The 288,358-nt window shown below is 34.0% G+C and overlaps 11 protein-coding genes and 3 long non-coding RNA genes across 17 annotated transcripts; 6 read left to right on the top strand and 8 right to left on the bottom strand.

The window, feature by feature from the left end:
- The first annotated feature begins 46,161 nt into the window (after nucleotides 1-46,161).
- LOC134718441 (uncharacterized) lies at nucleotides 46,162-58,080 on the top strand. Its single transcript, XM_063580954.1, has 9 exons — nucleotides 46,162-46,384; nucleotides 47,064-47,173; nucleotides 47,441-48,649; nucleotides 49,473-49,512; nucleotides 50,694-50,974; nucleotides 53,422-53,449; nucleotides 55,425-55,727; nucleotides 56,557-56,835; nucleotides 57,699-58,080. Exons 1-9 carry the CDS (start codon nucleotides 46,201-46,203, stop codon nucleotides 58,031-58,033), a joined length of 2,769 nt encoding a protein of 922 aa, XP_063437024.1. The 5' UTR covers nucleotides 46,162-46,200; the 3' UTR covers nucleotides 58,034-58,080.
- A 5,263-nt stretch (nucleotides 58,081-63,343) lies between these two features.
- Nucleotides 63,344-64,968, bottom strand: LOC134719350 (uncharacterized). The gene is made up of 2 exons (XR_010107558.1): nucleotides 64,406-64,968; nucleotides 63,344-63,400 (listed from the first exon to the last, which is right to left on the bottom strand). It is a non-coding gene; the product is annotated as an uncharacterized LOC134719350 (long non-coding RNA).
- Nucleotides 64,969-69,450: 4,482 nt separating this feature from the next.
- Nucleotides 69,451-95,074, bottom strand: LOC134719273 (uncharacterized). The gene is made up of 9 exons (XM_063582277.1): nucleotides 94,972-95,074; nucleotides 90,983-91,039; nucleotides 90,304-90,395; nucleotides 86,477-86,548; nucleotides 84,635-84,758; nucleotides 79,867-79,958; nucleotides 72,680-72,754; nucleotides 71,093-71,198; nucleotides 69,451-69,593 (listed from the first exon to the last, which is right to left on the bottom strand). Exons 1-9 carry the CDS (start codon nucleotides 94,976-94,978, stop codon nucleotides 69,451-69,453), a joined length of 768 nt encoding a protein of 255 aa, XP_063438347.1. The 5' UTR covers nucleotides 94,979-95,074.
- A 7,049-nt stretch (nucleotides 95,075-102,123) lies between these two features.
- LOC134719272 (uncharacterized) lies at nucleotides 102,124-102,513 on the top strand. Its single transcript, XM_063582276.1, has one exon. It carries the CDS (start codon nucleotides 102,124-102,126, stop codon nucleotides 102,511-102,513), a length of 390 nt encoding a protein of 129 aa, XP_063438346.1.
- Nucleotides 102,514-104,043: 1,530 nt separating this feature from the next.
- Nucleotides 104,044-120,571, bottom strand: LOC134718440 (uncharacterized). The gene is made up of 3 exons (XR_010107383.1): nucleotides 120,369-120,571; nucleotides 105,944-106,090; nucleotides 104,044-104,168 (listed from the first exon to the last, which is right to left on the bottom strand). It is a non-coding gene; the product is annotated as an uncharacterized LOC134718440 (long non-coding RNA).
- An 11,743-nt stretch (nucleotides 120,572-132,314) lies between these two features.
- On the bottom strand, nucleotides 132,315-152,796 carry LOC134718439 (E3 ubiquitin-protein ligase Arkadia-like). Its single transcript, XM_063580953.1, has 14 exons — nucleotides 152,671-152,796; nucleotides 149,273-149,364; nucleotides 147,959-148,079; nucleotides 147,630-147,710; nucleotides 145,821-146,844; nucleotides 144,353-144,420; nucleotides 143,258-143,538; nucleotides 142,220-142,397; nucleotides 141,130-141,544; nucleotides 140,187-140,322; nucleotides 139,228-139,323; nucleotides 134,655-134,750; nucleotides 133,102-133,193; nucleotides 132,315-132,742 (listed from the first exon to the last, which is right to left on the bottom strand). Exons 2-14 carry the CDS (start codon nucleotides 149,360-149,362, stop codon nucleotides 132,616-132,618), a joined length of 2,805 nt encoding a protein of 934 aa, XP_063437023.1. The 5' UTR covers nucleotides 149,363-149,364; nucleotides 152,671-152,796; the 3' UTR covers nucleotides 132,315-132,615.
- Nucleotides 152,797-161,737: 8,941 nt separating this feature from the next.
- On the bottom strand, nucleotides 161,738-167,536 carry LOC134719271 (uncharacterized). Its single transcript, XM_063582275.1, has 7 exons — nucleotides 167,214-167,536; nucleotides 166,229-166,527; nucleotides 165,395-165,639; nucleotides 164,099-164,415; nucleotides 163,397-163,555; nucleotides 162,743-162,892; nucleotides 161,738-161,745 (listed from the first exon to the last, which is right to left on the bottom strand). Exons 1-7 carry the CDS (start codon nucleotides 167,380-167,382, stop codon nucleotides 161,738-161,740), a joined length of 1,347 nt encoding a protein of 448 aa, XP_063438345.1. The 5' UTR covers nucleotides 167,383-167,536.
- Nucleotides 167,537-168,116: 580 nt separating this feature from the next.
- On the top strand, nucleotides 168,117-179,895 carry LOC134719270 (uncharacterized). Its single transcript, XM_063582274.1, has 8 exons — nucleotides 168,117-168,448; nucleotides 168,883-169,094; nucleotides 169,934-170,043; nucleotides 170,652-171,259; nucleotides 175,809-175,974; nucleotides 176,397-176,522; nucleotides 178,072-178,210; nucleotides 179,886-179,895. The coding sequence occupies exons 1-8, from the start codon at nucleotides 168,194-168,196 to the stop codon at nucleotides 179,893-179,895; spliced, it is 1,626 nt and encodes a 541-aa protein (XP_063438344.1). The 5' UTR covers nucleotides 168,117-168,193.
- A 93-nt stretch (nucleotides 179,896-179,988) lies between these two features.
- LOC134719269 (putative uncharacterized protein DDB_G0282133) lies at nucleotides 179,989-182,442 on the bottom strand. The gene is made up of 3 exons (XM_063582273.1): nucleotides 181,937-182,442; nucleotides 180,713-181,876; nucleotides 179,989-180,652 (listed from the first exon to the last, which is right to left on the bottom strand). The coding sequence occupies exons 1-3, from the start codon at nucleotides 182,440-182,442 to the stop codon at nucleotides 179,989-179,991; spliced, it is 2,334 nt and encodes a 777-aa protein (XP_063438343.1).
- Nucleotides 182,443-187,114: 4,672 nt separating this feature from the next.
- LOC134719349 (serine protease 30-like) lies at nucleotides 187,115-195,844 on the bottom strand. The gene is made up of 7 exons (XM_063582359.1): nucleotides 195,750-195,844; nucleotides 194,965-195,111; nucleotides 193,244-193,332; nucleotides 191,710-191,798; nucleotides 190,282-190,550; nucleotides 188,370-188,509; nucleotides 187,115-187,348 (listed from the first exon to the last, which is right to left on the bottom strand). The coding sequence occupies exons 1-7, from the start codon at nucleotides 195,808-195,810 to the stop codon at nucleotides 187,127-187,129; spliced, it is 1,017 nt and encodes a 338-aa protein (XP_063438429.1). The 5' UTR covers nucleotides 195,811-195,844; the 3' UTR covers nucleotides 187,115-187,126.
- A 4,955-nt stretch (nucleotides 195,845-200,799) lies between these two features.
- Nucleotides 200,800-243,606, bottom strand: LOC134718436 (GA-binding protein subunit beta-1-like). Of its 4 annotated transcripts, none has more exons than XM_063580947.1 (14): nucleotides 243,460-243,606; nucleotides 240,203-240,265; nucleotides 239,336-239,526; nucleotides 225,461-225,658; nucleotides 224,689-224,787; nucleotides 223,923-223,997; nucleotides 221,803-221,874; nucleotides 218,188-218,341; nucleotides 216,565-216,663; nucleotides 211,093-211,212; nucleotides 208,810-209,006; nucleotides 207,917-208,298; nucleotides 207,378-207,430; nucleotides 200,800-203,496 (listed from the first exon to the last, which is right to left on the bottom strand). In XM_063580947.1, exons 2-14 carry the CDS (start codon nucleotides 240,231-240,233, stop codon nucleotides 203,314-203,316), a joined length of 1,854 nt encoding a protein of 617 aa, XP_063437017.1. In that variant the 5' UTR covers nucleotides 240,234-240,265; nucleotides 243,460-243,606; the 3' UTR covers nucleotides 200,800-203,313. The 4 variants fall into 4 exon arrangements, with proteins under 4 accessions (XP_063437017.1, XP_063437018.1, XP_063437020.1 ...); XM_063580948.1 differs by lacking the exon at nucleotides 243,460-243,606 and adding an exon at nucleotides 243,300-243,368; XM_063580950.1 differs by lacking the exon at nucleotides 243,460-243,606 and adding an exon at nucleotides 243,237-243,261.
- A 162-nt stretch (nucleotides 243,607-243,768) lies between these two features.
- On the top strand, nucleotides 243,769-246,031 carry LOC134718438 (talin rod domain-containing protein 1-like). The gene is made up of 2 exons (XM_063580952.1): nucleotides 243,769-244,888; nucleotides 245,465-246,031. Exons 1-2 carry the CDS (start codon nucleotides 244,102-244,104, stop codon nucleotides 245,959-245,961), a joined length of 1,284 nt encoding a protein of 427 aa, XP_063437022.1. The 5' UTR covers nucleotides 243,769-244,101; the 3' UTR covers nucleotides 245,962-246,031.
- Nucleotides 246,032-263,671: 17,640 nt separating this feature from the next.
- Nucleotides 263,672-270,270, top strand: LOC134718435 (procathepsin L-like). Its single transcript, XM_063580946.1, has 9 exons — nucleotides 263,672-263,783; nucleotides 264,956-265,089; nucleotides 266,661-266,766; nucleotides 267,530-267,682; nucleotides 267,910-268,033; nucleotides 268,427-268,527; nucleotides 268,905-269,070; nucleotides 269,604-269,709; nucleotides 270,027-270,270. Exons 2-9 carry the CDS (start codon nucleotides 264,956-264,958, stop codon nucleotides 270,124-270,126), a joined length of 990 nt encoding a protein of 329 aa, XP_063437016.1. The 5' UTR covers nucleotides 263,672-263,783; the 3' UTR covers nucleotides 270,127-270,270.
- Nucleotides 270,271-280,129: 9,859 nt separating this feature from the next.
- Nucleotides 280,130-287,992, top strand: LOC134718434 (uncharacterized). The gene is made up of 2 exons (XR_010107382.1): nucleotides 280,130-280,325; nucleotides 286,040-287,992. It is a non-coding gene; the product is annotated as an uncharacterized LOC134718434 (long non-coding RNA).
- The last annotated feature ends 366 nt before the right edge of the window (nucleotides 287,993-288,358 follow it).

Here is a 288,358-nt window from a genome sequence, read left to right as displayed (position 1 = left end):
TATTTTCGATTCTAAATGTTTCTGACTAATAGTTACATATTATAGATTTTATTTCCTTTTCTGTATACAAAATTCAGTTTATATAGGGAAAGTTAAAACAGAACGTGCAACAATCCATATGAATTTTAAAGATATACGTCGACGACGCAGCTGCAAAATCTTAAGTGATATTTGTTATTTCTTGTCAATTCCTTAAGGTATACTTATTTCATTTTGTTTTCAACATGCAAAACCATTGATATTGTTCGACGTTAGGACAAAAGCTATCTAATATAACGTTTCAGGTCACATTTTAAAATATAGTAATACTTTGTTTGGTACAGCAATTTTTAAATATAGTTTCTAGAAGAATCACGATATCTTTTCTTCTGAGAGTTCTAGTATGGTATGTAATATTCCAGGAGAAAGTATATCCCAATCCTCATCAAACTGACCCTTCAAGGAGTGAAATAAGACTCGATTCAATATCTATCCGCTGGGTTTGTGTAGAACATTCTTAAGTGTTTGAAATCTAATTTGTGAACTATTGATTTTTCCCAGTATACCAGGCAAATAGACAAACTGAAAGAATAGGTCCTTCTTTGGTTCATTAAATTGAATGTACAATGCATAAAGCAAATACAAATGTCTTGTCCTATGAAGGGATAATCTTACTGTGTTAAAAATAATTCAGATTCAAACAAAAAATTTCTCTGACATTACTGAAATTATAAAGACGCTTGATTTCTTGATTGACAACGCTTTAATTTTACTTATATCTTGACTTAGATCTATGAATTGGCCTTGAGGCATGGTTTAAAACAATACCTTCAACAAACATATTACAGAGTAAAATAACTGTATGACATTCGATATTTCATGTCACGTAATTAGCGCGTCGCTATCCTGTCGTTTATCGTTGATGTTCTGTGGTTTACATGTCACGTCGACTATTATAGTAGTTGCTCTGTTATTGATGTTTTTTGCCCGTGTTTGTGCTATATTATTGTCACGTCGACTATTATAGTAGTTGCTCTGTTATGGATGTTTTTTGCCCGTGTTTGTGCTATATTATTGTCACGTCGACTATTATAGTAGTTGCTCTGTTATGGATGTTTTTTGCCCGTGTTTGTGCTATATTATTGTCACGTCGACTATTATAGTAGTTGCTCTGTTATGGATGTTTTTTGCCCGTGTTTGTGCTATATTATTGTCACGTCGACTATTATAGTAGTTGCTCTGTTATGGATGTTTTTTGCCCGTGTTTGTGCTATATTATTGTCACGTCGACTATTATAGTAGTTGCTCTGTTATGGATGTTTTTTGCCCGTGTTTGTGCTATATTATTGTCACGTCGACTATTATAGTAGTTGCTCTGTTATGGATGTTTTTTGCCCGTGTTTGTGCTATATTATTGTCACGTCGACTATTATAGTAGTTGCTCTGTTATGGATGTTTTTGCCCGTGTTTCTGCTATATTATTGTCACGTCGACTATTATAGTAGTTGCTCTGTTATGGATGTTTTTGCCCGTGTTTGTGCTATATTATTGTCACGTCGACTATTATAGTAGTTGCTCTGTTATGGATGTTTTTGCCCGTGTTTGTGCTATATTATTGTCACGTCGACTATTATAGTAGTTGCTCTGTTATGGATGTTTTTGCCCGTGTTTGTGCTATATTATTGTCACGTCGACTATTATAGTAGTTGCTCTGTTATTGATGTTTTTTGCCCGTGTTTGTGCTATATTATTGTCACGTCGACTATTATAGTAGTTGCTCTGTTATGGATGTTTTTGCCCGTGTTTGTGCTATATTATTGTCACGTCGACTATTATAGTAGTTGCTCTGTTATTGATGTTTTTTGCCCGTGTTTGTGCTATATTATTGTCACGTCGACTATTATAGTAGTTGCTCTGTTATGGATGTTTTTGCCCGTGTTTGTGCTATATTATTGTCACGTCGACTATTATAGTAGTTGCTCTGTTATGGATGTTTTTGCCCGTGTTTGTGCTATATTATTGTCACGTCGACTATTATAGTAGTTGCTCTGTTATGGATGTTTTTGCCCGTGTTTGTGCTATATTATTGTCACGTCGACTATTATAGTAGTTGCTCTGTTATGGATGTTTTTGCCCGTGTTTGTGCTATATTATTGTCACGTCGACTATTATAGTAGTTGCTCTGTTATGGATGTTTTTGCCCGTGTTTGTGCTATATTATTGTCACGTCGACTATTATAGTAGTTGCTCTGTTATGGATGTTTTTGCCCGTGTTTGTGCTATATTATTGTCACGTCGACTATTATAGTAGTTGCTCTGTTATGGATGTTTTTGCCCGTGTTTGTGCTATATTATTGTCACGTCGACTATTATAGTAGTTGCTCTGTTATGGATGTTTTTGCCCGTGTTTGTGCTATATTATTGTCACGTCGACTATTATAGTAGTTGCTCTGTTATGGATGTTTTTGCCCGTGTTTGTGCTATATTATTGTCACGTCGACTATTATAGTAGTTGCTCTGTTATGGATGTTTTTGCCCGTGTTTGTGCTATATTATTGTCACGTCGACTATTATAGTAGTTGCTCTGTTATGGATGTTTTTGCCCGTGTTTGTGCTATATTATTGTCACGTCGACTATTATAGTAGTTGCTCTGTTATGGATGTTTTTGCCCGTGTTTGTGCTATATTATTGTCACGTCGACTATTATAGTAGTTGCTCTGTTATGGATGTTTTTGCCCGTGTTTGTGCTATATTATTGTCACGTAAGCGATATTTTTAACATTGTCATAAAGATGGAGGTTTGTCATGCCATTAATTTAGGTTCAACCCGCCATTTTTCGTAAAATATTTTGTACTTACTCAGGAATATTGCAGTTGTATTCGAATATTTGGTTTCTTTGTGTGTTGCCTTTTTTGCACTTCGGTGTTCTTGTGGTTCTTTTGTTTTCTTCTGAAAGTTGATGTATTTCCCAAAGTTTTGATTTGTAACCTAGATTTGCTTTTTTTTTCTTGTTTCGATTCATGACTTTTGAACAGCGGTATAATACTGTTGCCTATATATCAGCCACCAAATTGTGAAATTTCAATTTCTCTGTAGCAGCATTCCAGCAGCTTCTGAAAATACAGTATTTATTTCTAAGTTTAAACGATATTCAATGCCTTGTTTTACCTATCATGATTTCCTTGATCAGTTGATAGAGTGTTGTTTTTTCTCCATTAATATGACCTACTGATTTGTACTTTCGTGAAAACCACGATTGGTGCCACACGTAGAGCAGGAACTGTTTACTATTACGGAGCAACTGAATTTCGACCAGCCTTTTTGCGGGGTTTGTATACTATATTTCAATTTTCTATGTTGTTTTTTGTATAATTTGTCTGTTGATTCTTTTACCATTACGTAATCGGGTAATTTTTTTTATATCAGTTTAAATGTCCCTATAATATCTCACGATCCTATTTAAATATACTTAGTACATAAGAAAATGTAAGAAATGTTTGAAATATCTACGGGGAAATATTCTCTTTGACATTCTCCATTCTCAATTTTACATAGCTATCCTCTAGTACACTTCTTTATATGTATTAATTTAAACAAAAACTTCCTTATATTTATCATATACTATTTCTATATCGTTAACATCCTTTTACTGTTCTTGGAAATAAATAACGCGGAAGATGATACTGTACGAACATCAACCAGGTTTAATTCGATTGAAACTAACATTTTTATTGGTCACCTGTATATTGATTCTCTGTGATGCCTTCTGCTTTGACTTTTTAACTGTTATTACTAAAAATCCCCTTTGGTTCAAATGTCCAATAACGCACATGCTTTTTGACGCTAAACAATTGCGTATTGTAAGTCAATGAGTTGTTTTGTTACCGGGATCAGTATGTTTGGTGTATATTGTAACTATTGTGTTTGGTAAGCTATTCAACGTTTGAATCAGGTTTTGAATTTTCAATTAGTTTGGCCTTGAGCAACACTGAAGCGACATTACTTATCAGAATAAACATCGGATATTTTTCAATCGGTACCATTTATTTTTCAGACTTATGTTATTTATCAAGTGCTGTTTTACACAAATCATATATTTGACAACTCGTACATTTTCCTCTTTCTCTCGAACATAACATTTGTGTCCATTCGCCAGTTTTGTTTCCATTCGCCTGTTTTGTTTCCATTCGCCTGTTTTGTTTCCATTCGCCTGATTTGTTTCCTGTGTGAAAGCTTTAACTTGCCATTTTTTAAGAGAATTTCTGTTTTGAATATCCTTGGATTTTTTTATTTTCAGTTTACTTTTTTCTCTGTATATATTTAAACTATTTTAAAATTCTTGGAAAACAAAAACAAAAGTTTCTTTGAATCTAACATTATCAAGACGCGTGATTACTTTATTGACACAATATTAGTTACGACGTTTAAGACTGACTAATATCTTGACTTAGATCTAGAAATTGATTTTGAGGGTCGGTTGCAAACAAACTTTCGACAAACAGATTATGATAGCCTCCCAATTGTAAACTTTCTATTTGTATGTAGAAGCATTTAAGCAGCGCTTGCATACACAGTATATATTATCCGTTTGAAACTTTTTTCAAGGCCTTCTTTGTCCTATCATGATTTCCTAGATCTTGTTGTTAGAGTGTTATCCCCATTTCCACCTTTTGTGACCTACCGAACTAGACTTATCATCGTGTGTGTACGACCAAGGGCAGCACGATGGGTGCCACATATTGAGCAGAACTTGCTTACCATTTCTGTGCACCTGAACTTTAATCATGGTTCCTGTATTAGTATTTAGTTTTCCATGATGTGTGTTTTAGTAATATGTAGTTTGTCAGATAGTTGTCAATATTTTTAGCCACTGCGTAGTCATGTAATTTTCCGCAAATGAGTTTGAATGTTTCTTTTTTTCTTTAAAACAATATTAAGTACATGATATAAGGTAAGAAACATTTTGAAGTTTTAAAGTACCAACGGGAAAGTAGTTTACATTATATGTGTAGCTATCCACTTGTATACATTAATTTAGACAAAAAAGAACGACATACTAATTTCCAAATTGTACACAAGAAACTAAAATTAAAATAATACAAGGCTTACAAAGGCCAGAGGCTTCTGACTTGGGACAGGCGCAAAAATTAATATGCTCATCCTTGTTTTTACCTGTTTACGAATTATTTGTGTGGATTGAATCTGTTTGTCAAAAGGTTAACCCTGGTTTTTTCTTTAAGTGTTTAATTTCTTTTCCCTTTTTAGGAGATTCGAGGGTAAAAAAGTTCAGCCAAATTTAAAAAAAAACTTTTTTTTTTCGTAACACATTTTATTGATAACATCGATTCATTTTGACCCAAGATGACTTTGAAGAACACTTTATCAATGAAAAAGCACGAAATTATCCCCCTTTGGTGCAAAAATGCCATTTTCTTGCATCAAAACTGAAATACATCGGTGACCAATATTTTTTTTAATAGTTTTTTAAAATGAGCTGTTCTAAACAATTGTAGAATTTAACCGATTTCTGTAGTTTGTTTTTATCTCGACCTTAACAAAAATGGATGCTTCTGTCGAAGGAAGATTGTGAGCTAAAATGAACAGTGACCCCGTTTTTTTTAATTCTTCTTTTGAGTATATTCTACCTTTGATAACCATTATGGAGACCATTATGGAGATTGTATTTTAAAATTTTGGACAGTTCCTAATATTTATCATATACTTTTTCCGAACGCTGAAAGCCTTCTTGGAAGTGATTAACGAGGAAGATGACATTGTACAAACATCAAAAACGCGTTTAATACCTGTAAAACTGACATTTTGAATGCGCAGCTGTCTTGTGTTGATGTTTCTTGATATACATCATATTTCCTTCGGTTCGAATATTCACTGAAGTTTTTGGTTGGGTTCGTGTTGCTTAGTCTTTAGTTTTCTATGTTGAGTCTTGTGTACTATTGGTTGTCTGTTTGTCTTTTTCTTTTTTAGACATGGTTATGTCAGTTTCTTTAATATATAGCAGCTTGACTGTTCCTCTGATATCTTATGTCCCTTTTGTACGCACTTGCCTGTTGAAACTAAATATAAATGTAGTCCATTAAATGAGTCTTAAGGGGTACTTTATTAATGAAGTCACACCTATGCATAAGTATCGATGTATATTGACAGTTGTCAGTTCTTCGGTATTGACAAGATTTATAATAAACTCTTCTAAAATTATGAATTATTAAGAAACTAAGGTTTCAAACCCCTGAGGCAAATAAAACATTCGAAAGATTTGGCTATAAAAAAATGTACCGATTGTTCATATTGCTGGAATCTTATATGTAGTCTACATAAATGCTTGTATGGCGGTATTTTCAGTCATATAAAAAAGAAGATGTGGTATGATTGCCCATGAGACAACTGTCCACAAGTGACCAACATGACACAGACATTAACAACTATAGGTCACCGTTTTGTCTTCAACAACATGAGCAAAGCCCATACTGCATAGTCAGCTAAAAAAAACCGAAATGACCATGTTAACCAATTCAAACGAGAAAACTAACGGCCTTATTTATATATTAATATTGGCACATAATGCATCAATTAGAGTGCTAGCATGTACTCTTTTTGATCGAAATATAGAATCGTAAACAAATTTCAGTAGTTTTCATTTCAGACTGACTCGAATAACACAATTATTTGTCCGCATTAACCAAAATTGACCATATTTGCACTTAAATATGTACATCTTTATAGCCGCAATAGTTTGTTCGCATCAATTTAGAGTGGTAGCATGTCCCCTTTTTACTTGTCCACATCAACCAAATCTGACCATATTTGCACTTTAGTATGTAAAATTTAAAGACGCCTAGTGAATCAGAAATATTTTCATGTAAGGATGGATTGTATAAAACAAATCATAGCGACATTAAGACATAATGACTACAAAAAAAATCTGTATGAATTTAGAGTATCAGCATGTCGTCTTTTAATTCAGAATAATGAATCGTATTTTTTTTATATAAAAACTGAAAGTTTCATTCAAAATTATTTATTGATTTGAAGGTCATTTCCGTTTTTCAAGAATAAATGATTCCCAAACATGACTTTCTGATGAAAATAGTCGATAACTTTACGATGGGGTGAAAGTTCGTTCTGTTACAAGTTAAGGTAGGGACTTTTATCATTTTAAGCCATTTATTATAATTTTGTTACAACTAGGCGCTGTTTTTGCTGGTTAAATTTTTATTTATACGCCGTACAATTTCTCAGTTAAACATTTGACTGATTGTTTTTATCCTTTATGATACTTCCGTCTGAATATATTGTATAAACCTTGAACTGACTATGTTAAATCAGTACGTTCTCACCGACTGAATATGTTATTTATGCCTAGAACGGACAATGTTAAATCGGTACGTTCTCAAACATCCGCCTGAATATATTGTGTATTAATAGAACTGACTATGTAAAATCAGTGCGTTCTCAAACATCCACTTGAATATATTGTATATGCCTTGTACTGACTATGTTACATCAGTACGTTCTCACCGTCTGAATATATTTTTTATGCCTAGAACTGACAATGTTAATTCTGTACGTTCTCACCGCCTGAATATATTGTTTATGCCTAGAACTGACTTTGTTACATCAGTACGTTCTCAAACATCCACCTGAATATATTGTATATGCCTAGAACTGACTATGCTAAATCAGTGCGTTCTCAAACATCCACCTGAATATATTGTATATACCTAGAAATGACTATGTTAAATCAGAACGTTCTCACCGCCTGAATATATTGTATATGCCTAGTACTGACTATGTAAAATCAGTACGTTCTCAAACATCCCCCTGAATATATTGTATATGCCTAGAAATGACTATGTTAAATCAGTACGTTCTAAAACATCCCCCTGAATATATTGTATATGCCTAGAAAACTGACTATGTTAAATCAGTACGTTCTCACCGCCTGGAATATATTGCATATGCATAGAACTGAATATGTGAAATCAGTACATTCTCAAGGTGTAATACCACCATTGATTTTCCCTATTAGTCTTTGTTAAATTTGAACTTTTCAAAAAAACATCTGTAGATTTTATCCTTGTTTCAAATAAACAAATACTTGGCATGAGTAAAGTTTTATCCTGTCCAGTACTATAGAAACAAATTCACATAACATTTCATTGCATAAAAGAAAATAACCATCACTGGAAGTTAACGAATCAAATTTCTCCCCTTATTTTATCTGTGTACAAGGTTTTGTCACCATGTAACCTCAAGATTTTAAAATATTCTATAGAAATCCCAAATAAGAAATAATGGTGCTTTGAAAACTGACTATGCTAAATCAGTACGTTCTCACCGCTTGGAATATATTGCATATGAATAGAACTGACTATATGAAATCAGTACATTCTCAAGGTGTAATACCACCATTGATTTTCCCTATTAGTCTTTGTTAAATTTGAACTTTTCAAAAAAACATCTGTAGATTTTATCTTTGTTTCAAATACAGAAATACTTGGCATGAGTAAAGTTTTATCCTGTCCAGTACTATAGAAAAAAATTCACATAACATTTCATTGCATATAAGAAAATAACCATCACTGGAAGTTAACCAATCAAATTTCTCCCCTTATTTTATCTGTGTACAAGGTTTAGTCACCATGTAACCTCAAGATTATAAAATATTCTATAGAAATCCCAAATAAAAAATAATGGTGCTTTGAAATACCAAAGACAAATGTTTATGACACAGAAATCTTTTATTGCAATAAAATGTAAGATTGACAACCTACAACTGTCAAATTCAAGGGAATATTTTTTTCGACCTATTTTCGTATATATATATATACAACCGGATGTGACGTACCATGATTTGGTGGTATTACACCACAAACATCCGCCTGAGTTTTTGTATATGCCTAGTAATGACTATGTAAATTCTGGACGTTCTCACCGCCTGGAATATATTGTATATGCCTAGAACTGACTATGTTAAATCAGTACTTTCTCACCGCCTGGAATATATTGAATATACCTAGGACTGACTATGTGAAATCAATCCGTTCTCACCGCCTGGAATATATTGTATAAGCCAAGACCTGACGATGCGAAATCAGAACGTTCTCACCGCTTGGAATATATTGTATGTGCCTAGAACTGACGATGCAAAATCATTACGTTCTCACCGACTGAATATATTGTAAATGCCTAGAACTGACTATGTTAAATCAGTACGTTCTCACTGTTTGGAATATATTGTAGATGTATAGTACTGACTATGTCAAATCAGTACGTTCTCACTGTTTGGAATATATTGTATGTGCCTAGAACTGACGATGCAAAATCATTACGTTCTCACTGCCTGGAATATATTGTAAATGCCTAGAACTGACTATGTAAAATCAATCGGTTCTCACCGCCTAGATATATCGTATATGTCTAGTACTGACTATGTGAAATCAGTACGTTCTCAAACATCCCCCTGAATATATTGTATATGCCTAGAAAACTGACTATGTTAAATCAGTACGTTCTCACCGCCTGGAATATATTGTATATGCATAGAACTGACTATGTGAAATCAGTACATTCTCAAGGTGTAATACCACCATTGATTTTCCCTATTAGTCTTTGTTAAATTTGAACTTTTCAAAAAACATCTGTAGATTTTATCTTTGTTTCAAATAAACAAATACTTGGCATGAGAAAAGTTTTATCCTGTCCAGTACTATAGAAACAAATTCACATAACATTTCATTGCATAAAAGAAAATAACCATCACTGGAAGTTAACGAATCAAATTTCTCCCCTTATTTTATCTGTGTACAAGGTTTGGTCACCATGTAACCTCAAGATTTTAAAATATTCTATAGAAATCTCAAATAAGAAATAATGGTGCTTTGAAAACTGACTATGTTAAATCAGTACGTTCTCACCGCCTACAACTCTATTATCCCGGATAAAAGCTTACATTTTATTTGCTAAATTACGTAACATATTCTCATCTGGACTAGGGATAGATAGAAACAGATGATTTAATTTAGCTATGACCAAAGTTTTTAAAATGGTATATTTCACTTCTTTTTAAATAGACTTAGTACATAAGAAAATGTAAGAAATGATTGAATAATAACATGAAGGTTGTCTGCCTAATTCGTGTAGCTATCTATTTGTACACTTCTTAATATTTTATATTAATATAATAATCAAGACAAAAACTTCCTCATATTTATCATATACTATTTCTGAATCGTTTACATCCTTCTTCAGTTCTTGGAAATAAATAACGAGGAAGATGACAGTGTATCAACATCACATTAAAACCGATTGAATCTGACATTTTTATTTGTCAACTGTCTGTTGTTAAAAAAAATAAAATCGCAAAATTGAACTCATCTGAAAATTCAAAACGGAAATGACAAAATCAAATGATAAAACACATCAAACTAAGTTGCCTTCTGCTGTGCCTTTGTACTGATATAAGCTTTGAACTGATATAACATAAACATCTCTTTGTGTTGAAATATCCACTAACGCACATACTTTGTGAAGCTTAATGATTGCGTAGTGTAAATCAATGAGTAAATTTACAACCGGGATCAGTACTTTTTTTTATATTGTATTTTGGTTAATAAGCTAATCCCGTTTATATGATTTGGACTAAGAAAAATCATTAAGTGCTGGGTTTTTTTTACAGTTAATACCGCTTCTGCTAGGCTACCAGCCCCGAAGGGTATCATTAACTTTGTACACTGTACTGCAGTACTGGTCCGAGACCACCATTGTCGTCCCTTGATTTTCGTTGTTCACAAATATAGTCCCTAGTGTTGACAGTGGGTTACTTGCCATTAATTTTTATACCCCTTCCAAATTTATTTCTCTATGTTTAATGCTTCAAATTGCAAGTAGGGGGGGAGGGGGGGGGGGTTAAATTACACATTATACAAATTTGGGTCCAGAATTTTAAAAGAAAGTAGTGATTTGGTCCAGATGAAAAAGGTTTAAAATTAGCACTTCGGAAGCTGTCAAAAGATTTCAAGACGCCCTAAACATAAAATTGTCCATATTTTGAGTTAGAGACGATGAAGTTTTCTATAATTTTGATATAAGTTGTCCCAAAAGTAGTACAACACACTGTAAAAGTTTCTTTGAGAAAGCGCAGGTGGGATTTTTTTTATTTTCATTTATGTTCTAAAAGAAATGCACTACGAAATAATTGTGTTCTCGGACCTAAGAGGTGGAATCTGGAAATATAGAATCTGTACTTTGACAACTTTCCTAAATCTTTTGATGGTGTCAATTTGTCAAATAGCATGAAACTAAAGGATTTAAACTTTTATTTTATAGAATTTCTGCAAAAATGACCAATTTTGGCATTTTATGGTCAAAATAGGCATTAGACCGTTGGTTTTCCCATTTGAATGGTTTTACACTAGTAATTTTAGGCCCCCTTATAGCTTGTTGTTCGGTGTTAGCCAAGGCTCCGTGTTGAAGGCCGTACTTTAACCTATAATGGTTTAATTTTTAAATTGTTATTTGGATGGAGAGTTGTCTCATTGGCACTCACACCACATCTTCCTATATCTATTTATAGCTTTTTCAATATTGATGCATAAAGGGCATCCTGACTTTCTATCTGACAGGTTTTCATGTGTCAATATTTGTTTTTCTATGCCTTTATCTAGTTCTTTTACTTATTTATGAACTCTTAAGAAGATATTTACGGAAATAATCAACTGATATGGAGCTGAAAAGTCCAAAGTCAATTGCAGCTGTTATATGCATTCAAGATAAAAACAATATTAACCGAAGGTTTTATGTATTTCATGTCAAAACATGCATAAACGACGCGGTTTCATCATTGGAGTATAATTTCTATTTTGTAATTACAAGAGATGTAGATACTTATTTATGAACTCTGAATCTACAGAAAAGAAGATTATCTCAGACAATATGTGCAAAATGTGTTGTATAAATGACCCTTGTCTAACGCCTTGTTTGGATGCAGTCAATAGTGGGGAGCTGGGTACATAAAATTTGATGTCCATAATAAAGACCTCACTAAATTTGTATCAAATGCACTTTACAATGTCTATTTTACCTGTTCCATTTCATATAATATCTTTTTTTTCTTCTGTAGGATAGCAAGTGGTTTAAATATAAGCATGTTGAGAATAAATTGCATGCAAGTTTTTCCTTAAAAGGGCAAAAATCTTTGTATCAGACCATACTGTTTGTAAGAAAAGTTAGTTGCAAGAGTCTGTTTGTTCTCAGATTTGTTGTATCATGTCACATGAGTATAGAAATGATAAAAAAGACACACATTTTTATTTCTTATAGCCTCAATATGCATTTTTAATGTAAATATGTGGCACGGCCTAAATTGACCCTAATTTTTTTCCAGTCTTACTTGGCCTAAGACCCTTTTAAACTAATATGATATGTTATTTGTAACTTTTCTTTCCATTTAAAGTACTTTCAATACATATGTAAGGATTATTTATAACCAAAAAGCTTCACAAATTTAAAATTGCTGGAAAATATTACATCTTCGTGTAAGGCCTCCCATCATTGAAAACCTCAATTTTTAGGCACAGGCTCATATAAATTTGACTTTTGAATAATCATGCCAAGTCAGTTAAATCAAATGAGTACTCTATTGCATTAAGTACATGATAAGTTACATATTAAGGCATTTGAAAAGTATTTTTTTGCAATATTTAAATTTTTAAAGCCCCAAATGTTGATAGTTGAAATTTTTCAATTTTAACGTCAACATTTTACACGCAAAGATGAGTATAGAACTTAACTTAATGTCTATAATATACATCCTATTGTCATGAAACTTTGTAAGCAGTCTTATAATTCATTAAGCTTTGGTCATACCAAGATTTTAAAATTTGTCAACTCTTTCTACCCTATTAGGTCCGAGACCACCATTGTCGTCCCTTGATTTTTGTTGTTCACAAATATAGTCCCTAGTGTTGACAGTGGGTTACTTGCCATTAATTTTTATACCCCTTCCAAATTTATTTCTCCATGTTTAATGCCTCAAATTGCAAGTAGGAGGGTTAAATTACACTGTAAAAAAAAATTGGGTCCAGAATTTCAAAAGAAAGTTGTGATTTGGTCCAGATGAAAAAGGTTTAAAATTAGCACTTCGGAAGCTGTCAAAAGATTTCAAGACGCCCTTAACATAAAATTGTCCATATTTTGAGTTAGAGACGATGAAGGTTTCTATAATTTTGATATAATTTGTCCCAAAAGTAGTACAACACACTGTAAAAGTTTCTTTGAGAAAGCGCAGGTGGGATTTTTTTTATTTTCATTTATATTCTAAAAGAAATGCACTACGAAATAATTGTGTTCTCGGACCTACTGCCATGATCATCCATCTTAAATTGTCTGTTGATAAATTAAAAATTTAAAAAAAAAATAAGACTATTTCAGGTAAAAATCTCATTAACTGATTATGGGTTTACAATATCTATTTTGGTCATAAAGCTCCTGAACTGGTTTTTATACCTTCTTGGTTTTTAATTGTTTTGGTTTTACGCGTAATCAATGAATCTAAAAAACAAAAGAAAACCACTGCGGACGCATGTAGCTTATATAGTACAGCTTTTATTATGTTTTGGTCGTCTACGTTATTCCGTGTTACTTTTAGAATAGTAGAATAGTTATCAAAGGTACCAGGATTATAATGTAGTACGCCAGACGCGCGTTTCGTCTACATAAGACTCATCAGTGACGCTCATATCAAAATATTTATAAAGCCAAACAAGTACAAAGTTGAAGAGCATTGACGATCCAAAATTCCAAAAAGTTGTGCCAAATACGGCTAAGGTAATCTATGCCTGGAGTAAGAAAATCTTTAGTTTTTCGTAAAATTCAATGTTTTGTAAACAGGAAATTTATAAAAATGACCACCTTATTGATATTCATGTCAACACCGAAATGTTGACTACTGGGCTGGTGATACCCTCGGGGACGAAACGTCCACCAGCAGTGGCATCGACCCAGTGGTGTAAATAGTTATCAAAGGTACCAGGATTATAATTTAGTACGCCAGACTCGCGTTTCGTCTACATAAGACTCATCAGTGACGCTCATATCAAAATATTTATAAAGCCAAACAAGTACAAAGTTGAAGAGCATTGACGATCCAAAATTCCAAAAAGTTGTGCCAAATACGGCTAGGGTAATCTATGCCTGGGATAAGAAAATCCTTAGTTTTTCGTAAAATTCAATGTTTTCTAAACAGGAAATGTTACATAGCAAATGATATCCGAATGAAAAATAAATAATCTTTTGTAATTTTGGAGCTAAACAAATATCAATAGAAGATATAAGATAAAGACAATCGAAGGATTTCATACTTTATGATCAATGAATATTGGAATGATATTTGATTACAATTCACATTTATAGAATTATGATATTGCTTAATATGTTTTAATCAGTGTAGATTCATAAAGTTTCTAGCCATTGCATATAAGAAAGACCACAAAGGTTCGATTACAATACACATTTATAGTTTTCTTAAATGCTTTAGATGTTTTTTTTTATCAACATAGATACAAGCCATTGTGACCTCGGTTGTTCTGCTCATTGGTCGGGTTGTTGTGTTTTTGACACATTCCCGATTTCCGTTCTCAGTTTTATTATATATTTTTTATGTATTGCATATGTTTTGTCCTAAACGAATGCTTCCTTGCAATCTTGAGTTGTCAATACTTGATGATATATAAACACATACCTTTGGGAGAAGATATTGACGGAAATAATCTACTCATATGGAGCTGAAAAGTCCAAAGTCAATTGCAGCTGTTATATGCATTCAAGATAAACACAATATTAACCGAAGGTTTTATGTATTTCATGTCAAAACATGCATAAACGACACGGTTTCATCATTGGAGTATAATTTCTTTTTTGTAATTACAAGAGATGTAGGGGTATTGTATGTATTGAAGATGTAAAATAAGGGTATGAAGACAAGGATTTCTTTTTAGACTATGCGTCTGGAATAAAGTAATATTTTGTGAAAGCAATGTTTTTTTGGTTTTTTTTAATTTTCATCGAGATTCGTTTATGTTGCACTTTGTAAATGGAGCTTTCATTTTAACAAAGAACGCTTTATACTATTAGATATTTATCTTATGGCATAATAGTTACTAGATATGATCTTCTTATTGAATCTTATTCAATAAACTTCTGTGTTGACATGAACTGTCATTGATATGGTCATCATTATAAAGTATCTGTTTTCAAAACTTTGTACTTTTGAAATACTAAGGATTTTCTACAACAGGAGTAGATAAACTCAGCTGCATTTGACAAAACTTTTTGAAATGTTTGGTCCTCAATGCTCTTCAACTTGGTACTTGATTTCATCTTTTTAACTTTTTTAGATTCGAGTCTTTGGGAGATGAAACGCGCGTCTGGTGCAAATTTTGTTTACTTATCCCAGAAATATAGACACACTATAGCCAAACTTATCAATCATTTTAATAATTATGACAGGTAATTATCAAATGAAAACTTCTTTTTTCTGTATCATGCAACATTGATGTTTTTGAAATAATATTGATTTAGCTATAAGTAAATTAAAACCATATTAAATATTGGTGTTATAAACATAAACACATTCCTGGAACTACTTGTTGTCGGTACTTTTATTTTGATATTGCATATGTCGTGTTTTGTCTCTATTCGGATGTTGAATGTGTACTAAAAAGTAAAATCACAAAAATACTGAACTCAGAGGAAAATCAATTTGGAAAGTCCATAATCACATGGCAAAATCAAAAAACAAAACGCTTAAAAAACGAACGGACAAGAACTGTCATATTCCTGACTTGGTACAGTCATTTTCAAATGTAGTTTAGTCTCATGTACATGATTTTTTCTTAGTTGTGATTGACCTGGAACTAGCTGCCAGTAACTGTGCGTACTTCCATTCTTCTACTTCTGGTTTAAATCGCCCCAAAATAATAAAAGAAATAAAGCTTTGTACTATTTTATAATGGAATCAGATGATATAATATATAATATTAGCTATGACTTCATATGCATGTACACAGTTAATGTATAATACCATTGTATACGTATTTGTTGGTGTCGAGTAAGCAATTAATATCTATTCAGAGCTGCTCGATTATTATTAAAGGATCGTTAGTGATTCTCTAAGGAAGTAACCGTGTATCAACAGAGATATCGACCAATATGTTTAATACTATTAACGGTATAACTGTTGCCGCACGAAATGTTGCATCATCCGTGATTTATCAGATCAAACCAAACATTAAAAATCCAAAACTTTTTTTAAAAAGGAAAAGCTTCAAAAATGTTTTGTATTTCTATATCTACATTTTTTAATGCACTATTTTCGTCTTGATGATTGATATTAATAGTTGAATTCGTTGTTTCGTTTTGATTATTTACATTTTTGTACTTAAATTAATTACTTTGAAATAACTCGAATTAAAATCTCATTTTGTTTTGATTTTAAAAAGTAGCTTTTCTTTTTGACAAACAAATGTATACTCGTCTTTTCAAAAGTACAAGTTGCGTGAGTCGGGAATTTGTTTTTACAACAGATACCCAGGTTTCGCTCATATCTAAATAAGTCAAAATGTTAGCGACAAAACAAAGAAAAGAAATAATGAAGACAATTGATAGCAGAATATCTTATGAATATCAGTCGTATCATGTTATATGACTGATGTATGATCATATAATGCTGATTTTCAGGGGTCTAATGAAGTTTATCATCATCGATTATACGATATTAATACCGTGTAATCTTGTTAAGTCTCAATTACTGTTGTGAATTTAACCTCATCAATAACGATCAAAATCTCATAATGTGAATGTCAAAGATATATATATATATATATATATAATAAAACTTACTAGGCCTGCATATTCAGTCTTCTGCATTTCTCTAGAAATGCAAGTTGTCGTCCTCTAAACTCATAATAATGGTATTGCATGAATTAATGTTTGACTCTTATACTGTTATATACAATAGGAGAAACTATCTACATTTGGCACAACTTTTTGGAACTTTGAATACTCAATGCTCTTCAACTTTGTACCTGTTTGGCTTTATAAATATTTTTATATGAGCGTCACTGATGCGATGATATGTAGATGAAACGCGCATCTGGCGTACTAAATAATAATCCTGGTACCTTTGATAATTATTTGAATTAAACAGTACTTTGTGGTTAAAAGCAAAGGAACAAATAATTCTTACTGCATTAACCGAACCCTGTTATAACTCATTATGACCTGTCTTTGTTTGATAGCCTTACTTTTAAATTGTTTGGTTGTATTTCAGGGTCAGACTCCTTATGAGCTTGCAACGAAAGAAAGAAGAAAACAATTATGGCCTCCCTGAAGCGTGTTAAGGTATATATTCTGTTTTATTTGAAAGGTATACATCTTTCCCAAATAAAAATATCACAAGAGATTTTTTAACAGACATATATCTAATTCTTCGGAAACATCAACAGTTGGCAAAGAAAATATTCACTATTGTTATGTGACTGAGAAGTATTTGATGTCATACATGTAATCGTCTCTTTCGTGTCAATAAACAATGTTTAAAAAAGAAGATGTGGTATGATTTCCAATAAGACAACTGTCCACAAAAGACCAACATGACACAGACATTAACAACTATAGGTCACCATAAGGCCTGCAACAATGAGCAAAGCCAATACCGCATAGTCAGCTATAAAAGGCCCCGATAAGACAATGTAAAACAATTCACACAAGAAAACTAATTTAACAATTAGCAGTTCCATGATCGTTGTCAAGTAACTTATCATAGATGAAATCAGTTAAAGTTCTATGGTAAATGATGATTTATAAAATACAGTTTTTATCAACTTTAGTAGTTAGAAATTATTGTGGTCCAGTTTTAACCAATTACTTTATTACAAATGTAATCTGGTTGATAAACATCCTTCTCCCACATGCTTACGATTAAAAAACTAATGGTATAAAACAATCAAGAAAAACCTTTCGCCAATAACTCCTGTATTTATCTTTTTTTCTGTTAAAAGGTTCTAAATTGGAACGAGGTAAGTTTTTTCTCCAAAATAATTAAGTTATCTTGTGGCTTATTGTTGTATTTTGCTGCAGTGAAATATATATGTTTGGGGTATTCTGAGATGAGAATAGAAGCAAAAAAATATTTAAACTCCATGAAAAATTTGATAAAATAGAACAAAGAAAACTTTCTACTCATCAACACAAACTCCATTTTAAGCAACTGGTGGTTTCAGGTCCTCCAGGAAGTTAAGAAGATCATTCTAAAAATGTGTGACCCGTCGAGTTGACCATGTAGGAACAAACTATGTCCATTTCGGTCAAAATCGAGAAATTGTGGTAACGACAATTATATATATCCGTCATAATCCTTAAAGCTCTTATATAACACTGTTGTTTCCAGTGATATAAAGAAACGTGATGAATCTGTTATCTATAAAATCAAGACTCGGAAAGTTTTCAGCATGAAAACGTCAACGTGTACGAATACGAAAGCAGTAATATACAACAATGGACAGTCAGTATTTTGTTTGGAAAATTTGCATAAAGTCAATTTTAAAGCCAAGCTGCTACATGTGCTAATTTTAGTTTTGAAATTTTTATCAAATATTGTTTCATATGTTTCTGGATGATTTATGCTTGTTTCTAACAGTTGAATTAACTAATTAACTGTTGAATTTACAATACAGTTAACTTATTTAAGTCTGAACAGGTCAATTTGATCTTGACAACATCAGACATTTTCTGATTATTGACCTACTGTAAATATCAGTACTGCTCAGACAATTCGCCTCCAGTCAATTCAAAATATTGGTATGTATTGGTAAGTCACATAGACTTTTAGATCTGTTCCTAGTGACTTTTGTTGTTGGGATGTACAAGTAACCGGCCATGTCCACTTGTATTTTTGTTCATCTGAGGAGTTAAGCCTTTTCAACTAACTTTTATAGTTCGAGCATATGTTGAACTGTTTTACCGCTGTCCCAGTTTAGGTGGAAGGCTAGGGATCTCGCTAACATGTTTAACCTCGACACATTATGTATGTATGTGCCTGTCCCAAGTCAATGGCCTTTAATTCAGTGGTTATCGTTTGTTTGTGTGTGAAACATTTGTTTTCCGTTCATCTTTTATATGAATAAGACCGTTAGTTTTCTCGTTTGCATTGTTTTACAAAACTTTCTAAAGCTGACTATGCGATTTGGGCTTTGCTCATTGTTGTAGTCTGTACGTTGATCTATAGTTTTTAATTTATGTGTCATTTTGATCTCTTGTTGAGAGTTGTCTCATTGGTTATTACACCACATCTTCTTCTTTATATGAGCAAATTGTAATTGAATGCACGAGACTGATCTGAATATAAATTAATTGACCGCATTGAATAATTCTGAAAAGTTACTATGATTGATGTCCGCTACTCTACTTTTCAAATCTAATTGAATAAAATTACGGGTTTTAAACGTTCACATTTTCCTCAAGTACACTAACAACTCACTTCTGTAATTGAATATAAAAAAAAAGATGTGGTATGATTGCCAATGAGACGACTATCCACAAAAAACCAAAATGACACAAACATTAACAACTATTAAACGTACGGCCTTCAACAATGAGCAAAGCCCATACCGCATAGTCAGCTATAAAATGCCCCGATAAGACAGTGTAAAACAATTCAAACTAGAAAACTAACGGCCTTATTTACGTAAAAAAATGAACGAAAAAGAAATGTGTAACACATAAACAAACGACAACCACTGAATTACAGGCTCCTGGCGTGGGTCAGGCACATACATAAATAATGTGGCGGGGTTAAACATGTTAGCGGGATCCCAACCCTCCCCTAACCTGGAACAATGGTATAACAGTACAATTGAATTTATTTAAAGGTTTGATTAATTACATTTGTCAAACAGCTTTGTTTTCAGGACAGAAATAAACAGGTTTTGCTTTACTTCCAGAGACTACTTTCAGCTGCTGAAGATGGAAGATTAAATGATGTAAAACGATTCATTAAAAAAGGAGCTGAGTTAGAATGTAGAGATGGTGTAAGTAAAGTCACAGAAAACATATATTAAAGAAACAAATCAAACATATGTGAAGGAAACTAACCTAAGGTGCTGATCACTCTTGACACAAATCAATAGAGTTTTGATATATTTACATAGGAAGTTAAAAAAAGAAATTCAATATCCTTTCAACAAGTAAATTTTTTATAAATTGAACTGGTTTTTTTTAAATTTTGACTTGCAAAATAATTATGCTGATGATAGCAAAATTTTGATGTGGATACAAATTATAATGACTAATGATCAAAACATCAAAGACAGTGAATCACATTATTTTGAATCAAATGAAACTAAAGGTAAAAACCCTCATCGTAGATACCAGGGTTATAAATTTGTATGCCAGACGCGCGTTTTGTAATAATTAATCATTGTCATCTTTTGATTACATTTCAGCCATCAGCTTCATGAAACACATATGCAAATATTTATAAAAATGTATGCCCTCTTTATCTATACTAAAACAAGTAAATAAAATATTATTCAGCAATTCACTATACATTTATAAAACATACCGTAGTCTATAGTATGGACATATTGTTTCAGGCAACTACTCTCAGTACGATTTCGAGCCTCTGGAATATATATATATATAATGTTTTATACAGAGAATATTTGCAAGTCTCAAGTTACTTTAAAAAATAATTATCAATAACCTTCATACTTCAATATACTGTAAGCATGTATTTGTGTGTGTGTGTGTGTGCTCATAGCATCACTGGTGGTAAGCGGATGGTCGTAACTAAAAGTTACGACCATCCGGAGATGGGAGACAACTCTAGGGATAAGTTTTTCTTTTCCGATTTTCGTGCACTAAAAGTGCCAGTGAGCATGCATTTGTCATTATAAGTATATTAGATCATTTAAATACTGGGTTTATACCTTGTTATTTAGTATCGATAGAGCATTTTGATTAAGATTGAGCATTAAGATTGAACCTTTTGCTTAATCATTATCTTATCTTTTTTTAAATCAAACACACCACTAATGATGAGTTCCTAAATTAAAAAAAAAAAAAACCTTTTGTGTCCCATCTAAAATCAAACATCACTGAAGGGTAACGTCCACCTTAATTCATTAACAACTCTAGTTCACACACCACTGACGACGAATCCCGATATTTTACATACTACTGAAGGTAAACCATTTTAAATTCAAACAACACTGAGAGTAAAACAAATTGATTCATACATCATAAAGATAAAGTCCAATCAAAATAGTTCATGACTGAATCTAAGTTAAATTCACATACCAATGATGGTAAAGCCCCTTTAAAACACAAACTTCTTAAGACAAGAAAAAGATTGAATTCACATCACACTGTGAGTCCCACATGTAGTCAAAAACATGGATATAAAGTCTTCATACATAAACGCACATCCATTTTGGATTAGTTATTTTTTTTTTTTTTTGACAGATCTGATGAAAGTATTAACATCTCAAAACACCACGTTTTGTTCATAAGTTGATTATGTAGATTATATATGTATATAGATAGATTAATACAATCCACGCGTTACTAAGTTATAATCTGTTTCTCTAATAATTAAAAGATAATTTTTCTTCTTTTCTAAACTACAATCTCCTTTGAGTGCCTTCCACTTTCCAAGAAATTTTATAAACACCTGTTAGAATATTTTGATCAATTCAGGGAGCTGGGAAAGGTTTTGACCCTTTGACTCAGACAATCATCTTCTAAGATCACCGGCAACCACTAGTTGATTAAAATTGTTTTAAACAATTGGTTCGGAAAGGTATTTTTTTCATAGAATTAGCGAAATTAGTATACAATATTTCTGGACATTGAATCAGTGATAACACTAAATCGTTTTATTATATCAATTTTTATTGTAAGTTATTTTTCGATTTTTTTTAGACTTTTGCGACACCCTTATTGATAGCAGCTTTCGAGGGACACCTGGAGATTGTCCGTATTCTGGTAACATTGGTCTGTAATAAAGAAACCGATGACCACGTAATGATATTTGTTATCTCCATAGTGCAATCATTTAATAATTTTAATTGGAATTTTATTAAGTGGGATGTCATATCAGTTATCACCTCGCAATTAATGTATTGATATACATATTTTATACATTTCTAAAAAAAAATTAACATGAAAGTTCTGATATCTCGAAACAAAGCTTGTAGTTAGATTTTTGGTTATGTATGAAATGGATGCACATAGTTTACTGGTCTTTGATGTAATTGCTGACCATTGATGCACGTGATACATGTTTTGTTCATATCTATTGCACACCAATGTTTAGTTGATGACACAAATTTTTTATGACACTTATATGTTAAAATTTCAGCAAGGAATAACACCATTATTGACAGCTTGTCGACATGGACACCTAGGTATCGTGCGTTGTCTGATTGAACATGGCTGTGATAAAGAGAAAACAAACCTGGTAATGATAGATATTATTAGTTACATAGTGTGTTGGTGACCTATTACGAAAAATATACAGAATTTGTGAATGTCTTATATATAGGATGAGAGCGACACTCGAATCGAATATGGAATTTACTGACCCCGTAGACATTGTATTTGGTCACTATTTAATGATTTTATCTTACCTACTATCTTATTTGTTAAATCTAGAAGAGAGTTTTCTTATTTGCATTCATACCACATCTATTTATTGTGATATTTAAGTGTTCAATTGTTCAATTTTAAGAACCTTCATTCATTGGTCTGCACACAAAAAAACTTATGTCAACAATAACAATGTAATATCAACAACCTTATTATTACAATATTGTACAGACCTTCCAATACAATTAGTACATTTCAGTGATTAAATAGTGCCAAAGTAGAGTAACTCAAATACTAACCGTGTATTGAAAGAAGCCATGCCTCCCTACTAACCAAATATCAAATAAACACGCGCTCTACGCAGAAGTTTTTAACCAATCATATTCATAGAAATGTATAGGAGGTAATATAATATCTCTTGTGTCTGATCCTTCTCCTCCTTATACTGAATCAACACAAACTATGATGTTTATCAGATAGATTTATCGGTCTAAAATGACGTGTTATTGTATGACATGGGTTTTTCATTTTACTTGCCTTGTCTTAATAAATCAGATAATTAAGGTAATATTGTCTGACAATGTGGTATCATGACATTTCTAATGGAACCTCTGAAAAAAGCACAGAAACTTGTAGTTGTCATTTATGTAGAATAAACATACAAGTTTCACTGTCATATACACTTAAGTCCTATTTATATTAAAACATTATCCAGTTTATGAAACAAGTGTTGATGCTAATTATATGTTGCTATTATAGAGTGGTGTTACATCGTTAATGTTAACAGATGTTTTGGTATCATGACAATTCTGAGAGCAGTTCGGTCTTGTCAAAACAAGGCATATGTTTGTAATTGTCACTTATGTAGAATATAAATACAAGTTTGACTGGTTATTTTATTTTGATGATATTAATTCATGTCACATTCACTTCAATTATATTTATGTCTAAACATTATCCAGTTGCTGATCTAGGTGTTGATGCTTATGCTATTTTGTAATTATAGGTTGGCCAAACACCATTAATGCGTTCTGTCTTGTATGGACAACTTGAGACCGTCCAATACCTTGTACAAATTGGCTGTGATATAGAAACCAAAGATAAGGTAATGTCAGAAATGTAAAAATAAATAATGTTGTCTTATACGGAGGTTTAGTGAATGTGTTTTTTGATATTTGTTATATTTCAATATTACAGAATGCAATTTTTTGTTAGTTTGACCATGATTCATGTCATATACTTTTCGTCTGAATTCATTATAATGCGTGCTGCTCTTATTTAACAACTAGCAATCGTTCGTTACATGGTCAAATTTGGCTTTGATAAAGCAACTTGACTTCAAATGATTTAAGATATTTATAATAAGATCCATTTATCACACAAAGAGGTTTACTGGACCACATTCTCTCGTCAAATTTGCTAGTAGATATAAGTAGATGTGGTATGATTGCCAATGAGACAACTCTTCATCCAAGTAACAGTTTATAAAAGTAACACATTATAGAATAAGGTACGGTCTTCAACATCGAGCCTTGGTTCACTCCAAACAGCAAGCTATAAAGGACCCCGAGTTTGTTTATTCCTACTCGTCCTGATTAATTAGATTCTACCACTGCATCGAGTGTGAAAAGATATTTATCCACTCGAGACAGTTAAATTTTCAAGATGAGAATGGAATGAATTGTGTATTTGCATACAAATCCCAATGTAGCGCATCCATTCATCAGCCATCAAATACTAGTTAGGCAAGCCAGTACAGAACCATTGATGAAGTCTTTGATATGTGTCTTCCCCTCATGTTAATTATCGTCCATAATAAAAAAAAAAAAAAAAGAATATGTGGTATGATTGTCAACCTCTCCACAAGAGGTCAATTAAAACAGAAATAACAAATTTATAGGTCACAATACGACCTTCAATAATTAGCAAAGCCCTTACTGCATAGGTGCAGAAGACCTTTTGTTACATTAAAGAATCTTCCACATGTGACTTATATATATGCAAATGACGCAATGATGATTATTTAATGGAGGAGACAAACGAGAATGTGTCAGTCACGTGCACATATAAGTTTGTGTGTTGCTAAGCCAAACATTGGCATACAAGCATCAAAATGCAAATAGCTGGGGACGACCAAGAGATCAATTATAATCTTTATAATCCTTGATTTTGAAGTGTTATAAAATGTCTTTGAAGGGATAAAAAGGGGGGTTACAATCGGAACACCGATGTCTTTAAAATGCAATATGAACCCGGGAACTTTCCTGTAAATGGAGTAATACTACTTTTACAGTAATAAAAAGTCAATATTTTGTTTAACATTGATAACATAAAGGTTATCTTTCAGCCGAATAATCAAGTCTCAATACTGTAAGACAAGGAAGTATTAAACCATTTTAATTCGAGTTTTTGGTTTATATCTATCGGTTCTTTACCTCGAACTTATATTCAGTTTTTTGGGAATTATTGTGAAATAGTTGAATTTGTGTTATAATATAGATAAATATATACATAGGGCAACGTATTCTGTAATGCAGTATATATTATATAAAGGAATATTTCAGATTTATTATAAGCCTGAAATCTGCAAATGCATGTAATACAAAATACGGAGATGTGTTACGGCTGCCAATGAAACAACTATCAACGAAATTTCAAATAAAATGGAAGTCAGCAATAATGCAACCGTACGGTCTTTAACAATGAAAAAACACAAAACAATAAAAATGAAAATAAAAATATGTAATGACAAAGACCCATTTAGACCTACGTTAATAGAGAAAAATACATATGAAAATTGAAAGTCAACTTAAATTCACAAAAAAAAAAGAGAAAAAAAACAAACTTAAATTCACAGACAAATTGTCTTGCAAATACAAAGTTAAAGGCCGATGAACCCACAATTATGGAACACTTTAGATTAAATTTATACTAGCTATGAGGAAGTCAACTTTATATTCAACCACTGCTGATAATAAACCGGTATAAATTTAAACACCAACCATGGTAAACCCAACTTAGATTAACACACTTCTAATTGAGAACCCTCACTTATAATTCATAAATTACACATAGGGACTCCAACTTGGTATAACACACCACTGAGGAATAAACTCTAAAATTTTACCCACCATTGATCGTAAACCAATAGGTACTTGCAAATTAAGTCGGCTTAAATTCACAAACCTTTTAAGCAGAAGTCCACTCAAATCCAAACGCCACTAAAACGAAACCTACCTTAAACTTCTACACATTGATGATAAAGTAAACTAAAATCAATAGTTAAAACTCAAATAATGATGAATCTATATGAATTCATACACTTCTACTGAAATCTCCCACAACACATTACTCATCCTCATAAATTCACAGATCAGTTATGGTAAATCCCGATAGATGCATACACTTGACAAAGCCCACTATTTCTCGTATCATACTAATGATAAAACACTAAAAATTAGAGGAATAAAAAAAGATTTTTTGTGTCTACTTTTTTTTTACTTCTTTGAAGTCTTTTTTTACTATTATAATTTTCTTCATTTCATGCAATAATCATATGCATTGTATTTCTATTAAAGATTAATACAAAACAGGTTTAATAATAATGATCTGACAGTACCAGTGTGGACGCCTTTATAATATTAATGCAAAAAAAAAAACAACCGATAACACAACATGCATATATATATATATAACTCCATATCTATGAAAAAGAATCTTGCTGCAATATTAATTCCGCAATATTATTGCACTCATAAAACATATAGTGACAAGTTATCAATAGATTTTGGACATTATCGAGCTGTTAATTTTTCTTCTATTTGTTGTTTTGTATCATATAAATGTAAATAGTTTAATGGTTCATTGTATTCAGTATTCAGTATTGATAACTGATTCGTGTGATAACTATATAATATTAATATATTTAATAATGTTACAGACTGGAAATACACCATTGTTGATTGCTGCTCGTAATGGATACCTAAGCATCGCGCGTATTCTCATTAAAAACGGCTGCGATAAAGAGAGAAGAAACTTGGTAATGACATAATTTATATCCTTGTCTCAACTAGTTCTACATATTTACTGAATCAACACCATATTGTTAATAAGATAGGTTTAAAAGGCTTATTAGAATTGTATACAATGAGTTTTTTCCTTGTCATGCCTAATCCGATTATTAATGTTTGATTTTGTTTTCGGACATTTCGGTTCATTACAATTCAGATGGAAGACAACTCACAATAAATAATATTATTGTATTTGTCGTTTATGTAGAATTTAAATACAAGTAGGACTGTTCATTTTTTTCTTGACCATGTCATTTACATTTAGATTATATATTTTTATCAATATCCAGCTTATGATACACTTTTTTTGTTTTTTTTGTTTCATGTTGCTATTTTAGGATGGATTTACACCGTTATTACGTGCATCTTACTTTGGACAATTGGAGATTGTATGTTACCTAGTAGCAGTTGGATGTGACATAGAAGCCAAAACTCAGGTGATAATAGATGCTTTGTAACGAAATCCAGTTATCAAACAACAAGGTTTAATGGACAACATATTATCGTTTATTTGTATATAATTTTGTTTTCTGACAAAAAATATTTTTCAAACATCTTTAGTCAGATAATATCAAATATATTTATCTTATTTCAAAAAATCTTTAAATAAAAAAGATACTTGTTTGAATTATGTAATTTGGATCTCATTTTAATCGTTACGTCGCACTGAATCTTTAGACATAAATATTTTATTTTTTTATTTGAATTAATTTATTAACAAGATACTTCTATTAATAAGTCACAACAACCTTGTACTTTTTTAATGTTCACAATAATATGTCTGGACAATTTTGATGAATTTCATATGTTGATATTACAGAACGGAATGACACCATTATTGTATGCTGTGTCCTTAGGAAACTTGGGAATCGTGCATTATCTCTTCACACGCGGGTATCGTGGGTATGATAAGGAATACAGATCCGAGGTAATGTTATATAAATTTTCTCTTCTGTTTAATAATACTAATTATCAAACTCAATCAACACTACGGTTTTGGTAATAAGACAGATTACTTCTTAGAATTATATAATGTCTGTTTCAATTTTATTCATTATGCCGTTTTTAATAAAAAAATAACAACAAGGTATTATCCTGTTTTATGACCAAACAAATGGGTAAAGATCTGACGTTACATTTTAATAAGGTGCTGATGATAACAAATTATATAAAGTATAGAACCATTAATTCAGGCCTAGTCGGAAAGAACATACAAGAAAGAAGAACATGTTTTAACCAAAATAGGTCCTACGCATAGCTGTATCTTTATCAATAACGGGAATATTTGGATAGTTTTAGTATCAAATAAAATCTTGGGGACTTGGGATCACTTTAGAACCCTTGTTGAAGGTTTATTTGAATAATGAAGAAGTATATGCGATGTTAAGAAAAAGGACTCATTTGGCCTGTTGTTCAGATAAGACGTTCCTGTTTTTTTACTATCAATCTTCCGGGAACCAGAACGCTCTAATATGCAATTAAAGATATGTTGATTTTTTTAGCGCAAGTCAAGATACGGTTCAGTTTTGACATGAAATAACTGCCACTTTATTTGAACTTAAGAGACAGTAGCCATTAACGCTTGAAATTGCAGAATTTGACACAGAAAGCAATGTGGCTATGAATAAGTGGTTTTATACCATAAATATTCATAGACAAATAGTATTAGTTATTTAGATCTAATGATACACAAATTTGAATACTACCAAATTTTTGTCAGCATTATACATGTTATATAAAGAAGAATCTCATATTTTTTGGTCCATTTTTATATATTTTCCAAAAAAATATTTATTTTATACCTTACAGTGTTTATAAAAATTCAAACGCACGACACAACATATATGTAGAATATTATGCAAATGGGACACGTCATTTTGTTTAGTGTTTCCCATTGATTAATTAGATATACATTTTGTTTAACATTTATTTAGCAACATTTTCCAGCTTATAACAGACGTTTTTTTATGAATGTCATATTTGGCCTTTTAACATTTTTCGATTCAAGCGTTACTGATGAGTCTTTGGTAGGCGAAGCGCGCGTCTGGCGTAAACATAAAATTGTATTCCTGGTATCTATGATGAGTTTATATGTTGATTTTACAGAATGGATTATATCAATAACTCCTGCTGTGAGTTGACACTCGTAGATAAGACGAGTTTTGATGACTGTTATATATATTGTATTTTGGATATTAAATACGCAGCATTGACAAGATTATAACTTAACATTAATTGTATTATTATAGAAAGGAAGAGAAGCATTAATTATGGCTACCTCGGAAAAACAACTACATATCACAAAATGGCTGATTGAAGAAGAAGGAATCAGTCCATTGATTCTAAAATCTAAGGTACATTTTACTTTATATTTAAATTAGAATTAATTAATGTGCATATTTTTTTAACGGTCATTCTGCCTTCTTTATTAGAGTAGTCACCATTGCTATATGTTGCTTTAATATCGTAAGATATGCTCTGTCTTAATCTTTCCTTTAACGCCTCAATCTTTTTACATACCTCTTCTAAAATAGTGCTATATATGTTATCCTCTACATCCGATAATGTCCATACCTGGAAGGCTATGGCATTCTTTGAGAAACAGATACATAACTTTCTGAGTCCAGTTTTATCAAAATTGACCAATGTCTTTCCTCCTTATAACGTTTTATGCCCCGCTTTCTCACATACTGTATATCTTGTAATATAATAGAATAAAATGTAATTGAAATAAGCCAGAGGGAGAAATTGAAAATCAAGTATCAACCATGGTGAAAAACTAAATTTACTCTTTTCACTTTGGAACATTTTCTGAATAATATCGAGAGAAGTCGATTGCTTTGTAATCATGCATGGCATATAATATGGATTAGGACTCGGACATGGATCGTTGTTGGCAGCTATAAACTTGGGCCTTACTATTATGTCAAATTTAAAAAGTGTAACTATATATTTCATTGTCAGTTGCCTTACATCCCGCCATTGTGTTATTGTGATATGGCCATTTAATGCATTCTTGTCTTCCATTTTTGATAATGCGCTTTGTCGAAACTGTATTGATGTGCCATTTTGATTTCTTTGTTGAAATAATAGTTTGATTTTGTAGTGATTAAGATAATTATCAAAATTTAGTGATATTTGTACCTATTATATTTTTCTAACTCTTTGTTGTCAATATGATGGAATTCTTTGTGAATGTTATACTGTTATTCTCGATCTATGAGTTTGACTGTCCTTTTGGTATCTATCGCATCTCCTCTTTACAAGTACAAGGTTTATCTAGCTTTTTTTTTTCTGATTTTGCCTTTTCATTAGGCAATTCCGCTTCAAAAATTCCTTGGTATTTTTGTTATTTCACTTTTTTGTCATAAATTGTATTCAGCTTTTTAATTGTATTACAGGAAAGGATGCTTCTTTATCATCACATGCATCGGGCATCAAAACAATCATTTTTCAACCCTGGGAAGAGAAAAATGACTGAATTCATTAAGGTAATGTTCTTTTCAAAATTACTTATTTATCGAAATATGTTTTTAAAAATATAGAGAAGATGTTTTGCAAACATTATACTTATTAATTAAAGACTTTGCCATGAGGCACAGACAAACATGTTGGTTGTCAGATGATTTTGCAATGTTGTATTTCATATTATCATTACAGTTGACAATTTCAAGACCGTTGGCCCATCATTTCTGATATATATAATCATGTCATACTAGAACGAACATTTCAGTAATTAGCCTCTACATGATTTGAAGGTTTCCAAGTGATTTATACCCATGCAACAAACTGAGGATTTATAAAAAAAGAAGATGTTGTATGATTGCCAATGGAGACAACTATCCATCAAAGACCAAAATGACACAGACATTAACAACTATGCAAAGCCCATACCACATAGTCAGCTATGAAAGGCCCTGATTAGACAATGTAAAACTATTCAAAGGAAAAAACTAATTTGTATAGTTGTCTATGTATGTCTGTACGTGCATCCGTCTGTCTGTAAGATATTACTGTCACATGTTTCGACAATGTTTGTATACCTTATTTACATTTATGTGTTTGTCCTGTCATCCTTCTCTCTGTCAAACATTTTTATCACATTTTGTTCATCAGCTACAAGTTAGACCTTCTAAATGTTTGGAAGAGAGGAAAACGATATTAAAGTGATTATCAAACTCACTAGTTGAAAAAAACTGACAATGCCATGTCTCAAAACGAAAATACAAACACTAGTATCAAACACACAACATTAAAAACAACAGTCTCACTAACACTATCCCATCTAAAATTGGGTGTGATCTCATATGAATTGGATGGATACATATCCACCATGATTTAAGTTTCTCCAATGACCAAAAACTACCTATACGTCGAACATGTTTGTTTTAAAATTGCATTAACATATACTAGTATATGACAATGCTGTCACATTTTCTCAGACATTACTCGTCATACACCCATTATATGCAAGGTATAATTGTGATGAATGGATTTCAAACTATATGACATCTTATGCGTTCAGGTATTTCACATCCCATCTTTTATAGTAATATTCTATGCAAAGCCTCAAAATTTCGTCATCCACCTTTAAAGTTAACTCAATCTTTTAACAAACTTGGGATATTGCTTTATCTCCAAAGCTGTTTAGGTTTGACCTTGACTTTTGACCTTACAACTTTTTATGGGATATCTCCAAACCATTATACTATATTCTTTAGTTTTCTATGTTGTGTCATGTGTACTATTGTTTGTCTGTTTGTCTTTTTCATTTTTAGCCATGGCGTTGTCAGTTTGTTTAAGATTTATGAGTCTGACTGTCCTTTTAGTATCTTTCGTCCCTCTTTTACAGAAATCTTAAATAGTAAATAATGTTTATGACATTGAGGTGCAACTCAATTATATATATTTAGTTGAGTTTCGACCTATGCGTAAGATTAAAAAAAAACCATTAACGGTTTCTGTAACTCTTGAACCAAAGATTCTTTTCCCATGGGGTCTTTTTGGAATTTTGGATCCACAATGCTCTTCAACTTTGTACTTGTTTGGCTTTATACATTTTTCGATATGAGCGTCACTGATGAGTCTTATGTAGACGAAACGCGCGTCTGGCGTACTAAATAATAATCCTGGTACCTTTTATAACTATTTACAGCACTGAGTCGATGCCACTACTGGTGGACGTTTCGTCCCCGATGGTATCACCAGCACAGTAGTCAACATTTCGGTGTTGACATGAATATCAATAATGTGGTCATTTTTTTTAAATTTTTCTGTGAACAAAATTTAAATTTTTCGAAAAACTAAGGAATTTCTTAACCCGGGCATAGATTATATTAGCCGTATTTGGCAAATTTTTTTGAAATTTTGGATTCTCAATGCTCTTCAACTTTGTACTTGTTTGGCTGTATATTTTCTTATATTCGAGCGTCACTGATGAGTTATGTAGACGAAACGCGCGTCTGGCGTACTAAATTATAATCCTGGTACCTTTGATAACTAATTGCAATATCATTGTACAACAAAGACCAAGAAAAAGGTCTTGGGGTCAAACTTCAATGTCATGTTCTAAACAGCGGAGTATGAGTGGTTTGCCGTTTTGCCATATTTTAAGGGATATATTCGCGTTTATAGACCTATCATTTGAGATAGAAAGTGACCTTCAATACACCGGAAGTCCCTTATATCTCTTATTACAGGCAAAAGTATAAAGAAACCATATATTTTGGGAATCAATGTAAACGCAGTTATCATGTGAGATCGGAAATAGTATATTTTAAACCATTACTTGACAATTAAGTCCCTTATTTCAGGGGAAAAAATATAGAACCATATTTGTTGAATCAGTATGAAGAAACCTATGCTTGAACGTAAAGAGTAATTTTGAATGTACCAAAAGTAGCTTTGCATAAAAAAAATTAGAAAATTGTTGTTGAAAGACCTTCAATTGTTCTCTGAACAATTGGTTAGAGAACAATTGGTTTTAATACAGGGACGAAAGATACGAGAGAGATAGTCAAACTTATAGATTGAAAATAAACTGACAAACTAAGGTCTTTCCTTTTCCAAAAAGGAAAGACTTTACTGTATTTTTTCTGATTATGAGGTCTTTTCACTTTTCAGTGGAAAGATCTATTGATTTTCTTCTGATTATAAGGAGTTCTTTTCTGTGGAAAGACGTATTGTTTTTCTTCTTCTGATTAAAATCATTATTATTCTAATTAGGTCTTCCACTTTTCGGAGGAAAGACCTATTGCTTTTCATCTGATTATTATTATTATAGGTTTTTCCATTTTTCTGTGGAAAGACCTATTTGTTTTCTTCTCCTGATTATTTTTTTTCTTCTCCTTCACCACACGCGAAGATTTTTTGTTTCATAAGATGTTGCTTAGATTTTTTGCATATGATATCGAACAGTTATTACAATTATGAAATTGACCCTGCTCAACCGAACACTTTTCTTGAAGGAGTTATCTCTCTGAACTCTATTTTCCTTGTGTGTGCATCTCCTCCGTAACCGTAAAAGAAAGCGACAAAGGAGTAGCTCCGGTAAGGGCCGATTTTGGCCTCAAATTTCAGGTTCATCTGACGAAAGATTTTAACCACTTTTTAAACACTAAAGTGTCTATTTCATTTGATTCAATTAGTTTTTGTGAAAGATTTTTACTAATTAGTCATTAAAATCAATCCGATTCAAGCTCAAATATGAAAAATCTACAAAATATGCCGAGACATGTCACTTTTCAATATGGTTTTTGTCAAAAATGAAAATGACCGCATCCGTGTTCATCCTCAACCTTTTTATATGATACGTATTATCATCAAATATAACATACTTTTCAATATTAAGGATGAACACGAATGCGGCCATTTTCGTGTTACACGGAAACCGTCAAAAGTTTCACTAAAATGCTAGAATTGTGAAGATTACAGTAATTTAGCATGACTTAATGGTGCTAGTACCCAATATATGTGCATTGTATGGTCAAAAACAGCACATATTTGTGTAGCAGAAGCATTCTACTGTTCAACAGATAACTAAAAAGTTTACATTTTAACAATTTTGTAAAACTGCTATATTTTGGGGCCAAAAAGGGGTCTTACTGGACCAACTCCTTTATTTTATCAGATTATTCGTCATATCCTCAGGATGTTTTATCCAATTTAGACCAAAGCGATTCGCAAACTCCATATAAGAGTTATTTCATCTTCTGTATTTGACATAAGGGATTTATAAATATATATAATTTATGGATGAAAGGTAGTAAAGACCTAAGGATTTGAGGTCATTGATTCATTAAAGGTCATATTCTAATTTTTGACTTTCCTAGTTATTTGATCTCCTTTGTCACTTTTAAAGATGTATATAATTTGCATAATTGTGATGAAGATATGGTAAATTTGGTCTGAAACAATCCAATTTAAGGTTAATTGATTGTTACTCCAACTTGGTGCATGATAAAGCCATAGGGTCGTTTGCAAACTGTTACTTGATATATGACCATATCAACCGAAAGTGCCCTTGAGTAAACCGGAAGTAGCTTCTCATCAAAAATTTAAAAAAATAATGTAGAATGACCTTCAATTGTTCTCTCAACAATTGTTTTTTTATTATTATTATTATTTCTGTAAGGTCAATTCACTTTTCCGTGGAAATACCTATTGCTTTTCTTCTGATTATCATTAGGTCTTTCCACTTTTCCGTTGGAAGACCTATTGCTTTTCTTCTGATTATCATTAATATTAGATCTTTCCACTTTCCCGTTGGAAGACCTATTGCTTTTCTTCTGATTATTATTAATATTAGATTTTTCCACTTTTTCGTGGAAAGACCTATTACTTTTGTTCTGATTATTAGGTCTTTCCACCTTCCCTTGGAAAGACCTTTTGATTTTGTTCTAAGTATTAGGTCTTTACACTTTTGTGTTGAAAGACGTAATGTGTTTGTTCTGATTATAATTAGGTCTTCACACTTTTTTGTGGAAAAATCTATTGTTTTTGTTCTGATTATAAGGTCTTTCCACTTGCCTATGGAAATACCTCTTGTATTTCTTCTGATTATTATTATTACTATTATGTCTTTCAATTATTCTGTGGAAAGACCTACTGTATTTGATTTGATTATTATTATTATTTTCTTTTTCAAAACTTGTTTTAGCGTAAAAATTTTGTTTCGCAATATGTTGCTAAGATATTTCTTATATAGTATCATACAGTTAATGGGGTTTTTATTTTTACCCATTCTAAGGCGAACAAATTTCTTTGTGAGAGTTATCTTCATATTCACTGTTTATCATGTGACAGCGTCTCCTTCGTAACAAAAATATATATCAACAAATGAACTCATCATAGATACCAGGACTAAATTTTGTATTAACTCCAGACGCACGTTTCGTCTACAAAAGACTCATCAGAGATGCTCGAATATTCTTTTTTTTTTTTAAATTGTTCGTTACATCCTCAGACATCTTTTGCATATTTGGATCTAAGCGATTCGATGATTTTTTTTAAGAGTTATCTACCTTTACCTAATTAATTTGTCAGTATGTTTTTTTTAACCTTGTAAACCGTTAATCGTATAACCCTGGAATGATTTTATTTGAGGCCCCTAGGTTGTAATTTAGAAAATGAGGTCAAAGGTCAAGGTCAACTTCCCAATTGTGAATTTTCCTTGTTTTTGTATTTTCTCCAACACTTTAAAAGATATGTATAAAAAAAGAAGCGCAAGAAGATTGCTTTAAGGTAATGAAGATATGCTATATTTGGTCTGATTTTTAGGAATTATCTACCTTTACGAAATAAATTTGTCGGTATGTTTTTTTTAATTCATTTACCTTTAATCGTATTGCCCTGGAACCTTTTTATTTGAGGCCCCTAGGTCCTAGCAGAGAAAATAAAGTCAAGGTTAAGTTCTATATTTTGACTTTTCCTTGTTTTTTGATTTTCTCCAACACTTTTAAAGATATATATAAAAAAACAAGTGCCAAATGTTTTCTTTACTCTATTGAAGAGCTGTCATATGAGATTGAAAGTGAAATTTAATTCACTGGACGTATCAAATAATCTTCCCTATTTCACTTTAAAGTATATAGATACTATTTATCCATCGCATCAGTATGAAGACCTTAGGATTGATTGTCAATTTAAACTTTGAGTAAACTTGAACAATAAGTTTAAAATTTGATGTGGAAAGACCTTCAATTGTTCACTAAACAATTAGTTTTTAATTGCTAATTTTTTCTTCTTATTTCTGTAAACAAATTTTGTTCTTGCGATATATATTCATTTCGCAATATGTCGCTTATATATTTCTTATGTTGTATCGTACAGTGTATGCAGTTTTAAATTTAGACGAATAATTTATCTCCCAAGTCACTGTTTATCAAATGTGTACATCTTCTTCGTAACAAAACAAAAGAAATCCATAGAATTTTTTTTCTAAGTTGTTAATTACATCCTAAAGAATATTTTGCTCATTTGTATCGAAGCAATTCCATGAAATTTAAAGGAGTTATCTACATTAACTTTACCAGGTAAATTTGTCAGTATGTTATTTTAACTCATCAACCGTTAACCGTATAACCCTTGAATCTTTTTATTTGGTGCCCCTAGATCCTAACTTAGAAAATGAGGTCAAGGTCAAAGGTCAAGGTTAGGTTCTCAATTTTGACTTTTCCTTTTTTTTTTACATTTTCTCAGTCACTTTTTAAAATATAAAAGAACAAATGTGAAATGTTTGCTTTATTGAAATGAAGATATGTAACATTTGGAATGACACAATCTAATGGCATCTTATAGGAGATAAATAAACGCATCATAGATACCAGGACTAAATTTAGTATATACGCCAGACGTGCGTTTCGTCTAGAAAAGACTCATCAGTGACGCTCGAATCCAAAACAGTGTAAAATGCCAAATAAAGTACGAAGTTGAAGAGCATTGAGGACCAATATTCATAAAAGTTTTGCCCAGTACAGCTAGGGTAATCTCTGTCTGAGGTAGAAAAGCCTTAGTATTTAAAAAAATAAAATTTTTGTTATCAGTTAATTTATAAATATAACCATAATAATGATAATTCATGTCAGCACTGACTACTTGGCTTGTGATGCCCTCGGGGAAATAAATCTCCATCAGCAGTGGAATCGACCCAGTGGAAACTGGAAGTAGTCATTTTTGCACTTTCTAATGTGAAAGTAGTGGGAATCCATATATTTTGTAATTTAGATACATTAACTTATCCATCAAGACTAGTAGTATCTTTCGATAAACCAGAAGTGGCCAATTATCTCCTGGTTTACAGGCAAAAGTATATAGAAATTATATATTTTTGGAATCAGTGTAAAAGAAGCGATCATATGAGACCGGAAGTGATATTTACTGCACCAGATGTAGCACATTATCACCCTTATTTCACCCAAAAGATAGTGAAATTATAAGTTATCGCATCAGTATGAAGAAGCTAGCTTCTTTTTAAAATTTCTTTGATCTAGAAAAACCTTCAATTGTTCTCTGAAATTATTTTTTTAATTATTATGTCTTTCTACTTTTTCTGTGGAAAGACCTATTGTATTTGTTGTGATTATTATCAATATTTTTTTTTCTTCCGCCTAATTTTGTTCTCACGTGAATTTTTGGTTTCCAAATATGTCGCTGATTGACATCACGAAACAGCAAAAGAAAAAATATATGCAACACTCACTCTGATAGACTGAAAAAACGGACTAATGGGTCAATACTCCAACTGTAATAAGGAAGTTAAGAAAGCCGAAGGATTGGCTCTAGATGCTGAAAAAGCTGGCAAAGAATGGGCCACCTTTATCAAATTACAAAGAAACTTTGTGATCAAGAAACACCAATATGCCAGTTATAGACAAACAGGGTAATCTAATAACATCTGAAAAAGAACAAATGAATAGATGGAACGAACATGTCAAAGAAGTATTAAATAGGTCAAACCAGAAACAACAACAATCATACTCATAGCGAAACACGACCTTAAAGTAAACACATCAAGATCAGCGATTATCAGAATAGTAAAGAGCCTTAAAAACAATAAAGCCCCAGGACACGATAAGCTATCAGCAGAACTATTTAAAACAGATCCAGCCTTAACAGCGAACATTCTTCACACACCATTCAGAAAGATTTGGTAAAATATCAAGATACCAAAAAAATGGTCAGAAGGTATCATCATAAAACTGGCTAAGAAATTCGATCTCACAAACTGCAATAACTGGAGAGGAATTACCTTATTACCAATCCCCAGTAAATTTTTACCAAAATACTAATAGACAGAATTAAAACAGCAATTGACACCAAACTCAGAAAAGAATAGGCAGGTTTTAGAAAAGGAAAGACTTGTTGCGACCACAAATTTGTGTAACGAAACATCATCGAACAGTGCACCCAATGGGAGACACACCTGATAATTACCTTTATAGACTTTGAAAAGGCATTTGACAGCATACACAGAGAAAGCTCATGGAAGATCTTACGATGCTATGGAATACCAGCAAAAATATTACAACTTATCAAAATGTTCTATTCAGAATTCAGATGAACTGTGGGAACATCATCAGACATCAGTTAATAAAATCCAGAGTTTGACAAGGCTGCTTTATGTCTTCCCTTTTATTTATGGTAGTTGTCGATTGGGTAATGAATTCTACCATCAGCAGTAACAACACACGCATTAGGTGGACTCTTTTTAACTACATAGAAGATCTGAACTATACAGATGATCTGGCCTTATTGTCACATTAAGAAACACACATGCAAGACAAAACCACTAAGTTACAAAAGAATGCAAGTATGATTGGATTGAATATCAACATCAAGAAATCAGAAGTCATGCCTCTTAACACCTCAGAGCCTACAGTAATAGATTTAAATGGGACACCCTAGATTGCACTTCATCTTTCACCTACTTGGGTAGCATAGTTACATCTGAAGAAGGACAGGACAAAGACATCAGAGCAAGAATAGAAAAAGCAAGAACTGCATTTTTAAAACTAAGACAACATCAGTAAGAACATCAAAGTTAGACTATATAACAGTTGTGTACAAGCAGTGCTACTAAATGGGGCAGAATGCTGGAGACTGACAGAAAAACACACCAACAAGCTCTCCAGTTTTTACAACGGTTGCCTTAGAAAGATCTTAAGGATATTCTGGCCGCGTAAGATCACCAACAAAGACCTCCATCAAACAACAGGATACAATAACATGGAGACTTAATTGAAGGAGAAAAAATGGAGATGGATTGACCATGTTCTTAGAAGACCAGCGGAGGACTTTACAATTGAAAAACAATTTTCACCAAAGACATTCGGAGACTCCATGTGAGAGTTATTTCCCCTTACATTTGATACAAGGAATATGCATTTATAACTGGTAAATCATAAGTGATTTGAGGTTCTAGGACCAAAAAATAGAAAAAAAGGTCAAAGTCAGAGGTCAAGGTCATATTTAAAATTTGGATTATGGCTTATTTTCGACACTTTTCAAAAACCGTATAAGATATCGTTACACATACATATTGGTTGAAAAGGTACGCTAACATTAAATTGGAGTTTTCTCCCCTCTTTTATATTCAGAAGTATGCATATGGGGATATAACTACTTCACCATATATATATAATTAAGACCTAGGGTCTTCTGATTTGAGGTCCTTGGTTTATGATTCTATTAATCTAAAGATCATAGGTAAATTTGACATTCTAGATGTTCACCTTTTTTTTTTTTACCTCGTATGTATATATGATAAAGTCATGGGACTTTTTGCATTAGGTTTCAAGCAATTTGACCATGGAAATGCTAGACGAAAGTGACCTTGTGTAAACCGGAAGAAGCTATTTTTTGTACTTATTTAATGTAAAATTATATTGAACCATATATTTTTGGAATCAGTGTCAAGTAAACTATCAAATGATACCGGAAGTGACATTTTCAAACCGAAAGTAACACGTTATCTCCCTTATTTAGAAAACATATGTATAGAAACCATATATTTTTTGAAACAGCGTACATAAAGCTATCATTTGACTCTGAAAATGAAATTTAAAACCGAGTTTTATTATTTTTATATCTAAATAGATCTTTATTGGTGGAAAGACCTTCAATCGTTCTCTGAACAAAGGTTTTAATTATTATTATTATTATTGTTTTTATTTTATTTTTATTCCGCCAAATTTTCTTCTTGCGATGAATGTTTGTTTAAGAATGTTGCTTAGATATTTCTCAATTGTATATAAAAATAACAGATGACAAGCAAAGGCCAAAATGTAGGCCATGACCTTGACCTTTGACCTTAAGTTAATATCCATGGTCACGTGAATTGATGATCATTGGTGAAGATCCTAGGTGTCTACAATGTACTGTTTCTAAGTTATAGTCACCTTAACATTTTTCACTTTTTACTATTTTTGTAAGTATAATCGTTTTTGAGATATCCAATAAAACGTTATAAGGTCAAAGGTCAAGGTCAATTTTAAAAAACTTTAAAAACACTTTATAAAAATCCTTTAAATAAAATAAAAATACACAGAATTTGGGACATGACTTTGACTTTTGACCTTGTGATCTTTGTCAAGGTCATAAGTCCCAAATATCATTGCTGAAGACCCCTTGCGTCTTTGACCTTTGGTTATATAGTAATCTATTTGCAGTTTATTACTATTGATGTCATAATTTTATGTTACAGTCTGTCATGAAAGACCAAGAATTGAAAAATCTGACGAAAGATCTCACAGGTTAGACTTGTATAGAATAAAATGCTACTCATGGTTTACACTCACTATAAAACCAAATTTAGCAAAATGTAAAAAACTTCTGAAGGTCCACAAACGAACTGAGCATGGTTTCATAAATAATGAAAAACAAACAAAAGACAGTACACACAACACAAGATAGAAAGCTAACGACTGAATGAAAATGAAACTCTATCGAACATCTACATTAGCATCAAATTTCTACAATTTAAATATAACTTCAGACATCCTTTTGTAAGCATTACGTTGCTGTAAACTGTTAAACGAACTTTCATTTTGTCCTTCAGTCACTTCGTGTTTGTAGCAATTTATGATCATGTTCTTTCTTGCATTAGCCTTAATTCTGTTTTAAAGAATACTTCGATACTTTGAATTCTTATTAAAGGACTCTAGCACAACATTCGCTTTCAATGTATAAAAAAGTTACCACATTTTACTTCTTGTTCATACTGTTATCTTTCCTTGGCAGAATAATAATATAAATTGTTGTAAAATGTTTTTGATTATAATTTTGTTTCACACATACAGGCCCCACAGATGAAATACAGATATTTTCTGATAAAGAATTTAAAGATCTATTAAAAAGTGGGGCCTACAAATGTTACTGGAACAGAATTTTCCTGACTGGTCCATTTGGAGTTGGAAAAACAGCTCTAGCAAAGATTTTAGTTGGAGAGGAAGTTCCAGAACAACATGAATCTACGGATGGCATTTGGATTTACATAGGAAGGGCCGGTATGGACATTGAGGAACGTAGATGGATTTTCATACAGAAAGGTATATATATATATATAAATAAAGAAGACGTAGTATGATTGCCAAAAAAAACAATTTCAAACAAGAGACCAAATGACACAGACATTAACAACTTAAGGTCCCCGTATGGCTTTCAACAATGAACAAAGCCCATACCGCACAGTTAGCTATAAACGGCCCCGAAATTACAGATGTAAAACAATTCAAACGAGAAAACTATCGGCCCAAAAGAGGGGCGAAAGATACTAGAGGGACAGTCAAACTCATTGTTCAAAAATAATCTGACAACACCATGGTTAAATAAGAAGAAAACAAACAGATAAGCTTAATTTATGTACAAAAAAAATGAAAAGAAAAACAAATGTGTAACATATCAACAAACTACAGCCACTTAATTACATGAACCTGACCTTGGACAGGCACATACATACAGAATGTGACGGGGTTAAAAATGTAAGGGGAAACCCTATCCTCTCCTAAGCTGGAACAGTGGTGTAACAGTACAACATAAGAACGAACTATACAAATCAGTTTAACAGTTTAACAGTTTAAAGGTTTAACTCATCGGACGGATAAAAATAGAAATACATGTCTTATCAAACAAAACGAAGGCTGATAATTGGAAAATTAAATGAAATTTTGAGTTGTGTGTTCCGAATGAGCTATAGTTAGAGTATATATCTCCCAATTGATTCGATAAACGTATACCCGGGATTGTGTTCCCTATCATGATTTCATTGATAGAGGGTTGCTGCTCATCAGGAAACTATTGAAACCAAGAGTTCCAAATGGTGAAGTTGAAATCATCCCTTCGCAAATTTTACTGACGCCATCACGAGTTGGTTGACCATTATGGTTTTACAGATGATATCCAATATGTTCCTTATGTCGTAATTACAATCCACTTCCCTGTTCACCACGAATGTGACCTACCGAATTAGACTATTTACCGGGTTTCTTATAACATGAGTAACACGACGGGTGCCACATGTAGAGAAGGATCTGCTCACCCTACCAGCTTTTGGTGTGATTCGTGTTGCTGAATCTTTAATTTTAAATGATGTGTCTTGTGTACTAATATTTGTCTGTTGTCTTTTTTTTTCTAGCCATGACGTTGTCAGTTTTTTGTCGATCTATGAGTTTGACAGTCCCTCTGGTATCTATCGACCTTCTTTTGATTGGCAAATGATGTTAGAATTGTTTTCAGATTCCGTGTCAACATTTGAATCAAAATTTGAGTTTTAGTTGCCTTCATTACGACTTAAATATTGATTAAAATTCTAGGAAAAAAAATGATGACTCAAATATTGCCAGGAGAAGACTATTTTAGCTCACTTGGCCCGAATAAGCTTTTCTCACCACTTAGCGTACGTCGCCTGTCGTCAGTCGTCAGTCGTCGTCGTCCGTTAACTTTTACAAAAATCTTCTCCTCTGAAACTACTAAGCCAAATTAAACAAATTAGCATAGTAAGATCTACAAATATGTCAACATGACAAAATGATCAATTGACCCCATAAGGAGTAATTGCCCTTTAAAGTCTTATTTAACAATTTTTTTAACTTTTTCTCCTGAAACAATTTAAAACAAATTTAACCAAACTTAGCCAAAACAGCTTTAGGGTATCTAGTTTAACAAAATGTGTCCAATGACCCTGTCTGCAAAACAACATGGCAGACATGGCTTAGAATAGAAGTGGGAAATGCCGTTTTTTACTTTTATATCTGAAACTACATCAAAAGTATAACCGTTGCATTATTTCTTGCATTAATTGTAATTAAAAATATCAGGTGAGCGACACATGCTCCTTGGAGCCTCTAGTTTTATTCTTATTTTATTACAGATACGATTGATATCGTTTTTAATATAATCATTTAGAAGTCGGCAATTTTTTTTCATGGCCATTTTAATTAAATATTTAAAATTACTTTGATAGTGTTATGAATGTGTAGCCTTTTGGAAATGTAAGAGAATGCAATTCATAAAAATAAAATGTGTCTATATCTTGTCTCTTTTCCCTCTGAAATCAATGATCTCTAGAAGATTATTGAAGCTGTTGTGATGATTATCTTCATGACTGATACCAGGATACACTTTATTCGTGCAGACTGCATATGTCACAACTCTTGACTTTAGGATGGCATAGTACTTACAATTAAAGACGTATTTAAACCATTGCAAATTTTCACATGTATGATATTCTTAATTGAGGATAACATGAATAAAGCCGGCAAGCGATTCAATTTTTATGATACACGCAGTAATACTTGCATAAACATTCTATGTAAATCAACATTTGTAAAACAAGAAAATGCCAAACAATATATTCAAACGGCTGTCAGACTAGATTACATGCCAAACTCTTTTCACCTATTTGGACATGTTTTTGGATCATATTTCGTCAAAGTAAAAGTTCTTACCTTTTGTGAACTTATACAAACACTTCATGTAAAAATGTGATCATTATTTTCATCTCTAATTTATAGAAATTGTTTGATAATTTTCTAAGTTTACGTTTTTGATAATTTTGACAATAAATTATATTAGGCACTATCTTGAATGCCACTGTACAGAGCTACCTGAGGAGTACAGAAATAACGGATCCTGGTTCTGTTACATTTAGCGAGAAATTGATAGATTTAGATGCTGAAAATTCTAGTAAGGAAACGACAGATTGCGCAACCTTAACACATGATGATGAAATCACAGATCTGGGTGCTAGTAAATATATTAAAGAAATGATAGATCCAGGTGTAGCTGAATCTAGTAGCAGAATACCACACGATAAAAAGAGGTCAAAGCTCAAATCTTTCCTTAGTCTCCCTAAATTTATACAGAATGCATTTAAAGGTATTCGTAATTTATTATATATGTTAATTTGTACGATAATTATGTGCATTTAAAAACACACATGTGATGTTTTTCATTGAAGCAGGTGTCTTCGGTTTTTCTTGTGCCTCAGCATTTAAAAAAAGCGACGCAGTTTTTGGAAAACTCGCTAATGTGTCTTTTTTTCTCTCTATTTCGTCCATAAACAATATTCGTTCAGTGTATGACAAAAGTCATAAATCGACTGATAGAAAAACAACTCCGGGTTACAGAGACAATTTCTAATGTTTCGTAATATCCCTTACCCTAACCTTAACCAGTGTACGAAAATTGTATTTAACTTGAAATTTTACATTGAACTAAAACGCAAATTGTTTTCTTATCCAAATCTTTATTGACATACCTAATTGCAGACCGCAAATTGAGCTCTTATATGAAAAGTATTTTGAACATACATTGCACTTGCAACAGAAGCAGGATACCAGAAGGCAATAATGGCGTTTATCTCACCGCGGGTAAATTATGACGTGGTGATTGGTTTAACACATTCACGTGGTGACCCCCTAAGGATCCATAAGGGGTTGAAAACGTCACGTCTATTGTAAATGGTAACGTCATCTATTGATGTTGTAGTTCATTGTTTTTATTTCTACAAAACGCAGCAGGAAAAGTCCTGCGAGTGATAAATTTCTTTTACGGTTCATCTCTAACGCAACACCCTACGGCCTAGAAAGAGTGAGTTAAACCAAATGAAATTTCGGTAATCTGCTTCATTCAATATGGATTTTACTAACACTTTATGGATCAGTAGGAGTTCTTATCTTATCATATAACTCAAAGTATACGTTTGTGTTTCATTGTTTACCTACAACCCTAGCTGTATTTGTATAAAAGAAAGGTCGATTGCAGAATAATATGTTAGACACAACAATATTGATGTATTCTTATCAAAATAACATGAGTATCAGTGTTTCAATGGCTACTACTTTAGAAATAATTTAGGCTGGAATGGCAATTGATTGAATAATTTCTTTTTGCATAATGCCTAATGACAAACATTTAATGCATATTCCAAACGAGCACAAATGAACAATAAATGCAATAGGTAGGTTCTGTAATGCGGAAGTAGAAATACATGCAGGTTAAATCATTTGCAATGTCACTGAGAAATTACTATATGTTGGATAGTGAAAAATATTTTACAGATCAACAGACAAAGTAAATAAAATTGTTGCAATGATCTTTTAAAGAGCATAGCATTTCGTTACATTTATGAATTTTTGGTCCTCAATGCCCTTTAACTTCGTACTTTATTTGGCCCTTTTAATTTTTTTTTATTAGAGTGCCACTGATGAGTCTTTTGAAGACGAGATGCACGTCAGGCGCAAGTGCAATAGTTTAAGCCTTGTATATATGAGTTAATTCATACATTGGATTTTACAACCCGTCTTTAAATCAGATGTAGCTGCATATTTGAATTACCATCACAGTCAAACTTCTATTTCGCTTTTACACGGGTTCTACTTCTACTGGATACTCTTGGGTTGTTTTATTTTCAGAGCAATAAAACGCTTATGCTTGGTGATTATCTATCTGTAGTCACGATCTGGGTTTTTTTTAAATGTCAATAACATTCATATCAGCCAAAAACAAACAATTTACTTAATGAAATGTGAGGTCATCAAAACATAAACATTTCTATCTGAGACATCACGTTTGTTCATTTTAGTTGAAATTTTCATTTGGTTCAAATAACAACATTCTAAAACAAACAAATTTATAAGATATTGTTTTTCAGGTAAACGTACCTCAAATGATAAAACATCAGCCAAACACAAACAATTTACTTAATGAAATGTGAGGTCATCAAAACATAAACATTTCTATCTGAGACATCACGTTTGTTCATTTTAGTTGAAATTTTCATTTGGTTCAAATAACAACATTCTAAAACAAACAAATTTATAAGATATTGTTTTTCAGGTAAACGTACCTCAAATGATAAAACCCAAGATGACGAAAATGCAAGAATGGAAGAAATTACGAGCTATAATGATTTGGTTGTCATCGATATGTCAGAGGATGATATTTTTAGACTTCTCCGCTCTGAATGTACTAAAGGAAATTATGAAATGGTAATAGTACCTATAGACTTGTGGGATTTTGGTGGACAAAAAGTCTACCAAATGACTCACCAGCTATTCATAACTAGTAGGGGAACATTTCTGCTGATATTCAATGGTAGCAAGGAAATTAATGAAGAAATACCAGATTATACAGAACTCCCCGGATGTCAGGGACAAAGAAATACAGCAGGTAATTCATATTTGTGAATAAGATCAATTTAAAATCACAAAAATACTGAACTCTGACGAAAATTCAAAACGGATAGTTCCTAATTTAAAAGCAAAATCAAAATTTTAAACACATCAAACGATTTGAAACATGTCATATTCCTGACTTGGTGCAGGCAATACATTAAGTGTGTAGTTGAAATAGCATTGACACATCAAATTGCGATAAATATTGTTTCGAATCGCCTAATCATTCCTCGATACAGCCTTTTACTTGAAACAGGACTAGTTTAATGGGATCCACCGATGGTAACTTAGTCATCTTTGATATGAAGTTGTATGATAATAAGTTCATCATTTACAGTGACATTTGAGTTGCTCTACCTCATGAGTCTTTGTTCGTTCATTTATTTAGAAATTTTAAGGGGAACTACCTATGCTAAGTCAATGATATCTTGTTTACATTTGTGATAACGTTTGCCTTTTAACGTCTTAGGGATGATTTTATCCTGGATCGTATGTGAAGATCCATTTAGTATTGGTGTTTTGTTTGGTTTGCATGTTAAAAAATAATCATTTTTATAACAATATTTGTATTTTACTTTAAAAAATCATACAAGCGATACATATCTTTGTGGCTGTTATGTTGGACATTTTTTTAACTTTCATACATATGTAATTGAATACATTCTTTGTTATAGTTTACCTGGTACATTGGGTTAATTCTGTCCTAACATATTGTAAGACATTGACACACAACGAAGAGTATCCAAAAATAAAATTTGTTGCGACCCACAAGGATCAAGTCAAAGTAAGTGATCTCATGATTTAAGGAACATGTACATAATAATTATGTTAATCTGTATTCAGTGCTCTCGTGTATAAGAAGTAACATTCGCCTCCAAGGAATTTAAAAAGATAAATCCGTCATCAAATGATAAAATCTTGCATCCTATACGAGGCCATACTTGGTTAAATTTGAAAAGATAGCTAAAGTTTAAACCCCCGAATGTACAAACTGCCATCATACAAATAAAATAATTGATATTGCTGAATGATTTTTTTTTGTATATTACAGGGTGATGTAGAGGAGCAGAGATGTTCATTGGAAAACTCAATCGAAGAACTCTTTCAAAACCATGGAGGTAAAAAACATCTTCAATACAAACCACTTATCTTTGTTGATGCAAGAAACAAGGAAGACGAAGAACTAGCCACATTAAAGAAACAGTTGGTTGACGTTGCATTAGACCATCCTCGCTGTGGGGAACTGATGCCGACCAAGTTTGTACCCCTGGAACTTCAATTGGCCAAAATGGTAGAGAAAAACAAGAAAATACTAACTATGGATGAACTTGATGACATAAACAAACAAAATGAGCAATCAGCATTAAGTCCTAATCAGTTAAAGAAGTTTCTGAAGGTTAACCATGCCCTGGGAAAACTGATCTACTTTGACGTAGCTTGCCTGAGAGATAAAGTTATAATAGATCCTGTGTTTTTGGTGGATGTACTACGTTCGATCGTCACTGATGAACAGTTCTGGCCGGAATATCTCAAAGAAATCTTAAAAGCTCTAAAAGAAAGCGGGAAATTGTTTATACAGGATGTATTTGAAATATGGAAGCAGAAGTGTTTTCGAGAGATATTAGATCATAAAGATTATATGGTAGAAATGTTAGTTCATTTGGACATAATTTGTAGACAAAAAAGCGATGACGAAATATCAGATTTTTTCTTGGTGCCATGCATGATTAGTACCAAAAGAGAAGAGAGCCAACAGATAGAGCTTGACAGAAGCATCCATCTGGCTTATATGTTTAAGGAAGAAGTTGTACCACCTGCTATTTTGTACAGATTCATTGCCACCTTCATTTCAATGTGGAAGTTACGGGTCAGTGAAAGTTCCAGTCGTCTGATGATCTTTACAGACAGTGCTGATGTAACCATCGATAGATACCACGATATGAGATTTGACATCCGGGGAAACAGATTTATAGTTTCTCTCACACACAAGGACAACAAAGTTTCCATTGTATCAACAATTGCATCTACAGTCCAGGAATGTCTCACACATGCTATCACAAACATTTCCAATTTCTATTTCTCAGTTTCAGAGGATTCTGCTTGTACTAGAGATTTACCGTTTAACATTCAGATTGGTATTGTTTGTGGAACAGAACTTTGCTTTTTTGACCATACATTGTCATCCAAGGAGGAATGGACATGCCCAGAGCACAATAGAAAGCACATGACTAATTTAGTGTCAAAATGGTTTGCAGACAAGGTAAATAGTTTGAGTATAAATCTAAAAACTTTCGCTGTTTTGTTGATCAATCAGCTAACGTTATCATTACCTAATATTGTCAATACACTAAAATAGGATAACCTTTCTCAAACTTATATTTGTAATGCCCATATAAGAAAGTGTCCCATAGAAATATATCTTTCAAACATCAGTGTTCACAATACTTTTAAAACCATAAACTGGAGATCATGCATATTATAAGGAACGGTTTATAAAAGTTATTTTAGGGGATTTGCATACTGCATTGCAAGCTAAAACAAATACCCCTAGAAATTTTAGTTCAAAAGGGAAAAACGAATGGTAAGATTTATACTACAAATTGCTGATGTAAGAGTATTCGTTATTGATTTATTCTAGTTCCTTACCCATTATCAACTTATGTAGTTATGTTCCTAACGTCGTAACTCCCGTCCCCTCCCCTTTTCATGAATAAGACTTAAATAATAAGACTATTTACCGGGTTTATATTAACATGAGAAACACGACAAGTGCTAAATGTGGAACAGGATCTACATACTTTCTGGAGCACTTGAGATCACTCCTATTGTGTGGTGTGGTTCGTGTTGCTTAGTCTTTAGTTTTCTATGTTGTGTATTGTGTACTATTATTCGTTTGTTTGTCTTTTTTCATTTTAGCCATGGCGTTGTCAGTTTATTTTCAATCTATGAATTGGACTGTCCCTCTGGTATTTGTCGCCCTTCTTTTATGAATAAACAATGTTCACCAAAACTATGAAATAGATCAATGAACCTCCATGAGATTATATATGAGATAAACGTTGTCATTTATACCTATCTTACAGTTTCCTACAGAAGGTGACAGATGCCCTGAAGATTGTTCAGGTGAGAATATTTTAGGTATTACTGATAGCTTTATTTTTTACTTCAGACGAGTGAAGACTTTCAAAGCTTAATTAATGATTAAGGATTAAAGTAACAGGAAAACCATTTTGGTTATTTTTTTTCCATTTTACTTGCAATTAATAAGATAATCCATTTCAGTTCATTCAATGATGCACCAACACCAACCTAACATTGCAAAAAAGCGGACAATAGCTATATCATGTATCTTTAGAACTATAGCATATTGAGATAAACATATAATGGCAAGAAAGTGCAGCTGGACACTATCGTCGAATTTATAACTTCACTTCTAATAACTTTTGGTTCTCAGTGCTCTTCAATTTTGTACTTTTGTTGGCTATCAGCCTTTTTTTTATCTGGGCGTTGCTGATTGGTCTTGTGTGGACGAAACGCACGTCTGGTGGATAAAATTGTTAACCTGGTACCTTTTGTCACCTATTATTCGAGTTTTTTTCTGTCCTTCATGTTCTCCTATTGTTTTGTAATGTAGTCCTGTCGTGTAATGTTGTCATTTTAATGTTATATTTAAAATTGCCATAAAGGCAGGAGTTTAAGCATGCCACAACACCAGGTTCCATCCTCCATTTGTTTTCTTAAAATGTCCTGTACCGAGTCCGGACAACGGTCATTTTTATATTATAGTTTGTTTCTGTGTGTGTTACATTTTAATGTTGTGTTTCTGTTGTGTCGTAGTTCTCTTATATTTGATGCGTTGCCCTCAGTTCTAATTTGTAACCCGGATTTGTTTTTTTCTCAATTGATTGATGAATTTCGAACAGCGGTACACTACTGTTGCATGTATTTACGCCAGTTACTGCTAAACTACAAAGAAGTCAAGATATGGATTCCAATTTCGACTGACTTGAAATACCAACAGTTTAATGGTCAGAATAAAACTTGATAAACTGTGACACTGTGCCGTATTCTTAAAAACTCAGTTGTGTTTGTGTTTCTTAATAGTTTAAATGTTCCAATTAACGTAACTTTTTTGCATAAAGTTAACCACAATTTGATGAACCAGAATATACAATTAAAATGTCATTTTGAGAATAGAGTGTAAACTTGAAGAACATAAATAATGCTGTCTGCTAGGGTATCTAGAAAAACTACAAGACAAAGCATTAGTTATTCAAATGACTTAAATTACATTTATTGTTCAGGCTTAGACAATGTATGGTTAGAGCGTTGGCCTGAGGACAAACATATTGGACGTCTAGCATCTAAAATGACGGGTTCAGACACACGGAAAATATATATGCGTTTGAAGGAAAAAGAACCAGCTTTGTCGTGGGAAATTATCAACGAATCACACCAAAGAGGAGGATTTGATATAAAGATGTATGCTTTATATGATTGGAAGAAGAGTACCCAGTATCCCTTATTTAAAGAGCTTGAACGTAGTCTGAAGGAGGAAGAAATAGATATTCACAAACTGTGCCAGGTACAATAACTTTTAGGTTGCATGCTTTATTTTAATAGATTGATCTTAACTAAGATTGTTGTATAATTCTTTCCTAGTTATACACATGATTTGAAATAGTCACTACACACTGATTGACAACTATGTTTTCACTATGATCCAAAACAATAGAAAGTATGTTTGCCGAAATATAATGACATTTTTGGAAGTGAATGATAATTCATTTCGAATATTTTAGACATTTGTGAAAGAAAGTGGTGACTGGTGTCTTGATTGCTTGCTTTTGATGTTTGCCGACCTACCTTATTGGTAATCTTATAATTGAAAGAGTTTAATTTAAATATCTGTTTTCCCTTCCGGAGCACCTGAGATCATCCAAGTTTTCTATGTTATGTATTGTGTTCTATTATTTGTCTAGTTGTCTTTTTCCTTTTTTAGCCATGACGTTGTCAGTGTATTTCCGATCTATGCTTTGACTGCCCCTTCTGGTATATTTCGCCCCTTTTTTAAGTACTGTATGATTAAACTTTGTCATAGATCGTCACATCTAAACAATGAATGAACGATCCATGTGATCCTTCGAGTATTTATCATTATATTTATAGGTTCTTTTCAGTATAAGATCATCAACAATTTCAATTTGACCTAGTCTATATAGACTGACTCTTTAAGGAGTATTAGATCCTTAATTATGACTTTTAACTTATTTAGTGCTTTTGTCTATCACATGTATCATATCGGACACTATAGCACTGTAAATTATCAGCAATACGTGATCTACACAAATGCTGAATGATAATTGAAGTATCATCATTGTTTAATATTGAATATAATCAATAATCAATGATCATATTTTAAGGATAAACGGTAAAATGAATTGACAAATATAAAGGTTCGATGTTATGTTATGTTATGAGAGGATATCTTTTAAAAACCAGATTCAAATCACTATTGTCTACATAAGGAAATACCTATACGAAGTCAGGGATATGTCAGTTGTTATCCAGTCGCTTTGTTGTGTTTCAGCTTTTGATTATGCCATTTGATAAGGAATTTCTTTTTTTAATTTTCCTCGGAGTTCAGTATTTTTGTGATTTACTTTTTGATAGCTATTTGTGAAATATTTCTACGAGAATATTTCTTTGGTAGCATTTATTTCATTTATACGTTTCATCATTTGAGCAATGCATATGTAAGGAGTATATATCTCTTTTTTATAAGATATGCCAGAGCTTGTGTATTCTGTTATGATTTCTTTCAAACAAGATTTCTGCTAAAAAAACTACTGATTCAAGATTAAAAACTTTAAAAGTTATCTCTTCTTTTATTTAAATAAAGGCAACAGTAGTATACCGCTGTTCAAAACTCATAAATCTATGGACAAAAAACAAAATCGGGGTAACAAACTAAAACCGAGGAAAAAGCATAAATTATAAGAGGAGAACAACGACACAACACCGAAACGCAACACACAAACAAGCAATCACGAGTTGCGTAGAATGTCCTGTACCAAGTCAGGAATATGGTCATTGTTATATTATAGTTCGTTTCTGTGTGTGTTATATGTCAACGTTGTGTTTCTTTTGTTTTGTTTGCTTCCTCTTATATTTGAGTGTGAATTCACATTATTATAAGACGTGTCACGGTACTTTTCTATCCAAAATTCATGTATTTAGTTTTGATGTTATATTTGTTATTTTTATCGGATTTTACCCACTACTTAGTTAGTGTCTGTGTGTGTTACATTTTAACGTTGTGTCGTCATTCTCCTTTTATATTCAATAAGTTTTCCTCGGTTTTGGTTAAGTGACCCGTATTTTTGTTTTTTTTCTATCGATTCATGAGTTTTGAACATCGGTACTACTATTGCCTTTATGTAGAAACACTATTTCAAATCATGCAACCCAATACAATTGAGAATGGAAATAGGGAATGTGCCAAAGAGACAACAACACAACAATAGAGCAGACACCAGCCGAAGGCCACGAATGGGTTTTAATAGTATACAAGAGTTATCAAACATTCCAACCTCTTAGGTAAATAAGTGACGTAGACAAAATCAGATTTCAGACTAAATCATCTAACGGATGGAATAGAACAAAATAATGTTATAGTCCTAGCTTTGCGAAGACATTGTCCGAAGATAATGGTGTAAAACCTGGTTATATGCCTAACTAGACCTCCGAGTTTTATGATAGTGAAAGTGAAGTTCTCATCTTGAAAATATTGCTTTAAAATATATTAAATGAAAATGTTTCAATAATCTATGCCAAGTGATCAACATCAAACTGTTTGTGCGATAACAGCCTTAATTACCTACTCTGCCTTAAAATAGCGTATTGCTAGTTCGCATTACCAAAATATGAAAAGTAGAACCAATGATGTATTACTTTTAAATTAACAAAATGTCTATACCACTTGTTTTTAAATGTTAGTTTGTAACGGCTGTTGCGCATTTGTCATTTCAGATTACAAGAGAAGTTCAAAAGGAATTCGGTAAGTTATAATATCCCATGCCAGCTCAGAAATGAAAGGTACACATCAGAAAAGTCCCGTCTAACAGATTGTATGTCCATTATGTCAGTGACTCGTTAATTAAAGATCTGTTTTTATAGTTGCATCCCTTAGGACGAGCCTATGCTTTTTTTATTGACATTGAAGAGGTAGTAGGAATTCAAAATATGTGTGTAATGTATTTAATCTCGCCATACTTGATCTATAAAACAAGCTAAATAGTTATCAAAAGTACCAGGATTATAATTTTATACGCCAGACGCGCGTTTCGTCAACATAAGACTCATCAGTGACGCTCAGATCAAAATAGTTAAAAAGCCAAACAAATACAAAGTTGAAGAGCATTGAGGACCCAAAATTCCCAAAAGTTGTGCCAAATACGGCTAAGGTAATCTACTCCTGGGGTAAGAAAATCCTTAGTTTTTCGAATAATTCAAACTTTTAATATCAATCGAGGATAAAGATTGATAAAAAATCTTTTAACTTAAGACAACGTTGCTACAGCTTTAAAATAAAAACCAACGTTGACCCGAACAACGTCGATTGAACAAGACTTGTTCTAAATTACATTTTGATCGGTTTAGCTCTAGATAACATATTCAAATTGCTTCTTTTAACTTTTACTTTAATACAGTTCTTAAAAATACTCCGAAACAGTTTAACTTCCTAACTGCCATATTCTTGGTACAGAACATTTAAAAAAATGGTGAATAAACCTGGTTTTATGGCTAGCCAAATCTTCCGCGTATAATGCAATGTTAAAAACATATCGCTAAAATGACAATATAGTACATGACAGATATGTTGCTCAAGCAAATAGTAAAATCACAAAATACTGAACTCAAAGGAAAATCAAATAGTAAAGTCCATAATCAAATGGCAAAACAAAACGACAAAACACATTAAAAACAAATGGACAAGAACTGTTATATTCCTGAATTGGTACAGGCATTTTCAAATGTAGAAAAATTGTGGCAAACATGACTTGTGATAAAAGTATAATCGACAAAAAATGAAAATTAAATTTATAACTAAAATAGAACACCAATGGGATAAACAATAATATCTTACACTTATAAACACTTTATATTATTATATAAAAAAAGGAAATTCACAAAACTCCAAGGAAAATTCAAAACAGAAACTGCCTAACCAAATGGCAAAATCAGAAGTTCAAAACACACAAAACGAATGGATAACAGCTGTCATATTCCTGCTTTAATTCAGGCATATGTAAATAAATGTTCACCTTTCCTTCTTGCCACTTGTATGTGTGCTTATAATGTATTTCTTATAAAAAAAAAAGGCACGTCATCATGTATTAAAAAAACATCACAATGACGGGATGCATAAGTACAGAGCCACGACAAATGAATATCATCAAACAAGACCAAACAGAAAAAGTAATATGAATAACAAAATATTAAAGAACACTATATTAAGATGATAAACAACGTCAGTATGCAGAATCTATACTTCAGGACGTCGTGTATTATTTGTGAAGTTGATACGCAATATTTATCAACAAGGTATTGGTACCTTACGATGAACGTCTTTATAAAAAGAAATAGACGTTAATTGACATACCCCTGCTTCATCAACTTTCTGATCAGACACTGGTGACGTTTTAAAAAGACTGAGAAGTAGAATACCGAATAATTTGAAAATGTATATCTCATATGCAGGTGAAGTTGGTATATTGCTACCAAAGTGGGGGAAATTGATGATTTCAAAATTAAAATAGTCTCATTTGTCATATATTTAGGTACTGAGATGACTGTGTATGTCAAATTTGACGTATAAGTCTAACAATGAGGCGGAGAAGGCCGTGTCTGTCATATATGTGCTTAAAGAAAGCTGTGTCTGTTGATGTATGATTAAAGTCATTTAACATATAAACTGGTATTGTGTTTACCGATAGCTATTTTCCTTATAAAACTTATTAAATGTATTTTAGACCAACCAAAAGAAAGATTGATACGCAGACCATCAACTTCCAATATACAGAAACTACCTGATCATATTGGTAATCAAACATTCCAGCTAGGAATAGAACTTGGACTTTCTGTTGTTCAGCTGCAACAAATTGCAATGAACCATGTAAGAAATCTTCGTAGCCAAACAGAGGAGGTCCTTAAAACATGGCGGAGACTACCAGAAGCTACATATGAAGTTTTAACGAAGGCTCTTCATCGCCTTGATTTATCTAGTGTTTTAGCATACTTAACATATGACGTAGGACAAGAGGAACAAGTTGAAGGTATGTACAAAGATAAATAATACAATTCCTCGTACTAACTGTATGTACGTTTAACAAACTACCAGCTGAAATTACATAGCATTCTTTTTTTTATAATCTCCTCTACTTTCTTCTGGTCAAGCCATGTATTTGTAATGGGTTAAATTGGTGCAAATTGTCATCAACAGTTAAACGCCTTTCTGACCAATCGTTTTTATCATGCGAAGGCCAGTTTAATACTTCCAGTAACATATACACTGTATCTTGTATGTTAGATCGTATAAAAATAAACAATAGAAAGCAAATTGCCATTTCAAAAACCAATTCTAAGAAATTAATGAGATCCAACTCATAGATAAAACTAAAAGTACATAACACAAGTATTACACAGGAAACTACTATTGAGCATCAAAGCAATAATTACTCAGAGAATGACGGTGTAACTATACCAAAGTCGTGGGACCATTGATGGCCGAAGATATTATATTATATGATGGGATACTAGAAAAATTAACCGGTGCATCTTTTCGAGACAACGTCTTAGTGTCTTTCGACGGACTGTCATTGTTCATTGATCGCTATGACAAACGAGACAATTTCACTTTAAGCAAAATAGTCAAACGAGCTTGAATGTTTTTACAATGATATAACTGTAGTTTTGTTCAAGATATTTGAAAACATGAGCAATTAATAAAAAACACGTAAATATCATTGACTGTTAGTTTCATTCTATTCAGATAACAAAACCAAAACCAAATCAAATTATCAAATTGATAATTGAAACTTATATTATAGATTAATTACTATTCCGAATTTAGCATAGTTTTTATTCATATTTGCATGAATACAGATAAAATCGTACACGACATAGTCATCAGCCAGATTTTAGATTATATGATGACACATTTGGTGATATCACTAGATGACAGGCGGAGCATTGAACAACATGCTAGGCAAGATGACCAGAATAAAGCTTTGCTTTATGAAGTAAATACAAGGGGAGAACCTACGTATACTGTGTTCGTTGATGCACTCCGAACAAGTGGATACACAGATCTAGCAAATGAATTGAAATGTAATTCACAAGAAGAGGACTCCAGCATATTATTAGTAAATGATGAAAATAAAGGTATGACCTGTTGTGTTCTTTTATAAAACATCAAAAGAATAGCTTTTGTGTTACGTTTCTGATAAAACAAATGCGTGGACTCGAAACGTTCTTTGCTTTGCACCACATTGCTTTAGCTATCAATTTTATACAATATTAACGACATCTTACGCAATACAGTTCATTTATTGACCTTTGAGTGCCAGTCTGCCTAAGAATCAGGCAATGGTGAAAACATGACCAAAAAACCCCACCAAATTTGACATTGATTTCAGTTCATAATATGTAGTTATGCACGAAAATAATATTCATTTCTGTTTTCTGTTCTGGTAATAGAAGATACAATTTGGTTGAAATGCACTAGAAATTAACGAATAAGGGGAGATAACTCTGTGATTTGCTATCGTTCTAACCAATTTTCTAACTGAGTTATTGGATATTACCCGACACACACTAACGAAAGACTAATAATTTGTAACTCAGGATGATGGTTAGTATTGAATAGACTTATTAGCTCCGTGGGTTTTTTCTGATCATGTTTTGATTTTTACCTAAATTGCCTGATTCTTACAAAGACTGGCACTTAATTATGATGTCTAGTATGAGATATATTATTGGGAACGAGTCAGATAGAACAATATAATCATTCCATAAGTATCTACAATCTCATGACACTATATTTGCTACAATTTCATCTGTTTATTGTTGGTCGTATTTTCATACATTTTTGTGCAATTTTCCAAAAAATCTCCTCCTCTGAGTTTTTTCAAACCGTTAATGACTTTACAGTCAATTTCAACAACCAAAATTGCATTGCATCTTCAAAATTGTTGTTAGTTTTTCAAACATTATATAATGCGATACTAAAAGTCAAATGTTTATAGGCTTGTCAAAGTGGACAGTTCCGATGTATAAAGTTCGTCTACAAAAGAACTATTCAAAGATCATTGACAGCATACAGCATGAGAAAATAGTCGATCATCTGATATCACATGATGTGTTGACCATAGCTGATAGTCAAATGATAAATGCCTGCCCAGCACAGATACAACAGAACAGGAAATTAATCGACATACTTTTGCACAGCAGTGAAAATGGATTTCTTGAATTCCTCAACGCTCTTCGAGAAGACTCTGTATATGCAGAACTGGCAGATGAAATAGAAAACACAACTGTTTTAAGCAGAGATATATCAACCTATCGGAGTTGTTTCAAATGAACTACAAGGTTAAATGTATATATTTTCATGGTAAATATGCTGGCTTATCTATTTGACTAATGTAATTATAAAACAAATTGGAAATCCGCTACATATATCATCTGTTTACTATATATATCTTTAAGTATTAACATAATTAGTTTAAACATAAATAAATATGTTTAAACTAACATAATTGTCATATCATTCAAACCTACATGTGTATCAGACTTATATGACAACAAACAGAACAGAAACCTTATGTAATTAAGTTTCCTTTAGTCATTTGTAAATTGACCTTGGCAACAATTTCATGGTTCAGCGACTATAGAGGTTTTTGTCCTATGAATTTCCTCCTTGTTCTGTGTAATAGGATAGCTACTTTTTGTTATATGAATTCTGGCAAGGTCAATAAGTCTATCAGATATTGTTAATCTCACTCCGAACAAGGCTGAAGTCCATATCTATTAAGATGGAAAGATACGTGTCTGTCTGGAAGGATTCAACTGACCTTGACTTCATTATCAATAATTATTGATTATTTTTGATTTATGTCATACGTGGGGAAAACTTTATTTACAAGCTGTTCATCTTGCATTAGTCTAAAACATTTTACTTTTTTTACATTTAACACCACTAATCCGAATTGTAATGTAAATATAAATTGAAAATTGTTGCATAATTTATAGTGACCAACGTAGATACAAGTACCTTGTTTTATTGAGGTATAAAACATTTTTTTTTAAAACATCAGTATGTTTCAATTACGGTTTTGTAATTGATATTATCAAGTAGCTTCATTTTCTGATTGACAACATTTGTCACATGTGTCGAACTTATTTACGACAACCAATTGGCGCTCCAATTGGAACAGAAAATGCTCTTATTTTTGCCGAGTTGTTCATTTGTTCATATGAGGCTAATCTAGATCCTGTGGGAAATTTTAAGAATAAAAAAAGAAATAAGCAGTATCCTTTGACTTAACTTTGACCATATAGATGATGTACTCTCACTAAATAATTCTTAATTTAGTTACTATGATGAACACATCTATTCTATCGAACTTGAGATACAGGATACAACACATACAGTTAAGTATGTCTCTTATGTTTACTTATATCTAAATTGACAATGAGGGTAGGTTTTAAATTAAACACTAGGACAAAGATATGCTTTCGTCTTCCAACTTTCTTTGTAGAATCATGTCAAGGGTGTCTGCATACATAGTATATCTCTCTGATTTAATGCAATATTCCAGTTCTTGTATTTCCTATCATAATTCTTTTGAAAGAGGGTTGCTGCTCACAAAGAAGCTATCTAATCAAGTAGGGAAGTTCAAATCAGTGCTTCGCAATCTTAACGGACACACTCATGAGTTGGATGACCGTTATGGTTTTCTGTTTCGCTTATAAAGGCATAACTGTTCTTAATATCGTTAATCAAATCCCGTTGATTCATTTTCCAGTTTTTGGAATACCGAAATAGACTCATGACCGGGATTGTACCTACATGATTAACACAGCAGGTGCAAAAAATGAAACAGTATCTTTAAAACTCCTGTCATTTAATATCTTATCAATTATATATAAGTGTTTTAGTTTTGTTGTATAATACGTTGACATTTTGTATATTTATTCTAATTTGTATAAGAGACTCTAGCGTATAATTTGTTTTACGCTTGTCATTAAATATTGTTTTAATTGTAAATAAGTGTTTTCGTTTTGTTGTGTACTAGGGACATAGAAAACTAAAGAATAAGCAACACTCAAGTCTAAACCTTCTGATTGCACTTGTGCTAGATCCTAATTCACATATAATCCGGCTGGTAACGTTATTACCGGTGACCTAAGCATTGTTAATAACACTTCCTTCGAAAGTTTCAAAATATCGTGAGCCTAAATCCATCAATTGGAAATACATCTTTAAAACTTTGATGGATTCAGTCGAGGATTATGCCAGGCAATGGGCTAAGTGCAAAAGGAATACGGAGACACTCTTTCAGAATGTACTAAGGCAGTGAGGTCGTTGATTCAAATTAGAATTAAGAAGACTAAATGGGTCTATCAACACCCATGCTACGTCAATCTTTAAAGACCCAAATGTTGCAAAATACTTATCCTACCTACATGACAAAGATGTTGTTGAACCGCAGATAAAGCACCAAGCAACATCGTTTTTATGTGTAAAACTCATTACATTTACTGCTTGATAAACATATTAGGTATTGACAATTCACTAGGAAACTCAACATATACCCTCACGACATTAACCAAAAAGTAAATCCTGGATAATTATAATTCTGTTCTATGTTCCTTAGGAAATTTAACCAAAGATGAAGAACTGTATCTTCTATCACTTGGATACCTTAACTACATAAGGGCCCTTACAAGCAACGTTTTATTGCTGGGTCTTCCAAGTGCTCTACGCTGGGTCTTCCAAGTGCTCTACAAAACCTCTTTCTTAATTATCAACATCTATTTTATCAGCTGTCAAAAACGGGCTTCAAAGTTATTGTGAAACTGCCTATTCTAGAGGTGCCGTGAATCAGATGTGGGTACTTAAACATTAACAAGATCCTTTAGAGTACATACAATGTAACTCTCTTTCATCTTGTAATAGAATTAAAACATTTGACTTTTCTACACTTTACCCAAGTATCCCACATTTCAAACTAAAAGACAAATTGAAAGAGTTGGTATTGCTTTGTTTCATAAAAAAAGAATGGCCAACGTAGATACAAGTATCTTGTCTTAGGGAGCGTTAAATCCTACTTTGTCTGATTCAAACAAAACATTTTCTAAAACTGACATTATCAAGATGCTTGATATCTTGATTGACAACATATTTGTTACGTTCGGAGGATGTGTTTTCAACAGACTGTCTGCTTTCAAATGAGAACAAAGTGTGCCCCTCTTCTTGCCGACTTGTTTCTTTCTTATTACGAGGCTGATTCCATACAGGAACTTCTAAGAAGAAAGATAATAAGTTAGCAGTATATTTTAACTCTACCTTCCGCTATATAAATGATGTTCTTTCACTTAATAATTTAAAATTTGGTGACTATGTTGAACGCATCTATCCAATCAAACTAGAGATAAACAATGATAAAGGATACTACAGATACAGTTAAGTCGGCTTCATATCTTGACTTACATCTAGAAATTGACAATGAGGGTCGGTTGAAAACAAAACTTTACGACAAAAAGAGATGATTTCAGCTTTCCAATTGTGAACTTTCAATTTCTGAGTAGCAACATTTCAGCAGCACCTGCATACGGGGTATATATCTCCCAATTGATACGATATTCCCGTGCTTACATTTTCTATCATGATTTTCTTGATAGATGGTTGCTGCTAACAAGGAAGCTATTAAACCAAGAGTTCCAAATGGTGAAGTTGAAATCATCCCTGCATAAATTTTCCGGACGCCATCACGAGTTGGTTGACCGTTATGGAATACCGTTTCACAAATGATATCGGATATGTTCTTACAATCCCCTTCCCTTTCATGATTGTGACTTACCGAATAAGACTTTTAACCGGATTTGTTATCACATAAGCAACACGACGGGTGCCACATGTGGAGCAGGATCTGCTTACCCTTCCGGAGCACCTGAGATCACCCCTAGTTTTTGGTGGGGGTCGTGTTGTTTAATCTTTAGTTTTCTATGTTGTGTCATGTGTACTATTGTTTGTCTGTTTGTCTTTTTCATTTTTAGCCATGGCGTTGTCAGCTTGTTTTATATTTATGAGTTTGACTGTCCCTTTGGTATCTTTTGTCCCTCTTTAATCATATGTAAATAAATACACTTTCATTGACGTAAGACAACATGAATAAAATCAGTTACAGAATAAATAAAGCAGGCAGTTAAAAAAGGATTAAAAACAAAAATTCCTGAAGTGTTATCCCATATATAGTGAGACTGAAACTGTTATCTTTGCTTATGTTATCAAATAAAGGTGTCATACCATAGATAAATGAATTGTTTTGTTTAATCCAAGGACAAAATATCTGTAGAAGACAATGGAAAAACTTTTCTCAGCGCGTGAGTTCAACTGATTCTACCTTATGTATTTGGGTGTTTTGCAAGTGAGGACAACTATAAACTTGTCATGAAGGTTGGACTTGTTTCTCTAAACTGTTCGCAAGTTGATGTTAATAAATGCAACAGTATTATACCGCTGTTCAACAGTCTTAAATCGATTTAAAAATTAAATACGGGTTACAAACTAGAACTGAAGGAAATACAACAACTATAAAAGAAAACAACAGAACAGCAGCAACACTGAAGTGTAACAAAAAGGAAATGCCAACATACATAGAATAAACTCATCATAGATACAAGTACCAAATTTAGTATATACGCCAGACGCGCGTTTCGTCTACAAAAGATTAATCTGTGACGCTCGAATCCAAAAAGTTAAAAAGGCTCAATAAAGTACGAAGTTGAAGAGCATTGAGAACCAAATGCCTAAAAGTTTTGCCACACACAGCTAAGTTGAAGAAACGATTCATTTGATAGCAACTGTTGCCTTATTGTATAACTTACGCTTTATATTCTGTTTACAAACTGATATTATTCAAAGGTATCACAAGCTTAGAAGTAAGTAATATTATAACTTTGTCGTTTCCAGATTGTGATTTTTGTGTTGTTTGTCGGGTTGTAGTCTCTTTGACACACTTCCCTATGTCCATTCTCAATTGTATAATATTCTTCAAGGTACAGATAGTGATGTTTATCATGTTGATATCAGCTTCCAAATTATGTAAGTATACATTTCCCTCGAGCATTACTGAAGATACTTGATGGTCGACATGAACACGTGCTATGTGTTTTGTATGCATAACCGACATTGTATACTCTGTTTTTATAGACTAATTACATTAGAAGGTATTACATTGTAACATGCTAGTAACTTTTTTAATGCTATTGTTCTGGAAAGAACATTTAGATAACGTCCGTTTAATGCTATTGTTCTGGAAAGAACATTTAGTTAACGTCCGTTTCATTTGTTATCAATTAGTTCGTTTAACAAATACTTGAGTTAGTCATGATAACCTTTATGACGTTAACAAATACTTGAGTTAGTCATGATAACCTTTATGACCTTGAGTTAGTCATGATAACCTTTATGACGTTAACAAATACTTGAGTTAGTCATGATAACCTTTATGACGTTAACAAATACTTGAGTTAGTCATGATAACCTTTATGACGTTAACAAATACTTGAGTTAGTCATGATAACCTTTATGACCTACGTTTTGGTGTACGTTTTGCGTGGCGTGAGGTGTCCTGACGAGAACAAACACGTTTCATATTTGTTCTTGACTTTATTACTTTAATTTGCATACATATTAACACCTGATATTTGGTTTTGTTTCCCTCTGAAAAAGAAAAGAAGCAGTATGATATGGTATTTATATTAAATCATTCTGATATTGAACTCATTTGAGACATAATATAAAACCAAATACATGTGGAAAGAAGATCCGATTTCTACATTGAGTGCAATTATATAATTCAGTTCTTAGAAAACTACTTTGTAACCTTTCGATGATAGTCTAATAATTGGTACTGATGGATTTTTGTGAGCCTTATCTTTGTGTCTTTTGGAGTTTTTTTGTTGACATATTTGTTAATAGTGCTTAAAAAATATAACATAATTTTGACTGATGTGTCCCTAATTTTGACACTTATTACTGGAATACCTGTTTGGTTTGTTCACTTATCTATATTATATGCTATCATAATGTACATATTATCGTCCTGCAAATGCTGGTTATATATTCTGGACATTTCGCAGCTATCAATAAACATTACAAGGGAGTTAAATAACCCTAATACCCTACGATTTCAAATTCTGTATTCATTACTAGAAGATACATGCGAAATCGCGGCACAATTCAGCAAGTGATGCAACAAAGAATTTTACATTTTTGCAGGCAATTGTGAGAGGGTTAGCGCTATAGAACTAGGTTTAATCCACCATTTTCTACATTTGAAAATGCCTGTACCAAGTCAGGAATATGACAGTTTTTGTCCATTCGTTTTTGATGCGTTTTGTTAATTGATTTTGCCATGTGATTATGGACTTTCCGAATTTATTTTCCTCTAAGTTCAGTATTGTTGTGATTTTGCTTTTTAGTGGTAAAAGAGTATAATGAACGGATCGATAAAGGTCTCAGGTTATTTTCTCAAAAAGTAGTGTTTTCTATGGAGAAAAAAGATGGTTTCAAATGCAAATTTATGAGGTACAAAATAGAATTAAAAATGGAATGGAAATAAAAAACACAACATTTTTAAATCAAATCAATAATATTTCCGATGTAAGAGATCTAACTAAACCTCCAATAGAGGTGGATGTTTTGTCCAAATAAGGTTTAACTTACGATGTAAGATTGCTGCCTTATCCACTTGGTACAGGCGGTTTTATTACAGCTGTTGCGTTAACTTCACCATTTTGATTTCTAGCAGAACAAGTCCAGTACCCATAGTGTTGAGATGTAATAGTCATATCAAGAATTTGGTTTTCACTCGTCAGAAGATATGGTGGTGTTGTCACAACTGTATTTGACTAAAAATAGAATGAGTGGTATCCCGATACAAATATTTATATAGCTGTGAATGGTATCATATACAAATATTTACATAGTTGTATTAAGTAAATCGGTTTTTTTTACAGTTTGTTTACCAAAAAGAATGTATTTTTCATGTCGTTAAATTTGAAATAAACTTATTAATGTTAACAAATTTGAGCTGACGTCTGAATTTTAATCTGGATTCATCTATAATAATAAAGAATTTATGAGTGAGACATATTGTTAATTTAATCATCTAAATTATAGGAGAATGCATGGGATAAAATTGAGAATGGAAATGGGGAATTTGTCAAAGAGACAACAACCCGACCATAGAACTGACAACAGCAGAAGGTCACCAATAGGTCATCAATGCAGCGAGAAATTCCGGATCCGCAAACAAACACAAACACTAGTTCAGTGATTAAGAAACTAAAATTAAAAATAATACAAGACTAAAAATGGCCAGAGGCTCAAACTTGAGCCAGGCGCAAACATGCGGCGGGGTTAATCGTGTTTATGTTATCGTAACCCTTCCCCTATACCCCTATCAAATGTAGAAAAGTAAACACATAACAATACGCACATTAAAATTCAGTTCAAAAGAAGTCCGAGTCTAATGTGAGAAGATGTAACAAAAAAAAAATCAAAAAGACAATTAAACCTAAATAATAACAGACTACTAGCAGTTTACTTACATGTCAGCTCCAGACTTTAGTTAAAAGAGGGACGAAAGATACCAGAGGGACAGTCAAACATATAAGTCACGGCCTATAATTGCTTACATCCACTTCATTGGAACTTTTTGAGCTACAAGACACTGACTTTCTAAACTTACATCCTGGTGGGTCCATAATATTTTTGAAAGGTAACCCATCTATATGAGCTATAAGACACTGAAGTTCTAAACTTACATTGTGGGTCCATGTTATATTGAAAGGTAACCCATCTATATGAGCTATAAGACACTGAAGTTCTAAACTTACATCCTGGTGGGTCCATGTTATATTAAAAGGTAACCCATCTATATGAGCTATAAGACACAAGACACTGAAGTACTTAACTTACATCCTGGTGGTCTATGTTATATTGAACGGTAACTCATCTATATGAGCTATAAGACACAAGACACTGAAGTACTTAACTTACATCCTGGTGGTCTATGTTATATTGAATGGTAACCCATCTATATGAGCTATAATGCACTGAAGTTCTAAACTTACATCCTCGTGTGTGTATGTTATATTGAAAGGTAACCCATCTATATGAGCTATAAGACACTGAAGTTCTAAACTTACATCCTGGTGGGTCCATGTTATATTAAAAGGTAACCCATCTATATGAGCTATAAGACACAAGACACTGAAGTACTTAACTTACATCTTGGTGGTCTATGTTATATTGAACGGTAACTCATCTATATGAGCTATAAGACACAAGACATTGAAGTACTTAACTTACATCCTGGTGGTCTATGTTATATTGAATGGTAACCCATCTATGTGAGCTATAAGACACTAAAGTACTTAACTTACATCCTGGTGGGTCCATGTTATATTGAATGGTAACCCATCTATATGAGCTATAAGACACAAGACACTGAAGTTCTAAACTTACATCCTGGTGGGTCCATGTTATATTGAATGGTAACCCATCTATGTGAGCTATAAGAGACTGAAGTTCTAAACTTACATCCTGGTGGGTCCATGTTATATTGAATGGTAACCCATCTATATGAGCTATAAGGCATTGAAGTTCTAAACTTACATCCTGGTGGGTCCATGTTATATTGAATTGTAACCCATCTATATGAGCTATAAGACACTGAAGTTCTAAACTTACATCCTGGTGGGTCTATGTTATATTGAAAGGTAACCCATCTATATGAGCTATAAGACACTGAAGTTCTAAACTTACATCCTGGTGGGTCCATGTTATATTAAAAGGTAACCCATCTATATGAGCTATAAGACACAAGACACTGAAGTACTTAACTTACATCCTGGTGGTCTATGTTATATTGAACGGTAACCCATCTATATGAGCTATAATGCACTGAAGTTCTAAACTTACATCCTGGTGGGTCTATGTTATATTGAAAGGTAACCCATCTATATGAGCTATAAGACACTGAAGTTCTAAACTTACATCCTGGTGGGTCCATGTTATATTAAAAGGTAACCCATCTATATGAGCTATAAGACACAAGACACTGAAGTACTTAACTTACATCCTGGTGGTCTATGTTATATTGAACGGTAACCCATCTATCTGAGCTATAAGACACAAGACACTGAAGTACTTAACTTACATCCTGGTGGTCTATGTTATATTGAATGGTAACCCATCTATGTGAGCTATAAGACACTAAAGTACTTAACTTACATCCTGGTGGGTCCATGTTATATTGAATGGTAACCCATCTATATGAGCTATAAGACACAAGACACTGAAGTTCTAAACTTACATCCTGGTGGGTCCATGTTATATTGAATGGTAACCCATCTATGTGAGCTATAAGAGACTGAAGTTCTAAACTTACATCCTGGTGGGTCCATGTTATATTGAATGGTAACCCATCTATATGAGCTATAAGGCATTGAAGTTCTAAACTTACATCCTGGTGGGTCCATGTTATATTGAATTGTAACCCATCTATATGAGCTATAAGACACTGAAGTTCTAAACTTACATCCTGGTGGGTCTATGTTATATTGAAAGGTAACCCATCTATATGAGCTATAAGACACTGAAGTTCTAAACTTACATCCTGGTGGGTCCATGTTATATTAAAAGGTAACCCATCTATATGAGCTATAAGACACAAGACACTGAAGTACTTAACTTACATCCTGGTGGTCTATGTTATATTGAACGGTAACCCATCTATATGAGCTATAATGCACTGAAGTTCTAAACTTACATCCTGGTGGGTCTATGTTATATTGAAAGGTAACCCATCTATATGAGCTATAAGACACTGAAGTTCTAAACTTACATCCTGGTGGGTCCATGTTATATTAAAAGGTAACCCATCTATATGAGCTATAAGACACAAGACACTGAAGTACTTAACTTACATCCTGGTGGTCTATGTTATATTGAACGGTAACCCATCTATCTGAGCTATAAGACACAAGACACTGAAGTACTTAACTTACATCCTGGTGGTCTATGTTATATTGAATGGTAACCCATCTATGTGAGCTATAAGACACTAAAGTACTTAACTTACATCCTGGTGGGTCCATGTTATATTGAATGGTAACCCATCTATATGAGCTATAAGACCCAAGACACTGAAGTTCTAAACTTACATCCTGGTGGGTCCATGTTATATTGAATGGTAACCCATCTATGTGAGCTATAAGACACTGAAGTTCTAAACTTACATCCTGGTGGGTCCATGTTATATTGAATGGTAACCCATCTTTATGAGCTATAAGGCATTGAAGTTCTAAACTTACATCCTGGTGGGTCCATGTTATATTGAATTGTAACCCATCTATATGAGCTATAAGACACTGAAGTTCTAAACTTACATCCTGGTGGGTCTATGTTATATTGAAAGTTAACCCATCTATATGAGCTATAAGACACTGAGGTTCTAAACTTACATCCTGGTGGGTCCATGTTATATTAAAAGGTAACCCATCTATATGAGCTATAAGACACAAGACACTGAAGTACTTAACTTACATCCTGGTGGTCTATGTTATATTGAACGGTAACCCATCTATATGAGCTATAAGACACAAGACACTGAAGTACTTAACTTACATCCTGGTGGGTCCATGTTATATTGAATGGTAACCCATCTATATGAGCTATAAGACACTGAAGTTCTAAACTTATATCCTGGTGGGTCTATGTTATATTGAATTGTAACCCATCTATATGAGCTATAAGACACAAGACACTGAAGTACTTAACTTACATCCTGGTGGGTCCATGTTATATTGAATGGTAACCCATCTATATGAGCTATAAGACACTGAAGTTCTAAACTTATATCCTGGTGGGTCTATGTTATATTGAAAGGTAACCCATTTTTATGAGCTATAAGACACTAAAGTACTGAACTTACATCCTGACAGGCAAATAATCACAAAATTTAGAACTAGCTGTCATGATCTTGAAATCGAAAGAGGGAGGTATTTTGGGATTAAAGCTGAAGACAGAAAGTGTAAGCTATGTAAGAACGCAGTTGAAGACGAACTTCATTTTCTTTTAAAATGTCCTGTTCTAAAAGATACTCGATCTCAACATCTATCTAATTTAAATTCCAAATTCAAAAAATTTTCAAGATTATCTGATGAAATGAAATTTGTTTGGATTCTTTCATCTGAAGATTTGTTTGTAACTTCAAACTTATCTAATTTATTGCACTCCCTTTTTGAAGAACGAAAGAAAATTATAGAAAATATTGTTGTTTAAAAAAAAAAAAAAAAAAAAAAATAATAAATAGAAGAAAAATATAGATAGATATATAATTATAGGAAATAAAATTGATCAGGAGTTGTCTCCCATAGACGTAGTACTATAAAGAATTATGTTATTTCTCCAGGTCACAGTGGCACCCATAACAACTATGTTTTGTCAATAACTTGGTTTATATCAGGTTAATTAGTGTAAATGTGTATTCATGTGTTGTTTTTGTTTTTTTTGTTGTCTAAATGTAATTTAATCATTCTTATCATTTTCTGTGCTTTATTTTGTAATTCATTCATTTGATTGTATAGCTCAAATTTTGGGCACCATGATTGGTTAATAAAAATTATCTTATCTTATCTTATCTTATCCTGGTGGGTCCATGTTATATTGAATGGTAACCCATCTATGTGAGCTATAAGACACTAAAGTACTAAACTTACATCCTGGTGGGTCCATGTTATATTGAATGGTAACCCATCTATATGAGCTATAAGACACTGAAGTTCTATTTTGTCTCCCGGCAACACATTACGATCCTGTGGTTTGACCGTCATCATTGGTTGAGCTGAAAAAGGTGAAAGTTCATCTTAATTATATATCAAAAGGGACGGGGATAAACTTTACTTATACTCGACCAAAGAAATGTATGTTACTGTAGGAGTAGACATTAGAAAATTGCCTTTCCTATCAATTACAAAATAATCTTTTATTCGATATATTGATAAAAATATAAATGACTCGACCAAAATTATTTGAAGTCATTGTATATTTGTAAACAGTTACCGGGACTATAATTTAATACGTCAGACGCTCGTTTCGTCTGCATAAAACTCATCAGTGACGCCTAAATCACAAAAGTTATAAAGCCAAACAAGTACGAAGTTGAAAAGAATAAATGACCCACAATTCCCAAAGGTTGTGCTATATACGGCTAAGGAAATCTTTTCCTGGGATAAGAAAAATCCTTAGTTTTTCAAACAAATCAATGATTTGTAACAGGAAATTTATATCAAAAGACGATTTTATTGTATTAACAATATCTTCCTTGTTTCAAATTAAACATAGCAAGTGTTAAATGATAAAGCTTACCTTTACTAAGGAATCAACACAGCTTTGGGTTGCAGTACAAATTAAACATAACAAGTGTTAAATGATTAGGCTTACCTTTACTAAGGAATCCACACAGCTTTGGATTGCATTACAACTTAAACATAACAAGTGTTAAATGATTAAGCTTACCTTTACTAAGGAATCCACACAGCTTTGGATTGCAGTACAAATTAAACATTACAAGTGTTAAATGATAAAGCTTACCTTTACTAAGGAATCCACACAGCTTTGGGTTGCAGTACAAATTAAACATAACAAGTGTTAAATGATAAAGCTTACCTTTACTAAGGAATCAACACAGCTTTGGGTTGCAGTACAAATTAAACATAACAAGTGTGAAATGATGAAGCTTACCTTTACTAAGGAATCTACACAGCTTTGTATTGCATTACAAATTAAACATAACAAGTGTTAAATGATTAGGCTTTCCTTTACTGAGGAATCCACACAGCTTTGGATTGCAGTACAAATTAAACATAACAAGTGTTAAATGATAAAGCTTACCTTTACTAAGGAATCCACACAGCTTTGGATTGCATTACAAATTAAACATAACAAGTGTTAAATGATAAAGCTTACCTTTACTAAGGAATCCACACAGCTTTGGATTGCATTACAAATTAAACATAACAAGTGTGAAATGATAAAGCTTACCTTTACTAAGGAATCCACACAGCTTTGGATTGCAGTACAAATTAAACATAACAAGTGTTAAATGATTAAGTTTACCTTTACTAAGGAATCCACACAGCTTTGGATTGCAGTACACATGAAACATAACAAGTGTGAAATGATAAAGCTTACCTTTACTAAGGAATCCACACAGCTTTGGGTTGCAGTACAAATTAAACATAACAAGTGTGAAATGATAAAGCTTACCTTTACTAAGGAATCCACACAGCTTTGGATTGCAGTACACATTAAACATAACAAGTGTGAAATGATAAAGCTTACCTTTACTAAGGAATCCACACAGCTTTGGATTGCAGTAACTTTTGTTACAACACTGTACACAATAATTCTTATCTGAGACTATATCATTCTCTATCGCTCTGCATAGCTAAAATAATATATTGTTTATGTTTTAGACATAAATGTAACTATGGTATCCTTCATAAACCATTCTGCATTTCTCAAATTGAGGAGGGGGGGGGGGGGGGGGACCCACTGAAGATTTACAAAGATTCTATTAAAATTTTGAATGCAATGTATAATTTCAATTTTACATAGTATTATTAGTACCATTCTGACGAAGTAGGAAAACATTGCAATATAAAACTTTTTCCAAGCATTCCAAAATTCTCACAAAGACAAATTTAAACAATAAAATCCGGGATTTTGTTTTCTATGATGTCAAATCCTACCACTAAACGAAAATGCAAAACGACTATTGTCGGGACTAAAGTCAAAAGGATAACTTCCAAAACGAATATTGTCGGGACTAAAGGCAAAATGATAACTTCCAAAACGAATATTGTCGGGACTAAAGGCAAAATGATAACTTCCAAAACGAATATTGTAGGGACTAAAGGCAAACTGATAACTTCCAAAACGAATATTGTTAGGACTAAAGGCAAAATGATATCTTCAAAAATGTTCGTAGAGAAAAAAGATTTTGGTTGTCTTAGTTTTAAAAGACTACTTGCAGATCTGTGTTGCATGTAATATCGTTAACAACCCTATTTGTGCATATTACTTTAAACAAATACTCATTTACGCAGTAAAGAAGTAAATTCCCTCGCTTAATAATTTTTATAATATGTAATGTAAGCGTGTGATACAAAGTTATTTATGTAGATTCGCTTTCGTACGAGTATTTGTGCCAACGAAATGAGATGTATCCACCGTACTTGTCAATAATACTGTAATAGACTAAGCGTTACTGGTGAGTCTTTTGTAAACGAAACGTGTGTCTTGCGCAAACATAATTTTTAAATCCTGGTATCAATGATCCTTTTTTTTTACAACCGCTGTGTTGATGCAACTGCTATTGGAGTTTTCCCCCCGATGGTATCACTAACCCAGTCGGCACTACTGTGTTGACATGAATTAGCATTGATATGGTCATAATTAGCTGTTTACAAATATAATCATTTTTGAAACGTTTTCTAAACGGAGCAATCATATACACACAGATTGGAACAATGTTATACTCAATGAACGGAACAATGATATACTCGTAGATTGAAACAAGTACATACTCACAGAACGGAACAATCATATACTCACAGAACTGAACAATAGTATTCTCAAAGAACAGAACAATAAAATACTTGTAAATTGAATCAATAATATACTTACAGAACGGAGCAATCATATACTCACAGAACTGAGCAATAACATATTCACAAAACAGAACAATAAAATACTTGTTAATGTAATCAATTACATACTTACAGAACGGAGCAATCATATACTCACAGAACTGAACAATAACATATTCACAAAACAGAACAATAAAATACTTGTTAATGTAATCAATTACATACTTACAGAACGGAGCAATCATATACTCACAGAACTGAACAATAGTATACTCACAGCTTTAGGACCACAGCCTAGTGTGTACCTCAATTCGTAGTTTGTAGATAACAGTCTCATATCTGTTCGACATTCCTGCCAAAAGTAATTATATGTAAGGATGTTTGCATCTCTGTTGTAAAGTGACAGGCTTTGTAAAGTGACAGGCTTTGTAAAGTGACAGGCTTTGTAAAGTGACAGGCTTTGTAAAGTGACAGACTTTGTAAAGTGACAGGCTTTGTAAAGTGACAGGCTTTGTCAAGTGACAGGCTTTGTAAAGTGACAGTCTTTGTAAAGTGATAGGCTTTGTAAAAGACTGTTTTAAATAGAAAGCTTCATTTGATAATTTTCGTCATTTTTTTTTTTTTTTTTTTGCAACATAAATCTGTATTTTTCTACCTAATGTCTCGTATTTTGGTAATTTTTTTTAACTTATTGAATTCGAGCGTCACTGATGAGTCTCTAGTAGACAAAACGCGCGTCTAGCGTATAGACAAAATTTAGTCCTGGTATCTATGATGAGTTTTTTAAAATAAAGATAAACACACAAAACTGTGTAATACATCCATAACTATGTTATAACTCATATATATATATATATATGGTTAATTATAATTATTACAATTACAAAAATACTAGATATATATAGGTCAATCCCGGAAATACAGTACAGAAAACAACTTCTTCGAGCTCTATTTGATATAGAGATCGAGATGATATACTATCAGAAAAAACAAATAGTAATATTCTCAATGTATGGGCAATTACTCCTAACATAAGTCGCCTTATTGTTTTGAAATAAATGGACAGTCAACATTCTGAACATTTCTACGTTTATCAAATTGTCACTTTTTTAAACAGCTTTCAAGATAAAAGATAAAAGTTGGTTTTATTCTTCTATTCTATGTTTAGCCATGTCAGTCATCATGGTCATGTTATTCTTCTATTCTATGTTTAGCCATGTCAGTCATCATGGTCATGTTATTCTTCTATTCTATGTTTAGCCATGTCAGTCATCATGGTCATGTTATTCTTCTATTCTACGTTTAGCCATGTCAGTCATCATGGTCATGTTATTCTTCTATTCTATGTTTAGCCATGTCAGTCATCATGGTCATGTTATTCTTCTATTCTATGTTTAGCCATGTCAGTCATCATGGTCATGTTATTCTTCTATTCTATGTTTAGCCATGTCAGTCATCATGGTCATGTTATTCTTCTATTCTACGTTTAGCCATGTCAGTCATCATGGTCATGTTATTCTTCTATTCTATGTTTAGCCATGTCAGTCATCATGGTCATGTTATTCTTCTATTCTATGTTTAGCCATGTCAGTCATCATGGTCATGTTATTCTTCTATTCTATGTTTAGCCATGTCAGTCATCATGGTCATGTTATTCTTCTATTCTATGTTTAGCCATGTCAGTCATCATGGTCATGTTATTCTTCTATTCTATGTTTAGCCATGTCAGTCATCATGGTCATGTTGGTTGGCAGACATCGAACAAGATAAAAGATAAAAGTTGGTTTTATTCTTCTATTCTATGTTTAACCATGTCAGTCATCATGGTCATGTTGGTTGGCAGACATCGAACAAGATAAAAGATAAAAGTTGGTTTTATTCTTCTATTCTATGTTTAACCATGTCAGTCATCATGGTCATGTTGGTTGGCAGACATCGAACAAGATAAAAGATAAAAGTTGGATGATTTTATTCTTCTATTCTATGTTTAACCATGTCAGTCATCATGGTCATGTTGGTTGGCAGACATCGAACAAGATAAAAGATAAAAGTTGGTTTTATTCTTCTATTCTATGTTTAACCATGTCAGTCATCATGGTCATGTTGGTTGGCAGACATCGAACAAGATAAAAGATAAAAGTTGGATGATTTTATTCTTCTATTCTATGTTTAACCATGTCAGTCATCATGGTCATGTTGGTTGGCAGACATCGAACAAGATAAAAGATAAAAGTTGGATGATTTTATTCTTCTATTCTATGTTTAACCATGTCAGTCATCATGGTCATGTTGGTTGGCAGACATCGAACAAGATAAAAGATAAAAGTTGGATGATTTTATTCTTCTATTCTATGTTTAGCCATGTCAGTCATCATGGTCATGTTATTCTTCTATTCTATGTTTAGCCATGTCAGTCATCATGGTCATGTTATTCTTCTATTCTATGTTTAGCCATGTCAGTCATCATGGTCATGTTATTCTTCTATTCTATGTTTAGCCATGTCAGTCATCATGGTCATGTTATTCTTCTATTCTATGTTTAGCCATGTCAGTCATCATGGTCATGTTATTCTTCTATTCTATGTTTAGCCATGTCAGTCATCATGGTCATGTTATTCTTCTATTCTATGTTTAGCCATGTCAGTCATCATGGTCATGTTATTCTTCTATTCTATGTTTAGCCATGTCAGTCATCATGGTCATGTTATTCTTCTATTCTATGTTTAGCCATGTCAGTCATCATGGTCATGTTATTCTTCTATTCTATGTTTAGCCATGTCAGTCATCATGGTCATGTTATTCTTCTATTCTATGTTTAGCCATGTCAGTCATCATGGTCATGTTATTCTTCTATTCTATGTTTAGCCATGTCAGTCATCATGGTCATGTTATTCTTCTATTCTATGTTTAGCCATGTCAGTCATCATGGTCATGTTATTCTTCTATTCTATGTTTAGCCATGTCAGTCATCATGGTCATGTTATTCTTCTATTCTATGTTTAGCCATGTCAGTCATCATGGTCATGTTATTCTTCTATTCTATGTTTAGCCATGTCAGTCATCATGGTCATGTTATTCTTCTATTCTATGTTTAGCCATGTCAGTCATCATGGTCATGTTATTCTTCTATTCTATGTTTAGCCATGTCAGTCATCATGGTCATGTTATTCTTCTATTCTATGTTTAGCCATGTCAGTCATCATGGTCATGTTATTCTTCTATTCTATGTTTAGCCATGTCAGTCATCATGGTCATGTTGGTTGGCAGACCATTCTTCTATTCTATGTTTAGCCATGTCAGTCATCATGGTCATGTTGGTTGGCAGACCATTCTTCTATTCTATGTTTAGCCATGTCAGTCATCATGGTCATGTTGGTTGGCAGACCATTCTTCTATTCTATGTTTAGCCATGTCAGTCATCATGGTCATGTTATTCTTCTATTCTATGTTTAGCCATGTCAGTCATCATGGTCATGTTGGTTTTATTCTTCTATTCTATGTTTAGCCATGTCAGTCATCATGGTCATGTTATTCTTCTATTCTATGTTTAGCCATGTCAGTCATCATGGTCATGTTATTCTTCTATTCTATGTTTAGCCATGTCAGTCATCATGGTCATGTTATTCTTCTATTCTATGTTTAGCCATGTCAGTCATCATGGTCATGTTGGTTGGCAGACCATTCTTCTATTCTATGTTTAGCCATGTCAGTCATCATGGTCATGTTGGTTGGCAGACCATTCTTCTATTCTATGTTTAGCCATGTCAGTCATCATGGTCATGTTGGTTGGCAGACCATTCTTCTATTCTATGTTTAGCCATGTCAGTCATCATGGTCATGTTATTCTTCTATTCTATGTTTAGCCATGTCAGTCATCATGGTCATGTTGGTTTTATTCTTCTATTCTATGTTTAGCCATGTCAGTCATCATGGTCATGTTATTCTTCTATTCTATGTTTAGCCATGTCAGTCATCATGGTCATGTTATTCTTCTATTCTATGTTTAGCCATGTCAGTCATCATGGTCATGTTATTCTTCTATTCTATGTTTAGCCATGTCAGTCATCATGGTCATGTTATTCTTCTATTCTATGTTTAGCCATGTCAGTCATCATGGTCATGTTATTCTTCTATTCTATGTTTAGCCATGTCAGTCATCATGGTCATGTTATTCTTCTATTCTATGTTTAGCCATGTCAGTCATCATGGTCATGTTATTCTTCTATTCTATGTTTAGCCATGTCAGTCATCATGGTCATGTTATTCTTCTATTCTATGTTTAGCCATGTCAGTCATCATGGTCATGTTATTCTTCTATTCTATGTTTAGCCATGTCAGTCATCATGGTCATGTTATTCTTCTATTCTATGTTTAGCCATGTCAGTCATCATGGTCATGTTATTCTTCTATTCTATGTTTAGCCATGTCAGTCATCATGGTCATGTTATTCTTCTATTCTATGTTTAGCCATGTCAGTCATCATGGTCATGTTATTCTTCTATTCTATGTTTAGCCATGTCAGTCATCATGGTCATGTTATTCTTCTATTCTATGTTTAGCCATGTCAGTCATCATGGTCATGTTATTCTTCTATTCTATGTTTAGCCATGTCAGTCATCATGGTCATGTTATTCTTCTATTCTATGTTTAGCCATGTCAGTCATCATGGTCATGTTATTCTTCTATTCTATGTTTAGCCATGTCAGTCATCATGGTCATGTTATTCTTCTATTCTATGTTTAGCCATGTCAGTCATCATGGTCATGTTATTCTTCTATTCTATGTTTAGCCATGTCAGTCATCATGGTCATGTTATTCTTCTATTCTATGTTTAGCCATGTCAGTCATCATGGTCATGTTGGTTGGCAGACCATTCTTCTATTCTATGTTTAGCCATGTCAGTCATCATGGTCATGTTGGTTGGCAGACCATTCTTCTATTCTATGTTTAGCCATGTCAGTCATCATGGTCATGTTATTCTTCTAATCTATGTTTAGCCATGTCAGTCATCATGGTCATGTTGGTTTTATTCTTCTATTCTATGTTTAGCCATGTCAGTCATCATGGTCATGTTATTCTTCTATTCTATGTTTAGCCATGTCAGTCATCATGGTCATGTTATTCTTCTATTCTATGTTTAGCCATGTCAGTCATCATGGTCATGTTATTCTTCTATTCTATGTTTAGCCATGTCAGTCATCATGGTCATGTTATTCTTCTATTCTATGTTTAGCCATGTCAGTCATCATGGTCATGTTATTCTTCTATTCTATGTTTAGCCATGTCAGTCATCATGGTCATGTTATTCTTCTATTCTATGTTTAGCCATGTCAGTCATCATGGTCATGTTATTCTTCTATTCTATGTTTAGCCATGTCAGTCATCATGGTCATGTTATTCTTCTATTCTATGTTTAGCCATGTCAGTCATCATGGTCATGTTATTCTTCTATTCTATGTTTAGCCATGTCAGTCATCATGGTCATGTTATTCTTCTATTCTATGTTTAGCCATGTCAGTCATCATGGTCATGTTATTCTTCTATTCTATGTTTAGCCATGTCAGTCATCATGGTCATGTTATTCTTCTATTCTATGTTTAGCCATGTCAGTCATCATGGTCATGTTATTCTTCTATTCTATGTTTAGCCATGTCAGTCATCATGGTCATGTTATTCTTCTATTCTATGTTTAGCCATGTCAGTCATCATGGTCATGTTATTCTTCTATTCTATGTTTAGCCATGTCAGTCATCATGGTCATGTTATTCTTCTATTCTATGTTTAGCCATGTCAGTCATCATGGTCATGTTATTCTTCTATTCTATGTTTAGCCATGTCAGTCATCATGGTCATGTTATTCTTCTATTCTATGTTTAGCCATGTCAGTCATCATGGTCATGTTATTCTTCTATTCTATGTTTAGCCATGTCAGTCATCATGGTCATGTTATTCTTCTATTCTATGTTTAGCCATGTCAGTCATCATGGTCATGTTATTCTTCTATTCTATGTTTAGCCATGTCAGTCATCATGGTCATGTTATTCTTCTATTCTATGTTTAACCATGTCAGTCATCATGGTCATGTTATTCTTCTATTCTATGTTTAGCCATGTCAGTCATCATGGTCATGTTATTCTTCTATTCTATGTTTAACCATGTCAGTCATCATGGTCATGTTATTCTTCTATTCTATGTTTAGCCATGTCAGTCATCATGGTCATGTTATTCTTCTATTCTATGTTTAACCATGTCAGTCATCATGGTCATGTTATTCTTCTATTCTATGTTTAGCCATGTCAGTCATCATGGTCATGTTATTCTTCTATTCTATGTTTAGCCATGTCAGTCATCATGGTCATGTTATTCTTCTATTCTATGTTTAGCCATGTCAGTCATCATGGTCATGTTATTCTTCTATTCTATGTTTAACCATGTCAGTCATCATGGTCATGTTATTCTTCTATTCTATGTTTAGCCATGTCAGTCATCATGGTCATGTTATTCTTCTATTCTATGTTTAGCCATGTCAGTCATCATGGTCATGTTATTCTTCTATTCTATGTTTAACCATGTCAGTCATCATGGTCATGTTATTCTTCTATTCTATGTTTAGCCATGTCAGTCATCATGGTCATGTTATTCTTCTATTCTATGTTTAGCCATGTCAGTCATCATGGTCATGTTATTCTTCTATTCTATGTTTAGCCATGTCAGTCATCATGGTCATGTTATTCTTCTATTCTATGTTTAGCCATGTCAGTCATCATGGTCATGTTATTCTTCTATTCTATGTTTAGCCATGTCAGTCATCATGGTCATGTTGGTTGGCAGACATCGAACACACTTTCATCTACTGTGCTGAAGAGTGTGGCCAAGTGTGGTTTAGGAGGTACCTAACACTTCAGGGAGATAACTCTGTAAAGTCAGCTAGCCGTTTTAATGACATTGTGTTGTAAAGGGAATGTTAAGCTTCTCAATGATCAAAATTGGTGTTTGTCAAACTGCTATATAACCAGTGTTATTTTTCTGAAAAAATGTTTGGTTCAAAATTTTTGATTTTTTTTTAAATGCTCAAAGTAAATACATTGTCCAAATATTATGAAAATCAAACTAGCCAAATTAATTTTAGTGAAAGTTGTGGGTACCACCTTAAATTTCAGTGAAACTAAAAAGTTAAGGGACGACATTCGCCAATTGAATAAAACAATTTGAGTTGCCCTTTTCGACTATCTGTGAGAAATAGATATAGGAAGATATGGTGTGAGTGCCAATGAGACAACTCTCCATCCGAATAACAATTTTTAAAAAAAAGTAAACCATTATAGGTCAATGTACGACCTTCAACACGGAGCCTTGGTTCACACCGAACAACAAGCTATAAAGGGCCCCAAAAATACTAGTGTAAAACCATTCAAACGGGAAAACCAACGGTCTTATCAATATATATATATAAAAATAACCTACTTGGTCTAATCCACATAAAACCGTGTTTTTGCAGTGTTCTGGTATCAGTACATCATTGCATGAGAAACATTCTATATGATTGGAAATGTCAGCTGGAATAGAGAAACATTCTATATGATTGGAAATGTCAGCTGGAATAGAGAAACATTCTATATGATTGGAAATGTCAGCTGGAATAGAGAAACATTCTATATGATTGGAAATGTCAGCTGGAATAGAGAAACATTCTATATGATTGGAAATGTCAGCTGGAATAGAGAAACATTCTATATGATTGGAAATGTCAGCTGAAATAGAGAAACATTCTATATGATTGGAAATGTCAGCTGGAATAGAGAAACATTCTATATGATTGGAAATGTCAGCTGGAATAGAGAAACATTCTATATGATTAGAAATGTCAGCTGGAATAGAGAAACATTCTATATGATTGGAAATGTCAGCTGGAATAGAGAAACATTCTATATGATTGGAAATGTCAGCTGGAATAGAGAAACATTCTATATGATTAGAAATGTCAGCTGGAAAAGTGAGAAACATTCTATATGATTGGAAATGTCAGCTGAAATAGAGAAACATTCTATATGATTGGAAATGTCAGCTGGAATAGAGAAACATTCTATATGATTGGAAATGTCAGCTGGAATAGAGAAACATTCTATATGATTAGAAATGTCAGCTGGAATAGAGAAACATTCTATATGATTGGAAATGTCAGCTGGAAAAGTGAGAAACATTCTATATGATTAGAAATGTCAGCTGGAATAGAGAAACATTCTATATGATTGGAAATGTCAGCTGGAAAAGTGAGAAACATTCTATATGATTGGAAATATCAGCTGGAATAGAGAAACCTTCTATATGATTGGAAATGTCAGCTGAAAAAGTGAGAAACATTCTATATGATTGGAAATGTCAGCTGGAATAGTGAAACATTCTATATGATTGGAAATGTCAGCTGGAAAAGTGAGAAACATTCTATATGATTGGAAATGTCAGCTGGAATAGTGAGAAACATTCTATATGATTGGAAATGTCAGCTGGAATAGAGAAACATTCTATATGATTGGAAATGTCAGCTGGAATAGTGAGAAACATTCTATATGATTGGAAATGTCAGCTGGAAATGTGAGAAACATTCTATATGATTGGAAATGTCAGCTGGAAAAGTGAGAAACATTCTATATGATTGGAAATGTCAGCTGGAAAAGTGAGAAACATTCTATATGATTGGAAATGTCAGCTGGAATAGTGAGAAACATTCTATATGATTGGAAATGTCAGCTGGAATAGAAAAACATTCTATATGATTGGAAATGTCAGCTGGAATAGTGAGAAACATTCTATATGATTGGAAATGTCAGCTTGAATAGAGAAACATTCTATATGATTGGAAATGTCAGCTGGAATAGTGAGAAACATTTTATATGATTGGAAATATCAGCTGGAAAAGTGAGAAACATTCTATATGATTGGAAATGTCAGCTGGAATAGAGAAACATTCTATATGATTGGAAATATCAGCTGGAAAAGTGAGAAACATTCTATATGATTGGAAATGTCAGCTGGAAAAGAGAAACATTCTATATGATTGGAAATGTCAGCTGGAAAAGTGAGAAACATTTTATATGATTGGAAATGTCATCTGGAATAGTGAGAAACATTCTATATGATTGGAAATGTCAGCTGGAATAGAGAAACATTCTATATAATTGGAAATGTCAGCTGGAAAAGAGAAACATTCTATATGATTGGAAATATCAGCTGGAAAAGTGAGAAACATTCTATATGATTGGAAATATCAGCTGGAAAAGTGAGAAACATTTTATATGATTGGAAATGTCATCTGGAAAAGAGAAACATTATATATGATTGGAAATGTCAGCTGGAATAGAGAAACATTCTATATGATTGGAAATGTCAGCTGGAAAAGAGAAACATTATATATGATTGGAAATGTCAGCTGGAAAAGTGAGAAACATTCTATATGATTGGAAATATCAGCTGGAAAAGTGAGAAACATTTTATATGATTGGAAATGTCATCTGGAAAAGAGAAACATTATATATGATTGGAAATGTCAGCTGGAATAGAGAAACATTCTATATAATTGGAAATGTCAGCTGGAAAAGTGAGAAACATTCTATATGATTGGAAATATCAGCTGGAAAAGTGAGAAACATTTTATATGATTGGAAATGTCATCTGGAAAAGAGAAACATTATATATGATTGGAAATGTCAGCTGGAATAGAGAAACCTTCTATATGATTGGAAATGTCAGCTGGAAAAGTGAGAAACATTCTAAATGATTGGAAATGTCAGCTGGAATAGTGAGAAACATTCTAAATGATTGGAAATGTCAGCTGGAAAAGTGAGAAACATTCTATATGATTGGAAATGTCAGCTGGAAAAGTGAGAAACATTCTATATGATTGGAAATGTCAGCTGGAATAGAGAAACCTTCTATATGATTGGAAATGTCAGCTGGAAAAGTGAGAAACATTCTAAATGATTGGAAATGTCAGCTGGAATAGAGAAACCTTCTATATGATTGGAAATGTCAGCTGGAAAAGTGAGAAACATTCTATATGATTGGAAATGTCAGCTGGAATAGAGAAACCTTCTATATGATTGGAAATGTCAGCTGGAAAAGTGAGAAACATTCTAAATGATTGGAAATGTCAGCTGGAATAGAGAAACCTTCTATATGATTGGAAATGTCAGCTGGAAAAGTGAGAAACATTCTATATGATTGGAAATGTCAGCTGGAATAGAGAAACCTTCTATATGATTGGAAATGTCAGCTGGAAAAGTGAGAAACATTCTATATGATTGGAAATGTCAGCTGGAATAGAGAAACCTTCTATATGATTGGAAATGTCAGCTGGAAAAGTGAGAAACATTCTAAATGATTGGAAATGTCAGCTGGAATAGAGAAACCTTCTATATGATTGGAAATGTCAGCTGGAAAAGTGAGAAACATTCTATATGATTGGAAATGTCAGCTGGAATAGAGAAACCTTCTATATGATTGGAAATGTCAGCTGGAAAAGTGAGAAACATTCTAAATGATTGGAAATGTCAGCTGGAAAAGTGAGAAACATTCTAAATGATTGGAAATGTCAGCTGGAAAAGTGAGAAACATACTATATGATTGGAAATGTCAGCTGGAAAAGTGAGAAACATACTATATGATTGGAAATGTCAGCTGGAAAAGAGAAACATTCTATATGATTGGAAATATCAGCTGGAATAGAGAAACATTTTATATGATTGGAAATGTCAGCTGGAAAAGTGAGAAACATTCTATATGATTGGAAATGTCAGCTGGAAAAGTGAGAAACATTCTATATGATTGGAAATGTCAGCTGGAAAAGTGAGAAACATTTTATATGATTGGAAATGTCAGCTGGAAAAGTGAGAAACATTCTATATGATTGGAAATGTCAGCTGGAAAGTGAAACATTCTATATGATTGGACATGTCAGCTGGAAAAGAGAAACATTCTATATGATTGGACATGTCAGCTGGAAAAGAATACAAAATGTTTAATCTGGGTCAAATATAATTAAAACTGCTGTATTAAGTCACTATATCGTTTGGATATAAGTGATAGGTTCGTTTTAGCAATAAAAGGTTCAACACTATTTAAAAAAAATTAAAATCCCAAATATATCAACCGATTACTATATTATTGGAAAAGTGAGAAACATTCTATATGATTGGAAATGTCAGCTGGAAATGTGAGAAACATTCTATATGATTGGAAATGTCAGCTGGAAAAGTGAGAAACATTCTAAATGATTGGAAATGTCAGCTGGAAATGTGAGAAACATTCTATATGATTGGAAATGTCAGCTGGAAAAGTGAGAAACATTCTATATGATTGGAAATGTCAGCTGGAAATGTGAGAAACATTCTATATGATTGGAAATTTCAGCTGGAAAAGTGAGAAACATTCTATATGATTGGAAATTTCAGCTGGAAAAGAATACAAAATATTTATCTGGGTCTGGCATCAATACATCATTACATGAGAAACATTCTAAATGATTGGACATGTCAGCTGGAAAAGAATACAAAATGTTTAATCTGGGTCAAATATAATTGAAACTGCTGTATTAAGTCACTATATCGTTTGGATATAAGTGATAGGTTCGTTTTAGCAATAAAAGATTCAACACACTATTTAAAAAAATCAAAATCCCAAACACATCAAACGAAGGAATAAAAGGAATAACAACAGTCCTATTCCTGACTTATTAAATTCATTTTCTTATGTAGAAAATGGTGAATTAAACCTAGTTTTATTGTTAGCTAAACCTCTCAATTGTATTACAGTCGCATCAAATTTCATTGTATTGACAACGATGTGTGAACAAAACAAACATACATAATAGGTTTAAAATGTCACTACTAGAGGTAGAGTAGTCATCGTTGTGTTCAAATCTTAACCAATATAAAAACAAACAATTATGTAACATGAGAAACACAAAAAGGCATATATATAAAGCAAATTGAAAGGCAAGTATACAATACTTAGTATACATATATAATTAAGTGTTATGTATAGCGTTATGATGATGACGTCGTTGAGGTTCCGATTTGGGTAAACTAGAATTCGAATATACCCCGTCAGTTTCCTGGATATAAACTGATATCTCTGTGTTGTTATCTAATCACAAAACTCGACAATTTGTAGTCAGTAATATAAATAAATAAATATATATATATATAGTCATATACTTATTAATCATAATACTTACGTTGTTTAGTACACAGATGTTTATTACATAGTTCAGAGTTACAACACTGTAGGCAGTTAACAAATGCTCTTTTTCGTCTTTCTGTAGATCTTTTCCCGCCAATTTGAGACAGCTGTTTACACACCTAAAATTATTTATTATACATAATAACAGACCAAAGAGTAGAAGTCAGTCCAAGTCTTTAGCAAAGCGAGAAAATCCCATACCCGGCGCGGCTTCAGCTGGCCCCCCAAACAAAAATGTGCACTAATTACAAACAATATGAAGATGGACGTTACACTTCACCATAAAACATATGATTGAATTTAAATTAATTGAATAGATAAGACCCTGTCTTGGGACCGGCGTAAAAGTGCGGCGGGGTTAATCATGTTTTTGTGATCTTATTGATCTTCCTATAACGCAAGCCAATGTACAAAAATAACACACAGACGCACAGTAAAACTCAATTTATAAAAGTCCGAGTCCGATGTCAATAAAAGTAATATAAGAGACTAAACAAATTGACTATTATATATAATTTAACAAAAGACTATCAGGAGTTTCTTAAAGGACAGCTCCAGATCTCAATTAAATTGATTAACAGATTATGAGTATCAAGTACAATCCCTCCCATTAGGGGTTAATTATCATAATATATGTGAATAACATAACCCGCATCATTCCAGCAACTGGTCTTATAATTCATATGTTTATTTCAAAAAGACCCTCTAAGTGAATCAATATTAAAGCCAAAATATACAATCTTTAATGACCTGACAGCAGTATCATAACTATATCTCGTCTTTATAAGTCTGTTTAAAGGTTTTGTAAAATTAGATTTGAGAGGAATGCTGAATGTCAAAATTATATCATGAATGAAATTTTGATGAGTTTATTTATACATCTTGTAATTATCAGAATAGAAATTAGAACGGGAGAAACACATGGTCACATGATCTGTCATCAACAAATGATCAATTGATCTATAATCAACACAAAGTCACATGATCTGTCATCAACAAATGGTCACTTGATCTATAATCAACAAAAAGTCACATGATCTGTCATCAACAAATGGTCGATTGATCTATAATCAACAAAAACTCACATGATCTGTCATCAACAACTAGTCAATTGATCTATAATCAACAAAAAGTCACATGATCTGTCATCAACAAATGGTCGATTGATCTATAATCAACACAAAGTCACATGATATGTCATCAACAAATAGTCACTTGGGTCTATAATCAACACAAGGTCACATAACAGGGCATCAACAACTAGTCAATTGATCTATAATCAACAAAAAGTCACATGATCTATCATCAACAACAAGTCAATTGATCTATAATCAACAAAAAGTCACATGATCTGTCATCAACAAATGGTCAATTGATATATAATCAACACAGAATCACTTGATCTGTCATCAACAAATTGTTACATGATCTATAATCAACACAAAGTCACATGATCTGTCATCAACAAATTGTCAATTGATCTATAATCAACACAAAGTCACATGATCTGTCATCAACAAATTGTCACTTGATCTATAATCAACACAAAGTCACATGATCTGTCATGAATAAATGGTCACTTGATCTGTCATCAACAAATGGTCACTTGATCTATAATCAACGATCTGTCATCGCCAAATGGTCATGTTGGGCATGCTGTAAGTAAGAAATGACCACAATGGTCACATGATCTCATTTTCTACTTCAGTTAAACGTTTACTTCAGAATTTGTTTTAAATACTACTTTTGGTATCATTGTGATTTTTTTATGTGTAAACCACGTACTGAATTAACACTCCTGCAGGCATTTATCAATTTATTGGTCTATATGACGTACCTGTCTAGAAATACATCCTGACTCGTAAAGTACATTACCAACCGTTCCGACACTCCGTCTTACATAACACTCCTGTAATAAAAAAAACAATATCTTGAAATACATCCTGACTCGTAAAGTACATTACCAACCGTTCCCACAATTCGTCTTACATAACACTCCTGTAATAAAAAAAACAATGCCTTGAAATACATCCTGACTCGTAAAGTACATTACCAACCGTTCCCACACTTCGTCTTATATAACACTCCTGTAATAAAAAAACAATGTCTAGAAATACATCCTGACTCGTAAAGTACATTACCAACCGTTCCCACACTTCGTCTTACATAACACTCCTGTAATAAAAAAAACAATGTCTAGAAATACATCCTGACTCGTAAAGTACATTACCAACCGTTCCCACACTTTGTCTTACATAACACTCCTGTAATAAAAAAACAATGTCTAGAAATACATCCTGACTCGTAAAGTACATTACCAACCGTTCCCACACTTCGTCTTACATAACACTCCTGTAATAAAAAAACAATGTCTAGAAATACATCCTGACTCGTAAAGTACATTACCAACCGTTCCCACACTTCGTCTTACATAACACTCCTGTAATAAAAAACAATGTCTTGAAATACATCCTGACTCGTAAAGTACATTACCAACCGTTCCCACACTTCGTCTTACATAACACTCCTGTAATAAAAAACAATGCCTTGAAATACATCCTGACTCGTAAAGTACATTCCCAACCGTTCCCACACTTCGTCTTACATAACACTCCTGTAATAAAAAAAACAATGCCTTGAAATACATCCTGACTCGTAAAGTACATTACCAACCCTTCCCACACTTCGTCTTACATAACACTCCTGTAATAAAAAACAATAACATTAACATGTACATACAAATGTAAAATGATAAAATTAAGGTATGTGGTATGCATTTATATGTACAATCCTTACATATAGAAAGATGTGGTATGAGAGCCAATGAGAAAAAAATAAAAACACAAAAATACTGAACTCCGAGGAAAATTCAAAAAGGAAAAATCAAAAATCAAAAGGCAAAATAAAAAGTCCAAACACATCAAACGAATGGATAACGAAGAAGCAAAAAAGGCATACATCAAATTTAACATACTCATTTTGTTTTTCTTATACGACTTATACGACTGAGATAACAATTTATAGAAGTAAACAATTATAGGTCAATGTATGGCCTTCCACACGGAGCTTTGGCTCAAAGCGAACGGCAAGCTATAAAGGGCACCAAAATTACTAGTGTAAAACCATGCAAACGGTAAAACCAAAGGTATATTCCTTAAAAAAACGAAAAACAAGAAAGACTTATAAACCACATAAACAGACGACAACAACTGAACATAAGATTCCTGACTTACATATATTTGGCAAACAAAACAAGCATTGAGAATTAATTCATTATTCTTAAGACTGAAAAAGGAATAATTTGTTATTTTTTTCGATTCTTAGTTAGTTAAACGAGCGAAATGCGCCTGCAAAATTTACAAATATCTGTGACGTGACGCATATACTGTATCTTGAACGTAAATGACACAAATGCAAATAAACGCCGTAAAGATTAATGTAATATTAATTTACACGATCAACACGAGCGGAGCCAAAAAGGAGCACGAATTGTTGACCCTTGTAATGTATCTGATATCACCCTGATTTTTTGTGTGGGGTTCGTGTCGCTGACAATATGACTTATGTTGAATAATCTTACAGACAATATGACTTATGTTGAATAATCTTACGGGCAATATGACTTATGCTGAATAATCTTACGGGCAATATGACTTATGTTGAATAATCTTACAGACAATATGACTTATGTTGAATAATCTTACGGGCAATATGACTTATGCTGAATAATCTTACGGGCAATATGACTTATGCTGAATAATCTTACGGACACTATGACTTATGCTGAATAATCTTACGGACAATATGATTAATGCTGAATAATCTTACGGACAATATGACTAATGCTGAATAATCTTACGGACAATATGACTTATGCTGAATAATCTAACGGACAATATGATTAATGCTGAATAATCTTACAGAGAATATGATTAATGCTGAATAATCTTACGGAGAATATGACTTATGCTGAAAAATCTTACGGACAATATGACTTATGCTGAATAATCTAACGGACAATATGATTAATGCTGAATAATCTTGCGGAGAATATGATTAATGCTGAATAATCTTACGGAGAATATGACTTATGCTGAATAATCTAACGGACAATATGACTTATGTTGAATAATCTTACGGACAAAATGACTTATGCTGAATAATATAACGGACAATATGATTAATGCTGAATAATCTTACGGACAATATGACTTATGCTAAATAATCTAACGGACAATATGACTTATGCTAAATAATCCTACGGACAATATGACTTATGCTGAATAATCTTACGGATAATTTGACTTATGCTGAATAATCTTACGGACAATATGATTAATGCTGAATAATCTTACGGACAATATGACTTATGCTGAATAATTTTACGGACAATATGAACTTTTTTTAGTTTTAACAACAGACTTACAAACAGAAGAGGACCATTTAGGACTGATTGACTATATAACACGAGATCCTGGTATAGGTAATCAGCGAGACATAAAATATACGTCGAGTTATATAGCAGACATAATATGATTGCTACAGTGACATCCCTGTGTCTTAAAACGTCATTCAATCGTTGAAACAAATATCTACTTATTATTCTCGCTTTTTTCCGTGAGAAACTTCTTATTTTATTGTGTTCTTTATTTTTCTAATCTTAGCCTTCATATGTTACTACTGTATTTACAGTTAAAACTGCAGTTTTTATCATTTGCTTAGGAGCGTATACTTCTAGTTTCCGAAAGTGAAACATATTTTGTAAGAAATGAACATGAAATGAACATTGTTTACTTTGAAAGTTTTCAGCCTTTTTAGTTTGAAATCGTACGCGTATCCGTAGTACAATTGCTATATAATATTGTAAAAAAAGCAAGATTCAAAACAGATAAAAAGATGCGAGAAGATACTGTCCCTAATTTGTCCGCTTATCATATATATGGCAAAATCAAAAGTACTTTATTTATATGATTTGCACAACGTGACTTTGGATCTTTTAACATTTTTGGACTCGAGCGTCACTGGTGAGTTTTTAGTAGACGAAACGCGCGTCTGGCATACAAAATCTAATCATGGTATCTATGATGTTTTCATTTATTAAATCACCTACCTTAGTTTAAGGTTTAAAATAAAAAAATTAAAAAAAATTGCGGACAATTCAGCCCTTGTCCGTCATGGGTCTAAAACTTATGTCTTCGAAAACTTCCTTTGGTAGATATTTACAAATATGTTGTGTAACTCTAAGGGAAAATGCTTTACATTTGACTTTATTTCGAAATGGGCAGGTTGAAATCATAATTCTTTTGATCATTTAATTATTGTAGGTTGAAAAATTATCCATTTTATGTTTTTGAAGCTTTAAATATTTGTTACTTTACACTTTTTGCCTCGGATTTAGTTAATGCCCGGATGTGTAAACAAAAGATTGACGATTAATGTGTGTTGTCTTGTTAATTACCTCGTGCTCACCACATGTAACTATGGGTAAACAAAAGATTGATATATAATGTGTTTTGTCTTGGTAATACCTCGTGCTCACCACATGTAACTATGGGTAAACAAAAGATTGATATATAATGTGTTTTGTCTTGTTAATTATCTCGTGCTCACTATATGTAACTGTGTGTAAACAAAAGACTGACACTTAAGGGGTGTTGTTATTACCTCGTGCTCACCGCATGTCACTGTATGACCGCAGTCCTCCATTTTAGGAACACCATTGCATTTAAAACACTGCACTTGAGTCAAATTTGAAGCTACAAATAAAGACAAAATGCATTAGTCAGATATGATATTATATTTTCGTACAGTATGTATCATTTGTGTTAATTGGTAAAACACTGTACTTCAGTAGATATCTATTTAGTGGTGTCAATGAATGTAAATTTCAATGAACGCTTATATTCGTGATTAACATCCACGAAAACTCGTAAACATTATATTGAAGTCTTATCAATGAGTCATCTGTTTTGACGAATTATCTAGGTGCCTAATGCTGTATTTTTTTGTACTTGTCAAAAGTCATAAACCTGTTGTTCAGTGGTTGTCTTTTGTTGATGTGACTCATAAGTTTTTTCTCGTTTCTCGTTTGTATGTGGATTAGACTGTTGGTTTTCCCGTTTGAATAGTTATACATAAGTTCTTATAGAGGGAATCATATGGCTTGCTGTTCGATGTGAGCAAACTGGTGTTGATTCTGGTTTTCTTTAACAAATTGTGACTTGGATGAAGATCTCTCATTGGCATTCATACCACAACTTCTTCAAATGACTCGTCGAATTTGAAACATGTAATCATTGTGGTTAAAAATAAAGACAGCATTTTAAATCTTAATTGTACTTACCGTTTACTGATATCACAATGGTAAATGTTACAAGGATAAACGCTGTTAACTGTAAACCTGTATAATAGGAAACAAACAAACAAACTAGGTTATTTGAGAAGTGTTTTAGTATTTAGTATGGTTCTATCAAATAGATAAATGAATTACTTTACGTATTTTCTCAATACTGGGATCTTATTATCCTAAGCATAGATAACCTTGCCTCAACTTGTTGGAATTTTAGGTCTTCGATGCTCTTCAACTTATACTTGTTTCGCTTTCTAACTTTTTTTTCTGAGCTTATATGATGAGTTTTATGTAGACGAAACGCGCGTCTGACGTATCAAATAATAAACGTGCTACCTTTGAAAACTATTGTCCTCTTGTTTTAAAATTTACACCAAACATTATTTAAAATGCAAAAGTTAAGGATTTAATTCGACATACAAAAAAATGCACGGTAACCAATTTTGTCTTCACCAGATGCGCATTTCAAAATTTATGTCTTAAAAAATTTATTAGAGACAACAATTTTAAAAATCCCAAACTAATCAAAACAATGAAGAGTCCATGCAAGGTTTCATGGAATAAGGTATAGATAATGTATATATAAAGGTGGTACACACTAAGATGATAAAACCAGATGAACGTTTTAATCACACTCTACTGAGAAAGAAATATTAAGCTTCTTAATGATCAAATTTGGTGTTTTTCAAACAGTTACATATCCAATGAAATTTTCCCGATAAAGTGTGTGTGTGTGTGTGTGTGTGTGTGTGTGTTTTTTATTTATTGTTTTTATTTTCGTCAGAGGTTCAAGGTAAATGTTTTTGACAAAATCTGATGAAAATTAAAAGTCCAAAATTAATTTTGGTAAACGTGTCTGAAACCATCTTCAGGAAGTAACAAACACGAAACGGGATTGACCTTTTTATCATTTTATCTCCACATAACTGTGCCTTATACATTGTTAAAGGCACGCTCTGGTACTAGCATTTTAATCTTGTAAATGAAGTACCCTAGGTCAAACACACTGTGTACGTATATAGTACTTTTGTTTTTATTGATATCCATGTGAACTAAAAGGAATTGTGAATAGACGCAAGCTAAAGGACGCCTCCGGGTGCGGGAATTTCTCGCTACATTGAAGACCTGTTGGTGACCTTCTGCTGTTGTGTTTTTTTATTTTGGTCGGGTTGTTGTCTCTTTGACACATTCCCCATTTCCATTCTCAATTTTATGTTCATATAGGCAATCAGATTTACAGTAATGTCTTATTTTATTAATCGATATCAACAATGATATGATTATGAATAGTGTAATGCAAAACAAGAAACATATTGTTGTTTCCTTAACAAGTTCTGTGCCATGTCATGAAATGACAGTTGTTAGCAAATCTCAATATCTAATAGTCTGTTTTATGTATGTATGTTGGTGTTCGTTTTATTGTAGTTCAATATTTCTGTTGTTCATTTGATTGAAAATGATAAAAATACCCAAGTGCATTTAGTTGTCCAAATTAACGTGTGTTAGCATATTTTATCATCTACTATCCCCCGAGGTGAAAGGACAAATGAAGAGTCTAAATTCCTGTTTCTATCATCTATTATCCCCCCAGGTGAAAGGGCAAATGAAGATTCTAAATTCCTGTTTCTATCATCTATTATCCCCCAGGTGAAAGGGCAAATGAAGAGTCATAATGGGTTTTTTGTCATCTATTATCCCCGATGTGAAAGGGCAAATAAAGAGTGTAAATGGCAGTTCATTCACTAACTATCGTAAACTTGGATGAAAAAGAAACAATCGTGTTCTTCAACGCCTGAATTATTTGAATTAATTTTGAGTGGACATAGTTATACATTAGAGTTAAATAAAAAGATGTTGATGAATTCGATATAGTAGGTTCCCAAGATGTGAATGTAAAAATGGTTGTCCGAGTTAATTCGCAATTGCTGACATCCGGGACATTTTAGGACAATCTCGGTTTAATGGTAGGGATTGTTTCGATCAATATACATTTTAGAATATTAAATATATTTTCATTTTGCCAGGTTTGAAATTGACCCATTACTTCATTTCCGAAAGAGGAAGGACATTTGACCGTTTACTTATGTAAATATAAAAAATGACACGTTACAATTAACTTCTTAAAATATCCACAAATACGTTATGTGATCGCTGGCATATAAATATTATAGATAAGTTTTCATTAAATATTCCTCAAAGATTGAAGTATAAGCTATACAAAGTCTACTTGCACTTGTCCAGAGATAAATGACCTTGTATAGATCATGTACAAATTTATCCAGTGGGGTTTATGATGTAAGTAAACACTCCGTTCAAAGATTAATGAATGACCATGTTACGTAAAACCTATTACACATGTTACCCGTTGCATTTGCATAGTTACTATTTCTGTACCAAAAATCTGTAGTACTGAAAGTTTACTTTTAATATTCAGTACATTTTTTTTACCTTAAAATTATTGTTATATTTATAGGTACATGTATTTTATAGTACTTGACTTGTACTTGAATTCTTAGCACTACGTACAGATTTTTGGTTACATCGTTACATTTTCAGCAGTTTGTCTATTTCAAATCTCATAAAATTTGATTATCAAACATTGAATATTGCGATCACTGTGGGTATTATTTCTGTTCCCAAATTTTTAGTACAAAACAAGTACTTTAAAATACAGGTACCTAAATATTACAATAATCTTAAAGTAAAGAAATAGTTCTACATATTAAAGGTAAATTTCCAGTACTACAGATTTTTAGTACAGAAATAGTACCTATGCAAAAGTAGCTGTGTACTATTAATTGTATTGGGGAAGTTAAGAGTTTCAATACGAGTATTTCAACGGTCACTTCAAAAGATGCAAAAGTTTAGTACCAACGTTTATTACTTTATTATATTAATGTGATACTTTCTCCGGGTATTATATAAACAAGTTTGTTGAGTTGGGGGTATATCTGTGTATTCCAACTTTGTGATTTCATTTAAAGGTAACCTAACAACCGGACAATTTCGAAAATCCTAGTGGTAGGATATTAGTCCTAACAACACGAATATTTAACAGTTACATGTCATCTACCTACACCTACAAGTTTTATCCATCCTCTTACTAGACCAAGTCGAGTAAAGTCTCACCCCAAACAACACCAAAACAAAGTATAGAAAAAATAATACAAATGTGTGGAAGATATCTATAGATAAATGTAATAGTGGTATAGCGCTGTTCAATAGTTTTAAATAAATTAAACGAAAACAAATCCTGGTCTCAAACCAAAACAGCCAGAAACACATCAACTATATAGGGAAAACAACAGACCATCAGAAATACTGTAAGGTTACAATAAACCAACAACATTCAGTCAACATTTTGTGAAAATAATGAACAGGATACAGAGTTAATTTCCTTTAGCTGTTATTCTGTTAATATATGTTGTTTGTATTTAATCTGTAATCCGAATTCTGTTTTATCTGAATTCACAGTTTGGGTTTTATTTAAGAAGCAACAAGTACAAATAAGAGTTATGTTACTTTCTAATATACTGATTGAATTCTTTGATATAAAGAAAAAATCGAGTGACTGAATTCAGTCACTCAAATAATAATAACAATACGTTTTATTCCGTTTTAAATAAAATGGAAATGAAATTATGCACATTGCATACAATGTTGAATGTTAAATGGTATAATATAATAAATAATATATCTACTAAGTTCAATCCTTGAGATTTGACAAATCAGAAAATTGACAAGTTGAACCAGGCAGTGTTCAACATGATTAAAACGAGAAACCAAAAAAAGTAACAATACTAGTAATACTGCAGATAGAATTATTGATTCGACCTTTCAGATGGAAGAATCAACACTCATAGAAAGCAAGACTTATGAATGCCTAAGGAGAACGACAAGTCTTCGTGAAGTTTTGCGTTGTATATATTCTGCAAAGTGCTTATTTAGAGGAACATTTCTATTAATTCATTGTAAATACATACCTTCCATGATCACTTTCTTAGCGTGACAAATAGTAAGACCTTATCTATTTGTCTTTGTTTATCTCTAGTAAATGTCATTAAATATCATCTATGTCATTCATTCAGTACAATTATATATACAAATTTATATGGTTGACCCTAGATATACTGGTAATATTTTAGAATGAATGATTATATAAATCGTTTAACTTTATATGTATGTAGTACATATAGGAACAGGAATAGAATAGTTGTATATCACATATAATACAGTCAATGTTCATGATGTTACATATATATATAGTTGTAGTGCATTGGAACTTGTTTTCTGTCATCATATTATATATCAGAATATTAAATTGTATAGTTAACCCTGAATATATTGGTCGTACATAAGAACGAGATGTTTCAATAATTAAAAATATAAAAGATCAAGTCATATATAGTACACAGGGGAAATTCACTCGCATTAATTTTACGTGAATTTAACTTCGCGGGAATCTCACCTAAAATTCTCGTTCATTTCTCCTCAAACGAGCTTATACGTGAGACTCTTATGAAATCAGGTCATTTGAGTTTCACAGGAATCTGTAATGCTTGTCAAACATTTTAAGTGAGATTAAAAATTAACGCGCTTTTCATGTATAAGCTCGTTACATGTGAATCGAACGTGAACATTTTTACGATAATATCATGTAAGATTCATATGAAATTTATGTGACCAAATTTTGCATCAAAATGGGATTATTCCTTTGTGATATTAATTTTTATAAAGTTATAAATGGTATTGCATTTATTTGAACAAGTTTTGGGGAATTTTGGATTGTCAATGCCCTTCAACTTTGTACTTGTTTGGCTTTATAAATATTTTGATATGAGCGTCACTGATGAGTATTAAGACGAAACGCGCATATGTCGTACTAAATTATAATCCTGGTACCTTTGATAACTAGTATTCATTTATAACTTATACCAGTTGACCTACTTACATAAAAGTAGGCTTTTGGAATAGGGTTATTCTTGCATAATCAAGGAAATGATCAGATATTACGTATAGATAGTGCATTAACACAATATTCAAAAAAAAAAATATATTTTACAGATTATCGCAGATACGGTGTATGTTGATTTATCGTTTGTGCATTAGAACAAAATGATCCCGACATTATATAACAATCTGTTATTCGATAGAGGTTCATCAGAAAAACTGTTTACTTGCGTAGTGGTGGTGTTAAACTATAGAAACAACAGACACGGCTTCCTCTGTCTCATATTTGGACTTATATACCAAGACCTTGTTAGATACGATGAATATTCCTTTAAAACAGACAAATAATACACGATTGGCTTGAAGAATAGATTCTAGGTACTGACGTTTCATCTTAATATTGTGTTATAATATTCGTTCATTTGTTTTTGTTATTACTTTTACTGCTTATGTATAGTCTTTTTTTGATAATATCCATTTTACTTATACATCCCGTCATTGTGGGTAAAAAAAAAAAATTCTTTCGTATTTGCTTATATGCTTTGTCTATATGCCCTTTTTGTTTTCTTTCTTCACATATTTGTTTGTTTTTATAGTGATTAAGATTATAATTCAATGTTGACTGCTGAAACCCCTATATTTTACATTTTGACCTTACATGTCTGTTTTGTTCACACATCCCTCCATTATTTGCCTACCTCGTACCTCTGCTTTAATGATCTACTTTGAACATCCCTCTATTATTTGCCTACCTCGTACCTCTGCTTTAATGATCTACTTTTAACCTCCCTCTATTAATTGCCTACCTCGTACCTCTGCTTTAATGATCTACTTTTAACCTACCTCTATTATTTGCTTACCTCGTATCTCTGCTTTAATGATCTACTTTGAACCTCCCTCTATTATTTGCCTACCTCGTACCTCTGCTTTAATTATCTACTTTAAACCTCCCTCTATTATTTGCCTACCTCGTACCTCTTCTTTAATGATCTACTTTGAACCTCCCTCTATTATTTGCCTACCTCGTTCCTCTGCTTTAATGATCTACTTTGAACCTCCCTCTATTATTTGCCTACCTCGTATCTCTTCTTTAATTGTCTACTTTGAAGCTCTCTCTATTATTTGCTTACCTCGTACCTCTGCTTTATTTATCTTCTTTGAACCTCCCTCTATTATTTGCCTACCTCGTATCTCTCCTTAATTATCTACTTTGAACCTCTCTCTATTATTTGCTTACCTCGTACCTCTAATTTAATGATCTACTTTGAACCTCCCTCTATTATTTGCCTACCTCGTACCTCTGCTTTAATGATCTACTTTGAACCTCCCTCTATTATTTGCCTACCTCGTACCTCTGCTTTAATGATCTACTTTGAACCTCCCTCTATTATTTGCCTACCTCGTACCTCTGCTTTAATGATCTACTTTGAACCTCCCTCTAGTATTTGCCTACCTCGTATCTCTTCTTTAATTATCTACTTTGAAGCTCTATTATTTGCTTACCTCGTACCTCGGATTTAATTGTCTACTAATATTCCTTTACAACATACAAATAATACACGACGGTCTTGAAGAATAGATTCTAGGTACTGACGTTGTTTTACATCTTAATAACTATTATTTGCCTACCTCGTTTCTATGCTTTAATTATTTACTTCATACCTCCCTCTATTATTTGCCTTCCCCGTACCTCTGCGTTTATTATTTATTTCATACCTCCGTCTATCATTTGCCTACCTCGTACCTCTGCTTTAATGATCTACTTTGAACCTCCCTCTATTATTTGCCTACCTCGTACCACTGTTTTAATTATCTATTTTGAACCTCCCTCTTTTATTTGCCTACCTCGTACCTCTGCTTTAATGATCTACTTTGCACCTCCCTCTATTATGTGGCTACCTCGTACCTCCTCTTTAATTATTTACTTTGAACCTTCCTTTACTATTTGCCTACCTCGTATCTCTGCTTTAATTATCTACCTTGAACCTCCCTCTATTATTTGCCTACCTCGTACTTCTTCTTTAATTGTCTACTTTGAACCTCCCAGGACCTCTATTACTTGCCTACTTCGTACCTCTGCTTTAAATATCTACTTTTAACCTCTCTCTATTATTTGCCTACCTCGTACCTCTGTTTTAATTATCTATTTTGAACCTCCCTCTATTACTTGCCTACCTCGTACCTCTGCTTTAATGATCTACTTTTAACCTCTCTCTATTATTTGCCTACCTCGTACCACTGTTTTAATTATCTACTTTGAACCTCCCTCTTTTATTTGCCTACCTCGTACCTCTTCTTTAATGATCTACTTTGAACCTCCCTCTATTGTTTGCCTACCTCGTACCTCTGCTTTAATTATCTACTTTGAACCTCCCTCTATTATTTGCCTACCACGTATCTCTTCTTTAATTATCTACTTTGAACCTCTCTCTGTTATTTGCTTTCTTCGTACCTCTGCTTTAATTGTCTACTTTGAACCTCCCAGGACCTCTATTACTTGCCTACCTCGTACCTCTGCTTTAAATATCTACTTTTAACCTCCCTCTATTATTTGCATACCTCGTACCTCTGCTTTAATGATCTACTCTGAATCTCCCTCTATTATTTGCCTACCTCGTACCTCTTCTTTAATGATCTACATTGAACCTCTATTATTTGCTTACCTCGTACCTCTGATTTAATTGTCTACTTTGAACCAACCAGGACCTCTATTACTTGCCTACCTCGTACCTCTGCTTTAAATATCTACTTTGAACCTCCCAGAACCTCTATTATTTGCCTACCTCGTACCTCTTATTTAATTATCTACTTTGAACCTCTATTATTTGCTTACCTCGTACCTCTGATTTAATTGTCTACTTTGAACCTCCCAGGACCTCTATTACTTGCCTACCTCGTACCTCTTATTTAATTATCTACTTTGAACCTCCCTCGTATCTCTGCTTTAATTATCTACTTTGAATCTCCATCTATTATTTGCCTACCTCGTACCTCTGTTTCAATGATCTACTTTGAATCTCCCTCTATTATTTGCCTACCTCGTACCTCTGCGCAAATGATCTACTTTGAACCTCCCTTTATTATTTGCCTACCTCGTACCTCTGCTTTAATGATCTACTTTGAACCTCCCTTTATTATTTGCCTACCTCGTATCTCTTCTTTAATTATCTACTTTGAACCTCTCTCTATTATTTGCCTGCCTCGTACCTCTGCTTTAACTGTCTACTTTGAACCTCCCAGGACCTCTATTATTTGCCTACCTCGTACCTCTTATTTAATTATCTACTTTGTGTAGGATTTAATAATGTCCCCAATGAAAAAGTGTCCACCGGACATTATTTCCTAATAAATACGGTCTTTGGACAATATTAACTTATTTATAAGTGTCCTGGACACATTTTTCTATGACAAACTGTCCTCAGGTATGAAAAAGTGTCCCTGAAAGTGGACATAATTAAATACTATACTTCAGTGATAAGATGTCCACCTGGACATTTTTTTCAGGACATTTTTGTCCTCCTGGACTATTTACTTGCATGTTCTATAATGTTTGGAAAGTAATATTTAGAAGTAATTTTACAAACTGTCTTGGTGTTATGTTTGGAAAGTAATATTTAGAAGTAATTTTACAAACTGTCTTGTTAACACCAAGATGGCATCCACTTTCATCATGACATAAGAATAAAACAGCATCTAGCTTGTAACAGTGTACCACTAGTTTTTCAACATTTTCTTTTGCCTTCTTGTCATAGTACACGTAATTCAGTTCTTTAAATTTAATTTTAAAATTTTCGCATTTCCTTCTTGTAGTTCTTCTTTTATTTAGATTTGTAGTATCAGGATATTTCTTATAACTTATATAGTTGTAAATTTCCATCCATTTTTTATTTTGTTTATATTAATCAATTTCTAATTAAACTTTCTTATTTTATTAAAATTCAAGCATAATAAAACATTATGATGACCATTGTATTACTTCCCTTGGATGACATAATTTGTTTATAATTATAGTAGAATTTGATAATGTCCACCATGAAATAATGTCCTCTATTTTATAACATTCTGTAGTCAACATTGTCAAGTGGACACTATTTCATAGATATTGCTATGATAATCTGTCCATTTAGGGACAATAATCCATGGCAATGGACATTATTGAATACCTAAATTCTAGGATATAGTGTCCATGTGGACACAATTTCCCAGGCCACTATTTTGCCTTACATTTGAACCTCCCTCGTATCTCTGCTTTAATTATCTACTTTGAACCTCCCTCTTTTATTTGCCTACCTCGTATCTCTGTTTCAATTATCTACTTTGAACCTCCCTCTATTATTTGCCTACCTCGTACCTCTGCTTTAATGATCTACTTTGAACCTCCCTCTATTATTTGCCTACCTCGTACCTCTGCTTTAATGATCTACTTTGAACCTCCCTCTATTATTTGCCTACCTCGTACCTCTTCTTTAATGATCTACTTTGAACCTCCCTCTATTATTTGCCTACCTCGTAACTATCTCCTCGGCTTTGATTATAATCTTCGCACCGATTTCCTCCATCAATGACTGGTTAATTCATGTCCACCCTCTATCGATTGCCTTCCTTGTACCTACCTCCTCCGCTTCGTTTATCGACTTTTTACCTACTTCCCCCTTTATTGACTGCTTGATTTGTATCCATCCTCTACCGGTTGCTAACCTCCTAGCTGTCTACTAGGCTTTGATTATCTACTTTTTAACTCGCTCTATTGTTTGCCTACCTGGTCTGCTTTGATATCATCTTCTTCGTACCTACTTCTTATTCACTGCTTAATTCGTATCCACCCTTCATAGATTGCCTACCTCCTCTTCTTTGATTATCCCCTTCGTAAGAACTTCCATCTTTATTGACTGCCTAATTTGTTCCTTCTTCTTTCCTTTTTTGACTTTTTTTAATTGAGCGTCACTTGCAGGTCTTATGGAGCAAAGGGTGTGTCTGGCGTACAAAGTTTCAATCCTGGTATCTATGATCGAGTTTATTCACAGTAAAAATCAGACTAGTAACATTTGACTTCAATTGATCACATTGCAATCCTTCCACATCCTCTTATTTTATATATATATCTGCCAGTTTATATCACTGCTCTTGTGGATAATTGTCTCATTGGCAATCCTACCACATCGTCTTATATATATATTGGCATGTTTTTGACATTGCTCATGCGGATAGTTGTATCATTAGCAATCCTACCAATTCTTCTTATTCTATATATCAGAAGGTTTATGACACCATACTTGTGGATAGTTGTCCCATTGGCAATCATAACACATTTTCTTATTTTAATAGTTTAACCTAAGAAAAATTGGTGTAATCCTTATTAAAGGTAATGTTATCCAAGTAGAGCTAGCGTAATCCTTGTTGGGGATAATGTTATCCCAGTAAATGCTAGTGTAATCCAAGTTAGGGATAATGTTATCCCAGTGAATGCTAGTGTAATCCATGTGAGGGATAATGTTATCCCAGTAAATGCTAGTGTATTCCATGTTGGGGATAATGTTATCCCAGTAAATGCTAGTGTAATCCTTGTGAGGGATAATGTTATCCCAGTGAATGCTAGTGTAATCCATGTGAGGGATAATGTTATCCCAGTAAATGCTAGTGTATTCCATGTTAGGGATAATGTTATCCCAGTAAATGCTAGTGTAATCCATGTTAGGGATAATGTTATCCCAGTGAATGCTAGTGTATTCCATGTTAGGGATAATGTTATCCCAGTAAATGCTAGTGTAATCCATGTTAGGGATAATGTTATCCCAGTAAATGCTAGTGTATTCCATGTTAGGGATAATGTTATCCCAGTAAATGCTAGTGTAATCCATGTTAGGGATAATGTTATCCCAGTGAATGCTAGTGTATTCCATGTTAGGGATAATGTTATCCCAGTAAATGCTAGTGTAATCCATGTTAGGAGTGTTATATCAGTGAAGGATACAGGTATCTCAGTGAGACTGGTGTAATATTGCTGAAGGATAATGTTATCCCAGTGAAGCTAGTGTAATCCATGTTAGGGATAATGTTATCCCAGTAAATGCTAGTGTAATCCTTGTGAGGAGTGTTATATCAGTGAAGGATACAGGTATCCCAGTGAGACTGGTGTAATATTGCTGAGGGATAATGTTATCCCAGTGAATGCTAGTGTAATCCTTATGAGGGATAATGTTATCCCAGTGAATGCTAGTGTAATCCATGTGAGGGATAATGTTATCCCAGTGAATGCTAGTGTAATCCTTGTTAGGGATAATGTTATCCCAGTGAATGCTAGTGTAATCCATGTTAGGGATAATGTTATCCCAGTGAATGCTTGTGTAATCCATGTTAGGGATAATGTTATCCCAGTAAATGCTAGTGTATTCCATGTTAGGGATAATGTTATCCCAGTAAATGCTAGTGTAATCCATGTTAGGGATAATGTTATCCCAGTGAATGCTAGTGTATTCCATGTTAGGGATAATGTTATCCCAGTAAATGCTAGTGTAATCCATGTTAGGAGTGTTATATCAGTGAAGGATACAGGTATCTCAGTGAGACTGGTGTAATATTGCTGAGGGATAATGTTATCCCAGTGAAGCTAGTGTAATCCATGTTAGGGATAATGTTATCCCAGTAAATGCTAGTGTAATCCTTGTGAGGAGTGTTATATCAGTGAAGGATACAGGTATCCCAGTGAGACTGGTGTAATTTTGCTGAGGGATAATGTTATCCCAGTGAAGCTAGTGTAATCCATGTTAGGGATAATGTTATCCTAGTGAATGCTAGTGTAATCCATGTTAGGGATAATGTTATCCTAGTGAATGCTAGTGTAATCCATGTTAGGGATAATGTTATCCCAGTAAATGCTAGTGTAATCCTTGTGAGGAGTGTTATATCAGTGAATGATAAAGGTATCTCAGTGAGACTGGTGTAATATTGCTGAGGGATAATGTTATCCCAGTGAAGCTAGTGTATTCCATGTTAGGGATAATGTTATCCCAGTAAATGCTAGTGTAATCCATGTTAGGAGTGTTATATCAGTGAAGGATAAAGGTATCCCAGTGAGACTGGTGTAATATTGCTGAGGGATAATGTTATCCCAGTGAATGCTAGTGTAATCCATGTTAGGGATAATGGTATCCCAGTAAATGCTAGTGTAATCCATGTTAGGGATAATGTTATCCTAGTGAATGCTAGTGTAATCCATGTTAGGGATAATGTTATATCAGTGAATGTTAGTGTAAGCCTAGTGAAAGCTAGTGTAATCCTTGTAAGGAAATGTGTTATCTTGCTGAAGGACAGTGTTAGGGACGACATCAAAAGTTCAATGTAGGATAACAAACTTAATTCACATAGTTTTTTCACTGACCCCTACCCCCCTTCTTCACTTAATTTGGGAAAAATTGATTTACCTATATGTATAAATGTAAAATCGATTTTGGATTAACAAAACTTGCAGCAATGTTAACCCCCCCCCAAACTACTTGATTTAAGTTTTTTATCCTACATCGATCTTTTGATGGAGTCCCTTATCCTGGTATAGAATAGTTATCCAGATGTTTTAGTTTAAACATATTTATTTATAGTGGATTGGGAAACAAGTTTTGCAACTTATATTAATCCCTTTCCACTTTGCGGGTGCGAGTGCTGCCTTGTAGCGGCATTAGCCTACTCTTTTTCGAAATCTACAAGGGTGTCTTTAACGTGCAAGAGATGTGGCTCTCTCTTAACACGGGCCAGCCATTTATCGTTCCCGTCCGACGGACTATCATCGTTTCCTCAAGATCATACTCGCAAATGGTGTCAAGGGAGAGCCGAAAATTGAGTTCCTGAAATTTTCATCCCAAACGGGAATCGAACCAGGAACCTTTGTGTTAGTAGTCCGATGCACTAACCACTACACCACGGCTCTCTTGTTTGATGGTGTTATCCCAGTGAAAAGAAGTTATCCTGATTATGGATAATTCCTAGTGAATGCTAATGTTGTCCTGATAAAGAGTAATTGTCCCGATGATTGATAGTGTTATACCAGTGTCAGATAGCCACTGAATTCTGAGTCTTACTTGTGACAGAAAAATCAAGGTGTTAAAACAAGATTACAACTTTTTTGTTTTATTATTTATACAATCTATCAAAGTCAACATTAAAATAAAATGTTCCATTCATCATGTTCATTCTCTATAAAGTTCTGTCTTGACTCTTCCAATTAAAACTCTGCATTCTGAAAAAATAAAGGAAATAAATTTATGATTTAAACATGTTAAAAAATTACTGACTTGCATTATGAATCATCACCAAATATTATACAGATCTGTAGACAATTATAATTAAGAAGTGTGTAAAGTTTTAAGCAATAATCATGAATCTTTTTTTACGATATAGCGTGACATATCATATGATACCCCACTTTTTTTATTTTTTACAAACTATTCAATAACTCTAAAATATTATTTTGAATCAATACCAAAAGGTACATGAAGTATAAGTTTTAAGCAATAATCCTATGATAATCATAAATCTTTTTTAAGATAAGGCATTGAAAAAAAAATGTGACAGGCTTACATAAATAAGGCCGTTAGTTTTCTCATTTGAATTGTTTTACATTGTCATTTAGGGGCCTTTTATAGCTGACTATGCAGTATGGGCTTTGCTCAATGTTGAAGGTAGTAAAGTGACCTATATTTGTTAATTTCTGTGTCATTTTGGTCTCTTGTGGACAGTTGTCTCATTGGCAATCACACCACTTCTTTTTTTTTATATTATAAAATGCATTCGAATAAATCATGTAATGCCGTTATGGAGGGGTATTTGCAAAAAAGACCTGTAAAGGGAAATTTGGTCCCAAGACTGGTATTTTTCGCAAATACCCCTCCATAACACGATATATCTGTTTAATTACACTCAATGTATTTTGATTGAAACTCTCTGTACAGATGAAAGGAATTCTTCTTATTTTGGGGGGCTATAATCCATATTTTCACTTTATACTCTAAATAACAAAATTGTAGTAGACGTGTTGTTTACTGTTTTCGTGATGCCTTTATAAGAGTGGGAACAATTTTGATTGGAAGAGACACCAGAGGGTAATAAAGGGCTGCGCTTTAGCACATGATACGCCCATTGCTCTTTTAACATTTATAAAAATGGAAAGGGAGCTTATGACATAGATATAAACAATCTATCAAAGTTGCATAAAATTTTTTGAAGTGTTAGTTATTGTCCCAAAATTGGAAAATCCCCCCTTTTTTAAGCATAAAAATTCATAACACGGAAAATGTAAAATCTGAAATTTATAAAAAATTGAAAGGGAGCTTACATTAATAGATATAAACAATTCACTTAAGTTTCATGGACATTGGTGAAAGCCTTTTTGAGTTATTGTCCGAAGTGCTAAAAATCCCACTTTTTTTATGAATAAAGCCCCATAAATCCAAAACTTAAAATCTGAAATTTATAAAAATTGAAAGGGAGCTTACATCAATAGATATAAACAATTCACCAAAGTTTCATGGACATTGGTGAAAGCCTTTTTGAGTTATTGTCGGAAGTGTTGAAAATCCCCACTTTTTTATGAATAAAGCCCCATAAATCTTAAACTTAAAATCTGAATTTCAAAAAAAACAAAAGGGAGCTTACGTCAATAGATATATACAATTCCTCAAAGTTTCATGGACATTGGTAAAAGCCTTTTTGAGTTATTGTCCAAAGTGTTAAAAATCCCACTTTTTTTTTAATAAAACCCCATAAACATGATAAATCCAAAACTAAAAATCTGAAATTTATAAAAATTTTAAAAAACCGAAAGGGAGCTTACGTTAATAGACATAAACAATTCACTTAAGTTTCATGGAAATTGGTGAAAGAGTTTTTGAGTTATTGTCCTAAGTGTGGACAACGGATGGACAGACAGACAGACAAGGGTATACCATAATACGTCCCGTCTAAAAGACGACAGGCTTATAAAAAATGAATATATTTAAAAAGGCAAATACTGACCTTAAATCAACCCTGGTACATTGCAGCTCTTCTCTGGAACCAGAAAGGTAAATCACAGGCAGAGATCCAGAATAAAACATACCAGAAGGTGAACCAATTTCTTTGCCATCTTTTTCCTGCGTTGAATCTGGCCATACCAATAAGGGACTACAAATAAATCATAAAATGTACATTGTTAACCTGAGTTGTATCTGGCCATACCAATAAGGGACTACAAATAAATCATAAAATGTACATTGTTAACCTGAGTTGTATCTGGCCATACCAATAAGGGACTACAAATAAATCATAAAATGTACATTGTTAACCTGAGTTGTATCTGGCCATACCAATAAGGGACTACAAATAAATCATAAAATGTACATTGTTAACCTGAGTTGTATCTGGCCATACCAATAAGGGACTACAAATAAATCATAAAATGTACATTGTTAACCTGAGTTGTATCTGGCCATACCAATAAGGGACTACAAATAAATCATAAAATGTACATTGTTAACCTGAGTTGTATCTGGCCATACCAATAAGGGACTACAAATAAATCATAAAATGTACATTGTTAACCTGAGTTGTATCTGGCCATACCAATAAGGGACTACAAATAAATCATAAAATGTACATTGTTAACCTGAGTTGTATCTGGCCATACCAATAAGGGACTACAAATAAATCATAAAATGTACATTGTTAACCTGAGTTGTATCTGGCCATACCAATAAGGGACTACAAATAAATCATACATGTACATTGTTAACCTGAGTTGTATCTGGCCATACCAATAAGGGACTACAAATAAATCATAAAATGTACATTGTTAACCTGAGTTGTATCTGGCCATACCAATAAGGGACTACAAATAAATCATAAAATGTACATTGTTAACCTGAGTTGTATCTGGCCATACCAATAAGGGACTACAAATAAATCATAAAATGTACATTGTTAACCTGAGTTGTATCTGGCCATACCAATAAGGGACTACAAATAAATCATACATGTACATTGTTAACCTGAGTTGAATCTGGCCATACCAATAAGGGACTACAAATAAATCATAAAATGTACATTGTTAACCTGAGTTGTATCTGGCCATACCAATAAGGGACTACAAATAAATCATACATGTACATTGTTAACCTGAGTTGTATCTGGCCATACCAATAAGGGACTACAAATAAATCATAAAATGTACATTGTTAACCTGAGTTGTATCTGGCCATACCAATAAGGGACTACAAATAAATCATACATGTACATTGTTTACCTGAGTTGAATCTGGCCATACCAATAAGGGACTACAAATAAATCATAAAATGTACATTGTTAACCTGAGTTGTATCTGGCCATACCAATAAGGGACTACAAATAAATCATAAAATGTACATTGTTAACCTGAGTTGTATCTGGCCATACCAATAAGGGACTACAAATAAATCATAAAATGTACATTGTTAACCTGAGTTGTATCTGGCCATACCAATAAGGGACTACAAATAAATCATAAAATGTACATTGTTAACCTGAGTTGTATCTGGCCATACCAATAAGGGACTACAAATAAATCATAAAATGTACATTGTTAACCTGAGTTGTATCTGGCCATACCAATAAGGGACTACAAATAAATCATAAAATGTACATTGTTAACCTGAGTTGTATCTGGCCATACCAATAAGGGACTACAAATAAATCATAAAATGTACATTGTTAACCTGAGTTGTATCTGGCCATACCAATAAGGGACTACAAATAAATCATAAAATGTACATTGTTAACCTGCGTTGTATCTGGCCATACCAATTAGGGACTACAAATAAATCATAAAATGTACATTGTTAACCTGAGTTGTATCTGGCCATACCAATAAGGGACTACAAATAAATCATAAAATGTACATTGTTAACCTGAGTTGTATCTGGCCATACCAATAAGGGACTACAAATAAATCATAAAATGTACATTGTTAACCTGAGTTGTATCTGGCCATACCAATAAGGGACTACAAATAAATCATAAAATGTACATTGTTAACCTGAGTTGTATCTGGCCATACCAATAAGGGACTACAAATAAATCATAAAATGTACATTGTTAACCTGAGTTGTATCTGGCCATACCAATAAGGGACTACAAATAAATCATAAAATGTACATTGTTAACCTGAGTTGTATCTGGCCATACCAATAAGGGACTACAAATAAATCATAAAATGTACATTGTTAACCTGAGTTGTATCTGGCCATACCAATAAGGGACTACAAATAAATCATAAAATGTACATTGTTAACCTGAGTTGTATCTGGCCATACCAATAAGGGACTACAAATAAATCATAAAATGTACATTGTTAACCTGAGTTGTATCTGGCCATACCAATAAGGGACTACAAATAAATCATAAAATGTACATTGTTAACCTGAGTTGTATCTGGCCATACCAATAAGGGACTACAAATAAATCATAAAATGTACATTGTTAACCTGAGTTGTATCTGGCCATACCAATAAGGGACTACAAATAAATCATAAAATGTACATTGTTAACCTGAGTTGTATCTGGCCATACCAATAAGGGACTACAAATAAATCATAAAATGTACATTGTTAACCTGAGTTGTATCTGGCCATACCAATAAGGGACTACAAATAAATCATAAAATGTACATTGTTAACCTGAGTTGTATCTGGCCATACCAATAAGGGACTACAAATAAATCAGGAATATATAACATACATGTACATTGTTTACCTGAGTTGTATCTGGCCATACCAATAAGGGACTACAAATAAATCATAAAATGTACATTGTTAACCTGAGTTGTATCTGGCCATACCAATAAGGGACTACAAATAAATCATAAAATGTACATTGTTAACCTGAGTTGTATCTGGCCATACCAATAAGGGACTACAAATAAATCATAAAATGTACATTGTTAACCTGAGTTGTATCTGGCCATACCAATAAGGGACTACAAATAAATCATAAAATGTACATTGTTAACCTGAGTTGTATCTGGCCATACCAATAAGGGACTACAAATAAATCATAAAATGTACATTGTTAACCTGAGTTGAATCTGGCCATACCAATAAGGGACTACAAATAAATCATAAAATGTACATTGTTAACCTGAGTTGTATCTGGCCATACCAATAAGGGACTACAAATAAATCATAAAATGTACATTGTTAACCTGAGTTGTATCTGGCCATACCAATAAGGGACTACAAATAAATCATAAAATGTACATTGTTAACCTGAGTTGTATCTGGCCATACCAATAAGGGACTACAAATAAATCATAAAATGTACATTGTTAACCTGAGTTGTATCTGGCCATACCAATAAGGGACTACAAATAAATCATAAAATGTACATTGTTAACCTGAGTTGTATCTGGCCATACCAATAAGGGACTACAAATAAATCATACATGTACATTGTTAACCTGAGTTGTATCTGGCCATACCAATAAGGGACTACAAATAAATCATAAAATGTACATTGTTAACCTGAGTTGTATCTGGCCATACCAATAAGGGACTACAAATAAATCATAAAATGTACATTGTTAACCTTTGAATCTGGCCATACCAATAAGGGACTACAAATAAATCATAAAATGTACATCGTTAACCTGCGTTGAATCTGGCCATACCAATAAGGGACTACAAATAAATCATACATGTACATTGTTAACCTGAGTTGTATCTGGCCATACCAATAAGGGACTACAAATAAATCATAAAATGTACATTGTTAACCTTTGAATCTGGCCATACCAATAAGGGACTACAAATAAATCATAAAATGTACATTGTTAACCTGAGTTGTATCTGGCCATACCAATAAGGGACTACAAATAAATCATAAAATGTACATTGTTAACCTGAGTTGTATCTGGCCATACCAATAAGGGACTACAAATAAATCATAAAATGTACATTGTTAACCTGAGTTGTATCTGGCCATACCAATAAGGGACTACAAATAAATCATAAAATGTACATTGTTAACCTGAGTTGTATCTGGCCATACCAATAAGGGACTACAAATAAATCATAAAATGTACATTGTTAACCTGAGTTGTATCTGGCCATACCAATAAGGGACTACAAATAAATCATAAAATGTACATTGTTAACCTGAGTTGTATCTGGCCATACCAATAAGGGACTACAAATAAATCATAAAATGTACATTGTTAACCTGAGTTGTATCTGGCCATACCAATAAGGGACTACAAATAAATCATAAAATGTACATTGTTAACCTGAGTTGTATCTGGCCATACCAATAAGGGACTACAAATAAATCATAAAATGTACATTGTTAACCTGAGTTGTATCTGGCCATACCAATAAGGGACTACAAATAAATCATAAAATGTACATTGTTAACCTGAGTTGTATCTGGCCATACCAATAAGGGACTACAAATAAATCATAAAATGTACATTGTTAACCTGAGTTGTATCTGGCCATACCAATAAGGGACTACAAATAAATCATAAAATGTACATTGTTAACCTGAGTTGTATCTGGCCATACCAATAAGGGACTACAAATAAATCATAAAATGTACATTGTTAACCTGAGTTGTATCTGGCCATACCAATAAGGGACTACAAATAAATCAGGAATATATAACATACATGTACATTGTTTACCTGAGTTGTATCTGGCCATACCAATAAGGGACTACAAATAAATCATAAAATGTACATTGTTAACCTGAGTTGTATCTGGCCATACCAATAAGGGACTACAAATAAATCATAAAATGTACATTGTTAACCTGAGTTGTATCTGGCCATACCAATAAGGGACTACAAATAAATCATAAAATGTACATTGTTAACCTGAGTTGTATCTGGCCATACCAATAAGGGACTACAAATAAATCATAAAATGTACATTGTTAACCTGAGTTGTATCTGGCCATACCAATAAGGGACTACAAATAAATCATAAAATGTACATTGTTAACCTGAGTTGAATCTGGCCATACCAATAAGGGACTACAAATAAATCATAAAATGTACATTGTTAACCTGAGTTGTATCTGGCCATACCAATAAGGGACTACAAATAAATCATAAAATGTACATTGTTAACCTGAGTTGTATCTGGCCATACCAATAAGGGACTACAAATAAATCATAAAATGTACATTGTTAACCTGAGTTGTATCTGGCCATACCAATAAGGGACTACAAATAAATCATAAAATGTACATTGTTAACCTGAGTTGTATCTGGCCATACCAATAAGGGACTACAAATAAATCATAAAATGTACATTGTTAACCTGAGTTGTATCTGGCCATACCAATAAGGGACTACAAATAAATCATACATGTACATTGTTAACCTGAGTTGTATCTGGCCATACCAATAAGGGACTACAAATAAATCATAAAATGTACATTGTTAACCTGAGTTGTATCTGGCCATACCAATAAGGGACTACAAATAAATCATAAAATGTACATTGTTAACCTGAGTTGTATCTGGCCATACCAATAAGGGACTACAAATAAATCATAAAATGTACATTGTTAACCTGAGTTGTATCTGGCCATACCAATAAGGGACTACAAATAAATCATAAAATGTACATTGTTAACCTGAGTTGTATCTGGCCATACCAATAAGGGACTACAAATAAATCATACATGTACATTGTTAACCTGAGTTGTATCTGGCCATACCAATAAGGGACTACAAATAAATCATAAAATGTACATTGTTAACCTGAGTTGTATCTGGCCATACCAATAAGGGACTACAAATAAATCATAAAATGTACATTGTTAACCTGAGTTGTATCTGGCCATACCAATAAGGGACTACAAATAAATCATAAAATGTACATTGTTAACCTGAGTTGTATCTGGCCATACCAATAAGGGACTACAAATAAATCATAAAATGTACATTGTTAACCTGAGTTGTATCTGGCCATACCAATAAGGGACTACAAATAAATCATAAAATGTACATTGTTAACCTGAGTTGTATCTGGCCATACCAATAAGGGACTACAAATAAATCATAAAATGTACATTGTTAACCTGAGTTGTATCTGGCCATACCAATAAGGGACTACAAATAAATCATAAAATGTACATTGTTAACCTGAGTTGTATCTGGCCATACCAATAAGGGACTACAAATAAATCATAAAATGTACATTGTTAACCTGAGTTGTATCTGGCCATACCAATAAGGGACTACAAATAAATCATAAAATGTACATTGTTAACCTGAGTTGAATCTGGCCATACCAATAAGGGACTACAAATAAATCATAAAATGTACATTGTTAACCTGAGTTGTATCTGGCCATACCAATAAGGGACTACAAATAAATCAGGAATATATAACATACATGTACATTGTTTACCTGAGTTGTATCTGGCCATACCAATAAGGGACTACAAATAAATCATAAAATGTACATTGTTAACCTGAGTTGTATCTGGCCATACCAATAAGGGACTACAAATAAATCATAAAATGTACATTGTTAACCTGAGTTGAATCTGGCCATACCAATAAGGGACTACAAATAAATCATAAAATGTACATTGTTAACCTGAGTTGTATCTGGCCATACCAATAAGGGACTACAAATAAATCAGGAATATATAACATACATGTACATTGTTTACCCGAGTTGTATCTGGCCATACCAATAAGGGACTACAAATAAATCAGGAATATATAACATACATGTACATTGTTTACCTGAGTTGTATCTGGCCATACCAATAAGGGACTACAAATAAATCATAAAATGTACATTGTTAACCTGAGTTGTATCTGGCCATACCAATAAGGGACTACAAATAAATCAGGAATATATAACATACATGTACATTGTTTACCTGAGTTGTATCTGGCCATACCAATAAGGGACTACAAATAAATCATAAAATGTACATTGTTAACCTGAGTTGTATCTGGCCATACCAATAAGGGACTACAAATAAATCAGGAATATATAACATACATGTACATTGTTTACCTGAGTTGTATCTGGCCATACCAATAAGGGACTACAAATAAATCATAAAATGTACATTGTTAACCTGAGTTGTATCTGGCCATACCAATAAGGGACTACAAATAAATCATAAAATGTACATTGTTAACCTGAGTTGTATCTGGCCATACCAATAAGGGACTACAAATAAATCAGGAATATATAACATACATGTACATTGTTTACCTGAGTTGTATCTGGCCATACCAATAAGGGACTACAAATAAATCATAAAATGTACATTGTTAACCTGAGTTGTATCTGGCCATACCAATAAGGGACTACAAATAAATCATAAAATGTACATTGTTAACCTGAGTTGTATCTGGCCATACCAATAAGGGACTACAAATAAATCATAAAATGTACATTGTTAACCTGAGTTGTATCTGGCCATACCAATAAGGGACTACAAATAAATCATAAAATGTACATTGTTAACCTGAGTTGTATCTGGCCATACCAATAAGGGACTACAAATAAATCATAAAATGTACATTGTTAACCTGAGTTGTATCTGGCCATACCAATAAGGGACTACAAATAAATCATACATGTACATTGTTAACCTGAGTTGTATCTGGCCATACCAATAAGGGACTACAAATAAATCATAAAATGTACATTGTTAACCTGAGTTGTATCTGGCCATACCAATAAGGGACTACAAATAAATCATAAAATGTACATTGTTAACCTGAGTTGTATCTGGCCATACCAATAAGGGACTACAAATAAATCATAAAATGTACATTGTTAACCTGAGTTGTATCTGGCCATACCAATAAGGGACTACAAATAAATCATAAAATGTACATTGTTAACCTGAGTTGTATCTGGCCATACCAATAAGGGACTACAAATAAATCATACATGTACATTGTTAACCTGAGTTGTATCTGGCCATACCAATAAGGGACTACAAATAAATCATAAAATGTACATTGTTAACCTGAGTTGTATCTGGCCATACCAATAAGGGACTACAAATAAATCATAAAATGTACATTGTTAACCTGAGTTGTATCTGGCCATACCAATAAGGGACTACAAATAAATCATAAAATGTACATTGTTAACCTGAGTTGTATCTGGCCATACCAATAAGGGACTACAAATAAATCATAAAATGTACATTGTTAACCTGAGTTGTATCTGGCCATACCAATAAGGGACTACAAATAAATCATAAAATGTACATTGTTAACCTGAGTTGTATCTGGCCATACCAATAAGGGACTACAAATAAATCATAAAATGTACATTGTTAACCTGAGTTGTATCTGGCCATACCAATAAGGGACTACAAATAAATCATAAAATGTACATTGTTAACCTGAGTTGTATCTGGCCATACCAATAAGGGACTACAAATAAATCATAAAATGTACATTGTTAACCTGAGTTGTATCTGGCCATACCAATAAGGGACTACAAATAAATCATAAAATGTACATTGTTAACCTGAGTTGAATCTGGCCATACCAATAAGGGACTACAAATAAATCATAAAATGTACATTGTTAACCTGAGTTGTATCTGGCCATACCAATAAGGGACTACAAATAAATCAGGAATATATAACATACATGTACATTGTTTACCTGAGTTGTATCTGGCCATACCAATAAGGGACTACAAATAAATCATAAAATGTACATTGTTAACCTGAGTTGTATCTGGCCATACCAATAAGGGACTACAAATAAATCATAAAATGTACATTGTTAACCTGAGTTGAATCTGGCCATACCAATAAGGGACTACAAATAAATCATAAAATGTACATTGTTAACCTGAGTTGTATCTGGCCATACCAATAAGGGACTACAAATAAATCAGGAATATATAACATACATGTACATTGTTTACCCGAGTTGTATCTGGCCATACCAATAAGGGACTACAAATAAATCAGGAATATATAACATACATGTACATTGTTTACCTGAGTTGTATCTGGCCATACCAATAAGGGACTACAAATAAATCATAAAATGTACATTGTTAACCTGAGTTGTATCTGGCCATACCAATAAGGGACTACAAATAAATCAGGAATATATAACATACATGTACATTGTTTACCTGAGTTGTATCTGGCCATACCAATAAGGGACTACAAATAAATCATAAAATGTACATTGTTAACCTGAGTTGTATCTGGCCATACCAATAAGGGACTACAAATAAATCAGGAATATATAACATACATGTACATTGTTTACCTGAGTTGTATCTGGCCATACCAATAAGGGACTACAAATAAATCATAAAATGTACATTGTTAACCTGAGTTGTATCTGGCCATACCAATAAGGGACTACAAATAAATCATAAAATGTACATTGTTAACCTGAGTTGTATCTGGCCATACCAATAAGGGACTACAAATAAATCAGGAATATATAACATACATGTACATTGTTTACCTGAGTTGTATCTGGCCATACCAATAAGGGACTACAAATAAATCATAAAATGTACATTGTTAACCTGAGTTGTATCTGGCCATACCAATAAGGGACTACAAATAAATCATAAAATGTACATTGTTAACCTGAGTTGTATCTGGCCATACCAATAAGGGACTACAAATAAATCATAAAATGTACATTGTTAACCTGAGTTGTATCTGGCCATACCAATAAGGGACTACAAATAAATCATAAAATGTACATTGTTAACCTGAGTTGTATCTGGCCATACCAATAAGGGACTACAAATAAATCATAAAATGTACATTGTTAACCTGAGTTGTATCTGGCCATACCAATAAGGGACTACAAATAAATCATAAAATGTACATTGTTAACCTGAGTTGAATCTGGCCATACCAATAAGGGACTACAAATAAATCATAAAATGTACATTGTTAACCTGAGTTGTATCTGGCCATACCAATAAGGGACTACAAATAAATCATAAAATGTACATTGTTAACCTGAGTTGTATCTGGCCATACCAATAAGGGACTACAAATAAATCATAAAATGTACATTGTTAACCTGAGTTGTATCTGGCCATACCAATAAGGGACTACAAATAAATCATAAAATGTACATTGTTAACCTGAGTTGAATCTGGCCATACCAATAAGGGACTACAAATAAATCATAAAATGTACATTGTTAACCTGAGTTGTATCTGGCCATACCAATAAGGGACTACAAATAAATCAGGAATATATAACATACATGTACATTGTTTACCTGAGTTGTATCTGGCCATACCAATAAGGGACTACAAATAAATCATAAAATGTACATTGTTAACCTGAGTTGTATCTGGCCATACCAATAAGGGACTACAAATAAATCATAAAATGTACATTGTTAACCTGAGTTGAATCTGGCCATACCAATAAGGGACTACAAATAAATCATAAAATGTACATTGTTAACCTGAGTTGTATCTGGCCATACCAATAAGGGACTACAAATAAATCAGGAATATATAACATACATGTACATTGTTTACCCGAGTTGTATCTGGCCATACCAATAAGGGACTACAAATAAATCAGGAATATATAACATACATGTACATTGTTTACCTGAGTTGTATCTGGCCATACCAATAAGGGACTACAAATAAATCATAAAATGTACATTGTTAACCTGAGTTGTATCTGGCCATACCAATAAGGGACTACAAATAAATCAGGAATATATAACATACATGTACATTGTTTACCTGAGTTGTATCTGGCCATACCAATAAGGGACTACAAATAAATCATAAAATGTACATTGTTAACCTGAGTTGTATCTGGCCATACCAATAAGGGACTACAAATAAATCAGGAATATATAACATACATGTACATTGTTTACCTGAGTTGTATCTGGCCATACCAATAAGGGACTACAAATAAATCATAAAATGTACATTGTTAACCTGAGTTGTATCTGGCCATACCAATAAGGGACTACAAATAAATCATAAAATGTACATTGTTAACCTGAGTTGTATCTGGCCATACCAATAAGGGACTACAAATAAATCAGGAATATATAACATACATGTACATTGTTTACCTGAGTTGTATCTGGCCATACCAATAAGGGACTACAAATAAATCATAAAATGTACATTGTTAACCTGAGTTGTATCTGGCCATACCAATAAGGGACTACAAATAAATCATAAAATGTACATTGTTAACCTGAGTTGTATCTGGCCATACCAATAAGGGACTACAAATAAATCATAAAATGTACATTGTTAACCTGAGTTGTATCTGGCCATACCAATAAGGGACTACAAATAAATCAGGAATATATAACATACATGTACATTGTTTACCTGAGTTGTATCTGGCCATACCAATAAGGGACTACAAATAAATCATAAAATGTACATTGTTAACCTGAGTTGTATCTGGCCATACCAATAAGGGACTACAAATAAATCATAAAATGTACATTGTTAACCTGAGTTGTATCTGGCCATACCAATAAGGGACTACAAATAAATCATAAAATGTACATTGTTAACCTGAGTTGTATCTGGCCATACCAATAAGGGACTACAAATAAATCATAAAATGTACATTGTTAACCTGAGTTGTATCTGGCCATACCAATAAGGGACTACAAATAAATCATAAAATGTACATTGTTAACCTGAGTTGTATCTGGCCATACCAATAAGGGACTACAAATAAATCATAAAATGTACATTGTTAACCTGAGTTGTATCTGGCCATACCAATAAGGGACTACAAATAAATCATAAAATGTACATTGTTAACCTGAGTTGTATCTGGCCATACCAATAAGGGACTACAAATAAATCATAAAATGTACATTGTTAACCTGAGTTGTATCTGGCCATACCAATAAGGGACTACAAATAAATCATAAAATGTACATTGTTAACCTGAGTTGTATCTGGCCATACCAATAAGGGACTACAAATAAATCATAAAATGTACATTGTTAACCTGAGTTGTATCTGGCCATACCAATAAGGGACTACAAATAAATCATAAAATGTACATTGTTAACCTGAGTTGTATCTGGCCATACCAATAAGGGACTACAAATAAATCATAAAATGTACATTGTTAACCTGAGTTGTATCTGGCCATACCAATAAGGGACTACAAATAAATCATAAAATGTACATTGTTAACCTGAGTTGTATCTGGCCATACCAATAAGGGACTACAAATAAATCATAAAATGTACATTGTTAACCTTTGAATCTGGCCATACCAATAAGGGACTACAAATAAATCATAAAATGTACATCGTTAACCTGCGTTGAATCTGGCCATACCAATAAGGGACTACAAATAAATCATACATGTACATTGTTAACCTGAGTTGTATCTGGCCATACCAATAAGGGACTACAAATAAATCATAAAATGTACATTGTTAACCTTTGAATCTGGCCATACCAATAAGGGACTACAAATAAATCATAAAATGTACATTGTTAACCTGAGTTGTATCTGGCCATACCAATAAGGGACTACAAATAAATCATAAAATGTACATTGTTTACCTGAGTTGTATCTGGCCATACCAATAAGGGACTACAAATAAATCAGGAATATATAACATACATGTACATTGTTTACCTGAGTTGTATCTGGCCATACCAATAAGGGACTACAAATAAATCATACATGTACATTGTTAACCTGAGTTGTATCTGGCCATACCAATAAGGGACTACAAATAAATCAGGAATATATAACATACATGTACATTGTTTACCTGAGTTGTATCTGGCCATACCAATAAGGGACTACAAATAAATCATACATGTACATTGTTAACCTGAGTTGTATCTGGCCATACCAATAAGGGACTACAAATAAATCAGGAATATATAACATACATTTACATTGTTTACCCGAGTTGTATCTGGCCATACCAATAAGGGACTACAAATAAATCAGGAATATATAACATACATTTACATTGTTTACCCGAGTTGTATCTGGCCAACCTTTATTTTCTCATAATAAGACAGTTTTCACAGTGACCCGTCGATTTAAACATTATGACTTTCACTTTCAAATCGACGTCAAGTTATGAGAGAGTTTGAGACTCAAATATGCAAATATTCATATTTTTTTACCTCCTTTATAGGAGATCAATGGTTAACATTTAGAAGCAACCACGTTTTTTTCCTCCTTTACAGGAGATCGGTAGTTAGCATTTAGTTCCGACCACAATAACATTCGGAAGCTCTCGGACATTTAAGTAACTTGCATTGTAAATGAACGAGGTGTTACATTTTGGTCATTTGCACTGTTTTCTCGAGGTCATGTGATAATCTTTGAAAATGAAAGACAAAATGTTAAAATCAAAGAGTTACGCATAGATGCCAACCCCTTTTGACACAATCAGTAACAAACTATCAAATTTTTCGTATTTTTGAAAAGTTTTCAGTAATCATTCATAAACTTGCATTTACCAATAAAAATTACTGACGAGTGGTTGCAAAATGATGTGCACTAAAATTTGTCGTTCAACATGTTGTCTGTAGTATGTATTCCATTCATTAATTGTTCAGATGTTCTAGACTCGTACATTTTCGTTTTGTCAAGATTTAGAGAAAGGGGGAAAGCTACTACATAAAATGCAAGTTTGCCTCTTCGAAAGTCAGTTAGTTTCCAACAATAGGTTGATAACTCCCGAGAAACCGGAAGCATTACATTGGCGTTTTCTAAATACCGGACCAGGACGGAAAAGTAATGATGAAAATCCGCGTTTTATAAAATTGAACGGCGATGACTGGGAATCCGTAACTATTCAAATTTGACCGTAACAGCGTAGTTTTTATTGTAAAATCGGAAAAACTACGGAAAAATCGTAATGGTTGGCATCTATGGTTACTATGAAAACTGTCTAATTATGAGAAAATAATGGTTGGCAGGTAGATGAAACTTACATAAATGAAGAGATAAATGAAAAATAAAGAGATTGAAGCCCGATTTATATAATGCCAAGGCCCTCAGTCGGCTCCAGAAGCCATAAAGCAACGCATCTATTTTGGGTGGGCAAATATCCACTTTTAGATATGGGACAAGCTCTGACGTCCCACGGCCCAGCTTGTCTGGCAAAACAGCCGTCGGACGTCAGAATAATCTCGGACTACATTTGGGGAGGGGGTGTTCCATACCGTTAATTATTCAGTTTTAATATTTCGTATCTGTTACCCATTTTTTATACATATTTGCCACATAATTTAATTTACCATTTCCCGGGATATGATTTCCCATTGATTTAGGATGTGTGACATAATCTCCAACCAAAAATGTCTGACCAAGACAAGAGGCAAGACTACATTTTTGTTTAAACTTGAAAATGTCAAAGCATCTTCCCTATGTTTGACGAGCTAAAATGTACCTGAACTGGCAATTCTACATGGTCTCCTCTCTTAGCCAAAGTTGTGGAGAACTGGCGTTTTACAACCAAACTAAAGAGACGAGGAATCTTCGAAGCCATGGTGTTACGAAAAGTGTCCTTGAAAGGTTGTAAATGAATACTGTTACCCTGGAGTTACGTCGCTTCGCTCTCGTTTGTTTGAAGGTGCGGGAACCAGTTTATCGGTTTGAGACATTTCGTTCCTTTAATACTATTTTCGTACCTAAATCTCTGCAATATGTCGCCCCATTATTGTACCGGGCTTGAAGATTGACCGGGCATATACAATAAATAATAAAATGGTAAAACAGACCAAGGATTTGTATATTGAGATAGTAAGACTATACAATTCATTGAGTAGACGAATAAACCTATATTGTAATATAAAAAGATGGCAAGAAAGAATAAAACTAATAATAATATGATGCCCAGATAAGATTTTAAAGATAATGATAAATATGGAACGCCACAGGTCAGCTCAAGGTCAGCTGTCTTATATAGAACTCTGATATAACTTCATGTTGTTTTATTATTACTTAATGATATTTTGTCTTCACTGAATATGGTTTTGACATTACGTAATGATGTTTTAATATAACTAAATATGGAATAGTCATAAGTTATGCTTAGAATTAAAGTTATAGTTAGCATTGAGTTTCTAGTTGGACTTCGAGTTTGAGTCACATTTAATAAACATTAAAGGCAGAATTCTAGATACAACTTTGAATTTGAGTCACTTCTTGATGTAGAATTTGAGTAAGATTCGACTTTAAGTCTCATTTAGATTAATTAAGATTTCGAGTTGAGATTCGAGCTGTTTTTATATGTCTTTTTGAGTTCGTCGTAATTGAGTTTTCTATTGAGGAACAAGGGCTTTTGCTCGGGCTTCCGAAAAGTGGGCTTCGGGATGTGCGTACTAAATAAACAAGAGTTTAAAGTTAGACATGTTAGATGTGGTGTGATTGCCAATGAGACAACTATCCACCAGAGTTTAGATGCAGTGGATGTAAGAAATCATATATAGGCAACCGTACAGCCTTCAACATTCCGTATAGTCAGCTACAAAAGGCCACCATGCATTTGTGGAAAAAATATCAAACGAAAAAACTAACGGTCTATTTTACAAAAAACAAGAAATATTACACATATGTATACCACGACAACAATTGAACTTCATGCTCCTGACTTGGGACAGAAACACAAAGAAAGTGTGCGTGGCGGAAAAAACAGCACAAAACGAGAAAAAAAATATAAACTAGACAAAGTGATGCCCCCGCACTACACTCATTTAACCGCTTATACCCGAAAAAGGACAAAGTTTATTTCTTCTCCCAAAAGAGGAAAAAGAAAAAAAAGAAAAAACCCTGACCACATGCACTCCTTCATTTCATGTACAAACAGCTAAAAGAGTGATAAATTCCTAGTATTCAAACTGTAGGAGGAATTATCTGGAAACGCCCTACTTATGCAAGTAAAACTGACAAAGTTTAATTTTCTCTCAACAGAGTACATATAAATAAAAATTAAACCCTGACCACATGCAGCACACCTTCAATATATGTACAAACAGGCAGTACAGAAAAAACTTCCTAGGATTCAAACTGTTGGAGGAGTTATGTGGGATAACTATATACCCATAATGGGACGGAAAGACGGACGGACAGAGGTTAAACACTATGCCCCCAACTTTCAGTTGCGGTAAAGTTGCGGTGGCTTAAAAACAGTTTCAATTGGCTGACTCAATAGATTGGTATGACTCGATAATTTAGATCCATCGGGGTGATCTCGGGTTCCTCAGAAAGGTAAGGAGATTCTGCTCAACGTGTGACACCTGTCGTATTTTTCGCGAAATAACAAACCGAGTGATTTGGTTTATTTAGAAGTTCACATTCACTTTACCGCAACTGAAAGTTGAGGGCATAGTGTTTAACCTCTGTCCGTCCGTCTTTCCGTCCCATTATCATATGGGTATATAGTTATTCCGCATAACTCCTCGATCCAACAGTTTGAATCCTAGGAAGTTGTTTCTTTACTGCCTGCTTGTACACAGTACAGGAATTATGGGACAAGTTCAAGACAGACCTTTATTCGAACCTTGACAACCATATACCATCAAAACTCATCCGATCTAAAACCGAGGCAAATCAGAAAAACTGAGTATAACTACATCAACACCACAATCCTAGAAGGGCTAGAAAACAACAACTCAAAACCCTTCTGGAAATATGTAAAATCAAGAAAACAGGACAACATAGGAATAGCACCCCTTTAAAGCAACGGACACCTAATCAATGACAGCAAAGGGAAAGCAGAACTACTGATCAAACAATTCAGTTCAGTATTTACAAGAAATAAAGACAAAACTCTACCAACAACATCAAAACACATAAAAAGCACAATACCTCCTTTATACATAAAAACAAATGGAGTCGAAAAGCTGCTGAAAAAATTGAATACATCCACGGCATCAGGACCAAAAGGCATACCAAACCGAATATTAAAAGAATGCTCAAAACAACTAGCACCTGGACTTACAATGATATTCCTAAAATCCATCAACACTGGTAAATTACCAAAAGACTGGCTACATGCAAATATATCAAGTGTCTTCAAAAAGGGAGATAAACATGCACCAGAAAACTACAGACCAGTATCCTTAACATCTGTACCATGCAAGCTACTGGAACATATTATCTGTAGACATATACTTAAACATCTAGAGAAGCACAGAGTACTTACATCACTAAACCATGGCTTTAAGTCAGGCTATTCCTGTGAAACCCAACTGCTAGTCACACTACATGACTTCATGAAAGCCTATGACGCAGGAAAACAAATTGATGTAGCTATCCTGGACTTCTCCAAAGCGTTTGACACTGTCACAGTGTGCCACACAACAAACTACTGCACAAGATGAATGAATATGGTATAAGAGGACCACTAAAAAATGGTTGGAGATCTTCCTAACCCAAAGGAAAATGATGCTGTCGTAGATGGGGAGGAATCAGAAGGAGCTTCAGTTGACTCCGGTGTACCACAAGGTACAGTACTAGGACCCTTTTTTTTCCTCTGCCAAATTAACGACCTTCCAGATTCAGTACAATCATCTGTCAGACTTTTTGCAGATGACTGCCTCCTGTACAGGAACATAAATAGCCAACATGACCACACACTCCTACAGCGAGACCTCCAAATCCTAGAAGTATGGGCCAAAAACTGGGGCATGCGCTTCAATGCAAAGAAGTGCTATATACTTAGCATCAAGAATAAAAGCCAGAAGATGTACAGCCTAGACGAACGTGTACTACAACAAGTCATACACAACCCATACCTAGGCTTACAAATATCAGAAGACCTAAAATGGACCACGCACATCTCAAATGTAGCCAAGAAAGCCAATTCGACACTCGGCTTTCTAAGAAGAAATCTTCGCACCTGCCCAAAAGAATGCAAAAAGACCGCATACATATAATTAGTAGGATCAGCTATGGAATATGGTGCCATGACCCATATACACAACATGATATACACAACATCATATAAATCAATTGGAAAGAATACAACGCAGAGCAGCTAGATTCATTACAGGCGACTATAGGTCTAGAGAAGAGAAGTCGGTTACCAAAATGCTAGCCGAGTTAGAACTAGACAACCTACAAACGAGAAGAACAAGTCAACGGCTAGTATTTCTGTACAAAGTGGTTGAGGGGTTGGTCCCAGCTATTGTATGTATGTACTCGAGAATCCGCCAATATAGACGCACCCCTTGATTGACTGCAAGGGTACAGCGGATCCATGCACACTCCCTAAGGATTAATGGAGATGTGTCCTTTACAATATTATCCCACCACCAGAACAATCCCCACCCAACACCGCCCAAGGGAGCATGTAGGACACCGGGAAGTCTGTTGTTATGGTGGAGGAAGCCGAAGTACTCGAAGAGAACCACCGGGCCACTCGGTGGAAACAGACAAACCAGAGAGATATCAGAAGATTGATCTCCAGGTCAAAGTAGGGGACAACTTTGACCAACCGAGGCCCCCAAAGTACCCAATCTAGTTTAAACTCCGGTCTGGGTACCAGAGATGTGTGTGAGAGGGTGAAAATTACCCTTCTGATGTACTGATTTTTTAGCACCCCGAGTGAGAATCGAACTCGGGACCTTCAGCACAGTACCCATCGGTCTTAACCACTTGACCACGTACTCACTCGGTATATTAATACCGACGATTTTCTTGTTAAAAGTAAACCTAAGAGGAAAACCAAACCCAAAACATTTGACAATTTTGTAAGTGCCAATACAGTGACAAATTCAATGAAGAACAATACTAAGGCACTGGAAACTATTCCTAGCAACACGGATCCATATAAGAACTCTTTCTTTGTCAAGAACATACTACACTGGCATGGAACCAACTGGAAGACCGTATTGTATGCGCAGAGACAGTTGAGAGCTTCAAGGCTGCTCTCCAACACCACCAATATCCTATATTAACAGTTGTCAAATTAGACCAATCTGTGATCTGTATCCCATGCATAATGGATCCTTTTCTACCTCAGGCATAGATTACCTTAGCTTGGTTCGGCAAAACTTTTAAGAAGTTTGGTCCTCAATGCTCTTCAACTTTGTACTTTATTTCGCCTTTTTAACTTTTTTGGATTCGAGCGTCACTGACGAGTCTTTTTGTAGACGAAACGCGTCTGACGTATATATGTACAAATTACGAGTCAGGTTTTTTTGCTCTAATGTGAATGGACTTTTTTTTCACCCATCTCATTTTTTAACATGGATATTTGTTATAATCAACTATATGGAATCCACGCACAGAATAAAAACAATCTTTTCACAAAACACCAAAGATTGCATTACAAATACATACTCAGGGTTTCTATCGAGCACAAAGTGATGAATTAATCATTAAACAATTTAGATAAGCAAAATAAATATTCAAAATATGTTTTAGAAATAGTCTATAGTTGACGAGCTACCCTCTCGTGTAACAAGATTTATCTCTCCTGAGATTTAAACACATTGAGATTGAGATTGATTTGTTTCCCTTTGATAACAGCCACTTCCAAATCAAGATTTTTCGTTTGATGATTTTTAATTGATTGAAAATAATTTAATAAAGGAAAAGGTTAATACTTTCAATTTCGGGGTCTCACAAAGACTTTTTCACCTTCTTTTCTAATTTTACATTAAAAACCCAAATTTAGATGAAAAGGCTAATTCAATAGGTGTCTCTCTCTCCCGTTGAGTAAAATCCAGAATTTGGTGTCTTCAACGTATACATATAGATACATACAGATACAGATTCGAATAAAAGATGAAGGTATTACGGTAACGACATCTGGTGACATGTTCGTCGTCACATATGAAACAGATCTAGATATTCGAAAATGTTTATTTTTCCATTAGTGAATTCAATTGTTTAAAAGTAATAGATTGATATCGCATATATAATGTATATGTTCAAATGATCATTAACGCTAAAAAAAATTCGGAGCATTCTTATTTTATAGTATTGCTGCTTTGTCGCTTAGTCCGAGCCCCTCCCCCTATTTTCCTGTGACGTAAGTGTGAGTTGATTGAAAGTGTCTCATTTCTTAACAAAAAAAGTATTAGTATTTTGATTTGTGTCGAGCCTGTGACATTAATGTAGCGGCAGTGAGATACAACAACGTCGTCCAAAGTGGCGTCATTTCGGGACCTTTTATAGCTTATACTATGGGGTATGGTTTTGCTCATTGTTGAAAACGATACAGTTTTGTTTTAGTTAAATAAAACCGAATTAAACTGTTTAGAGATGATAAATTTATTACCTCCATGAAGTGTTCTATTGGAGTTTTTCTTCAATATCAAGAAAAAAAATCTACTGAAGGAAATTTTTTTAATTATTTTTTTTACCGATGAATGTACAGCCGATCAACATTACGCTTTTACACTGAAAGCAGCAATATCAGACGATTTACCGATGAATGTACAGCCGATCAACATTACGATGAATGTACAGCCGATCAACATTACGCTTTTACACTGAAAGCAGCTATATCAGACGATTTACCGATGAATGTACAGCCGATCAACATTACGCTTTTACACTAAAGGCAGCAATATCAGACGATATACCGATGAATGTACAGCCGACATACAGTAAGCTTTTACACTGAAAGCAGCAATATCAGACGATTTACCGATGAATGTACAGCCGATCAACATTACGCTTTTACACTGAAAGCAGCAATATCAGACGATTTACCGATGAATGTACAGCCGATCAACATTACGCTTTTACACTGAAAGCAGCAATATCGGACGATTTACCGATGAATGTACAGCCGATCGACATTACGCTTTTACACTAAAGGCAGCAATATCAGACGATATACCGATGAATGTACAGCCGACATACAGTAAGCTTTTACACTGAAAGCAGCAATATCAGACGATTTACCGATGAATGTACAGCCGATCAACATTACGCTTTTACACTGAAGGCAGAAATATCAGACGAGACACAGCGCTCCGTGGACTATTTTACAAATTTATTCTGCTTCTATTTGAGAACTTCGGATCAAATAATAGGACAAAGTGGTTTGGGGATATCCCAATTATGTCCGAAATACTGTAAACTTTTTAGGATTTTATTTTTTTATTATTGTCTGCTGTTCCCCTTTTTCATACCAAATAACCCTGAACAACCACTTGAACTTTAATTTGAAATTTGGCGATACCCATCCAAAGTTCATTTAACAAATTAAATGACATATTGAAATCTGTTGAATTTTTTCTTTTTTTCACATAGTGCATGGTGGCCTTTTGAAGCTGACTATACATAGTGTTGAAGGCTGTACGGTTGCCTATATATGATTTCTTACATCCACTGCATTTAAACTATGGTGTATAGTTGTCTCATTGGCAACCACACCACATCTCACTTTATTTCAACTTCTATGTTGCGTTTTGTAAACTCCAACATTGTTTATTTAGTATCAATGCTAACTAGAACTTTAATTTTAAGAATGACTTGAATTCGAAAACTAACTCAAAGTTTAACTCAAACAGTAACCAGACCTTTAAATTGAACACTAACTAGCCATATATGATAAGATAATGATAACACTAACTAGCCATATATGATAAGATAATGATAACACTTACTAGCCATATATGATAAGATAATGATAACACTAACTAGCCATATATGATAAGATAATGATAACACTTACTAGCCATATATGATAAGATAATGATAACACTAACTAGCCATATATGATAAGATAATGATAATTGTGTCAAAGTGTCACATATTGATCTTACAAATAAATATACAAGTTCAAAACACAAACCAGTTAAAACAAAGATCTATACCCAGATATAGGAAGATGTGGTGTGAGTGCCAATGAGACAACTCTCCATCCAAATAACAATATAAAAATTAAACCATTATAGGTTAAAGTACGGCCTTCAACACGGAGCCTTGGCTCACACCGAACAACAAGCTATAAAGGGCCCCAAAATTACTAGTGTAAAACCATTCAAACGGGAAAACCAACGGTCTAATCTATATAAACAAAATACCAGCCTACATATTAGACTTACGTGACACTACAATAAAACACATGAATTAATGTGCCTGTCCTCAAGTCAGGAGCATGTAATTTATTGGTTGTTGCTGTGTTACATACTTGTTTTTTCATTTATTATTTGGTACATACATTTTGCCGTTATTTTTCTCGTTTGAATTGTTTTACATTTGTCATTTCAGGTCTATTTATAGTGGACTATTCGGAAGAACTTTTCTCATTGTTGAAGGCCATATGGTGCCCTACAGTTGTTAATTTTTGTGTCATTTGGTCCCTTGTAGAGAGATGTCTCATTGACAATCATACCACATCTTCTTTTTTATATTACAACAGATAAATGTGAGATTTTTCTATATTTTATTTTATATATAATAATCTGCAGATAAGTATTAGGTACAATTCACAACATTTAATTAATACAAAAATCCTTCAGGAAAAAATGTGAATATTCAAAACCACAATTATCATAAATACAGGTATTATAAACCCCTAAATATTATAAATAACAGGATAAAATCCCTATATCCATCTACAAATAGACAAAGCCATATCATAATGGGAGAAAATCCCCAAAATCAACAAAGCCACAATCAAGCTCCAGCTTATAATATCAAACTGTTTACAGCAACTTTAATGGCTGAAAACATCTCAGTGAGGGCCCCAGCTAGCAAGGCTAATAACAATTTCGTTAAAACTCCAGTTTGCAAGGCTGAAAACGTCTGAGTGAATGCCCCAGCTAGCAAGGCTGAAAACTTCTCAGTTAATGCTCCAGCTAGCACTGCTGATAACAATTTAGTGAAAACTCCAATTTGCAAGACCGACAACGTCTGAGTGAATGCCTCAGCCAGCAAGGCTGATAACATATCAGTGAATGCCATAGCTAGGAAGGCTGAAAATATCTCAGTGAATGCTCCAGCTAGCACTGCTGATAACAATTTGGTGAAAACTCCAGTTTGCAAGACCGACAACGTCTGAGTGAATGACCCAGCTAACAATGCTGATAATAATTTAGTGAAAACTCCATCTTATAAGGCTCATAACAGCTGCTATGTGAATGTTCCAGCTAGCTATATATATCTATAACATAAAACTGATAACTGTCTAGATATAATAGTCCTAATTATTAATTCATTTGAGGAAAACAAAACTTTTGATTAATTCTATCACACCTATTTCTATGAATATTAAAGAATCCAATATTTGTCTTCAGTAGGCTAATTTTAAGAAGAAAAATAAAATAAAATAATATTTCTTCTCTTACAATGTATTGATGGTGACTTATTGAACACACAAGTAATAAGAATTCTGGGTAATATTTTACATTCACCAAAACTACAACAAGTCCTTGACAGGTGAAATGACCTATGGACCCTAATATCGTTATTTTTGTAGTGAGAAAATCAATAATCAACAATATTCTATAAATATAAACATTGCACACATAGATAAATGTAAATCTATAAAATAATAACCTATTATTATTGTGGTCTTAAAATATTTAACATTATTGCAGTTTATATAAAAAGTGAAACAAGATGGTGTACTGTAAGATCAAAATATATTTGTGATGTTTTTACTATTGTGAGAATTGAGACGCAACAGGTTTCGCCATAAAAAAACTTAATTGCATTCTTAATTTTGTTTGCATTAATTGTAAGCATCATTTCCTTAAATAATTCATCTTATAGTTTGTCAAATGTTCAACAATCACAATAGTAAATACATGTATACATTAATAGTAAATACTTGTATACATTAATTGTACATACATGTACAAAGTAATAGCCAATACATGTTCAAATTAATAGTTAATACATGTACACATAAAACTATTACAAATTAATAGTAAGTACAAGTACAAATTAATAGTCAATACATGTACAAATTAATAGTCAATACATGTACACATTAATAGTGAATACATGTACAAATTAATAGTAAATACATGTAAACATAAATAGTAAATACATGTACACATTAATAGTAAATACACGTACACATTAATAGTAAATACATGTACACATTATTAGTAAATACATGTACACATTAATAGTAAATAACGTGTACACATTAATAGTAAATAACGTGTACAATTGACAGAATACTCTAAAGATCTTCTACAATATAAAATCTAACAGGACTATCATGATTGTGGCACATATTGTACTGATATTTTAACTCTTTAAGATCTTTTGTTTTGCTTTCTGTTATTCTTGTCACAATAGATGAGGATCTGATGGGGGTTCTTTTATATCTTTATTCTTTAATTCTTCAAGATAATATTTTCTATTCTTTGTACTTTTTTGGACTAATTTTTCTATTATATATATTTTGGCCTAAATTTTTGGCCTTATTTTCACTCTTCTTCATATCTTTTTGTCTCTTTTCTCTTTTCTTATATTTTTAGCCTAATTTTCTCTCTTTTTTATATCTTTTTGCCTAATTTTTCTCTTATCTATATTTTGTTTGGACCATTTTTCTCTTATCTATATTTTGTTTGGACCATTTTTCTCTTATCTATATTTTGTTTGGACCATTTTTCTCTTATCTATATTTTGTTTGGACCATTTTTCCCTTATCTATATTTTGTTTGGACCATTTTTCTCTTATCTATATTTTGTTTGGACCATTTTTCTCTTATCTATATTTTATAAAATTGAGAATGGACCATTTCTCTTTTCTTTATATTTGTTTGCCTAATTTACCCTTTTCATTGATATTTTTTGGCCTAATTTTCTGTATTTTATATTTCCTTGGGTTTATTATTCTCTATTCACTATACCCCACCCGACCCCCACAGATGTAGTGTTAAACAACATACAACCAATCAAACAAACTTGTATTAAAAAAGATTTAAAGTTAAACAAACTTAACAAATACTAACAAAAATGTTACAAAAAACCAAAAAGAGGAAAACAAGTGAAATTGAACACACTGAACTAATTAAAACAACAATTAAGTTCACAAATCACAATTCTGTTTTGATACACATCTTTTAAAAGGACAGTATGTTAATTTCTTTTCCAATGCTAAAAAAAACCCTGGTTTCTGCCACCTTTTATGTCAGATGATAGGATGTTATATGGGAGATAACTCTACAAAGGAGGAGGGTTTCTTGAATGGTTTGTCAACCATGTACAGATGGAGACAAAAATCCACACCAGCTGTTATGTTTTACATTTCAACATTGATCAGACTAAATAAGGGGAGATAACTCTATAAGTCTAAATCAGGGAAGATAACTCTATAATTAAAAACTCTATAATTAGACCAAATAAATTATATGTGTAATGTTGTGATGAGAAATACATTGTAATTGTAAATTAAGCAACTCTACATCAAAATGTGTGTATAAGTTCTATTTCCTTTCTTCATTCTCTTTATAAAATCAACAGTTACTTCCCTTAAATACAAAATATCATACACACTCTGACCTATTGCAAAAGTCATAAAAATTCAGAAAAACACCAAAGATAAAGTTATATAAATTCAGGAAAACACCAAAGATAAAGTCATAAAGTCATATAAATTCTGGAATAAACCAAAGATAAAAGTCAAATAAATTCAGGAAAAACACCAAAGATAAAGTCATATAAATTCAGGAAAAACATCCAAAGATAAAGTCATATAAATTCAGGAAAAACACCAAAGATATAAAGTCATATAAATTGATTTATAAATTGATTGATTCACAAATAATTTCATTTAAATGATCACAAATAAACTCATTGATGTTATACGTGTAATATCACAGATACATATTATAAATTATAAATAAATCTCCTAATTTACACATTGTAGTACGTGCTATTTACCAGGCATTAGTTAGAATTGTCTATTTGAACATACATATAAAATACCCAGACCATGATACAATCAAGTTAAATAATTATCAAAGAGTTAATGCATATTGTCTTTATGGTGGCTAGACAAACAATAGCCATTTTAAAAAAAAATTCATTGTAAATTGTCAATTAGTGAAAATTTAAGATAGCGACATAAAAAAAACAATAGGAAACAGATTTGTACAGCAAAGATGAGTGAAAGTTACAGATGGCTGATACAAGAAATCTATCATACTTGTTGTTAATAATACTTAAATAAAGATCTGGTTGACACCAAACTTTACACCAAAAATCTATTCGACACATACTTAACACCAAACAAAGGTCTGTTTGACACATACTTAACACCAAACAAAGATCTGTTTGACACATACTTTACACCAAACATAGGTCTGTTTGACACATACTTTACACCAAACATAGGTCTGTTTGACACATACTTTACACCAAACAAAGATCTGTTTGACACATACTTTACACCAAACAAAGATCTGTTTGACATGTACTTTACACCAAACATAGGTCTGTTTGACGCATACTTTACACCAAACAAAGGTTTGTTTGACAAATACTTTACACCAAACATAGGTCTGTTTGACAGACTATGATTACCCACAAATGTGATCAAGGTCAAAGTCAGTTCAATAATGTTAAATTATAGATAAATGAGATAATTTTCATAGACCTAATAGACAGGCAGTGTGTTATGTTATAAAATTCCCACTACATTATAATGTGTACAGACTTCATCAAATAAGAAATTCATCTTGACACTTAGTCTGTATAAAGGCCATATGTCATTCCTGACTTAGTTGACCTTTTGACCCAGCTTCGATGTCGACTCTACAAATTGGACATTTTTTGTTGGTGACTAACCACTGATCCACACATTCTATGTGGAATAAATGCATACATGGTAATCTCCTGAAAAAGAAAAGAAAATGGTCAATATCACTATAATGTTTATTTCAACATATATATATTATAAGCTTGTTAGTTACACAGATAATTGAAATTATGTTTCACAAGAATGTTTAAAAAACAATAAGGAAACAGACTATAACCATTGCATTTAAATCTGAAACCTGAAAATTTCTGCATCTTGATACTCAAAAAAATAGATGCCATGTGATATAGTAACATATTTGGATTGGATGATATGAATATAACTCATGCAAACAAAAGCTATGTAAAATTTATCCAAGTTGACATCTAATCTAACTAGATTACATGTCATGTGACATAGCAACATGTTTTGATTGGAGTATTAAAATATAACAAACCTGACATCTTCTGCATCTTCAAACTCACTCAAACAGATGGTACATTTCTCCTGGAGATTGTCATCTACATCAGAGTCCATTTTCTTTGTAACCTATCCATGTAAAATTACAATTGTTATGAATTGTATTTCAATTATTTGATTTTGACTGTAATGCTTCTTCTGACTAGCTGACGGTGTTATGTCTATCAGAAACATTTCCTTTATTTTATGTGCATGGACAAGCATCTGTCCAAGTTTGGTAGAAATCCAGGATAATTTAAGTAATTTCGAAATCTTTTACCACAGAGTGAACATTTGTTTACGTAACTGAAGAAGATGTTGACAGAATGTAGGATCTCTATGTCTTGCTTTTTTGACAAAAGTCAAAGACTCGACAAAAAAGAAAATGTGATATGATTGCCAAAGGGACAACTTTCGCTCCACCTTTTTTGTTCACTTCAGTATCTTTACATTTTTGTATCATGTGTGGAAGTGTATTTTGTTCACTATAGTGAACTTGACCTTTTTATTCATGTGTGGAAATGTATTTTTGTTCACTATAGTAAACTTTACCTTTTTATACGAGTGTGGAAATGTATTTTGTTCACTATAGTAAACTTTACCTTTTTATACGTGTGTGGAAGTGTATTTTGTTCACTATAGTGAACTTGACATTTTTATACGTGTGTGGAAGTGTATTTGTTCCCTATAGTAAACTTTACCTTTTTATACGTGTATGCAAGTGTATTTTGTTCACTTCAGTAAAGTTTACCTTTATATACGTGTATGCAAGTGTATTTTGTTCACTTCAGTAAACTTTACCTTTTTATACGTGTATGCAAGTGTATTTTGTTCACTTCAGTAAACTTTACCTTTTTATACGTGTATGCAAGTGTATTTTGTTCACTTCGGTAAACTTTACCTTTTTATACGTGTATGCAAGTGTATTTTGTTCACTTCAGTAATCTTTACCTTTTTGTACGTGTATGCAAGTGTATTTTGTTCACTTCAGTAAACTTTACCTTTTTATACGTGTATGCAAGTGTATTTTGTTCACTTCAGTAAACTTTACCTTTTTATATGTGTGTGGAAGTGTATTTTGTTCACTATAGTAAACTTTACCTTTTTATACATGTGTGGAAGTGTGTTTTGTTCACTATAGTAAACTTTACCTTTTTATACGTGTATGCAAATGTATTTTGTTCACTTCAGTAAACTTTACCTTTTTATACGTGTGTGGAAGTGTTTTTTGTTCACTATAATAAACTTTACCTTTGTATACGTGAGTGGAAGTGTATTTTGTTCACTATAGTAAACTTTACCTTTTTATACATGTGTGGAAGTGTGTTTTGTTCACTATAGTAAACTTTACCTTTTTTTACGTGTGTGCAAGTGTATTTTGTTCACTTCAGTAAACTTTACCTTTTTATACGTGTGTGCAAGTGTATTTTGTTCACTTCAGTAAACTTTACCTTTGTACACGTGAGTGGAAGTGCATTTTGTTCACTATAATAAACTTTACCTTTTTATATGTGTATGCAAGTGTATTTTGTTCACTTCAGTTAACTTTACCTTTTTATATGTGTGTGGAAGTGTATTTTGTTCAATAACATCTTGACTAGCACCACGGTTCACATTACCAAGTCTTTCTTCCAGGTGTAAAAGTTCCTATGATAAATAAAAAGAAAAATTAACGTTTCTATGAAACAAGAGGCTCTCAAGAGCCTGAATCGCTCACCTTAATTTTTTTGGTTAAATCTCTCATCAATGATTATTTTGGCTTTTCAATTTATTTAAATGTTCTTTGAATTGTCTTAGCAAAAAAAAAATCATTTTCTCCTATGTTCTATTTCAGCCATAGGAGCTATGTTTCTTGACATACAAGGAAATGAAATATAAAATTTATACTAGATACTCTGAAACTCATTTAGCCTAAGTTTAGCTGAAATTGATCTAAATGCTTTCGTTTTAGAGATATAAGCCAAAAACTGCATTTGACCCCTATGTTCTATTTTAAGTAAAGGCAGCCATGTTTTTTGACGGATCCGAAATCGAAGCACACACTTTGTGCAGGATAATCTAAGGAACAATCATGCTAAGTTTCATCCAAATCCATTCAGTAGTTTCAGAGGAGAAGATTTTTTAAAGTTAGCAAATATGATGAACAAATTGTGAAAAATTGTCATTAAAGGACAATAACCCCTTAAGGGGTCAATTGACAATTTTGATCATATTAACTTATTTGTAGATCTTACTTTGCTGATCATTTTTGCTGTTTACAGTTTATCTTTATCTATAATAATATTCAAGATAATGACCAACCAGATGCTCCGCAGGGCGTAGCTTTATACGACCGCAGAGGTTGAACCCTGAACGGTTGGGGCAAGTATGGACACAACATTCAAGCTGGATTCCGCTCTAAATTTGGATTGTGATTAAATAGTTGACACAGCATAGGTTTCTGACACAGAATGAATGTATTCAAATGAACTTAAAATTTTTGTTTTCTCTTAGAGCAATTCACTATGCTGTTGAATATTAATCCTCTCAAAAAAATGTTTGAAGAAATTTTCTTTTTATTTATGAAATTTCAAATGAGAAAAATTGAACCCAATTTTTTAATCACATCCCCCTTTCCCTTATTCCAAAACTAATTTCAATTAAAATATTCTAATGGAGTTTGCAACAATTACTACTCATTTAAATACATCATAAAATATTAAGATGTAAAAAAAAACTGCTTGTTATCACTGAATGGTAAAGATTATTTAAATTTATCAGTTGGTAGTAAAAAGTGAATATACATTGTATATTGTATATAACAAAGATTTAAGTTGATTCTGGACAAAGAAAGATAACTCCAATTAAAAAAAATTCTTGCAGATATTTCTTGCTTACTATACTGGACAAAGAAAGATAACTCTTAATTAAAAAAAAAATTGCTATTTCACAATATTGTGAAATTAGATATTTCTTGCCATTGCACAATACTGTGCAATTGAAAAGACTTGCTATTGCACAATACTTAATATAATAATTTTAGATCCTGATTTGGACCAACTTGAAAACTGGGCCCATAATCAAAAATCTAAGTACATGTTTAGATTCAGCATATCAAAGAGGCCCAAGAATTTAGTTTTTGTTAAAATCAAACTTAGTTTAATTTTGGACCCTTTGCACTTTAATTTAGACCAATTTTAAAACTGGACCAAAAATTAAGAATCTACATACACAGTTAGATTTGGCATATCAAAGAACCCCAATTATTCAATTTTTGATGAAATCAAACAATGTTTAATTTTGAACATTAATTTTGGACCTCGATTTGGGCCAACTTGAAAACTGGGCCAATAATCAAAAATCTAAGTACATTTTTAGATTCAGCATATCAAAGAACCCAAAGGTTTCAATTTTTGTTAAAATCAAACTAAGTTTAATTTTGGACCCTTTGGACCTTAATGTAGACCAATTTGAAAACGGGACCAAAAATTAAGAATCTACATACACAGTTAGATCGGCATATTAAAGAACCCCAATTATTCAATTTTGATGAAATCAAACAAAGTTTTGGACCCTTTGGGCCCCTTTTTCCTTAACTGTTGGGACCAAAACTCCCAAAATCAATACCAACCTTCCTTTAATAGTCATAAACCTTGTGTTTAAATTTCATAGATTTCTATTTACTTATACTAACGCTATGGTGCGAAAACCAAGAAAAATGCTTATTTGGGTCCCTTTTTGGCCCCTAATTCCTAAACTGTTGGGACCGAAACTCCCAAAATCAATACCAACCTTCCTTTTGTGGTCATAAACATTGTGTTTAAATTTCATTGATTTCTATTTACTTTAACTAAAGTTATTGTGCGAAAACCAAGAATAATGCTTATTTGGGCCCTTTTTTGGCCCCTAATTCCTAAACTGTTGAAACCAAAACTCCCAAAATCAATCCCAACCTTTCTTTTGTGGTCATAAACCTTGTGTCAAAATTTCATAGATTTCTATTAACTTAAACTAAAGTTAGAGTGCGAAAACCAAGAAAATGCTTATTTGGGCCCTTTTTGGCCCCTAATTCCTAAAATGTTGGGACCAAAACTCCCAAAATCAATACCAGCCTTCCTTTTATGGTCATAAACCTTGTGTTAAAATTTCATAGATTTCTATTCACTTTTACTAAAGTTAGAGTGCGAAAACTAAAAGTATTCGGACGACGACGACGACGACAACGACGACGACGACGACGACGACACCAACGTGATAGCAATATACGACGAAAATTTTTTCAAAATTTGCGGTCGTATAAAAACTGCCAAATTTCCTTAAAATTACCAATTAAGTGGCAGCAACCCAACAATGGGTTGTTTGATTCATCTGAAAATTTCAGGGCTGATAGATCTTGACCTAATGAACATTTTTACCCCATGTCAGATTTGCTCTAAATGCTTTCATTTTTGAGATATAAGCAAAAAACTGCATTTGACCCCTATGTTCTATTTAAAGTAACGGCTGCCATGTTTTTTGACGAATCAAAAATCGAAGCACACACTTTGTGCAGGATATACTTAGGAACAATTATGCTAAGTTTCAATCAAATCCATTCAGTAGTTTCAGAGGAAAAGATTTTTTAAAGTTAGCAAATATGATGAACAAATTGTGAAAAATTGTCATTAAAGGACAATAACCCCTTAAGGGGTCAATTGACAATTTTGATCATATTAACTTATTTGTAGATCTTACTTTGCTGATCATTTTTGCTGTTTACAGTTTATCTTTTTCTATAATAATATTCAAGATAATGACCAAAAACTGCAAAATTTCCTTAAAATTACCAATTAAGTGGCAGCAACCCAACAATGGTTTGTTTGATTCATCTGAAAATTTCAGGGCTGATAGATCTTGACCTAATCAACATTTCTACCCCATGTTAGATTTGCTCTGAATGCTTTCGTTTTTGAAATATAAGCCAAAAACTGCATTTGACCCCTATGTTCTATTTAAAGTAACGGCGGCCATGTTTTTTGACGAATCGAAAATCGAAGTACACACTTTGTGCAGGATATACTAAGGAACAATTATGTTAAGTTTCATTCAAATCCATTCAGTAGTTTCAGAGGAGAAGATGTTTGAAAAATTGTTAACGACGACAGACGACGACGACGTCGACGACGACGACGGACGCCAACTGATGAGAAAAGCTCACATGGCCTTTTAGGCCAGGTGAGCTAAAAAGGATAAGATCTTCAAATATGTTTTCGTTGGTATTAATATTGATTTTGTTATCATTACATTTATCAAAGATTGTAGGGGTCTGTGTGGCTAAGAGGTTTAAGTAGTTTAACTACTGTATCACAAATAAGCATATGCCAACACAGAGGTTAAGAGTTCAATGTTTGACTCCAATCTTAAATGAGTAGGATTGTTAGTTTTCGTGCCATAGATCCTAGTTCCCTCTTCCTATAAAACCTGGCAGCCACTAAATAGTTTACAGTGTGGATATAGGCAATAAACATTTAAATGTAAATCAATTCAAAGATTGTACATGTCATAACTGAGAAAATATGAATTGGTTATGATTTTACATTGAAATATATTTATGGGTTTGAATTTCGAGAACACTTTAATATATGAAATGGAGTTGGTTTTTGTTCATTTCCAGCTACATTTCTGTACATTAATCTCCTGTGACTGAAGTTTGATGCAACTAACACAAGTAGTGACATAAAGCCTCATAAATCTTATTCTGAAGTGAAAGGCACTGTGTGGATTTGAATTAAAAAATATTCTTTTTTACATCATTTTATTTGACTGTGTGTATCAAGTGAAGATCCAATCTTAAGGCCACATTTAAAAGAATAGCTGTTTCCCCTCCCCGGGTCTACCCTCTGCAAACTGGATGTCATATAGCATGGTTGATCACATGAATGGTTTGGACTTGTCCAGTTTGTGCTCAATTTCAGTATTTTTTTAGATTATCAATTTTTGTTTTCAAGCACTTTTCAAAAATGGAAACAAATTATTTTCGGGACTAAAAATATTTCCTGGAAAATAATTTTTGATCGAGGAGACAATTTTTTTCACCCGGTTGGGGGGAGGGGAAACACACATATTTTTATTTTTGGGGTAAAAAACAATATAAAGTGATAAATACCTCGTAAGACGGTCTGTGATGTAACATCATTCCTCTCAATCTCATTTGCATATTACGTGGAAGATTTAGCATCGGACTCATTGGCGGTGGAATGTACTACAAAAATAGAAATAAAATGTTGTCACAATTCGCGGATTCAGAATCTAATACATTCTGGGTAATATTTTCAAAAATGTACACCGAAACGTCGTGATTGGTTGAAAACGTCCAAAACAATGAAAATTCAACCAATGACATAACGTTATTTTCACTTTGGGGTAGGAACAATGAAATTACCCATGATGCTTTAGATTCTGAAACGGCCAATTACCATTCATTTTTCAAACAGGTTTGAAATGACTATTTTTGACACATGTTATCTGATTATTACCAATATTTTGAACATATAATATATATAAAGACCTGATGAATCTGTCAATATATCAAAGTTTGAGTACATGATTATGGTACTCATTATAATAAAACTTATTCATTCTAGACATTTTCAAATTAGAACATCATTTCTTTCTATCTATGGAAACAAAACATTTCCTTTCATTCAATCAAAACAAAATCATAATCTATCATCGAATCAAACCAAAACAAATCCCTTTCTTGAAAAAAGAATAAAACAAGTTCTTTCATCTAACATGTCTAATCAGAACAAACAATTCCTTTTCATCCAATCTGAACAAACCATTTCCCTTCATCAAATCCTAAAATCAGAATAAACCATTTCCTTTCACCCAATGAGAACAAACCATTTTCTTTCATCCAATCAGAATAAACCATAAATTTCCCTTCATCCGATCATAAAATTAGAATAAACCATTTCCTTTCATCCGATGATAACAAACCATTTTCTTTCATCCAATGAGAACAACCCATTTTCTTTCCTCCAATCAGAACGACCTATTTTCTTTTATCCAATAGAACAATCTATTTTCTTTTCTCCAATCAGAAGACAATGAGGAACTTACCATGGGAGGGAGGTCTGTTGATGGCAGTATTGCTGGTACAGAGAACGGATGAAGTCGAGGAGGATGGTAGTGTAGATGATGATGTAGGTGTTGATGTTGTAAATGTTGAGGAAGTGGATTCATCTGATTCTGTCCACTGAAAAAACAAATTATAAACAATGAAGAAATAGTACTCTATATTCAGAAATTATTGTGTGCATTAATTATTGTGATTTTGTTATTTGAGACTAAAATGCAATTTTAATTTGCCAACATTAAGAAACATCCTATTTAATTCATATCAAACAAGAATGTGTCCATAGTACACGGATGCCCAATCTCACTATCATTTTCTATGTTCAGAGGACCATAAAATGGGGTAAAATCTCTAATTTGGCATTCAAATTAAAAAGATCATATCACAAGGAACGTGTGTACAAAGTTTCAAGTTGATTGGACATAGACTTCATCATAAACTACCTCAACAAAAAAACTTAAACCTAAGGCGGGAGGGACGGACGATGCCCCCATAAAAAAGAACATAACTATAAAAATTGCAAAAATGAGGCTACCCAAATCTGTTCTTGATCTGTGTTTTGTGGTCATCAGCATTGTGTAGAAGTTTAATTACAATTGGTTGAGGCAACGTAATGTTAGAAAAGGAAATGAAAAATTTATCAACTTTCTCATTTGTTAATGGGCATAACTCTTAGAACTGTAAAAGTGACGCCACGAAAATTCAACATGAATCTGTTTTTAGTCAAAATGAGCATGGAGTATAATAACATTAGGTTGCTACAAACCAAAGTTAGAGAACAGACGGACAAGGGTAAAACTTAATACCTCCTCTGCTATTGTGGGGGCATGAATCCAAAGCACAGTTTAACAAGTATTGTTGAAACTATAAACTATTTATCATACATGCATAAGTGATTTAAATATTTCAGTTCTAGGTAAAACCTACCACATTCTTCCTGCCAGGTCCACTGGTCCCTGCTGGGGTCTATTGTCTGTGCCACATGAATTCCCTTGATTAGGTGGTGGCACCATTGGTCCTTGCCATGGGGACCAGGCCATCTGTGAAGGCTGAGAGTTTGGTATGTGACATGTGTCACCACTGACTTGTGGCTGTTGTGGCATTGGTTGGTGCTGGAACAATGGTGGCCCTTCGATGTTCCTGGCTTGTAACTCCATAGGCTGATGGTGCACAATAAACGGGAGAATTGGTGGCAGGGGGAATGCCCCTGGGTGGTAGTGGTGATGATGTATGTGAGCTCGTGGGGGTAAAGGTGGAGGTTGGGGGTGAGGGTGGGGATGTACGGGAGTCTGGTGGTGGTGGGGGTGGTGGAAACTTCCTGGGTTGCCATGGTCACAAGAACCTGAAATTTATAAACAAATGATCAAAATGTTATTGAGTACACAAGTACTTGAAATATTCAACAGAAAATAATAACATTAGATGTATGTTTTATTAGAATACGTTTTTCTGATTGGCTAACTGCACATCACATGTTATTCCTTAAGCAATTGCATTACACAATAAAACTTATCATTCATGATAACACGAGGTCCAAAGTGCACAGGTGAATTAAATAAAAAAATGATAAAATTCGTGTTTTCATGATCCTAGCTAAAAAATGTAATTATAAGTATTGAATGCTTCTTTTTGTAACTTCATAGTGTTGTACAAGCGTTGACTGTGCACACATTTTTAGAATGAAGCGCGGAAAAATGTACTTCATTCAACACTTTTACACCCCAATAAAGTCACAAAAAGAAGCATTCAATTCTTAAAATGAAATTTGAAATAAATCAAAATAAAACAAAACCAAGTATTTACATGATTTACAATGTACAACAGAAATTATTAATCAAACTATGGTCACAATAAATAGAAGTGTATAATTTGGATATAAATACAAAACAGATGAAAATTTTATCTGTGGTTTCACTCAGAATTTGTTAATATTTTGAACTCACATTTTTGTTTGTTTTTCACTCATATTTTCTTGTGTATTTAAGTGATTTTTTTGTCAGACAAACTGTTTACTTACCAGTGCAATGTCCATGTGCATGTGAGGTAGGCAGATGTCCGTGATGGGTGTGGTGACCACGCCCACTGTTTGGCTGATGTGGAAGATGCATGTGTGAGTGGACAGGTTCATGTAAACACCTGGCACACCCACACGGAGGTCTGTTTATATGCTGCATGAAGGCCTGACGTCTCTGTCTCTGTTCAAATAAAAACAAACAATGTTTATTCATATGCATCATAAGGGCCTGACGTCTCTGTCTCTGTTCAAATAAAAACATGTTTATTCATATGCATCATTAGGGCCTGACGTCGCTGTCTCTGTTCAAATAAAAACATGTTTATTCATATGCATCATTAGGGCCTGTAAACAAATGAATTAAATAAGTGTTTATAATATATGCTGCATGAAGGCCTGATGTCTCTGTTCAAATAAAAACATGTTTATTCATATGCATCATAAGGGCCTGTAAACAAATGGATTAAATAACTCTTCAAAAACCTGGCAGGTATTATATGTTGGTTATCAATATAATAAAAGTCTACAAAAAACTGGCTATCAATATAATAAAAGTCTACAAAAAACTGGCTATCAATATAATAAAAGTCTACAAAAAACTGGCTATCAATATAATAAAAGTCTACAAAAAACTGGCTATCAATATAATAAAAGTCTACAAAAAACTGGCTATCAATATAATAGAAGTCTGACATGATATCTAAAGTGTGAGAGTGGTTACAAATAAACTCATCATAGATACAAGGACTTAATTTTATATATACACCAGACGCGTCTTTCATCTACAAAAGACTCATCAGTGACGCACGAATCCCAAAAAGTTACAAAAAGCCAAATAAAGTACTAAGTTACAACGAATTCTTCAGTATAAATTTTATTTCAAAGGGACATAATTCCTGTAAAATATATAATTGGTCCTAATTAAATTAACTAAACAGGTTTCTGAAGACCCCATTAAACTTGATTTCTGACAATCTTGTCCCCAACTGTTTGAGCTTAAAATACATTATTGTTATCTCCTAATTCATGTTTGTTGTGTACCTGTTGACAATTATGCCCACATGACTGTCTATCATGGTCATGTGACCTACAGCCTCCTTGTGATACTCTGGGGTCTACATGTACATGAGCAGGGGGTGGTTGTCTCCAAGCTTGTCGTGGCATTCTTGGTATTCCATTGAACATTCCTGGAGCTGTCTGTTCTTGAGTTGTGTTGTTGTCATGGTTACTAGAGGTAGGTGTGTCCTTAGCAACTTCAGATGATTGAACAACAGGAGGAACGTCCACTGGTGTTGCCATGGTTGGAGTTTCAACAGGATCAGCTGTAAAATATAAAGGTCAGGATGTCATTGGTGCTATATTGTGAATTGGGGCCAAAGGTGAAGATATAATTATTGTAAATTGTAGTAAAAGGTCATGATATTAAGATGTCATATGATCTGAATTGTGGTCAAGGATGATGAGATGGTAATAAGTGAAAATATTGATCAGTGTGATGATGCCATGGTTTTAATTAGTTGCCAAGTGTGATGATGTCATGGTTTTATAAGTTGCTAAGTGATGATGCCAGGGTTTTTGTTAGTTGCCAAGTGTGATGTTGGCATGGTTTTTATTATTTGCCAAGTGTGATGATGTCATGGCTTTTATTACATGTATTAGTTGCCAAGTGTGATGATGAAATGGATTTTTAGGAGTTTCCAACATTGTCCAAGGGTGATACTATGTCATGTTATATGTGAAGAGTGAAATCTTTTTCAAGGTCATGACATGAGTTAGTAATTTGTGAGGATCTTGCCAAGAGTGATGATAGTTCATAATTTGTGATCAAGGTTATGTTTCCAAAGGTGATGATGGCATTGATTTTATGAAAAGTTGCCATTTCACAAGAATAGATTATTCAATACTTTGGATAATATTTTCAGAAAAGCTCTTGACTGTACTCAACATCGTTACTGACATGACTGAACAAGCTGAGAAATGCTGAGTGTAATGTTAATTTGTGACAATGCGAAAAGGCTTTTCACAGGTAGTAGCATAGATGGGTGGTAAAATATATAACTGTATAAAATTAGGAAATTAGTTGTCAAAGGTGATGTATAAATATATGATAATATTTCCTTAAACTAAATAACATACCATCATCTGATTCTGTTAGATCTACCACAACTGTAGCACGACCGTTAGACTCTAGTCTTCTCCTGGGTCTACAAAACATAAATAATATCTACATACATTTATCTAATGACTTATTTCCCAATTCTTCATGTTCTTACATGTCTTATTAAAAAGTAATGAAAGGAACCATAAACTCTGGCACAAAATTTCAATCCTGGTATCTACATTCATGGCATTGGTCTATGATGAGTTTATTCATTATTTATAGCCATAGCATTTTCTACATGTACACTAAATTCTGCAGCTTCAAGCATTCATGTATATTTGTCTTTAAAGTTTAAATACCACAGATTTAAGTCATTTCAATTCAAAACTTAATCATACAGGTCATAACCTGAATTGTGAAGAAAAATGTGTGTATTGCCCTGGTTCCTGGAAATTTCAGTGATCTGAGAAATAGGCCAAATCTGTACATTACAGTCAAAAACACTTTCCACAGGATTCTATAGTGATCCCTGGTCATATAGCTTTCATTTCAATCATTTGATACCAGTTTCTGTGTACATTGTGGACTACTTCTATGCGTCAGGCTATAAAGCTGTTAGCAGGAGCAAAACAAATTAAATGATGGTTGTTACTTTCTGTATCATGTTTATAAAACTTAATGAAATGTCTATATGAATAATTTTTGTGGCAATTAACTTATGTTTCACAGAAAATATAAGTGTGAAAAAATACAAAATGTACTATTAACATGATTAATGTGGTTTCAAATTTCATGTTACTCACATTTGTAGTACAGGATATAAATATTTTTATTTCTTATGCAGCAAAAATACTGCAATCTGTTTGGTTGACTACCCAGGTGTAAATAACACCCCACCCTTGTTCACCAAGGATAAATAAAATGTTGCCAAAATTTAAAAAAACTAAATTTTTTGCTAAAAATAATAAAAAATAAAATTTTGCCAAAATAAAGAAAAAAAATAGTAAGAAGAAAATGCTAAAAAAATTAAATAAAATAAAAAATATTTTGTTTTTTTTTTGTTTTTTTGTCATGCATGTCATGTCATGTCTGTAAACTCAAAAGAACAAAAAAAAAATCTGATTTTTTTCAAAAAATTAAGTAAAAAAGTATTTGACAATGACATGAATGTGAAGCAACATGGACATTGAAAAAATATTACGCTGGAAATTTTTCATTACCATTTTTACAATTTTACATCCTGGTTTCAAAATGAGTAAAGGAATTGTTCATAAGAAATAAATTCTTTATCTTGGTGCAATCAGGGGTGTACGGAATTTTACACCGTTGTTGAAAATTCATACACCCATTCGGCTGTGCCTCAGGGTGTATGAATTTTCAACAACGGTGTAAAATTCTGTACACCCCTGATTACACCAAGATAACTAATAATCCTTCCTTACTTTTCTTAAATATACAAACATGACATTCCACAACAATAACATGACAGATGATAAAACTAACCTGTTTGTTTCGATATGTAGAACTTCTACGTCACTGTCTTCTGACCCTGAGGATAAGTTGACCTCCGGTACAACAGGTGATTGACCTCTGAACTCAAAGGATTCTTGACCCTGTTCATTATTCATGTTATTGTCACCAGCTGTCCCTACAGAATCTTCCCCACTTGTGTTTTTATTTTGTTGGTACCGTCTAAAGGCTGACCTTGACATTTCATACATAGACATTGGTTGACCCTGACCTTCATCCATGTCCATAAGAAGTTCAGAATTAGCACCTGTGTTAGAAGATGGTGTGGTTTGTACATTTAGTGCACGACTACGAGAAGATTCACTAGAGAGATCTAAACCAGAGACCTGATGACTTGGCCCACGTGGTTGCCATGGTTTTCTAGCACAAGGTCGACACATGGGCCCACTGTGTTCACCAAAGGGATGAATAACTGAACAATGATCAGAATTGTTATTAATACTAGGAACTTCTCCTTGGAAACCACTCAATCTGTCACCTCGATAAAGATGATTAATCACTGATGAATCAGAAGTATCAGAGAACAGATCATTGTGTGGAGGCTCCCTCTGGTGGAAGGGTACATTACGATGTCTATTGAATTGACGGCTGTCGTTTCCACTTGTTCTTTCTTCTGGACGAACGTGATAATGCTGATTAGTACGGACTGAAGCAGGAGTGGGAAGATTAAAGAGAGAATAAGGATTGAGTGAGTCATACAATCTATTATCCTGATTATCATCTGAAGGTCGTGGAGGAGCAATGTTACAATTCTCTCTAATTACTGGTTGTCGAGGGTTACCATGACGACAGGGTCGAGGACCTATCCATGACCTTTCACCTGTATCACTGTCTTCTGATGAGTACATTTCAACAACGTCCTGATGTCTCAGATCAGATAAATGTCCCATGTACGATCTGAAATTCTCTGTCATATTAGTGGGAGGTAACTCTGTCGTGACCATTTCTGTACTGTGTATATCTGTTACTGGTATTGCTGGGGCCACATTTATTTCATCTGTAAAACATCAAGTTAAACATCAAATAAACATAACCTCATTCAAAATTCAATTATTCTTAAATACAACTTGTCTATAATGAGTAAATAAAGTTAAACAACAAATGATTTTAGTTTCCTTATTAAAAAATAAACTTTACTTCTAAAAAATAAAATTATTTTTATATGCCTTCACTGAGAATCGACCCCCTCTTTGAAATCTGTCGTTTGACTGACATCTCTGCTACCAATTGGTTTTTATTTAGAAGTAACTGAACAAATGAATCCCTGTTTTCTTCTTATTCTTTCTTTAGTTTTTTTTTCTTATTTTGTATATTATTGTTAATATTTTTAATAATAGCTTGCTTTTCCGTTTAATTTGGGATTATTATTGGCCAATTCACTGATTAGAAAAAATCATTACATTCAATTTATCCATATTAACATATTTAACCTCACTATTGGTCATGGTGGTTCATCTTAAATAAAACAAATCTAAATCTTTAATATTATTAACTGAAGCACATAGTAACCAGATATAAATCAAACATAGCTGAAGCATGCCTAAATCTTTAATATTATTGTATGTAACTGAAACACATAGTAACCAGATATAACTTGGTAAGACAAATATCAAACTATTATATATTACATAGATAAAATATTATCTTATAAGTCTTCAAAATTCCAAGTTTATGAAGGTAAGGAAACAATAACTGAAGGAATTAGATCAAATAGATATAGGAAGATGTGGTGTGAGTGCCAATGAGACAAGTTTGCTTGAACTATTGCACATTTGTTCTCACCCTCTGTGCTGTGTGGTGTTGAAGTAGTTTCCATGGAAACCTCATTGTTTTCAGTCCAAACTCCAGTTCCTTCTGCCAGATCTGTAAATTAGAAATAACACTATACCTGTGAACAGTTCTAGATTTAGTTATTTACACCACTAGTCATTAGGTCATATTAACGAATGCAATTGCTGAAGACGACCCTGATGATGAGGCAGGACAACCACAATGTGATACTAATATATATGTAGTGAACGCAAAATTATTTTTTTGCGGTTGTATAAAAATATTAACATATTTTCTCGTAAATATCTTGAAGTTGAACATGAAGCACACAATGTACAAACCTATAGTTTGTTCAGCTATGGCCTCAACCTGTGCTGTTACTATGTCCTCCACCAAGTTTCCTGTAATAATTGGGTTACCTCCCTTCGAATCTTCATCAATGATGATACTGTCATTCTCATCCTGTGTAAAATAAGAACATGATAAGATATTCCATTCACTAACTTTCACTACATGTATTTAAAAAAATAATTTAACATGTGAAAAAAGTCATCAAACATTGTGTTGAACAAAAATTGGGTGTTAACTATAAGTTTCAATAGATTAATTTGAGGTTGTATTCTAAACTTTTTTTTTTTATTTCAGTAAGGCCAGGATTTTTTAATTTGTTGGTTTACAGATGCCCTGACCCAATTTTGCCGATTTCCAGAATAAAAATTATCTTTTCATGCTTTTTTTTCCCGCCGTCCCTAACATAAACAAATTTATGCATTATGCCTGAAAAATATAAAATATTCTTTTTTTTTTTAAATGAAATGCATTAATCAATAACAAAATTGATTTATAACACTGTCTGTAGTGAAAAAATAAAACTTCCAGTCAGTTTACGTTTCTAAAAATAGACTAATCAATTATAACTGACCTCGAAAGTTGTTTGCGCAACGAAACCTGTGTTTAAAACCAACTACACAATAAGTTCGTTTCCAATATTTGTCATCAGTCCCTAAGTTGCATCATTTGATAGAAATAGACTTGTCCAAATGTGGACAGGTGGAAGACATCAAGTTAAATAATCATTTGGAATTTTCTTGTTTGATAGAAAATAAAAAAATATCGTCCATTTGGATAAAAAACGTGAATGCATGACAACAGATTAACCTGATATTCTAGTTTTTCCAGTGGACGAGTCTATTACGTTTTCGACACGTGTGTTGAAACTTATTTACAACAAAATACAAATGTAGCATAACAAACATATTGTTAGAAAGGTGAAATATTTATTTTGCATATTTTTCTGTCTTGAAAGATATTTTTTTTTTTCCCAACCGACTGACCCAATCTTTTTATGGGGAAAATCAGTAAACGAACAAATTAAAAAACCCTGGCCGAACTTTTTTCATTTCAAACATTGATGGCCTAATTAGTTATCAAAAGTACCAGGATTACAATTTTATACGCCAGACGCGCGTTTCGTCTACATAAGACTCATCAGCATGATCAGTGACGCTCATATCAAAATAGTTAAAAAGCCAAAAAAATACAAAGTTGAAGAGCATTGAGGAGCCTGTTGTCTGCTCTTTGGTCCGGTTGTTGTCTCTTTAACATATTTTCTGTTTTCATTCTCAATTTTGATTATGCACTTGATTGGTGTGTACCTCTGTTTTGATCTGAAATGCCGCCCCACTGGTCCATGTTGGTGGAGGTTCATCTAGGTCTGGACTGACTGGCAGATGGCTGGACTCCATTCCTAGAAATCACAACATCAATATTACATCATATTATTATTACATGATTTATACTTCACGTTGAAATGCTGCTAATAAGAGGGTGTTACTTTACTCTATCACATGGCTGAGCAGGTGACAACTATTTTTAATGTTACCCTCTTGTCCAGACCAATAAAAAATTTAAAGGACACTGAATTGAATGAACATCAAGTAATTAAATACAATGCTTCAGTTTTACGTTTTGGCTCAGACTTTATTATCTGACTGTCAAAATAAAAAAATAAAAAAATATTTTGTCTAACGTTTGTTCTTTCTAATACCCATAACGTTTATGTCGAGATGTCATAGAAAATACTTTTAAATTATAATTTTAAAATCTGTAAAAGACAATAATAATCATTTAGTATAATAAATTCAATAACACATAGCTGAGAGGGTGATAGAGCAGATTGGTACCCCTTAAAAAAAGCATTGTCAGCCATGGTTTCAACGCAGGTGACAAGGATTTTTTGTGGTACCAAATTATCTGCTCCATCACCCTCTCAGCTATATTTTATTTAAAGCGTATAATAAATCAGGTAAAATACCCCAAATATACATGATATATATGGACATATAAATAAAATAGTGTCTGTTTTATCTGGTTATGTCAAATTTTTAATGCAACTATTTCGCTATTTATCATGTAAATACTACAATATATTTATGTCATAACTATGTTGCATTATTATATTTTTATAATTATGGACGATACGTCTCTAAAAACACAACGACAAAGAATAATACAATATAACAAAATAAAGAGGCTATCACAGTGTATGAGTGTGGTGGCCTGGCTGGAATCCGGGTCTGTCTGCCCTGATTTTGTTTCGCCCCAGTTTCTGTTCGCCCTAAAACCTGTTTGCCCCGAGTCCGTTCGCCCTGATGTTATTTTTAAGTATAGTGTAACCATAGTAACTGTTGGGTTGTGTTTATATAATTGAATATGTTGAAGTCAGTCTACCATTTCGCCGAATATTTACGATGTTTCATGTTAACTTGTCTAAAGCTAGCTGCTATACTGATATACTGATTATAAGTTCAGTACGTTTCAGGACTACAAAATATTGTGACTTCAAGGTATTGATGATATATCTGTATGTAATTGCGTTACTAGGAAATATAAGTTTCTGTGAATTTCAGCACTACATTGTATTTTTAAATGTAAAACAACTGAAGACTAAATAATTTGTATGTAATTGAATATGTTGAAGTTAAAGTCATATGAAACGAGTGAGCGGTGAAAAATAATGTTTGTCCAATTCTTGAACCAATGCATGTATACATCATAAACTTAGTGTCAGAGCTCAGACATAAATAAGTCTGAATCTGCTTTTGACTCATAGAGGTCTAAATATGTGAGTTTTAGGATTTGTCTCCCTTTAATGTAACACAAAATATGACTTGAATAAGTCCAATATTGTTAAACAATAAATAATTGACCAGAATCAAAAAGTTGCAAATATCGACTCCTGCAAGTCAATAAGTGATAAAAATTGGTTAACTTCAAGACCCACGCATATTTATAAGGAGGTCATGCATCTAAATCAAATAATGACATCATTGAAAGTCAATGCTTTGTCTTCTAAAGAAAAATATGAATGAGAGTCTAAAAAATCGGAGATAATGTTAATTAACCTTACAATGCAACCACCTGGAATCACACTTAATGAGGTAAAACATCTGTGTTTAGTAGGGATGTTCAATTAGATAATTAAATATAGATAGCTCAAGTCCTTTTGAACTCTCATACAGGTTTTTGCTGTCATAGGTGGTGTAGTTTGGCCACAAAGTAACATTAAGTTTTTTCACCAACATGAATAGACCTAAACAAGTCTGTCATTTTCTGACTTAGATAAGTCTAAAATTGAAACTACATTTTTATAATAAATACATGTTTGGACTTATTTAAGTCAAAAACAAAAATCGACTTGTTTATGTCTGAGCTCTGACTGTTACATGTGTTAGTCCTATGTGCACGATTTAATCATTATTTTCGCAAACATTTTATATAATTGTCAATTTTTTTCTCTCTGTTTGTTATGATTTAACAAATATGGCTGCTCATTAAATGCCTTGTTTTGAAGCCGAGTTTTACCGATTGTCACCTTATAGTAAACAAATCACAAAAAGCATGGGTATTGAGCATGTGTTTCAAATGTATAATCAGATATTTGTTAATTTCAATAACAGATCCATGCGTAATGTGGTCACCAGATTTTTACGAAGAGGGTTACACTCGGGTCACTATGCATACGGAAAATGTGTTGGTGAATTGCTTCCTGGAAGCAAGCAATTAAAAATAAGTAAACTTCTTCTAAATGTGGACAAATTAAAGAATTTTCCTCAGAAAAAAATAAATGTACACAAGTTGTGTAATGGAAACTATCCATTTAGTTATAAAAAAACATATGCATATTTTTTTTTGATTTGAGGTTTCTTATGACTTTAATCGTGTTAATATTCACCGAATATTTATTTACATGATATATGCTGTGGTACTGCTATTAGGAAATAAGTTTCTCAGAATTTCAGCACTACATTGTATTTTCAAATGTAAAACAACTGAAGACTAAGTTGTTGTCTTGCTTCTACAAGGATAATTTTCTGTAAATTCAAAGACTACAAAGTATTTGACATAAAACAACTAAAGACTAACATGTCTAAGTTATTTACATATTTATTAACTTCATGAACTTTATTGATACATTTTAACAATTTAAAAATATTCAGTAATAGTTATATAAACAAGATCAATTCCGAACTGTACTTCGCACACATTTATTTCCTAAACGGTTCATTGATGTAACATATATTATACATATCATAAATGATTATAGGGCGAAGAGACTATCAGGGCAAACAAACTCAGTGCGAACGAACATACAGAGAACGATCCTGATACCGCCTGGCTGGCACATCCTATAGACATGATAGATGTTGCAAACTATGGCCTTCGCATCTTAAAAGCTTTTAAATAGATAAGACCAGATAAAGGTCCTATTCCCCCATGATCGCCATCAAACATGAAATTGTGCGAAATGTTAAATCTTATTTACATGAAAGACGACGAGGTTTCTTGATTAGTCAATGTCTTCCGCACCTTTCAAGACAATATGACAGACGTTAAAAGGAAAAGAAACAAACAAAAGCAGGGTCGATAAGTTCGTTCGTGAAAACCGAAGTCAGGAAATTGTTAAATGTAAAACTGACTAGTTGGTTATGTAAAACATTTTTTTATACTAAAGCTTAATGTATTTTGTTTTCTATCTTAAAGTAGAATATACCTTTATATGTAAATTTTCACTCAGGTTTGATTTGTTTTGTTTGTAAAATCCATTTCGGTAATCGGAGTGGGCTTAATTTTATCCGTGACCTGATTGGTTAAAAACCAAGGTCAAGGTAATAAAAATAAAGATGAATTATAGTCTTGGAATGTTGTTTTATCAATATCAAAAACAAATTTTAGCAGAAAAATGAAATTTTATTAAAAAATTACAGTAAAACAGTATTTCAACCAAAAAATGTAAAAATGATCGAACTAAAATTAAAGTCAAATCCGGACCCGATTTACGAACAGCAGGTGATTGCTGGCAATGTCTAAAACTGTATTTGTTACAGTTGGTACTACAGAGTTTGATTCCTTAATTCAAAGTTTAACGAAAGATTCCATTTATAAGGTTACTTGTTATTCACATTGAAGTATCGGGTGTTTTCTTTTATAGATGACATGTATATATTACAAATATCTGTATAAATATAGAATATTTTTATTTACCAAATTAGGGCCCCAGGAGTGGGTCTCATTGGGGGTTCCGATCCCGTATCCCACTTACTGTTTTGTCAGATTTCCGTATCCTGCTTACACTATATACCTAAGCAATTCTCATTTTCTTGTCATTTCTGGGTCCGGAAAGACCTCATTTCCCGTTTTCACGACACAAAAATTTGACTTTCACGTGTCACGCTTACAAAAAAATCAGCAATCCTGCATCACGCTTAGACCCCAATGAGACCCACCCAGGAGGGCATATCATACAGACAATATTATTATAAACAATAACATATATGCAATTAGTCCAAATAATTATGACGTCTTGAAAGGCTATTATATTTATATATTAATATAATAGCCTTTTCAAGATGTCCTAATTATTTGGACTAATACGCATTATCGCTATTTTGTTTTGATCTTTTATTGTGATAATTTTCATATCATGCTTCTCGCTTGAGATGGAAAAATTATCACTAGAAACTAAGGAGGCCACGTGGCGTTGCTAACGAAATTGACAACCTCGTCAAAGGTAAAATAGCGATAAATAGATTATTATTGGTCATCTCAACTCAATTACTTTTCTCACTTTCGCTGTACCAGCTCAACCGAGAAAATCAATCTCATTGAGATGATCAATGATAATCTATAAATACACAAACAATAAAAGGTATGTAACAAGTTTTATAAATGATAAAATAAAATAATATAATATACCACAGAAAATACACTCAACAAATTAGTAGTGATGTATTATTATTCAATGAATACTATGTTAAAATATACTCAAGTATAAATTCTATCACTTCACTAACTCAGTAACTGGCTTATTTTATTCACTCTGGAATTATAGTGTAAAGAATCAGTGCTTAAATACAATCAATGCTTGACAAAAGAAAAATTGATGCATAGCAAACAAAAACACTATAAATTAACAGGTTCATTTTTTATCTTTTGTGTTAGCCATGGTGTTGTCAGTTTATTTTTGATCTATGAGCCTGACTGTTCGTTTGGTATCTTTTGTGTTAGCCATGGTGTTGTCAGTTTATTTTTGATCTATGAGCCTGACTGTTCGTTTGGTATCTTTTGTTTTAGCCATGGTGTTATCAGTTTATTTTTTAATCTATGAGCCTGACTGTTCATTTGGTATCTTTTGTTTAAGCCATGGTGTTGTCAGTCTATTTGTGATCTATGAGCCTGACTGTTCATTTGGTATCTTTTGTTTTAGCCATGGTGTTGTCAGTTTATTTTTGATCTATGAGCCTGACTGTTCGTTTGGTATCTTTTGTTTTAGCCATGGCGTTGTCAGTTTTTTTTTGATCTATGAGCCTGACTGTTAGTTTGGTATCTTTTGTTTTAGCCATGGCGTTATCAGTTTATTTTTTGATCTATGAGCCTGACTGTTAGTTTGGTATCTTTGTTTTAGCCATGGTGTTGTCAGTCTATTTGTGATCTATGAGCCTGACTGTTCGTTTGGTATCTTTTGTTTTATCCATGGTGTTGTCAGTTTATTTTTTGATCTATGAGCCTGACTGTTTATTGGTATCTTTTGTTTTAGCCATGGTGTTATCAGTTTATTTTTTGATCTATGAGCCTGACTGTTCATTTGGTATGTTTTGTTTTAGCCATGGTGTTGTCAGTCTATTTTTTATCTATGAGCCTGACTGTTAGTTTGGTATCTTTTGTTTTAGCTATGGTGTTGTCAGTTTATTTTTGATCTATAAGCCTGACTGTTCGTTTGATATCTTTTGTTTTAGCTATGGTGTTGTCAGTTTATTTTTGATCTATGAGCCTGACTGTTCGTTTGGTATCCTTTGTTTTAGCCATGGTGTTGTCAGTTTATTTTTGATCTATGAGCCTGACTGTTCGTTTGGTATCTTTTATTGTAGCCATGGTGTTGTCAGTTTATTTTTGATGAGCCTGACTGTTCGTTTGGTATCTTTTGTTTTAGCCATGGTGTTGTCAGTTTATTTTTGATCTATGAGCCTGACTGTTCGTTTGGTATCTTTTGTTTTAGCCATGGTGTTGTCAGTTTATTTTTGATCTATGAGCCTGACTGTTCGTTTGATATCTTTTGTTTTAGCCATGGTGTTGTCAGTTTATTTTTGATCTATGAGCCTGACTGTTTATTGGTATCTTTTGTTTTAGCCATGGTGTTGTCAGTTTATTTTTGATCTATGAGCCTGACTGTTCGTTTGGTATCTTTTGTTTTAGCCATGGTGTTGTCAGTTTATTTTTGATCTATGAGCCTGACTGTTTATTGGTATCTTTTGTTTTAGCCATGGTGTTGTCAGTTTATTTTTGATCTATGAGCCTGACTGTTCGTTTGGTATCTTTTATTGTAGCCATGGTGTTGTCAGTTTATTTTTGATGAGCCTGACTGTTCGTTTGGTATCTTTTGTTTTAGCCATGGTGTTGTCAGTTTATTTTTGATGAGCCTGACTGTTAGTTTGGTATCTTTGTTTTAGCCATGGTGTTGTTAGTTTATTTTTGATCTATGAGCCTGACTGTTCGTTTGGTATCTTTTGTTTTAGCCATGGTGTTGTCAGTTTATTTTTGATCTATGAGCCTGACTGTTCGTTTGGTATCTTTTGTTTTAGCCATGGTGTTGTCAGTTTATTTTTGATCTATGAGCCTGACTGTTCATTTGGTATGTTTTGTTTTAGCCATGGTGTTGTCAGTTTATTTTTGATCTATGAGCCTGACTGTTCATTTGGTATGTTTTGTTTTAGCCATGGTGTTGTCAGTCTATTTTTTATCTATGAGCCTGACTGTTAGTTTGGTATCTTTTGTTTTAGCCATGGTGTTGTCAGTTTATTTTTGATCTATGAGCCTGACTGTTAGTTTGGTATCTTTGTTTTAGCCATGGTGTTGTTAGTTTATTTTTGATCTATGAGCCTGACTGTTCGTTTGGTATCTTTTGTTTTAGCCATGGTGTTGTCAGTTTATTTTTGATCTATGAGCCTGACTGTTCGTTTGGTATCTTTTGTTTTAGCCATGGTGTTGTCAGTTTATTTTTGATCTATGAGCGAGTATGGTACAGTATTCGACAATCGATTGATTCGACAATATTTTTTTTATAGTATAATTATCTTGTCAACTGTATTCGATCGTGTCAATGTGTCGATTCAATCAATTGTTGTACCAAATTTACAAACTTTCTTAGTGTCTGGATTAATCAACTCAGTCAACTCTATTTTTTTTTATATTTTAAACGTTGCACGATCGTATCGATTGTATTCAATCGTTACGATTGTGTCACAGTTGATCAATTTATTCAACTCAGTCAACTCTATTTTTTTATATTTTAAACGTTGCACGATCGTATCGATCGTATTCAATCGTTACGATTGTGCCACAGTTGATCAATTGAATCAACTCAGTCAACTCTATTTTTTATATTTTAAACGTTGCACGATCGTATCGATCGTATTCAATCGTTACGATTGTGCCACAGTTGATCAATCTAATCAACTCAGTCAACTCTATTTTTTTTTATATTTTAAACGTTGCACGATCGTATCGATCGTATTCAATCGTTACAATTGTGCCACAGTTGGACAATTTATTCAACTCAGTCAACTCTATTTTTTTTATATTTTAAACGTTGCACGATCGTATCGATCGTATTCAATTATTACGATTGTGCCACAGTTGATCAATTGAATCAACTCAGTCAACTCTTTCTTTTTTAACGTTGCACGATCGTATCTATCGTATTCAATCGTTACGATTGTGCCACAGTTGATCAATCTAATCAACTCAGTCAACTCTATTTTTTTTATATATTTAAAACGTTGCACGATCGTATCGATCGTATTCAATCATTACGATTGTGGAACAGTTGAACAATTTATTCAACTCGGTCAACTCTATTTTTTTTATATTTTAAACGTTGCACGATCGTATCTATCGTATTCAATCGTTACGATTGTGCCACAGTTGAACAAGTTATTCAACTCAGTCAACTTTATTTTTTTATATTTTAAACGTTGCACGATCGTATCGATCGTATTCAATCGTTACGATTGTGCCACAGTTGAACAATTTATTCAACTCAGTCAACTCTATTTTTTTATATTTTAAACGTTGCACGATCGTATCGATCGTATTCAATCGTTACGATTGTGCCACAGTTGAACAATTTATTCAACTCAGTCAACTCTATTTTTTTATATTTTAAACGTTGCACGATCGTATCGATCGTATTCAATCATTACGATTGTGCCGCAGTTGATCAATCTAATCAACTCATTCAACTCTATTTTTGTTATATTTTTATATTTTAAACGTTGCAGGAACGTATCTATCGTATTCAATCATTACGATTGTGCCACAGTTGATCAATCTAATCAACTCTATTTTTTTTATATATTTAAAACGTTGCACGATCGTATCGATCGTATTCAAGCATTACGATTGTGCCACAGTTGAACAATTTATTCAACTCAGTCAACCCTTTTTTTTTATATTTAAAACGTTGCACGATCGTATCGATCGTATTGAATCGTTACAATTGTTCCACAGTTGATAAATTTATTCAACTCAGTCAACTCTTCATTAAAATTACAAACTAATTATGAATGTTGATAAATATGGTCAACTCAGTCAACTCTGTATTTTAATACATATTCTTATAACCTTAGGCCGTGTTCACATTGACCTAAACTCGGTGTTGTGTTAGTGTAACTCACATATAAACTAAACATAATTACGTTCCCATTGATAAAACTCAAGGTTTACATGTAGTTTAAATCATGTTTTGTCTACATGCAGTCGATGGTCGATGTAGGCCTTGCGTAGGTTCAGTGTACACAAAACTAGACATTCCGAACTGTAATTTCATATTTTAAGTAAAGATCAATGTGGCATGGTTAATCAATATAATCAAGTCAGTCAACTGTATATCCATATTTTAAGTGGAACACGATCGTATCGATCGTGTACAATCGATACGATTGTGCCACAGTTGATCAATACAATCAACTCAGTCAATTTTGATATTCATATTTAAATGGAACACGATCGTATCAATCGTGTACAATCGATACGATTGTGCCACAGTTGAACAATACAATCAACTTAGTCAACTGTATATTCATATTTTAAGTGGAATACGATCGTATCGATCGAGTACAATCGATACGATTGTGTCACGGTTGATCAATATAATCAACTCGGTCAACTGTATATTCAAAATTTTTATTGGAGCTTGGTAGTATCGATATTGCCACGGTTAATCAATATAATCAACTCAGTCAATTGTATATGCATATAATAAACAGAGAACGATCTTATCGATACAGCCTTAACCATTCCCTAAACCTAACCTAGCTCTTTACCAAGACATATATGACGCAATAAAACACATTTAAACAACCTACACAAATAAACTAAGAAGGCACACTGACACAGCCTACGGCACTAGATGATATACTTGTTATAGCCTTACCCTTACACTTACTACAATTTTTACTTTAACCTTATCATGCTTATCATAACTTTAACAAACCCTAACCCTGATCTAACTCCTAACCCCTAATCATATTCCTAACTCTAACTCTAACTCTTATTCATAACCCTAACCCTTACCCTTATCCTTACCCTAACCCAAACCCCTTACCCTAACCCTAGGCTACGTCGCTAGGTGTCACATTGACACTACAATAACCCAAATCCTATTTCAAACCCGTACACTTACTCTAATCCCTAACCCTAACCCTAACCCTAACCCTTACCCTTACCTTAACTATAACCTTAACCTCTCTTACGCGAGGACATAGCCTACGGCCTTAGGTGGCACATTGACATAGCCTACGGCGCGCTAGATGGCACATTGATGTAATGCTAACCCATGGACAAAGCATACGACACTAGGTGGTACATTAACACATACTTCGGTGCTAGATAGTATATTTGATACAGCCTTACCCTTTCTCTAAACCTAACCTAGCTCTATGTCAAGACACATATGACGCAATAAAACACATTCAAACAACCTACACAAACAGTCTAAGAAGGCACATTGACACAGCCTACGGCACTAGATGATATATCTGTTAAAGCCTTACCCTTACGCTAACTATAATTTTTACTTTAACCTTTTCATAACTTTAACAAACCCTAACCCTAATCTTAAACCTAACCCCTAACTCCTAACCCTAAACCTAATCCTATTCCTAACCCTAACCCTAACCCTAACCCTAACCCTAACTCTTATCCCTAACCCTAAACCCTTACCCTAACCCTAACCCTAACCCCAACCTTAACCCCTAACCCTAACCCTAGGCTACGGCGCTAGGTGTCACATTGACATTACCCTAACCCTAACCCCTCTTACGCGAGGACATAGCCTACGGCGCTAGGTGGCACATTAACATAGCCTACGGCGCTAGATGGTACATTAAAACAGCATACGGCGCCTAATGACATATTTAAAACAGCCTTACCCTAACCTTAACTATAACCCTAACCCTAAATAAACCTTTACAATTCATTGCTAGAAAGCACATTGACACAGCCTACGGCTAACCCTAACAATGTCAAAGTAATATGTCAGCCTACGTCGCTAGATGGTATATTTGATAAAGCCTTACTCTTACACTAACTATAATTTTGACTTTAACCTTCAAAGTTGTCACAACTTTACCAAATCTGAACCCTAACCCTAGCCTACGGCGGTAGGTGTCACATTGACATTACCCTAACCCTAACCCTAGCCTATGACACTAGGTGTAACATTTACATTTCCCTAACCCTAACCCTAAAACAAATCTTATGTGAGGACATAGCCTACGGCGCTAGGTAGCACATTGGCATAGCCTACGGCGCTTGATGGCACAATGAAAAAGCATACGGCGCATGACGACACATAACCTAACCTTAAATATAACCCTAACTATAACTTTGCTCTCCATTGCTTTAATTAAGGCACATTGACACAGCCTACGGCCTTAGATAATATATTGAAACAGCCAACGGCGCCTGATGGCATATTAAAAACAGTCTTACCATAGTCTTAATTATAACCCTAACATCACTCATACACGAGGACACAGCCTACGTCGCTAGGCGGCACATTGTAACAGTCTACGGTGTCTGATGGCATACTTAATACAACCTCACGCTACCGTAACTATAACAATAATATAACATTCACACGAGAACATAGCATCCGGTGCTACATGGCACATTGGCATAGCCTGTGATGGCAAAAGGCATATTGAAACGTTGAAACAGCCTACGGCGCCTGATGGCATATTAAAAACAGTCTTACCATAGCCTTAATTATAACCGTAACATCACTAATATAGTTCTGCTCAAACTGGTGCTCGGTAAAATCTTTAATCTGACATGAATATAGGCAACAGTAGTATACCGCTTTTCAAAAAGTCATAAATCGATATAGAGGGAACAAATCCATGAAACAAACCAAAAACCGAGGAAAAAACACCAACCACAAGATACATCAGAAACACAGATTTACAACACAGGCGAACGCCGACATACACAGAAACAGACTATAAGATTTACAGCTACCATAGATATGCACGTGTTGAAAATCTCACTGCAACTTTCAAGATGAAAGACAACAATAAAAGTGATCTTCCCTTTATGGCATTATTAACATGTGTTTTTTTTTTAATTTTGTATCAAGTTTACAAGTGTGTTTTTTCCCCAGTATCTTTAACAATTGATTTATAGGCGTAATTAAAGTTGTCTGTGTACAGCAAATTCACACAATTCACACTGTAAAATTTATCCTGCACATGCACAAAGTTGCTTATCCATGTTACACTACAAAAGTGTAGTGGAGGAAAAAAATAACGACGTACCATATCCTTTTTTACAACAGATAACAAAAGTGTGAAACAGAAACACAATGTTAACCAAATATATTACCATATAATGTGTATAATATGGAATTTATTTTATTAGATTCTGAAATTAAGCGAATATAGTATAATGCAGTCCTTCAAGATTGGCTGTCTCTGTTTGTGACGTTGATTAATGGTTCCCTGATCTCTTTGTTTTCTTTTTCTGAAAATAATAGTGACAAAAATTATACAGGAATAGATAAAAAATACCCAACATTTTGTTTCATTGCTTATATCAATAAGAGGATAAAATTCACTATTAAATGTTACAATGGACTTTACGTATTAGCTTCTGACCAGATGCACAGCTCTCTAAATTTTAACAACGTATCAAGTACTAGTAATATACAAAGTTTAACTAACAAAGAATCATAAAAAATATTATACTAGTCACAATTAATTTGCCTCCTTTATATGATATCATGTAGATTCCTATTTATGGTGGTATTTCACATTTGATATATATCGGAACAGTTTCAATACAAATATTATACGTATATTTTGTGTTATTAAAGCTTATAGTGGTGTAAGAATTTTTCAATTTTACCTTTTGACCCATTCATATATTTGTCTTCGTCGATTTTGAGTTTTTTGGCAATGTCTTTGCATCCATCTGATAGGTCTTCATATTTCCTTTTCCGGAAACATGAGGAAGCAGTTTTGTTTAATGCGTGAGTCCTTGTTTCGATAGTTCCAAATCCAAGTTCAGAAACCTAAAATATTGTTTTCAGTATATTTATTAACATCACAGATATGATTTAGAACTATAAAATCGAAAATCGAAAATTAAGTTTCATTTGATTATAGGTTTTTTTGTGGATATAAACGAGTACTCCTACCTAACTCGACTCACTGTAAGGAACGAACGAACGGACGGACGAACTAATGGATGGACATACTTCCCCAAGCACTATATATATACCTTTGCTTTATAAAATGAGGTATATACATACATAAGATGTGATCCTAAGTAGCACGACAGTTTTGAGATATGAGAAAAGTGCAACATCTATTTAGATCTATTTAATTTTAAAATCATTTAGAATTTACAAGTCACTTAAAGTATTCGAAACTGAAGGAAAATTCGATATGAAAATAAGTGACCTGTTTGTTTTACACTTAAATGAAAACATTCATTCAAATTAAGGATGTCTGCTGGTCATGTTTTTGAATTCTTGTCATATTTTCGATTTTCTCAGGTTTTATCCATCCAAATGTATTAAAAAAAATTTACACGACACCCCACTTTTGTCTTCATAAATCTGTTCAATAGATCATTTCAGATTTAGTGATCCGGCGGCATGAAATCCTTGTTATTTTTTCTTGGTTTAAAGGGTAAAAAACAATTCCAATGTTAACAAATAGTAAAGTCTGAAGAAAACCCTTTTCCCGCCATTTTCTAAATGTCTCGTATTTTGAAAACTACACACGAGACTAATGATTTTATTTCTTTATTTTGTTTAAATATCAAAGTTGTTTTCATTTTAAACAACCACATGAAATCCTTATTATTTTAAATTAGAGCAGCAGACATCCTTAAATAAATCCCGTACGAATTTACTAACAACTATACATTATATAACGATATATGTATTGTGGGGGAAAAATATGAATTCACTGAATTCTGTGTTTTTTAATAAATAATCTTAAAAATAAAACTTACAGTTTTGAAGAATTTGTCCGCCGCCCAAGACGGGAATCTATTATTACCACCTCCGCGTTGCTCTTTGGGAACAGCAGGGAAAAGTGCATTCCTGCACGCCATTGCGGAAGTTATATCTAAGGTCTCTGTTTCAAACTCCAAGAGTCGTTTAATCTTCTGTCCACAGTCTTGCATAATTTGCATCTCGTTAGAAATTTCTAAAAAAACATTGAATAAATTTTAAAATCATTTGTAAAGCGTTTTGATGATTTCAGTAACTGATATTCCAATCATATTAATAAATTATAAATCTATGTTTAAAAATATCTTTTATATCTGTCTATTTAATTACAGTAGTCGATTAGTCTTTTTTTTTTGTATCTGCTTAAATTGTCGCCTTCTTAGGGGATGGGTGCTAAGTAAAGATAACTCAATTTAAACCACCTGTTAATCTAACGTAATACATCCCAAGTGCACAATCGGTATGGTGCCCTGAAAAACATTACTAATTGGTACCCTCAGAGTGTAAGAAATTTGTTAATAAGTACGTCCTCTTCAATATATAAATAATATGTCGTATTAGTGCCAATGAGACAACTTTCCATCCAAATCACAATGTATAAAAAGTAAACAATTATAGGTAAAAGTACGGCCTTCAACGCGGAGCATTAGCTCACACCGAACAGCTATAAACAATTTGTATTTTAGTTGAATATTCTCACCTGATTGAGTTTGTGATTCATGAAACTCTTCAATTCTGTCACATATAGGTAGTAGGGCAAATTTAGTGTCTATAAAGTATTGCATTAGAGCTATAGCCTTCTTTACATTAGGAGCCGAAACTGAACAATCCCATCTGTATTCATCTAAGTCCAGTTCCTCTGTAAAATAATTCATATTTCTACTTGTTATAAAAGATTTCAAAGTATTAATTTGTAGTAGATTTAAGGCAATTTATTCCTTCATATGAGTATTTCTTGAACATCCAGGTGATATATCCTGTATTTGACACATAATCAAATTTTCTATCATCATTTTGATCAAATGCAGATTGCATTTTGTATGAAGCGCGGAAGTGTCTAAAAATGTACTTCGGTCAACGCTTTTACAACCCTATAAAATAAGTAATCCAATTCTTATAATTACATTTGTTTGCTAGGATCATGAATAAACAATTTCTATCAAATATTTCTTATATTTGCCTGTGCATTTTTGTGTGTAAGCACATGCTATCATGGATGTTACATATCATTGTGCTAAAAAGAATAATGTGAGATTGTTGTTAGCCAATCAAAATAACGGATTATGTTCAAATATACATGTAATGTAATTATTAGATTTTGAATAAATGAAACAAAAACATAATAATTTTTATCTAACTTCTTGTTGAAAGAAAAGCCATATTGACAACATGTAAATCATACCTTTAACTACAGCTGAAGCATTTTGTACAGCTGTTATAATTCCTGAAAGCCTTATAATGTAACCAAGACTTTTAGAAAGAACCCCTCTTCTGTTCTCATCTTCGGTAAACTGCATTTTCTTTTCTATATAATAATTGTCGTGGAAGTTGTTAAAAACAGACTTGGCTTCCTCATCAAATCTGTAAACTGTTTCAGTTTCATGTTTTTCTGAAATGACTTTAAATATCTTGTCCATGCTACTTCTTAAGTTTTCTGGAACTGGTATCTTGTACATGTTTGAAGTAAACATCACCTCTTTTGGGCATGAAATAAGGTACCTATAAAATATTATTTTAACATATCAAATTTGTTTTTGCATTGCTCTCAAGTTTAAAAAAAACCTGTGTTATCATTGATTAGCAAAATAAAAAGTTGTGCATTCTATAGGCAAGAAAAATCAAATTAGTTTTCTTCTTAATTACATACAGTAAAATGGTATAGTCTAAGTATTCATATTTTCACGCATGATAAGTGATGTGCCAATGTCGTATATACAAAAAGGAATCACTCTTTGACTTTACTAAACTTGTGAATTAATATGGTATGTTTTGCAATATTTGCAAAAAGATATAAAAGTAAGAATTTATCATCAGTGTCTTTGTAGTTATGGAGCTACCATTTTTATAGGGGTATAGAATGAAATTTAAAAAAGAAGGCAGGACAGTAATTTTGAGTAAAAAAGAAAAGGTATGACAGGAGTTTCGAGTTAAAACAATACAGAATGAGCAACTGGGTAAATAACACATGATAATTAAAAAAAAAACAGGACCAAATATAGAGAAAAATAAAAAGGCAGGATCGAAATTGAACTAAAAAAAATGCAGGACTAATTTTTCATCCTAGCACCACCCCCACATTTATTGGGGTGTAAAAGCGTTGACCGAAGTACATTTTGTATGAAGCGCTGAAGCGCTTCATTCTAAAAATGTACGCACCGTCAACGCTTTTACAACCCTATAAAGTTACAAAAAGAAGCATTCAATACTTATAATTACATTTTTTTTAGCTAGAATTATAAAAACACGATTTTCATGAACTTTAATTTTTTAAATTCACCTGTGCACTTTATTGTGGGACCTCGTGTCATCATGAATGAAATGTTATTGTCTCATACAACTGCTTACGTAATACCATGTGATGTGCAATTAACCAATCAGAATAACGTATTATAATGAAACATACATCTAATGTAATTAATATTTATTTGATATTTGGTGAAATTTTCATGTACAAATTTAATTACAAAAAAATAAATACCTATCATTGAAACCATCCCAGTCATCTCTATCCATCATCTCTGCCAAAATTACTGGTTGGATCATGCCAGTGTGGTTAAAATGTGTTCTTGGAAGATGACTGTATCCGGAATTTTTAAAATTTCTATCCCATGCGGACCCTCCATTCAAATTGAGAAATTGCTTTCTATCAACAAGACTTCCTCCTGGTTTATAAATATCTAGTGACTGGTGTAATACCTTAATTTCTTCATAAATACCTATAACCTATAATTGATAAAGTGAACACCACATTTCATGATTTTTTTTATAAACAGTGATCAATTATAGATTATTTTCATAAATTATATTAAACTTTTAAATCAGATCTTTGTAACCAGTTTTATGAAATTGTAAAAAAGTATGACACAGTGTTGTTTTTTTTTTTATAGCATTCGAAAAACGAAAAACCGATATTGTATATAAATAATATTGATTTTTTTTTTTTATGAATAATAAGGACAGAAAATGCTTCGAATTGCAAATCAAGTTTGCAGGAATAAACATGATGAATCATTTTGAGGAAAATTAAATCAAAGTTATGTTCATTTTACTAGTTTTGGTGCTGCACGGAAAATAATGTCTGTACATTTTATTCTAACTTGTAGTTATCTTCTCTTTCAGTTTGTTATATTAAAATGTTGTTTTTGTTATCTCGATGTTGTGTCGTTTCTGGATTAATTATAGTTTGACAAATCCAATAATCCAATATACAAAACAAAATTAATTCACGAATGCGTATAAAGCAAAAGTATGTTGTTTCAGACTTATTTTATTTTATTGTATTGTTAATTAAGAAGTTAACTTTTTATCATACCTGATAATTGTTTCTTAAAAGAACACTGTGCATTTCTTCCATGGAAAAAACGTCAATTATTATCTGTGGAGGAACTTGCAGGGAGCTTTTTGTGTTTCTGGTGGGTGTTTCTGACTTTGTTTCTTGTTGCATGGTCCACTGTTTTTGTTTTGCATCCTGTATCCTAGTAACAGCATCCTTGATTCTTTTAAGGGCTGGTGATTTTTTTTCACCCTTGGATGCGGCAATAATGGTCCAAATAATGGCTGGTTCCTTCCATTCCTCGTGAAATTCAATGACACTTTTAGAACCCATAAAACCTGTCGTGTGAAAGATAAACATATAATTCCTAAATAAATTAAAACCTTGTTTAAACCAGGCTTTGAGTACGTTAACTAAGAAGAATGTTACTTGGCATTCAGTTGTGCGCAACATCCCACACCGCAGAAGAAGAAAAAAACACACTAAAGGTTACATCCGAAATTCCGTGTGAAATCAGCGCCTTGTCAGAAATTCCCTTTTGGCAATAAGTCATGGAAGTAACAATAAGAAATAATTGTTGTAACTTCCTGGAAGTAACCGTAGCCAGTACCTTTAGTAAATATCCATAACAAGCACTACAAAACCCTGAAACAAATGTTCAACTAAACCGCCGCTTAATATATATGATTCTTTTATTTTATTTTTTTATCAATGGTAAGTTGCAATAACATGGTAAGGAAATGAAAAAAAAATAATATTAGAAAAGTTTTCCATACCAAATTGTTTTTTGTAATACAAAACAAAAAAACAATCGGGGCAATTTTGTATGATTACTCTTTTTCGGCTGAAAAAAATTTTCATTCATTTTTAGAGCTAGCGTTAATAAATTGCGGAATGGTATGAAAATGTTATGATGCGACACAATAAATAATGTATTAATTGTTCTTTTTTTTTTATAATTAAGTAATTGTCGATTGTTTGAAAAAAAATAGGAAATGTAAAAATAAAATGTCCAATAACTTACCGGCAGTTGTTGTTAAAAATGGAAAATATAAAAACTCCGGTGGACAACCAATAGCATTAGCTTGTGCCATAATAAGTTCCTCTATGTAGCTGTTAGAAGTTTCTTCAATTCCAGGGAAATCAACTTTCTGTGCCTCTTTATATCTTTTACGTAAAGTACTGGTGGCCATCTTGTATGTCTGTTCAATGTTTTAAATTTGCGACAGTAAACTCTTGACGTAACAATTGAATGACGTTGGATATAACAAGAATTTGCGGAAAAGCGAATTTCGCTCCAAAAAATAGTGTGTGTCTTAGCGCATGTAACGTAGAGATCCTGTGACGTGATATATTTGAAAAGGAAAACAAAAAGAATTGAAAATGAAGTATATATTGACATATTCGTCGCTTAGAAATTTTATTTTTGCTGTTCTCCATTTCTTTGAAGGAACACCAAACCGTTGGAAATATGTTAGCGAATATATCGAAAGACTGCGTAAAACCGATAAAGAATACCAGGATTTAAAAGTAATATTAGGAGACAGAAAAGCAAAAGAAGTAAATATTGAGTTATTTGATGAGAAAACGTGTGTAAACTTATATACGATAGTAAAAAATGATTATCCTGAGCTATTAGAAAAGAATTTTCATTGGGACATTTTTTATCGCGAACAAGGAAACTCAAAGGATGGATTTAAATGTATAATCTTGAAATCTCCATGTACTCATTGTGTATTATGTAAAAGTAAACTAACAACTATTTCATCGCCAAGTTTTCCATTTGTTTTTACCGAAACTGGTAGTTACATTGCAGCTTCATATACGTCAGAGTGCCGGATTTGTATGTATAAACCAAGATATAATGTGTCGTATTATACAACAACTGAAGACGATCGTGCTAAAAGAAACATGAATGTTGAAAATACGGACTATTTTTTGAGCACTTCACAAACCTGTTTTTCTAAGAGGTATCTTGATTTATGTTCCAAACAGATTCAGTATATGGGTGCTTCATTTGAATCGATTGCTGATGTGTACAACGACCATCATAACGGAAATAATGAATATCATTTAAAGCAGTTGTCAAATTTTCAAAGAGGAAAGCAAGTGCTCACACAAGGTGTTTTAAATCCGCAACGCTTAGAGGAAGCCTGGTTTATATACAGAGTAAGCACCTATTTTCCAATAGGATTACCGATAAGTACTATGGAATCTGGATTGTTGGATATTGAAGAAATGTGTAAAATATATACTGACGTAAGTATTATATTGCAAAAAATATTTAAAAATGTATAGGTTAATAGTAAAAACAAAACATTTAAAATTTTGCAAAGCATTTTTTTTCTTAATAAGTTTGACCACTGTGCCTTAAACATGTAATACATTTAAATTGCATGGCTTTGTTTTAACACGGAGATGATTTACATTCGAATGAATTAAGCAAATCATTTTTCATATAATTTAATTATCAATATTAGTAAAATCTATTATGACTGCTGTTAACATGCTTTATATAAGAACTTAAATTTTGTTAAAATAAAATGCCAAATCGTGCAACTGCAGAACACCCGTTGACACAAAAACCGTACTTAAATGATAAGTATACACATCAGTTTGTCGAATTAATCCTGAAATCGGTAAAAATGAGAAATGACACCATGAAAATAGTTAAAAATGTGTTATTTTTTCAGAAATTTATGGCAAAACAAGAAAGTTGGATTCATCATTCGTGTGCGGTAAAGGGTTGTACAGAAGGTTACGTTACAATTGATGGTAACGAAAAGTTAAGACGAAGCATATGTTCACAAAGTGGGGAAAAGATTTTATCATCAGAAGGACTACGTGTTCAAGATTGTTGTCCAGAAGATCCTGGATTTGGAGGACGATTTAAAAAGCCTGTTAAGTATGTTTTGTCTTACTATATCTGTCTCCACTAAATTTTTTTTTTATAAGCGTATTGGAAATCTTATTGTTATCATCTCCATTGAAACTAAACCGCATTTGTTTTGGTTTTGTTCCAATCCAATAGATACCTGGTTAAAAAAGGAAGTTGTTAATTCTCGTTTGTCCAATTTTCATACTTCTTTTCCTCAGAAACTACTTAGCGATTATTTTTCAAACTTTATAAGCATTATGATTGCAAAACTCCGTACAACAATTTTACCAGCCTGTAAATAAATTCAATAGAATCTTTGAGTCATAAATGATGATAAATGACAAACTGCTGCTTCTCTAAGTAGCGTTCTATCATACATAAAAACAAAACAGAACTTTATGTTCTGGTTATATTTATATCAGCCACTCAAATTTAAGCCTTCAAACTTTGAAGGTGTGTATCAATCCAATAACACCAGAGGATCCCGAGAGATCTTTATTTTACAGAAAGTAGAATGGAGTGTTTTCAGATCCTTGTAAGCAAAGCATTGATACAAGATCTGTATTTTAATCAGATTGGTTTTTGCTTTATGTGCAATGTGTTTTTATATAAATATATATATGATTTTTTTACATTAAAATGTAATTGCAATGTTAATACGTGGAATTACTGCTTAAAAGTACATGTATGAATAATAATAAGTAAATATGCTTCCAAAAAATGTAATGTCATCAAATAGAACGGAATAGAAATGAAAAAAGTACAAATTACTTTAAAAATTTGAATAGACCGATACAAAATGAGTCTGCATTTAATGAAAAAAATAATAGGTTATAATATAATTATTTAAATTCTTGTCTATCTAGATTTTGTGTGAATCACCAAGAATGTGTTGAAAATGAGGAAAATAAAGATGGAAATGAAATGACTGTAAGAAAGTCTTCTCGGAAGCGGAAATTACCATTATACTTAAAAGGTATGTATAAAGCAGACACTTATTGTAAAACCGGCACTCATTAATGATACACAAAATAATAAGTACAATGTAGTAAAAAAAGTTGAATATTATACACTTTGATCAGCAATTGTTTGAATTAATATTGCAATAGTTAAGCGTTTTAAGTACACTCATTTATAAGAACCAAATGCACATAAAACGTTTTAAGTCTGCATTTAATAGAAATGTAAATGTAAAAGCAAATGATGTTGTGCCCGATGAATAGTACTTTTTGTTAGGTGAATATTATTCTTTTCTATTTAAAATCCAATTCATATAGAAACACTAACTAAAATGAAAGCAATATGCCGGTATATCGTTACAGAATATTGTTAAATACAATAAACATTTACAGTTTGCAAAAATGTAATGGTGCCTCGAGCCTGCAAGAGTTAGACTTGAAGATACGAGTATAAAAACTGTGAAATAAATGATACATGTATTTTTTTCTTGTAAAAAATACTTTTGTTGTTCTCCTGAATAAGTAATAAGCAATTTAATTAACACATTTATTATTCTGAATACAAATGTTTGTACAGCAATCATTGATGATACATGTATGTAGATGTATTTTTATTCTTATTTAGAATACGAAAGTTTGTACAGCGACGAAAGCATTGAGAGAATAATTGTAACAGACGAAGAAGTGAAAAGTTGCAAAGACAAATCGAAATTGAACAAGTTTTACAAAACAACAGCTGGTATGCTCTTCGTAATAAGACCATGTGGTGTCATTGTAGGTTTTGCGGAGATGTACAGCCATGAATCCCTTACACAAGTGTTTTTGCTGTTACGTAAAATGTTTTTTATGGATGACAGTTGCAAAAAAAGGATTAAGTATCTCGGTTATGACAGATGTTGTGAGTTGAAACCTTTTTTGCGTCGGCTTGTAAAGGAAAATGTTGCAGGTTCAGAAGAAATGTTAAATGATGTACAGTTTCTCGTAGACATTTTTCATGTACTGAAGCACACAAAACCCTGTTGTATGCCTTTAAACAATAACCCGTTATGTGAATTTCACCCAAAACTAGACAAATTCAGTGAAATTCATGGCTGCAACACTGAAAGTTGTGAGCAGGCTTTTAAAAAACTGAACAGGTTCAAATATTCCACCAGACATATGACAAGGCATAAACGAGTAGTTTATTTTTGTTTGATCAACTGTGACCACAATGAGAGCATTGACAATAAGACCGTATGAAATAAAATCATTAATGGAGTAGTAATAAATATATATCTGAAAATATCTTGAAATATATTTATCCCATATTTTATAATATGTACTTTTTGCATGTCAAATAGTAAACAAAAACCACGTTGGTTATTTGCCATTGTATTTGCATGGCATTTTAAGTATTGGCACTGTTATACGTAAGTCCTCGACCATTATAAAAATTGTTAAACTATATCTTTCATGAAATTTATTTAAAAAGTTTAAAATATTTCAATGTGTTTTGGTTATTGAGTATACCTAACTGATTTCAAATCAAGTATAAGTCGCTCATCATTTTAAAAGAATGGTAGATAAATAGATAGATAGATAGTTTATGTAATTTCTAAAAGTTTAAAAATTATTGATATATAAAAATGTGACCTGTCCAAAATAGGTTTGCAGGTTATAGCACATTTGTTTATAAAATTAACATTGGTACCCCAAAACAAAAGACAGTTTTTCACGATTCGTAAACATGTGACAGTTCTTATTCTCACTGTTTGTATATTCATAAAGTTCGTTCCTCAAATCATCATAAAGCATACATTCAAGTAGTACATGTTCCTCAGTTTCCATCTCACTTTTACACAAAAAGCAAGTCCGTTCATGCATTGGGAAACGTTTCGTAGCGCGCGGTTTCGAATCGTATAGGTGCAATATTTAGTGTTCATATACCTTAAACGAAACCAATGATTTATGAATGGAAATTGTATATTTCTTTGTCAATTGTCTGCTTTATATTGTTTATGTACTCTGTTTGTACTGTATATTATGTAATGCAAGGAGTGAGACTAATAAAATATTGAATCTGAATCTGTTAATTGCATGATTTATCTTATCTTATTTACCCTGGTAAATAGCTAATATAAACAAAATGAGAAGGTTTCCAGATATTTTTAGAATTGCTTCAAATTTTTATTTTATTGATGTTTGGAATTTTTTAAATTTTCATGTTGATTTGTTTAATTTTGCTTTTAAATAATGCTGTTTAAAAAAAAACCTGAATCATAAAAATATCCTAGAAACCGGTAAGAACATTGTATTGCTACGCCTCATGGTGTACTGGGGTACTTCAGGGTGTTAAAATATCCATATCTACGGATATGAACGTAGATAACTTATAATAGCCTACGGCGCTAGGAGGCATATTGACACAGCCTATGGCGCTAGGCGGCATATTGACACAGCCTACGGCGCTAGGCGGCATATTGACACAGCCTACGGCGGTAATAGTCGTATGCAGTCTTACTGTCACCCGAACTCCAACCTGGGAACAGTATTTAGTAATATATATGTTCCTGCTCCAACCCTAACCGGAGTCTGACACAACAACATAGACTTTGGTGCTAAGCGATAAATTGACACAGCCTACGGCGCTAAAAGGCACATAAACACAGTCTACGACTCTAGATGGCTTATATTTAATACAGCTTTAAAAAAAATTGTATATGCGCAATTAAGCCAGCATATATTTACATATACTTCATATACTACAGCACAAGCAGGCACATTGAACGATCTTTCCTCTAATATTCATTTGATAATAATAATAACAGCCTACGGCGCTAGGCGGCATATTGACACAGCCTACGGCGCTAGTAGTCGTATGTAGTCTTACTGTCACCCGAACTCCCACCTGGGAACAGTATACAGTAATATATATGTTCCTGCTTCAACCCTAACCGGAGTCTGACACAACAACATAGACTTTGGTGCTAGGCGATAAATTGACACTAAAAAGTAAAAACACAAAAATACCGAACTCCGAGGAAAATTCAAAAGGAAAATCCAAAATCAAAAGGCAAAATCAAAAGTCCAAACACATCAAACGAATGGATAACAACTGTCATATTCCTGACTTGGTAAAAGGCACATAAACACAGTCTACGACTCTAGATGGCTTATATTTAATACAGCTTTTTAATTAAAAAATTATATATGCGCAATTAAGCCAGCATATATTTACATATACTACATATACTACAGCACAAGCAGGCACATTGAACGATCTTTCATCTAATATTCATTTGATAATAATTTTCATGTTTGTTTAATCACTTCAGTTTCTTCATTTTAATGATCTATATATACTACTGTCATAAACTGGCTACTACAATACACATTTTTGTGACATTCATATTTTCTCTCCTGAAACTGTTGCTATGAACCTTCTTCAAACTTGAATTAATGTTAAAAATGTTTTATCAGTGTAAAAAGTCTTTGAAACAGCAAATTCCTATGCTTCAAGTTTTGTATCTGTTTCAATTGTGTGTACATTTTCTGTTCACTATACTAATATCTCCGTACCCAATCTGACATATATTATTACCATAGAGTTTATCTCCATCAGTGCTGAAGTGGGAAATACAGTAATACAACTTATTTTGTTAAATCTTTATTATTAAAATTTATTAAGTAGTTTATACCATTAACAAATTAAGTCGATTGATTCCATATATGGCGTTCAATCGAGTCTTCATGAAACACATTGAGTTGATTGATTCGACATATAACGTTCAATCGATATCGATCGTATCGATCGTTACGATCGAGTGACGTCTTCATCAAAATACATTGAGTTGATTGATTCGACATTTGACGTTCAATCGATATCGATCGTATCGATCGTTACGATCGAGTGACGTCTTAATCAAAATACATTGAGTTGATTGGTTCGACATATGTCGTTCAATTGTTATCGATCGTATCAATCGTTACAATCGAGTATCCATCATTAATACATTTAGTTGATTGAATCGACAAACAATGTTCAATCGTTATCGATCGTTTCTATCATTAAAGTTCCGTTGAATAAATCGATCGTTAATGAGTCTATTCAATTAATTCTTTTTAATTGAATTGAATTAAAACCTGAAGGAAAAATCAACTCTTGTCGAATCAATCGATTGTCGGATACTGTACCTTAATGCTATGAGCCTGACTGTTCATTTGGTATCTTTTGTTTTAGCCATGGTGTTGTCAGTTTATTTTTGATCTATGAGCCTGACTGTACGTTTGATATCTTTTGTTTTAGCCATGGTGTTGTCAGTTTATTTTTGATCTATGAGCCTGACTGTTCGTTTGGTATCTTTTGTTTTAGCCATGGTGTTGTCAGTTTATTTTTGATCTATGAGCCTGACTGTTCGTTTGGTATCTTTTGTTTTAGCCATGGTGTTGTCAGTTTATTTTTGATCTATGAGCCTGACTGTTCGTTAGGTATCCTTTGTTTTAGCCATGGTGTTGTCAGTTTATTTTTGATCTATGAGCCTGACTGTTCGTTATGTATCCTTTGTTTTAGCCATGGTGTTGTCAGTTTATTTTTGATCTATGAGCCTGACTGTTCGTTTGGTATCTTTTGTTTTAGCCATGGTGTTGTCAGTTTATTTTTGATCTATGAGCCTGACTGTTCGTTTGGTATCTTTTTTCTATTTTTGTCATGGTGTTGTCAGTTTATTTTTGATCTATGAGCCTGACTGTTCATTTGGTATTTGTTTTAGCCATGGTGTTGTCAGCTTATTTTTGATCTATGAGCCTGACTGTTCGTTTGGTATCTTTTGTTTAAGCCATGGTGTTGTTAGTTTATTTGTGATCTATGAGCCTGACTGTTCGTTTGGTATCGATTCCTATTTTAGCCATGGTGTTGTCAGTTTATTTTTGATCTATGAGCCTGACTGTTCGTTTGGTATCTATTCCTATTTTAGCCATGGTGTTGTCAGTTTATTTTTGATCTATGAGCCTGACTGTTCCTTTGGTAACTTTTGTTTTAGCCATGGTGTTGTCAGTTTACTTTTGATCTATGAGCCTGACTGTTAGTTTGGTATCTTTTGTTTAAGCCATAGTGTTGTCAGTTTATTTTTTATCTATGAGCCTGACTGTTAGTTTGGTATCTTTTGTTTTAGCCATGGTGTTGTCAGTTTATTTTAGATCTATGAGCCTGACTGTTTGTTTGGTATCTTTTGTTTTAGCCATGGTGTTGTCAGTTTATTTTTGGTGAGCCTGACTGTTCGTTAGGTATCCTTTGTTTTAGCCATGGTGTTGTCAGTTTATTTTTGATGAGCCTGACTGTTAGTTTGGTATCTTTTGTTTTAGCCATGGTGTTGTCAGTTTATTTTTGATGAGCCTGACTGTTAGTTTGGTATCTTTTGTTTTAGCCATGGTGTTGTTAGTTTATTTTTGATCTATGAGCCTGACTGTTAGTTTGGTATCTTTTGTTTTAGCCATGGTGTTGTCAGTTTATTTTTGATGAGCCTGACTGTTAGTTTGGTATCTTTTGTTTTAGCCATGGTGTTGTTAGTTTATTTTTGATCTATGAGCCTGACTGTTAGTTTGGTATCTTTTGTTTTAGCCATGGTGTTGTAAGTTTATTTTTGATGAGCCTGACTGTAATTAACTTAAAGAAGACTATTTGTCTTCATGTAAATAAAGATTACTTGTACATGTAGTAACCCTGGATGCCATATAGACTAGATAGTGAAAGTATATTACCAAAACATTTATAACATTTTGAACTATTGTTAATTTTATTTTCTAGATCTTGAAATCTAAAGGTTACAACAAGCTATTGATACAGATTGGACGATGTGCCTTTGATCCATCTACAGAATGTTCTGTGAGAGGGTTCACGGTAGAATATTACAGATATAAACCCTCCATAGCTGATGACATCAGTGACGCTTCACTGGTCATAAGTCATGCAGGTAACTATAGTAACCAGATGTAAACCATCCATAGCTGATGACATCAGTAACGCTTCACTGGTCATAAGTCATGCAGGTAACTATAGTAACCAGATATAAACCATCCATAGCTGATGACATCAGTAACACTTCACTGGTCATAAGTCATGCAGGTACATTTGTAACTATAGTAACCAGATATAAACCATCCACAGCTGATGACATCAGTAACGCTTCACTGGTCATAAGTCATGCAGGTAACTATAGTAACCAGATATAAACCATCCATAGCTGTTGACATCAGTAACGCTTCACTGGTCATAAGTCATGCAGGTAACTATAGTAACCAGATATAAACCATCCATAGCTGATGACATCAGTAATGCTTCACTGGTCATAAGTCATGCAGGTAACTATAGTAACCAGATATAAACCATCCATAGCTGATGACATCAGTAACACTTCACTGGTCATAAGTCATGCAGGTACATTTGTAACTATAGTAACCAGATATAAACCATCCACAGCTGATGACATCAGTAACGCTTCACTGGTCATAAGTCATGCAGGTAACTATAGTAACCAGATATAAACCTTCCATAGCTGATGACATCAGTAACGCTTCACTGGTCATAAGTCATGCAGGTAACTATAGTAACTAGATATAAACCCTCCATAGCTGATGACATCAGTAACGCTTCACTGGTCATAAGTCATGCAGGTAACTATAGTAACTAGATATAAACCCTCCATAGCTGATGACATCAGTAACGCTTCACTGGTCATAAGTCATGCAGGTAACTATAGTAACCAGATATAAACCTTCCATAGCTGATGACATCAGTAACGCTTCACTGGTCATAAGTCATGCAGGTAACTATAGTAACTAGATATAAACCCTCCATAGCTGATGACATCAGTAACGCTTCACTGGTCATAAGTCATGCAGGTAACTATAGTAACTAGATATAAACCCTCCATAGCTGATGACATCAGTGACGCTTCACTGGTCATAAGTCATGCAGGTAACTATAGTAACCAGATATAAACCTTCCATAGCTGATGACATCAGTAACGCTTCACTGGTCATAAGTCATGCAGGTAACTATAGTAACCAGATATAAACCTTCCATAGCTGATGACATCAGTGACGCTTCACTGGTCATAAGTCATGCAGGTAACTATAGTAACCAGATATATACCCTCCATAGCTGATGACATCAGTAACACTTCAATGGTCTTAAGTCATGCAGGTAACTATAGTAGCCAGATATAAACCCTCCATAGCTGATGACATCAGTAACGCTTCACTGGTCATAAGTCATGCAGGTAACTATAGTAACCAGATATAAACCCTCCATAGCTGATGACATCAGTGACGCTTCACTGGTCATAAGTCATGCAGGTAACTATAGTAACCAGATATTAACACTCTATAGCTGATGACATCAGTAATGCTTCACTGGTCATAAGTCATGCAGGTAACTATAGTAACTAGATATAAACCCTCCATAGCTGATGACATCAGTAATGCTTCACTGGTCATAAGTCATGCAGGTAACTATATTTACAAGATATATACTGTAATTTCAGAAATTATTGCATGCATTTATTTTTGCGATTGTGTCATTTTAGACTTAAATGCGATTTTTAATTTTTACGATTTTGAGAAAATTTCCTGTTTAATTCATAATTAACATTTCAAAATGTGAGTGTAAATTATTGGGTTAACAGCTCTCTTGCATTTTTCACAATAATAAAAACCTCGAAATAGTTCCTGAATTTACATCCATTACTAGCAAATACTTAGTTTCATGAGTTAATACCAAACTCCGAGGAAAAACTAAAAGTCCTCAATCAATCTGCAAAATCAAAAGCTCAAACACAACAAACGAATGGACAAAATCTGTCATATTTCTGTCTTGGATTAAATCTGGTGTTAAAGCGCTAAACATCTTCATTATATGTCAGTTGAATCAAATTCCATTATATCGACAACTATGTGCAAACAAAACAAACAGAGAGATTTTTCAGTATAATTATATATATGTGACTGTTAAGCATGTTTAGTGGCATTGATTGAGCAAAATAATTACTGAAATTGTTTTTATATTATAGGAGCCGGGAGTTGTTTAGAAAGTCTAACTGCTAATAAACCTTTACTGGTAGTAGTTAATGATGAACTTATGAACAATCATCAATTAGAGTTAGCTAGACAACTGAAGAAAGATGGCAACATAGAATATTGTGATTGCAGGTATGGGAATTATTGCTATTTTCTGTTTTTGTCTCTTGCGTAACGTCTCTCCAGTCTTGTTAGCACTCTCACATGTAAATTTCTTGATAGATCTATGTCAGCAATGTTAGACAAGATCCCAAATCAGTGCCGATCAATTGTTTTTAAAAGAGTTATGCCCCTTGGAAACATTAACCTTATAGAAAATTGTATCGTTAGAGCTGTCATGTGTTCAACTCTTGCCTATATCCTCTGTTTATTTCAGCAACATCTTTAACGCTTACCAAAATAAGTTCTGATCAAATATTTTTAACAAGTTATGGCCCTTGGAAATATAAATTATAATCGAAATTACATTAGATTTGCATGGAAGTCTTCCTTTCTCTCAAGATATTTAAAAAAGGTTTTCATGAATGTGACCTACCGAATTAGACTATTTACTGGATTTGTAATCACATAAGCAACACGACGGGTGTCACATGTGGAGCAGGATCTGCTTACCCTTCCGGAGCACCTGAGATCACCCCTAGTATTGGTGGAGTTTGTGTTGTTTATTCTTTAGTTTTCTATGTTGTGTCATGTGCACTATTGTTTTTCTGTTTGTTTTTTTCATTATTTTAGCCATGGCGTTGTCAGTTTTTTTTTAGATTTATGAGTTTGACTGTCCCTTCGGTATCTTTCATCCCTCTTATAAAAAAACCCAGCAAAAACATGCTTTCGTGCAGTTGTTGACCTTGTACGTAGGACAGAAACATACATGTGTAATGCAGTGGACTTTGGAATTTCTTTTTCATTTCCTAATGACTTTTTTATGTGTTAATTTTTCATATCATGCTACTTGCCCAAAATTGAAAAATATCACCAGAAATTAAAAGTGCAATTGACGTTGTCAAAGTAAACATCAACAACATCATAGGCAAAATAGTGATCATAAGATTATCCATGGTTTTTCAAACTTGAGTATAATTCTTGTCCAAATCTCATCTCAGGGTTGTCACCCTTCGTTGGGATTGTACTCGACATGTAGCTAAGAAATACCTGCTCCTTTAAAAAAAAAAATGAATATCTGATGGTTTTTAAAATAAGAAGTTTATGATTGGTTTGTTAAAAGAAAATAGTTAAGGATTAGTTTGGTATGAAAAAAAAAAAGTTAATGATTGGTTTGGTATAAAAAAAAAAATAGTTAATGATTGGTTTGAACATACGTTTTAAAAATAGATAAATTTGTAGTGATGAGATATGATCTATAAAAACAAGTGTTGGACAAGAAGCTTAATTACTTATACAAGTGTCTCTTTTAATGGCTAGATGAAGCAAATTTTAGTTTTTATCAACAATATCAGAGTAACTCTTGAATTCTTTTTCTGCATCAATGTCTGCATGCAAAGCAGCAACCAGTATGAAGAAATTAACCCAAAAAATCTAAATACCAGGAGTCGGTTTCACCAAAAAACTTACAATTAAGACTTCTCATAAGTCATGAATAATTCATTATACTTAGGATAACCTTAGTCGTAAGTTTTTTTGTGAAATTAACACCAGTAATTACAGCTCACATATAGATTTTGCCATTTCTCACTTGTCCACTTGGATTGATTCCTGTAGTTATTTGGTAGTCTTCCAGATTTGATTGGATTTTGCCATTTCTCACTTGTCCACTTGGATTGATTCCTGTAGTTATTTGGTTGTCTTCCAGATTTGATTAGATTTTTCCATTTCTCACTTATTCACTTGGATTGATTCCTGTAGTTATTTGGTAGTCTTCCAGATTTGATTAGATTTTTCCATTTCTCACTTATTCACTTGGATTGATTCCTGTAGTTATTTGGTAGTCTTCCAGATTTGATTAGATTTTGCCATTTCTCACTTGTCCACTTGGATTGATTCCTGTAGTTATTTGGTTGTCTTCCAGATTTGATTGGATTTTGCCATTTCTCACTTGTCCACTTGGATTGATTCCTGTAGTCATTTGGTAGTCTTCCAGATTTGATTGGATTTTGCCATTTCTCACTTATCCACTTGGATTGATTCCTGTAGTTATTTGGTAGTCTCCCAGATTTGATTAGATTTTGCCATTTCTCACTTGTCCACTTGGATTGATTCCTGTAGTTATTTGGTAGTCTCCCAGATTTGATTGGATTTTGCCATTTCTCACTTGTCCACTTGGATTGATTCCTGTAGTCATTTGGTAGTCTTCCAGATTTGATTGGATTTTGCCATTTCTCACTTGTCCACTTGGATTGATTCCTGTAGTTATTTGGTAGTCTTCCAGATTTGATTGGATTTTGCCATTTCTCACTTGTCCACTTGGATTGATTCCTGTAGTCATTTGGTAGTCTTCCAGATTTGATTAGATTTTGCCATTTCTCACTTGTCCACTTGGATTGATTCCTGTAGTCATTTGGTAGTCTTCCAGATTTGATTGGATTTTGCCATTTGTCACTTGTCCACTTGGATTGATTCCTGTAGTTATTTGGTTGTCTTCCAGATTTGATTAGATTTTGCCATTTCTCACTTATTCACTTGGATTGATTCCTGTAGTCATTTGGTAGTCTTCCAGATTTGATTAGATTTTGCCATTTCTCACTTGTCCACTTGGATTGATTCCTGTAGTTATTTGGTAGTCTTCCAGATTTGATTGGATTTTGCCATTTCTCACTTGTCCACTTGGATTGATTCCTGTAGTCATTTGGTAGTCTTCCAGATTTGATTGGATTTTGCCATTTCTCACTTGTCCACTTGGATTGATTCCTGTAGTCATTTGGTAGTCTTCCAGATTTGATTGGATTTTGCCATTTCTCACTTGTCCACTTGGATTGATTCCTGTAGTCATTTGGTAGTCTTCCAGATTTGATTGGATTTTGCCATTTCTCACTTGTCCACTTGGATTGATTCCTGTAGTCATTTGGTAGTCTTCCAGATTTGATTAGATTTTGCCATTTCTCACTTGTCCACTTGGAATGATTCCTGTAGTTATTTGGTAGTCTTCCAGATTTGATTAGATTTTGCCATTTGTCACTTGTCCACTTGGATTGATTCCTGTAGTCATTTGGTAGTCTTCCAGATTTGATTGGATTTTTCCATTTCTCACTTATCCACTTGGATTGATTCCTGTAGTTATTTGGTTGTCTTCCAGATTTGATTAGATTTTGCCATTTGTCACTTGTCCACTTGGATTGATTCCTGTAGTCATTTGGTAGTCTTCCAGATTTGATTGGATTTTGCCATTTCTCACTTATCCACTTGGATTGATTCCTGTAGTTATTTGGTAGTCTTCCAGATTTGATTGGATTTTTCCATTTCTCACTTATCCACTTGGATTGATTCCTGTAGTTATTTGGTAGTCTTCCAGATTTGATTGGATTTTTCCATTTCTCACTTGTCCACTTGGATTGATTCCTGTAGTCATTTGGTTGTCTTCCAGATTTGATTGGATTTTTCCATTTCTCACTTATCCACTTGGATTGATTCCTGTAGTTATTTGGTAGTCTTCCAGATTTGATTGGATTTTTCCATTTCTCACTTATCCACTTGGATTGATTCCTGTAGTTATTTGGTTGTCTTCCAGATTTGATTGGATTTTTCCATTTCTCACTTATCCACTTGGATTGATTCCTGTAGTTATTTGGTAGTCTTCCAGATTTGATTGGATTTTGCCATTTGTCACTTGTCCACTTGGATTGATTCCTGTAGTTATTTGGTTGTCTTCCAGATTTGATTGGATTTTTCCATTTCTCACTTATTCACTTGGATTGATTCCTGTAGTTATTTGGTAGTCTTCCAGATTTGATTGGATTTTGCCATTTCTCACTTGTCCACTTGGATTGATTCCTGTAGTTATTTGGTAGTCTCCCAGATTTGATTGGATTTTGCCATTTCTCACTTGTCCACTTGGATTGATTCCTGTAGTTATTTGGTTGTCTTCCAGATTTGATTGGATTTTGCCATTTGTCACTTGTCCACTTGGATTGATTCCTGTAGTTATTTGGTAGTCTTCCAGATTTGATTGGATTTTGCCATTTGTCACTTGTCCACTTGGATTGATTCCTGTAGTCATTTGGTAGTCTCCCAGATTTGATTGGATTTTGCCATTTGTCACTTGTCCACTTGGATTGATTCCTGTAGTTATTTGGTAGTCTCCCAGATTTGATTGGATTTTGCCATTTCTCACTTGTCCACTTGGATTGATTCCTGTAGTTATTTGGTTGTCTTCCAGATTTGATTGGACAGTAGTGAAAAATGGAGAATGTCATTGCAAAAAATAAAAGGTGACTTAATGAAAAATAACAGTATACAAAACACTACATAGAAAGCTTGTACAATTGGGCAACATGATCTAACTGAGAATTCCTGTATCCACAATGGAGACAAAAAAAAAAATAGATTTATGCAAACTTTTTCTATGAATGATATATATATGTTTATTCCAAGTTTGTTTCAGTTTTTGTAATCTTTCTATTTTAGTTCTCTGGAAGAAACATTGAAGACCTGTGATTTTAGCAGATTAAAGCCTTACACTCCTGGTAAACCACAATTGTTTGCAGATTATTTGGACAACTTAATGGGGTACACTAAACAGTCATGAGGGGGAGGAGCTTATACTAAACAGTCATGAGGGGAGGAGCTTATACTAAACAGTCATGAGGGGGAGGAGCTTATACTCAACAGTCATGAGGGATAGGAGCTTATACCAAACAGTCATGACATCAAAGTTACTGATTACCTACGTAAAAGTGGAAGATTGAATGAATCATACAGCGACAGGCCCTATCACCACCATGTTTATATCATTGACAATAAGTTACCACTGTGCTTATATCATTGACAATAAGTTACCACCGTGCTTATATCATTGACAATAAGTTACCTTTTTATTGGACATTCTATATTCGTTCTTTGAACTTCAACTATAAGCGCTCAGAGGGTTGTGATAATACCATTATGAGGAAATAAAATTGATTATAATAACTGACATGGAAGACCAACTTTATCAGGCCAGAATCTCAAAAATCATTAATTGTAATAATGTTGCATGTACAAATGTTCTTTGTTGTTGACTAACTACAAACATGTCATTCTTTTTGATAAGATAAGTTGGATTTTAAGTATTTCGGCCTCAAGCAACCCCAAAGAGAGATTGATTGTCAGAATGCCCATCTAGTGCAGAACATTTGGTACTGTTTATGTTCTTATAAACATTTATTGTTAGAACTGAATTAAAATGCATTGATGATGTTGATTAGTTTTTTGTCGAGCCTGCCTTGACCTCACTTTCATGGTGCCGCAGTTATAGTTTTGGTCTGGTTTTTATAATGTATTCAATAGGTCTACTATATTTGGTGTAATGTAAGGTGTACATGTCCAACTAGCATGTATCATTTGACCTTGACCTCATTTTAATGGTTCAGTTGTCAAAGTTAAGCTGTTTTAAGTTATGACTTCTATATGCAATAGCAAATGAATAGGTCAACTTTTTTTGGTTTATGAAAATATTTTATGATGTTAATGTCAGTCGCACCTGTTTTATTTGACCTTGAATTCATTTTCACAGTTCATTGCTCAGTGTTTACTTTTTATATTTTGGTCTGTTTTTCTTAATCTTCAAGCAATAGGTCAACTATTTTTGTTGTATGAAAGGATTGAAGGCTTTCCATGTTTACCTGTCATTGTTCATCTATTCTTGACCTCATTGATGGTTCATGTTTAATTTTCTAGGTTACATCTGTTTCTAAGAAACTGTAAGCAATAGGTCATTTAAAGTAAAGAATTATTGTAAGGTTTCCATGTATTATTTTGGTTGGTTTATATAATTAGTTATCAAAGGTACCAGGATTATAATTTAGTTAGGTAATCTATGCCTGGAATAAGAAAAATCCTTAATTTTTCCAAAAATTCAAAGTTTTGTAAACTTGAAATTTATAAAAATAACCATATTATTGATATTCATGCCAACACCGAAGTGTTGACTACTGGGCTGGTGATATCTTCAGGGACGAAACGTCCACCAGCAGGGACATCGAACCAGTGGTGTAAATAGTATAAATCAAAGGTACCAGGATTATAATTTAGTACGCCAGTCGCGCGTTTCGTCTACATAAGACTCATCAGTGATGCTCATATCAAAATTATTATAAAACCAAACTAGTACAAAGTTGAAGAGCACTGAGGATCCAAAATTCCAAAAAGTTGTGCCAAATAACGGCTAAGGTAATCTATGCCTGGAATAAGAAAATCCTTAGTTTTTCCAAAAATTCAAAGTTTTGTAAACAGGAAATTTATAAAAATAACCACATTATTGATATTCATGCCAACACGGAAGCGTGACTACTGGGCTGGTGATACCCTCAGGGACGAAACGTCCACCAGCAGTGGCATCGACCCAGTGGTGTAAATAGTTATCAAAGGTACCAGGATTAAAATTTAGTACGCCAGACGCGCGTTTCGTCTACATAAGACTCATCAGTGACGCTCATATCAAAATTAATATAAAGCCAAACAAGTACAAAGATGAAGAGCATTGAGGATCCAAAATGCCAAAAAGTTGTGCCAAATAATGGCTAAGGTAATCTATGCCTGGAATAAGAAAATCCTTAGTTTTTCAAAAAAATTAACCTTGATATAACCTTGACGTCTTTTTTTTTAATCCTGTTTATGTGATAGTTTCAGTAAAGCTTCATGTTAACCACCATAGTGTTTCAGTAAAGCTTCATGTTAACCACCATAGTGTTTCAGTAAAGCTTCATGTTAACCACCATAGTGTTTCAGTAAAGCTTCATGTTAACCACCATAGTGTTTCAGTAAAGCTTCATGTTTTACCACAATAAAACCAATGGTTAGTAAAGATGGTCAGACATTTACGCGTGTGCACCCTTGTCTTGAAAGTAAAGTATGATAACTGAACTCATTAACAGAATGGGTTGTAAATGACATTCATTGAAGTTTGCAGAAAAATAAGTGTTCATAATTAGTTTATTACTTATTAGTAAATACAGATAAATTGTATGTGTCATACACACAATGACGAGCATGCTGTATCAGCCACCCGTGATGATCTAGATATCAGCACGGTTGCAAAAGCTTTATCACACCTTTAATCTGTATGACGTCACATCATTGATTGCAGTCACTGTTGCAAAGGCTTTATCAAATCCCTAATCTGTATGACGTCATGTCAAACCTATAATCTGCTATATTTGGGTTATGGAAATATTTATGATGAATATGTCAGTCTTGCTGGTTTTATTCGACCCTGACCTCATCTTCACGGTTCATTGCTCAGTGTAAGTTTATGTGTTTCGGTCTGTTTTTATTAAACTATAGGTAAACTATCAGGGTTTCCCCTGGGTCAATTATTTTTTTCGCCACCTCTTTCGCCAAAACAATATATTTTTCGCCACTTTATTATTTTTTTCGCCAAATTTATTTTTACTATAAAATTTTCTTTTAAAACTATATTTGTTTTATGAAAGGATTGTAAGCTAAACATGTCTGCCTGCCATAGATCATCTGACCTTGACCTCGTTTTCATTATTCATTGGTCAATGTTAAGTTTTCTTGTTTAAGTCTGTTTCTTAGAAATTAAAAGCAATAGGTCAACTAAATTTAGTGTATTGAATAAATGTAAGGTGTACATGTATTTCTAGTTTAATCTATATGACCTTAACCTCATTTTCTTGGATCATGCTAAGTTTAAGTGATAGTTGTAGTAAAGCTTTCTATTTAGGACTATCAACATAATATCAATGGTTAGCAAACAAGCAAGACATTTCAGCATATGCACTCTTCTTGGGCATTGTTCGTGTTTCTCAGTCTAGTAAGGTTTGTTGAAATTTGTGAACTGATATTTGCCTTTAAGCCTTTTTTAAAGCCATTGCTTTATCAGTTTATTTATCTTTACCTTTGGTATCATTCGCCTGTCTTTTTACAGATATAGATGACTTTTAAACAGTAAAAAATATTCAATAAAGATCAATCTATAAAGATAAGAAAGGAATTTGTCAGTTGTTCCCTGTAGGAGCTATTTCCCTTGAAAGACTATTTTCATTCAACTTTTAAGCTTTGTTTCCGGAAACTATATAAAAAGATAGACATAAAATTTGAAAATCAAGTGTTCAACAAAATAAGACATAAAACATAGTTAACATGACTGCAATTGTCAATTGATCGACCCCTGTTTAAAGTTCAAACGGCAAAATAAAGTACCAAGTTGAAGAGCATTGATGACCAAACATTCCTAAATATTTAACCAAATAAAGCTGAGGTCATCTTATCCTGAGGTAGAAAAACCTTAATTTGTATTCCAAAAATGAAACTTTGCAAAAAGTTAAGTTATAATTATGACCTTATGTCAACACATAATTACTGACTACTGGGCTTGTGATACCCTCAGGGAATAAAAACTCCACCAGCAGTGACATCGGCCCAGTGGTTGTAAATAAACTCAACATAGATACCAGGATTGAATTGAAATACCAATAAATCAAACAGGACGAATAAAGGCAACAGTAGTATACCGCTGTTCAAAACTCATAAATTCATGGACAAAAAACAAAATCGGGGTAACAAACTAAAACCGAGGGAAACGCATTAAAAAATGGAAAATATCATTTGCTACCTTTAAAGAGTTGGTGACCTTGAAAGCTATTTTTTTTTCATTTTATTTTTTCACAAAAACTATAAAAGATAGTGTGAATCTTATAAAGGATATGTTTAAAAACGCATTGACATACATTTTTACGGCAAAATAATCATTGGTCCAAGATCTTCACCAAACAATTGCAGTTGAGCGATTATGTTCTTATATAATGAACCTCTTTTTGAGACAACAATCTATCATTCAAGGTCAGTAAAACAAGGAAGACATTTTTTGTGTGTTCTCTTGCCCAAATGATAAGACAGACACAACAATAAAACTAGTATGTGGCATGTACGGTTTTATTATATGTAATATACTTTATTATCGGTTAAGTCTCGTCTCCCAACAGCGGGCATTTCTCCTGAAAAAGTATTCATTATAGAACGAATCCAACCGAGGTAGGACTGAACACGTGTATACACTCCTGGCTGGTATGCTGCTGCGCATGTGTATCCCCATGACGTTATACCAACCAAACTCCACACGCCATTCTTTTTACACACCATAGGTCCTCCCGAATCACCCTGTAATAATACAAATTAAAGTGACATGTCATAATTGTTCTTTTTTTTTTTAATTGAATGATTCTTTTAAATATATTATATAATAAGGGTATACACAAAAAGTAAAAATCACAAAAATACTGAACTCCGAGGATAATCTATTATAACGGAAAGTCCTAAATCAAATGGCAAACTCAAATGATAAAACACACCAAACGACTGGACAACAACTGTCATATTCCTGACTTAGTACAGGCATTTTATAATATATTAAATGGTGGATTGAACCTGGTTTTATAGCGCTGAACCTCTCTCTTGTATGACAGGCGCATCACATTTCATTATATTTACAACGATGTATGAACAAAACAGACATAATAAATAAAGCACAAAAAGCAGCTATCAAATTTAACGACAATCACATTTTGTATGAAGCTTACTAGACATGTACACACGTAATATGGAAATATAAATAATATAAAGTTTAACTTTTGGATTCTCAGCCAATCAAAATGACAGAAACTAGAAGTATTTAAAATAGCAAGACAAGTAAATTTGATAATTTACACAAGTACAGTAAACAGGCGCAGATTTTGAAACCATTTTTAGTTTCACAAGATGGACCGATATGTTTAAGGTCTAAATTTAAACCACACGTATCATTGAACTAAAGCTTTCATGAGTTTGGGTCTAAACATTAATCACATGTGTCATCTACCAAACTTGAATGATAATACGTATAAACCCCGCCGCATATTAAACATATTTGTTTAGGAGCTAGCTGAAGGACGCCTCCAGGTGCGGGGGGTTTCTCGCTACATTGAAGACCTATTGATGGCCTTCGACTGTTGTCTGCTATATGGTCGGGTTGTTATCGCTTTGACACAAATTTTAGTCATCTTTAAATTTAATAAGTGTGAACAAAAGAGAAGAAGACGAAGAAATAGAACAACTGTAATTATAATTTATTGTTAATGGTGAATGTTTATAATATATCCTTACACAGACATCTTTTGACTTCTATTTTATGTCTTTTATTTACCTGACAGGAATCTACACCGCCATGTTTTCTTCCTGCACAGACCTCTGTACCTGGTATCTGTCGATCCATTAAGTAAGAGCACACTTCATTGGACAATAAAGGAACGTCCGCTTTATATAAACCATGTGTACCATGACCACCTAAAAGAACAAATCGCATTGGACAATAATGGAACGTCTGATTTATATAAACCATGTGTACCATGATCACCTTTAAGGACAAATCTGTTTGGACAATAATGGAACGTCAGCTTTATATAAACCATGTGTGCGATGACCACCTAAAAGAACAATTCTCAATGGACAATAATGGAACGTCTGATTTAAACTAAGGATTTTCTTATCGGAGGCATAGATTACCTTAGCCGTATTTTCCACAACTTTATGGAATTTCGGATCCTAAATGCTCTTCAACTTTGTACTTGTTTGGCTTTATAAATATTTTGATATGAGCGTCACTGATGAGTTTGTAGACGAAACACACGTCTGAAGTACTAAATTATATACCTTGAACCTTTGATTACTATTTTCATACCAACCGTGTGTACCATGTCTGAACACCTAAAAGACAAAGGAGTAGGTCCGGTAAGAGCCCTTTTTGGCCCCAAAATATAGCAGTTTTACAAAATTGTTAAAATGTAAACTTTTAGTTATTTATTGGATAGTAGAATGGTACTGCTACATAAATATTGGCTGTTTTTGACAATACAATGCACATATATTGAGTACTAGCACCATTAAGTCATGCTAAATTACTGAAATCTTCACAATTCCAGCATTTTAGTTAAATTTTAGACGGTTTCCGTGTAAAACGAAAGTGGCCGCATTCGTGTTCATCCAAAATATTGAAATGGAAGTTGTATTTGATGATAATACATAACATAAATAAAGATTTAGGATGAACACGGATGCGGCCACTTTCATTTTTGACAAAAACTATCTGAAAAGTGACATTTTTTCGCATATTTGGTAGATTTTTCATATTTTAGCTTAAATCGGATCGTTTTAAATGACTAAAAGAGTTCAAATCTTTCACATACAATAATTGAATCAAATGAAATAGACACTTAAGTGTTTAAAAAGTGGTCAAAATCTTTCGTTAGATGAAACTGAAATTTGAGGCCAAAATCGGTCCTTACCGGACCTACTCCTTTTATTGGACCATAATGGGACGTCTGATTTATACAAACCGTGTGAACCATCAACATCCTAAATGGCAAATGGTATTGAACATTGATGGAACTTGAACCTCTGCTTTATAGAAATTATATACCCCATGATCACCTAAAGAAATGTCAAAGGAAATATCCTATTGAATATTAATGGAAAGTCAGCTGTGAATAAACCAAGTGTACCTAGACCACATAACAGACTTTCATTGGTCAATAATAAAGCATGTATAGCATGACCAGCTAAAAGGACAAATATTATTGAACAAAAATGGAACATCTTCTTTATATAAATCATATAAAATTATTTCCACATAAAAGGACAAATCGTATTGGAAAAAAATTGAATGTCTGGTTTATATTGACTATGTGCATAATGGCCACATATAAATACTACTCTTATTGGACAATTATAGGAGTCTGCTTACCTTAACCATGCCCATATAAAACGATAAATCTTAGTGGACAATAACGGAACGTCAGCCTTATATAAATTACTAGTATGTGATTCATGTCTACCTTAACGTACAAAAACATTAACAGAACATCTTCATTTTTACAGCTTAATTAATCTATAAATGTATGCCTTTTCAATGTGAATAATTCCCGGTATCGGAATCTACAGAACTATGGGTATTTTCATGTTCGTACCCGTAAACAAATAACGGTACCTCATCAGTTATGTTTCCATTGTTTTTGGCTATTTTAACCAATCAAAACGTTTTAATTGATGCTCATTCTTACCATTGTGATTTGCTCCCCATCCGGTGATTGTACATATCATATCATCAAAACTTGTGGTGTTAGCTGGGAGACACGCAGGACGAACAAACTTGTTATATGCAGGGACAGCATGACCTAGTTTCAATAATGCGATGTCATCTTTAAAACTTTGCATATCAAATCCACTGTGTATAAATAAGGTATCCACTTTCTCGAGGATTTCTGTTCCTTCTATGTACGCCCTGTCGTGTTCACCAACAACAACGGTGAAGGCATACGGATTTTTGTTTCTGTGAAAAGAACACAATTTACAATCAGTGCTCTATAACCCAGTAGTAAAGACCAACTTTAATCAAACAGAAATGTCCTTATTGTATGTGAACCATTGCATGTATATAACAGTTATTGTCATTAAACCTCAGTATGTTTTCTTCTATATAAAAACTAATGAAATAGTTGTGCTATTTCATTCCACAGACTATTGCCAGTCAATAGTTTCAAAGACTATCACCCCGGTTAATATTTTCATAATCATCTTTCCCGTACATTGTCATGCTTATTTTTCATTGCACAATAATGATGTCATTGACTATTTTGCTTGGCAACGTCAAACTCTAATATTGTAAACGGTATACCATCTATTTGCGTCGATTGTAATTTCACTTACAAGATGCAAGTATAAAAGAGAGAAAAAATTTGGCGCGCATTTTTTGAAGATCTAAAATATAGCACCTTATTCATAATATATGTTCTGTAGTCGTATGCTAAAAGTGAATTTGCGTTTGGTTTACTTTAGACATTTTTTTTCTCTTTTCTTTGAGATGATATTTGTACACTGTTAGAAAATGCGGATTTATTATGACATAGTTAGACAATATACGTATAGTGTTGAGGTCATTGACGTATAAAGGTAACGTTTATACGAATAGCTTTATCTGTATAGTAAAATAGCTGATTGCAGTTTAAAGTCAGTTAATAGTCATGTATCGTTGCGCATATTTTGGGTTACTTGGCAAGGGCATATTTGTGAGATTGATTTTTATTGGTGAACCTCTCTAATTTGTGAAAAGTAAAATCACAAATATACTGAAATCCGAGGAAAATTCAAAACAGAAAGTCCAAAATCAAAAGCTCGAACACATCAAACGGAAGGATAGCAACTGTCATATTCCTGACTATGTGCAGGCATTTTCTTATGATGAATTGTAATTAAACCTGATTTTATAGCTAGCTTAAGCCCCCACTTGTATGACAGTCGCATCAAATTATATCAAATTGACACCGATGCTTTTATCCTTAGCTAAACCCCTCGCATGTATGAAGTAGTATGAAATTATCAATTCCACTTAAATGACAACGATGTTCAAACAAAATAAACATATGTCAAAAAGAGGGGTACAGCAGTAAACATTGTGTTATATTCTTAATCTAAATACATGGTTTTCTTACTGTTTAAAACAATGAGCAGCAGTGAGGACCCATTGACTGTCAATTAATGTTCCTCCACAAATATGGTAGTCATTTAAACGTAACGAAACCTGAAAAATACGTACTTATTACTTATGACAATTAACAATAAGTACATGTACATGTAGAAACTATGGGGTCGTTTAAGACCGTTAACACTCAAGCAGTTATGTTTCAAAAGACATCAATATTACTTTTGTTCCGTTGTTTGCCTCTTATAGTTGAGATGTTTCGCTCATCATGCTCAATTTAAGTTTGTAAGCCGGATTTGTTTCGCTAAATCCATTTTTGACTATTGCACATATGTATACAACTGTTGCCTTTATAAGGCACAAAGAATCATTTTGACATTTAATTTCATTGTTGCTTGAAGCCATTATGGTAGTTAATTTAGCAATAATCAAATACGACAACCAAACAAGTATATTCAGAGAGCTTTGGCTATAAACTTTGTATTTTCAGTGAGATGACATTCTATTCACAGAGTTTTGAAATTTAGTCTATGTTAAGGTCAAGGAACAGTAAATGGGCTATGTCACAGATTTCATTAAAATTTGGCATACAACTCTGGCTCGATGAACTTCAACTGAAAATCGAAAACATAATGCATTTATCTCAATTATCATTTGAAATATTACTGATTGAATTCTTACAAAATGGGTGAACATTTGTATAGAAAGCACATAAAATCGGCGAAAACCCTTTTAAAATTTGTCTTAAAATCGCCAAATCTGTAATTCTACTCCATAGATTTTTCTTAAAAAACTATATGTTGTTGATACATAAATTTCCGTTATAATGATGCAAAATAAAGATAGGGTCACCGACTTCGTTCTTACGGTATACATCATTTAAAGATGCGTTCTATGTGGAAAAATCAAACAAAACGTCGAAATAATCGTAACGTTATCGCGTTGCAGGCCGTAAAACGTTGATTTTTGACGTTTTTCACTACAAACAAGGTTACAAATTGAGTATTAGACAAAAAACGAAGTCGGTGACCCTATGATTATTTTATATCATTAAAACAGAAATTTATGTGTCAACAATATATAGTTTTTTAAGAAAAATCTATGGAGAAGAATTCTAGATTTGGCGTTTTCAAGACAAATTTTAGAAGGTTTTTCGCCGATTTTATGTGCTTTCTATACAAATGTTCACCCATTTTGTAACATTTCAATCAGTAATATTTCAAATGATAATTGAGATAAATGCATTATTTTTTCGATTTTCAGTTGTAGTTCAACGAGCCAAGGTTGTATTCAAATTTTTAGCAAAATCTGCGACATAGCCCATTTACTGTTCCTTGACCTTAATTACCTGTCAGGATTTAGTCTATGTTAATTACCTGCCAGGATTTAATTAATGTTAATTACCTGCCAGGATTTAGTTTTTGTTAATAACCTGCCAGGATTTAGTTTATGTTAATTCCCTGTCAGGATTTAGTCTATGTTAATTACCTGCCAGGATTTAGTTTATGTTAATTACCTGCCAGGATTTAGTTTATGTTAATTACCTGCCATGGGAATTCTCCAAGAGCAGCAACAGTTCCTCCTACGATCTTCGTCGCAGCTGTTTGAACAGGCGTACTTATACCACACTGACCTGAAACAATATGTAACTTATACCACACTGACCTGAAACAATATGCAACATATACCACACTGACCTGAAACAATATGTATCTTATACCACACTGACCTGAAACAATATGTATCTTATACCACACTGACCTGAAACAATATGTATCTGGTTGATACTTATACCACACTGACCTGAAACAATATGTATCTTATACCACACTGCCCTGAAACAATATGTATCTTATACCACACTGACCTGAAACAATATGTATCTTGAACAGGTGTACTTATACCACACTGACCTGAAACAATATGTATCTGGTGAACAGGCGTACTTATACCACACTGACCTGAAACAATATGTATCTTGAACAGGTGTACTTATTCCACACTGACCTGAAACAATATGTATCTGGTGAACAGGAGTACTTATACCACACTGAACTGAAACAATATGTATCTTGAACAAGTGTACTTATACCACACTGACCTGAAACAATATGTATCTGGTGAACAGGCGTAATTATTCCACACTGACCTGAAACAATATGTATCTGGTTGATGTGTTACACTTATACCACACTGACCTGAAACAATATGTATAGGTGTACTTATACCACACTGACCTGAAACAATATGTATAGGTGTACTTATACCACACCGACCTGAAACAATATGTATAGGTGTACTTATACCACACTGACCTGAAACAATATGTATAGGTGTACTTATACCACACTGACCTGAAACAATATGTGAACAGGTGTACTTATACCACACTGACCTGAAACAATATGTATAAGTGTACTTATACCACACTGACCTGAAACAATATGTATAGGTGTACTTATACCACACTGACCTGAACCAATATGTGAACAGGTGTATTTATACCACACTGACCTGAAACAATATGTATAGGCGTACTTATACCACACTGACCTGAAACATTATGTATAGGCGTACTTATACCACACTGACCTGAAACAATATGTGAACAGGTGTACTTATACCACACTGACCTGAAACAATATGTGAACAGGTGTACTTATACCACACTGACCTGAAACAATATGTGAACAGGTGTACTTATACCACACTGACCTGAAACAATATGTGAACAGGTGTACTTATACCACACTGACCTGAAACAATATGTGAACAGGCGTACTTATACCACACTGACCTGAAACAATATGTGAACAGGTGTACTCATACCACACTGACCTGAAACAATATGTGAACAGGTGTACTTATACCACACTGACCTGAAACAATATGTGAACAGGTGTACTTATACCACACTGACCTGAAACAATATGTGAACAGGTGTACTTATACCACACTGACCTGAAACAATATGTATCTTATACTACACTGACCTGAAACAATATGTATCTTATACCACACTGACCTGAAACAATATGTATCTTATACCACACTGACCTGAAACAAAATGTATCTGGTTGATGTGTAACCTCGGTTTGATATTGTAACCCGGATTTGTGTTCTAACATTAGATTTATGACTTTTCAATAGTAGTATACTTCTGTTGCTTTATGTGTTGGTATCATCATCCGTACATAACGGTGGGTGAGTTGTAGTCTTTGTAGCAGGGATACAGCATATTTTCAGGAGTACAAATTTGACTTACCCGGTAACAATGGAGGAGATGTTGTCTTTGTAGCAGGGATACAGCATATTTCTTGGAATGAACATCCACTACGTGAGAATAAGGAACCAGATAAACAATGATTGTAATACATGTTGACACACGTACCACCCCATCTTGAATGGCAAACTGTAAAATGTTTAAATGTAAAATTAAGACTGGTCACAACTGTACACGAGATATTAAAGCTATTTGTCTGATGCTTGTAGTTTAAAGGTTTGGTTGGCATGCTTGAATGCTTTCTTTGTATAAATGGTTGCTCAAGCATTGTTATTCAGACTGACACTTGCATTCAACTACAAGCATTGGGTAGAAAATTGCTCTTAAACAATAAAGAGCAAAATTCAAATGAAACAACACACGCTCAAAATATGTCTTATACCGGTATAAGGGATTATTTTAAAATAATAATTTTGTAATATAGATATTATTTTATTCCAAAACTATTTTATAATTATATATTGGTGTTTTAGCATCGATTTTTTTATGATATTCTTTTCAGGTGAATAATATCTTTAATTGACTTTATATTTGTACTTTACTTATCGTGTTCATATATACTTCTATATATAATCGTGTTATCTGACAGTGTTAGAGGAGTGTCTGGTAATATTTATCATGTAACACTATTGTCTAAGAACAAGTCATTGACTGAGGATTCCACTCATACATATATACTATAGACCAATTTATGTGTTGGTGATTATTTATTTCAACTATAATTATTGAGGAAAGAATTAGATAGATATATATATATATAAGCTTACCGTCGTCCGCTAGGGTGGATACTAAAAATAACAATAATGAAACAGCACTTAATTTAGCCATGTTCAGACGATTCTGTCTTATCAGTCAAATGTGGACGACGTCATGTGACAGAGAGATCAGACAGTTCACATTCATGTCATAAGACTCAACACTATTTCGCCATAAACAACTAGGTTTTGCGATCAAAAGCAAAAATACATTTGTACATATCTAATAAAAAGTAACATTTTATAAAAAAAAAATATAAAAAATGAAGAAAAGCATAAAACATATTTCAGAACTAAATAGGTTTGACTATGTTATTTATTATAAGTTAAATTGAAAATGGAAATGGGGAATGTGTCAAGGAGACAACAACCCGACCACAGAAAAAAAAACCAGCGAAAAATTTCCGCACCCGGAGGCGTCCTTCAGCTGGCCCCTAAACAAATATATACTAGTTCAGTGATAATGAACGCCATATTAATTTCCAAATTGTACACAAGAAACTAAAATTAAAATAATACAAGACTAACAAAGGCCAGAGGCTCCTGACTTGGGACAGGCGCAAAAATGCAGCGGGGTTAAACATGTTTATGAGATCTCAACCCTCCCCTAAACCTCTAGCCAATGTAGAAAAGTAAATGCATAACAATACGCACATTTAAAATACAATTCAAGAGAAGTCCGAGTCTGATTATGTCTGTTTTGTTCACGCATCGATGTAAATATAACGGAATTTGATGAAATTGTCATACAGGTGAGAGGTTTAGCGCTATAAAACCAGGTCCAATCCACCATTTTCTACACTTGTTGAAAATGCCTGTACCAAGTCAGGAATATGACAGTTGTCCATTCGTTTGATGTGTTTTGTCATTTGATTTTGCCATTTGATAACGGACTTTTTGATTGCATTTTCCTCAAAGTTCAGTGTTCTTGTGATTTTACTTTATTCTTAAACTGGCGTGGATTCAACATGTTCAAATGGGGCACAACCATAAAAGGTAAACTAGAGGTCCTTAAAGGTCTGTGTCACTCACCTAGGACTAAGAAAATCTTAACCAAAGGACAATATCCAACATTATCATGATTATAGACTCGAACCGAATGCAGGTCATAAATATCTTTGTGTTTTTGTATTGCAGATACTTTTTTATGCATACATTTTCTATCGGTCTTCTTTAGTTCCTCCCTATTTTGCTCATCTGACGAGACCAGTTAGTTTGTATTCAGGGGGGAAAGGAGAAGGAATACAACCTGTTGAGCAGCAACTAAAGGCCTTAAGGAATAGAGGTTGTCACAATGAAGAGACATAGAGCGTAAATAATGGTTATAAAAGAGGGACGAAAGATACCAGAGGGACAGTCAAACTCATAAATCGACAATAAACTGACAACGCTATGGCTAAAAAATGAAAAGGACAAACAGACAAACAATAGTACACATGACACAACACAGACAACTAAAGAATAAACAACACGAACCCAAGCAAAAGATAGGGGTGATCTCAGGTGCTCCGGAAGGGTGAGCAGATCCTACTCCACATGTGGCACCCGTCGTGTTGTTTATGAGATAACAAATCCGGTAAATATTCTAATTATAAAAGGCACTATCTGACCTAAAAAAAAAACAGATGACATGAGTTCCGATATCGAGGATCTCGAGGAATTTATGATGTTTCAAGCAGAGACAAAGGCTCTTACCAGAGAAATTCAAAATACTTCAAAAAGAGGATAAGGCTCTTACTTCGTGTTCTTTAACTTGGTGTTAAGCTGAAACTTCAGATGAACCAGACTTATAAGCATACTTAAAAGCCAACATGACTGTATTGCAAATCCAGGTAGAAATGATTTAAGCAGACATGTCAGAAATTCCTTTTTAAAAAGGACTAAACAACCCAGTGGGCATATATATTGTACGATTTTCACTTGTTTAGACTTGTTTGTATAATATACTTATTTCAAGTGACTGTATAATAAATTGGTTCATTATCCCATACGGTATATGATAATTGTTGAGTTAGATTGATGACAAATAAAAATATATTGTGTATTTAATAATAAGATAACATCTCCACACGCTTCAAAACACATATCTTATGTTTATCTCTAGATTCGCCTTCCGTGACAAGGTTACACTACAACTATTGAAGTTATAGTTTTATATGGACATTAGGCTTAGCGATTGGTGATGTAGTGTATCAAAGATGTGAGTTCGAATCCCTGCGAGGGACGGACAATAATTTGTCAGCAGAAAAATCTAATTCTAACACTGTTGGTGTAATTTTCAGACTTAATGTACAATAGCAAAGTTCTCTGATAGGACACACCACCTGATTTATGAATTTTGAACAGCGGTATACTACTGTTGCCTTTATTTGCTTTATAAATATTTTTATATGAGCGTCACTAATGAGTCTTATGTAGACGAAACGCGTCTGGCGTACTTAATTATAAGCCTGGTACCTTTGATATCTATGTAATCAGAAATTGACAAAGCATGAATGTCGTTCCTTTTACGACAGTATCAAAAGCTATACGAAAACATCATTAAGATATTTGAAGGAGGCTGGATGTAAAGGTTCAAAAAGCTAAAACAGAAAAACCTTCAAGACTAAACCTTTTCCCATGAAGGAATCAAACGCCTTGACGAGGAATGTTAAGGCAACAGATTTTTTTTTTTTTTTATCAACAATGATAAAAACTCACTATCACCAAAATCTGAGCCTCCTGAAAGATATATAGTTCTCGATATGGCAGTTCTATATCCCTTTAAAGTAGAAGGAGTGAAAATTAACTCCTCATAGATACCATGATGGAATTTTTGAATTTGCGCCAGACGCTCGTTTCTTCTACAAAAGACTCATCAATGACGTTTGAATAAAAAAAATGATAAAAAGGCCAAATAAAGTACGAAGTTGAAGATAATTAAGCCATTACTCTGAAGTTGCCCGTGGCGCCTCATGAGTAAAAGGATAGCAAAATCGGTGTGTTCCTCCAGGAGAGATCGGCAAGGATTATTAATAAGGAACAGCCGGGAATAAGACCCGATGAAAAGGAAGATTTATCTCTTCCAACACACCCTTCTGAATAAGAATGTTCACTTAGTCTTAAAACAACTGATTGGTTTGAGAATCATTTGTCACTGAACGATTGATTTGAACAGGAAACAAAAAAAAAAATGAAATTATCCACGTGTCGGAAGTTATCAGACCATTGATCTAGAGAGTGGGACAGCTTGCCCCCACTGGAAGATGAGGAAGAGGAGTAGTATAGTTTTCCTCTTCCAGCGGGGAACGATTCAACGGAGGGGACTACAAATCACTCACCCTGTTTCTTATCCTTTACAACTTTAGCTTTATACACACCTGTACGGTTAGGACGAGAAAAGCTGATATATTCATGGGCTGTAAATAAGAAGCCTTGTGTTGATGAGAGGAAGAAGGCTTTTTATTTGAGTAGTCTTGACAAATATGTTTCCATTAGTGACCTTAACATCCACATTGACAACAGAAGCAGATCTTAGGAAACATAAAACAACTTGTCCTTTAAGAGAACTGAGAAGTCTCGGCTGGAGAGCTTCAGTCGATTTATCAAGAAGCTCCTGTCTCTTAGCAACAGTAAAGTGAGCCACAGTGCCAAGAAAGGAATTTGGACGTTTCAAGACTCTTGTCTACCTGCAGAAGCATATACCTTAAGTCTGAAAATTCCTCCCCTTTGTTCTTTAAAAGACCCAGGTGCCGACAAAAAACATCAGCTGTCTCAAGAACAAAAGTAAGACAACCAAGCTTATTCTCCACATCATCGAATGATACTTATCATGTGTACTTTCACGAGTAGCAGGTATTACATACTTGTGGAGCAGGAACTGCTCACTCTTCTACAGCAACGAAGTTAGCAGAATTTTGTTTAGCTGAATGCGTTTTGAATGTCCCCTTTGTGTTCTTTTTTCTATGACCTATGGTTGGATTTTATATTGTTGAAATCATTGATTAGAAGAATAATTATAACTGAAACAATCTACAAGGCTTATAGTTTTGGTTCACCACTTAACATTTCATCTATGCAAGATACAAGCGTTCAATAAATTATATAACTTGATAAGCTTGATTGTTTTCCAAATTCTGATTTGATATGCTTAGTTATTGTCCTTATTTTTATTTCAAAATCCTTGTTGTTATCCTAATTCTGGTTAGATGATAGATATAAGTGGATATGAGTGCCAATGAGACAACTCACACATCCAAGTCACAGTTTGTAAAAGTAAAACATTATAGTTCAAAGTACGGTCTTAAAGACGGAGCTAGGGCTCACACCGAACAGCAAGTTATAAAGCCCTCCACCCCAAATAAAACCATATTCAAACGGGAAAAATATAATCTTTACAAAAACGAGAAACACTTATGAGCCACATCAACATACGACAAATACTGTACATCAGATTCCTGACAGAACAGGTGCAATCAAATGCAGCGGTTTAAAGGTTTGAATATCTACTAACAGTTGCCCTTATCTGAAACAGTAGTTTAACATCACATCATAAAATAGACACACTATAAAATATCAATTGGAATGCCTTAACTCAATGAAAAGACACATTATCATCTTGTTGTTATCCCCATTCTCAGTTCTTACTAGTTGGTTCCATAAAGTTTTAACACTGCATGGAAACATGCATTATACTACCTTAAATGTGACATGTGGAGCAGGATTTGCAAACCATCAAGGAGCACCTGAGATCACCACCAGGTTTTGATGGGGTTTGGGTTGTTTAGTTTTTAGTTTTCTATGGTGTGTCTTGTGAACTATTATTTGTCTGTTTGTCCCTTCCATTTTTAGTCATGGTGTTGTCAGTTTAATTTTGATCTATGAGTTTTGATGTCCCTCTGGTATCTTTTGCTCCTCTTTTAATTGACTTGGGTTGAATGTTTTCTGGGGCAAAGGTATATAATTCTCTCCAGGCTCTACACCAGTAAACTAGTTAGTCCAGGGTTAGGGTTAGGGTATTAGTCAATCTAACTTGGAAACAAATGATAAGCATGAACATTCATAAAAGAAATACAGAGAAAACTATTTATGGATAAAATATTTATTTACAAAATGGAATAAATACAAAATTTCTTTCATTTAAAAAAAATAAAGTATTGGTTCATAAGTTCATCAATGACAGTGAGCATAGTAAGACATCAGCTTACAAAGTTTATATCTTATGTCATCATCTTTGTACACATCAGTAATTAAAGGGGTTGTCATGTAATTGTTTAGCCAGGTATTTTTGTCTGATACTCAATTCTATACAATCAGTTGTAGATTAGTTTTTATCCAAGACATTTTATGGTTTACTTCAATAATATTACTCCAACCCTTGACACTGGAATGTTTGAATCCCTCCTCTAACTTTTTATGTCAGATTACAAGAATGTGTATACTGCTTGAAGCAAGCACGTTTGTAAACTACTGTTCATTACACTTTTTAAAATCAATTGATTTAATAGAATGAGCGCATCTCTTTGTTACTTGAATGTCACACCTTATGAGGGATGAAAAAATATCATCCAAAAGTATCCAAGATAAAGGTATACTGTTGGTCTTAAATTCAAGAAAAGTTATCAAGAAGTCACAAACATTATTTTTTACATTTAAAGTGTATCTGAGGTGTAAATGGGCAAAAGGTTACTGATCTAAGCCTTAGAAGAAATACAGCTTTATCATGCAAAGCATACATTCACTTATAAATCAAAGTATTGGAATCAAGAAGGTTTCTAACAGATCAGAGAGACATACAATATTTCATTTGTGTCAAAGCTTTTTTTAAAGAAAATAGTAGCGAATTTTTTTAAGTTATCAAACCCACTGGGTATCTTAATCTAAAAACAACAAAGAGATCTAAATACCAAGGAGCAAATAATGAAAATTTTGTAACAGTGCATTGGTAAATCTGGATCAGATTAGATTACAAGGGGGAATTATCTCAAAATTTTCAAAGTATTGGCAGACAGAAACAGGTTGATCTGAATACACACATTACTGTCAAGCTGCTGATGAAAATATGTAGTTGAACTGTTCAGTGGTACCTGATGGAAATAATTGTTGGACAACCAGGGGGACAAGGTAAATGTAATATAGCCCCTCTTTAACAAGTAGGGGTTTAAATCATCAATAACATATACTGTGGATTCATTATTTTTCATTGGATACCAATTTTAGTGGACTTCCTGGGTACATGTAAACCACAAAATTAAATGTTCAACAAATAACTAATTTTCTATAGGCTTTTATGCAGGCTTTGGCAAAACCTGGAACATAATATTCACGAACATCAAAGTTTTCCTTAATCCAAGGATATTGGTACCCATGAAAATAAATAATCCCACAATATACTACACACACAAGGTGAATGTTATATAGCTGAACTTTTACAGTTGGACTTTAAATCTTCAATAACATATATACTACACACAAGCTGAATGTAACACAGTTTAACTTTTACAGTAGGGCTATAAATCATCAATAACATACATATAACATGTAATGAACACAGTAGGTAGTAATAAATAACATACAAAACAATTCATTTAATTCACTCAATCATATATCATGTATATCTACTTTTACAGCCTCAATCCTATATTTACTTTTACAGCCTTAATCCTAAATCATACACCGTTTAAACTTAAGTAATAATTAAAACTGACATCAATCATGCTGTCAATTAAATTTTCTATCTTTAAAATGCACAAACTCCTGTGTTAATTTCTGATCATAACTACAATTTTTCACCTACTGTGGATTCATTATTATTTATTTGTGGGTTTTGTGGTTAACAGGGAACCACATATTATAAAATTCAATGAATTGCAAATTTTCCATAGGATTAAAAGCAGACTTAACCAAAACCCACAATTTGGTACCAATAAAAATAAATGAATCCACTGTATCTTAAAATTTTTTTTTTTACAGAACGATGTATTTTAAACTTTTTTCCCAACGTTTACTAAATAAAAAGTTTTTTTTAAACATAGCTTGACAATTATCACTTCTTATTGTTATAACTTTATTTTGATATTTGATATCTGATGGGGCTTAATCCATTGAAAGCTTCCATGAAAATTTCTGCCACAATCAACTTAATCATTGAATACGGGGCAAATAGTAGAACTATGGATAAAAGGAAGAGCCATTGTTAAAAAGTATAATCTCAAAAGTATAATTGTGCTTTTTCCTAAAATTTCACCAAGGTTACAATGTATCCGTTCTAAGTTCTTTCATATAAAACTAACCGTCTTTACTCAAAAGATAAGAAACATATTTCTGTGACCTAATCATAACCATCTAATACTTAGAGACAATATTTTTACTCTTGCATCAAACATATCTGTCAATCAAAATTTAAATACATAATTTGACTTAATTTACATCCAGCTTCATTTGGTTACACATCTGTGTCACTTAAAGGCTTCACACTTCAGAGGCTTACTGTTTTAAACATCAGTTGGTCTGTCATGTGATCTGCTGATCTTAATGTCACATGATCTGCCAAACATCCCAATCATTGGTCCATTTAAATCCTCTATACAATATCTAGTCATTCGTTGGCTGCCTGATCTTCCTGTGATTGGTCCTCAGGTTGTAAACCTATGTCACTTAAACGTTTTTTATAAGTCTCTGCTTCTACTTCCTTCTGTTTTAACTGTTGTTTAAAGGCCTCGGCTTGTTTCTGCATTTCTTCTAACTGTTTCTTCAAATCGTCCTTATCCTCAACTTTTATCTGAAAAAATAAAAAATGTGACTAAAATAGCTTAAAACAACAATCTTCATTACATATTCTATAGATTTATCTTAGTGGAGAAAAGTTCATTCTCCAAGTGTGAAAAAAAACATTGTCACCTTCTAAAATACATTTAATATTCCGTCTTTTGAAATCAAACTAGCAGGAATCCTTTACGACTTCGTTCAACTTAAGTTATTAAACAGTCAGAGGTACTACTTGTACAATTGATTTCAGAATCACATCTTTAGGTGAGGATGGCTTTGAAAAATTGAAAAATTTCCACAAAAATAAATATAGACTTTGTAAAATCACTGAAGTAAGTAATTTGAGAAGTAAATATGTAATCCCTTCAACTGAGTGTTTTTCAACATTTTCTTGATATTTTTCCCACAAGCTTGGTTTTATCTAATTTGAAATAAGACCAGGATTCCATTATACATGCAGAAATCATCTTTTGCTTGTAAAGCATGTCAGCTTTTACAATTCATTAAAAATATGCATAAACTAAAATAATTTGTAGATCAAGACATAACCTTGAAGTAAGTTATTCTAACTACATATAGATCAATCAGGTTACTTAAAATTGATGACCTCTGTCAGATTGTAAGAGCAGTTAATAAATATCTGATTACAGAAAAATTCTTAATGCTACTTTTTCTGTAATCAGATATTCATTAACAGCTCTGACAATCTGACATAAAAAGAAAAGAGGATAATTGATTAATGAAGGAAAATTAAAGCAACGTTTGTCAAAACATGGAAAATTAATGAAATAAGCATTTGAAGATCAGATCAGATCAGGTGATAATAAGTATCCACTTGTATAATAATTACCCCATGACTGTTAAGCAGCAACAACATTGGCTTTATTTTACTCAAATTAAAAAAGCACAACAGGGATATCTTGACAGTTACAATTTTTCGAAATTCCCAGTTTCAAACAAAAGTTTAAACTAGGCCGTTGGACTACGTGATGAAAACTTTACTAGCCCTCCCCAATTTTAACTAGCCCGTTGGACTACGTGATGAAAACTTTACTAGCCCTCCCCAATTTTAACTAGCCTGTCAGACTACGTATTGAAAACTTTACTAGCCCTCCCCAAATTTAACAAGCCTGTTGGACTACATGATGAAAACTTTACTAGCCCTCCCCAATTTTAACTAGCCTGTCGGACTATAGCTACATGATGAAAACTTTACTAGCCCTCCTCAATTTTAACTAGCCCGTCAGACTACGTGATGAAAACTTTACTAGCCCTCCCTAATTCTAACTAGCCTGTTGGACTACGTGATGAAAACTTTACTAGCCCTCCCCAATTTTAACTAGGCTGTCTGACTACATGATGAAAACTTTACTAACCCTCCCTAATTTTAACTAGCCTGTTGGACTACATGATGAAAACTTTACTAGCCCTCCCCAATTTAAACTAGCCAGTTGGACTACATGATGAAAACTTTACTAGTTCTCCCCAATTTTAACTAGCCCGTCGGACTACGTGATTAACTTTACTAGCCCTCCCCAATTTTAACTAGCCCGTCGGACTACGTGATAAAAACTTTACTAGCCCTTCCCAATTTTAACTAGCCTGTCAGACTACGAGATGAAAACTTTACTAGTCCTCCCCAATTTTAACTAGCCCGTCAGACTACGTAATGAAAACTTCACTAGCCCTTCACAATTTTAACTAGCCCGTTGGACAACGTGATGAAAACTTTACTAGCCCTCCCAAATTTTAACTAGCCCGTCGGACTACATGATGAAAACTTTACTAGCCCTCCCCAATTTTAACTAGCCCGTCAGACTACGTGATGAAAACTTCACTAGCCCTTCCCAATTTTAACTAGCCTGTCGGACTAGGTGATGAAAACTTTACTAGCCCTCCCCAATTTTAACTAGCCTGTCGGGCTACGTGATGAAAACTTTACTAGCCCTCCCCAATTTTAACTAGCCTGTCGGACTATGTGATGAAAACTTTACTAGCCCTCCTCAATTTTAACTAGCCTGTTGGACTACGTGATGAAAACTTTACTAGCCCTCCCCAATTTTAACTAGGCTGTCTGACTACATGATGAAAACTTTACTAACCCTCCCTAATTTTAACTAGCCTGTTGGACTACGTGATGAAAACTTTACTAGCCCTCCCCAATTTAAACTAGCCAGTTGGACTATGTGATGAAAACTTTACTAGTCCTCCCCAATTTTAACTAGCCCGTCGGACTACGTGATGAAAACTTTACTAGCCCTCCCCAATTTAAACTAGCCTGTCAGACTACGTATTGAAAACTTTACTAGCCCTCCCCAAATTTAACAAGCCTGTTGGACTACATGATGAAAACTTTACTAGCCCTCCCCAATTTTAACTAGCCTGTCGGGCTACGTGATGAAAACTTTACTAGCCCTCCCCAATTTTAACTAGCCTGTCGGACTATAGCTACATGATGAAAACTTTACTAGCCCTCCTCAACTTTAACTAGCCTGTCGGACTACATGATGAAAACTTTACTAGCCCTCCCCAATTTTAACTAGCCCGTCAGATTACGTGATGAAAACTTTACTAGCCCTCCCTAATTCTAACTAGCCTGTTGGACTACGTGATGAAAACTTTACTAGCCCTCCCCAATTTTAACTAGGCTGTCTGACTACATGATGAAAACTTTACTAACCCTCCCTAATTTTAACTAGCCTGTTGGACTACATGATGAAAACTTTACTAGCCCTCCCCAATTTAAACTAGCCAGTTGGACTACATGATGAAAACTTTACTAGTTCTCCCCAATTTTAACTAGCCCGTCGGACTACGTGATTAACTTTACTAGCCCTCCCCAATTTTAACTAGCCCGTCGGACTACGTGATAAAAACTTTACTAGCCCTTCCCAATTTTAACTAGCCTGTCAGACTACGAGATGAAAACTTTACTAGTCCTCCCCAATTTTAACTAGCCCGTCAGACTACGTAATGAAAACTTCACTAGCCCTTCACAATTTTAACTAGCCCGTTGGACAACGTGATGAAAACTTTACTAGCCCTCCCAAATTTTAACTAGCCCGTCGGACTACATGATGAAAACTTTACTAGCCCTCCCCAATTTTAACTAGCCCGTCAGACTACGTGATGAAAACTTCACTAGCCCTTCCCAATTTTAACTAGCCTGTCGGACTAGGTGATGAAAACTTTACTAGCCCTCCCCAATTTTAACTAGCCTGTCGGGCTACGTGATGAAAACTTTACTAGCCCTCCCCAATTTTAACTAGCCTGTCGGACTATGTGATGAAAACTTTACTAGCCCTCCTCAATTTTAACTAGCCTGTTGGACTACGTGATGAAAACTTTACTAGCCCTCCCCAATTTTAACTAGGCTGTCTGACTACATGATGAAAACTTTACTAACCCTCCCTAATTTTAACTAGCCTGTTGGACTACGTGATGAAAACTTTACTAGCCCTCCCCAATTTAAACTAGCCAGTTGGACTATGTGATGAAAACTTTACTAGTCCTCCCCAATTTTAACTAGCCCGTCGGACTACGTGATGAAAACTTTACTAGCCCTCCCCAATTTAAACTAGCCAGTTGGACTATGTGATGAAAACTTTACTAGTCCTCCCCAATTTTAACTAGCCCGTCGGACTACGTGATGAAAACTTTACTAGCCCTTCCCAATTTTAACTAGCCCGTTGGACTACGTGATGAAAACTTTACTAGCCCTCCCTAATTTTAACTAGCCTGTTTGACTACGTGATGAAAACTTCACTAATAGCCTTGGGCTAGTGGCCTAGGGTTAATGTCAAACCCTGCTTATCATTTGGAAATGAAGATCTCAGTAATATGAGTTACTATGACTACAGACAACATAAACATATATACCATTATTTAACTTACACCATCCCCTTTATCTTCAACTTCTGTCCTCGACCTTTTGGCTGGGGGTTCATCTGTCAATGAGGAAATAGTGGTGTTACTCTATTGATGTGTATATTTAGTTATAATGGATTGATGGAGTGTTGGTACTTAATGCCTCTTTCTTGGCTTTATCATTGGTGGATGAAGTTATGGTGATTTGATTTCAGAAACAGAAATAATAATTTGAATAATATTTCTAGAGGTTAAATGTGTTTGAATTTGAAATGGTTTCAAATAAGAATATTTTATATTTGTGTTCTGTGGTAATTGACGTTGTGGATTAGTTTAATAATATTAAGTTGTACTGTGGATTCATTTATTTTTCTTCGGTACTAATTTTCATGGATTGAGGAAAGCTTGCATTTTTGGTGGATATTTGATATCTTGGTTTTGCCATATGATACTAAGGAAACTTGGTAATCGTTTAAATTAAATTTCGTGAATAACCTGTAACAATGAAATTCCTGAAAATGTGTATCCCCTGAACAATAATGAGTCCAGTTTATTAAATAACAAACCTGAAGCATCGCCCCCTCCTCCGTCTGTTACCATGGTTACATCTGAGATTTGTAAACTATTTGTTTCTGTAATTGTCGTAACATCTGAGATGTGTATGTTATTTTCTTCTGAGATCTGTAATTCTGTTTCTGTTATTTCATCACCTTCCATTGTAACGTTGGTGACATCATCTGTTACCTCGGTAATCGTCAACATTCCATCAGTTGGTGTAACGATCTCTCCCTCCACTTCTGTTACCATGACAATACCATCAGAATGTTCTGTTACATCTCCAACTAAATCCTGACTTTCCATGGTAACTACATCATCACCCATAGCAACAATCTCACCATCCTCCGTTACACCTCCAAGATCCTGGTTTGAGACGATCGTTAAAACATTCTGTAAAAAAAAATCAAATTTGGAAAAGATTTCCTGATCAAAATTACTTTATCCTGATGAAATTGAAAAGTATGGTGATAAAATGAAACCTTAACTGGCTTAAATTAGATAAAAAATCACAAGAACATCACTTAAAATAAGGTAAGGTCAAATAACACCTAATCTAGAGGACTCAATATTTAACTATTGTAAAGGCTTATATTTAGAAAGTAATAATATAAATCCCCAATAATAGAAAAAGCAGATTTCAATTATATTTAGCAAACATTCCCTCCTCACATGAAGCCCAGTTAGAATATCTACAATATTACCCCTTAGTGCCCCTTACCTTGTGGCTCAAAACCCGCCTGTTGTCATTAAATTTGCACACTTGGACCCCAATTAGAATATCTACAACAGTATTCACTTGTGATCTGTAACTGGATGTCCATGCCCCTTCTGGTGTCGTTAAATTTCCCCCCTAGGACCCCCATTAGAATATCTACAACATCACCCCTTATGTGAGCCTTACCTGGTCATCCATATCTCCTCCTGTTGTTACCAACTCCGTTCCTTCTGGGAGCCCTGTTACAATATCTTCAACATCACCCCCTATGTGAGCCTCTTCCTCTATGACCTCAGGACCAAGGTCAACTTCAGGTTTAACGACAATTTCTCCTTCTTCTCCATCTTGCTGTTTGATGAAGTTGAGAGCAATTTTTCCTGCCTCTGGAAAATAAAACAGTTACTATATTGAAACACACTTCTGAATATATTGTGTAAACATTTGACTATGGTTGAAGAATTTTTGCTGACCTCAATAGATGTCTAATAGTTATTTGACCTTCGACTATTGTTGAAGGCAGTTTGCTAATATCTATAGATGTCTTTAGGTTATCTTAATAAATAGGTCTTGACATTTGACCTTGGACTATTGTTGAAGGCAGTTTGCTAATATCTATAGATGTCTTTAGGTTATCTTAATAATTAGGTCTTGACATTTGACCTTGGACTATTGTTGAAGGCAGTTTGCTAATATCTATAGATGTCTTTAGGTTATCTTAATAATTAGGTCTTGACATTTGACCTTGGACTATTGTTGAAGGCAGTTTGCTAATATCTATAGATGTCTTTAGGTTATCTTAATAATTAGGTCTTGACATTTGACCTTGGACTATTGTTGAAGGCAGTTTGCTAATATCTATAGATGTCTTTAGGTTATCTTAATAATTAGGTCTTGACATTTGACCTTGGACTATTGTTGAAGGCAGTTTGCTAATATCTATAGATGTCTTTTGCTTATTTAAATAATTGGGTCTTGACATTTGACCTTTGACTATTGTTAAAGACTTTTTGCTGACCTCAATAGATGTCTAATGACCTTTGACTATTGTTAAAGACTTTTTGCTAACCTCTAAAGATGTTTGTTGATTGTTTGAATATTTGTGTGTTGACAATTTACCGTTGACAATTGTTGAAGTCTTTTTGAAGACCTCAATAAATTTCTTTTGGTTGTTTGAATTATTGTGTGTTGACACCTGTCCTTTGACAGTTTGTTCGGCCCTCACAAACTTTAGAAGTTCTTACCTGTTTTAAAATGTAATAGATTGTCCACTTGCAATGGCAGATGTAATTATCCCTCCCTCTGAGGTCGTTACCATGGTGATACCATGATCACTATGGTAAATAGTTCTTACCTGTTAATGTAATAGATTGTCCACTATCAATGGCTGATGTGATGATCCCTCCCTCTGAGGTTGTTATCATGGTTACAAGTTCTTACCTGTTAATGTAATAGATTGTCCACTATCAATGGCAGATGTGATGATCCCTCCATCTGAGGTCATTATCATGGTAACAAGTTCTTACCTGTAAATGTATTAGATTGTCCACTATCAATGGCAGATGTGATGATCCCTCCCTCTGAGGTCGTTACCATGGTTACAAGTTCTTACCTGTTAATGTAATAGATTGTCCACTATCAATGGCTGATGTGATGATCCCTCCCTCTGAGGTCGTTATCATGGTTACAAGTCCTTACCTGTTAATGTTATAGATTGTCCACTATCAATGGCAGATGTGATGATCCCTCCCTCTGAGGTCGTTACCATGGTTACAAGTCCTTACCTGTTAATGTAATAGATTGTCCACTATCAATGGCGGATGTGATGATCCCTCCCTCTGAGGTCGTTACCATGGTTACAAGTCCTTACCTGTTAATGTTATAGATTGTCCACTATCAATGGCAGATGTGATGATCCCTCCCTCTGAGGTCGTTACCATGGTTACAAGTCCTTACCTGTTAATGTAATAGATTGTCCACTATCAATGGCGGATGTGATGATCCCTCCCTTTGAGGTCGTTATCATGGTTACAAGTTCTTACCTGTTAATGTAATAGATTGTCCACTATCAATGGCAGATGTGATGATCCCTCCCTCTGAGGTCGTTACCATGGTTACAAGTCCTTACCTGTTAATGTAATAGATTGTCCACTATCAATGGCAGATGTGATGATCCCTCCCTCTGAGGTCGTTACCATGGTTACAAGTTCTTACCTGTTAATGTAATAGATTGTCCACTATCAATGGCGGATGTGATGATCCCTCCCTCTGAGGTCGTTACCATGGTTACAAGTTCTTACCTGTTAATGTAATAGATTGTCCACTATCAATGGCTGATGTGATGATCCCTCCCTCTGAGGTTGTTACCATGGTTACAAGTTCTTACCTGTTAATGTAATAGATTGTCCACTATCAATGGCTGATGTGATGATCCCTCCCTCTGAGGTCGTTACCATGGTTACAAGTTCTTACCTGTTAATGTAATAGATTGTCCACTATCAATGGCTGATGTGATGATCCCTCCCTCTGAGGTCGTTATCATGGTTATACCCTGACTTTCTAACCAATTCATGGCCTCAGTTGTGGCTGTGTCTAAAGATTTAAATAAAAACAATTAAATCAAAAATATAATATTACTGCCAAATATAAATACTTATGTCAGAATCATTCATGGATTTTGTGGATCACATCAAACTAATATTTGAAGAGTTTAATTAATAATTAATCTATGCTACTTAAGGAAGATAATGATTACATTGAGCCATAACTCCTCTAAAACAAAGTTTGAAATATTTGTGATATGACATATAAATGTGCACAGTGTTATGTACTTCCTGAATTTGTCATTGAAACATTTTTTTTCTTACAAAATTTCCAAATTCAGAGACCATCATCAGTGTCTTGTAAGCTTGCAGGCATGCTCCGTCTATGTACTGCCCACGAAATTTAAAACTCTTTGTTTCAACACTCACCTTATTTTACCATGATTTCTCAGGCATCTTCTTGTGAGCACGAAACTCTACAGTTTTAATTGTGTAAGGAAAGAATGAATCCTTAGCACAGAACTATTTAATAGCTAAGGCCAAGATAATTTAAATACCTTGTTGAATGAGCCTGCTGGCACATATTTCTTTACAAAATCAAGTACAATCATTCACAAAATCTTGTTGACTTTTCTTGTTAGATTAAAGGACACAGAACGAGGTGAATGGACTTTAACTGCAAAATTGTTTGCTGGCAAAGTTGTATGCACCTGTCCTTAGTCAGGAGCCTGTTGTTCAGTAGTCATTTGTGGTTCTTGTTTCGTATGTAGATAAGACCGTTGGTTTTCCTGTTAGAATTGTATTACACTAGTCATTACCATGCCCTTTAAAGCTTGCTGTTCAGTGTGAGTCAAGACTCTGTAGTGAAGGCTGTACTTTAACCTATACTTGTTAGCTTTATGTCAACGTGACTTTGATTGAGAGTTTTCTCATTGGAATTGATACTACATCTTATTTATATATACAAAGTGGGAAAAAGATATAGACCAAAAATGTCACAGACACCCAACATGTAACACAAAAACTCTGTACAGAATGAGAAAAATGTCACAGACACCCAACATGTAACACAAAAACTCTGTACAGAATGAGAAAAATGTCACAGACACCCAACATGTAACACAAAAACTCTGTACAGAATGAGAAAAATGTCACAGACACCCAACATGTAACACAAAAACTCTGTACAGAATGAGAAAAATGTCACAGACAACCAACATGTAACACAAAAACTCTGTACAGAATGAGAAAAATGTCACAGATACCCAACATGTAACACAAAAACTCTGTACAGAATGAGAAAAATATCACAGACACCCAACATGTAACACAAAAACTCTGTACAGAATGAGAAAAATGTCACAGACACCCAACATGTAACACAAAAACTCTGTACAGAATGAGAAAAATGTCACAGACACCCAACATGTAACACAAAAACTCTGTACAGAATGAGAAAAATGTCACAGACACCCAACATGTAACACAAAAACTCTGTACAGAATGAGAAAAATGTCACAGATACCCAACATGTAACACAAAAACTCTGTACAGAATGAGAAAAATGTCACAGACACCCAACATGTAACACAAAAACTCTGTACAGAATGAGAAAAATGTCACAGATACCCAACATGTAACACAAAAACTCTGTACAGAATGAGAAAAATGTCACAGACACCCAACATGTAACACAAAAACTCTGTACAGAATGAGAAAAATATCACAGACACCCAACATGTAACACAAAAACTCTGTACAGAATGAGAAAAATATCACAGACACCCAACATGTAACACAAAAACTCTGTACAGAATGAGAAAAATGTCACAGACACCCAACATGTAACACAAAAACTCTGTACAGAATGAGAAAATGTCACAGACACCCAACATGTAACACAAAAACTCTGTACAGAATGAGAAAAATGTCACAGACACCCAACATGTAACACAAAAACTCTGTACAGAATGAGAAAAATGTCACAGATACCCAACATGTAACACAAAAACTCTGTACAGAATGAGAAAAATGTCACAGACACCCAACATGTAACACAAAAACTCTGTACAGAATGAGAAAAATGTCACAGATACCCAACATGTAACACAAAAACTCTGTACAGAATGAGAAAAATGTCACAGACACCCAACATGTAACACAAAAACTCTGTACAGAATGAGAAAAATGTCACAGACACCCAACATGTAACACAAAAACTCTGTACAGAATGAGAAAATGTCACAGACACCCAACATGTAACACAAAAACTCTGTACAGAATGAGAAAAATGTCACAGACACCCAACATGTAACACAAAAACTCTGTACAGAATGAGAAAATGTCACAGACACCCAACATGTAACACAAAAACTCTGTACAGAATGAGAAAAATGTCACAGACACCCAACATGTAACACAAAAACTCTGTACAGAATGAACAAAAATGTCACAGACACCCAACATGTAACACAAAAACTCTGTACAGAATGAACAAAAATGTCACAGACACCCAACATGTAACACAAAAACTCTGTACAGAATGAGAAAAATGTCACAGATACCCAACATGTAACACAAAAACTCTGTACAGAATGAGAAAAATGTCACAGACACCCAACATGTAACACAAAAACTCTGAACAGAATGAGAAAAATGTTACAGACACCCAACATGTAACACAAAAACTCTGTACAGAATGAGAAAAATGTTACAGGCACCCAACATGTAACACAAAAACTCTGTACAGAATGAGAAAAATGTCACAGACACCCAACATGTAACACAAAAACTCTGTACAGAATGAACAAAAATGTCACAGACACCCAACATGTAACACAAAAACTCTGTACAGAATGAACAAAAATATCACAGACACCCAACATGTAACACAAAAACTCTGTACAGAATGAGAAAAATGTCACAGATACCCAACATGTAACACAAAAACTCTGTACAGAATGAGAAAAATGTCACAGACACCCAACATGTAACACAAAAACTCTGTACAGAATGAGAAAAATGTCACAGACACCCAACATGTAACACAAAAACTCTGTACAGAATGAGAAAATGTCACAGACACCCAACATGTAACACAAAAACTCTGTACAGAATGAGAAAAATGTCACAGACACCCAACATGTAACACAAAAACTCTGTACAGAATGAGAAAAATATCACAGACACCCAACATGTAACACAAAAACTCTGTACAGAATGAGAAAAATGTCACAGACACCCAACATGTAACACAAAAACTCTGTACAGAATGAGAAAAATGTCACAGACACCCAACATGTAACACAAAAACTCTGTACAGAATGAGAAAAATGTCACAGACACCCAACATGTAACACAAAAACTCTGTACAGAATGAGAAAAATGTCACATACACCCAACATGTAGCACAAAAACTCTGTACAGAATGAGAAAAATGTCACATACACCCAACATGTAACACAAAAACTCTGTACAGAATGAGAAAATGTCACAGACACCCAACATGTAACACAAAAACTCTGTACAGAATGAGAAAAATGTTACAGACACCCAACATGTAACACAAAAACTCTGTACAGAATGAGAAAAATGTCACAGACACCCAACATGTAACACAAAAACTCTGTACAGAATGAGAAAATATCACAGACACCCAACATGTAACACAAAAACTCTGTACAGAATGAGAAAAATGTTACAGACACCCAACATGTAACACAAAAACTCTGTACAGAATGAGAAAAATGTCACAGACACCCAACATGTAACACAAAAACTCTGTACAGAATGAGAAAATGTCACAGACACCCAACATGTAACACAAAAACTCTGTACAGAATGAGAAAATGTCACAGACACCCAACATGTAACACAAAAACTCTGTACAGAATGAGAAAAATGTTACAGACACCCAACATGTAACACAAAAACTCTGTACAGAATGAGAAAATGTCACAGACACCCAACATGTAACACAAAAACTCTGTACAGAATGAGAAAATGTCACAGACACCCAACATGTAACACAAAAACTCTGTACAGAATGAGAAAAATGTCACAGACACCCAACATGTAACACAAAAACTCTGTACAGAATGAGAAAAATGTCACAGACACCCAACATGTAACACAAAAACTCTGTACAGAATGAGAAAAATGTTACAGACACCCAACATGTAACACAAAAACTCTGTACAGAATGAGAAAAATGTCACAGACACCCAACATGTAACACAAAAACTCTGTACAGAATGAGAAAATGTCACAGACACCCAACATGTAACACAAAAACTCTGTACAGAATGAGAAAATGTCACAGACACCCAACATGTAACACAAAAACTCTGTACAGAATGAGAAAAATGTTACAGACACCCAACATGTAACACAAAAACTCTGTACAGAATGAGAAAAATGTCACAGACACCCAACATGTAACACAAAAACTCTGTACAGAATGAGAAAATGTCACAGACACCCAACATGTAACACAAAAACTCTGTACAGAATGAGAAAATGTCACAGACACCCAACATGTAACACAAAAACTCTGTACAGAATGAACAAAAATGTCACAGACACCCAACATGTAACACAAAAACTCTGTACAGAATGAGAAAAATATCACAGACACCCAACATGTAACACAAAAACTCTGTACAGAATGAGAAAAATATCACAGACACCCAACATGTAACACAAAAACTCTGTACAGAATGAACAAAAATATCACAGACACCCAACATGTAACACAAAAACTCTGTACAGAATGAGAAAAATGTCACAGACACCCAACATGTAACACAAAAACTCTGTACAGAATGAGAAAAATGTCACAGACACCCAACATGTAACACAAAAACTCTGTACAGAATGAGAAAAATGTTACAGACACCCAACATGTAACACAAAAACTCTGTACAGAATGAGAAAAATGTCACAGACACCCAACATGTAACACAAAAACTCTGTACAGAATGAGAAAAATGTTACAGACACCCAACATGTAACACAAAAACTCTGCACAGAATGAGAAAAATGTCACAGACACCCAACATGTAACACAAAAACTCTGTACAGAATGAGAAAAATGTTACAGACACCCAACATGTAACACAAAAACTCTGTACAGAATGAGAAAAATGTCACAGACACCCAACATGTAACACAAAAACCTCTGTACAGAATGAGAAAAATGTCACAGACACCCAACATGTAACACAAAAACTCTGTACAGAATGAGAAAAATGTCACAGACACCCAACATGTAACACAAAAACCTCTGTACAGAATGAGAAAAATGTGTAATGAAGATGATGACGCAAATGTACTTCAAATACAAATCTTTAATGTATCTCTGTACAAAGTCAAACTACTTTGTGTACAGAATGAGACTTACTTTGTTGAATTGTATTTGGTGCCGTGGCCTCGGCTAAAGCAGCTAAAGTGGCTAACACTGAGGAATTCTGGGTTTCTGAGGAGTCAGATTCTATACTTCCTGAAAAAAAAGTCATTTGTCTTGTCAATGATATCTATAGTAACATTTGACCTTGTTAAGTCTTTTAGTATAGGAAAACTTCACCAGTTGCATCCGGTATTAGATTTAAAAACAAAAGTAAAGTTTTTGACAACATTGTTTTGCACAAATAAAGAGTCTAAGGCGCAGGTATAAGTACGCTGATGTTATGCTCTTAGAATGATGCACTTCCAATTTAACAATTTATTCCAGAAACTTCAAATTTGAATCAAAGAAAATTTAATATTGTTTTTTAATGTCGATCATAAAATTTGGGATGGCCAGCTCAGCTTCTGATGACCATAAAAACCTTTTGATAATTGTTTGTTTGATTTCATACCATTGATAAAAAATAAGATGCTCCGCAGGGCACAGCTTTATACGACCGCAGAGGTTGAAACCCTGAACAGTTAAGGCAAGTATGGAAACAATATTCAAACTTGATACAGCTGAATTTAGATTATGATTAAATAGTTGACTCGGTATAGGTTTCTGACATAAAATGAACGTGGTCTAATGAACTTAAAATTATTTTTTTTACTTTTGAGCAAACCTCTATGCTGTTGGATATTAATCCGCTAAATAAAGAAGGTATTCAAACATATATATATAACAGTATTTTTTAAATGGAATTGGATAACCTCCCTTATACTGCTTTTAACTTGTTTTCTTCCTTGTTTGCCTGTAATTGCTAAATGATTTGATCCATAACCATCCCTTGCGGTATAATTTTAGAGAGATTTATACACTTAAACGTTATTGACGGGAAACTACAAAAAAGCTTATTTGGGCCCCATTTTTGGCCCCTAATTACTAAACCTATGGGACAATAACCCAAAAAATTAACCCAAACTCAATCCAAGCCTTCCCTTTCTACATTTGAAAATGCCTGTACCAAGTCAGGAATATGACAGTTCTTGTCTATTCGTTTTTGATGCGTTTTGTTATTTGATTTTGTCATGTGATTATGGACTTTCCATATTGATTTTCCTCTGAGTTCAGTATTTTTGTGATTTTCCTCTTTGGTATATGGAACCATGTGGTACATGTATTGTAAGAGAGATCCATACAGTTACACATAAGTTATTGTCCTGAAACTAGAAAAATGCTTGTTTTGGCCCCTTTTTGGCCCTTGATTCCTAGGCTTTTCCCCCATAACCCTTTAGAAAAATCCCAACCTTCTACTTATGGTTTTAAACATTGTGGTACAATTTCAGAACAATTGAAATACTTATACACAACTTATTGTCCTGAACTAGATAAATGCTTGTTTTATTGTTATTGCTTTCTATACACTTATACTAAAGTTATTATCTGGAAACCATGTGTCTTTGGACAAAAGACTAAAGTTATTATCTGAAAATCATGCGTCTTTGGACAAAGATGCTGACAACTAAGACAACAACAACAACATGATAGCATAATATGATGCCAAATTTTTTTTGCGGTTGTATAAAAAGCAGAATGAGAAAGCCACCAGTCATGTGATTAAGAAGAGTTACTTACTTGAGACATTCTGGAATATATTTACAGGTAAAACATCTTTGTTAGATTGTTCATCAGTTGTCACGGTTACAGTTTCAATATTATCTGATTGGTCAATTTCTGTGGTTTCTATGGTGATAGAATCACCTTCTGTTATACTTGACAAATCAGCATGCTGTAAAGAAAAGAACAAATTTACAAAGGCTAAAAAAACCAACTTATTTGCTAAATGAGCATTCATTTAATTTCGTTGGTAACAATTTTTGTGATTTGAGGAAATCTATTTTTTTGTGGATATTGATTACATGGTTTCGCCAAAATTTGCATTCAAGCCTATCGTAAATTTGTATATTGTTGAACATTTAACATATTTAATTGCATGGTTCAACTGTACCCATGTGAGTAAAAAAGTGGCCGTCCTTATCTGACGATTTAAAATTCACTCTATTTCAATGGTTTGAACTGTGCTATTTGTGAAGTCAGTGACCATGTAAAGACTTGTTTAAACAGTAGACGCCAGCAAATCAGATACCCAAAATGTTAGTCAAATATTCCAGTATTCAATATATATTTAAATAGACGATAAATTAATAGTCATAGAATATTCTACAATAATAATCAGTAGACCTAATCTAGAGATATTACTAGCCCTGACCACTGGAGTAGTTATTTTTATCAGAACTTTTTATCTCCACGATGTTTGTGTAAAAAAATATCAGCTGGTTATGTGACGCTCATATTCGTTTTCAGTTTTTAAATCCTATATTTCTTAAAATATATCAAATGTCCTGAAATGTGAATAGCAAGAGGCTCTCAAGAGCCTGAATCGCTCACCTTAATTTTTTTGGTTAAATCTCTCATTAATGATTATTTTGACTTTTCAATTTATTTAAATGTTCTTTGAATCGTCCTATTTTCTTCAAAAGCAAAAAAAAAATCATTTTCTCCTATGTTCTATTTTAGCCATACATGCCATAGGAGCTATGTTTCTTGACATACAAGGAAATGAAATATAAAATTTATACTAGATACTCTGAAACTCATTTAGCCTAAGTTTGGCTGAAATTGATACAGCAGTTTCAAAGGAGAAGATTTTTTTAAAGTAAGTCAACATGATGAACAAATTGTGAAAAAAAGTCTTTAAAGGGCAATAACTCCTTAAGGTGTCAATTGACAATTTTGATCAAATTGACTTATTTATAGATCTTACTTTGCTTAACATTTTTGCTATTAACAGTTTATCTGTATCTATAATAATATTCAAGATAATAACCAAAAACTGCAAAATTTCTATAAAATCATCAATTCAGGGGCATTATACCTGAAAAACCAGTTACCCAATTCGGCTGAAAATTTCAGGACAGGTAGACCTTGACCTAAAAAATACTTTAACTTCTTGTCTTATTTGCTCTAAATGCTGGAGTTTTTGAGATATAAGCCAAAAACTGCATTTTACCCTGTGTTCTATTTTTAGCCATGACGGCCATGTTTTTTGAAGAAATAAAAAATAAAGCACAAACTTTATTTAATACACCCTACTGATCATTCAGTTGAAGTTTAGTTGAATTTGGTTGAGTAGTTTTAGAGGAGAAGATTTTTTAAAGATAGCAAATATGATGAAAGAATTGTGAAAAATTGTCATTAAAGGACAATAACCCCCTTAAGGGGTCAATTGACAATTTTGGTCATATTAACTTATTTGTAGATCTTACTTTGCTGATAATTTTTGCTGTTTACAGTTTATCTTAATCTATAATAATATTCAAGATAATGACCAAAAACTGCAAAATTGTCTTAAAATTACCAATTAAGTGGCAGCAACCCCACAATGGGTTGTTTGATTCATCTGAAAATTTCAGGACTGATAGATATTGACCTAATAAACATTTTTACCCGTTGTCAGATTTGCTCTAAATGCTTTTGTTTTTGAGATATAAGCCAAAAAGTGCATTTGACCCCTATGTTCTACCGTATAGCGGGTTATTTTCGCGGGGTGTAAATTTTCGCTTATTTTCGCGGATAGAAGAAAATTGCCAAAATAAATTCCGCCAAATTAAAGGTGTACATGCAAAGGTATTAATAAAAGTTTTTCACCCGCCAAAATAATAACCGCTAAAATATTTCGTATACCTTCTTCAATGAAAATCGCGAAATTTTACACCCGCGATAATAACCCGCTATACAGTATTTAAGTAACGGCGGCCATGTTTTTTAAGGGAACAAAAATCGAAGCTCACACTTTGTGCAGGATAATCTAAGGAACAATCATGCTAAGTTTCATCTAAATCCATTCAGTAGTTTCAGAGGAGAAGATTTTTTAAAGTTAGCAAATTGTGAAAAATTGTCATTAAAGGACAATAACCCCTTAAGGGGTCAATTGACAATTTTGGTCATATTAACTTATTTGTATATCTTACTTTGCTGATCATTTTTGCTGTTTACAGTTTATCTTTATCTATAATAATATTCAAGATAATAACCAATAATAACCAAAAACTGCAAAATTTCCTTAAAATTACCAATTAAGTGGCAGCAACCCAACAATGATTTGTTTGATTTATCTGAAAATTTCAGGGCTAATAGATCTTGACCTAATGAAAATTTTTACCCAGATTTGATCTAAATGCTCTCGTTTTTCAGATATAAGCCAAAAACTGCATTTGACCCCTATGTTCTATTTTAAGTAACGGCGGCCATGTTTTTTGACAGATCAAAAATCGAAGCTCACACTTTGTGCAGGATAATCTAAGGAACAATCATGCCAAGTTTCATTCAAATCCATTCAGTAGTTTCAGAGGAGAAGATGTTTGAAAAATTGTTAACGATGACAGACGACGACGGCAATGGACGCCAAGTGATGAGAAAAGCTAACATGGCCTTTTAGGCCAGGTGAGCTAAATATCTACCATAAATAGTATGCATCTCAACATAAGACCTCATGTGTTGCTATGTCAACTTACTATTGCACCCTTGACCATGACCTCCTGTGTTATGACAACTTACCATTGTACCGTTGACCATGACCTCATGTGTTGCTTTGACAACTTACCATTGTACCGTTGACCATGACCTCATGTGTTGCTATGACAACTTACCATTGTACCATTCACCATGACCTCCTGTGTTATGACAACTTACCATTGTACCGTTGACCATGACCTCCTGTGTTATGACAACTTACCATTGTACCGTTGACCATGACCTCCTGTGTTATGACAACTTACCATGACAACTTACCATTGTACCGTTGACCATGACCTCATGTGTTGTTATAACTACTTACCATTGTACCGTTGACCATGACCTCATGTGTTGCTATGACAACTTACCATTGTACCGTTGACCATGACCTCCTGTGTTATGACAACTTACCATTGTACCGTTGACCATGACCTCCTGTGTTATGACAACTTACCATTGTACCGTTGACCATGACCTCCTGTGTTATGACAACTTACCATTGTACCGTTGACCATGACCTCATGTGTTATGACAACATACCATTGTACCGTTGACCATGACCTCATGTGTTGTTATGACAACTTACCATTGTACCGTTGACCAGGACCTCATGTGTTGTGACAACTTACCATTGTACCGTTGACCATGACCTCATGTGTTGCTATGACAACTTACCATTGTACCGTTGACCAGGACCTCATGAGATTTTACGTCTTCTAACTGTTGTACTGTACCACCATATTGCATCTGTAAAAACAAATCATGTGATGAAAATAAATTGTAAATAAAATAGTGGAGGCAATATATCAAGTCTTTTTGAGAAAAATAACTATGTACTGCATGTGAAAATAGATACTTTAAAGATTAATAAATACAGAATTGTGCCCGAGGGCACAGATGATGACCCTGCTTGCATATAACATTACTAGAGGCTCTAAAGAGCCTGTGTCGCTCACCTTGGTCTATGTGCATATTTAACAAAGGACACAAATGGATTCATGACAAAATTGTATTTTGGTGATGGTGATGTGTTTGAAGTTCTTACTTTACTGAACGATTTTGCTTCTTACAATTATATCTATAATGAACTTTGCCCATTAGAAACAGAGAACTATATTTGGTAAAAATTTACAAAAATTTACCAAATTAATGAAAATTGTTAAAAATTGACTATAAAGGGCAATAACTCCTTAAGGGGTCAATTGACCATTTAGGTCATGCTGACTTATTTGTAGATCTTACTTTGTTGAACATTATTGCTGTTTACAGTTTATCGCTATCTATAATAGTATTCAAGATAACCAAAAACGTCAAAATTTCTTTAAAAATTACCAATTGGAGGGCAGCAACCCAACAACCAGTTGTCCAATTCATATGAAAATTTCAGGGCAGATAGACCTTGACCTGATAAACATTTTTATCCCTTGTCAGATTTCCTCAAAATGCTTTGGTTTTTGAGTTATAAGCCAAAAACTGCATTTTACCCCTATGTTCTATTTTTAGCCGTGGACCCATCTTGGTTGAATGGCCAGGTCATCAGACACATTTTTCAAACTAGATACCCCAAAGATGATTGTGGCCAAGTTTGGATTAATTTGGATCAGTAGTTTCAGAGGAGAAGATTTTTGCAAAAGATTACATTAATTTACGAAAAATGGTTAAAAATTTACTATAAAGGGCAATAACTCCTAAACGGGTCAACTGACCAGTTTGGTCATGTTGACTTATTTGTAGATCTTACTTTGCTGAACATTATTGCTGTTTACAGTTTATCTTTATCTATAATAATATTCAAGATAATAACCAAAAACAGCAAAATTTCCTCAAAATTACCAATTCAGGGACAGCATCCCAACAACCAATTGACCGATTCATCTGAAAATTTCAGGGCAGATAGATCTTGACCTGATAAACATTTTTATCCCATGTCAGATTTCCTCAAAATGCTTTGAGTTTTGAGTTATAAGCTAAAAACTGCATTTTAACCCTATGTTCCATTTTTAGCCGTGGCGGCCATCTTGGTTGGTTGACCAGGTCACGCCACACATTTTTAAAACTAGATACCCCAATGATGATTGTGGCCAAGATTGGTTTGATTTGGCCCAGTAGTTTCAGAGGAGAAGATTTTTGTAAAAGCTAACGCCTGACGACGGACGCAAAGTGATGAGAAAAGCTCACTTGGCCCTTTGGGCCAGGTGAGCTAATAAAGGGACATAAGTCAAGAATGGTACAAGTGACACTACTAAAATTTGTATTTTAACTGAGTTTTGTGGTAATAAGCATTGTGTAAATGTTTCAGAACATTTGGTTGCGACAAATTAAAGACGGAAACAAAAATTATGCATTTTTTCCATATGTAAAGAGGCATAGCACTGGAACAGTTAAAGTGAAACCATCAAAATTTAACATTTGATCTGTGCTCAGTGGTAATAAACTTTGTGTATAAGATTCATAGTATTTTGTTGAGTCAGAGTTATAGTTTCCACTTGTAAAGGGCATAACTCTAGAAAGACAAAAATGACGCCACCAAAATCCAAACTCTATCTGTGTTGTGTGGTAATAAGCATTGTGTATGAGTTTCATAACATTTAGTTGGGGCAAACTAAAGTTAGATAACAGAAATCAATTATGGAAAGGATATATGTACAATGGACATACAGAAGTAGAAGGTTTAAACTTAAAACCCCTCCACTTTGAAGGAATAAAAATTCTGACTTTCAGAGATCAGTGCAAAAACATGATTCAATATAAATGAAACACTTGATCAATAGACATATGTCTGTATGTAAACAAACCTGTGCCATGGTCAGTAACTCTGCTATATCTGCCCTTCCATTGGCTATTGCAATATCTAATGGAGTTCTGTCAAACTTAAAGTAGAAAAGTTTGATATTATAAATACTGTAGAAGCTTCATCCTTCTCTAGTTATCTCCCCTTTTTCAACTTCTCCAATGCATTTTTTTCTTAAACATTTGTTTCACTGAAAATCGTGTGTTCTTAAACAAACCAGTTTTTGTTTTTGCAGAGTTGTATGGACTGTTTTTCCCCTTCTTTCCTAATTTTAAAGACAGTGATAGGAAACAAGTTTAACATTGTTTCTTGTTTGTTGTTTTGTAAATCAGGTCATTAGTTTCCTGGTTATAATTGTTTTACATTTTGTCTGTTTATAGTTATTATACGCACTGTAGGTGTAGCTCCTTGCAGAAGGCCACATGGTGACCTATAGTTCCATTATCATGTGGTCTCTGGTTGATAGTTGTCTTATTGGAAATCATACCACATCTACTTATATTCTATAAAGACAATGGATGGCCTACCTTATTATCACAGTTGATATAGTTGTCTTATTGGCAAATATATCACATCTACTTATTCTTTAAAAACAATGGTTGGCCTACCTTATTTTCATAGTTCATTTGGTTGTCTTATTGGCAATCATACCACATTTTCTTATTCTATAGAGACAATGGTTGGCCTACCTTATTTTCACAGTTGATTTGGTTGTCTTATTGGCAATCATACCACATTTTCTTATTCTATAGAGACAATGGTTGGCCTACCTTATTTTCACAGTTAATGTCTGCCCCATGTTTTATCAAAGTTTCCAAAACAGGTTTGTGTCCTTTTTCTGAGGCCCAGTGCAATGGAGTCATCTTCAACTGAAAATCGTATAACAATGGATAATTCTTTGTCAGTAATTGATGAAACATACATACAATAGTTATTTGGTTCGTTCTTTTCACCTTCAGACACATGTTCAGTTGTCAGAAAAGTCTTCACAGTGAACTTCAAAATTTACAGTCCTGGAGCTCAATTTTTGGAAATGTTTAGTTAAAATATAATGGCCTGTAGATATATTAATAGGCCTGTGAGCAATTTAACAAGCATTGGCTGATAGGCATAAGGTTAAGTGTGACATGGTTTCACCAAACTGCTACAATACTCAAGATTTTATTAAGACAAGAATTGGTAAAATAATCATTTTGATCAAAACTCTATCGACATCCTTCAAAAGTCTGAACATTAAAAACTAAGAAATATGAATTCTTATGTTCACATCATCCTTTTTATGGCATCAATGCACAAAAGTGCAGATATGAGACAGATTTTGAATACATTATTTGAAAACCAAGTTAAAATCATTATTGTAGGAAAACCAAGTTAACAATATTCTCATAGGAAAACCAGGTTAATATCATTGTTGTTATTTAATTGTCACATTCTGATGTTCATCAATAATTCATGTAAAATCTTGAAACAATAACTTTGTCATGTTTGTATTAACATTGTGTGGTAATAAGGTTTGATTTGTTATGATATTAATAATTTTACCATATCTTTAGCGTCAATATCTGCAGCGTGCTGTATGAGTAATTCTACAATATCATTATGTCCTTCTTGAGCTGCCACATGTAATGGGGTTCTGTCTACCTTGGTCCGAGCATCACGACTAATTCCTGCTCTCAGTAATACTTCAGCCGTATCATGGTGCCCAAACTGTGTAGCAAAGTGTAAGGGAGAGGTTCCAAGCTATAAATAGATATATAAAATTAAAACAGGTCAAGTATGACTGGATCACAGATTGGTCAATACCTTTGCTGTGTCGTGGTGTCCAAACTGTGTAGCAATGTGTAATAGAGAGGTTCCAAGCTATAAATAGATATATAAAACCGGTTTACAAGTTATAACTAGATCACAGATTAGTTACTACCTCAGCTGTGTCGTGGTGTCCAAACTGTGTAGCAAAGTGTAAGGGAGATGTTCCAAGCTATAAATAGATATATAAAACCGGTTTACAAGTTATAACTAGATCACAGATTGGTTACTACCTCAGCTGTGTCATGGTGTCCAAACTGTGTAGCAAAGTGTAAGGGAGAGGTTCCAAGCTATAAATAGATATATAAAACCGGTTTACAAGTTATAACTAGATCACAGATTGGTTACTACCTCAGCTGTGTCATGGTGTCCAAACTGTGTAGCAAAGTGTAATGGGGAGGTTCCAAGCTATAAATAGATATATAAAACCGGTTTACAAGTATGACTGGATCACTGATTGGTTACTACCTCAGCTGTGTCATGGTGTCCAAACTGTGTAGCAAAGTGTAATGGGGAGGTTCCAAGCTATAAATAGATATATAAAACCGGTTTACAAGTTATAACTAGATCACAGATTGGTTACTACCTCAGCTGTGTCATGGTGTCCAAACTGTGTAGCAAAGTGTAATAGAGAGGTTCCAAGCTATAAATAGATATATAAAACCGGTTTACAAGTTATAACTAGATCACAGATTAGTTACTACCTCAGCTGTGTCGTGGTGTCCAAACTGTGTAGCAAAGTGTAAGGGAGATGTTCCAAGCTATAAATAGATATATAAAACCGGTTTACAAGTTATAACTAGATCACAGATTGGTTACTACCTCAGCTGTGTCATGGTGTCCAAACTGTGTAGCAAAGTGTAAGGGAGAGGTTCCAAGCTATAAATAGATATATAAAACCGGTTTACAAGTTATAACTAGATCACAGATTAGTTACTACTTCAGCTGTGTCATGGTGTCCAAACTGTGTAGCAAAGTGTAAGGGAGAGGTTCCAAGCTATAAATAGATATATAAAACCGGTTTACAAGTTATAACTAGATCACAGATTGGTTACTACCTCAGCTGTGTCATGGTGTCCAAACTGTGTAGCAAAGTGTAATGGGGAGGTTCCAAGCTATAAATAGATATATAAAACCGGTTTACAAGTATGACTGGATCACAGATTAGTTACTACCTCAGCTGTGTCATGGTGTCCAAACTGTGTAGCAAAGTGTAAGGGAGAGGTTCCAAGCTATAAATAGATATATAAAACCGGTTTACAAGTTATAACTAGATCACAGATTGGTTACTACCTCAGCTGTGTCATGGTGCCCAAACTGTGTAGCAAAGTGTAAGGGAGATGTTCCAAGCTATAAATAGATATATAAAACCGGTTTACAAGTTATAACTAGATCACAGATTGGTTACTACCTCAGCTGTGTCAGGGTGTCCAAACTGTGTAGCAAAGTGTAAGGGAGAGGTTCCAAGCTATAAATAGATATATAAAACCGGTTTACAAGTTATAACTAGATCACAGATTAGTTACTACCTCAGCTGTGTCATGGTGTCCAAACTGTGTAGCAAAGTGTAAGGGAGAGGTTCCAAGCTATAAATAGATATATAAAACCAGTTTACAAGTTATAACTAGATCACAGATTGGTTACTACCTCAGCTGTGTCAGGGTGTCCAAACTGTGTAGCAAAGTGTAAGGGAGAGGTTCCAAGCTATAAATAGATATATAAAACCAGTTTACAAGTTATAACTAGATCACAGATTGGTTACTACCTCAGCTGTGTCATGGTGTCCAAACTGTGTAGCAAAGTGTAAGGGAGAGGTTCCAAGCTATAAATAGATATATAAAACCGGTTTACAAGTTATAACTAGATCACAGATTGGTTACTACCTCAGCTGTGTCAGGGTGTCCAAACTGTGTAGCAAAGTGTAAGGGAGAGGTTCCAAGCTATAAATAGATATATAAAACCGGTTTACAAGTTATAACTAGATCACAGATTGGTTACTACCTCAGCTGTGTCATGGTGTCCAAACTGTGTAGCAAAGTGTAATGGAGAGGTTCCAAGCTATAAATAGATATATAAAACCGGTTTACAAGTTATAACTAGATCACAGATTGGTTACTACCTCAGCTGTGTCATGGTGTCCAAACTGTGTAGCAAAGTGTAAGGGAGATGTTCCAAGCTATAAATAGATATATAAAACCGGTTTACAAGTTATAACTAGATCACAGATTGGTTACTACCTCAGCTGTGTCATGGTGTCCAAACTGTGTAGCAAAGTGTAAGGGAGATGTTCCAAGCTATAAATAGATATATAAAACCGGTTTACAAGTTATAACTAGATCACAGATTGGTTACTACCTCAGCTGTGTCATGGTGTCCAAACTGTGTAGCAAAGTGTAAGGGAGAGGTTCCAAGCTATAAATAGATATATAAAACCGGTTTACAAGTTATAACTAGATCACAGATTAGTTACTACCTCAGCTGTGTCATGGTGTCCAAACTGTGTAGCAAAGTGTAAGGGAGATGTTCCAAGCTATAAATAGATATATAAAACCAGTTTACAAGTTATAACTAGATCACAGATTGGTTACTACCTCAGCTGTGTCATGGTGTCCAAACTGTGTAGCAAAGTGTAAGGGAGAGGTTCCAAGCTATAAATAGATATATAAAACCGGTTTACAAGTTATAACTAGATCACAGATTAGTTACTACCTCAGCTGTGTCAGGGTGTCCAAACTGTGTAGCAAAGTGTAAGGGAGAGGTTCCAAGCTATAAATAGATATATAAAACCGGTTTACAAGTTATAACTAGATCACAGATTGGTTACTACCTCAGCTGTGTCATGGTGCCCAAACTGTGTAGCAAAGTGTAAGGGAGAGGTTCCAAGCTATAAATAGATATATAAAACCGGTTTACAAGTTATAACTAGATCACAGATTGGTTACTACCTCAGCTGTGTCATGGTGCCCAAACTGTGTAGCAAAGTGTAAGGGAGATGTTCCAAGCTATAAATAGATATATAAAACCGGTTTACAAGTTATAACTAGATCACAGATTGGTTACTACCTCAGCCGTGTCATGGTGTCCAAACTGTGTAGCAAAGTGTAAGGGAGAGGTTCCAAGCTATAAATAGATATATAAAACCGGTTTACAAGTTATAACTAGATCACAGATTGGTTACTACCTCAGCTGTGTCATGGTGTCCAAACTGTGTAGCAAAGTGTAAGGGAGAAGTTCCAAGCTATAAATAGATATATAAAACCGGTTTACAAGTTATAACTAGATCACAGATTGGTTACTACCTCAGCTGTGTCATGGTGTCCAAACTGTGTAGCAAAGTGTAATGGGGAGGTTCCAAGCTATAAATAGATATATAAAACCGGTTTACAAGTTATAACTAGATCACAGATTAGTTACTACCTCAGCTGTGTCATGGTGTCCAAACTGTGTAGCAAAGAGTAATGGGGAGGTTCCAAGCTATAAATAGATATATAAAACCGGTTTACAAGTTATAACTAGATCACAGATTGGTTACTACCTCAGCTGTGTCATGGTGTCCAAACTGTGTAGCAAAGTGTAAGGGAGAGGTTCCAAGCTATAAATAGATATATAAAACCGGTTTACAAGTTATAACTAGATCACAGATTAGTTACTACCTCAGCTGTGTCATGGTGTCCAAACTGTGTAGCAAAGTGTAAGGGAGAGGTTCCAAGCTATAAATAGATATATAAAACCGGTTTACAAGTTATAACTAGATCACAGATTGGTTACTACCTCAGCTGTGTCATGGTGCCCAAACTGTGTAGCAAAGTGTAAGGGAGAGGTTCCAAGCTATAAATAGATATATAAAACCGGTTTACAAGTTATAACTAGATCACAGATTAGTTACTACCTCAGCTGTGTCATGGTGTCCAAACTGTGTAGCAAAGTGTAAGGGAGAGGTTCCAAGCTATAAATAGATATATAAAACCGGTTTACAAGTTATAACTAGATCACAGATTAGTTACTACCTCAGCTGTGTCATGGTGTCCAAACTGTGTAGCAAAGTGTAAGGGAGATGTTCCAAGCTATAAATAGATATATAAAACCAGTTTACAAGTTATAACTAGATCACAGATTGGTTACTACCTCAGCTGTGTCATGGTGTCCAAACTGTGTAGCAAAGTGTAAGGGAGAGGTTCCAAGCTATAAATAGATATATAAAACCGGTTTACAAGTTATAACTAGATCACAGATTGGTTACTACCTCAGCTGTGTCATGGTGCCCAAACTGTGTAGCAAAGTGTAAGGGAGAGGTTCCAAGCTATAAATAGATATATAAAACCGGTTTACAAGTTATAACTAGATCACAGATTAGTTACTACCTCAGCTGTGTCATGGTGTCCAAACTGTGTAGCAAAGTGTAAGGGAGAGGTTCCAAGCTATAAATAGATATATAAAACCGGTTTACAAGTTATAACTAGATCACAGATTGGTTACTACCTCAGCTGTGTCATGGTGTCCAAACTGTGTAGCAAAGTGTAATGGGGAGGTTCCAAGCTATAAATAGATATATAAAACCGGTTTACAAGTTATAACTAGATCACAGATTGGTTACTACCTCAGCTGTGTCATGGTGCCCAAACTGTGTAGCAAAGTGTAAGGGAGAGGTTCCAAGCTATAAATAGATATATAAAACCGGTTTACAAGTTATAACTAGATCACAGATTAGTTACTACCTCAGCTGTGTCAGGGTGTCCAAACTGTGTAGCAAAGTGTAATGGGGAGGTTCCAAGCTATAAATAGATATATAAAACCGGTTTACAAGTTATAACTAGATCACAGATTGGTTACTACCTCAGCTGTGTCATGGTGTCCAAACTGTGTAGCAAAGTGTAAGGGAGAGGTTCCAAGCTATAAATAGATATATAAAACCGGTTTACAAGTTATAACTAGATCACAGATTGGTTACTACCTCAGCTGTGTCATGGTGTCCAAACTGTGTAGCAAAGTGTAAGGGAGAGGTTCCAAGCTATAAATAGATATATAAAACCGGTTTACAAGTTATAACTAGATCACAGATTAGTTACTACCTCAGCTGTGTCAGGGTGTCCAAACTGTGTAGCAAAGTGTAATGGGGAGGTTCCAAGCTATAAATAGATATATAAAACCGGTTTACAAGTTATAACTAGATCACAGATTGGTTACTACCTCAGCTGTGTCATGGTGTCCAAACTGTGTAGCAAAGTGTAATGGGGAGGTTCCAAGCTATAAATAGATATATAAAATTAATACAGGTCAATTATAACTAGATCACAGATTGGTTACTACCTCAGCTGTGTCATGGTGTCCAAACTGTGTAGCAAAGTGTAAGGGAGAGGTTCCAAGCTATAAATAGATATATAAAACCGGTTTACAAGTTATAACTAGATCACAGATTGGTTACTACCTCAGCTGTGTCATGGTGTCCAAACTGTGTAGCAAAGTGTAATGGGGAGGTTCCAAGCTATAAATAGATATATAAAACCGGTTTACAAGTTATAACTAGATCACAGATTGGTTACTACCTCAGCTGTGTCATGGTGCCCAAACTGTGTAGCAAAGTGTAAGGGAGAGGTTCCAAGCTATAAATAGATATATAAAACCGGTTTACAAGTTATAACTAGATCACAGATTAGTTACTACCTCAGCTGTGTCATGGTGTCCAAACTGTGTAGCAAAGTGTAATGGGGAGGTTCCAAGCTATAAATAGATATATAAAATTAATACAGGTCAATTATAACTAGATCACAGATTGGTTACTACCTCAGCTGTGTCATGGTGCCCAAACTGTGTAGCAAAGTGTAAGGGAGAGGTTCCAAGCTATAAATAGATATATAAAACCGGTTTACAAGTTATAACTAGATCACAGATTAGTTACTACCTCAGCTGTGTCTGTGTAGCAATGTGTAATGGGGAGGTTCCAAGCTATAAATAGATATATAAAACCGGTTTACAAGTTATAACTAGATCACAGATTGGTTACTACCTCAGCTGTGTCATGGTGTCCAAACTGTGTAGCAAAGTGTAAGGGAGAGGTTCCAAGCTATAAATAGATATATAAAACCGGTTTACAAGTTATAACTAGATCACAGATTGGTTACTACCTCAGCTGTGTCAGGGTGTCCAAACTGTGTAGCAAAGTGTAAGGGAGAGGTTCCAAGCTATAAATAGATATATAAAACCGGTTTACAAGTTATAACTAGATCACAGATTGGTTACTACCTCAGCTGTGTCATGGTGCCCAAACTGTGTAGCAAAGTGTAAGGGAGAGGTTCCAAGCTATAAATAGATATATAAAACCGGTTTACAAGTTATAACTAGATCACAGATTGGTTACTACCTCAGCTGTGTCATGGTGTCCAAACTGTGTAGCAAAGTGTAAGGGAGAGGTTCCAAGCTATAAATAGATATATAAAACCGGTTTACAAGTTATAACTAGATCACAGATTGGTTACTACCTCAGCTGTGTCATGGTGTCCAAACTGTGTAGCAAAGTGTAAGGGAGAGGTTCCAAGCTATAAATAGATATATAAAACCGGTTTACAAGTTATAACTAGATCACAGATTGGTTACTACCTCAGCTGTGTCATGGTGTCCAAACTGTGTAGCAAAGTGTAAGGGAGAGGTTCCAAGCTATAAATAGATATATAAAACCGGTTTACAAGTTATAACTAGATCACAGATTAGTTACTACCTCAGCTGTGTCATGGTGCCCAAACTGTGTAGCAAAGTGTAAGGGAGAGGTTCCAAGCTATAAATAGATATATAAAACCGGTTTACAAGTTATAACTAGATCACAGATTAGTTACTACCTCAGCTGTGTCATGGTGTCCAAACTGTGTAGCAAAGTGTAAGGGAGAGGTTCCAAGCTATAAATAGATATATAAAACCGGTTTACAAGTTATAACTAGATCACAGATTAGTTACTACCTCAGCTGTGTCATGGTGTCCAAACTGTGTAGCAAAGTGTAATGGGGAGGTTCCAAGCTATAAATAGATATATAAAATTAATACAGGTCAATTATAACTAGATCACAGATTGGTTACTACCTCAGCTGTGTCATGGTGCCCAAACTGTGTAGCAAAGTGTAAGGGAGAGGTTCCAAGCTATAAATAGATATATAAAACCGGTTTACAAGTTATAACTAGATCACAGATTAGTTACTACCTCAGCTGTGTCATGGTGTCCAAACTGTGTAGCAAAGTGTAATGGGGAGGTTCCAAGCTATAAATAGATATATAAAATTAATACAGGTCAATTATAACTAGATCACAGATTAGTTACTACCTCAGCTGTGTCATGGTGTCCAAACTGTGTAGCAAAGTGTAAGGGAGAGGTTCCAAGCTATAAATAGATATATAAAACCGGTTTACAAGTTATAACTAGATCACAGATTGGTTACTACCTCAGCTGTGTCATGGTGTCCAAACTGTGTAGCAAAGTGTAAGGGAGAGGTTCCAAGCTATAAATAGATATATAAAACCGGTTTACAAGTTATAACTAGATCACAGATTGGTTACTACCTCAGCTGTGTCATGGTGCCCAAACTGTGTAGCAAAGTGTAAGGGAGAAGTTCCAAGCTATAAATAGATATATAAAACCGGTTTACAAGTTATAACTAGATCACAGATTAGTTACTACCTCAGCTGTGTCATGGTGCCCAAACTGTGTAGCAAAGTGTAAGGGAGAGGTTCCAAGCTATAAATAGATATATAACACCGGTTTACAAGTTATAACTAGATCACAGATTAGTTACTACCTCAGCTGTGTCATGGTGCCCAAACTGTGTAGCAAAGTGTAAGGGAGAGGTTCCAAGCTATAAATAGATATATAAAACCAGTTTACAAGTTATAACTAGATCACAGATTGGTTACTACCTCAGCTGTGTCATGGTGTCCAAACTGTGTAGCAAAGTGTAAGGGAGAGGTTCCAAGCTATAAATAGATATATAAAACCGGTTTACAAGTTATAACTAGATCACAGATTGGTTACTACCTCAGCTGTGTCATGGTGTCCAAACTGTGTAGCAAAGTGTAAGGGAGAGGTTCCAAGCTATAAATAGATATATAAAACCGGTTTACAAGTTATAACTAGATCACAGATTGGTTACTACCTCAGCTGTGTCATGGTGTCCAAACTGTGTAGCAAAGTGTAAGGGAGATGTTCCAAGCTATAAATAGATATATAACACCGGTTTACAAGTTATAACTAGATCACAGATTGGTTACTACCTCAGCTGTGTCATGGTGTCCAAACTGTGTAGCAAAGTGTAAGGGAGAGGTTCCAAGCTATAAATAGATATATAAAACCGGTTTACAAGTTATAACTAGATCACAGATTGGTTACTACCTCAGCTGTGTCATGGTGCCCAAACTGTGTAGCAAAGTGTAAGGGAGAGGTTCCAAGCTATAAATAGATATATAAAACCGGTTTACAAGTTATAACTAGATCACAGATTGGTTACTACCTCAGCTGTGTCATGGTGTCCAAACTGTGTAGCAAAGTGTAAGGGAGAGGTTCCAAGCTATAAATAGATATATAAAACCGGTTTACAAGTTATAACTAGATCACAGATTAGTTACTACCTCAGCTGTGTCATGGTGTCCAAACTGTGTAGCAAAGTGTAAGGGAGATGTTCCAAGCTATAAATAGATATATAAAACCGGTTTACAAGTTATAACTAGATCACAGATTGGTTACTACCTCAGCTGTGTCATGGTGTCCAAACTGTGTAGCAAAGTGTAATGGGGAGGTTCCAAGCTATAAATAGATATATAAAACCGGTTTACAAGTTATAACTAGATCACAGATTGGTTACTACCTCAGCTGTGTCATGGTGCCCAAACTGTGTAGCAAAGTGTAAGGGAGAGGTTCCAAGCTATAAATAGATATATAAAACCGGTTTACAAGTTATAACTAGATCACAGATTGGTTACTACCTCAGCTGTGTCATGGTGTCCAAACTGTGTAGCAAAGTGTAATGGGGAGGTTCCAAGCTATAAATAGATATATAAAACCGGTTTACAAGTTATAACTAGATCACAGATTGGTTACTACCTCAGCTGTGTCATGGTGCCCAAACTGTGTAGCAAAGTGTAAGGGAGAGGTTCCAAGCTATAAATAGATATATAAAACCGGTTTACAAGTTATAACTAGATCACAGATTGGTTACTACCTCAGCTGTGTCATGGTGTCCAAACTGTGTAGCAAAGTGTAATGGGGAGGTTCCAAGCTATAAATAGATATATAAAACCGGTTTACAAGTTATAACTAGATCACAGATTGGTTACTACCTCAGCTGTGTCATGGTGCCCAAACTGTGTAGCAAAGTGTAAGGGAGAGGTTCCAAGCTATAAATAGATATATAAAACCGGTTTACAAGTTATAACTAGATCACAGATTGGTTACTACCTCAGCTGTGTCATGGTGTCCAAACTGTGTAGCAAAGTGTAATGGGGAGGTTCCAAGCTATAAATAGATATATAAAACCGGTTTACAAGTTATAACTAGATCACAGATTGGTTACTACCTCAGCTGTGTCATGGTGTCCAAACTGTGTAGCAAAGTGTAAGGGAGAGGTTCCAAGCTATAAATAGATATATAAAACCGGTTTACAAGTTATAACTAGATCACAGATTGGTTACTACCTCAGCTGTGTCATGGTGTCCAAACTGTGTAGCAAAGTGTAAGGGAGAGGTTCCAAGCTATAAATAGATATATAAAACCGGTTTACAAGTTATAACTAGATCACAGATTAGTTACTACCTCAGCTGTGTCATGGTGTCCAAACTGTGTAGCAAAGTGTAAGGGAGAGGTTCCAAGCTATAAATAGATATATAAAACCGGTTTACAAGTTATAACTAGATCACAGATTGGTTACTACCTCAGCTGTGTCATGGTGTCCAAACTGTGTAGCAAAGTGTAAGGGAGAGGTTCCAAGCTATAAATAGATATATAAAACCGGTTTACAAGTTATAACTAGATCACAGATTAGTTACTACCTCAGCTGTGTCATGGTGTCCAAACTGTGTAGCAAAGTGTAAGGGAGAGGTTCCAAGCTATAAATAGATATATAAAACCGGTTTACAAGTTATAACTAGATCACAGATTAGTTACTACCTCAGCTGTGTCATGGTGTCCAAACTGTGTAGCAAAGTGTAAGGGAGAGGTTCCAAGCTATAAATAGATATATAAAACCGGTTTACAAGTTATAACTAGATCACAGATTAGTTACTACCTCAGCTGTGTCATGGTGTCCAAACTGTGTAGCAAAGTGTAATGGGGAGGTTCCAAGCTATAAATAGATATATAAAACCGGTTTACAAGTTATAACTAGATCACAGATTGGTTACTACCTCAGCTGTGTCATGGTGCCCAAACTGTGTAGCAAAGTGTAAGGGAGAGGTTCCAAGCTATAAATAGATATATAAAACCGGTTTACAAGTTATAACTAGATCACAGATTGGTTACTACCTCAGCTGTGTCATGGTGTCCAAACTGTGTAGCAAAGTGTAATGGGGAGGTTCCAAGCTATAAATAGATATATAAAACCGGTTTACAAGTTATAACTAGATCACAGATTGGTTACTACCTCAGCTGTGTCATGGTGCCCAAACTGTGTAGCAAAGTGTAAGGGAGAGGTTCCAAGCTATAAATAGATATATAAAACCGGTTTACAAGTTATAACTAGATCACAGATTGGTTACTACCTCAGCTGTGTCATGGTGTCCAAACTGTGTAGCAAAGTGTAATGGGGAGGTTCCAAGCTATAAATAGATATATAAAACCGGTTTACAAGTTATAACTAGATCACAGATTGGTTACTACCTCAGCTGTGTCATGGTGTCCAAACTGTGTAGCAAAGTGTAAGGGAGAGGTTCCAAGCTATAAATAGATATATAAAACCGGTTTACAAGTTATAACTAGATCACAGATTAGTTACTACCTCAGCTGTGTCATGGTGTCCAAACTGTGTAGCAAAGTGTAAGGGAGAGGTTCCAAGCTATAAATAGATATATAAAACCGGTTTACAAGTTATAACTAGATCACAGATTGGTTACTACCTCAGCTGTGTCATGGTGTCCAAACTGTGTAGCAAAGTGTAAGGGAGAGGTTCCAAGCTATAAATAGATATATAAAACCGGTTTACAAGTTATAACTAGATCACAGATTAGTTACTACCTCAGCTGTGTCATGGTGTCCAAACTGTGTAGCAAAGTGTAAGGGAGAGGTTCCAAGCTATAAATAGATATATAAAACCGGTTTACAAGTTATAACTAGATCACAGATTAGTTACTACCTCAGCTGTGTCATGGTGCCCAAACTGTGTAGCAAAGTGTAAGGGAGAGGTTCCAAGCTATAAATAGATATATAAAACCAGTTTACAAGTTATAACTAGATCACAGATTGGTTACTACCTCAGCTGTGTCATGGTGTCCAAACTGTGTAGCAAAGTGTAAGGGAGAGGTTCCAAGCTATAAATAGATATATAAAACCAGTTTACAAGTTATAACTAGATCACAGATTAGTTACTACTTCAGCTGTGTCATGGTGTCCAAACTGTGTAGCAAAGTGTAAGGGAGAGGTTCCAAGCTATAAATAGATATATAAAACCGGTTTACAAGTTATAACTAGATCACTGATTGGTTACTACCTCAGCTGTGTCAGGGTGTCCAAACTGTGTAGGAAAGTGTAAGGGAGAGGTTCCAAGCTATAAATAGATATATAAAATTAAAGCAGGTCAATTATGACTGGATCACAGATTCAGGCCTGGGGCCATTACATTGCAATGTAATGCATTACATGACAATTACTTTGGGATTCTTCCATTACAATTACAATTACATTTTTTCTCACATGTAATGCATTACATTACAATTACTTTGCCTGTGTAATGCATTACATACATGATATAACACATTACTTTTTCAATATAAAAACAAAAAGCATTTCAAAAACAGAGGTATACATACATATGTATACAGTGTTAGGTTCATAGCCTTCAAATACTGGTTAATTAATATGTCCATTGCACTTTATCATCATAAGTGGTTTAAATGTGATGCCATTAAGAGAACAGCGATCAGTTCTTTTTACACCTTTCCGGCAATACTTAAAAGCCTTTCTACAGGAGATTTTGTGTGGGAAATGGCTAAATACTTGATAGCTGTATTAGCCAAAGAAGAAAGGCACACTGAATTTGACTTCCATTATTCCAGTGCATTGATTAAAATTTCTTCACAAGTAGATGTCAACATCATGTACTACACCATACCTGTGTCTATACCCTTTGATTGAGTAGGAGGAGGCATGAAACTGAAAAAGTCACTTTCAAGTTTCTTAGGTGGTGGTAAAAAATAAATAAATTTTCATATAATTTTGTTTCTAACATTGATTACTTAATCATTAAGACATCATGAAGGATTTCAAAGGGATATAATAAATGTGTCATTAAAGGATTATCTTGTGAAATGCCAAAGGGCTCTGTGAGGACAAACATAAGTTGAGAAGATTTGATTGCAATAAAAACATTTTGATATTAATTAGGTGAAATGACAACACAGACAGGACCCAAACCACAGTTTGGTTTAAAAATGTTGTTTGATATATTCAATATTTCATTGAAATACATATAAGGTGTGTATAAAATTATGAAATTTTCATCTTCATATTTTTTTCATTGATCTATATAGTTTTGTTTGATAACTTTTTTTATAAGATTTTTCATAGACCACCAAACACCAAAATATTCCCATATCATATTAAACAAATATCAGAAATTAAGATCAAAGACTTGATATTTTTGTGTTTTAAAGATTGATTTAATTTATTTAATACAGTAATTAACTGACAAAAATTTTATTTCATACTTTCTATTGTTTTTGTTTATATTTTATTTTCATTATACAATATTCTTCAATTTTATCTAATTTACCAATTTGTAATGAAAAGTAATGAACTGTAATGGAGGCATTACATCAATTTTTAACTAAAGTAATCATTACATTACATGTAATTGTAATGCAGAAAATGTGCATTACAAATTACTTTGCATTGCATCCAAAAAATGTAATATTACAATGCATTACAATTACAAATTACCATTACCCCAGGCCTGCTCAGATTGGTCAATACCTTTGACAATGTTTGATGTGTTCTGATGTTCGTACTATGAATGATAGTTTTGTACAATCTCATCCTTGTTTCATCTATTTTTTTGCACCATTTTATAATCTGATAATTCCTATATTTATCTTTCTTCCAAAAAAATGGCAAAATATATGTAGTGGTTATAAATAAGTGTTGGTGTCACAATAAGTAGAAGTTCTCAAGGTAGATTATACAGTTGTTGAAATTCAAAACAGTAATGAAGGTACTCATTCTTATTGTTCTAGTTGGTCTGACATGTCTGATGTCTCCACTCAATCTTTAATACCTTTGTCTTTTGTATCCAATGTATGTTATAAACCTCCCTATAGACATCGATGAATTTTATAAGCAGGATAGAAAGAGAACGTTGTCTATTTTTTGTGTGTAAATTGAAAAGTATTGTTTAATATAGTGTTGTTATTTTCTTAACTATGTATAATTACCCAGTCTGTTGTGAATGGAGCACCATTAGACATCAGTGTCCTTACTTCATCTGTCTCTCCACGCTTGGCTGCCTCTAGTAAACGTTTACCCAGATCGACCAATGACATTCTGTGTAGATTTCTTGGTCCAGACTTTGATTCTTGAATAACAATCTCTCTGTCTAAGGGAGGCAATACCAATACTTCCCGTTCTATAAAGGGAGATAAATAATGAACAAAAGTCTATTTAAATTGTATATCAATATGTATGAACTAACTTTCAACAACAACAAAAAAAAAATGCATTTTATTTATCTAAAAATATCATTTTGATACAGAAAAGATGAATATTAATATAAAAATCACACTCCTCTTACATTTTTGGTACATTAATTGTTTCTGTCTGATCTGACTTAGGACAAGAAACTGAAATTGAATTAATTAGGATTATCATTTGCAGGTAAAATTGAGAATGGAAATGGGGAATGTGTCAAAGAGACAACAACCCGACCAAATAAAAAAACAACAGCAGAAGGTCACCAACAGGTCTTCAATGTAGCGAGAAATTCTCGCATCCGGAGGCGTCCTTCAGCTTGACCCTAAACAAATATATACTAGTTCAGTGATAATGATTGCATACTAATTTCCAAATTGTACACAAGAAACTAAAATTAAAATAATACAAGACTAACAAAGGTAATTGTTTTAAAGATCACTCTTAAAACCGAATGTGTTGGGAAGATCTGCAACATATGTCAATAATCTCAACTTCTCTCTTTTTTGTTCACACCTGACATGTTAATTCTCTCTTTTCTGTTTTGACATAAATTACTTTTTAATTATTCTTTTTTTTAGTACAATCTTAACATATCACTTTAAAGTACATACCTGACACCTCAATTGTTCTATTTTCTGACATCAATGATATCTATAAGAATCATTAATCTCTTTCTGAAATAAAAATAATAATTATCTACATGTATCTACTGTATTGTAGTTTTAACACATTGTAAAATTGATTAATTCATAGGGTATTAGCATCGAATATGACATGACACAGGTTATGTTCTTCTCATATTTTGTTGTGAAGGTATGATACTGAACATTAAACGGGAGGCATTGTGCTCAATGTTCATATGATGGACACAATCTTTAGAGCGGGCATGTCAAGAACTGCTAGCTAAGTCCTTTGCTTACCTAGATGCAATATTGTTATTTTGCTTTAAGCTGATTTTGTTACCTGTCCTGAATTTGCATTTGTTTTGCTTTTAGGTGATTTTGTTACCCGTTCAGTATTTGCGTTTGTTTACATTTTTTGTTCAACATTAGCTAAAGGCAGGGTTTGAAATTAGCGCTAGTCCAGAAGTCCGGGACTAGTAAAATTTGCGTCGGACCAGTAGATTTTGTCAGCTGGTGGTCTGGCAGAAATTTGTCAATAAAAATCACTGATTGCATCAAAATCTCCTTTTGTTTACAAAACAATTTACCTGTGAAATCAATTCCACAGTACTGGAGGGTATTACAATTGATCAAGTTAATCAATATCTTGGGTGAGCGTCCTTCACAACAATATAAAATGTGGAAATTTTTGAAAGGAGTTAAATTGCCGGACAAAAAAATTAAGATAATTTAATCTTGTCCCTTCCTGCTCATTCTGCTGATGCAGAAAGGGGGTTTTCTGAGATGAAACTTGTAAAGAATGATTGGCGATCAAATATGCTTCCAATTGTTTTATCAGATCTTTTATTCCTTATGTTTCACACTGAAGATATAGCATCATTGATCTACTCCCGGCTATTGAAATGTGAAATATTTCTGGACAGCACTTTAGACAACCTAGTCAGGCACCCTATATATGGTCGTCGTGAGGATTGCAATGACGTGGAAGACAATGTTGATATTTTTTCTGTCCTTGATCATGATTTTGATAAAGAAAATCATTGAGATTACCAATTAAAGCCTTTAACAAAATCAGAATAAGACTATTCCTTTAGTACTGTCTAACTTATGTAAATTAAACATACATGACATACCCTATTTATTCTATTTAAAGCCCCCCTTCTAATTAACGCCCCCCTACCGAAAATAGTGTGTTCAGAACTTTTGACTTCTAATAAACGCCCCCATTTTGTAGTTAAACAAATAAATTTGGTCTATTTCAGTAAAATTTTAAGTTTTTCAATATCGGTATCGTTCCCGGAAAATGTGTATATGCAAGGTATTTCAAGTCCGATATCAAAAAACTTGCTTCCAGTCACAGTCGCATTGATTTTACCTCTCCTTTTTAAGAAAAAGTTGAAGATTTTACTATGTTCAATCAGCAGGTGGCCTACACATTTTTCTTCATTTCCAATGACAAAGACGAGTTTGACGGCAAATTTATCGTTTGGATTAGCTTCCTCTTGTTTACATCTTAGTTTGTCGCCGATTGCATAACTCCAGATACTTTTGGATACATAATAACCCCTAATTCAGCTGTTGAAATTATGTTCCATTGATGTTGACGCTTGTTCATTCGAAAATTTTAACAAATTATTACATGAGGTCACATTACCGATAAACGCTATTTATAGATTATGGAGACAATAAGAAACACGTGTATGTTACTATAGTCTGTTTCAACAAAATTCAGGTAAAGGTCAATGAAGTAAGGTACGAAATTCGTTTCTCTAATTGACGCCCCCCTTTCGGAAATTGTCTTCGCCCCCGGGGCGTTTAATAGAATAAATACGGTATATATGTCATTATATATTAGTGTTTGTCAAATTAATGTCATTTTTGCAGGACCAGTAGATTTGGAGCCGGACTAGTAGAGTTTTCAGTCCACTGGTCCGGGTCCGTTCGCGCCAATTCACGTTCACACCCACTCATGTTCGCCCCCTTTCACTTTCGCACCCTACATGTTTGGGCCCAATTTTGATCGGTTTTGTGTTTAATAACTTTGTAATCAAGTTTTGACAAGTGTATTCTTATAGTATAATTTCTTGTCATTGTCTCAAAATGAAGTGAAACAGAATTTTTTTTGGTGTGGAATAAAACTTACTCAAGTTTTGGATAGTGTATTGTTAAAAATAATAATCCTTTCTAAATAAAGTGAGATTCTGTCAACAATTTAATTTTTGTTGAATAACTCTTCATCATGTTTTGGTTAACTTTGTTTCGTTGACTTGTAAAAGTGAATTTCTGACTTAGTACCTTTTTTTGGTGTTGAATTTTTTTTTAATCATGTTTTGATTATAATTGTGTATTGCTATATTTTATTGTTTGAGATCAAAAGGACCAAGCTGTTAAAACAATTATCTGTATCTGTATCGTTACGTCGAAGGTACCAATACTGGCTTTTACTCGACGGGAGAGAGAGCGCCTATTGACGGCGTTGGAGAGCTGTTTTGAAGCTCTCAACTGACTTGGCGCACACTACTGCTTCTTCCAGTTGGTTCCAATGAATAACAGTCTTGACAAAGAACGAGTTCTTAAATTGTTCAGTTTTACAGTTTGTAGTATCAAATTATCTTTTGTGTATTTCATTTAAAATCTTCAATGTTTTACTCGTACCAAGCCAAAGACATTCAGTTATAGCAATTTAAAACAACAATCATGATTTTCCATTTATTCAACTGGAATTTTAATTAAAATTGGGCGTGAACGTGCTAGGTGCTAACATGTAGGGTGCGAAAGTGTATTGGGTGCGAACGTACCTGATACCTAGGAAGGCTTCCAAGAAAGATAAAAATAGCCTTGCCAGACATCATAATACTTTGAACTAAGTGGCACCCTACTCCTGAATCCCAAATAGGCCCGTAAAGGACATAAATCAGATACAATTGATTTACATAAATTATATTTGTATAACAATATTTGCAGTCTCTACGACTGAAGATGGTGATGTGATTGTGGGAGAGCCACACACGTAATGCTTAACCTTAAAATAAGAAGTCATCTCCCAAAAAAGCATTTCTTTATTCAGAGAAAATGGAATGTATACATGTTTGTTTGACCAAATCGAGAAAAGCGACACATCTTGTCCCGCTGGACAAACAAGCGCAACTGCTTTGTCAACAAGGACAAGCGGAAGTTGTACAGAAAAGCGGAAAAGGACGTCTGAAATATGACTTCCGCTGCCAAATTATGGATTGTAAACGAACCTCAGTGTCTTCTAGGATAACTTGTCGGTGTATTTGACTTTAAATAATGTAGAAATGGTCTTATTTTAACAAATTAAGTCCAAAATCTACAATTTTCTGTGTAGCCGGAAGTTGATTTTCTTCGAGCATGACGGAAACACGTGATTCATCCTGATTAGTACGCGATATTAAATATCTTTTTTTATAACTGACATAAAATTATATTGCACATTTTATAATCAAAATATGACTTACATTTAAGTTTAGACAATCGTTCACTCTAAAAGCTATGTTTGCGTGAATATATAAATAAAACTATTTTTTCCGGCGATTTTACGATGTAAACCGTCAAATCACGTCTATCACGCGATTTAAAACCTTTACCGCTTCCTGCTTCTAATATGACCACGCCCACGCCACCAAAAGAGGATTTAGTTTAAAACTGACGATAACGACGAGTACTACAAGTGCAAAGAAAAACTGGCTTCCTTTCTCATCTTATAATGAAAAAATACAAAATGCCGAATTTTAGCATATTTGTATGTGTGCCGTATGCATTGCAAACATGAACAAAAGCAGCCTAAATCTTTAGTATTGATATTTACAATCATAATGGTATTGCAGTATTTAAAGTGTAAAGCACAATAAACAATACATAATGCAATGAATGCAAGCAGCTCAAGAACTTTAGCAGCAATCTGTGAATCATGTACCACTAAAATCCAGAGTGTTGCTGAGCTGTTACTGTTGTCATGTTGTGTTCGACCAGTGCTTACAGAAACCATAAGATTTCTACCATCAGAAAAGCTGCACGACTCTATTACTTCAACACTTAGATCAATTACCGACTTATCCAAAACTTTGGTCTCCAGCGTTCACATGATTTCAGCAAAATGGGTTGAAATATGTGACTCGGTTGAAGAACTGTCCTCTGTACTTATTAAATTTATGGAAATAATTTGCCATGCCTGTTATCTTATAACTGTAAACTTTGCAAAGTGTACACTGGCAGAAACAGGATTAATAGATAAATATTCCGTTTGTTACTCAGGGCTTGAAATCAAACTAAGTTGTTTCCGATTGAAACGAACACGTATTGACGAACTTTCTCCACAAATTATCATAGATCTGTGTTCTAATATATCCAAGCATATTGCTGTGATCACTGACATCTGTCGAACTGCAGGACAAAATGTAAAAGATGAGGGTCTACAAGATCAATTTAAACTTAGTGTCAAAAGTGTAACTTGTGCAGCGGGATGTCTCATAGCAAGCATCAAATCATACAAATCCAATCCCAACATTACCCAGCATTCCAGAGTGATGGTTTTCTGTGAGCCTGTTATAGCATCGTCTCAAGCACTAGTTGCATTTGCTACAGAGAAAGACTTTAATGGCTGTGAAGGAACATTAACAGTTCAATCTAAAGATGTTCAAAAAAGAATTTTAGGTAATTTAAAAAAAAGTATGCCTTAAAAAAGTTATCATGTAAAACAGACATACATGTACATGTGACAGAGTGATTGATGGTATCAGACTCATTATATTAATTACATTGCTACAGATCTTTTTAACATGCTTGGTCTAAAGTGAGGTCTAAAGTCTCATGAAAAAAAATACTTTTAAAAATCTGATGAAAAAAAAACCTGATAGTACTTGAAAAACTCATATGCTCATTCATTCATGTATTTGCTAAAATATACAATGAAATGTGGGGAAAATATTATCTGAGCTGCACTTTAATGAGTGAGGTATCAGGATTTATTATAGGCACATTGTACATTTTACAGCAACATGTAAAACTGTTTTAACTATCCATGCTACATGTACAAAATGTACATGATGTATCTGACAAATAATTAAATTTAAATGAATGTGTTTTGGGTTCCTGTGCAAATTCAATTACATGTATTTGACTAATAAACTTACAAATGACATGTTAAGTTCCTGTTGTATTACTAAGATATCTGTCTCCACCATTGTCCATACAGCACTGTAAGATCAATAACTTTATTTTTAATTTCAGGTTCCTGTATGAGTGTGGTATCTGCCTCTATACAGCTTTGTAAAACTGTGCGTGATCTAACATATGACATGATTACCAGTCATCATAGAGAAAGACTCAAGTCGTGTACGGAAGCCATATCTCATGGAGCAGTCAAACTCATAAAAATTCTTGATGATTACGACATCAACAAACTTTTGAGTGATTACATAGCTAAACAACATGATCTGTCACCTGACCTATCTAGGTTTTGTAGTAATCAGTCGTTGCCTTTCTTGCCTGACATGTCTCTGTCGTCATTGCCCATGTTGTCAAGTCCAACTTTAGTCAGTAGATCTTTTGACAGTACAAGCACAACGTCTTCAGTGGAAACTAACTCTTTTTCACTATATTCGGAAGATGAAAATAGTCATTCTGTCAATGAGCGTAACCATGGTGATCAAAGCAACACTCAGGATCACCATAGTGATAATTCTACCTCTTTTTCAAGCTCAGAAAATTCATTAGCATCTAGATAAATACATGTTATCATGGTTACCATATTGAGATTTTTTTAGCTTGTTGAGTCATAATAAATTATTATTTCATTACTGGTGTTATTTACCTTTTCTGCTAAAGAAGTCCCAGAAGATGAAACAGACCCTACTGGTTCCTCAGTATAAAATTTACATGTTTTTGTACAGTGGACAGGTATCCTACTGAATCCTCATTAATAACATATTGAGTAACTAGATATAGGAAGATATGGTGTGAGTGCCAATGAGACAACTCTCAATTCAAATAACAATTTAAAAAAAGTAAACCATTATAGGTCAATGTACGGCCTTCAACACAGAGCCTTGGATCACACCAAACAATAAGCTGTAAAGGGCCCCAAAATAACTAGTGTAAAACCATTAAAAAGGGAAAACCAACGGTCTAATCTATATAAAAAAAAATAGAAAAGAGAAACACATACATGTATAAATTACATAAACAAACGACAACTACTGGACATCAGATTCCTGACTTAGGACAGGTGCAAACATGGTATTTATCAGATCTCCATTCTATTTGGTATGCTGATTGTTTGGTGGTCTGTTATCAGATGACCACACTATTTTGTATGTTGATTGGTTGGTAGTCTGTTATCAGATGTCCACACTTTTTGGTATGTTGATTGGTTGGTGGTCTGTTATCAGATGTCCACACAATTTGGTATGTTGATTGGTTGGTAGTCTGTTATCAGATGTCCACACAATTTGGTATGTTGATTGGTTGGTGGTCTTTTATCAGATGACTACACTATTTAGTATGTTGATTGGTTGGTGGTCTGTTATCAGATGTCCACACTATTTGGTATGTTGATTGGTTGGTGGTCTTTTATCAGATGTCCACACTATTTAGTATGTTGATTGGTTGGTGGTTTGTTATCAGATGGCCACACTATTTGGTATGTTGATTGGTTGGTGGTCTGTTATCAGATGTCCACACTATTTGGTATGTTGATTGGTTGGTGGTCTTTTATCAGATGTCTACACTATTTGGTATGTTGATTGGTTGGTGGTCAGTTTCCCGAGGTCCACACTATTTGTTATGTTGATTGGTTGGTGGACTGTTATCCTATGTCAACACTAATTGGTATGTTGCTTGGTTGGTGGTCTGTTATCAGATGTCCATACTATTTGGTATGTTGATAGATTTGTGGTCTGTTATCAGACGTCCTCACTATTTGGTATGTTGATTGGTTGGTGATCTGTTATCAGATGTCCACACTATTTGGTATGTTGATTGGTTGGTGGTCTGTTATCAGATGTCCTCACTATTTGGTATGTTGATTGGTTTGTGGTCTGTTATCAGATGTCTACACTATTTGATACGTTGATTGGTTGGTGGTCTGTTATCTGATGTTCACACTATTTGGTATGTTAATTGGTTGGTGGTCTGTTATCAGATGTCCACACTATTTTGTATGTTGATTGGTTGGTGGTCTGTTATCAAATGTCCACACTATTTGGTATGTTGATTGGTTGGTGGTCTGTTATCAGATGTCCACACTATTTGGTATGTTGATTGGTTGGTAGTCTGTTATCAGATGTTCACACTATTTGGTATGTTGATTTGTTGGTAGCCTGTTATCAAATGTCCACACTATTTGGTATGTTGATAGGTTGGTGGTCTTTTATCAGATGTCCACACTATTGAGTATATTGATTGGTTGGTGGTCTGTAATCAGATGTCCACCCTATTTGGTATGTTGATTGGTTGGTGGTCTGTAATCAGATGTCCACCCTATTTGGTATGTTGATTGGTTGGTGGTCTGTAATCAGATGTCCACCCTATTTGATATGTTGATTGGTTGGTGGTCTGTTATCAGATGTCCACCCTATTTGGTATGTTGATTGGTTGGTGGTCTGTAATCAGATGTCCACCCTATTTGGTATGTTGATTGGTTGGTGGTCTGTAATCAGATGTCCACCCTATTTGGTATGTTGATTGGTTGGTGGTCTGTAATCAGATGTCCACCCTATTTGATATGTTGATTGGTTGGTGGTCTGTTATCAGATGTCCACCCTATTTGATATGTTGATTGGTTGGTGTTCTGTAATCAGATGTCCACCCTATTTGGTATGTTGATTGGTTGGTGGTCTGTAATCAGATGTCCACCCTATTTGGTATGTTGATTGGTTGGTGGTCTGTAATCAGATGTCCACCCTATTTGGTATGTTGATTGGTTGGTGATCTGTTATCAGATGTCCATACTATTTGGTATGTTGATAGATTTGTGGTCTGTTATCAGACGTCCTCACTATTTGGTATGTTGATTGGTTGGTGATCTGTTATCAGATGTCCACACAATTGAGTATATTGATTGGTTGGTGGTCTGTAATCAGATGTCCACCCTATTTGGTATGTTGATTTGTTGGTAGTCTGTTATCAAATGTCAACACTATTTGGTATGTTGATTGGTTGGTGGTCTGTTATCAGATGGCCACACTATTGAGTATGTTGATAGTTTGGTGGTCTGTTATCAGATGTCAACACTATTTGGTATGTTGATTGGTTGGTGGTATGTAATCAGGTGTCCACACTATTTTGTATGTTGATTTGTTGGTGGTCTGTTATCAAATGTCCACACTATTTGGTATGTTGATTGGTTGGTGGTCTGTTATCAGATGTCCACACTATTTGGTAGATTGATTGGTTTGTGGTCTGTTATCAGATGGCCACACTATTTGGTATGTTGATTGGTTGGTAGTCTGTTATCAGATGTCCACACTATTTGGTATGTTGATTGGTTGGTGGTCTGTTATCAGATGACCACACTATTTAGTATGTTGATTAGTTGGTGGTTTGTTATCAGATGTCCACACTATTTGGTATGTTGATTAGTTGGTGATCTGTTATCAGATGTCCACACTATTTGGTAGGTTGATTGGTTGGTGGTCTGTTATCAGATGTCCACACTATTTGGTATGTTGATTGGTTGGTGATCTGTTATCAGATGTCCACACTATTTGGTATGTTTATTGGCTGGTGGTCTGTTATCAGATGTCCACACTATTTGGTATGTTGATTGGTTGGTGGTCTGTTATCAGATGTCCACACTATTTGGTATGTTGATTGGTTGGTGGTCTGTTATCACATGTCCACACTATTTGGTATGTTGATTGGTTGGTGGTCTGTTATCAGATGTCCACACTATTTGGTATGTTGATTGGTTGGTTGTTTGTTATCAGATGTCCACACTATTTGGTATGTTGATTGGTTGGTGATCTGTTATCAGATGTCCACACTATTTGGTATGTTTATTGGCTGGTGGTCTGTTATCCTATGTCCACACTATTTGGTATGTTGATTGGTTGATGGTCTGTTATCCTATGTCCACACTATTTGGTATGTTGATTGGTTGGTGGTCTGTTATCAGATGTCCACACTATTTGTTATGTTGATTGGTTGGTGGTCTGTTATCAGATGTCCACACTATTTGGTATGTTGATTGGTTGGTGGTCTGTTATCAGATGTCCACACTATTTGGTATGTTGATTGGTTGGTGGTCTGTTATCAAATGTCCACACTATTTGGTATGTTGATTGGTTGGTGGTCTGTCATCAGATGTCCACACTATTTGGTATGTTGATTGGTTGGTGGTCTGTTATCAGATGTCCACACTATTTGGTATGTTGATTGGTTGGTTGTCTGTTATCAGATGTCCACACTATTTGGTATGTTGATTGGTTGGTGGTCTGTTATCAGATGTCCACACAATTTGGTAGGTTGATAAGGTGGTGGTCTGTTATCAGATGTCCACACTATTTGGTATGTTGATTGGTTGGTGATCTGTTATCAAATGTCCTCACTATTTGGTATGTTGATTGGTTGGTGGTCTGTTATCAGATGTCTACACTATTTGGTATGTTGATTGGTTGGTGGTCTGTTATCAGATGTTTCAACTATTTGGTATGTTGATTGGTTGGTAGTCTGTTATCAGATGTCCTCACTATTTAGTATGTTGATTGGTTGCTGGTCTGTTATCAGATGTCCACACTATTTGGTATGTTGATTGGTTGGTGGTCTGTTATCAGATGTCCACACTATTTAGTATGTTGATTGGTTGGTGGTCTGTTATCAACTGTTCACACTATTTGGTATGTTGATTGGTTGGTGGTCTGTTATCAGATGTCCACACTATTTGGTATGTTGATTGGTTGGTGGTCTGTTATCAGATGTCCACACTATTTAGTATGTTGATTGGTTGGTGGTCTGTTATCAGATCTCCATTCTATTTGGTATGTTGATTGGTTGGTGGTCTGTTATCAGATGTCCACACTATTTGGTATGTTGATTGGTTGGTGGTCTGTTATCAGATGTCCACATAATTTGGTATGTGGATCGTTTGGTGGTCTATTATGTGATGATGTCCACACTATTTGATATGTTGATTGGTTGGTGGTCTGTTATCAGATGTCCACACTATTTGATATGTTGATTGGTTGGTGGTCTGTTATCAGATGTCCACATTATTTGGTATGTTGTTGGTGGTCTGTTATCTGATGATGTCCACACTATTTGATATGTTGATTTGTTGATGGTCTGTTATCTGATGATGTCCACACCATTTGGTATGTTGATTGGTTGGTGGTCTGTTATCAGATGTCCACATTATTTGGTATGTTGTTGGTGGTCTGTTATCAGAGGTCCACACTATATGATATGTTAATTGGTTGGTAGTCTGTTATCAGATGTCCACACTATTTGATATTTTGATAGATTGGTGGTGTGTTATCAGATGTCCGCACTATTTGGTATACTGATAGGTTGGTGGTTTGTTATCAGATGTCCACACTATTCGGTATGTTGATTGGTTGGTGGTCTGTTATCAGATGTCCACACTATATGATATGTTAATTGGTTGGTGGTCTGTTATCAGATGTCCACACTTTTTGGTATGTTGATTGGTTGGTGGTCTGTTATCAGATGACCACACTATATGGTTTGTTGATTGGTTGATGGTTTGTTATCAGATGTCCACACTATTTGGTATGTTGATTGGTTGGTGGTCTGGTATCAGATGTCCTCACTATTTGGTATGTTGCTTGGTTGGTGGTCTGTTATCAGATGTCCACACTATTTGGTATGTTGATTGGTTGGCGGTCTTTTATCAGATGTCCACACTATTTAGTATGTTGATTGGTTGGTGGTCTGTTATCAGATGACCACACTATATGGTTTGTTGATTGGTTGGTGGTTTGTTATCAGATGTTCACACTATTTGGTATACTGATAGGTTGGTGGTCTGTTATCAGATGTCCACACTATATGGTATGTTGATTGGTTGGTGGTCTGTTATCAGATGTCCACACTATTTAGTATGTTGATTGGTTGGTGGTTTGTTATCAGATGTCCACACTATTTGATATTTTGATAGATTGGTGGTGTGTTATCAGATGTCCACATTATTTGATATGTTGATTGGTTGATGGTTTGTTATCAGATGTCCACACTATTTGGTATGTTGATTGGTTGGTGGTCTGTTATCAGATGTCCACACTATTTAGTATGTTGATTGGTTGGTGGTCTGTTATCAGATGTCAACACTGTTTGGTATGTTAATTGGTTGGTGGTCTGTAATCAGATGTCCACCCTATTTGGTATGTTGATTGGTTGGTGATCTGTTATCAGATGTCCATACTATTTGGTATGTTGATAGATTTGTGGTCTGTTATCAGACGTCCTCACTATTTGGTATGTTGATTGGTTGGTGGTCTGTAATCAGATGTCCACCCTATTTGGTATGTTGATTGGTTGGTGGTCTGTAATCAGATGTCCACCCTATTTGGTATGTTGATTGGTTGGTGGTCTGTAATCAGATGTCCACCCTATTTGGTATGTTGATTGGTTGGTGATCTGTTATCAGATGTCCATACTATTTGGTATGTTGATAGATTTGTGGTCTGTTATCAGACGTCCTCACTATTTGGTATGTTGATTGGTTGGTGATCTGTTATCAGATGTCAACACTGTTTGGTATGTTAATTGGTTGGTGGTCTGTTATCAGATGTCCACACTATATGGTATATTGATTGGTTCGTGGTTTGTTATCAGAGGTTCACACTATTTGGTATATTGATTGGTTCGTGGTTTGTTATCAGAGGTTCACACTATTTGGTATGTTGATTGGTTGGTGGTTTGTTATCAGAGGTTCACACTATTTGATATGTTGATTGGTTGGTGGTCTGTTATCAGATGTCCACACTATTTGATATGTTGATTGGTTGGTGGTCTGTTATCAGATGTCCACACTATTTAGTATGTTGATTGGTTGGTGGTCTGTTATCAGATGTCAACACTGTTTGGTATGTTAATTGGTTGGTGGTCTGTTATCTGAGGTCCACACTATTTTGTATGATGATTGGTTGGTGGTCTGTTATCAGATGTCCACACTATATGGTATGTTGATAGGTTGGTGGTCTCTTATTAGATGTCCACATTATTTGGTATGTTGATTGGTTGGTGGTTTGTTATCAGATGTCCACACTATTTGGTATGTTGATTGGTTGGTGGTCTGTTATCAGATGTCCACACTATTTGGTATGTTGATTGGTTGGTGGTCTGTTATCAGATGACCACACTATATGGTATGTTGATAGGTTGGTGGTCTCTTATTAGATGTCCACATAATTTGGTATGTGGATCGTTTGGTGGTCTATTATGTGATGATGTCCACACTATTTGATATGTTGATTGGTTGGTGGTCTGTTATCAGATGTCCACACTATTTGATATGTTGATTGGTTGGTGGTCTGTTATCAGATGTCCACATTATTTGGTATGTTGTTGGTGGTCTGTAATCTGATGATGTCCACACTATTTGATATGTTGATTTGTTGATGGTCTGTTATCTGATGATGTCCACACCATTTGGTATGTTGATTGGTTGGTGGTCTGTTATCAGATGTCCACATTATTTGGTATGTTGTTGGTGGTCTGTTATCAGAGGTCCACACTATATGATATGTTAATTGGTTGGTAGTCTGTTATCAGATGTCCACACTATTTGATATTTTGATAGATTGGTGGTGTGTTATCAGATGTCCGCACTATTTCGTATACTGATAGGTTGGTGGTTTGTTATCAGATGTCCACACTATTCGGTATGTTGATTGGTTGGTGGTCTGTTATCAGATGTCCACACTATATGATATGTTAATTGGTTGGTGGTCTGTTATCAGATGTCCACACTTTTTGGTATGTTGATTGGTTGGTGGTCTGTTATCAGATGACCACACTATATGGTTTGTTGATTGGTTGATGGTTTGTTATCAGATGTCCACACTATTTGGTATGTTGATTGGTTGGTGGTCTGGTATCAGATGTCCTCACTATTTGGTATGTTGCTTGGTTGGTGGTCTATTATCAGAAGTCCACACTATTTGGTATGTTGATTGGTTGGCGGTCTTTTATCAGATGTCCACACTATTTAGTATGTTGATTGGTTGGTGGTCTGTTATCAGATGACCACACTATATGGTATGTTGATTGGTTGGTGGTTTGTTATCAGATGTTCACACTATTTGGTATACTGATAGGTTGGTGGTCTGTTTTCAGATGACCACACTGTTTGGTATGTTGATTGGTTGATGGTTTGTTATCAGATGACCACACTATATGGTTTGTTGATTGGTTGGTGGTTTGTTATCAGATGTTCACACTATTTGGTATACTGATAGGTTGGTGGTCTGTTATCAGATGACCACACTGTTTGGTATGTTGATTGGTTGATGGTTTGTTATCAGATGACCACACTATATGGTTTGTTGATTGGTTGGTGGTTTGTTATCAGAGGTTCACACTATTTGGTATACTGATAGGTTGGTGGTCTGTTTTCAGATGACCACACTGTTTGGTATGTTGATTGGTTGGCGGTCTTTTATCAGATGTCCACACTATTTAGTATGTTGATAGGTTGATGGTTTGTTATCAGATGACCACACTATATGGTTTGTTGATTGGTTGGTGGTCTGGTATCAGATGTCCTCACTATTTGGTATGTTGATTGGTTGGTGGTCTGTTATCAGATGTTCACACTATTTGGTATACTGATAGGTTGGCGGTCTTTTATCAGATGTCCACACTATTTAGTATGTTGATTGGTTGGTGGTCTGTTATCACATGTCCACACTATTTGGTATGTTGATTGGTTGGTGGTCTGTTATCACATGTCCACACTATTTGGTATGTTGATTGGTTGGTGGTCTGTTATCAGATGACCACACTATATGGTTTGTTGATTGGTTGGTGGTCTGTTATCAGATGTCCACACTATTTGGTATGTTGATTGGTTGGTGGTCTGTTATCAGATGACCACACTATTTGGTATGTTGATTGGTTGGTGGTCTGTTATCAGATGTCCACACTATTTGGTATGTTGATTGGTTGGTGGTCTGTTATCAGATGTCCACACTATATGGTTTGTTGATTGGTTGGTGGTCTGTTATCAGATGTCCACACTATTTGGTATGTTGATTGGTTGGTGGTCTGTTATCAGATGACCACACTATTTGGTATGTTGATTGGTTGGTGGTCTGTTATCAGATGACCACACTATATGGTTTGTTGATTGGTTGGTGGTCTGTTATCAGATGACCACACTATTTGGTATGTTGATTGGTTGGTGGTTTGTTATCAGATGTCCACACTATATGGTATGTTGATTGGTTGGTGGTCTGTTATCAGATGTCCACACTATATGGTATGTTGATTGGTTGGTGGTCTGTTATCAGATGACCACACTATTTGGTATGTTGATTGGTTGGTGGTTTGTTATCAGATGTCCACACTATATGGTATGTTGATTGGTTGGTGGTCTGTTATCAGATGTCCACACTATATGGTATGTTGATTGGTTGGTGGTCTGTTATCAGATGTCCACACTATATGGTATGTTGATTGGTGGGTGGTCTGTTATCAGATGACCACACTATTTGGTATGTTGATTGGTTGGTGGTCTTTTATCAGATGTCCACACTATATGGTTTGTTGATTGGTTGGTGGTCTGTTATCAGATGTCCACACTATTTAGTATGTTGATTGGTTGGTGGTCTGTTATCAGATGTCCACACTATTTGGTATGTTGATTGGTTGGTGGTCTGTTATCAGATGTCCACACTATTTGGTATGTTAATTGGTTGGTGGTCTGTTATCAGATGTCCACACTATATGGTTTGTTGATTGGTTGGTGGTTTGTTATCAGATGACCACACTATTTGGTATGTTGATTGGTTGGTGGTCTGTTATCAGATGACCACACTATTTGGTATGTTGATTGGTTGGTGGTCTGTTATCTGAGGTCCACACTATTTAGTATGTTGATTGGTTGGTGGTCTGTTATCAGATGTCCACACTATTTAGTATGTTGATTGGTTGGTGGTCTGGTATCAGATGTCCACCCTATTTGGTATGTTGATTGGTTGGTGGTCTGTTATCAGATGTCCACACTATTTGGTATGTTGATTGGTTGGTGGTTTGTTATCAGATGTCCTCACTATATGGTATGTTGATTGGTTGGTGGTTTGTTATCAGATGACCACACTATTTGGTATGTTGATTGGTTGGTGGTCTGTTATCAGATGTCCACACTATTTGGTATGTTGACTGGTTGGTGGTCTGTTATCAGATGTCCACACTATTTGGTATGTTGATTGGTTGGTGGTCTGTTATCAGATGTCCTCACTATTTGGTATGTTGATTGGTTGGTGGTCTGTTATCAGATGTCCTCACTATTTGGTATGTTGATTGGTTGGTGGTCTGTTATCAGATGTCCACACTATTTGGTATGTTGATTGGTTGGTGGTCTGTTATCAGATGTCCTCACTATATGGTTTGTTGATTGGTTGGTGGTCTGTTATCAGATGTCCACACTATTTGGTATGTTGATTGGTTGGTGGTCTGTTATCAAATGTCCACACTATTTAGTATGTTGATTGGTTGGTGGTCTGTTATCAGATGTCAACACTGTTTGGTATGTTAATTGGTTGGTGGTCTGTTATCAGATGTCCACACTATATGGTATATTGATTGGTTCGTGGTTTGTTATCAGAGGTTCACACTATTTGGTATATTGATTGGTTCGTGGTTTGTTATCAGAGGTTCACACTATTTGGTATGTTGATTGGTTGGTGGTTTGTTATCAGAGGTTCACACTATTTGATATGTTGATTGGTTGGTGGTCTGTTATCAGATGTCCACACTATTTGATATGTTGATTGGTTGGTGGTCTGTTATCAGATGACCACACTATATGGTATGTTGATAGGTTGGTGGTCTCTTATTAGATGTCCACATAATTTGGTATGTGGATCGTTTGGTGGTCTATTATGTGATGATGTCCACACTATTTGATATGTTGATTGGTTGGTGGTCTGTTATCAGATGTCCACACTATTTGATATGTTGATTGGTTGGTGGTCTGTTATCAGATGTCCACATTATTTGGTATGTTGTTGGTGGTCTGTAATCTGATGATGTCCACACTATTTGATATGTTGATTTGTTGATGGTCTGTTATCTGATGATGTCCACACCATTTGGTATGTTGATTGGTTGGTGGTCTGTTATCAGATGTCCACATTATTTGGTATGTTGTTGGTGGTCTGTTATCAGAGGTCCACACTATATGATATGTTAATTGGTTGGTAGTCTGTTATCAGATGTCCACACTATTTGATATTTTGATAGATTGGTGGTGTGTTATCAGATGTCCGCACTATTTCGTATACTTATAGGTTGGTGGTTTGTTATCAGATGTCCACACTATTCGGTATGTTGATTGGTTGGTGGTCTGTTATCAGATGTCCACACTATATGATATGTTAATTGGTTGGTGGTCTGTTATCAGATGACCACACTATATGGTTTGTTGATTGGTTGATGGTTTGTTATCAGATGTCCACACTATTTGGTATGTTGATTGGTTGGTGGTCTGGTATCAGATGTCCTCACTATTTGGTATGTTGCTTGGTTGGTGGTCTATTATCAGAAGTCCACACTATTTGGTATGTTGATTGGTTGGCGGTCTTTTATCAGATGTCCACACTATTTAGTATGTTGATTGGTTGGTGGTCTGTTATCAGATGACCACACTATATGGTATGTTGATTGGTTGGTGGTTTGTTATCAGATGTTCACACTATTTGGTATACTGATAGGTTGGTGGTCTGTTTTCAGATGACCACACTGTTTGGTATGTTGATTGGTTGATGGTTTGTTATCAGATGACCACACTATATGGTTTGTTGATTGGTTGGTGGTTTGTTATCAGATGTTCACACTATTTGGTATACTGATAGGTTGGTGGTCTGTTTTCAGATGACCACACTGTTTGGTATGTTGATTGGTTGATGGTTTGTTATCAGATGACCACACTATATGGTTTGTTGATTGGTTGGTGGTTTGTTATCAGAGGTTCACACTATTTGGTATACTGATAGGTTGGTGGTCTGTTTTCAGATGACCACACTGTTTGGTATGTTGATTGGTTGGCGGTCTTTTATCAGATGTCCACACTATTTAGTATGTTGATAGGTTGATGGTTTGTTATCAGATGACCACACTATATGGTTTGTTGATTGGTTGGTGGTCTGGTATCAGATGTCCTCACTATTTGGTATGTTGATTGGTTGGTGGTCTGTTATCAGATGTTCACACTATTTGGTATACTGATAGGTTGGCGGTCTTTTATCAGATGTCCACACTATTTAGTATGTTGATTGGTTGGTGGTCTGTTATCACATGTCCACACTATTTGGTATGTTGATTGGTTGGTGGTCTGTTATCACATGTCCACACTATTTGGTATGTTGATTGGTTGGTGGTCTGTTATCAGATGTCCACACTATATGGTTTGTTGATTGGTTGGTGGTCTGTTATCAGATGACCACACTATTTGGTATGTTGATTGGTTGGTGGTTTGTTATCAGATGTCCTCACTATTTGGTATGTTGATTGGTTGGTGGTCTGTTATCAGATGACCACACTATATGGTTTGTTGATTGGTTGGTGGTCTGTTATCAGATGTCCACACTATTTGGTATGTTGATTGGTTGGTGGTCTGTTATCAGATGACCACACTATTTGGTATGTTGATTGGTTGGTGGTCTGTTATCAGATGTCCACACTATTTGGTATGTTGATTGGTTGGTGGTCTGTTATCAGATGTCCACACTATATGGTTTGTTGATTGGTTGGTGGTCTGTTATCAGATGTCCACACTATTTGGTATGTTGATTGGTTGGTGGTCTGTTATCAGATGACCACACTATTTGGTATGTTGATTGGTTGGTGGTCTGTTATCAGATGACCACACTATATGGTTTGTTGATTGGTTGGTGGTCTGTTATCAGATGACCACACTATTTGGTATGTTGATTGGTTGGTGGTTTGTTATCAGATGACCACACTATATGGTTTGTTGATTGGTTGGTGGTCTGTTATCAGATGACCACACTATTTGGTATGTTGATTGGTTGGTGGTTTGTTATCAGATGTCCACACTATATGGTATGTTGATTGGTTGGTGGTCTGTTATCAGATGTCCACACTATATGGTATGTTGATTGGTTGGTGGTCTGTTATCAGATGTCCACACTATATGGTATGTTGATTGGTGGGTGGTCTGTTATCAGATGACCACACTATTTGGTATGTTGATTGGTTGGTGGTCTTTTATCAGATGTCCACACTATATGGTTTGTTGATTGGTTGGTGGTCTGTTATCAGATGTCCACACTATTTGGTATGTTGATTGGTTGGTGGTCTGTTATCAGATGTCCACACTATTTGGTATGTTAATTGGTTGGTGGTCTGTTATCAGATGTCCACACTATATGGTTTGTTGATTGGTTGGTGGTTTGTTATCAGATGACCACACTATTTGGTATGTTGATTGGTTGGTGGTCTGTTATCAGATGACCACACTATTTGGTATGTTGATTGGTTGGTGGTCTGTTATCTGAGGTCCACACTATTTAGTATGTTGATTGGTTGGTGGTCTGTTATCAGATGTCCACACTATTTAGTATGTTGATTGGTTGGTGGTCTGGTATCAGATGTCCACCCTATTTGGTATGTTGATTGGTTGGTGGTCTGTTATCAGATGTCCACACTATTTGGTATGTTGATTGGTTGGTGGTTTGTTATCAGATGTCCTCACTATATGGTATGTTGATTGGTTGGTGGTTTGTTATCAGATGACCACACTATTTGGTATGTTGATTGGTTGGTGGTCTGTTATCAGATGTCCACACTATTTGGTATGTTGACTGGTTGGTGGTCTGTTATCAGATGTCCACACTATTTGGTATGTTGATTGGTTGGTGGTCTGTTATCAGATGTCCTCACTATTTGGTATGTTGATTGGTTGGTGGTCTGTTATCAGATGTCCTCACTATTTGGTATGTTGATTGGTTGGTGGTCTGTTATCAGATGTCCACACTATTTGGTATGTTGATTGGTTGGTGGTCTGTTATCAGATGTCCTCACTATATGGTTTGTTGATTGGTTGGTGGTCTGTTATCAGATGTCCACACTATTTGGTATGTTGATTGGTTGGTGGTCTGTTATCAAATGTCCACACTATTTAGTATGTTGATTGGTTGGTGGTCTGTTATCAGATGTCAACACTGTTTGGTATGTTAATTGGTTGGTGGTCTGTTATCAGATGTCCACACTATATGGTATATTGATTGGTTCGTGGTTTGTTATCAGAGGTTCACACTATTTGGTATATTTATTGGTTCGTGGTTTGTTATCAGAGGTTCACACTATTTGGTATGTTGATTGGTTGGTGGTTTGTTATCAGAGGTTCACACTATTTGATATGTTGATTGGTTGGTGGTCTGTTATCAGATGTCCACACTATTTGATATGTTGATTGGTTGGTGGTCTGTTATCAGATGTCCACACTATTTAGTATGTTGATTGGTTGGTGGTCTGTTATCAGATGTCAACACTGTTTGGTATGTTAATTGGTTGGTGGTCTGTTATCTGAGGTCCACACTATTTTGTATGATGATTGGTTGGTGGTCTGTTATCAGATGTCCACACTATATGGTATGTTGATAGGTTGGTGGTCTCTTATTAGATGTCCACATTATTTGGTATGTTGATTGGTTGGTGGTTTGTTATCAGATGTCCACACTATTTGGTATGTTGATTGGTTGGTGGTCTGTTATCAGATGTCCACACTATTTGGTATGTTGATTGGTTGGTGGTCTGTTATCAGATGACCACACTATATGGTATGTTGATAGGTTGGTGGTCTCTTATTAGATGTCCACATTATTTGGTATGTTGATTGGTGGGTGGTCTGTTATCAGATGTCCACACTATTTTGTATGTTGATTGGTTGGTGGTCTGTTATCAGATGTCCACATTATTTGGTATGTTGATTGGTGGGTGGTCTGTTATCAGATGTCCACACTATTTGGTATGTTGATTGGTTGGTGGTTTGTTATCAGATGTCCACACTATTTGGTATGATGATTGGTTGGTGGTCTGTTATCAGATGACCACATTATTTGGTATGTTGATTGGTTGGTAGTCTGTTATCAGATGTCCACACTATTTGGTATGTTGATTGGTTGGTGGTCTGTTATCAGAGGTCCACACTCTTTAGTATGTTGATTGGTTGGTGGATTGTTATCAGATGTCTTCACTATTTGGTATGTTGATTGGTTGGTGGTCTATTATCAGCGGTTCACACTATTTGGTATGATGATTGTTTAGTGGTCTGTTATCAGATGTCCACACTATTTGGTAGATTGATAAGGTAATGGTCTGTTATCAGAGGTCCACACTATTCGGTATGTTGATAGGTTGGTGGTCTGTTATCAGAGGTCCACACTATATGGTATGTTGATTGGTTGTTGGTCTGTTATCAAGAGGTCCACACTATTTGGTATGTCGATTGGTCGGTGGTCTGTTATCAGATCTCCACACTATTTGGTATGTTGATACTAAGTAGGTAAGTGGTCTGTTATCAGAGGTCCACACTATTTGGTATGATGATTGGTTGGTGGTCTGTTATCTGATTTCCACATTATTTGGAATGTCGATTGGTTGGTGGTCTGTTATCAGATGTCCACACTATTTAGTATGTTGATTGGTTGGTGGTCTGTTATCAGATGTCACACTATTTGGTATGTTGATTGGTTGGTGATCTGTTATCAGATGACCACACTATTGTGTATGTTGATAGGTTGGTGGTCTGTTATCAGATGTCCACACTATTTGGTATGTTGATTGGTTGTTGGTCTGTTATCAGATGACCACACTATTTGGTTTGTTGATAGGTTAGTGGTCTGTTGTCAGAGGTCAACACTATTTGGTATGTTGATTGGTTGGTGGTCTGTTATCAGATGTCCACACTATTTGGTATGTTGATAGGTTGGTGGTCTGTTATCAGATGTCCACATTATATACGGAATCAATGAAGCATGACTGAAGCGTCCCCTCCCCTTTAGGTCAGTCATCCTTTCCCCCTAATTGAAAAGTTCTAGGTTCTTGGCTTTGGATATGCGAATGTTTATCGGTAGCGGGGATACACTAGATTTAAGCTCTCTGGTCTCCCCTTTAAATCTCAACTAATAGACGAAATATAGAACATGGATGAACAAAATGAATAAAAACCAATGCAGGAAAAGCGCTTAACTTTATAATAACGCTACATAAAAGACAACGCCAATGTTATTTTTTTTTGTCACAAAAGGGTCGTCAATACTGCACATAATGCGTAAAATTATTCATTGATGATGCCATAGTCTTGAAAGGTCCCTTATATGGTGTATAAACTGGACTCTAAATAGTTATCAAATAGGTACCCGAATTATAATTTAGGTACGCCAGACTCGCGTTTCGTCTACATAAGATCACTGAGTGACGCTCATATAAAAATAGTTATAAAGCAAAATAAGTACAAAGTTGAAGTTGAAGTTTACCAAATACGGCTAAAGTTACCTATGTCTGGTATAGAAAATCTTTAATTTTTCGAAAAACTCATTTTTTTGTAAACAGGAAATTAATAAAAATGACTACACTATTGTGATTCATGTCAACACCGAAATGATGACTACTGGGCCGATGATGCCCTCAGTGACGATTAAACGTCCGCCATGCAGCAGTGGCATCGACTCATGGAAACTATGGATATAAAAGTCTTTCGCTTACGTTTAGAAGCACAATATATAGACTAGACATAGGTTTCTATCAGACATCTCTTTTTATTCGTACACAATAGTGCTATAGTCATGATAATTCTGCATCTAATTTTGGCAAAAATGTATACCGTGTATACGTTGCCGTTTAATTCTAATATGTAGCGAACATCAGCCCAAAAAATCAATATACGACAAATGGAAAATGGAAATACCGAATATGTCAAAGAGACAACAATCCGACCACAATGCTGAAAACAGCTGAAGGGCACCAATTGGATCGTCAACACAGCAATCAAATCGTTTGACCGGAGGCGGGCCTTTAAAACAAAATGTGTACTAGTTCGGAGAAAATGAGCGTCATACTAAAATCCAAAACATATAAATAAACTAAATTTAAAAAAACATACAAGACAAACAAAGGTCAGAGGCTCGGTCTGACTTCGGACAGGCGCGAAAATGCGGCTGTGTTAATAGACATAGGAAGATGTGGTATGAGTACCAATGAGACAACTCTCCATCCAAATAACAATTTATAAAAGTAAACCATTATAGGTCAAGGTACGGCCTTCAACACGGAACATGTCAGTTTGTGAGGTATCAACTCTCCCCCTATACCTCTATCAGAATTAAACACCCACCATTACAACCAGTAAAAAACTAAGTTTAAAAGAAATCTGAGTCCAATGTCAAAATATGAACTTTTTTATGTTTGAATGTGGTGCTTAGGTCAGCTATAAGAGCCTGTTCAAATATTAAGGTTTCTTGTTACGTGTAAAAATTAGGAAACATATATAGTTTGAAGGTGACGTGAACACAACTCGTTCTTAAGCTGTACTGTTACACCACTGTCCCCGGTTATGAGGGTTGGGTCCCGCTAACATGTTTAACCCCGCCACATTCTGTATTGTTATGTGCCTGTCCCAAATCAGGAGCCTGTTATTCAGTGGTTGTCGTTCTGATTGTTTTACTTTCATTTTTTCATACATAAATTTAAGGCCGTTAGTTTTCTCCTTTGATTTGTTTTTGTCATTTCGGGATCTTTTAAAGCTGACCATGCGGTATGGGCGCTAATCAGTAATTGTTCAATGAAGGCCGTACGGTGACATACATAGTTGTTAAATTAATTTATGTGTCATTTCATCTCTTGTGGAGGGTTGCCTAATTGACAATCGTATACCACATCCACTTTTATTAAACTTTCTTTTATTTTATTTCTAGTTATTTCTTTTTCAGTTTTTACCCCCGCCAATACAGTACATGTATCAAGATTAATTGAATGTTGCCGTTTAACGTCACTTTCAGTTAATATCCTATAGATTGATAAACAGTCGGTATCTATACCTCGAGGTTCGCTTGACCATGTTGAGGGGCTATACTAAATACAAGTTTAGATTTCATTATAGGACAGTTGTTAACATTACATAATCGGCATATATATATATATCTTTATTAGCCTCCCTAAGGAGAGATATTTCCCTAATCATACAGGGAAACTATTACATTGTAATTTTCGTGTCGTCACATGACTAGATATGGCCCTCATGTGAGACATGTGACTATCACTTGACTGTTGGTCTATGTGGATATAAATGTGATTGTTTCGCGTATTAACTTCACTGTTCTCCTCTTTTGACAACAATAGCAAGGTGAGTTTCTTAAATACTTAGAGATTACAAAAATATGTAAACACAATACTGGTATATGCATGAATATTAGAAAGTAAATATTTTTAAATAAAAATCATTCTTTACAAATATCTGTTTATATACTATATGAGCGTTTATGATAAAGATAAGTCCAGTATTTTTAACGGGCTATAAAAGTATATGTAAGAAAATCCATGCATATACTAGTAACAACTTCTTTTTGGAAATAAAATGGTAGGTCTGTGGTACTTTAAACAATCACAAAAAAAAGATATATTAGAAACTAACAAAATAGAATGTTATAATTCGATTACTCTCGCGTAATACACATGATACATGTATTGTTTATATTTTAAAAAAAAATCTGATGAAAGAAGAATTAAACACCGCTCAGAAAGCAAGAGTCATTTTAAACTAGTCGAATATAAGTAAAACGTCGATGATATTTTTCTTACAAGCTAGTTTAAACATATTTATTTTTTATTTATAGTGGATTGGGAAACAAGTTTTGCAACTTATATTAATCCCTTTCCACTTTGCGGGTGCGAGTGCTGCCTTGTAGCGGCATTAGCCTACTCTTTTTCGAAATCTACAAGGGTGTCTTTAACGTGCAAGAGATATGGCTCTCTCTTAACACGGGTCAGCCATTTATCGTCCCCTACCGACGGACTATCATCGTTTCCTCAAGACCATACTCGCAAATGGTGTCAAGGGAGAGCCGAAAATTGAGTTCCTGAAATTTTCATCCCAGACGGGAATCGAACCAGGAACCTTTGTGCTAGTAGTCCGATGCACTAACCACTACACCACGGCTCTCAACCTACAAGTTCTTACAAGCTAGGGTGTTGGATCGTTACGACAAACGATATATGTACACAATAAATAATTATACGACTGTTATCCGAAATACTTTTCATATACTTATACTTCATGTTTCACTTTTTTTATCTTGTCTTTTTTTTAATTTTCAATATTTAGGCTATATATACTTTATAATGGCCTTCTTTGTTTGAATAGAATAGACGACAACAATGACTAAATCGTATGGCAACGTGTCGTCTATAGTTTTTGATATATATAATATACACCAGTAACCTTGTATTTAATATGATATTCGTGTTGTTTTTCTTCTTTTTTTAATGATCCTTACTTAACTGCATTATTTGTTTTAGATGAAACTGTTAGTACTTGTTCTGTGTGTTGGGGTGGCCCTCTCAAAACCTCTGAACCAAGAACTGGATCAAGAATGGGAACTTTACAAAAACACTTACAATAAGAACTATGACGTACATGAACACATTCTAAGGTTAGTATTTCATGATTCCGTCCTGACCAAAACTTACGATTATAGATTTGTGTTTCGTTCCGTTCTGAATAAGAACACATGCTTATGTTAGTTTTTCATTGTGGTCTGACCAAGAACACATGCTTATGTTAATTTTTCATTGTGTTCTGACCAAGAACACATGCTTAGGTTAGTTTTTCATTATTTTCTGACCAAGAACACATGCTTAGGTTAATTTTTCATTGTGTTCTGACCAAGAACACTTGCTTAGGTTAGTTTTTCATTGTGTTCTGACCAAAAACACATGCTTAGGTTAGTTTTTCATTGTGTTCTGACCAAGAACACATGCTTAGGTTAATTTTTCATTGTGTTCTGACCAAGAACACATGCTTAGGTTAGATTTTCATTATGTTCTGACCAAGAACACATGCTTAGGTTAGTTTTTCATTGTGTTCTGACCAAGAACACATGCTTAGGTTAGTTTTTTATTGTGTTCTGACCAAGAACACATGCTTAGGTTAGTTTTTCATTGTGTTCTGACCAAGAACATATGATAAGATAATATGAATAGTATTTCCTTCCGTTCTGTCCAAAAAAACGCATGCTTACGTATATATAACTAGTATATATTTGTTTAGGGGCCAGCTGAAGGAAGCCTCCGGGTGCGGGAATTTCTCGCTACATTGAAGACCTGTTGGTGACCTTCTGCTGTTGTTTTTTTATTTGGTCGGGTTTTTGTCTCTTTGACACATTCGCCATTTCAATTCTCAATTTTATTAGATTGGTATTTCATTCCGGTCTGACCAAGAACACATGCTTAGATTAGTTTTTTATTCCGTTCTGACCAAAAACATATATGCTTAGATTAGTATTTCATTCCGTTCTCAATAAGAACACACGATTAAATTGGTACTAATTCCGTTCTGACCAAGAACAAATGCTAAGGTTAGTTTTTCATTCCGTTCTAACCAAAACATATGCTTAGATTAGTAGTTCATTCCTGTCTGACCAAGAACAAATGCTAAGGTTAGCTTTTCATTAAGTTCTAACCAAGAACTTATGTATATATTAGTATTTCATTCCGTTCTGAACGAGAACACGTGATTTAATCATATTTATTCCGTTCTGCCCAATAACACATGCTAAGGTTAGTATTTCATTCCGTTCTGAACGAGAACACATGATTTAATTAGTATTTTATTCCGTTCTGACCAAGACCACATGCTTATGTAAGTTTTACATTCCGTTCTGACCCAGAACACATGCTTAGCTTAGTATTTCGTTCCCTTCTGACAAAGAACACATGATTAAATTAGTATTTCATTCCGTTCTGATCAAGAACACATGCTTAGGTTCGGTTTTCATTCCATTCTAACTAAGAACACATGCTTGTGCTAGTATTTTATTCCGTCCTGACCAAGAACACGTACACGACTAAATTAATATTTCAGTCCGTTCTTTTTATGGGCACATGATTAAATTATTATTTCAGTAGGTTATGACCATAAAGCAATAACTTTAAGTGTAGTTAGCTATAAAAAAAAAAGCCATGGAATGACAAACGTCAACCTCTGAATTACATATATTTTCAGACGTTTGATTTGGGAAGATAACGTTGCACACATTCAGAAGCACAACCTAGCGGCAGACAGGGGAGAACATACATACTGGCTGGGAACCAATGAATACGCTGATATGGTTAGTAAACAACTAAATACCTGACATACCTGGACATAATAATTACAGTTTTAATTGCGTACATTGGGAGGCAAGTTCATTGTACCTAATTGATTACGCCTTGAAGGAAATTGCTTCCCTTTGATACTTCACCGGGTTTATATTACCATGTAGTTTTAAGGAAAATGGCATGTTCCTGCCACTTTTCATTATGTTGTGGATGTATTATTTTGTTTAGGTCTGGGGCTGACGTGTCAGTAATTACAAGTAGTCCTTTGTTAATTTGTGATGATCATCGTCATTTTGTTAAGTTTCTTCTGTTACATATATTCTAAACATCGGACTCGAACTTTTTTTTCTTTTTAACTGAGTGTTTGTGCGTATTGCTACATGTGTTTGTGTATTCTACATTGGCTAGATATATGTGGAGGGTTGATATTTCATTAATCCTATTTAATAACCCCCAGAATATGTTTGCGCCTGTTCCAAGTCAGGAGTCTCTGGCCTTTGTTATTCATTGTATACTTTTTTTTCTATTTAATATCAATTATGTTTCGGAGTTAAGTGTGTCATCCATTTTCGCTGAACTAGTATATATTTACATTTCTGCTTAGCGGCAAGTTTAGTATAATGTTGGTTATATTAGGCCACTGACGAGTTTATTAATATAATGAACGGATATAAGATGTCAATAAACCGTACAGTCACCTGGTTTGCGCTTCTCAGTCCCACCCATTAGATGTACATTTTTAGTACACTATAATAGTATAATCTTGTTTTTTAGGCCACTGACGAGTTTATCAGTGTAATGAACGGTTATAAGATGTCAGTAAACCGAACAGCTGGCTCTTCATTCCTTGCACCAAGTAATATTGGAGATCTACCCGATACCTTGGACTGGAGGGAGAAGGGATATGTAACACCTATCAAAAATCAGGTATGTATAAAATATCATTACTTAAATGAACGTGGATCAATAAATATGGAGGTCGATTCCCATTATCTATTGTGTTGTAGAAACCCCTTCGAAACTGAATATCATTATCTGTTGTGTTGTAAGAACACATTTATTGTGTTGTAGTATCTCCTTGACATAGACTACCATTATCTAGTGTGTTGTAGGAACATTGTCGAGACCGACTAACATTATTTATTGTGTTGTAGGGACAATGCGGCTCCTGTTGGTCATTCTCTGCTACTGGATCCCTGGAAGGACAGAACTTTAAAAAGACTGGTAAACTGACCTCTCTGTCCGAACAGAATCTAATGGACTGCTCGACAGCTGAAGGTTAATATTATAATTATTCATTCTTTAGTGAAGGCGCAATTTGTCAGTCTGAGTTTTAAAACGCCAAAAGTAATAAAAAAAATAAATTTAGCAAAGACATAACTGTCATGTTGAACCCTGTATTAATAAGATGTATTCTACTCCCATTAAAATACTTTTACTTTTATATTATGTTGGCATGTGTTTGATGTTTTTGTGAGTTAACAAACAAAGTAAAGAAAAGTACAATGTAAATTGGTTAACCCAGCCATCTTGTCTTGTCAATTAGTTGATCCATCCTACATCTATCCATAAATGTACATGTATGCATAAGTGCTTGACCACCAACCCCTTTTAAACTTTTGTTTTTGTAAATTGTGAATCGGAGATAAATTTATGTTTATTTGTTTGTAGGTGATCACGGGTGTAAAGGAGGGTTAATGGACAACGCCTTTAGATATATAGAGAAAAACAAAGGAATTGATACTGAGATGTCTTATCCATATGAAGCTAAGGTGAGGTTCCATACAGGGTTAAATTAATATTTTCATGTAACGGATTTGATGGAAACTTTAACGATAGTGTTTAAAGCTAAAATATCATCTATTTGGAGCAGGATGCATAAAGTAGATCGGTTTTATAAATTGTCCTTCCTTTTTATTACATTCAGAATAAGCGAGTTAATAAATAACTTGATTTTCAACAAAATGTTTATTTCAGTACTTGATAAAATTGAGAAAGGAAATGGTGAATTGTTTATCTATAATTTTTTGTTTATCTATAATTTTTGTAAGGCAAGTGTAAACTTAAGATATTTGTTTGGTGTTGTGTATTTTTCGAATGATATGTGAAGCTTCAAGGTTTTAGAGAACTGTTGTTCTTTTATTTTTAGAATGGTATGTGTAGATTTAAAAGATCTGACGTTGGTGCTACCGACACCGGTTTTACCGACGTACGCCGGGGCAGTGAGGAGGAGTTACAACAGGCAGTAGCCACTGTAGGACCAATCTCTGTAGCTATAGATGCCGGGCATAAATCTTTCCAATTATACAAAACAGGTAATAATAGAAGAGTGACGTCGATATGCAAAGGTACACATTCGTCACAACTCGGTCGATTCCGTAGAGTGGCGGATTCACCCGAGGGAAGATGATTGACACTTATTACTCAGCGTCGCGTAGCAGAAACGACGTTACCGTTTTGGAGTGTTCGTGATGTAGTTAATTTGAATAAATGAATAATGTCGAGGGATAAATAATTATTGATTCGCCAAATAAAAGAATGTAAAATGTGTTTAAATAAGGCCGTTTTTTCCTTTATTTTCGACCTCTTTTGTAACTATTGTTTAACGCCAATAGTGCAGAAATCGTCATTACATAATTTTGGTGTGACTGTCCACAGGCACTTGTCTCAAAAAACATATTCCTATATACCTTAATATAACATTAAGGTATATAGGGAAAAAAAATTGAGACAAGTGCCTGTGTGACTGTCCGTATATTATATTATATATTTCATATTACAGGAGTATACAGCGAGCCAAGATAAGGTGTGACTGTCCATATTTTATATTATATATTTCATATTACAGGAGTATACAGCGAGCCGATGTGCAGTTCAACCAGACTTGACCATGGCGTGCTAGCTGTAGGTTATGGAACTAATATGGGTCAAGATTATTGGCTGGTCAAGAATAGGTGAGTGGACGGCTTAAAGATGTATACACTACCTGCCTCGGTTAACACGAACGTCATAATTTATGGAACTTATATGAAGTATGATTTTTGGCTGGTTAAGAATTCGTGGGTAGACTTTAAAAGCTAGACTTTGAACCTTAATTTTATTGGTCACGTGACTTGGGCATACACCTGTTGATGATCGAACAGTTAGCTGCAGAATCCTCTTAGGTCTTTATCATATTTGACAATTTGTGGAAAATATCTTACAACTTGACTTAATTGTAATTTTTGTGATCCTTAACTAATTTTAATCTTGACGATTTTATATTTTACAGTTGGGGAACCAAGTGGGGTATGGAAGGCTACGTAATGATGTCCAGGAACAAAAAGAATCAATGTGGAGTTGCAACACAGGCCAGTTATCCACACGTGTAGCCTCTCTTTAGATGGTGTGTTCAGGAAATCTCCACATAGTAAAATGGATCAATTTTGTAACACATGAAAACCACAAACATTTATTGTTGATTTTTTATCTATTCTTGTTAACTTTATTTTAAAAGAATAAAGATACTTTATAAATTTCACGTATTACATTTATGTGGTGAATGGTGAATACTCATGCAGAATTTAACTAGGTCGTGTATATTTTTTTGTTTATTAATTTCCAGATGCGGATCCAGGATTTTGATATGGGATTTTCAAGCCTATGTTTGAAGTGGTCTTTTATAATGTCTTACGTACTTATTGTGTATGAAGCCTTTGAAGTTGAGTTATGTTACCGCAAAAACGATATAGATTCATTTGTATTACTAGTATATGGAGTATATATTACATATCTCCCAGTTGATACGATATTCCATACAGATCTTTCATTTCCTATTATGATTTTCATCCAAGAGATCGAAGTCATACGGGTGAAGTTAAAATTATCCCTTCGAAAATTATACGTACAGGCGTCATGGCGTGGTTGACTATCATAGAATATCCTTATGACAGACGACGGATATGTGATTGTTTTGTAACCTCAACCCCGGTCCTCAACCCCGGCCTCTTTTCCACGAATAATACCTACCGAATAAGTATTACGCTTGGTTTGTACTTGCATTAGAAATACGACGTGTGCTACATTATATAATATTATCGTCTTACCCTTCCGGAGCACCCGAGATCCCCCCCCCCAGAATTTGTTTATGTTAATTGTTGTTCATCATGATCATGGCGTTGTCGGTTCGTTTTTGGCTTGTGACATTTAGTTATTCCTTTGATATCTTTCGCCTCTCTGTTGTTATTCTGTGTTCGTTAGTTTGACACGAAAGTCACACAGTACCGATTTAAGTACACTAGCAGTTACTGAAAACGAGTTGAAAATGAACTACAACTTAAAGATCGATAATGTTTTCCTATACTAAAGTATCAATCATAACACATCCAACAGAATGCGGCGGCCTGGGATAAACATGTATCTGGATCCCAACCATTCCATTTGTTAAAAAAGGGCATTCAACAGATTTTATTCTTATGTTGTATTGTTACACCACTGTCCCAGCTTAGGGGGAGTGTTGAGATCCTGTTCACTTGTGTAAACTCGCCACACACGGCATATATGTCTGTTCCAGGTCTTGAGCCTGTAATTTAGTGGATGTCGTTTGTTGATGTGATTCATATTTGTTTTCCGTTCAGTTTTTGTACATAAATAAGGCCGTTATTTTCTCGTTTGAATTGTTTTACATTTATCATTTCGGGGCCTTTTATAGCTTGAATATGCTATATGGACTTTGCTTATTGCTGAGGGCCGTACGTTGACCTATAGTTGTTAATTTGTGTGTCATTTTGGTCTCTTGTAGACAGTTGTCACATTGGCATTTATACCACATCTTCTTTTTTATATTAACTCATCAAATGGACACAAATAGAATTACAACGACCAAAACCACAGAGTTGACGTGGCCGGGTACTTGCATACTAGTATCCCAACAAGAAAACCACACTAGGTACAGATCTGAGAGTACTTGCAGTTACTGACAGATACTTCAAAGCAACGTACAACTTATAATAGAAATCATGCATTTAAGACTAAATAATCAATGAGTACACATCCTACATCCAATGGATTTAGTGTAAGGACTTAATAATTAATAAGTACACATCCTACATGGATTTAGTGTAAGGACGTAATAAACAATAATTACACATCCTACATCCAATGGATTTAGTGTAAGGACTTAATAATCAATAAGTACACATCCTACATCCAATGGATTTAGTGAAAGGACTTAATAATCAATAAGTACACATCCTACATCCAATGGATTTAGTGTAAGGGCTTAATAACAGTTAGAGAAAACATGACCTTGTACAATGCCTAGATAAAGGTATCGACAGATTGTAGATCCATGAATGTGTCTGTGTATATAACAATACTATTCAGTTTGATATTAATTTACTGATTACAAACTCAATATTAATACCAATAGAAACAATTTTCAATGATTGGTAACCTTTAAGGGTAAGTTTATTTAAAGAATCGATAAGTTTACCAGAATCGTTTCTAAATTCCAGTAAACAACATCTCATTAAAAATGAGGATGTGCTAACCCGATTGAAATCGGGTTTCTACAGTTACAACCAAACTTCAAAACCAAATCTTTATATCTATATACGTTCGTTAAAATCAAATACTTCACAACATCACGGCAAAAAATTGTGAAATATAAACATCGTAAGATGGTGCCAAAGGAATATCCCCATCCAAAAAGGGAAAATTAACAATAGGGAAGGAAAAAACGTCCCTTTTGACGTTAATATTAGTGTGGAGTTAACCGTGTAAAACCGAAATATATAAATCTAGGAAAGGAAAGTTATTACTTTGGGTAAATTTCGGTAGTATATTTGGAAAATTCTTGATTATTTAACGAAAACATATCATAGATAACGGTTACTGTTGTTGAATTTATCCAACAAAAAAAAGTAGTATGGTCATAAACTGAGATTTAAAACAGTACAAAAAATATCTGCTATTAAAGGGCGCAATTAGTACCCATTGGAATACATACAATCTGTCGATAAACTTTTTTGCCGAAACGTACATACATATTATCAAGAAGAAAATTAACAGATTCAATCATCTCATCACACCTCCAGTAAGTATATCTATCATATTTGCCTTTCTCATACGTAGAGAAGAAGGCTTTAAATTAGAGGAATATCCTTATGATTGTTTGATTTATTGTTTCAGATCTCCATCATTTCTGATGTCAATTAAAGATATAAGAAAACAGTGTTATACTCATTTATGATGGAGATGACTCAACACTTTTGAGAACTATTGACGTAACATTACAACATGCCTGCAGTGAAGTGCCCAGTACCGGATTGCCAATATGAGACAGATGATCTCGACGCTGTTGTGGTTGCAGCATTGCTAACAACTCATGCAACAGTTCACTCCGTAGCCACTGGCGCCATTGTCTCAGCAAAAGTAGAAAAAGTGAAACGTCCTACTGTCGCATCAGCTGGTTCCAGTGAAGATTGGACATACTTTGTCTCTCGATGGAAAGATTACATACAAGCAACTAAGGTCAGTGGAAAAGACCTTGTTATTCAGCTACTTGAATGTTGTGATGAAACTTTGCGACGAGACATTACAAGATCTGCTGGTGGATCACTAGTTGACAAATCTGAACAAGAAGTACTTGCAGCCATGCGAACTCTGGCAGTGAGAGAAGAAAACACTATGATAGCACGAGTTTCTCTCCATGGCATGACACAGGATCGCGACGAGACAGTTCGTTCATTTGGAGCAAGACTCAGAGGCCAAGCCAGCGTTTGTAAATTCACATTACAATGTACAGGATGTGAACAAAATGTCGACTACACAGAAGCTATTTTACGTGATGTACTTACCCGTGGGCTAAGTGACCCTGATATTCAGTTAGATCTCTTAGGAGACAAAAATCAGGATATGACGCGGGAACAAGTCTTCAAATTCGTTGAGGCCAAGGAAGCCGGTAAGCGTTCTGCATCACGTCTTCTTGATTCACATGGCGCTGAAGCCGCCTCTAGCTCATATCGTAGAAAAAGAAATGCCAATGTGGCCAAAGACACAAAAAAGTACGACAACAACAAAGTTGATTCATGTGGTTACTGTGGAAAAAGGGACACGGAAAAAGTGCTCCACCTAAAATTAGGCAGAAAGAATGTCCTGCATACGGACACACTTGCAAAAACTGTGAACGTGACAATCATTATGAATCTGTATGTCGAAGTAGTACCAGTAAGCCGAAAGTGAAACAAAATGAAGAATGTGAAAGTGCTGTATTTGATTCTCTTTGTGCGGCAACTGTGTCCACTTTAGGAAAAAGAACCATTCAACTTGATCATCATCTTTACTCGCAAATGTATAACACATGGATTAAACGACCGTCACAACCCCAGCCGTTCATCAACATAGTTGTTAAAGTTGTGGAGGATGATTACAAGCAGCTTGGTTTTCAAAACTCCTTAGTGTCTCAACAGAGAAGTACAGTCGTTCCTGCAATGACTGACACTGGTTGTCAAAGTTGTCTTGCTGGCATCAAAGTGCTTTATAAAATTGGACTAACAAAACGTGACCTTATACCGGTAAATATGCAGATGCATGCCGCTAATAATAAAGGCATAGTTATACTTGGGGCCATCATTCTCAGACTATCAGGAAAAGACCAAGATAAGAACGAACTAGAAACAAGACAAATTGTGTACATCACAGACAGCTCAGACAAATTCTTTCTCAGCAAAGAAGCTTGCATTACACTTGGTATAATATCAGAGAACTTTCCTACTATCGGTGAAATTACCGGAAGCGTCACTGATACCTCCGCACTGACAAACGATGTGAACAGGTCCACAACACACATTGATTGCAACTGTCCTAAGAGGCAAAAACCTCCTCCGATACCAGCGACACTTCCGTTCCAACCCACAGAGGAGAACGTACCAAAACTCCAAAACTTTTTACTTGAACACTACAAGTCAAGCACTTTTAATACTTGTGAACACCAACCACTACCTCTTATGGAAGGTCCACCTTTGAAACTTATGATTGACCCTGAAGCAACGCCAGTTGCATGTCATAATCCTGTTCCAGTTCCCTTACACTGGCAAGATGACGTGAAAGCTTCATTGGATCAAGACGTCAGGCTTGATGTTATAGAGCCTGTTCCAGTCGGCGAACCTGTAACATGGTGTCATCGTATGGTTATATGTTCTAAAAAGAATGGAAAATCGAGACGCACAGTAGATTTTCAAGCTCTCAACGCCCATGCAATAAGGGAAACACATCATACACAATCTCCTGTCCATCAGGCAAGATCAGTCCCTCGAGGCAAGAAAAAGACTGTATTTGACGCTTGGAACGGTTACCATAGTGTACCTATCAGAGACGAAGACCGACATCTTACCACCTTTATCACTCCGTGGGGAAGATACAGATACAAGACTGCTCCTCAAGGATACATTGCATCAGGTGATGGTTACACAAGAAGATTCGATGAGATCGTGGCCGAAGACTAAATGTGTCGACGATACCCTTCTGTAGTCTGATGATATTGAGGAAAGTTTCGTTCAAGCTTGTAATTGGTTGGAGCTTTGTGGAAAACATGGAATAACTTTGAACCCAGAAAAATTCCACTTTGCTCAAGATACAGTTGAGTTTGCTGGATTTGAAATAACAAACAACAGTGTGCGCCCTTGTAAAAGATACCTGCAAGCAATTTTGGATTTCCCTACACCGAAGAACATAACAGACGTTCGATCGTGGTTTGGCCTTGTCAATCAGGTTTCGTATGCATTTAGTATGGCCGATCGCTTAAAACCATTTCGTCAATTAATCAAACCTGGTACACCATTTTTCTGGGATAATCAGCTGGAAACTATCTTTCAAGAAACAAAGACAGTAATTATTAGCGAAATCGAGGAAGGAGTACGCATATTTGATAAATCCAAACCGACTTGCTGAGCAACTGACTGGTCAAAGTCCGGACTTGGATTCTGGTTATTCCAAAAACATTGCAATTGCCAAAAGATTATACCATTCTGTTGTAACGAGGGTTGGAAAATAACACTAGTAGGCAGTCGCTTCACTCATGGTGCTGAATCACGGTATGCTCCAGTAGAGGGTGAAGCTTTAGCTGTTGTTGACGCACTAGATAAAGCCAGGTATTTCGTTCTTGGTTGTGAAGAACTTATTATTGCCGTAGATCACAAACCGCTACTCAAAATTTTTGGTGACCGATCACTTGAACAGATTTCAAACACCAGGCTACGAAACCTCAAGGAAAAAACACTGCGTTACAAGTTCAAAATGATGCATGTCCCAGGAGCAAAACATCGTGCTGCAGATGCTGTTTCGCGGAACCCAACAGGAAATAATTCAGAGGAACTCAAGTTAATTGACGACATAGCATTGATTACAGAAGGCAGCAACCAATTCGATTACTTGTCTTTTCATGCTATTCAACACAATTTCTTGTCATCAATCATGAAAGATGATTGTTGTGATGTATGTTCAGACGAAGAACTTCAACTTGCCGCAGCTTCATCAATAAACACCTTACAATCAATCACTTGGACCATTGTACGTGTTGCTACCAACAGTGACGATGATATGGTTAAATTGGTAGAAATAATCGAGAATGGAATGCCTGAGTTCCGTCATGAAATGCCTACTGAACTTCTCTTCCAATTTCGAGAAGACCTCTACACAGTAGATGGTGTAGTCATGTATAAGGATCGCATTGTAATTCCTCCTGCACTCCGCAAAAATGTCTTGACAGTACTCCACTCAGCACACCAAGGTATAACATCAATGATGTCAAGAGCAGATTCGTCAGTCTTTTGGCCTGGAATAACCCCAGATATCACTACTCTACGCAATGAGTGTTTTCAATGCAACCGAATGGCACCATCACAACCATGTGCTCCACCAACACCACTTGTGTACCCAGATTATCCTTTCAAGTGTTTGTGCGCTGATTTCTTCCGTTATAAAGGCGTCAATTACCTGGTGGTCGTAGACAGATATTCTAACTGGCCAGTCATTGAGAGGGCCCATAATGGTGCACAAGGTCTAATTGACTGTCTACGAAGAACATTTGTTACTTACGGAATACCCGATGAATTATCATCAGACGGAGGACCAGAATTTACTGCCTCTACAACAAGACAATTCCTTAAAGTATGGGGAGTGCATCATCGCCTTTCATCGGTTGCTTTTCCGCATAGCAATTGCAGGGCTGAAGTTGGCGTAAAAACAGTCAAACGCTTAATCACTGATAACACTGGACCAAACGGTGAACTTGAAACAGATTCTTTACAGCGAGCTATCCTACAATATCGCAATACACCTGACAGAGACACAAGATTATCACCAGCTATGTGTGTATTTGGACGCCCTATTCGTGATTTCATTCCAATTCTTCCTGGTCGGTATAAACCGCATGACACATGGCGTGACACTTTATCAAAACGCGAGGAGGCTTTAAGACATAGACACATGAAAGTAGCAGAAAAACTTTCCGAACACACAAAACAACTACCTCCATTGACTATTGGTGACCATGTCCGAATCCAGAACCAGATTGGTGCGAATCCATTGAAATGGGACAAAACAGGACAAGTTATTGAAGTAAGACAATTTGACCAATATGTAATACGGGTTGATGGATCGGGTAGAGTTACCCTTCGCAACAGAAAATTTATTCGGAAATACGAACCAGTGAACAAATACCCAGAAAGGATATCAATTGACACTGATTTGAAATTAATAGCAAAAAAAATAAAGCCAGTGATACATGAATCATCTCCTAAGGGAAAAACAAAGCTCTCTACTGCTCCCTGTGCAGAAAAGAACGTTCTCACTGAAGACTTGTCTACTTCGCCAGATGAACAGAATTGCGAGGATCGAGACTCTTGTCAAAATGAGTCACAACCTACAGATATTGCGTTGAATCATTTACAACTACCAAACGTGCCAACAGCAACAGAGGGTCTGAAAACGCCCATTTCACAAAGCACTCCGTTGGGTTTGACACAAACTAATTCTTCGCCGCCTAAAGAAGCTTCAACTCCAATCAGACAATCCAGTCGTCAAAGAAAAGAACCGTTATGGCTCCAAGATTACGAACATTAGTTTGAACAATACATTTCATATAAACACTTTGTTTTATACACTAGATCAAAAGAGAGATCTTCTATTCATCAGTCATCGTTATATTTCAAATGGACATACCAATGACTTGTGGGGGATAGAGGAATATCCTTATGATTGTTATTAATTATTTGATTTATTGTTTCAGATCTCCATCATTTCTGATGTCAATTAAAGATATAAGAAAACAGTGTTATACTCATTTATAAATGAGTTACAGTAAATATATTTTCATGCATTCAAATTTACCAAACGAGCATTCAGTTTAATAGGAAAACTTTTCCTCTCCGTTGAAATTCTTCAATAGAGCAAATTACATTGATGATTAATATTGAACATTTGGTATTTGTCCGTGTTCTGAGCGACACGTACATGAAGGTCATAAATTAATTTGTTGAATGAAATCAAATCTGTAATTACTAATGGGTGTCGTAGATGATCGTCGTAAATTCTTGGTGTCCTATATATCTTTATTCTCATCACCAAATACATAGATACAGAGCAGACATGCATGTATAATACAATATAGTAACTACATAAACATAAATAGACAATATATATACTACAACAAAAAAGACAAAAGAACTTATTCAAGAGGACACCCTCGCTTGTTTATAATTTGTATAACTTACATACATTTATGAAATCTGTCCTATTTGTAGGCGACATAATTTCAGGAAATTATGAATATATTATTAACTTCAAATTACGAACAGAAAAACTAAAAAATGTTTTAAAATAAAAAGTCACCTAAATCTTTAGCTTTCCAAAAATTCAGTCTGAGAAGAAGTATAGTTCCAATATTCCGATACAATAGAAATTAATAAAAAAAAAAACAAGGAATTTTAATTTAAATAATTCAAAATTCTGAAAGGCATTTTATTAGAATATTTCGTTCACTTAATGCAATAGTATTTGATTTAAAAAACCTGACTGCGAAATTAAATTAGTTGTAACTCAAATGTATTTAGAACTGAAAAATTTAAACTGTAAATAGAAAAAGCCTTGATAACTCCTCACTAAAATATTACATGATTTACATATCCATTCATACTCTCAATCAAGACTCAAGTTCAACTACAGTTCCCACCTTTTCTTCAGTGTACTCTAAGTCTTGTGTTACCTAATGTATATAATTAAATTATTTTTTATTAAACGGCATTTCCCAAATTAAAAAATAGTCCTTCATCACTAAGAACACTCATTTCACTCATGTTTGGGAAAATCAATGTACCTTCTCTAAAAAACGATTAATATTAGCCGTCGTGAAGAAGCTCAATGAAAATTACATTATATTTTGGAAAAATTGTCTCTTTAATGATGATAATTCAATAAATGGAAATAAACTAAGAACCTACAGAAAATTTAAAGTTAAGTATGAACTAGAAAAGTACCTTTTATTGAATTTAGATAAAAATGTTACAAAAAATTATGCTAAAATAAGAATAAGTAATAGTATGTTGGCTGTTGAACGTGGAAGATACAACAAAACAGCTCTAGAAAATCGAATATGTCCTTTATGCCATAAAGAGTTGGAAGATGAATTTCATTTCATCATTACATGTTCAGAAATTAATAAAACTAGGATCAAAATGTTTAATGAAATTTCGTATATTGTCCCCTGTTTTAATTCCATGAGTGAAGAAAATAAATTTGATTTTATATTTTCCTGCGAAGAATGTGATATTTTACTTATCATTGTTAACTACATAAGTGAAATGTATAATGAGAGAAACAGTTATAATGTCAATATATGAACTGTGTAATGTATATTATAACATATTTTTTGATACATAAGCATAATATTTTAATACATAACTTTAAAGAGGAAGCATGCTGTCAAAAATAGTATTATAATTAATACTATTAATCTATGTTTTTGTTTTTCTTTCAATGCTACATGTTTGTAGTGTAACTGTTTATTGACTATCGTTTTGTAATTTTAATATGCCTGTTTGTTTGTTTTTTTGTTGTGTATTTTAGTAACAATCCTATTGTTTGGATTTCAAACTAATAAAATTCTTATTCTTATTCTTATTCTTATTCTAAGAACACGATTTTCATGCATTCTTCACAATTCACATGACTTTGGTGCGCATACGGACACCTCCCCCTCCCCCTCCCCAATAATGTTTGAATTCAGTTCAGCTGACACTACCCAGACAGAAGGGAGACTGTTCCAATCCTTGATGGGACGAGTTTAACTAGGACGAATTGGTTAGGATTACGGTATTAAATAAATTTTACCCACAACTCCCGGCATTTCAATAATAAATGTGAAACGTGGTTTCCGGTGAATACGAAAGCTACAGGCCTACCGGCTAGCATATTTTAGCGAAATTTGGCCAGATAACTGCAAAAATGGTTGACTACGGGTCAGGTCCAATTAAAGAAAGTATAGACAATAGTGTATTTATAGTTCCTGGCATTATAATTGGCGCTTTATTTGGTAAGTATCGACAGGTGCTCCTTGTTTACCTTTCTCATTTTGACACCTGTCAAATTTTATTGTACAAATATGTACACGTGGACTTTACCTTTTCACTATCAGAACTGATTTGATTGATAATTAAAAACAAATGCATTATAACATTTACTAGATATTTCTAATCAACAAAACAGCAAACAACCATACAAAATTACACTATTTGCTGGCTATATGAAGAACACGTTGGGACTATGCACTTGGATGAACTCCACTTAAGGAACTTGACAAAAAAGGATATAAATATTTGCACTCATAAAATTTCCCTTAAAATCAAAGATAATTTGTTATGTTACAGTAAATTCATCCCCATGTTAATCCTAAAACTGTTTATTACATGATGTATTATAAAAAAATATATACCATATGCCATCTTCTTCTGTTTGTATTGCCTTTCTTTAAGGGGACGACCATTTGATATTCTGGGGGGGCCAGGAGGATTTGTTTTTGATCGGTTATTTATTTTTGTAACCTCAGAGGACAGATTATTCATTTTCTGCACTATTGAAGCAAGATTTTTCATTTTCATTAAGGAAAGGGACTGATTATTCATTTTCACAACAATATTAATGATATTCGAAAACATACAATTTTTTAGACATTTGTTAGTTACATGTATGAATAATACATGTATAGTCAAGTCATAATGTACCATTTAATCAGAAAAGATCATTATCCCCTGCAGAAATTTTAAGATTCAAGATTTCATTCATAACCATGATAACCTCAGACACATTCTTGCATGTGTAGAAGAGGACAATATAATATACAAACATTTTAAGATAATACATAGCGATACAGGACGATCGAAACATAAATACATAGTAATAATAATATTATAAAAGACAATTGTATAATTAGATTTTATTTAAGTATTTTATAATTTTCTTCACATAATAAATAATGAATCATTTATGTTCCCAAGCAATATACATGTATGTCATAAGTTGAACTAGTTTTACCTAGCCTCTTTGAAAAGTATTGTTCAACATATTTTGCCGAGCGGAGCGAGGCAAAAAATTTTTGGAAGGGCTTTTGGAACCGCTGAAGGCCCAAGAAGCTATAGACATGCTGAGTTATTTATTTTCAATACATTGCAAGTCAGGTTATTTATTTTCAAACTACCACAGAACAAACCATTTATTTTTGTGATTATCAAGGCTGAGTTATTTATTTTCAAAATCCTCCTTGCCCCCCCCCCCCCCCCCCCCAGAATATCAAATGGTCGTCCCCTAAGGAACACCAAGAATATCTTGTCATGAATGTTATGTACACTATCTACATATCTCCAATTCTCCTCACAGAATGTTTTATATATACACAAGCATACACGACCCACTTTTCCACTTTTATCAATTAATTTTTCAAATCATTATCAAAAATAATTATTTAAATTGTCTTTAGTGGAATTTAATATAGTTTTAAAAATATACGTTAAATTTTAAAAGACTACATTGCCAATATCTCCAGCAATCAGATTTATAGAGTCACTGTTCATATAGTATACATGTAAATTTTTAACCGTAGAGAATTATTTTAACTCATTGAGTGTATTTAAATTATGCATATCAGTTGATTTTTTCCCCCTCGCAATATCTTAATGTAAATATTTTCACATTTATATATGTGAAGTTTTAGATGTATGTAAAGTAAATATTTTTTACGAAACATTTTTAAATATTTTTTTCTTAAGTTTTATTCATCATGTTGAAAATACTTTAAAATCATAGTTATTATTTTTAAAAATATAGTATTTCAAGGTATCGTTGGATTTTTTAGAAAATGTATATATATTTTGTGCAATGTGTCTCATAAGCCAAATGATATGGCTGGGTATTGATTGTTCTATGTATGTTTTAATATTGTTGTATGATATGTATGTCAATCAATATGTGACACAATAATAAAATAAATTATTATTATTATTATTTTGTATCACAGACACTACCACATTGTTTATATGCCAGTGATCCCAACCAGATTAAAACACATACGGTGCAGTCCAGTGTTTCCGTATACTTCACTTTATTAAAGTGAGAAAACTTATTGAAATGATTTGTGTGAACTAATTAATAACATACTTTTTAAAAAAATTATCTTTAATTATAAAAAAAGAAGATGTTGTATGATTGCCATTTGCCAATGAGACAACTGTTCACAAGAGACCAAAATGACACAGACATTAACAACTATGGGTCACTGTACGACCTTCAACAATGAGCAAAGCCCAAAACGTATAGTCAGCTATAAAAGGCCACGATATGACAATGGAAAACAATTCAAACGAGAAAATAAACGGCCTTATTTATATAAAAAAATGTGTAACACACAAACAAACGACAACCACTGACTTTCAGGCTCCTGACTTTCGACAGGTTTTTGTCTGTCCTGGAGCATATAGCAATTACTCTGTTTTCTGTAGTGGAGCAGGTGACAGTTACTCTGTTTTCTGTAGTGGAGCTGGTGGCAATTACGCTGTTTTCTATAGTGGAGCAGGTGGCAATTACTCTGTTTTCTGTAGTGGAGCAGGTGGCAGTTACTCTGTTTTCTGTAGTGGAGCAGGTGGCAGTTACTTTGTTTTCTGTAGTGGAGCTGGTGGCAATTACTCTGTTTTCTATAGTGGAGTAGGTGGCAATTACTCTGTTTTCTGTAGTGGAGCAGGTGGCAATTACTCTGTTTTCTATAGTGGAGTAGGTGGCAATTACTATGTTTTCTGTAGTGGAGCAGGTGGCAGTAACTTTGTTTTCTTTAGTGGAGCTGGTGGCAATTACTCTGCTTTCTATAGTGGAGCAGGTGGCAGTTACTCTGTTTTCTATAGTGGAGTAGGTGGCAATTACTCTGTTTTCTATAGTGGAGCATGTGGCAGTTACTTTGTTTTCTGTAGTGGAGCAGGTGGCAATTACTCTGTTTTCTATAGTGGAGCAGGTGGCAATTACTCTGTTTTCTGTAGTGGAGTAGGTGGCAATTACTCTGTTTTCTGTAGTGGAGCAGGTGACAGTTACTCTGTTTCTGTAGTGGAGCTGGTGGAAATTACCCTGTTTCTGTAGTGGAGCAGATGACAGTTACTATGTTTTCTGTAGTGGAGCTGGTGGCAATTACTCTGTTTTCTATAGTGGAGCAGGTGGCAGTTACTCTATTTTCTGTAGTGGAGCAGGTGGCAATTACTCTGTTTTCTATAGTGGAGCTGGTGGCAATTACTCTGTTTTCTGTAGTGGAGCTGGTGGCAATTACTCTATTTTCTATAGTGGAGCAGGTGGCAGGTACTCTGTTTTCTGTAGTGGAGCTGGTGGCAATTACTCTGTTTTCTGTAGTGGAGCAGGTGGCAATTACTCGTTTCTGTAGTGGAGCAGGTGGCAGTTACTCTGTTTTCTGTAGTGGAGCTGGTGGCAATTACTATGTATTCTGTAGTGGAGCAGGTGGCAGTTACATTGTTCTCTGTAGTGGAGCTGGTGGCAATTACTCTGTTTTCTGTAGTGGAGCAGGTGGCAATTACTCTGTTTTCTGTAGTGGAGCAGTTGACAGTTACTCTGCTTTTTGTAGTGGAGAAGGCAACAATTACTCTGTTTTCTATAGTGGAGCAGGTGGCAATTACTCTGTCTTCTATAGTGGAGTAGGTGGCAATTACTCTGTTTTCTGCAGTGGATCAAGTGGCAATTATTCAGTGTTTTCTGTAGTGGAGCAGGTTGCAGTTTTCTGTATTGGAATAGTTGGAAATAACTCTACCTTTTGTAGTGGAACAGGTCGCAATTCCTCTGTTTTCTGTAGTGGAACAGGTCGCAATTCCTCTGTTTTCTGTAGTGGAGCAGGTGGCAATTATATGTGTATTTTATAGTGGAGCAAGTGGCAATTACTCTGTTTTTTATAGTGGAGCAGGTGACAATTACTCTGCTTTTTATAGTGGAGCAGGTGGCAATTACTCTGTTTTCTGCAGTGGAGCATGTGGCAATTACTCTGTTTTCTATAGTGGAGCAGGTGGCAGTTACTCTGTTTTCTGCAGTGGAGCAGGTGGCAATTACTCTGTTTTCTGTAGTGAAGCAGGTGGCAATTACTATGTTTTCTGTAGTGGATCAGGTGGTAATTATTCTGTTTTTTGTAGTGGTTCAAGTGGCAATTACTCTGTGTTTTCTGTAGAGGAGCAGGTTACAGTTTTCTGTATTGGAATAGTTGGAAATAACTCTACCTTTTGTAGTGGAACAGGTCGCAATTCCTCTGTTTTCTGTAGTGGAGCAGGTGGCAATTACATGTGTTTATTTTATAGTGGAGCAGGTGGCAATTACTCTGTTTTTTTTTATAGTGGAGCAGGTGGCAATTACTCTGTTTTTCATAGTGGAGCAGGTGGCAATTACTCTGTTTTCTGCACTGGAGCAGGTGGCAATTACTCTGTTTTCTGTAGTGGAGCAGGTGGCAGTTACTCTGTTTTCTGCAGTGGATCAGGTGGCAATTATTCTGTTTTCTGTAGTGAAGCAGGTGGCAATTACTATGTTTTCTGTAGTGGATCAGGTGGCAATTATTCTGTTTTTTGTAGTGGATCAAGTGGCAATTACTCTGTGTTTTCTGTAGAGGAGCAGGTTGCAGTTTTCTGTATTGGAATAGTTGGAAATAATTCTACCTTTTGTAGTGGAACAGGTTGCAATTCCTCTGTTTTCTGTAGTGGAGCAGGTGGCAATTACATGTGTTTATTTTATAGTGGAGCAGGTGGCAGTTACTTTGTTTTCTGTAGTGGAGCTGGTGGCAATTACTCTGTTTTCTATAGTGGAGTAGGTGGCAATTACTCTGTTTTCTGCACTGGAGCAGGTGGCAATTACTCTGTTTTCTGTATTGGAGCAGGTGGCAGTTACTCTGTTTTCTGCAGTGGATCAGGTGGCAATTATTCTGTTTTTTTTGTAGTGGATCAAGTGGCAATTACTCTGTGTTTCTGTAGAGGAGCAGGTTGCAGTTTTCTGTATTAGTTGGAAATTACTTGTTTCTGTATTGGAGCCGGTGGCAGTTACTCTGTTTTCTGCAGTGGAGCAGGTGGCAATAACTCTGTTTTCTGAAGTGGAGCAGGTGGCAGTTACTTTGTTTTCTGTAGTAGAGCAGGTGGCAATTACTCTGTTTTCTGTAGTGGAGTAGGTGGCAATTACTCTGTTTTCTATAGTGGATCAGGTGGCAATTACTCTGTTTTCTGCAGTGGAGCAGGTGGCAATTACTCTGTTTTCTGTAGTGAAGCAGGTGGCAATTACTATGTTTTCTGTAGTGGAGTAGGTGGCAATTACTCTGTTTTCTATAGTGGTCACTGGATCAGGTGGCAATTATTCTGTTTTTTGTAGTGGATCAAGTGGCAATTACTCTGTGTTTTCTGTAGAGAAGCAGGTTGCAGTTTTCTGTATTGGAATAGTTGGAAATTACTTGTTTTTGTAGTGGAACAGGTCGCAATTACTCTGTTTTCTATAGTGGAACAGGTCGCAACTACTGTAGTGGAAAAGGTAGCAATAACTCTCTTTCTGTAGTGGAGCAGGTGGCAATTACTCTGTGTTTTCTGTAGTAGATCAGGTTGCAATAACTCTATTTTTGCAATGGAATAGGTGACAATTACTCTGCTTTTACTTGCATCATTGCACAGGAAGTTTTTACAAGTATATCTTTTGACAAAATGACTAATTTCTTTCATTTAATTTAATTTCTGTTTTCTTTTTCAGCATTTTTTGCCTATAAGTTGATAAAAAGTCTCAGAGACAAAGAAAAAATGAAACAAGAAAAAAAGGAATTAAAAGAAAAACGGAAAGAAAAAGATCAAGCCAAAAGAACAAAAAAGAAATGAGTTGTCTCCCCTTTTAGGATATTTAAATTAATTTCATTGGATGGAAATATCATGTGATTAAATGGATGGACAAATGTGAAACATAAATATAGCAACTAAGTGCAATTTGACAGAAGACTTTTATAAATGATGTCAGAAATATGATTGAATTTGTAGACTTTAAAATTTTTATTGATTTTTATGTCAGATGTAAAGATGGTTATGGAGTAAAATAATTTTGTGCATAAATAAATAAAATCTGAAGTTAGTTTGTATGATGTAGTTTATAAAAAAGATAAATAGCAAAGCATTCTGGTCACGGGTTAGTTATAGGTCAGATGTATACCAACCAATATATACTCAAAATGAGAGAAACTATTTATTTTGATAAAGCATTGTAATAGTAAAATTCAAATCTCTTAAACAAGAGCTAATTTATGGGAAGGAACAGAATTAATGAACATCTGATTTAAAGTTAGATATAAACTTTACTTATGAGAAAACTATCACTGACATGTACTAATGAGCAGTGTTAATTTGTTATAGATTAAGTCCATAATACAATATTGTTGATAATTAGTCTGACTGCTGGTGAATCATTAAGGCCAAAATATATTAAATACTTGTTCACTTTGTTTTATGACATGGATTCACTTTTTGTCTTTTTACAACAATAAATGTTTCTGAAAATTTAATTTTACTTTCAGTTTCAATCATTTAATATATTTTTTATCATGTGTTGATTTAACCATAACAATGTTAATTATTATTTGTAAAGTATTATAAATAGATGCAAGAGTTATCATAGTTATTGTAATGTTTTTCATTTCAAACATTATTTTCAAAGTATTATAAACATTGATAAATGGATACAAGAGTCGGTGCAGTGTTTACATTGAATGGAATAAGAGTGAAATTTTAAAGTATTTACCAGTTTGATGATTATAAAAACATAAAGCCTATTGATTGTAATTGATTGTAATTGATTGTAATTGATTGTAATTGATTGTAATTGATTGTAATTTCTCAACAAACTGAAATACTCAGCAGAAATTAGTTCTCCTGCATTGACTTTAATTTTATATTGGTATTAATCAATAGATAGAACTTTGAGTTATCTCCCTTTGTCCCCATGTAAGGCAATGTACACAATTCCCTGCACGAGTCAACATGGTGAAGATTACACAATTGACCAGTCATGCCAATAGGCTTTAGAAAGAAGTTGTTTTCATTTGTTTAACCAATGTTGAATTCATCACTTTGATCTGGTAAAGATTGTCTATCTGTCTAGCTAGTTTCTTATGTTTAAATTTGGTTCCTAAAGGGAAATAACCCTAACATTAATTATTGGAAAGTCAACCTTTACTTTTGATTGGTCTGTATGGAAGAAGCCAAAGGGAAGTAACCCTAACTTCACTTATTTCAATGGAAAGTCAACCTTTAACTTTGATTGGTCTGTATGTAAGAATAAGTTGTTCATTTGTCAATTTTATTAAATGGCTTTAGAAATGTGAACCCGTATATATAGCAACTAAGTTTATTCTTTTTGTTCATTAATTTATTAAAAACTTTGAAATGATCCGTTTTGGAATAATTATGGTAAGTTTTATTTGACCATTGTACTTTTTAATGATCCGTTTCTATATATGGTTACCATAGTTTCTAACTTATTATATACAGTTTTATATGACCATTGTATTTTTAAAGATTTTAACGCCATACGTATTTGCCATAGACATTCACTGTTTGAATTTAGCATAAAATATCATGTGTGACTTGTCTTCAATAAGCACTAACAAAATGATCACCATCTGAAAAATACAAATTGATAATTTACAGAGTTGTCTCCCATCTTGAAGAAAATATTGCATTGTCTCCCTTACTTCTACTTAATTTTATTTTCCACCATTACGCTTTAGGAGGGTAGTAATGAAAATTGTTTGATTACTTAATTATATTTCCCACCATTCGGTTATTGGAGGTTTTATGTATTAATGGAATATCGTCAGAATTTTGACAAACTTGCACACAAACATTTTTATTGAAAACAAATGTCCACAAAAAGAATGACAAGAGAAATAAAACCAGAATGTGAAGTTGAAATTACCCATGGTCCTTTAAGATTCGGAAATGGATAATTAAAGTAACAGGAAGTACATGCACTGGATAAAATTCTTTTAAATTTATAATGGTTCTGGTGCAGTAAACTTGGTGCTGT

This window comes from Mytilus trossulus, chromosome 5 (assembly GCF_036588685.1).
Source record: "Mytilus trossulus isolate FHL-02 chromosome 5, PNRI_Mtr1.1.1.hap1, whole genome shotgun sequence".
NCBI classification, from domain to species: domain Eukaryota; kingdom Metazoa; phylum Mollusca; class Bivalvia; order Mytilida; family Mytilidae; genus Mytilus; species Mytilus trossulus.
The sequence above is the reverse complement of the archived record's forward strand: the minus strand, read 5'-3'. Positions and strand labels throughout refer to the sequence as shown.

Bases quoted from the DNA above. Each gene is read 5' to 3' on its own strand.
- LOC134718441 (XM_063580954.1), top strand. From the start codon at position 46,201: ATGGTAATAGTACCTATAGACTTGTGGGATTTTGGTGGACAAAAAGTC. The intron at 50,975-53,421 runs GTACAATAACTT...TTGTCATTTCAG, and splicing joins ATATTCACAAACTGTGCCAG to ATTACAAGAGAAGTTCAAAA. The intron at 56,836-57,698 runs GTATGACCTGTT...AAATGTTTATAG, and splicing joins AGTAAATGATGAAAATAAAG to GCTTGTCAAAGTGGACAGTT.
- LOC134719273 (XM_063582277.1), bottom strand. The intron at 86,549-90,303 runs GTAATAACAACA...TTTTTATTACAG, and splicing joins TGACATGCGGTGAGCACGAG to GAGTGTTATGTAAGACGGAG. The intron at 72,755-79,866 runs GTAGGTTATTTT...TACTTTTGGCAG, and splicing joins TTTTATGTGGATTAGACCAA to GAATGTCGAACAGATATGAG.
- LOC134719272 (XM_063582276.1), top strand. From the start codon at position 102,124: ATGAGGGATAATGTTATCCCAGTGAATGCTAGTGTAATCCATGTGAGG.
- LOC134718439 (XM_063580953.1), bottom strand. From the start codon at position 149,362: ATGGAGTCCAGCCATCTGCCAGTCAGTCCAGACCTAGATGAACCTCCA. The intron at 139,324-140,186 runs GTAAGTTCCTCA...CTATTTTTGTAG, and splicing joins CAACAGACCTCCCTCCCATG to TACATTCCACCGCCAATGAG. The intron at 133,194-134,654 runs GTAAAGTTAACT...TTACATGGATAG, and splicing joins TTCCACACACATATAAAAAG to GTTACAAAGAAAATGGACTC.
- LOC134719271 (XM_063582275.1), bottom strand. From the start codon at position 167,382: ATGGCCACCAGTACTTTACGTAAAAGATATAAAGAGGCACAGAAAGTT. The intron at 166,528-167,213 runs GTAAGTTATTGG...TTCACACGACAG, and splicing joins ATTTTTAACAACAACTGCCG to GTTTTATGGGTTCTAAAAGT. The intron at 163,556-164,098 runs GTATGATTTACA...ATTATTTTACAG, and splicing joins TGCTTCAGCTGTAGTTAAAG to AGGAACTGGACTTAGATGAA.
- LOC134719270 (XM_063582274.1), top strand. From the start codon at position 168,194: ATGGGTGCTTCATTTGAATCGATTGCTGATGTGTACAACGACCATCAT. The intron at 169,095-169,933 runs GTATGTTTTGTC...TTGTCTATCTAG, and splicing joins CGATTTAAAAAGCCTGTTAA to ATTTTGTGTGAATCACCAAG. The intron at 175,975-176,396 runs GTAACTATAGTA...AACCATCCATAG, and splicing joins ACTGGTCATAAGTCATGCAG to CTGATGACATCAGTAACACT.
- LOC134719269 (XM_063582273.1), bottom strand. From the start codon at position 182,442: ATGACATTCTCCATTTTTCACTACTGTCCAATCAAATCTGGAAGACAA. The intron at 181,877-181,936 runs GTGAATAAGTGA...AAATAACTACAG, and splicing joins AACTACAGGAATCAATCCAA to GAATCAATCCAAGTGGACAA. The intron at 180,653-180,712 runs GTGAATAAGTGA...AAATAACTACAG, and splicing joins GACTACAGGAATCAATCCAA to GAATCAATCCAAGTGGACAA.
- LOC134719349 (XM_063582359.1), bottom strand. From the start codon at position 195,810: ATGGCTAAATTAAGTGCTGTTTCATTATTGTTATTTTTAGTATCCACC. The intron at 193,333-194,964 runs GTAAGTCAAATT...ATATTGTTTCAG, and splicing joins ATCTCCTCCATTGTTACCGG to GTCAGTGTGGTATAAGTACG. The intron at 187,349-188,369 runs GTAAATAAAAGA...GTATTATTACAG, and splicing joins GCGGTGTAGATTCCTGTCAG to GGTGATTCGGGAGGACCTAT.
- LOC134718436 (XM_063580947.1), bottom strand. From the start codon at position 240,233: ATGTCAGAAAATAGAACAATTGAGGTGTCAG. The intron at 221,875-223,922 runs GTTTGTTTACAT...TTGTTTTTACAG, and splicing joins AGTTACTGACCATGGCACAG to ATGCAATATGGTGGTACAGT. The intron at 209,007-211,092 runs GTAAGAACTTGT...TTTATTTTCCAG, and splicing joins ACAATCTATTACATTAACAG to AGGCAGGAAAAATTGCTCTC.
- LOC134718438 (XM_063580952.1), top strand. From the start codon at position 244,102: ATGAATGCAAGCAGCTCAAGAACTTTAGCAGCAATCTGTGAATCATGT. The intron at 244,889-245,464 runs GTAATTTAAAAA...TTTTAATTTCAG, and splicing joins TGTTCAAAAAAGAATTTTAG to GTTCCTGTATGAGTGTGGTA.
- LOC134718435 (XM_063580946.1), top strand. From the start codon at position 264,956: ATGAAACTGTTAGTACTTGTTCTGTGTGTTGGGGTGGCCCTCTCAAAA. The intron at 268,528-268,904 runs GTGAGGTTCCAT...TTTTATTTTTAG, and splicing joins CTTATCCATATGAAGCTAAG to AATGGTATGTGTAGATTTAA. The intron at 269,071-269,603 runs GTAATAATAGAA...TTCATATTACAG, and splicing joins TTTCCAATTATACAAAACAG to GAGTATACAGCGAGCCGATG.